This window comes from Pleurodeles waltl, chromosome 4_1 (assembly GCF_031143425.1).
Source record: "Pleurodeles waltl isolate 20211129_DDA chromosome 4_1, aPleWal1.hap1.20221129, whole genome shotgun sequence".
NCBI lineage: Eukaryota > Metazoa > Chordata > Amphibia > Caudata > Salamandridae > Pleurodeles > Pleurodeles waltl.
In genome coordinates, this window is record NC_090442.1 from 93,368,779 (window position 1) to 93,628,392 (window position 259,614).

The 259,614-nt window shown below is 46.4% G+C and overlaps 1 protein-coding gene across 1 annotated transcript; it reads left to right on the forward strand.

Moving 5' to 3' along the window:
• The first annotated feature begins 5,534 nt into the window (after positions 1-5,534).
• Positions 5,535-187,596, forward strand: LOC138287420 (membrane-spanning 4-domains subfamily A member 15-like). The gene is made up of 8 exons (XM_069227836.1): positions 5,535-5,623; positions 74,987-75,146; positions 75,999-76,118; positions 79,914-79,970; positions 88,311-88,367; positions 101,341-101,457; positions 165,807-165,932; positions 181,850-187,596. Exons 2-8 carry the CDS (start codon positions 75,000-75,002, stop codon positions 182,060-182,062), a joined length of 837 nt encoding a protein of 278 aa, XP_069083937.1. The 5' UTR covers positions 5,535-5,623; positions 74,987-74,999; the 3' UTR covers positions 182,063-187,596.
• Positions 187,597-259,614: the final 72,018 nt, after the last annotated feature.

The window sequence follows — 259,614 nt, forward strand, 5'->3', positions numbered from 1 at the left end:
CCTACCCCCCATCGAAAATTCCAACCCCCACCCCCTCCTGCCCCCCTTCCGAGAGGTGCCTGGATCCCCATATGGTGCCCCGTTCTGTGGAGTACCCAGCACTTGTGGCAGTCAGGTGTGGCCATTTGTGGCCCAGGACAATGTAAATTTTATGGACTGGCCCTTGGCCCTGTTAGCACTGTTTAGCTCAGTGAGCTAATAATTAAAGTTTCTGTGTGGCCTGTGTTTGGGCTGCACGCAGTTAAACCCTGGTGTTTGTTTTAATTTTTTATGGGTGTGGTGCTATTGTATGTACTATGGTCAAGTTGCAGTGGCCTTCGGTCGGGTATGTACCTCTTGGTGTGGGGTGTCTGACTTGTGCTGCTGGGAAGGGTTGGGGCATTGCAATGTGGGTGGGGTGGGTGGGTATGTAACTGTGCCCTTTCCTCCCTTGTGTCGTAGGTTGCGGTACTTACCATTGTCGTCTTCGTCGGCGGTCTCGGTCGTGTAGATATATGGCAAGGAGCAGGGCTGGCATGATCAGCAGCTCTCTGTCCATGGCTGCCGCTGCACGTTCTGTGGAACTCCGGTGAGTGTTTCCTTATATTTGGTTAATTTCCGCCTGGCTTTGTGTGGCAGTGGTTCCCGCCCCGGAACTGGCGGCAGAATGGTGGTTCATAATTTGATGGGCGGGTTGGGCCTTTCCGACTCTGCCGTCATCTGCGGGACTCCTTTCCTGGCGGTGGGTGGTTTGCGGGATGCGTGTGTTTCGTTTGGATCATTATTTGGCGGTCCGGACCGCTCCTCTGTTGGCGGTTTCTACCGCCATCGCCGGCGTAGCGGAACGGACCGCCATGTTCATAATGAGGGCCTAAGTCTGAAGGTAAACTTTGAACCGAGGCCCCCTGCTTTCTGTAGCCGAGCAGGGCTCCATCGTGGTTGGCCTCAAACTTTGACTTTGCCCTGGTTGAGTGCGATTAGATGATCAGATTGGGACTTTTAGTTTCTCTGCGCTAGAAAACATTAATTCTTTAAAAGTTAGTATCTACAGTTCCCTTTATCCGATTTTAATCATTTTGGTGTCATTTTAAAGATAAAACTATAATCTATGTTTAGACATTTCATTGTGTTTTACTTTGTTACTGTTTTGTGATTTTTAAATGCTTCACACAAGGGGTTACACCTGCCAAGAATCCCTTTGTGAACAAGTGTGGTGATTCCTAGATGTACTTACGGGGTGATTCCTAAATGCACTAACAGGGTGGAGCAAGGTTAACCTCACATTTATGTGAAAACGCACAACAACTACTTTGTAGGCATTTACAAAGTTCTCACACTTCCATTTCCAACATGGAAAGGCTCATATTTTTACTCCTATTCAAGGCTGGTATAAATCCATCCAGGGTGTGAAGAGGTAGGGATCAGCCCCAGAGGTGGCAGGGATGTAGAAAAAGGGGTTTCACCACTGAGAAAAGTATTTTCCTTCCAGAATATTTTTAATTTGCATTTGCATGCCGGATGTCATACCGACAGCAGGATGTCGCCCCTGAAATCCAGCTCACCCCTCCCACAGGAACTCAGGGGCATATTTACTAGCAGCTTGCAGTGCCATTGCATCATCTTTTGATGCTCTGGCATTGCAGTCAGTACTCTATATTTACAATGCGATGCATTTGGCCCAATATGTCAGTTTGTGTAGGCCTGCATAGAAAAATACCTGCACTAGAACTGGCAGCACCATGCTGATCTTAAAAAATGCAAGGTAGACGTTCCCTCGTAAATTCTAATGTAAAACTGACACAGTGGTATCTATGAGTTTCACAAAGAATGAGGCATCTTTTTAGATGCATTGCGCTAAGCCTGGAATGCTTCAAAATTCCTACACCTCAGTAACCCAGGCATAGGAAATGACACAGTGGCTGTGGTATAGGAAAATGACCAGGTGAAGTCACTTAAACCAATGGAATTAGTAATTAAATCACATCCCCTCAACTAGTAGTAGGGCTGCACATGTATCAATCATGTTGTCGGACCCCATGCTCAACCTGGGACAATGGCTCCTAATATATTATTATCCACTGTAGCAATTTAATGTGATGCTGTGTAAAGCATGTAAGGGACAGGACAGGATTGCCACATATCCATGTAGGAATGGGACCCCACGTCCAGCCAAGCGAACTACAAACCACAAAAGGTAAGTACACACATTAGGTAGGTAACACAAGAAATATCACTTTACATTACAACAAATACTTGTATCCACTCACTTTAAAGTTTCACTCAGTATGTCAACATAGTTAGGTATATTGGTGCACATAAGTGGACTATGGCCACAGTATTGTAACACATAGCGAGACGTCATTCTTGTCTGCTATTGATCTTTGGACCAATGGTATTGTGTCCAAGGAGAGAATTCCTCCATTCCACACTCCATGGCATTAGTCACCACACACTAGGCCTGTGTGATCAGTCAGAACCCACATTTTGCCTCTGTTGAGTTACAGATTGCTGAAATTGTGCTTCTCGGAAGGCCAAAAGCAGCCGTACATCACTTTGGGGGCATATGCGTTGCGCCATCCTTCCCACAGATGCTTTTGAATTTCTGATGCAACTTGGAACCTTACAAAATGTGTGCTTACCGTAAATACGGCATATCCATGGCGTTTTCAAATGCCGTACCACAGCACAACTTTTTCTGATGCATCCCTATCTTGCTGCAGCGATGTCAGAGTTCATAAATATGCCCCTAAGTCTGCATCCTTTTGGGGGCATCCTCTGGGCAACACTAGAGGATTGTTTTGCTGCTCGACTGGGTATGCAGAACTTCAGAAGGGTTTGTGAAACTGTGAAGCAAGTCACACAACCTGATTTGCCATGGAATCTGCATTTAATACCACACCATGAGGAGTTTCCATGTGGACTACAAACAAATTTAGTGAATTGCACACATTAGTAAAATTACAATAGGATGTAGGTGTTTAAATATCTGAGTGCAGGTTTACTACTTCCCTTGTGAATAAGCCCTTTACTTAGTAAACGTATCAGTTCTCCTTCCCAATGGTTAAACTTGTGATCTAGAAGAGACACTTATCAATTCTCCTCCCCAATGGTTGAAATTGTGATGTAGAAGAGACACTATTAATTATCTTGACAAGAATACTTATTAAGATCTTTTCCTTTATCGATTTTCTGTATGTGTGTGTATGTGTGTTGGAGCGTGTGTGTGCTTGTGGGTGTGTCAATATACAGATAAAAAGGTATATGTCTACATTTTGTAATTGTTAGCTGTTATGATGTATTGAGCCAGGGCGGGCTTTAGAGCCGGTGGAGCCCGGTGCAACAATGTTTGTTGATGTCTCCCCCCCCCCAATGACCACCTCTGCAACGGATTCTCTTACTACCACCATTTAACAGTGTCCCTCAAGTCTCCATATCCACTTCCTCTCAGATGCATCTAATTATTTTTATAGTGCCACTCATACCAGTGTAGGGTGTCAGAGCACTTTACATCACAAATACATTACACAGAGACAATCAACATACATGTGTAAATCAGTATATATGAAATCTTAGAGGACTAGAAGGTGTAGGAGTCATTTACAAACCCCTTTTTTATGCAGCGGTGGTGCTAGCAGTGCACTGCAATGCTCAAGATTTATAAACTGACACATTGGGCCCAGTGCATCAGTTTGTAAAGCCATGCATCAAATTATACCTGTGCCAGGTGTATCATTTGCAGGGCAGGCATTCCAAGGCAAAACATCATGCAGAACTGACGCATTGAAATTGATAACGTTTCACCGCGTCATTCTGGGACTTCACTGTGTCAAAATTTCACCGCCTGCTCAGAGTAGGTGTAGAATAGCACAGGGCTTTTTACAATGAGAGCCTCCTTGCATTGCTGGAGTACCAACATTTTTATGACCCTACTCCGGCAATGCTTGAGTTTAGTGCCAAAGATGCATCAGAATTTCTGATGCATCTGTGAAAATGTGTGCCATGGTGCTCTGTATTGTAAACTTGGGGAACTTGGGGAAGCGCAAAAAATCTGACACATCAATGCCAATGTGTCAGATTCTTGTAAATGAGGCCTTCAGAATTGGAAAAGTAACACCATGGTTGGGGGTTTTCTACAATAATAAGCATTGATTTCTACTCACATGAACCTGCCTTGGAGCATTAGGTTAATGAACGACTGGGGAAAAATCATAAGCTCTAATCCAGTGATACGCAAAGTATAGCCCGAGGGCCACTGTGGCCCTCCTGGCCTTTTATATGCAGCCCTGTAGGCAACAGCAGCACTGGAGTCGACTTAGCAGAAACATGAAAAAGATCTTAAATAAACAGAGATGCATTTATTTAAATTTTAATTTAAGTTAAAGAAAGGAGGAAACTAGGATCTTCTGCACAGCGTACATTTAGGAACACCTTTATTTTTAAAGAAATCTTACAGCAAAAGAGTAAAAAATAAAATAAATTCTGTAAGAGGCAAGTTCGGTATGTGCCCTGTTAGGTAGCCTGGGTTTATATCATACACAACATCATTATTGTTTATTAAATCAAGCACATGAGAAACTTTTGTTTAGAATATACCATGAAGTTGTGTATTTCGAGATCCTCATAGGTAAAAAGGATGGAAAGTGAAATAAAACAATTGCTTACGATTCTACAATTTAGTGGAGTTGATAAGCTGGGATTAAGCCCAAAGTTTTGGTTTCACATTGTGGAATTCAGACACTAAACGTATATGCTTTACTTCCCTTACACCCACCTTATTGCCAATCCCCCCCGCCTAGCCCCTGCCCGCCATCCTGCAGGCATCAGGGCGGCCCTCTGTCACATCACAGACCAAACTTTGTGGCCCCTGGGAAAATGTATGGAAGTACCTATGCTCTATGTCTATGCTCATGTATTTGATGGCAGTTAATTGCTCACTGCTCTATACTAGAATTGTAATTTATATACTGCAAGCAACAAAAGGATTTCTCTGAAAAAAGCAGTACCCAGGGACTAGTCACATTACATGCACTTTGTGATCTGCGTGGTAGACCTTCTTTGCTGCAGGCACATTAACCCTCTGCGCTAGCGCTACCTTATCATGAGTCAAAACTCCCACTAGAAAAACTCCATCACTCCCCAGGAAGAACATTAATCATAAAAGTTATCTTGAAATTTTTATTGTTGCCTGAAAACTGCTGGAGGCAAGAAACGCGGCAGCAGGTGCTTTTGAAACCATAATATACTTGCAAACAAGGTGCTCCATCCGAAGTCAGCACTCGGTGCGGGAGCACCGGTCGCACCCCCGTACAGCCGGCGGAGCGAGGGACCCAAAATTATTTTTAAATGAACTTCTCCATCCTTTGATTCAGCTGCAACTTCTGCGGTTGAGCTCAACATTGCTGTTACTTCATTTATCTTGACCGCGGCCTTCCATAGGTATGAAATCAGGTTCCTGCCAAATGGGATGTAGCGTAACGTTTACGGGAGGTTATACAATACATGTTCTCGGCTACACACATGTCGAAACATCGTGACGTCACCCACTCACTGCCAAGCGTTGCGGGAGGCCAGTGGAGGTGACAGGTGCGCAGCTGAAGGAGGTGAAACAGAGGGGGTCAAGGCAGAGCCGGTGGCCACAGCAGACGTGAGTGCAGCAGCTGAACTCCCTTAAACTATGCGCAATGACAAAGTCAATAGGTCTTTTTATTGTTAAAAACATGTCGAACTTGATACGGACGGGTTTTGTGCAGAATGGTGTGAGAATGTGTGTGTGTGTTGGAGAAGGACAGTGCACTCACTACCGTGAGGAGTAGAAGCGCACGAGCGTGACACGGCTCTGGGAAAGTCAGGCTGCGCTTTAAAGGGCCAGTCAGGCGGTTGTTGCTCTTTGCAGAGCCTGCCCAATGAAGTTTAAGTTCTTACACTTTTCCTTGAAGGTCCAGTCCAGTCAAGTTCCCTCCCCATGCGCTTTTCCCACTCGTACATGTCAATATTCTTAAAAAGTCTGCCCAGTGCGGTTTGTTTCCCTAACATTTTCTTGTCATTTACTGAACTTTTTTGAACAAAGGATTTTGCCTATTGAAGGGCTGTTAACGGGTTTTCGGAAACTGGCCCGCCAGTGAAATCGCAGATTTTGTGCTTGCATGGAAAGAACGTGTTTGGCTGAATGCCACTTGTGTGCTTTAAAGCGCTTGTGCGTTAGAGGCCAGTGTACTGCGTTAAAGCAGAGGCGGGATAGAAGGGCCAGTGGTGTGCTGCAGATGAAGGCTCCTGGTGGCAGTGAAGGGTGCGTGATGAGAGCGTGAGGATGGTGTGCGCAGGGGTGGGAATCCCATGTGAGCTCTGTAGTGTGAGCTCTGCAATTTGAGTGTAGTGTGAGAAGTACATTATGACTGCAGTGTGAGTAGTCTATCTGAGTATTTTAGTACAACTGCAGTGCGATCAGAGGCAAAGGACTAGTGTAGTGTGAGCGGTAGGCGTGGGCAGTGCAAAGCGAGGGTAGCATTAACAGTGCGCTGTCTACGGTGTGACTGTAGCTCGGGCACTGCATCAGTAGCACTGGAGTTTATGCGCTGATGGGCATATTTATGGGATAGTAATGCGGCCCAGCAAATCACATTGTTGCTGTGCATTACAGGGAAAGGGCAGGAAGACACCATATTTTTTGCAATACAGCCCATTCCTGTCCTTTGCTCTTGCGCTGGTGCATAATTGGCTGCCTAGCGCCAACGCAGCCACCCTTGTACCATGGTGCAAGGGTGCCTGTGTTGCATATAGGATTCTTTTTGTGCAGAAAGGACCACCTTCCTGCACAAAAACAATCCTGGGAGGCATACTCCTCTTTCTGTGGGTGCTGCAGGATGCACCACACATACAAAGATGAAGTAACGAAGGGAAATAAAGATATTTCTCCTTGTTACGCCTCCCCTGCAAATGCATATCTTTTTAGCGCATTCCAAGGTCTCCCACTTCTGGTAAATCTGGAAATGTGTCAAAAACTCATGGGAGTTGCTTTAGAACACCCGTGCAACACCCATGGAAAGCCTTACTAGGGCAGAGTAAGGCAATGCAGCAATTTGCACTGCAGTTTCTTACTCAAGATTTATTAATTCTCACAGGGCCATGAAAAGTGGCCTTGCTTGGCTTCATAAATCTCTTTTTGGGCTTGTGTTGCTCTTGCACCACATTGCATAGTGCAAAGGCAACGCAAAACCGCTCATAAATTTGCCCCTGAGGGTTCAATGTGAGCCCAATGTAAGCAAGACTGCATGCATGCAGTTAAAGGAGTCAGTGTGAGCTGTAGTCGTGAGTAGTGCGAAGTGAGGGTTGTATGACCACAGTCCGCAATGTTCATTGTGACTGCATCACTAGCAGTGGAGTTAATGCGCTGAGAGTTCAATGTGAGCCCGTTGTCAACAAGGCTGCGTGCCACATTCCGCCCTTCTCTTTCCACCCTTGTTGGATGGTACTGAGGTGCTACTTCAGATCTTGCACGTTCTGGTCAGGTCACGATAGGGGCGGCCCTTCTCCAGTAGCCAGGGTGCTGCTGACAAGGTAGACCTCCAGAAGGAGTCACAGGGGAAAAACCCAAAGAGAAAAAACCTCTTACGAAGGAACTCCAAGAAGCAGGAAAGTGAGAGCGTCGGGATACCAGGACTTCAAGAACTGGAACAACAGGAGGCTGCAGGTGAAACAAGCAGAAAAATACTCCACAGGAATGAAAGCAGGAGCGAGGACCACCATCAACAGGAAGTGTTGCAACACAAGGAAGAAAAGAACCAGGGCTCCTTATATACTAATGAACAGTAAGTGACAAACAGGAAAAAAGAAAAATGCCATCTTTAATTGGGAACGAGCCATAGAGAAAACTGGAAAGGACACCATCCTGAAATAGGAAAAAGAAAAGATACCAGGGCACGCTGGGAAGTGAATAGCATTCTGGGAAGAAGAAATATGGCCCCAAGGTCCAGAGGGAAGAGAAATAAAAAACTAAGAACAGGCCCCAAGGATTCGAAGGAAAGGTAATTATGTTATAAGGGGACCACAGGGGGGGCCTGTGATGCAACAGCAAGCTGCCTGTGTCGAAGTCCACGGTCCGATCCCGGGTCACCCGACCCTGCCGCAGACCAAAAGGGAAATGCTGTAGTCAAGCCTGCGGCCCGCGGTGAGTTCCGATGGCCCGGACCTCACCGCACGCTGAGAATGTAACGCTGTAGGCATAGAGATTGGCCGCAGCATAACACTGCATGCATCTAGTTAAAGGAGCCAGTGTGAGCTGTGCAGTGTGATTGTATACTGAGTGCACTCTCTGTGTCTATGTGTGGTATGAGCAGCGTAGTGTGGGTAACTGTTAGTCCTGGTATCCTTGGCGTGGTCTCACCTGTCTTTTTTTTTTTGCCTCTGCTTCCCGTGTTTTGACATTGTGCTGGACTCTGTTTTTGCTGTTTTTGGTACTTTGGGCACTTTGGGGGTCATTCCGACCCTGGCGGTCATGCGGAGGGCAGCGGAAGCACCGCCAACAGGCTGGCGGTGCTTCCTGGGCGATTCTGCCGCGGTCAGAAAAGGGGAACCGGTGGTTTCCCGCCGGTTTCCCGCTGGCCCAGGGAATCCGCCATGGGGATTCCGACCCCCTTCCCGCCATCCTGTTTCTGGCGGTAATTACCGCCAGGAACAGGATGGCGGGAACGGGTGTCGTGGGGCCCCGGGGGGCCCCTGCACTGCCCATGCCACTGGCATGGGCAGTGCAGGGGCCCCCTAACAGGGCCCCATAAAGATTTTCAGTGTCTGCTTTGCAGACACTGAAAATCGCGACGGGTGCCACTGCACCCGTCGCACCCCTTCAACTCCGCCGGCTCCATTCGGAGCCGGCTTCATTGTTGAAGGGGCTTTCCCGCTGGGCCGGCCGGCGGTCTTCTGGTGGTCGCCCGCCGGCCCAAAGGGAAAGCCGGAATGGCCGCTGCGGTCTTTCGGCGGGAACCGCTTGGCAGGCGGCGACTGCAGACCGCCGCGGTCAGAATGACCGCCTTTATCTGTGCTGACCAGTGCTAAAGTGCAAGTGCTCCTGTGTAAATTATATGTGTAATTGGCTTATCCCTGATTGGCATATTTGATTTACTGGTAAGTCCCTAGTAAAGTGCACTAGAGGTGCCCAGGGCCTGTAAATCAAATGCTACTATTGGGCCTGCAGCACTGGTTGTGCCACCACATGAGAATCCCTGTAAACATGACACAGACCTGCCACTGCAGTGTCTGTGTGTGCAGTCTTGCACTGCCAATTCGACTTTAGCAACACAAAAGGATGGTGGACGGAGTGCTGAACAAAGCAGACACTCACCCCCAGTCACAGATCTTGGTTTAATCCATCGTTCTTTTGCTTACCATGCCACCCCAGTTTGGACCCAGCCATATGCAAATCAGTCTTGACCCTGTTCCTCATGGGAACAGTCCAGCCCACACTGCCAAGTCAGGTCCTCCCTGGACCAGAAACAGGCATCCTGGAACCAGTTTCAGAGTATCACCCTTCATGAGCGAGGCTAGCTTGATCCCAGTGGCAAAGTGAGCACAGGACCCACGTCTGGGCATACCCTTCCCACTTAGGACAACTTTAGCAACACAAAAGGATGATGGATGGAGTGCTGAACACTGCAGACACTCATCCCCAGTCATAGATCTGGGTTTAATCCATCGTTCTTTTGCTCACCATGCCACCCAGTTTGGACCCAGCCATATGCAAATCAATCTTGACCCTGTTTCTCATGAGAACAGTCCAACCCAAACTGCCAAACCAGGTCCTTCCTGCACCCAAAACAAGCATTCTGGGACCGGTTTCAGAGTATCACCCTTCATCAGCCAGGCTAGTTCGAATCTAGTGGCGAAGTGAGCATGGGACCCACGTCTGGGCATACCCTTTCACCTTAGGGCAACTTTAGCAACACAAAAGGATGCTGGACGGAGTGCTGAACAATGCAGACACTCACTCCCAGATCTGGGTTTAATCCATCGTTCTTTTGCTCACTATGCCGCCCCAGTTTGGACCCAGCCATATCACCCTTCCTCTGCCCATCAGTCCATCATCTGTTGTTTTTGCATTTGTCTCCCCAAGTGGGAAGGGTATGCCAAGACGTGGGTCCTGTGCTTGCTATGCCACCAGATTCAAGCTAGCCTTGCTGATGAAGGGTGATACCCTGAAACCGGTCCCAGGATGCTTGTTTCTGGTCCAGGGAACACCTGGCCTAGCAGTTCAGGCTGGACTGTTCCCATGGGGAACAGGGTCAAGACTGATTTGCATATGGCTGGGTCCGAACTGGAATAGCGTGGCAAGCAAAAAGCACTTTTGCAGCCTGAGTGAAAAGGTGCATACACCCTTTCACTACAGGTCACTGAACCAGGTCACTGTAAGTCACCCCTATGGCAGGCCCTCCTAGCCCAGAGGGCTGGTTGCAGGTACCTGTGTGTGAGGGCACCCCTGCCTGAGCAGAGGTGCCCCAACAAACTCCACCTTCAATTCCCTGGACTTCGTAAGTGCGGGGAAGCCATTTCACCTGTGTGACCTGTGTCCAGCTGTATAATGGGAACTCTGAACCTGGGCTTGTTTGGAAGAAGTCACTCCCCTGCATCCGCAGGCACCAACTGTATCAACAACCTACTGTGTGGATCCCCTGTCCTCCAGCGCTGCGTAGATCCTGCATGACGGGTGGTGGTCTGGAGTGGTCCCCTTCGTCTTCTCTGCCAGCTATCCAACTTGGGAGATAGTAAGCCCTTGCCTCTCCACGCAGGACAGTATCCCCATGCACTGTGTTTCTTGCAGCTACACAGGCTTGTTGGCATCTCCTCCAAGCGATCTCCAGGCTCTGTGCAGCCCTAGCCCATAGCACTCTTCCCTGTGATGCTCAGCCCTCTGCGTGGTTCTCCAGCAATATGGGACTCCTTTCTATGGGTGCTGCATGGGCCTCAGCTTGACCCCTGTGCTTGATGCTTGTGGGTCACCTGTGGGGGCTGTCTCCTCTTCCTGCAACTCTTCTCAAGGCTGAGGGTCACCCAGGACTCCCCTCCATAGTTTGAGTCCCCCTGGGCCTTGCTGGTCCCTGGCAGCTCCTCATTCACTGCATTTCCTCATTCACTGCATTTGCCTTTACCAAGGCTTGTTGGTGGTTTTTCCACAAAACTAACAGACTAATCCTTCTTCCAGTGTGGGACATCAAATGCATCACTCCAGGAACTCTTCAGCTGCTCTGGTGCTGCACTGCTGGCTGTCTTTGTTCACCATCGACCAGGTGCTGCATCCACAGATCAGTGGGTAGTGGTTCTTGCCACTGCCGGACATTCCAACGTGAACTGGACTTGGTCTCCTTCTTTCACAGGTCTTTCTCTACCTGGATCCACCTCTGGTTTCTTGCAGTCTTGTCTGGGTCTTACAAAATCTGTTTCTGAAGTCCTGTGGGTGGGTTTGGGGAAAACCAGGTACTTACCTCTTTTCTCCTGGTCGCTGGGGGGCACTCTGGTACTTACATTGTGGGTTTCCTAGTTCTTCCAGCTCCCCTCTACCGATTCCAGTTCTTTGGGTGGGAGCCCCACGTTTGCATTCCACTTACTTTGTATATGGTTTGGTCCCCCCGGGGCTTCAGTACTTGCTATTGCTTTCACTGTTTTCTACTGCCTTTTATGCTATTCACTGAGTTCTAATGTGTACATAATAGTATGTTTACTTACTTCCAGTTGGGGTATTGCCTATATAGTATTTTGGGTATTTGTGTTACCATAATGAAGTACCTTTATTTTTGTAGCACTGTGTGGTTCTTTCATATACGTAAGCGCAGTGTGATTATACTGGTATTGCATAAGCTTTGCATGTCTCCTAGATAAGTCTTGGCTGCTCATCCACAGCTACCTCTAGAGAGTCCTGGCTTCCTAGACACTGTCTACACTACACTAATAGGGGATACCTGGACCTGGTATAAGGTGATAACATCATAGGTGCTCACCTCAGACCAGGCCATCTTCCTACACTAATGAGCAGCTGAAGTTTTCTATTCATTGTGTACCAGGAGTGGGGGATGTTCAAGGGTGCAGTAATTATCCAAGTTCTGAGGGATGAGAAATTCTTGTGATGTTGCAAATGCACAGTATGGGTAACAAATGATTGGTTCCTGGTCAGGTGGGAAGAGATATCATTGTTGTTGAATGTTCTGTTTGTTGTAATTGATATTCATGGTGTTAGAGGTTATTGCAGATTTCTTTGGACGTTGAGGGGTACAGACCTCTCTGAGGTTCCTTTTATCCTTACAAGTGTGAAGCTTTATGCCAAACACGTATTCCCTTTGCTTGAACACTTATAATGGTGTCTTTACTGTGCTGACACCTTCTTGCATTTCCAAAATTCCTTAAGCTTTCATTGAAACCATCCTTGTTTAGAATTCTGATTAGATGATTTTAGAATCATTTCACGTTTAGGAGATAGAACAGACATTTGTTTATGGAACACCTATTTCTAATTATTAGTTGCTTTATTGCAGTGGCTGTAATTGCTTTGTATCTGGCTGTAATTACTTTGCTTTGAGAGCAAAACACTTGCAATATTTGAGCCTGCCTACTGTAATCTTGTATCATTTTAATATCATTATGACATGCACATATATTGGATTGGTTGTCGATTGCTGTTAAAGTTACTTAAATTCACACATGATTCTGCATCCTTATTGTGTGGCCAACATGCTGCACAACAATTGTGCTGTTATATTATTGTTAATTCCCTCAGTGTCTCAATCAATTTAAAAAAGATCAATCAGATGAGAGATTGTAAGTCGTACTTTTGAGCTCTCTCACGCAAGGCCGACTTATGGGTTGTGTAACTGGTGCGACCGCAGTGGGCACCGACCTGGCGGGATGGCTGTGTTTAGCAATAACTTAAGGTTTAAATGCACCTACTGCAGAGTTCCTTGTGCATCCAACTTTCAGGCAGGAATAAAAGTGTCATGATTAAAGTTCCTGCTAAAGAGAGAGATCAGAGTTTGTCTACTAGCAGTTGTGACTCGCCATAAAGTAGTCCGGAGGGTTACAATTCCTGTTTCAAGGACAAGATCTGTATTTTATGAGGATAGCTGAGTGAATTAATAAACCCAGACTTTACCAGCAATTTAAAACAAATGAAATAGATGTGAGAGAGGGGCTTTGGAGACATATGGGCACTTTTAGATGGTGGTCATGAGGAAATCCAAGGACCATTACATTGGGGGAGCACCCAAAAAAATTATCACACCGGACGCCATCACCTGCTGTGGTGACTGTAAGGAAAGGCCTCCTTGGCATGGTTACCCCCTGACTTTTTGCCTTTGCTGATGCCAAGTTATGATTTGAAAGTGTGCTGAGGCCTGCTAGCCAGGCCCCAGCACCAGTGTTCTTTCCCTAACCTGTACTTTTGTTTCCACAGTTGGCACACCCTGGCATCCAGGTAAGTCCCTTGTAACTGGTACCCCTGGTACCAAGGGCCCTGATGCCAGGGAAGGTCTCTAAGGGCTGCAGCATGTCTTATGCCACCCTGGGGACCCCTCACTCAGCATAGACCCACTGCCTGCCAGCTTGTGTGTGCTAGTGGGGATAAAATGACTAAGTCGACATGGCACTCCCCTCAGGGTGCCATGCCAACCTCACACTGCCTATAGGTATAGATAAGTCACCCGTCTAGCAGGCCTTACAGCCCTAAGGCAGGGTGCACTGTACCATAGGTGAGGGCATAAGTGCATGAGCACTATACCCCTACAGTGTCTAAGCAAAACCTTAGACATTGTAAGTGCAGGGTAGCCATAAGAGTATATGGTCTGGGAGTCTGTCATGCACAAACTCCACAGCACCATAATGGCTACACTGAAAACTGTGAAGTTTGGTTTTAAACCTCTCAGCACAATAAATGCACACTGATGCCATTGTACATTTTATTGTAAAATACACCCCAGAGGGCACCTTAGAGGTGCCCCCTGAAACCTTAACCGACTACCAGTGTAGGCTGACTAGTTTTAGCAGCCTGCCACACACCAGACATGTTGCTGGCCACATGGGGATAGTGCCTTTGTCACTCTGTGGCTAGTAACAAAGCCTGTACTGGGTGGAGGTGATTCTCACCTCCCCCTGCAGGAACTGCAACACCTGGCGGTGAGCCTCAAAGGCTCACCCCCTTTGTTACAGCACCCCAGGGCACTCCAGCTAGTGGAGTTGCCCGCCCCCTCTGGCCACGGCCCCACTTTTGGCGGCAAGGCCGGAGGAGATAATGAGAAAAACAAGGAAGAGTCACTGACCAGTCAGGACAGCCCCTATGGTGTCCTGAGCTGAGGAGACTCTGACTTTTAGAAATTCTCCATCTTGCAGATGGCGGATTCCCCCAATAGGGATAGGAATGTGCCCCCCTCCCCTCAGGGAGGAGTCACAAAGAGGGTGTAGCCACCCTCAGGGCTAGTAGCCATTGGCTGCTAACCCCCAGACCTAAACACACCCCTAAATCGAGTATTTAGGGGTTCCCAGAACACAGCAAGATAGATTCCTGCAACCTAAGACGAAGAACGACTGCTGAGCTGAAAACCTGCAGAGAAGACGGAGACACCAACTGCTTTGGCCCCAGCTCTACCGGCCTGTCTCCCCACTTCTAAAGACACTGCTCCAGCGATGCGTTCCACAGGGTACAGCGACCTCTGAAGCCTCAGAGGACTACCCTGCATCTAGAAGGACCAAGAACTCCCGAGGACAGCGGCTCTGCTCCACAAAGACTGCAACTTTGCAACAAAGAAGCAACTTTGAAACAACACACGTTTCCCGTCGGAAGCGTGAGACTTTGCACTCTGCACCCGACGCCCCCGGCTCGACTTGTGGAGAACAAACACTACAGGGAGGACTCCCCGGCGACTGCGAGACCGTGAGTAGCCAGAGTTGACCCCCCTGAGCCCCCACAGCGACGCCTGCAGAGGGAATCCCGAGGCTTCCCCTGACCGCGACTGCCTGCTACAAAGACCCAACGCCTGGTAAAGACACTGTACCCGCAGCCCCCAGGACCTGAAGGAGCCGACCTCCAGTGCAGGAGCGACCCCCAGGTGGCCCTCTCCCTTGCCCAGGTGGTGGCTACCCAGAGGAGCCCCCCCCCGCCTGCATCGCTGAAGAGACCCCTTGGTCTCCCATTGAAACCTATTGCGAACCCGATGCCTATTTGCACACTGCACCCGGCCGCCCCCGTGCCGCTGAGGGTGTACTTTTTGTGCTGACTTGTGTCCCCCCGGTGCCCTACAAAACCCCCCCCTGGTCTGCCCTCCGAAGACGCGGGTACTTACCTGCTGGCAGACTGGAACCGGGGCACCCCCTTCTCCATTGAAGCCTATGGGTTTTGGGCACTACTTTGACCTCTGCACCTGACCTGCCCTGAGCTGCTGGTGTGGTAACTTTGGGGTTGCCCTGAACCCCCAATGGTGGGCTACCTTGGACCCAACTTTGAACCCTGTAGGTGGTTTACTTACCTGCAAATCTAACAAACACTTACCTCCCCCAGGAACTGTTGAAAATTGCAGTGTCCAGTTTTAAAATAGCTTATTGCCATTTGTGTGAAAACTGTATATGCCATTTTGCTAATTCAAAGTTCCTAAAGTTCCTAAGTGAAATACCTTTCATTTAAAGTATTGTTTGTAAATCTTGAACCTGTGGTTCTTAAAATAAACTAAGAAAAGATATTTTTCTATACAAAAACCTATTGGCCTGGAATTGTCTTTGAGTGTGTGTTCCTCATTTATTGCCTGTGTGTATACAACAAATGCTTAACACTACCCTCTGATAAGCCTACTTCTTACCTCTAAGGGGAACCCTTGGACTCTGTGCATGCTATTTCTTACTTTGAAATAGTACATACAGAGCCAACTTCCTACAGTGACACTGTCTGATTAGTGTAGTGTTTACTATACCATGGTTTCCACCTTTTCAGAGTACACCCTATTAATATTTTCTCTCCCATTATACCAGATAAATCCGTTTGGATACTGCTTCCAGGCTTTGTTCCCTTTTTTCCTCTTTGTAATTTGCTATTCAAATATTACACACAAAGGATGCCATGTTTCGGTTTCTTCCAGCACAATTTATTTTGTTCCTGTATGGTAAATGTGACAGTCTGATAACACAGATATATTTTTTAATGTATTTCACAACATACAGTTCTTAGCAATCCAGGTATGCTGCCCTCTTTGAAATGCAAGTGTGGAACAAAGATTTTGAAATAAAGGTGAGCAATGACTGCATATCCATTGATTTTTTCAGCAGATTGCCTTAGAGCACTGGTAGAGAATGACTTGGATAAAGCAAAACTCGTAGATTTCCAGAAGTCTCATTCAAATGAAAAACAGGTATAGTTGGGGCAAGACCAGTCACTTCTCCCTGGAACAGGCACTTACCCCCTGCCTGCTACACCACACCCAGTAGGGCAATTTAGTATAGCTTTGCTCATCATGCAAAAGGTGACACACAATCTCTGAGACTGTGGCTGTCTGAGGTAATTGTTGCAATGAACATCCAGTAAAGCCATGTAATGGATATATGAGGCCCTGGCCTTCATTTGTTGCTAACTTGCAGAGGCCTTTATCTCACCCCTGAATATACGTGCATTCTAGATCAGTTTCCTCAAAGTGACTTTATTTTTAGTGAATACCTCTATAACAAGCAATTACAATGCAATGGGTCTCTCATTTGCTTGAGTAACAGCTATTGGAGTTGTAAATTTATAACTGAATTTTCCTTGCCACTGAAATTGGTCAACACTCTCATAATTTGGTATTTTTCTGCCACATACTTCCACTGGCCCTGCATATAACTAAAGCACTTCCATGTACGTTCTTTCTCTATCTGCAGCCAAAATTGAAAATGTTGCCATTTAGCATCCTAATTTAAATCTGCCATGCTAATTCCAAAAGAATACCACTTTCACCACCCCACCATAAGAGTTGCTGGCTGGCTAACACAATTCCCAAAACAAGACAGCCACAGAAGAGTAACAAGAGAAATAAACTAGAAGGGTCACCCAAACATATCAAGAGTGTTCAAACAGTTATAGTGTAATAAGGATGTTACAATGGCCTGAATCATGTTCATAGTTGCAATAGGAAGAGATTAATAAAGCATACAATTATCATATAAACTCAATAAAAGCCCTTATCAGAAATAAACATTTGCCATTTCACTGTAATGCTTAGAACAGCCCCTAGAGGACACCACAATGAAAATAGCATTTGTAAGAAACATGGTCATGCTACCATATAGTTATCACCTAGAGTACCTAACCACATGAAAAGAAAATGACTGAAAATATTGTAACATAACCATTAATTTAACCCCTAGAGGATCTACTGCAATGACATTACAAACAAGACCCTTAAAACAAAACTACCCTCAACTATGAAACAAAATTCCAGCCACGAAAGAGATTAAAATGGCACTGATTGGAGGGTGAGGTTATTATTTTGGGATCCCCACTAACTTAGTGTGGGGACCAAGAGATGGTCTAGACAGAAACAGCTGGTTGTGGTGAACGTTTTGAAGGTTGTCCTATTGTCCTAGGACCACCACAGGCTTGGTTATGGGCATAAATGTTTTGAAAAAGAATGCTTGCAAAGCATTATGGGGTGACTTTTCAGAGTGCAGTAAATTTTGTACTTTCGGCTACCCCACTGTGCTGGAAAAACTGCTTCGGGAAGTTCTGAGTTTTTTAGTAAAGCATTTAACAATTATAAGTGTTTTTGGGAAAGCTATGAAGCGTGAAGGGGAGAGCCAAAAGAAATTACTCTGATTAGGTAACAGTGTGAACAATGTGACCAGCGCTCCAATTCTGCAGATGGAGTTTGCGCTGTTGGCACTGTGAGCACTGTGAGAGCCAGAGCAGCCATGGAGCATGAAGGGGAGAGACAAAAGAAAAAACTAGTTCGCCCATGCTGAAGTATATTGGCAATTGTGCAATTATCCATGTAACAGGGTCAGTCTGCAAGGTGGTAACAAAACCGCCCCAAGGCGGGACAAACGTAAAGCAATTACAAATGACATCAAGGTATTTTTGAAAGGCAAGCCCATTAATGAGTGAAAGTGAGGGGCGTGAGGTAGGAGTGGTTAAAAGCCCACAGTACATACAATAGGTCTAAGTGCCAAAAATGGTGGGGTGATGGGAGGAGTCCCATCACATTTTCAACAGCCTCGGTTGCTGACATTAGCTAAGCTCAGAGCCTGAACGCAGGCCATTAGCTTTGCTAATATATGCCTCTGAAAAAGCCACCGCCACAGCAACCCTTCTAAGTGCAGTGTGCATTTAAAAAAATCAGCCCAGAGCTTTATCAGCATGAAGGGTAGTGTAAACACAAACCCTAGGGTGATAAAGAGCATGTATAGGTCTGCATATGTTTGTGTGTATACATGTGTCAATATATGAAAGTATATCTTAGTGAATAATAGCGACAACCTTATGATGTATGTGAATGGTTGTGGGAGCTTGTTGGTCTGGGTGGCATTAGGTATAGTGGGGGTCTTACCCTGTCCATCTCTGCCCAACTTTGACATATTGAGGGTATTCTCAACTACATTCTGGCTATCTCTGTCCTGATGATAGCTCATTCTTGACATATTATGACCATGTTTGTCAACAATATGGCCACCATTGGCCAGGAATAGACAACCTCTGACATATTATGGTCCTCCTTGACAACATTCTGGCTACTCCTGTCGTGTTAGTGAGCTTTCCTTGGCATACTCAAAGCATTCTTGACAAACCTGTGCCTGTCCCTTGCCTAATATTGACCCATTCATGCTACACTGTGGCCTTGCCTGTCAAATATTTGGCTATGCCTGGCATAATTTTGGCTATTACTGGCATCTTGTGATAATTCCTGATATATTTTGTGGCTATACCTTGCACAAAGGTGTTTGCAGAAAAATCCTCATAATTGGATGATCTTTACATAATTATGGCTATTAGTTGTATTATGGTGATTCTGGAACAATGATGTCCCACCTTGGCTTATTGCAGGTATTTTGGATGTAATTTTATCTATCCTCATTGTTAACGGCAATGAAAGTTCTTGTCATAGGATGGACATTTTTGGTATGTGATAATGATAATAGACAAAATTGGTCCATATGTGACAGAAGTACGTGTTAATTTGCAAGAAAAAAAAAAGCTAATGTTTGATGACATATATTTACTAGAGCATATAGAGAAATAAAAAGCAATGTCTTATTGAAAATGAAACTCCTTAAGTGGGGTGATTGTTCTAATGCACCCACATAAAAACCACTGTAGTTTATGGTAAAATGCCTGCATGTGCATATTTAAAGCTGGTATTTGAGTGATAATTCACCTGAGTTTGCTTGATTATTGCTGATCATGGTTCTTTAGTACCACAGGGCTCTCACTTTTATATTAACATGACTTCTATCAGACGGTTGTAATCTGTCTGCCATATAATGTAAGTTCACTGACACTGAGTGTAGGAAGTTGGCTCTGTACATGCTATCTCAAAGTTAGAGATAGTGTGCACAGAGTCCAAGGGTTCACCTTAGAGGTTGATAGTGACAAAATTAGATAATACTAATGCTCTATTTTGTGGTAGTGTGGTCACACACAGGCAATAAATGAGAACACACACTCAAAGACTTAACTCCAGGCCAATAGGCTTTTATTTAGAAAAATATATTTTCTTAATTTATTTTAGAACAACAAGATACAAATTTTAGGTAAGTACATAAATTGTGAGGTACTTCACACAGGTAAGTATAGAACTTTGATTTAAAACAGTAGTGCACACAGTTTTGGTAAAAATGGCAATAAGCTATTTTAAAAATGGACACACGGCAAACATCAACAGTTCCTCGGGGAGGTAAGTGTTGGCTAGTTTTTCAGGTAAGTAAGGACTTACAAATTCAGTCTCCTGGGCATAGGCAGCCCACTGTTGGGCGTTCAAGGCAACCCCAAAGTCACTGCACCAGCAACACAGGGCCGGTCAGGTGCAGAGGTCAAAGGAGGGCCCAAAACACATAGGTGCCTATGGAGAACAGGGGTGCTCCGGTTCCAGTCTGCTAGCAGGTAAGTACCTGCGACCTCGGGGAGCAGACCAGGGAGGTTTTGTAGAGCACTGGGGGGGGACACACAAGCACACAAAACACACCTTCAGCGGCGGCCGGGTGCAGTGTGCAAAGTAGGTGTCGGGTTTGCTGTAGAAAACAAAGGGAGGGACCCGGGGGTCACTATAGCAATGCAGGCAGGGCACAGGGGGGCTTCTCGGGCCAGCCACTGACTGGGCTAGGATGAGGGTCGCATGCTGGGCACTCCTGCACTGGTAGGTGGTTCCTCTCAGTCCTGGGGGCTGCGGATGCAGTGCTTGGTCCAGGCGTCGGGTTCCTTTGTTACCAGGCTGTCGCGTCAGGGGGAGCCTCTGGATCCTCTCTGCAGGTGTCGCTGTGGGGGTGCAGGGAGATTGACTCAGGGTGTCCACATCATTGGAGTCACCAGGAGGTCCTCTCTGCAGTGTTGGTTGTCCTGAACTCGAGCCGGGGATGTCGGGTGCAGAGTGTGAAGACTCACCGTTCTGGCGGGAAGTTAGAGTCTCTTTAAAGTTGCTTCTTCGTTGTTGTTTCTGGATAGAGCTGCTGTCCTCAGGAGGTTCGTGGTCCTTCAGGTGCAGGTCAGCCCTCTGAGTCCTCAGAGGTCGCTGGTCCCGCTGGATGCGTCGCTGTGCAGGTTCTTTGAGTCTGGAGACAGGCCGGTAGGGCTGGGGCCAAGTCAGTTAGTGCCTCCGTCATCTGCGGGGCTTTCAGGTCAACAGTCCTTCTTCTTTCTTCAGGTTGCAGGAATCTGAATTCCTGGGTTCAGGGTCGCCCCTAAATACTGAATTTAGGGACGTGTTTAGATCTGGGGGGTCAGTAGCCAATGGCTACTGTCCTAGAGGGTTGCTACACCCTCTTAGGGCCTCCTCCCTGAGGGGAGGGGGCACATCCCTATTCCTATTGGGGGAATCCTCCAAAACCAAGATGGAGGATTTCCTAAGGCAGGGGTCACCTCAGCTCAGGACACCTTCGGGGCCGTCCTGACTGGTGGGTGACTCCTCCTTGTTTTTCTCCTTATCTCCTCCGGACTTGCCGCCAAAGGTGGGGGCTGTGTCCTGGGGCACTGTAACAACAGGCATGAGCCTTTGAGGCTCCCCGCCAGGTGTTACAGTTCCTGCAGGGGGAGGTGAGAAGCACCTCCACCCAGTACAGGCTTTGTTCCTGGCCACAGAGTGACTAAGGCACTCACCCCATGTGGCCAGAAACCTGTCTGGTTGTGGCAGGCTGGCAGAAACTGGTCAGCCTAACACTGGTGTTTGGACTGGTATACAGTGTGGATTTATTGGGCTGAGAAGTTTGATACCCAACTTCCCAGATTTCAGTGTAGCCATTATGGAACTGTGGAGCTCGTATTTGACAGACTCCCAGACCATATACTCTTTATGGCTACCCTGCACTTACAATGTCTAAGATTTGGCTTAGACACTGTAGGGGCATAGTGCTCATGCAACTATGCCCTCACCTGTGGTATAGTGCACCCTGCGTTAGGGCTGTAAGGCCTGCTAGAGGGGCGACTTACCTATGCCACAGGCAGTGGCATGAGGGCATGGCACCCTGAGGGGAGTGCCATGTCGACATAGCCATTGTCTCCCCACCCGCACACACAAGCTGTGAGGTAATGTGCATGTGCTGAGTGAGGGGTCCCCAGGGTGTCATAATACATGCTGCAGCCCTTAGTGACCTTTCATGGCCACAGGGCCCTTGGTACCAGGGGTACCAGTTACAAGGGACTTATCTGTGTGCCAGGGCTGTGCCAATTGTGGGAACAAAGGTACAACTTATGGAAAGAACACTGGTGCTGGGGCCTGGTTAGCAGGATGCCAGCACACTTTCAATCATAACTAGCATCAACAAAAGGCAAAACGGTAGCGGGTAACTATGCTAAGGGAGGCATTTCCGTACACTGAGCATGTAAGATGTACCCTACAATGCTCTTGATGGGCTGTAATTGTGAGGCTTGTAAAACGTTTGATTACTTTTATCTATCCAGCCATTCCAAAATAATTCTCAGTCAGTCACATTGAATGACTTGGAAAGAAAGGGTTAAAATGTGAAATGAAAAAACAATGCTATAGTTATTTGAAATATGTCTGTGCAGCGTTGTATAATCAGACATTTAGCTGCCTGTAATTCCTATCTGCAATCCATAGGGAACATGTTTGAAAATTCAGCCTCATGCCTGCCACGAAATGTATTGTTAAAATTCCTCTACAATGTTTTGGGATCAAGGGTATTATAAAGTATGTTTTGATTTTTTTTTTTAGCAAACCGCATTTTGTTAAATGTTTGTATCGTTAGCTACCATTCCAAGAGCTAAATAATGGTAAAGGAGTGATAATATCGCTCTCAGTAATTACCGTACACCACTGTAGTGGAGGCGGGTGCATTTTGAAAGTGCTGGGGCAGAAAGCTGTAAGGTGAATGTAAAGTGCAAGTCAGCTTGAATCAAACATGGGTCACGCAGACACATTACTCACCTTACACTCGCACACATCAACCTGCTCCCCCTGCAGTTACAGCTGTATATTGCTTTGCTTACCCTGCACTCACACACGCATGCTGGTGACGTAACACCCACGTAGGCAAACCTTTCACCCTGCGCTCATACAGCGTCCCTACTCACCTCACACTCATACATTGACAGCAGTCACCCTGCACTCCTACAGAGACAGCGCTGACTCTACAATCATACATGCATGCTGGTGATGTAACACCCACAACTCTTCACCGTGCGCTCATACAGCGTCCCCACTCACCCGGCACTCTTACAAGCAAAGCACTCACCCTGCACTCATAAAGTCACAACACTCACCCTGCATTCATACAAGCACAGCGCTCACCCTGATCTTATACAAGCACAGTGATCACCCTGTGATCATACAAGCACAGCGCACACCCTGCGCTCATACAAGCACAGCTCTCATCATGCACTCATACATGCACAGCGCTCACCCTGCACTCATACAGGCACATTGTTCACCCTTCACCCATACGGGCACAACGCTCACCCTGCACTCATACAAACATATCCCTCACCCTGCACTCTGACAGGCACAGTGCTCATCCTGTACCCATACAGGCACAGCACTCACCCTGCATTCATGCAAACACACCCCTCAGAATAGCAGGGCAGACACACTGTGCTTATACAAGCTCAACTATCACGCTTCACTCATACAGGGACAGTGCTTACCCTGCAGTCATACAGGCACAGCGCTCAACATGCACTCATACAGGCACAGCGCTCACCCTGCACTCATTGTAGCATAGCACTCACTGTGCACTCATACAAGCACAGTGCTCACCCTGCACTCATACAAGCACAGCATTCATACAGGAACAGCACTCACCCTTCACTCACACAAGCACAGCACTTATATAAGCAGCGCTCACCCTGCATTGTTGCAGAAGAGTTATTCTTCTTGGAAGCAGAGTGTCCGGTTCTGGAGGATCCAGTCGCACATCCGGAGGCAAGAAGTCAAAGTGGAGGTTGCAGAGGAATCCTGCTGGAATCTTTCAAGCAGAATCTGAGGACCCACCCAAGAGAGAGACCCTAAATAGCCCTGAAAGGGGGATTGGTCACCTAGCCAGGTAAGCACCTATCAGGAGGGGACTCTGACATCACCTGCCTGGCCTGGCCACTCAGATGCTCCCAGAGTTCCCTGCCAACCTTGGAAACAAGATGGCAGAACCCAGGGACCCTCTGGAGGAGCTCTGAGCACCACCCCTGGGGTGGTGATGCACAGGGGATGGTCACTCCCCTTTCCATTGTCCAGTTTCATGCCAGAGCAGGGACTGGGGGTCCCTGAACTGGTGTGGACTGGTTTATGCATGGAGGGTACCAAACGTGCCCTTCAAAGCATACCAGTGGCTTGGGGAGGCTGCCCCTCCTAAGCCAATCACAACTATTTCCAAACGGAGAGGGTGTTACCTCCCTCTCCCAAAGGAAATCCTTTGCTCTGCCTTCCTGGGCTTGATTAGATCAAGCAGCAGGAGGGCAAAAATCTTTCTGAGGGATGGCAGCAGCTTGGGCTGCCTGGAAAAACCTGTAAGACTGGTGGTAGCAATGCTGAGAGTCCTCTAAGGAGCCCCCAGAGTGCATGGAATCATACCTCCAATACTTGCAACAGTATTGGTGTATGATTCTGACATGTTTGATCCTAAAATGCCCAGGTTCGGAGTTACCCTTATGTAGCTGGCCATAGATAGTGGCCCATGTCCAGTACAAGCATAAAATGGCATCCCTGCATCCACGAAGTCCAGGAAAATGGATTTGGAGTTCATGGGGGCATCTCTGCTAGTGCAGGAGTGCCCTCACACACAGGTAGCTGCACCCTGCCCTCTGGGCTGAGAGGGCCTTCCATAGCAGTGACTTACAGTGACCTGGTGGTGAAAGGGTGTATGCACCCTTTCACGCAAGCTGCAATGGCAGGCCTGCAGAACACTTTGCATGGGCTCCCCATGGGTGGCATAATACATGTTGCAGCCCATAGGGATCCCCTGGTACCCCAATGCCCTTGGTACCTAGGTACCATATACTAGGGACTTACATGGGAGCACCAGTATGCCAAATGTGGGGTGAAAAAAAGCTTTCCAACAACCAAGTTTAAAGGAGAGAGCATAATCACTGGGGTCCTGGTTAGCAGGATTCCAGTGAACACAGTCAAACACACTGACAAACAGCCCAAAAAGTGAGGGTAACCATGCTAGAAAGAGGCTACTTTCCTACAGGCTATATGGTCCTGGACATGGAAAACATCAGGGGGCCTTCAAGTCCACATGCAGTTTCGAGTAGGTTGAAAGTAGCTGCATTTCTTGTTATTCCCTTTAGCTTACTGAACAATTAACGCAAGTGATAGGGCTAAGCAACATTTCCCAATGGACTCAAGACAACATTTTGTTCACAAGAGGAAACCACATGCTCAGTCGTTTCCACATGTATGACAAACCATTCTGTAATCCACTGCAACCAAGTTGCCACATGTCTTTACCCATTTCCTGGTTGCTAAACTCAGGTTAAAGCAAGACATTTGTACTCTTTTCTGCAAGATGATCTCATCAGCTATAACCACTTCCACACCACTATGTGGACCCAAACAGATTTAGAAAGTTTCAACTATTTCCCTTTTCGAAGTCTCTTTGATAAGCCACTCACACATTATAAGAACTGGTACAATAATCATAGATTGCTCAGAGAGGTTAGCTCCCGCTTTTATGTCTGGCTAGAGATTGCAGAGGTAGTGCCACATCTCATATATTCAAGAAACTAAAGTCCTAAAAAGCAGTTCAAAGACAGGGGCGTTAGCTGCCCCTCCTTGTTGATCTTATTTCTGGGCATTTGATAGATGGCTGTTGTGTTGCCCCATATATAACATGGTTTCAATGCTCATGACCAATAGGGACTGGGTAAAGCACAGTTGTAAGGGGTTTTCCATGTTTTAATCTTGTTACAAATACAAAAATGTATTTACTTTGTGAACACATTGACTAACACCATAGGCAGAGGTTTTATATTGATTAAAGATGCCACAGGCCTCTGATACAAGAGGCGTTAGAGAGGTTTTGTTATCATTGGGTACATTTATCATTTTATGTTTAGTACTGAGTTGTGTGAGAATTAAAGTACTTTTGATTTATTTTAAAACTAAAAGCGCTCAATGAACATTGATTCATTAAGTGATCTTGTGTGCTTTGCAGGGTTCTAAGCTCCTGTTTTGCATCACCTCCCAGAACAACCATTGGACAGCTCTGCCATGTTATCTTAAGGGTTAAAATGTTAAAGAGATGTACTTATTGCTCAGTTTTAGTCCAGTAGTTAGGTGGACCAAGGATATCAGAGATAAAATACTCAATTTGTTATTACTGGAGCCCAGTAGTCCCTATTGTCCTGGGATCACCTTAGCCAGTTCTCACATTCCCAGATCAACTGCAATGAAGGTGAACTGCTATCGTCTAATGCACCAGAAGAAACCAGTTTAGCTACAGTCCATCTCCCATAGTGTCATCTAGTGCTGTACCACCTCAGAACAGATGCAGTGTTGGTAACTGCTGAAAAGACAATAGCACAGAGCAGCAGTGTTGGTACAATGTGGCATGCCGAACTGTACATTCTCTACTCCTAAGATGGCCACAGTGTCTGCATAGGTAGTGGTCTGGTGGGCGAGACTGTTGCAGTAAAGAAACAGTCGAGCCACTGTGGTGTTCTCTCTGTCTCTCCCCCATTTGTTACCATACTATGGGCTGAATTTAAGAAAAGTGGTCTGCACCCAATGTAGCACCTTCTCTTGCACCCACCTACTCCCCCGTAACGCCACCATGTGTGTGCTGTATTTAAATTATGTATCACCATGGTGGTAGCTAGAACAACAGTGTCAATTTTTTTGATGCTGTTGTGCCGCTTTGCTACAATACTGTCAAAAATTTTGACGCTAGTGAAAGCAAAGTGCAAGGAGGCATGCATTGCACCACTTTGTAAATATGGCACGGGGAAAGGCCACCTTCGCGCCCTCTTAGCGTAAAGAAAATGAAGCTAAGGCGGGACTAAAGTGGTGCAAGGGTCTCTTAAATATGTCCATGTGTTGTTTTGACTGCCTAGTGTCACTGATCCTCTATTTCAGTCAACGATGTAAGATGTGGTCTAGGTACACTATGCTGGTTTGTTTAATGCACAAATATTATGCTTTTCAGTGCATGCGTGAGTATATGCTCTTTGGCATGTGCAATAAAGTGATCCTGGCTTTTTCTAAACCATCTGCTCCCATCAGGCTCACTGTACCGCTAATACAATGTGAGAATAAAGGGCACTTTGCTGCACTGACACACTGTATGCACTGTAGCCACAGAGGCTTCAGTTTTGGTGCATAGGAAATGTGTCAATCAGGGACTATAGGAGAGAGCATGAGTACAAGAATGAATGACAGCATAAATAACAGTGCATGGATGGATGGATGTTTGACTGCATGGAGGAAAGAATACAGACATAATATTCCAGACATACCAAGCAATATCTATTGAGCTTGCCAATGCTTTTTTTTCAATGTGAGGTCAAAAATTTGAGACCAATTTTGCTCATAACGTACTGAGACCCTTTGCAGCATTTCATTAATTGTTTGTGTAATGCCATTCATATCTTTTTTTTGCAAAGAGAGGCTAGCAATTGTTTGTAATTTGAGCATCTGGATCTTCCCTCCCTTTTCATCATCTCCACGTACATGGGATTTACTGATTCACTAAAAAGCTTGCATTGGACTGGCTGGAAAAAACAACGCGATGCTAAGTAAAACTATGAGAGAAATACGCTTTTTCTATTATTGAACATCAACAGCTCATTTTTTCTGATATCAAACCCTTCCTCTCAAAATAATTGACATCCACGTGTGGGTGTCCAATTTCATCAGCTCAGCTATCTCACCTGCTACGTATCAGCAACCACCTATTGCCACTATCGGCAATTCAAAATCTGCTGAGACCTACCCACACTTCACATTACACATGACTGAGACACCATATACTACTGAAAGCGCCGACTCCTAAGTTACCCTCTGCACGCAGTCTTCCTCCAGTCAGTCTTGGCAATGTGTCAGAGTTTTTATGATAACTTTTTGATAACTCTCCTTTGGTAGTAAGATGCTAACGACTGTAGCCCGCAGCACAGCTAGAGCATGAACGTCAATTCACCAAAATGCCAGGGGTAGCGGAAGTGACGTCACACACCCACTTTAACACACACGTGCTTTCACATCCACACATCCACACTTACACACACATTCGCTCATCTAAACGGAGACACCCTCAAGCACGTACATAACATATATGTAAAAGCTTTTTTTTTGTTTTGTTTACCTCAGCTTTGAGGGAGGGTCTAATCCTGGTAATTGTGCTACATTTTTTAAATGACACTAGGAGTGAATAATTAAACTTTTTTTACTGTTAGTGTAATAAAGAAAATGAGAGAAAACAAAGAGAAATGATCCCAACGAAGCTCGGTTACGAAGAGCTGCCGCTGTGTTTCTTAGCCAGGGAAACTTGACTAGTTTTCATCCGGTGCTCCAAACAGAGGAAAGGTTACCACTGCATGAGAAGGATGTAGGCTTACTCCGACCGATAAACAAGGAGGTCTGACAAATAAAAGTACTCACAGCGCCACACCAAAATATTGTAAATGAGAGTATATTCATTACAAATTGTAATTCCTCGCACACAAACAAAACTGGGCAATTTCAGAGATCCTCCAATGACAGTGGTAGAAATCTTGCTAAATCACAATTATCTTCATTCCATAAAGGATTGTGAATTTGTCCAATGGCGCAAGGCTTGATCCCAGGTACAGAGCACTCCAGCTGGAAATATGCAGGTGCAAAAAGTCAGGTTAGTCACACTTCTAACATTACCAAGATCATTTTACATCCTTTGTATGAATCCAGAGGCCTCTATGACACCCTTAATCGTGGAAATATGCTAAAACTGAGAGCTTCTATTCCAAGACTTTCACACCTTATGTCAGGTGATCTTGAATTCGTACACTTCAAGCAAGATCCTTTTAACCATTCACGAGAGTCTACCAGTAGTATATAGTCAAATATTGATATTGTGAATATGGTATTTGAATGCAGAACATACTTTGCAGAATGGGGAACTGAAGTTAGGAAATGTGCCAGTTCGAATTACCCGACCTCACAGTGTCAGCAAAGAAGGAAGAGCAGCCTAGGACTTGGCCACCAATATTATTGGGTATTCCGTCATACCACAAGTTAAAAGTGATAATAATCAAGTGTTGATATTAGATTTACCTGTATTTTGTTTCCCGCAATCTGATATGCTTCATGAAGTTCCATCTTCCTATAATTTGAAAGAGCTGGTCTGGTGGTCAACAAAACAGCTGGGAATAATGAGTTTTGCCAAAATCAAATAAATTTGTTTCGATGTACTGAACAAAAGATCTATGATGAAGAAAAGGAATCACGTCTGTAAATCCTTAATAGAAAACCTTCTTGCTAAATACAAATGAAAAAGTAATCCCATTGTAAGTACTCTTCAGAGATTGTTCTCGTTTAAGCTATACCAACAAAGGAAGGCTCTTAATAGTGCCACATGGGCAGTCTTTCAGCAGAAGCATTCATCAATACTTTGTCCTCGAAAACACAAATTGAAATCCTTGAGAAGGGCAAATAAGCAAGAGCTATGGAAGGCAAAAAGGCGTATCATGAGTTATGGGACACACTGCTTTGTGCAAGCAAATCAAATAACATCAAGGCCTTTTGGGGAATTATTAAGGACCTTGAAAATGGTGGTAACAGAGCTAATGGTGCAAATATTTCTTAATCTTTCTGGGCCGACATCATCTCCAACCTGTACCGTGCACGAGTCGAATCTCCCGCAGAACACGAATCACAGTGGAAAACACTGTCCCTGATAAAATCAAGTGATCAACGGGTAAGCGATGATGACAGAAATCAATATAGTCTCAGGAACTCGAGTTTCCAGACAGGTATAATACCATCATCTGGAACTGAGTCATTAAATATGGAAAATATATATCGACCTTTGTTAGTGGGATTAGGTCAATCGGAGCCCTGGGTCTCACGGATCACAGTGGAAAACATTTTCCCCGGTAATATCAAGTGATCAACGGGTAAGTGATGATGACCGAAATCTACATACAAACAGGTTCTCGAGTTTCCAGACAGATATAATTCTGTCATCTGGAGCTGAGTCATTCAGTAAGGAAATTATATCGATCCTTCTTAGTGGGATTAGATCAAACGGAGCCCCTGGTCCAAATGGACTCCCTAATGGGATCTTTGGTGAGAGGTCCTGCCTCCGCTATACAATGAGATTCTACTGATCAAGTCAGTTCCTAATTCATGGCAAGGAAGCATTTTGCAGCCAATTTATAAAAGCAGTCCCTACAGCAACCCAGAAAATCAGCTAATAGCCTTGATAGAAGTTGACACAAAAGTTTTTGTCTCTTACTTACTGGAAGAATTGGAGGAAAGGTCAGGACTGCATCACATAATCCCTATTCATCAAATGGGATTTTGAAAAGGCGAGTCCACAATTTCCAACCTATTCACTCTACCCCTAATGGCACAGAGAGAGATTTTCACAAGGCAAAAACTCTAAATCTGCTTTGTCGATCTGAAGGCAGTCTTAGACACTGTTCTACGAGAGCTGCTATAGGAAAAAGCTAGTTGCATTGGGAGTGCCACACAAACGTCTTGATTTAGTCATTCCCCTCTATACTAATATTTTGGTTCAGGTAAAGCTAGGGGATGGAACCAGTTTGACTCTGTGAATTATCACCCTCAATCACCACAAGCATGTATGTGTGCTTGCTCCTGGTTTATTCAAACTTTTGTGGCAGATTTGTAAAAGCATCTGGATGATGTTAATGCACACAATCCTAAATTTGCAGATTGCCATCTAAAATACGTACAATATGCCAATTACACCATATTAATCGGCCATGCGTCTATAGGCTTACAATAGTCAATCATGTTTTTTGATGAATATTTAACAACTAATTGCCTAGAACTGAGTATTAAGAAAAATAAAATAATGTCAATAGGACAGTCTACTTTCAGAACCTGAACCTGAACTTGGCAGGTAAGGGGAAGCCTATTAAGTCAGTCAGGAGTTACAAATATCTGATTCTTATTTGATGATAAAGGCCCTCATTGTGACATTGGCGGTAAATGGCGCTTACCGCCGCGGTGATGGCCACCAACATACCGCAGCGGTGGCGGATATCCGTTCTCCATATTATGACACACACACACCAATCCGACAGAATAGCGCCAAATACAGAAATCCGCCAGCCCAAAGGTAAGTGCTAAAGTGGCCTTACCAACACCCATACAGTTACGCCAACAAAACAACACCCACCACATTATGACCCACGAATCACAACGGCAGACATTCAATGGCGCTAAACTATTGGCGGTACATACCGCCGCGCTGAAAATAGCCACCCACATCCAAAACAACACTACATTGGCCAATACCAAAAACACACCCCTGACACGATACACATACCACACCCACACCATTATAAAACACACACCGACATTACCCATAATCCTTTATGAATACAAATCATTTCCACCAGACTGACACCAAGACCACTGCGACAAATAGACACACACCACTTACACCTATACATCCCTCACGGACCCCACATCATACACCCCACCACATTACTCAACACACACTCACAAAAACACAACACACAACACCCATGTCCCCACAAAGGCACCCCCATTTCACAGATGAGGAGTTAAGGGTCATGGCGGAGGAAATTGTTAGGGTAGAGGCACAGCTGTTTGGAGCACAGGTCCAGCAAATCTCCATTGCCAGGAAGAAGGAGCTATGGCGGAGAATCGTGGACAGGGTGAACGCCATGGGACAGCACCCAAGAACAAGGGATGACATCAGGAAGAGGTGGAATGACCTACGGGGAAGGTGTGTTGCGTGGCAGCAAGGCACCAGTTCGCCATACAGAGGACTGGCAGTGGACCCCCACGTCCTCCCCCACAGATCACGGCATGGGAGGAGCAAGTCTTGGCAATACTGCATCCTGAGGGACTCACAGGAGTAGCCAGAGGACTGAACACTGGTGAGTCAAATTGTAATACTTATCACACCCCATACCTGCATGTCAACTCACCCACTCACCCCCATCATTCCACTCCATCCCACACACTGGACCTACACATGTGACTAACCCCAATGCCAAACCCTGCATGCTATATCAATGCATCCCTGTTCTCCCTGCCCTGCATGGACACCCATCACCAAAGCATGCACAGCATAGGGGAACTAACAATCACACAGAACATCCCCATACACAGGCGAAAGGTGTCAGGGCAACACCAACGATAGAGGGGAAGCCAGAACTGTTCAATATGCCACAGACATGAAGCATTATACATCACTTACATCCCCACAGGTACCCCAGCCAATCTCAGTGTAGAGGATGTGCCATGACAATCCAGTCCCCCAACAGAAGATACCCCCAGTGATGACAGTAACTCTGGACTTCAAGATCTGGATGACCTACCTGGCTCATCAGGGACCACTGGACAGCCGGTCACTCAAGCCCACTCACAGTCCACCACAGAGCCTACCCCTTCAGTATCTAACACCACAGCACCCTCCCAGCATACCCACACCTCTGTCCCAAGGACACTTCAATCAGCAGTGCGCCCACCTTTACAGGGACCCCAGTCCACACCTTGCCCCCAAGACAATCAGCGACCTGGGGTCAGTGGCAGTGGGCCCACCGTTCAGGGGACAGAGGCACAGGCCAACAGGGACACTGGGAGGGCTTCTGTGCACTAGGGGGAGGACAGGACCAGGGAACCGACTCTCCGGGAGGCACTCTCCGAGATCCTGGGAGCCTACCAATATTCCCAGGACACGATGGGCAGGAGAACAGGGGGCTGCAGGAGGGACAGTATGAGGGGATCAGGGAGGACTTGCAGGCCATTAACACCACCCTGATCTCCATAGCAGGGGTGCTGGCAGACATGGCCAACATCATGAGGGAGGCAACAGCATAGCAGCGGGCCCCTACCACTAGCCAGTCCATCAACCAGCCCTCCACTTCTGCCGCAGCTAGAGGGCAGGAGGCCCTTTCACAGGACCCACCGGCCACCACACCCTCCCCCCTGCAGACAGTGAAACACCCTGCAAACGTTCCCTGTGACCAAGACAGAAGACAGAGACACTTGCTAAGACCACTTCCAGGAAATTAGACTCTCCTGATTGCCACCCTTGTGTCCCACTCAGTCACCTTGTCCACTTTGAACTGCCGTAGCTCCCCTTCATATGGCCCATTGCACACTGGACCTGTGCTACAAACAGACTGGAACAATATCCTGGACTTTCCTCCATCATCACCCTATTCCATTGCACTTTCCCCTATATTTCTTAGCAATACAATAAACACCCTTGAACGCAACTTGTCTACTACTATTTTATGTATAGAAAATGTGTATTTATGGAAACAGTCACATGAACTGTACACTGTGAGAGCATAGAAGTAATGACCTATATCTGGCTGTAGGCAACACATCAGTACACAGTTGTTATGTCACCAACATCTGTAAAATGACAAACCATAGGTGACAGTAAGTTGAGATGCAAAGGAAGCAAATGCCATCATGCTACAGCCACACAGAATACACCAATAGTAATAGGAACGCGCAGTTGCACTGTCTCACCTGTGTGTCATTGGAAATACTGAGAGATAACTGATGTTCTGTTGTCCTCATCCTCATCCTCAGCCTCTCCAACCACACTGTCATCAGGGTCTACTGCTGTCACAGGGGCTTCTCCAGACCTTCCTCCTGCAGAAAAGGGCTAGGTTGTGCAACATGCATCATGCGACTACTATCTGGCAGACTTTCTCAGGTGAGTAGCACAGGGCCTGTCAGATGGAGGCACTTGAACCTGCCCTTTAGGAGGCCGAAGGTCCTCTCAATGATCCGTCTGGTTCCCCCATGTGATTCATTGTAACGTTCCTCAGCCCCTGTCCTGGCATTCCTCACAGGGGTTAGCAGCCACAATAAGTTTGGGTAGCCAGAGTCACCTGCAAGTATTGAGGGAGCACATGTAGCCTCACACAATCCTATGGGGTCAACACCAGAAGCCATACACAAACATACAGTGGTTGGGGACCAAGGCTCACCTATCAGCCACACCCCGTGCCTTTGTAGTTGGGCCATCACATTTGGGATGATGCTATTCCTCAGAACAAAGGTATCATGCACCGACCCAGATACTTAGCATTGACGTGGGAGACGTGCTGGTCTACCAGGCACACCATCTGTACATTCATTGAGTGGAAACTCTTCTGATTCCTGAACACCTGTTCATTCTGGCGGGGGTGACAAACACAATATGTGTACCGTCAATCGCCCCAATAATATTGGGGATATGTCCCATTGCATAGAATCCGGCCTTCACATTGGCCAATTCTTTCACCTGGGAAAACACATGCACATGTGTTTTACCAGGGCAGACAAGACTCTTGCCAGCACGATTGAGGACATTGGCTGTAACATTCCTGCTGCCAAGCCCACTGTCACTTGGAAGGAACCAGTTGCCAAGAAATGGAGAACTGATAGCACTTGCACAAGAGGGGGGATTCCAGTTGTATGACAGATAGATGAGATCAGGTCTGGCTCCAATTGGGCTCACAGCTCTGTGATTGTGGCCATGTCCACTCTATAGGTGAGGATAATGCGCCTGTCCTCTAGTGTAGCTAAATCCACCAGGGGTCTGTACACAGAGTTATGTCTCCACCTCCTATTCATCTGCAGCGGTAGGTATCCAAGGGACACAACAGTGAGTAGGCTGTCACAATTGGTACAATGGAACCAGAACTGCAGACCACTTATTTAATGGGTCAGTGTCAATGGCGAGGTATGTGCCAATCCAATCTGTGACACAGTCAATGTTGATATGCCTGTTCCCCCCCCAAAAAAATAGCGACCTCCTGTCCTGTATGTAGGGACAGGTGGAAGTGAGGTAACTTCGCCGACCTTGGACGTAGTGGCGGAAGGCGGTCTTCCACTGTCGTGCAATTCCTCATTGGATAATATGGGGCTCTATGGAGTAAAGTGGCCAATGGGGATCAGCGCAGGCAGTGACAGTGTACACCGCCGCGGAGGTGACCGCCATATTCTGCATGATTCCTCACTTGTTTCCTGACCTTCAACAGAAGAACACCTACACTGCGTGTGCTGCTGTGACCTGTGTCTGGAATCTACCATGGCCCGTGTGACCGGGGAAAGGGCCCCTGCCTTCACTGCAGACGAGTTGGAGCGACTGGTGGATGGGGTCCTTCCCCAGTACGATCTGCTGTACCCGCCTCCAGACCAACAGGTGAGTACACTTTGGGCACGATGCATGTCTGAAGGATGCATGGAGATGTGTGTGCAAGAATCGTGTCAGAGGGGGTGGGAGAGGGGGAATGTCTGGTGGCGGTGTATATGGTGTGTGCCGGGTGATGGAAACGGGTATTGCTGGGCCATTTCTGTGACAGGCTGGACTGTTTGTTTAATGGTGTTCTCCTGTCTGTATTGCCTCTGCAGGTCAGCGGCCATCAAAAGAAGGGATTATGGCGTGCCATCGCCAAGGACGTGCGGACCCTGGGGGTCTATGGCAGGTGGAGCACCCACTGTCAGAAATGGTGGGAGGACCTGAGACGCTGGGCACGGAAGGCGGCAGAGGCTTAGCTGGGGATGGCCTCCCAATGGGAACCTGACCCACCGATGGCCCACATACTGGCGGTGGCCTACGCAGAGCTGGATGGGCACTCAAGGGAATCACAGCAGCCACAAGGGGGTGAGTACAGTGGGTATCATAATAGATTTTGGTAGGTGGAGTGGGATCCGGGTGGGGGATGTGAGTCAGTGGGTGCCCATAAGGCCAGGCCAGACATTGCAGCGTGGGTCATCTCTAGGGTAATGGGTGTATAGCAAACACAGGTAACCTAGCTTGTTAGCAGTCCCTTTCAGACAGGGCATCGTGGGTCCCAGGGGTGCTGTATATGGCAATGTGTGGCCCTCATCTTGCCTTAGCATCTGTCATATCACTGACAGTGGAATGCTCAGTGCTTAAGCCTTTTCCATGTGTATGAGGGTGCTGTGTATGCCAACGGTGGTTTTGGTGCAGTAATTGACCCAGTGTTTCCTTTGTCTCTCTCCCCCCCTTTTTGGTTCTGTCATCCTGTCCTTGTGTGCATTAGCATCATCTGGCGGAGGAGTAGGGGCACCAGCGATAGAGGGAGCTGGATTCTACAGGACCCAGGAGGTAGAGTCTACTGACACCGAGGGAACCAGTGGGATGGAGGGCAGGGGTGCACCACAGCAGATACAGGAGGTGACAACACAGACTCTGATACCTCCTCCGATGGAAGCTCCCTGGTGGAGTCAGACACCTCTGTGACCACCCCAGCTGCAGGTACAGCCACCACCCCATACGAGCACCACCCTCCCAGTAGCCACTCAGTAATTTGCCCGTGCCCGCTCACCCAGGAGGGTTGACATCTCCTTCGCCCCTGGCACCTCAGGTCCTGCCCCAGTGAGCCCTGCTGCCCTGAGTGAGGAGGCTATTGACCTCCTGAAATCCATCTCTGTAGGGCAATCAACCATTGTGAATGCCATCCAGGGGCTGGCATCCCAGATGCAGCAATGCAGTGCATTCCTGGAGGGAATTCACAGTGTATTGGCGGCCCAACAGAGATCGATTCAGGCTCTGGCCTCCTCTCTGTTGGTAGCCATTGTCCCTGTTTCTACCATCCCCCCTCCAACTACCCAGTCCCATTCTCCTCAACCCCAACCCATCCCAGGCACACATACTGACGAGCATGCACACAAAACAACACCCAAGAGTGGCACAGGCAAACACAAGCACCACACTTCATCCCACAAGCACCCACGCAAACACCAGGCACTTGCAGACACAACACCATCCACTGCCTCCACTGTCTCCCCCACCTCCTCCTCTTCCACCTCCCTCCCAGCCACATCCACACTCATACCTGCATGCACTACATCAACATCCACCACCAGCATAACCACACCAAGCAGCACACACACCTCACTAGTAGACACTTCCACAACATCAATGCACGCGTCCCCTATGTCCTTCCCACCCTGTCTGTCCCCCCTCTTAAACGACACAAACGCAAGCACGCAGACAAACACCTCCTACAACCACTCCCTCAGCCTCCACTCCCATCACTCCTCCCCCCCGCCCCACCATCCCTAAGAAGCTTTTCCTTGCCCTACTTGACCTCTTCCCTCCCACTCCCCCCATTCCTGCCTGTAGAAGTAGGGTCCCAAAGACCCTGCCCAGCACCTCAGCCAAACAGTCCACGGGGTCAGTGGTGGCACCACCAACTCGTGGTGGGAAGAATACCACATCTCCAGCCAAGAAGGGGATGGAGCCTGCACCTCCAGGCAAGAAGGGGAAGGAGCCTGCACCTCCAGGCAAGAAGGGGATGGAGCCTGCACCTCCAGGCAAGAAGGGGAAGGAGACTGCACCTCCAGGCAAGAAGGGGAAGGAGCCTGCACCTCCAGGCAGGAAAGGGAAGGAGCCTGCACCTTCACCCCAGAAGGGGAAGAAGCCATCAACCCCTACCAGGAAGGGTAAGGAATCCACACCCCTTGTCATGGAGGGGACGAAGCCCTCTTCTCTGGAGGAGGGTGTCAGGGTGACACCTCCACCACCACCAGCGGTCACGGAGCCCCCACCGCCATTTGAGGAAGTGCAGCCATCACCACCTCCAGAGCCTGCCCAGGAGGCACATCCATCTGCCACCACACTGCAGCCATCTCCAACCCCAGCGGTCACGGGGCCCCCACCGCCAGTTGGGGAAGTGCAGCCATCACCACCTCCAGCGGCTGCCCAGGAGGCACATCCATCTGCCACCACACTGCAGCCATCTCCACCACCAGCAGTCACGGGGCCCCACCGACAGTTGAGGAAGTACAGCCATCACCACCTCCAGAGGCTGCCCAGGAGGCACCTCCATCTGCCAACACACTGCAGCCATCACCACCAGCGGACCCCATGTAGGCCACCCTCCAGGGACTGCTGTACATGGAGCCCCCTCCAGAAGCAGTGGGTGAGTCACCTCCCTGAGAGACTGTGGCCCTGCACTCCCCAGGACAGAGAAAATGGCACGGAGCCCCCTCCAGAAGCAGTGGGAAAGTCACCCACCTGAGAGACTGTGGCCTTGCACTCCCCAGGACAGAGAGATGGGCATGGAGCCCCCTCCAGAAGCAGTGGGAAAGTCACCCACCTGAGAGACTGTGGCCTTGCAGTCCCAGTACAGAGAAATGGGCATGGAGCCCCCTCCAGAAGCAATAGGAAAGTCACCCACCTGGGAGACTGTGGCCTTGCACCCCCCAGGACAGTGAAATTGACATGGAGCTCCCTCCAGAAGCAATGGGCTTGTTCCCGTATCTGGCTGAGGTGCCTCCCCTCCCCCTGATGTGCCTGCCCACTTGCAATCAAATGCCCCTGCAGAGTTCTATCTGGATGGAGTGAGGATTCGAGTTGGGCCTTTGACTGTGTCCATGTGGGCCCTTTGAATATTGGACTGGGCAGTGTCCCTTCGTGTACATGTGTACATATCTGTTTCATTGACAAATTGATGATTTATTGGCTGTTGATATTAATACATTCGCTTTCGTAGATTCATGTTGTCCTTGCAGTATTGTGCCGTGTTTTGGCTGTAAATAGATTTTTGTTTGCAGCTGGATGTATGTATGGTGTGTGTGTCGGTTGGTGTTGAGCGTGTGTGTGTGTGTGTCACTCTTGTTTTCCTCCTTGCCTCCCTTGTGTGCTATGCGGCTGTACTCACTGTTGTTGTCTTCATCAGTGTTGGTGTTCCAGGTGGAGCATAACATAGAAGATCATCTGGAAAACTTGCAGTTCGGGTTCCATGGCGGCATTCTTCTTCCCTGTGTCTGCGATGGTGAGTCGGTTCTCTTCAGTGATATGTTTCCCCCATGCTTTTGTTAGCGTTGGTACCGCCCGAAAAGGTGGCAGTTTCCTGTGTCATGATATGGTCGGCGGTACCTTCTGTTCCACCTGGCTGTTGATGGCTACCTCCGTGGTGAGTGTTGTTAACGCCCTGGCGGATGGTGTGGTACATTGGCTGTCCATGGGAGTTATCACTGCCATGGTCATAATTTGGCGGTAATTACCACCAGCCTGTTGGCAGTATTACCGCCACTTTATCACTCACCGCCAGGTCATAATGAGGGCCAAAGTCTTGTTTAAAGGCCATTTTCTTCTTTTAAGAGATAAAACCTCTTCCTCCATTTTTGCATTTAAATCACTCAAGACAAATCAATGTCCCTATCTTATGATCATTTAGTAAAAATCATGGGGCTTAGTTGATTCAGGTGCTAGCCTATGGCTTAGTCATCTTTTCAGAAAAGGATGTTGACCTACTGGACCAGCTACAAATTAAGGCTTTTAAAATTTGTTTTAAAGATGCCGAAGAACGTTGACCATGCAGAAATTTGTTTGGAGTTTGGTCTTCAAGGTCAAATCCTAGTGAGACAGGCTTACTTTCTAAAAAGAATACATACCCTGTTCTTATCAGAGTCTGGTTCTCTAGCAAATTTATGTTGGAAAGAAATCTATAACTCTACTGGTGCTTGGAGATCTTACTTATCAGCGAGCTTTCATTCGTTCGACTACCAGTTATCTGGGCTTTTAGAAATGAGTAAAGTTTCCTTCAAAACCCTTTCAAATCGAGTGATGAACCAACTCTCCTTTATAGCAGATAAAGAAACTTTAGCAGCCAAGAAGCATGCATGGACAGTAATAAACTCCTATGAAAAACTTGAGGTCCAGACTTACCTGCGTTCATACTTTCCACCTCACATGAGGGATTAATTTCTCATGTTAAGACTTGCTAGATATTCAGCTAAGGACGTTACCACAAATTGGCTGCAACAGTGGCCAACAACCTGCTGTAGACTTTGTGGTTACACAAAAGAAATCTTATTTCACATAGCTTGTGTCTGTGTTCTCACCTGCTACATGCACAACGCCGTCAAGCTTTTATGCTTTGCTTATCAGGAAGGTCAATTACTTTGATCTGCCGACTTATCAAGTTTTTGATCAAAGCAGACTGTATGTTCATATCTGGATCTTAAATGGCCAGCTTTTATATACGTATCTGTTTCACCTGTTTAAATACAAATTTATGCCCCTGATAAAATAGGGATAGAAAGATAAGCACTTTAGCTCTATCTTGTACATATTGTATCCCATTTTACTATAAATATGTAGTGGTTCATAAGATGATTTTATCAGTTTTGTCCCTATGAAAGTAATGTTTATTCAGATATGTTTAGCATTAGGTCACAGGAAATAACTAAAATTCCAACTGAATTTGTTTATTGTCATAAAGGTTTTTTTAATTATCTTATAATGTGTAGAATGAATTGAATATTCCTAAGCACTTTAGCGCTACCTTGCACTGACAGTTAATTATGATTGGTAATGCTTTTAGATGCCAATTCTTGTTTTATTATTTTATAATGTCTAGAATGAAAAAACCTAAGCACTTTAGCACTACTTTTCACTAACTCTTGAAAATGATTGGTGACTTTTTAGGAGCTAATTCTTATAGACTTGATAAATTTGGCACTCGAGTCACCTGAGTGACCTGAGTCACCTCCTACTTACAATACTTTTATACTTGGAAAGACTCCAGGTGATTAAGAAAACCCTTCTGGAAGAAACAGGACTCCTGACTTCTGCTGGCAGAAGAGGACTGGAAGACTCCTCACTGTTGCTACAGAGTGACACTGCTTTTTAAGGATCAAGTGGTTGGCCTGCTTTTTGCCTGATTCACAGACACACAAGCACATAGGCTCCTGAATCTAAGTGAGCCCTGCTGACCACAGAGGATTGGATCCTGCAGGAGCCATAAATGTAGCGAGATCTAAAGGCTGTAAACCTACCTTAAGGCCCCAGAGACAGAAATAACTTTACCACCAGTTGGATAGAAGTTATACCTTTTACCACTTCTGAAAGATTTGGACAAAGTGCTGAAGATTGACCAAGGAGGCCACATTCGAGGTGGGCAAGAAAACTAGGTGTGTCCTGCTAAGACCTTTTTGCAGCAGTTTAAACGGGTTCTTTTAAACCTTGAAGGAAAGATATTCAGCCTTGACTGCAACTTCCCACCTTACCCTACAAGTGCCTGTGAAGAACCACAAAGTAACTGAGCCGGAATGCAAAATCTTGAATGCAAGGTGAGATGCCACATCTATCTGACTGTAGGAGCTGAAATCCAGCAATGTCTCTTTCTAAGCCTTTGGCACCAAATCCAAAAGCTTCAGGTGGAGCTCTACAATGGCATATTTGACTTTGAGAAACACTTTCTGGCCACAACCTTGGACCTTGACTCGTTGAAAGATTTTTACTTTTATATCAGAGATCAAGGGCCTGATATAGATCATGGTTGAGTCAGTCCTGCCGTCGGTTTTCTGCTAGGAAACCCATCCGTGGCCTTGGCAGTCCTCCTGCTCAATTTCGATGTGGGCGGTACCATAGACTATAGACCACCCGAGTCCTGCAGGCTCGGGCAGAAATGGAATCCATAATTGACGGTGCCCTTGGAAATAGTCACTGGTGGGATGACTCCAGCCACTGTTTCCGCCGAGCCAATCACAAAATGCCTTCCCGCCAAGGCAATTGTGGTGGGTAAACCTCCACAACTGAGTTGGCAGATTGCAAGGGAAATGGGGTGAAAATTTACCTTTTTTCCTGTTTCTACTTCTGTTTATGACTGGAACCTGAGTCGACAATTCCTGCCGTTGCAGCCTTGTTAACTTTGCAGTGTCATGTAACATTAGCTCGGTACTCGTGCATTTACATGCATGTCTTATAAACATTTTTTTAAAACTTGTGTGATGCATATGTGTTTGCACTAGATGTGTCAATAAGTTATTGGACACACTTTTGCAAACACCTGTTGTCATACACATATTTCTTTTTGGAGTGTAAGTATTCATGGCCTAAATGAATAATTGCACCAAATCCCAAATTACCTCACAATTGTCAGCAATGTCAATGTGTCTACTTTGCAATTGGGCATGTCAGTAAGATGTTGTATTTTCAGTAAAGGATGTCAGTCAGAATATGTCTCTCACATCTCTTACATTACTTACAATCCATTGACACAATGAATTGTACAGGATAACCACTGTGAGACACACTCAAGTATCCATTTCTGTACTACCTCTCTCAATGTACAATGTTTTGGAAATGTGTGACGTATCTAACAGTGAACAATGTTGTGTAGATACACTTTCTCTTGCCTTAAATGCCAATGCCCTTCACTTATTTCCCACCTATTGTTCACGGGTAACCTCCTCCACAGGAAGAGGAATCTATTGGGCACATTTCAGGCACCTGAAGGCTTTTACTTGGGAGGGGTGGGACTTGATTGGCCACTTGACCGAAGGTAGTAGCCATTTCATCGCAATATCAACGCAAATGTAAATTTAACAAACCAGTAGCTGATAAGGAACATAAGGTCAGGCAGGGTTAAAGAGCAAACAATACAAAAACCCCAGAACCAAATGAAGCTACAAAGGAAATCTATGGTTACTGCCATAGAGGTCAAGAAGGGCAAGCTGATGACGATCAAACCTCACCATTAATATTACCCCTTCAGGCAATCTTTAGGAATTCAGGTTGCACTGGCAAGGTTACCTTCCTAAAAGGTCCATCTGCTGCCATATACTCAAGAACTGAAGGCATTGAGGACCTTCCAACTCCTCTTACCCCTTTAAAGGTTCCATAATTCCCATATTTTCAAGCTTCCATAATTTATTCGGATCAAAGCCTGGATTTTGATATCGCTCAAGGGGCGCTTAGCAAACCTGCCTCAAAAGGATCAACAACAGCCCAACATAGTTATGGTTAAGGCCATGGTTCACACCCGAAAGCTTCAGGCAGCAGTAGGAGCATCGGCCCCACGGCTGCCCCAGGAACTTAGGGGGTCATTATGAACACAGCGGGAATCCCCGCGTGTTCTTGCTGGCGGTCTTATCACAGACCGCCAGCCCCCTTGAGACCCCGCCGGCGAATAATATACATTCTGCTAGGCCGAGACATTGCCGACGGCTCCACATGGAGGCGTCGTTAATTCCGATGTGCAATGGGTGCAGCAACACCCGTCGTGCAGATCACTGTCCGTAAATCAGGCAGTGATCTGCACGATGGGGCACTGCACGAAGGCCCCTGCACTGCCCATGCCAAGTGCATGGGCAGTGCAGGGCCCCCAGGGGGGCCCCGGAACACCCCTTCTGCCAGCCTTTTCCTGGTGGGTGAACCCACCAGGGAATGGCTGGCAGAACAAGGGTTCTTTATCTGCAGGGCAGCACTGCTTGTTGGCGGTAGCCTGCCGATGGTGGATGGCCACCTGTGGCGGTCCCCACTGCCTTCATTATGTGGAGGTCGAGACCGCCAATTCATAGTGAGGGCCTAAGTGATCAGTCTACTTTGGCTATGGCATCACTGCAGATTATAAACCATCAACATGCAATGCCAAGGGCACTCTAAGGCCTGTTTTATTGTGTTCCTCAAAACACAGCAATACTAATTGCAATGGTCCAGAAATCTCTAACTGTGATGGAGGATTCCTGGCTTCACTCATCATCCTTAATGAATGACAAGGATCTAGTGCAGGCCCTAGAGGTGAATACCTTCAATATGACTAACATTCATGAGATGCGTGCACCCTCACAAAAGCAGATTCTAACTGAACCGCCCAGGGGGCTGCAGGAAGATCAAGCTAACAGCGAATTAACATTAAAAACAGCTGTGCCTTCAATTGTAAAAATCTCTAGCCATTTAAGTGATGTGCAACCTAATGCTGTTGTCGCTGCCGATGGGAATAGGATTAACATCGCTAGTGTACATTTAAATAGTTATATCAGTGAACCACCCATGAGCATACAAACCAACGGATGTCACAATAAGGTTAATTCAGACAACATCTCACTGTTGTACTCTTCCCTTGTAGCACTTTGCAAGCTTCAACTCTTCACCTGCAGCATTGAATGTACAATCAGACAAGCTGGATCTCCAGATCGATCTTATGAATGTCATGGCGTCACAAATTGCGGGCATTAACACTAAACTGGAAAAGCTAACACACTGGTCGTCAATTGCCCAGGTTCTCATCCATCAGTTGCAATAAGTCACATGCAGATGTGGCCCAATCACTGATGAACTGAGTACTCTACCAGACATTCTGACCAGCATTTTGGAAGAGTTGAGAACTTGTGATAAGGAAACACCTCCAAAGGCCCACTCTACTGGCCAGATAACTGGCTGCAGATTGCATGTAAAGAATAACCAATCTACAACTAATGGGGAATTGGTCAATTCACACAGTATTCAAGCACTTGAGGCAGAGGCCACAAACACTGTTGAGCAGCCTGTATTACTACCAGCGCAAGCAACAGTTAAAATCCAAAGTAGCAAATTGGAAGCAACAAATCTGCATGTCAGTCCTGCAACCAGCACTGTAACCGAGCCGGTCTTACCATCCCCAGAACTATTTTCATCTCAGACTGCTGAGTCCTGTGAGGATATGGCCCAACCACTAACAAAAGACAGAGAAAACGTGCCAGGAAGGTGAGGAAGAACCCTAGCCACCATAAGATTAATGGTAATTGTTGTAATAGATTTTATCCCATCTTCTCGGCCAAGCAGAAGCAACAGTATTTCACTTCACCAAGGCAAGCTAAAAGACTGCGGACTTTGAGTCTTTAGATGCAACATCACCAAAAGAAATTGCCCAGGTTACTAATGATTTTGGTGCCGTACAGGCTGCTCTGCCTCCTTTGGACATCCAACTAAATGAGAAAGTTCAATTTACTACAGGCCAAAACCCCTAAGTTCAGCTGATTGAAAACAAGTAGTTGTGGTGTAGTCAGACCCGCTTTGTAAAGTGGATCAAGTCAACCTGGAAACCCCAGTGGCTCCTCTCCCACCTCGGTTAAAATCTGTGGATTTGAAGTTAAGTGAAAAACAAACATATAAGTCACTGCAAATCACTCAGTGTTCGCAAGCAGCATTTTTATTTACATCAATAAGACCTGCTGATTTTAAACGGATCGAAGGTCAAGAAAACAAGCTGTTGCCATCGGGTCTGCATGAAGCCCTACAAGTAACTTTTGCAAGTTTAGATAAGCCCCAGTGGCCTTGTGCTCAGACCAATCTGGCCAGGAGGAGGAGAGCTAACGGAGTTTTTGGAACTCCAATTGGAACTTGGAGTAAGTCCAAAAACTCTGCTAGCCCCGCCAGCAGAGCAGTGCTCACCCGGTGTGCGCTGCAGTCCAGTATGGGCTGCACAGCGCAAGCGCAGACCTCTTGTGCACTGGTCTGCCGCGTGTGCACTGCACACGGGGCAGGTCGGTGCACCAGAAGCCTGAATTGGTGGCTTTCTTTTACTGCCTAAGGCCCTGACCTGAATTCAGGACAGGGCTGTAGGTAGCGAAAGCTGCCAGGCCTCTTGTGCACCAGCCTTTAGTCATCAAGTCCAAAGAATAGCTGCAAATCATCTGTGTAGTTGTAAATTGTGCAGTTCATATTTCTTAATTCTCGGATGAGGGGATGGATATAGATGTTAAAAAGGTGCGGGATAGAGAGTAGCCTTGTGGCATCCTGCAGTCCAGACGTACTACTGGTGCCCCAAAAGGGGCAAGCCAGATTGACTTGGTCAGATTTTCCAAGAAGGGTTTGATCCAGTTTAGCACAGAGCAGCAGTGCTGCAAAGCTCAGCTTCAAAACGGTCATCATATATACTATTTTTGACTGTGTCCAAAGCCGCTGACAGATCCAGGAGAACTAAAACTGAAGTAGACCCTTCATCACACTTCTGACACATATTATATACCTCTGGCAACATAACTGCCTCAATGAAAAATGCAGATCGAAAACTAGCTTGAAAGAATTGTGACTCCTCTAAGTGAGAAGAAAGACTCTGTGCTACATCAGTTTATAACAGTTTTACCAAAAAAGGCAAAAGAGAGATAGAGAAAATAACTTTTCAACAATGAAGGATCCTCACCAGATTTCTTCTGGAGAAGGATTACAACTGCATCCTTCAAGGGTGTTGGCACATATCCCTGGGATGATGACAAATTGAGGAAGGACAATGCAGGGCCTGGATATATAGAAAAAAACAAACTGTTCTAAGAATCCTAGGCAGACAAGTCTTTTGGGGAGCCTGACTTGACCTTAGACAGTAGTTCTAAAAGATGTTTGTTACTAGTAGAAGGAAAGGCAGCTAACACAGGAGTTTCTATCCTCGGAGTTTACAAATGTCTTGTCCTTGCCAATGGGGATGCTGTCCTTTATGGTTTTAATATTTTCAACAAAAGAAGAATTTTACATACCGTGGAAATTCTGGAAAAGGGGAAAGAGAAGGGATAGTCTATCAGGATTGGATAATTCTGACACAGTTTTGAAAATTTCCTTTGATTTATTTGTGGGTTGAAGTATCTTGGTAGTAAAAAGGTTGACTTTGTCTGCAATAGCAAAAACCTTTAATCCTTAAGATGCTTTTTAAAAATTACTCTCTTTTCTGGGGCATAGGGCCTCATTACGTCTTTGGCGTTTTTTTCTCAAGACTGCGGCAGTGGTGGCCGACAAAAGACCATCATGTCAGTGGTATTCTGACTGCTGTATTAAGAGTCACACACTGAAGGCTGCCAAAAAACAGCCACAAATCCGAGACCATCATGACTTTGGAGGGTGGGAAACAGGCAGTTCCACCACACCGACAGCATACCACCCACCAGATTATGAGCCACAAATCACCACAGGGGTTCTTAGTTGGTGGAAAACCATTGGTGGTCCGAACCGCCACACTCAAAACTCACCTCAGACAGAACACAACACCACATTGAACAGTACGAATACCCCACACCTGACACACATACATACACCAGACACACCCACTCAGCTCAGTATATAACACCCTCCACACAACCCACAATCCTTTGCAGCAAAAACCACATGCAGAGATAGCGAGTACCCACAAACTTACTTCTCAGCACATATACACCATAGGCGCGTAAACACTTCACACACAGCACACACCATACAACTGCACAACAACAATATTCACACATCAGTACTGCACAGAAACACCACAATCAACCACCACACACAACCAAACACCCCCACCCCACCAAGCACCCTCACACAGACAACACCCACCCCCACCCACAACACAACCACCATGTCCTATCAAAAGCACCCACGCTTCACAGACAATGAGCTGAGGATCATGGTCGATGAAATTGTCAGGGCAGAGCCGCAACTGTTTGGAGCACGGGTACAGCAAACACCCATTGCCAGGAAAATGACGTTGTGGCAGAGAATAGTTGACAGGGTCAATTCAGTGGGCAATCATCCACACACAAGGGATGACATCAGGGAGAGGTGGAACGACCTACGGGGGAAGGTGCATTACATGACATCGAGGCACCAAATTGCCGTGGAGAAGACTGGTGGTGGGTCCCCACCTCCTCCCCCAGAGTTCACATTGTAGGAGGAGAAGGTCTTGAAAATACTGCATCCTGTGGGCCTGAGTGGAATACCAGGAGGACTGTACTCAGGTAAGTATCTAACACTCCCCTGGCACAAAACTGTCTGATACAGCATGCCTCTTAACTACTCATTAACTTCCCAATTCACCCAATATTCCACTACATCTTCCACCCAATCACCTAATGCCCCTTTCCTGCAGGCCACACCACCACCCAGCCCCAATGCCCACTCAGTCCCTGCCAAGTGCACGGATAGCACTGCCAATCACAATCACTACGACTCCCACAATGCACCTGCCCATCGCCATCAAAACCCTCAATGTGCACATCACATCACATCTCTTGCATGTATGGATATTGCACCAGCTACACCAACCGGGTGCTGCGACTGAGGACCACAACATGGCAATGACAGCACTGCTATGGCACAACACAATGCCAAACAACGCCAAACACAGACACAGCACTGCCACTAAACCAAAGGGATACTTACCCAGATAAACAAACCTAAAATGGACTGATAATGGGCAAGAAAGTAAGAAGGTACACACCATGCACAACATGCATAGATAGGACAAACAATCTTGCATACACATATACCCTCCTCCAACTTGGACACCATTCTACAATGCACAGCCTTACCCACTCACAACTAGCAAGCCTGAATTGCTACCTGCTAACAGGGCATACCTGTCATGTGAACCATCACACAGGAACAGAACCCACCCACCGAGCTAAAATTACCAAGCCTGACCGACAAGAACCCCAATGGAGCATGGCGCAGATGTCACAATTCACTATCCACAAACTTTGTTAGCAGTGCAGCACCTGCCATTGCCATTGATGGGAATGCTGGGAATGCTTTGTATGCAGCAGACAAAGAGACAACCATTTACACCTCCACCAGTTAACCCTCTCTCACTCCATCCACAGGTACCCCTTCTAGTACCACCATGGAGAGGATACCAGAGACTGACAGCCCTCCTCATGATGAAGGCCCCAGTGAGGACAAAACCCCTGGATGTCTGGACAGTGATGACCTACCTGGTACATCTGGAACATCTGGTCAGTCTACCACTCCCTGCCTCACCCTGTCCACATCAAACTCCACTACCTTCGTCCCCAAACCTGTGAAGGACTGTTCAAACTATTGTGTGCCCCACAGTACAGGGACCAGAGTCGACCCCTCATACCCAAGACAAGGAAGGTCCAGCTGACACTGGGAGTGGGCACAGGCACATAGGGACAGGGGGCATGGGAGGGAACCTGTGGGCCAGATGACGGGGTACCCAAGTCAGTCACCTGACAAGGAAGCCATGTTCCAAGTCCTAGGAGCATATCAACAATCCCAGGACAGGATGGGCCAGATCATCAACATGTTGGAGGAAAACCAAAGGTTGCAGAGGGAATATCACCAGGAGGACATGCAGCAGTGGCAGTCACTCAATGCCACCATGGTCTCCATTGCAGAGGTGCTCAAGGACATTAACACCACCCTGCATGCTTCCTCCACACACCAGCAGGCCCCTTCCACTGACCGCACCACATCTGAGCCCTCAACATCACCGACAGCTTGTGTAATGGAGGCCCTGCCAGAGGAACCACAGCCCTCAGGCACCCCTCCCTCTGTAGCTGAAGAATCCCCCCTACAAAAGTGGATGTCAATCCAGACATCTGGCTGGAGCAGAGGACAGTAAGAAACCCACTGCCAGGAAGTGATCCTCTACTGCATTTTCTCCCTTGTGTGCCACTGAGACACCCTGTTGAATGTTCACTGTCATTTCTCCATTTATCCATTGGTCCTTGGACAATCGACCTGTGCTATCTACAGCTATGCCACCAACCCTGATGATTTCATCCACCATGACCCCACTCATCACCTGTTGGGCAATTAATGCACAATAAACACTGTAGATCTCAACAAATGCATATGTGCCTTTATTAGTACAGTTACAATTGTTTGGTCAGCAAAATGTTATGTAGGTATGTCACCTAAACCAACAGCTAGTGTAATGGACAACAGAGGGAGACATTCTCTGCAGGAGACACAACACAACAGACATGTCCCAGGGCACATGTAAAGGAGTCAGTAGTCCAGCCGCACCCCAGAGCATATCCAACCTGCAAAAAGACCATGACAGAGAGTTCCATCAGGATAGTAGGCATGGTGGCACAAAAAGCGCTTATGCAGTTTATAGTTGTCATGCCCAGTGTGGGTTGGCAAATAAACAGGGCACAACAGATGTCACTTCTACATCACCAGTCCCAGGAAATACACCACAAATCACTGGAGCTGGCATCAGTCATGGGCAAAACTTAACTCTGTAAACAGATACCAAAGGCTAATGAACATGAATGCCTCAATCAATAGGTAGTAGAGACAAAGACTCACAGTACACATTGACTCGCTGGAATAAAATGAGAATGGGAGAAGGCCAGACACATAGCACAATACTGGCCTGTCCATATTGAAATGTAAAACTTGCAAGCTGGCTAGAATACACATGTTAGAGATGAAACATTTCAACTCTGCCCCTTACATGCAATCAGTTACCTCCCACAAGACACACATAGGGAGAGGAACACACTACACCACTACTGATGATCCAAATCATGGGGACAATTGACACCAAGCAATGTAGAAATACAGCACTTGCATACACACACACAACATACCTGTATGTGACTGGAAGTACTGATTGACAAGCTCTGTCGTAGAGTCAGCTGCACCTTCCTCATCTGCGTCCTCATCACTTTCAGTGTCTGCATCACCAGCCACTGGTCCAGCTGCCTCCTCATCATCAGCTAGTAATGGTATCTGACATCTCAGGGCTAGATTGTGGAGCATGCAGCAGGCAACTATGATCTGGCATACCTTTTGGATACTGTGGAGGAGGGCACCTCTGGGGATATCCAGGCACCTGAATCTGGCCTTCAGTAGGCCAAATGTCCTTTCAATTACACACCTTGTCCTGCCGCGGGCCTCATTAAAACAGAGTTCCCCTTCAGTAGCAGGGCACCTCACTGGTGTCAACAGCCAGGGAAAGTTCAGATAGCCAGAGTCACCTGTGTGCACAGAGGTGGGACGTGCTACACTACAGTTACAGACATAGGGAAAAAGGAGATTCCAGGTACCATGGAACAAACACACATCCACATTGTTGGAAAATGGGTTATTGGTAGGGCAGGTAGGTACCTACACCTAGCAACAAGCCACTAACCTCCACATAGGTACAGTTAGGTCTCAGTAAATTAATCCCAGCTCTACCCTTGGTAGCTTGGCATCGAGCGTCAAGGCTTAACTTAGGAGACAAAGTGTAAAGCATTCAAATATCACAAAACAGTAATTAAATAAAACACAGGAAACAGTTTAAAAATCCAAAACCAATTTATAAAAAGTAGCTTATATTTTTATCTTTAAAATGACACAAAAACGATTAAAATCGGTTCAGGGGAACCGGAGATATGAATTTTTAAAGTATTATTATTTTCTAGCGCTTAGAAACAAAAAGCGCCAATCGGGTCATCTGGTTGCACCAGGACCGGGGCAAAGTCAAACTTTCAGGCCGACCGCGATGGAGCCCTGCTCGGCTACAAGTCGCGGGAGGCCTCGGTTAAAAAGTTACCTTCTGACTTAGTCTCTTTTTTGATGTTTTTCTTCCCCGGGACGAACCTGCCAGTTGAATCCGACCTCCTGGAGCCCTTGTCCGGATACGCGAAGTCGGTTTCCTCGGTGGTGATTTTTACCTTCGGACTTAGTCGTTTTTTCGAGATGAAAATCCTTCGACCGGGGTAAACCTGGATCTTAATCCGACGTCCATGGAGCCCTTCTCGGATACGATGGCTGGGAGGTCCCGGTCAACTTTTTACGTTCGGACTTAGTCTCTTTTTTGGATGTTTTTCTTTACCGGGACGAACCACGAAGTCAGGCCGGGTCGCGGTTGAGGCAAGCCGGCTAGAATTTCCGCGTCGGGTCAGTCACTTTATGGAGCTTTTTTTCAAAAATTCTCCAATCTTTTCCAAACTTCTGGGGCTTCACCCAGATGTTCTTTTAAGGTTCTTTTGGGGTCCACAGCTCACCCCAAGGGTCCAGAAGTTCTGTGATGGTCCTTGGGGGGTGCGGACTTCAACTCCCAGAATGCACCTGGCGCAAACTCCTTTTTGGCCACTGGACAGTGGTCAGCTGGTCGCTTTCTTCAGGAGTTGGTTCAGGGGACTCTGGTTTAGCAATTTTTCACCTGTAGCAAACAGGGAGTCCCTCCTTGAACCAGTTGAAGCCAGGCAAAGTCCTTCTTGTGGTGAAGCCCAAGTGTGCAGCTGGTGCAGTCCTTCTGAGTGCAGGGTCCAGGTGCAGGCCAGGGGTCCAGCAGGGCAGTCCTTCTTCTTCTTTAGTTCCTTTCTTGTTGAATTCTGGAGGGGATCTGAGGCGTGGGTGCAGGTCTGCCAGTTTTATCCTTGCTCCTGGGTGAAAAGCAGGGGGGCCCTGGTTCTCCAATCAGGGACAGGGTCGTCCCCCTGTGATGACCACTTCCTGGGAAGTGTGGCAAAAATCCATCCCAGAAGGCAACAGTCTCTAAAAATCCAAAATGGATGAATCTGATTTTTGGAGGAGAGATCTGGCTGAGCCCACCCACTGGTGTGGCTAAAAATCATAAACACACCCCTCTCCTGCCCTCTCCTAATCTAATCAAGGGGGCACCTAGCTGTCTGGGGTTGCAGGATGTGGGGGTGTTGCTGGGTGCTCCAGATGTCCTCTCTGCCTTTGAAGACCAGTTTGGCAGCCCTCCCCCTTCCTGCCTCACCATCTGCTGAGGGGAGATTCTCTCCCCCAAGCACATTCCTTTGTGTGAAGCCAGGCCACTTCACACCTCATTAAAGTAGCCTGGCAGAAGCTGCTGCAGGCTGGCCAATCAGAGCACAGCAGCAAAAACAATGCAGAGCTGAAATTGGCAACTTTTTAGGTAAAGTCTAAACTTTTTACCTGCACTAGTTATATTAAATCCAACAACTGGAAGTTGTGGGATTTATTATAACAATCAATTTGATACCAAATTCTTGGTATGTAACATTTAAGGAGACTTTAAAATTTAAAATAAAGTCTGCCCATTCTAGCCTATGAAGGCCATTTACTTCAATGAGGGAAAAACGAATTTGGCTGTTTTTACCTCACCAGGGCTTATAAATCTATTTTTATAAAGTCCCTGCTTATAGTTACATGGCACCCAGCCCTAGGGGCACATAGGGCACACCTTAGGGGTGACTTATATGTAAAAATAAGGTAGTTTAAGACTTTGGAAGTACCTTTAATTCCAAAGTCGAATTTGCATATAACTTTAATTTAAAAGCAGCCAGCAAGGCAGGCTTGCTTTTAAAATGACACTGGGCACCTCAGCAATGCACCTAGGTGTGCACCACCTATGCTGTGGTCCCTAAACCTACATGCCCTACCATATACTAGGGACTTATAGGTAGGTTAACTTAGCCAATTATAATTAGCCTAATTTGCATATCCATTTTACACAGAGCACAGGCCCTGGGACTGGTTAGCAGTACCCAGGGCACCATCAGAGTCAGGAAAACACCAGCATAAAGTGGAAAATGGGGGCAAAAAGTTATGGGGCCTCTGCAATCAGCCCTAGTTTCTCACACACATGCATACATACCAATGAGCCAAGCTCTCTCTCTCTCTGCAGATGTGCCATCATGTGGGGGACAATGCTGTTCCCCGAATGTAGGAGTCATGCACAGATCCTGGCCACTTGGCTGTCCCTTGAGAGATATACTAGTCTGCCAGACACATCAACTGAACATTGATAGAGTGGTAGTTTTTCCTGTTTCTATACACCTGTTAATTGGCACTGGGAGGGACCAAAGCTATATGGGATCCATCTAAGGCCCCATCACAAGAGGGATGTGTCCCATATCATAGAAGTCTGCCTTCACATAGGCCAAACCTGATGTAGCTGTCCAGGTGTTTCAAGAAAGCACACAGTACATCCTGTAAGACAAGACTGACCATGGGCTGTGAAATCCCTGCTGCCAAGCCCACTGTATTTTAAAATGAGCCTGTGGCAAGAAAGTGTAGCACTGGCAGGACATGGACTGTGGAAGGGATGGCAGAGGGATTACGTATTGCATGCAATAGATCAGGCTCCAACTGGGTACATAGTTCCATGATGGTCTGACGATTCACACAATAGGTCTGGATGACATGCCTGTCTTCCAGGGTGGCAAGGTCGACTAGCGGACGGTACACTGGTGCATGTCTCAATCTCCTCCTGACAGGGCATCTAGGATAGAGAGGGCAGAATGTACAAAGTTATGAGCACTCCACACATGTTAGCCATTTGACGTCACTTGATCATGCATGTCGCATGTATCAGCCTAATCATCATGGCGCAACGTAGGCCTACTCTACATTCTGGTCAAGAAATGTGTAGGGTACACTTATTTAGCTGCAGCAAGCCATATGTGCATAAAATGGCAACCGCCTGTTCTGCAACACAGGACAGATGGAAGTGACCTAAGTCCGTCGGCGTATGTCATCATGGCGGTAGGCGGTCACAACCGTGTTCAACTTTTCATTGGTTAACATTGCTGCCTATGTGTGACTGGGGCCAATGGCGATCAGCGCCAGCGGTGACGGTCCTATACGTGGTGGCCGTGACCGCTATTTCCTGTAGTTTTTCTCACTTGACTCCTAACAATCTTGCAAGGAAGACCTCCACCACGTGAGCTGCTGTGTACTGTCTCTGGGAGCCATCATGCCATGTCCTGCAGGTGATAGGGCACCTGCATTCACCCAGGAAGAGCTGGGGAAGCTGGTGGAAGGGGTCCTACCCCTGTATGAACACCTATATGGTTTACCAGAGGAGCAGGTGAGCCCAATGCCATAGTCATGTGTGATAGGGGAGTGTGTGAGGGTGAATGGCGTAAGTGTACTGGTCAGGGAGTACATGCATGCAGGGGGCATGGAGTTAAGGGGTGTGAAGCGTGAGAATGGGTATGTGTGGGCATTTGCTGAGTCTGATGTTTATAGTGCCAGTCTACATGACTTTCTCCTTCTGTCTGCCTCACCCTCGCAGGTAAACACCCATCAGAAGAAGGGGATATGGCGTGCCATTGCCAAGCAAGTGCGGACCATGGGAGTCCATAGTTGATGGCGGTACATCCATTGTTGCAAGCAGTGGGAGGACCTGAGACTCTGGTCCCAGAAGACTGCGGAGGCCCAGCTGGGGATGTTCTCCCAATGAGGGATGGGTGCCTGTCGGACCTTGACCCCCTCCTAAAGGCCTGCATTTTGGCAGTGACCTACCCTGAGGTGGATGTGTGTTTGAGGGCAGCACAGCAGTTACAAGGGGATAAGTATAGACTGGATCCCGGAACTTGGCCCATCTGAAATGGGATTGGGTGCCTCCCTGGTGGCGAAGTTACATTGTTGTCCATGCTATATGTTTATCTACGTTAGGTAATGTGTAATAGGCATCCTGGCACGGTATCTTTAGTAGATGTGTTTACACTCTTTACTATAAGTGGATATACATCTCACATTTCCGTTCCTTTCCATGTCTGTAATTTTGAGATGCACTGATGATCTATGCACATGTCTGATTCCATCCTGGCCATACAATGGATGTGGCTGTTGGGATCACCCTAAGCTTTGTGTATGATCAGCTCCATACATCTGCATTAGTGGCTCTCAGGTTTTAGTCCACTGCCATCTATGTAGCCTACCTGTATATGCTACTGTGTGACTCTCCTTTTAACCCTAGGACTATGTACATCATGTACTGTATCTGGTATTGACAGATTGTGGGGCTGGCATTACAGTTCCACCACAGAAATGGTCCTCATGGGAAGGGGTATTGGCCAGATAGGTAGCCAAACTGGGATACTAAAACATGTTGAATTAATGAGGCCTGATTGCACAGAGCATGCATTCCTAGTAGATATACCTCAGGAGATGTGGCCTTTGAACTTATGGGATGGTGCCAGAGGTGGTACGTGCCCTGGGAGATTCTTTATCTGTCACCATGGTGTGTACATGGCATGTATTACAAAGCCCTAGCAAATCCTATGCTGCAATGCTGAATAACTGTCTACATCATGTCATCATGGATATTTTGGTACACATCTGATGGCCTGTGACTATTACAGCTTGACTTGGCCAATAGGTTATGGCAGGATAGGAGTGGTTTGAGTATTACACCACACTTGGCGTGTTGATGTGATTTAATATTTGGATTCTGTCTCCTCAGGCTGCCTTATGTGGTAGTGGTATGTGTAATTAGTGTACAGCCAGTAGTGTTTGTCGGAGATGTGTGTTATCTGGGCTCTGTGATAGGTCTTGCCATATGTGGAATGGCGTGTGTGAGGCTGGAGGTGTAATGGGGCGTTGTCACACTGATGTACCTGCATGTGTGGTGGCATTGGAAGTGACACATGATGTGATGTGTGTTCCTGCAGAACAACCACTGCAGCACTGCACTCAATGGATGTGTTTGGATGTGTTTTATGTGGCAAAAGGCCCATTGTAGATGCAGGTAGCAGTATGCTGAGTATTGATATATGTGTTGTGTGTCAGCTGCACTGGCTCACTGATAGGGTCGGACTGTTCACATGGCTATACCACAGATTCACATAGTACATATCAGATGTGAACTGTTTGGGTGTCTGACTTGTATTGGTTCAATCAGAGTTGTTCACCATTTTGGCATAACTGTACTGACAGGCAATTTGACAGGTAGGTGCAGTGTGGTTTGTGAGTGTAGTTGTCTACACTGTGATTGACATGTTACAGAGGACATGGACTAATCAGGTGTTGTCACTGTAGAGGCTTGAAGTGTTGTGTTCAGTTAGCTGCACACCCACCGGGTAAAATGGGTATGGAGAACTAAGATGTGGATTAAATCATACCATTAATGCTGTAGCCAGGGCATGCTGTGCCAGCTGAAAGGACCTTTGGCTGGCATCAGGGGGATGACTCTAATAGTGTTGTCCTACTTAGGTATTGCTCTAGGTGTGAGAGTTGGCCTACAGGTGTGGGTATTAGTGACATGTGATGACATGATGTAGGTGATGTGTATTGGCAAATGCCATTGTCTGGCTATGATATTTATTGTCACAGATTTACATGTTTTGCTGTGTCTGTGGGAGGTATATGTTGACCCTTTTACCCTCTATCTTTCTCTCTCCCCCTTCCCTCTCTCTCTTTGTGTGCATCCGCATTGTCTGGTGAAGGAGAAAGGGCACAGGCGAGTGGGGAAGCAGCAACCCACGGGATCCAGGAAGCTTCCACCAGCAAAAGCAAGAGACCCAGTGGGGCGAGGGCAGGGGAGTGACACAGGGGAGACCAGATCTACCACCTCTTCTTTGGAATCCTCCTCTGGTGGACACTCCTGGCGATGGTGGATCCACCTGGGACCACGCCAGCACCATCTTTGTCCGCCACCCCCTTACTACCACCACCCTCACAATTGCTCCCCACCCAGTTGCCCGTGCCTGCTCACCCTGGAGGGTGGGCATCTCCTTCGCCGCAGGCACCACTGCCCTTGCCCCAGTCATCCCAGCTGCCCTCAGTGAGGAGGCTATTGACCTCCTGAGGTTCATCTCTGTGGGTCAGTCCACCATTGTGAACGCCATCCAGGGACTGGCAGCTCAAGTCCAACAGAGCAATACTTTCCTAGAGGGCATTCACAGTGCCATGGCTGGCCTACAGAGATCCTTTCAGGCTCTTGCCTCCACTCTGATGGCAACCAGTCTCCCATCGCCCCTCCGGCCACCTCTTCTCAATCCCAAATCCCTCTTCCCACGACCATACAAAGCACACGTACACAAGTATGCACCCACCAAAACAGACAAGGATAGCTCAGATAAACACAAGCACCACAGGGCTCACCACCGCCATGCAGACAAGCAACATCCACCTGCAGACACACCAACATCCATTCCACTAACTCCCCCAATAACCCTCATTCACAGACACTACACCAGATACACCTGCAGCCACAATACCATCATTCATGGATCCAGCCACCAGTCCCACAGTCAGCACAATAGCAGACCTACAGACATCCACCCCAGTCACCACATTCGCACCCATCACAATCACCAACACCACAACATGCAGCATATGCACCATACCTGCAGACACCACCCCAACAGTCACCCATCCACTTCAGCATCTCCCAGCACCTCCTTCCCCCTCCTCCCAAGACACCTAAACACCTGCAGTCACCCACCCAACAGACACCCAGCACCCATAAGCATTTTACACACGCACTTGCACCCAAAACATCCACCAAGACACATCTCACAACCACTCCTTCTCCTGCCACTCCCAAACCCTTTTGCCATGACCACCCCGTGTGTCTAAGAAACATTTTCTCTCTGGGTTTTCTCTGTTCTCTCCCCTTCTCCCACTCTGTTAACCCCCCAAGCGCTCTGTGTCCCTCCCTCCAGGTCCTACCCTGCCTCCCGGTAGTGCCCATGCCCCTTCCCCTGCCAAGAAGTCTGCCCCTCCCATGGTCAAACAGCGATCCCCCTCCCAAGGCCAAGCCCAAGTCCAAAGACCCCCCTACCAAGCCCAAAGAGCCCCCTACCAAATCCACTCCAATCATTGAGGTGCCTGCCTGCCCCCTTGATGCCCCTACCCTGTGGAGGTCATATTGCAGTCAGGAATCAAGTAGGGGCATAGTGAAGTGCCATTTGTGCCTTTCGCAAAATGTACAATTGAATGGCCAATGGCCTTATGACTAAATAGTTATTTATTTATCTAATGTTTCACCTTCAGAATACATCTGTCCCAACCTGGTGTTGTATTCGATGGAAACATACTTGTCCTGCCTTTCTTTCTTCATAGCTGTTTAGAGTTTGTGGAATTTGGATTGTGTGTATGACATGTGTGTGTGTGTGTTGGTTGTGCTAGCTGTTGTGACTGGCTTGCATGTGTGTGTGGCCCTGCCATTGGTCCTTTGTCATTGCTGTGTATTGTGTGTTGGTTAAGTTTGTGTTTGGTACATGCATGTGTGTTGCTAAACTGTGTGTTGTTTGTGTTGCCATGTGTTATGGTGGTGTTATGTGCCCTTGCGTGGTTGTTGTGTGTGTATCCGTGTGTGTGGTGATGGGTATGTCGTATGCGTTGTGTGTTGTGTGGGCATGGTGTGACATATGGGACATAGTATGGCAGTGTGATAGTGTTGATTGGTTGTGTGATGCTATGTGTTGTTGTTAGTATGTGTTGTCATATGTTGACATGCAGTGAATTGCTTGCCAAAGCGTTTGTGTGGTTGCAGTTGTGATGTCGTTGTGTGCCTCGGTGGGGTTGTGTCTGATTGTGTTTGACAGTGCTGGTGATGTGTGTGTGCGGCCTGATGTGTGTATGGCACATGTGTGTTGGCCGTGGTGTGTGTAGTTTGGGTTTGCGTGTGTGTAGTATGCGTGTGTGCAAGTATGTGTGTGTGTGTGTTCATATGGGTGTGTGGCCGTCTCAAGCCGTCCCGGCTGTGTATGTTGTGTATGCATGTGTACTAATGCCTTCCCCTCCTGTGTGTGCCAGGTGGGTGTACTTACGGTTGTTGTTTTCTTTGCCATCACTGGTTCTGGAGTCGTTGTGCAAGCAGGAGCACTGAGAGGACTTCGAGCTCAGATTTCATGGCGGCTCCGAATGTGTATAGCTTCCTGAAGGTGAGTGTTTCCTTTTGAAGAGTTGGTTTCCGCCAGGGTTTTGGCTGAAACCTTGACGGTGTGCAGCCTCATAATGTGTCTGGCGCAAACATGGTTCCTGTCGGTCTGAGGGTGCCTACTGCCGTCCCCGGCTTTGGCGGTACTGGCGGTAGTTTGGCTGTGTTGTGTTGGGAACACCGCAGTGGTCATAATTTGGCAGTCTTTACCACCGGGCCGTCTGCAGTACGACCGCCGCCTCCAACATGGCAGTCCTGTGACCGCCAAACACGTAATGACTCCCATAGTCTTTTCACATTTCTGCTCAGCTGGCTGTAACTCCCGCTTGGCTGATTTCAATTCCTCCCAAAACTACCTGGCAAGTCATGGCATTTAACCCCTAAGGATATGCGTAAAGGGGCATAAGTATTGCTGGCCTTGACTAGCCAGAGGGTCATATCCTTTTCAATTGAGTGAGCATCTTGATTCAAGCATGGAGGCTGCAGGGGAGTTGCAGAAATTTCCCATATCTACACAGGACGAATTACATGAGGATTTTATCAGCCATGGTCTTCTCGGTTGGTCAGATGTAGATTAGTTGACACATTTGGTCTACCGTGAGGCCCTTATTGCGAGTAGGAATTAACAAATATTGTTCTAAAACAAAATTCTAAAGTAGGATAATTTAGATAATCTGTAAAGTTGCACGACTTCTGAGGTGGTCTCATCATTGGCCCAGTAATTAAAATCACTTAAAATCAGTATTTTAGCGTGATCTATTAAATAGGGGAGATTATTTCATAAAACTCTTGTGGGAAGGACAACATGTAATCAGGGGGCTAAGAATTGAGGAAACAAATTAGGGGCAGAAGTGGAAACTCCATTTTAATAATTAAAATGCCTGTGTCTGCAATACAGTGGCTAGGTAATTTGGAACAAACTGTTTTTTTTCTTTATTTGAGATGCTTCTCCACCTTTTCCAACCTGCCTTTTAGTGTGGAGCTTGTAGTATTCTTTGGGAGTGCCGCAAATATATCAGGAATGGCTCATCTGTGAGCCAGGTTTCTGACACAAACAAGATGTCAGGATTGTCTGAATCTAACGAGTAGAATATTTCTGTGTTATGTTTAACTGGAGATCAGGTGTTATGGTAAATATTAGATAATGTGCTGAGTTGAGGGGAATGTCCAAGGGTGTTTGTCACATAATTGTGTGCATCAGTAGAATAAAGTAGTGCTGTAGTTCCTGGGGGAATCACCCAAAATAAAATCAGTTTTTAAGAATCCCAAAGTTTTTAAATTAGTGAGAGACTGGGTTTCCCAGGGGCAACTCAATGGCTGAAAACTGCTGAGTTTCTCCGAAGAGTAAATGTATTTTGCTGCACAATGGATGGCCCCTGGTCCTAGCTGGGTGTGGAGGGGTGCAGATCGGCTTGCCTTTGGTTCCCCGCTGTGCGAGTCTCCTGTGCATCCGCACTGCGGCCTTGTATAAATAGGCTCTGACAACAGTCGGCAACTAGAGCGCGACCCAGGGAAATATGGTGGCACTAGCAGGACAAGCCCAAAAGGAATAAATGGCTGCTTGAGTTCTGATCAAAGATTAGTGAACTCGTAGCAGAAAACCCCCTGTGCAGTCTGCTAACCACTACAAAGTTCCTCAGATTCAGACAACAAAATGGATTATATTAAGCAACAAGTAACATTTCTTTTATGAAAACATAAGACACATAAAGCATACAATATGGGTTGTAAAAAATGGGAATTTGAAAAAATAAATAGCCGTTACTGATGCCAAATTACTAAAAGTGCAATAACATATTTTCACCTGCAACTGTAACCTCTATGAGTGCGCCGCCGCACTTCTGCAAAGTTTAAATAGGCCCGGGCAACAGCCACGACATTTGTGGGTGTTGTCAGCTCGTTTGGATCCTGGGCTGTAGATTTAGCATAAATGAATGTACACATTTATGCAGTATATAGATTCTGCTAGATGTGATGAACACTTTGCATTATTTGCCTTGCTATACCATGCCTTTATCCTTAACACTAAGGCATGATCCAGAGGAGGTGGGTGAACAAAGTACCTCCTAAACAAGGTTAGATTGTGGGGGCTATTTACAAGAGTATTACGCAGTGCAGTGCAGCAAGCCATCTTTCTGCGTGACAGGGAAAGTGCAGTGCGGCAAGTCATCCTTCTGCGTGACAGGGAAAGTGCAGGGATGTATCATATTTAAGGTAATAAACCTCATTCCTGCCTTTACCCCTGCACTAGTGCATTTTTGGCTGCCTTTCATCAATGCATGCAGGATTTTCTTTTGAGCAAACAACAATCCCCTGAGGCATATCCCTCATCTACATGTCCTGCAGAATGAAGCATTCATAGAAAGAGGTAGTAAAGAGGTGAAATAAAGATATTTCTCCTCGTTATGCCTCCTCTGAGAAAACGTATCTTTGTTGTGCATTCCCAGCTCTACCAGTTCTGGTAAATTTGGAAATGGGTCAAAATCCATGAGTCTTGAATGGGAACACCCATGCAACGCCCATGGAATGCCTTCCCAGGGCAGAGTAAGGGGGTGCAGCAATTTGTGCTGCGTTGCTTTACTCCATATTTATGGAGCTACTCAGGGCCAAGCAAAGTGGCCTTACGTCGCTTCATAAATCGCATTTAAGGTTTACATCGCTCTTGCACCGCGTTGCATGTTGCAAGTGCAACACAAACTGGCTCATAAATATGCCCCTCACTATCTAGTCATACGTGCAAAGACTACCCAATTCTGTATACTGTAAATGGTGGACAACCACAACTGGCTCTGTCACGTATCAGAGGTGTCTCTGCCTTAAATGGAAACAGAGGAAATGCCTGATCTAAAGGGGCTGGTCCATGACCATGTCTGCTGGAGTCAACAGTGGAAAGAATTTCAGATTTTTACATTAAGGTAAATATAGTGTCCCGGTGATTAGTGGCAAAAGCTGCAAGTTTTGAAGTGAATTGGTGTGTTGTCCCCCAGTAGTTTATTTCTTTGGTCCAAAATGTGATATTTTCAATGAGTTTGTGTAGCAAGCTGATTACACATTGTGGCCTACTTGCATCTACAAACACTTTGAAGCGGTAGGGGGCTAGATGTACAAAGCATTTTTCTGGTAGCAAACGATCCGATTCACAGAATCAGGCTGTTTGCGAATGGAGAAATGCTTTCTTAAAAGTACAAAACGGAAAATGTGATTCAGTAACTTATTACCAAATCACATTTGCAATTCGGTATTTGGAAGGAGAGTGTTTAGGCCGTCCCTTCCAAATACCGAATCGGTATGGTATGTATTACTGTTTTGCTACCGAATTCAGGTCTCATAAAAGTAATAATTTACCAACAATTTGCTTGGTGGTAACCCATTTGAAAAAGGGAAGGAGTCCGCAGTGAACCCTTTCTCCTTTGAGAATGTAAACAATAATATTTGTTAAGAGCAGGCTGTGGTCACTGCCGGCCTGGAATCTGAACCTTCGGCAGAATCGTGCCACCCTACTGGCCTCCCCAGGATGCCTGAGAACACCATAGGCCCGTTTGTGGGAGCGGGGATGGGCCGCGGGCTGTCACCAGGTTGAGGCTGGCCTCTTTCTCCTACTTGCGCCTGCTGAAGTCACTCTGGACCTTGGCCTTGAGTTAGTCATCCCCCCTGGCTGGGGTCACTTACTGTAGACGGAAGTGGCCCCATAACACCACACCCTCCGCTATGCTCTACACAAAATGTGGAGGCCTCCAGATCCTTTATGTGGCCTGGATACTGTGGTGACTCTTACAGCCAGTGCCATGTTTGCCTCGGTTACCGTCCTATTACCCTGTGCTTGATTGTGCTTCCCGGCCTAGCTCCTCATGTATAACATGCTTCTTTATCTCATGTGCTATGGTGATTGCCAGGAACACATACACTACTCTGCTGCTCTGCACATCAGAGAGGCATTATTTAAGTCACTCTCTTCAGTGATTGTCACATTTATCAACTAGCCCTGGGATTCATGGGGCACCCTTATATACCTACCTGAACCTCAAGAGGTCTCTACCTCCCTGTGACATTTGGAACACCATAGACCTACACGCCCCCCCATCATTGCTTCTGCTACAATCAGCAGCACCATGCCTTTGGCCACATTATGGGGTGTGGAGACCCTAAACAAAAACAGCTGTCCCTGTCCCCTCACCACTGGGGTCACAAGGCACTGCTTCGCCTTGAGCAACTTCTCCACACCATATTCTCCTTATCAAATGACACGGTTCCTGCCATTTCCTTATGGTTTTACTTTGGCACATGAAGGAACGTTGCGAACATCGCAAACTATTCTAATTTTTTTCATCTGCAGTCACTGATCTACTACAGCCCCACAACATAATTGGGCATGTCCCACTCTGAGCGTTGCAGCATCCCCGAGGTTAACACTGACTTGCTTACTTGTTTATGTTTTCCTTTGGTTCCTGGGATCCACCAGGGGACTTGCTTTCTGGTGTGGGTAGGGGGATTAAGGTAAGTTATGTTTGTTGTCTCAGGGGGAGCGACCCTTGACCCAAGGGTAGGTCACTCCCCCTGCCGCTGCAGCTCCTCCAGCCCAGGTTCCTGAGACCTCCTAGCAAGCCCAGCTACCTCGCAGTAAGTACCCCCCCACCACCCAGCCCCTCGCCCTGCCCCGCGCTACTCACCCTCTCTCCTGCTTCTTTTCTTCTTCTCTGTTCTTCGTCTGCGCTCTTCTTCTGTAGTCTTCTTCTGTACTCTTCTTTCCCTCCTGCTCCCCATCTTCTCTCTTCATCTGTGTGCTTCTCTCTCTCTCCTTTGCACCGCGACCTGCGTGTGCCTCTTCTTCTCTGACCCTCTTCTTGGCTCCTTCCTCTGCCGCTCGTCGCCCCCCTTCTTCTTCACCTTCATCTGTATTCTTCTGTCTTCCGCGCCCCTCTTCTTCACCTTCCTCTGTATTTTTCTGTCTTCTTCGGCTCCTCTTCTTCTTTACCTTCTTCTGTGGTCTCCTGTCTTCTGTTCTTCGGCTCCTCTTCTTCTGTACCTTCTTCTGTGGTCTTCTGTCTTCGGCTCCTCTTCTTCTGTACCTTCTTCTGTGGTCTTCTGTCTTCTGTTCTTCGGCTCCTCTTCTTCTGTACCTTCTTCTGTGGTCTTCTGTCTTCTGTTCTTCTGCTCCTCTTCTTCTGTGGTCTTCTGTCTTGTGTTCTTCGGCTCCTCCTCGGCTCCTCTTCCTCTGTTACCTGCTCCCTGGTTCTTCCCGCGCCTGTCCTCCTGCTCCTGTCTCGTCTCTCTCCCTCACTCGCCACCCCCTCTGTAACCACCCCTATCTTCCTATCCTTTCACTCTACCTCTCACCCTCACCCACCTCTACAACCCCCCCTCCCCTATCTTCCCAACCTTCCTCCTATCTCTCTCCCTAAACTCCTAAACTTCCTAAAACTCACCCCCCCACCACCCTTAACCCCCCTCCCCCATCTCTTCTCCCCTCTACCTGTCCCCCCCTCCCTCCGCTTTCCCGCCGCCACCTTCCACTCGCCCCCGCCCCCCAGCTCCCATTCGTCGCCCCACTCCCGTCCCCCGCCCCCAGCTGACCCCTCCCTCTTATGGCGGCCGCAGCGCGACAGTGGTAGCGACCCTTGACCCAAGGGTAGGTCGCTCCCCCTGCCGCTGCAGCTCCTCCAGCCCAGGTTCCTGAGACCTCCTAGCAAGCCCAGCTACCTCGCAGTAAGTACCCCCCCCACCACCCAGCCCCTTGCCCTGCCCCGTGCTACTCACCCTCCCTCCTGCTTCTTTTCTTCTTCTCTGTTCTTCCTCTGCGCTCTTCTTCTGTAGTCTTCTTCTGTACTCTTCTTTTCCTCCTGCTCCCCGTCTTCTCTCTTCATCTGTGTGCTTCTCTCTCTCTCCTTTGCACCGTGACCTGCGTGTGCCTCTTCTACTCTGTCCCTCTTCTTGGCTCCTTCCTCTGCCGCTCGTCGCCCCCCTTCTTCTTCACCTTCATCTGTATTCTTCTGTCTTCTGCGCTCCTCTTCTTCACCTTCCTCTGTATTTTTCTGTCTTCTTCGGCTCCTCTTCTTCTTTACCTTCTTCTGTGGTCTTCTGTCTTCTGTTCTTCGGCTCCTCTTCTTCTGTACCTTCTTCTGTGGTCTTCTGTCTTCTGTTCTTCGGCTCCTCTTCTTCTGTACCTTCTTCTGTGGTCTTCTGTCTTCTGTTCTTCGGCTCCTCTTCTTCTGCACCTTCTTCTGTGGTCTTCTGTCTTCTGTTCTTCGGCTCCTCTTCTTCTGTACCTTCTTCTGTGGTCTTCTGTCTTCTGTTCTTTGGCTCCTCTTCTTCTGTTCCTTCTTCTGTGGTCTTCTGTCTTCTGTTCTTCGGCTCCTCTTCTTCTGTGGTCTTCTGTCTTCTGTTCTTCGGCTCCTCTTCTTCTGTACCTTCTTCTGTGGTCTTCTGTCTTCTGTTCTTCGGCTCCTCTTCTTCTGTACCTTCTTCTGTGGTCTTCTGTCTTCTGTTCTTCGGCTCCTCTTCTTCTGTGGTCTTCTGTCTTCTGTTCTTCGGCTCCTCTTCTTCTGTACCTTCTTCTGTGGTCTTCTGTCTTCTGTTCTTTGGCTCCTCTTCTTCTGTGGTCTTCTGTCTTCTATTCTTCGGCTCCTCCTTGTATCCTCTTCCTCTGTTACCTGCTCCCTGGTTCTTCCCGCGCCTGTCCTCCTGCTCCTGTCTCGTCTCTCTCCCTCACTCGCCACCCCCTCTGTAACCACCCCTATCTTCCTATCCTTTCACTCTACCTCTCACCCTCACCCACCTCTACAACCCCCCCTCCCCTATCTTCCCAACCTTCCTCCTATCTCTCTCCCTAAACTCCTAAACTTCCTAAAACTCACCCCCCACCACCCTTAATCCCCCCTCCCCATCTCTTCTCCCCTCTACCTGTCCCCCCTCCTTCCGCTTTCCCGCCGCCACCTTCCGCTCACCCCCGCCCCCCAGCTCCCATTCATCGGCCCACTCCCGTCCCCCGGCCCCAGCTGACCCCTCCCCCCGTCCTCCCTCTTATGGCGGCCGCTGCGCAATGGCGCAGCGGGCGCACTAAAGGCAAGCCCGTCTGCGCCCGTCCGTGCCTGGCCGGCGCCCAGCGCCACGACCCCTGGTCCTCAGCACTTCCAAACCCCGCTGCTCCGCTACGACCCCACCACCCTCCACACCCTCAACCCAGAGCGCTACAGCACCTGCTTCCAAGCTAACCCGAAACGTACCTTTTGCATGTCACACCTGCAAACGTATCTTCCACCACGAAACTACCACGACCACCAGCCCACGCGCCATCAACCACCTCAAATGCATCCTGGTCAACAGTCGATCCGTCCACAAGCACGCCGTTGAACTCTGGGACCTCCTGGACTCCACAGCACCGGACGTCGCCTTCATCACGGAGACCTGGATGAACGCCTCTTCGGCCCCAGACATCGCCATAGCCATCCCCGAAGGCTACAAGATTTCCAGGAAAGACCGCACCAACCAAGTAGGAGGAGGAATCGCCATCATCTTCAAAGACTCCATCAGCGTCACCACCTCCACCGAAGACACCCCCCTCGCCGCAGAACACCTGCACTTCCAGATCCGCACCGACCCCAGGACCACCCTCAGAGGATCACTCATCTACCGCCCCCCCCGGACCGCGCGCCCTTTTCAGCGACTCCATCACCGACTTCATCTCCCCACACGCCCTCGCCTCGCCAGACTACATCCTCCTCGGCGACCTCAAATTCCATCTAGAACAGAACAACGACCCCAACACCACCGCCCTGCTCGACAACCTCGCCAACCTCGGCCTCAAGCAACTGGTGAACACCCCCACCCACATCGCCGGACACACGCTTGACCCCATCATCTCCGCCAGCAAACACGTTTCCTTCAGCCACGCCTCCGCTCTACACTGGACCGACCACAGCTGTGTCCACTTCACCTTCCGACGCGAGACCCGCCACATCCTCACTCAACCCATCCCTCGTCGACAGTGGAACAAAATCCCTGAAGAACAGCTCTTCTCCACGCTCATCGACAACCAACCTACCTTCACCACCGACCCCAACGACGCAGCCCTCAGCCTCACAAAATGGATCACCAACTGCGCAGACAACCTTGCTCCCCTCAGACGCCCTCCAAGACAGGCCAACACCAAAAAACCTCTCTGGTTCTCTGACACCCTTAAAGAATCAAAGAAAACCTGTCGCGCCCTCGAGAAAGCCTGGCGTAAGGACCACACCGCTGACAACATGACCGCCCTCAAGAACGCTACCCGCGAACACCACCACCTGATCCGCGCAGCCAAAAGGAATTTCTTCACTGATAGACTGGACAAAAACAGCCACAACAGCAGAGAACTCTTCAGCATCGTAAAAGAGTTCTCCAACCCCAACGCCAACGCCATCACGCCGTCACAAGACCTGTGCAACTCCCTCACCACCTTCTTCCATTGCAAGATCACCGACCTCCACGACAGCTTCGGACACCAGACCCAGCCGATCAACACTGAAACCACACCCACAGCCATCACCCTCAACGCCTGGACCCACATCAACACAGAAGAGACCAAAACCACCATGAACTCAATCCACTCCGGCGCCCCCTCGGACCCCTGCCCACACTTCATCTTCAATAAAGCCGACGACATCATCGCCCCGCACCTCCAGACCATCATCAACTCCTCTTTTTCTTCTGCTACCTTCCCCGAAAGCTGGAAACACGCCAAAGTCAACACCCTACTAAAGAAACCTACGGCTGACCCAAGCGACCTGAAGAACTTCCGCCCCATCTCGCTCCTCCCCTTCCCTGCCAAAGTAATAGAGAAGACCGTCAACAAACAGCTTACCAACTTCCTTGAAGACAACAACCTTCTCGACCCCTCACAATCCGGATTCCGAGCCAACCACAGCACTGAAACCGTCCTCATCTCAGTCACAGATGACATCAGAACCCTGATGGACAACGGTGAAACAGTCGCCCTCATCCTCCTCGACCTCTCGGCTGCCTTCGACACTGTCTGTCACCGCACCCTAATAACCCGCCTCCGCTCCACTGGAATCCAAGGCCAGGCCCTGGACTGGATCGCCTCCTTCCTCTCCAACCGCTCTCAAAGAGTCTACCTCCCACCTTTTCGCTCAGACCCCACCGAGATCATCTGCGGCGTCCCTCAAGGCTCCTCGCTCAGCCCGACACTCTTTAATGTCTACATGAGCCCCCTCGCCGACATCGTACACAAGCACAGCATCATCATCACCTCCTACGCCGACGACACTCAACTTATACTCTCCCTCACCAAGGACCCCGCCAGCGCAAAGACCAACTTGCAAGATGGTATGAAGGACGTCGCAGATTGGTTGAGGCTCAGCCGTCTGAAACTGAACTCAGACAAAACGGAAGTCCTCATCCTCAGCAACACCCCGACTGCATGGGACGACTCCTGGTGGCCCACGGCCCTTGGCACTGCACCGAACCCCTCAGACCACGCCCGCAATCTCGGCTTCATCTTGGACCCTCTTCTCACCATGACCAAACAAGTCAACGCTGTGTCCTCCTCCTGCTTCCTCACCCTCCGCATGCTCCGCAAGATCTTCTGCTGGATCCCCGCCGACACCAGAAAAAACGTGACCCACGCCCTCGTCACTAGCCGCCTGGATTACGGCAACACCCTTTATGCTGGGACCACCGCAAAACTCCAGAAACGTCTGCAACGTATTCAAAACGCCTCCGCCCGCCTCATCCTCGACATACCCCGCAACAGCCACATCTCCGCCCACCTGAGACACCTGCATTGGCTCCCAGTCAGCAAAAGGATCACCTTCCGACTTCTCACCCATGCACACAAAGCCCTCCACAACAAGGGACCGGACCGGAATACCTCAACCGACGCCTCAGCTTCTACGCCCCACCCGTCTCCTCCGTTCCACCAGCCTCGCTCTTGCCGCCGTCCCTCGTATCCGCCGCGCCACAGCGGGTGGGAAGTCTTTTTCCTACCTGGCGGCCAAGACTTGGAACACCCTCCCCACCAGCCTCAGGACCACCCAGGACCACTCCGTATTCTGGAGACTCCTCAAGACCTGGCTCTTCGAGTAGCAGTAACCCCCTTTCCCCTAGCGCCTTGAGACCCGCCCGGGTGAGTAGTGCGCTTTATAAATGTTAATGATTTGATTTGATTTGTCTTTGTTAAGGAAGCTACCAGGGGCCAGATGTAAGTATGTTTGGATTTGCGAGTCGCAAATTGCGAGTCGCAAACCCATATGCAGGATGGTGTCCCAGACACCATCTGCGAATCGCAAGGGGGTCGCAAAGACCCACCTCATTATTATTAATGTGGTGGGTCACAATTTGCGACCCCCTTGCGATTCGCAGCACTCACAGGGATGGTGGCCTGCAGGAAAACGAGTTGCAATACATTCGAAAAAATGAAACGTTTTTGTTTCATTTTTTCAGAGCAGGCAGTGGTCCATAGGACCACTGCCTGCTCTGAAAAAATTGTTTTTTGGGCCATTCACAAAGGGGAAGGGGTCCCATGGGGACCCCAACCCTTTTGCGAAAGGGTTAGCACCCATTTGATATGGGTGCTAACTGCGAATTGCTTTGCGACCGCATTTTGGTCACAAAGCAATTCTACATTGCGATGCGAATCGTAAATAGGAAGGGGAACACCCCTTCCTATTTACGAGTCGCATTCCCATTTTGCGAGTCAGTTACCAGGTTACCGACTCGCAAAATGGGAATGAGCATCGCAATGCGCGTTTTGCATGGCACAAACAGCGAAATTTGCTGTTTGCAGCATGCAAAACGCTTCCTACATCTGGCCCCATCTTCTTTGTTTCATGACATCTCCTGGCTTACACTCTTACCTACCTGTTGCACATTCATCTTTATCAATAAGATGTCACGTGATGATGGTGTTCACTTCTTTTCCTTATTGTGCATGACGTGGAACATCAGGGGCCTAAATAACCCTAGGAAGGGGAAAGAAGTCTTATCTTACCAATATAGCTATGGTATTAAATTGGCATTCCTGCAAGAGACTCATTTATCACCCCTCAATGACTGAACATATGCTATGTCAAGGGGCTCCAAACGCTATTTTGCACATTACAGTTTATACTCCTGTGGTGTGTGCCTACTACTTCATGAGAGCATCCCCTTTGAGTGTTGCGACCTCTTTTCCAACCCCGAGGGGAGCTATCTGCTGGTACATGGGGAATTAGCTGGCATAAACCTATTACTCACCAATGTACCTGCACCCAATGTTGATTCCTCTGAATTCTTCTATGACCTCTTTAATTATATGGACCGCTTTCAAGCTGATCATACACAATTATATTATATATACTTACATCTCACCTACACAATCCCACACACACTAACTAAGCTTGATCCCTCTCGATCACTCTGCTGCCATAAATGCCTACCTGGGCATGTCGACTTTGCTCATTTATCTGGGACTGCACACCAGCTCAAGCTTACTGGGAAAATATCCATACTGCTCTGTCACGAATGACAGAACAACACCCATATTTATACTTTTTTAGCACCGCATTTGTGTCATTTTTCGACGCAAAAGCGGCGCAAACTTGTAAAATACAATTGTATTTTGTAAGTTTGCGCTGTTTGTCCATCGAAACGCGGCGCAAATGCGGCGCTAAAAAAGTATAAATATGGGCCCAAACATTTACCCCTGGCCCAGTGCTGGCCCTCCTTGGGTATGTCAAGCCTCTAACTCTGGGCATTCAGCATTTTACTGCACTTGCACTACTACTGGCTAAACATCAACACTCCCTACCGTTGCAGGTGGCTGTGTGATATGTCCTACTGTGACACCTCTAGCGAAATCTACGCCTCTCTCCAAACCCTGTCTTCCGGTCCCAAGGACATATGGCAGCCGCCTATGCTGAATCACAACCCCTGAATTCCCCAGCTGAGGATATTGAAGGAAATGCTCTTTCATCTCCATGCTGCCACCATACCTTATTAGCCTTTCTCCTTCTGTGATATTTTGCCTCTCTTGTCTCACTTCTCTCTCTATCTGGCTCCTTGTTTCACTGAATCACAAACATTTGTTTAGGAAATGCCATAGATTGTCATCAATATCTTTAAAGTTTGTAGCCTCTATATTCTTGCTTGTTTTCTTAGTTTTCTGCTAAATACCCTACAAAATAAAGTTTCAATAGCAAAAGTCACAAACTTGGTGGTCTGGTGACTTCAGCAGGCCACCATCACTGTGATGGCTGTGATTCCTAATGGGTCACAAAGTGAGACCTACCTCAATTAATACTCATGAGGGAGGTTGATTTGCAATTCACAAGGAATTCCTAAATGAAACACAATGAGTTTCGTACATTAGAAATACTGATTTCCTAGTTGCGATTCAGAGAGAATTGCAATTAGAAAATCGGTATTTCTAATGTTTGTACATCTGGCCCAAAATGTCTTATGAATCTCGTGTGCCCTGTTTCAGAAAGTGTGTAAAGAACAGGGGGGGGGGGGCAGAATAATTAAACTGTCCTGCAATGCAAAGCAGCAAGACAACTTGCTGCACTGTGTGACATGGAGGAAGCAGTAATGCACCATATCTACTATATATGATGCATTCCTGCTTTCTCTCTGAACTGAGTGCTGCCTATAGTCAATGCAGGTACCCTTGTTCCAGGGTGCAAGGGTGCCTGCATTACAGGTAGGATGTTTTTTGTGTAGGAAAGGACAACTTCCTGCACAAAAACACTCCTTTGAGGCACGTTCTCTTTCTACCTGTGCTGCAAAGTGCAGCACATGTCAAAATAGGAAATAACAAGAAAGAATACATACATTTCTGCTGGTTATGCCTCTGTGAGGAAGGTGTACCATTTTGACACAATCCCAGGTCTACTAAGCAAATCTATGGGTGAATGCATGGAAACACTCATGTTCCACCTATGGAACATGTTAGACCTGACAGTCTTAGGGTGGTCTTCCCCCAACGTTTTGCCTACTTTTTCTACTTTTCTGACCTCGTTTTTGCTGGTTTTAGGATTTTCTGCACTTTACCACTGCCAACCAGTGCTCAAGTGCTTGTGCTATCTCCCCTAAACATGGTGACATTGGCTTGGCCCCAATTAGCATATTTAATTTACTTGTAAGTCCCTAGCAAGGTGCATCACATGTGCCAATGGACTGTAAATTAAGTGACACTTGTGGGCATGCAGCAATGCTTGTACCATCTACTTGAGCAGTCCTTCAACCATGTCTCAGGCCTGCCATTGCACAATTTATGTGTGCAGTTTCACACTGCCATGTCAACCTGGCAAAATCCTCCTTTTGACAGGCCCAAGCCTTGCCTTTTTATATGTATACATCACCAAATAAGGTATCCCTGGACAACCCAGAGGGCAGGGTGCAATGTATTTAAAAGGCAGGCAATAACTTTTAAGTTTTACAGGTCCTGGTACTGAAAAACTCCCAAAGACATTTTCCACTACAGCAAGGTTATGTGGAGATTTTAATGCCAAACATGGGGTATTGTACAAGGATCTGGGTTTCATAGGTTCAGCAGCAGAAGCTGGTCCACTGGAAATTAGAGGGAGAGAACTGAGGAAACATGTAGTTTCATATGATCTCGTAGATGCCATCAATCTTTTTCAGGATAAAAGGCTAAGCAAACCCACCTACGGGAGAGGAGGTCAGGCATCTGTTATTCATTATACTTTCATCCCTAGAAACATTTTACAGTGTTGTTGTAATAGTTTCATTTTTGAGACCTAATGGTGGGATCGCAATGTGCTGTCTTTGGAAGGGGTTCTCCCTCTTTGCCGGGAAATGCCTCCAGTATGTATTAAAACTAATTGGCACTCAAGAAATGGGGTCAGATTGGTTTGGTTTTTGAAAGACCTTTGTTCCACCCTCAGCGACCTTCTCAAAGCCACCTGTGTTTATGGGCTGTCTAACAGAGGACGGGGGAAGTCTTATACACTTAATACCTGCTTTTATGCTCCTGCATTAATTGCCATTTCTTGAGATCCGATTGCCCTGCCCTTGGTTGTCCACAATGGTTTGATGCAAATTGCTCAGCATCCAATCGCCGTCTGAAGAAGGTTTTGTCTGCGCAACCTGGAACTAGCTGCTACCAAAAATAATAGTAAAGTTTTCTGGGAATAGGTGTCATCAGAGGGATGCTGCTTTCAATCAACACCTAGGGCCATATGTACGAACACATTTTCCCATAGACACAGAATGGGCAAACCGCTTGCTACATCTTGCCCCTAGTGTGTAACATATCTGTTTCGGGGTGTTTTAAGCATTTTACCTCCATTTACCTGCTGTCTCAGGATAAGCAGTGTAATGATATGCTATTTGTGCTCCTGGCCAACTCTCCCCCTCTCCAGATCCCACTTCAGGAAGTGGAAGAAGCCAAAAGGCAGAGCTCAAGTGGTAAAGGGATCCCTTTGGATTTGCTTAAGTGCAATATTACTGTTTGAGGTCCCCAGCTCACTAATCTGTTTAATAATTCTCTGTGTAGCAGGGTTCTGAAATCCTGGGCTCTTTCTGTAATCGTGCCAATTTTCAAAAAGGGAGACCGAGGGTCCCCCAAATGTTACAGGCCGATATCATCAATAGTACAGTGATGATTCTGCAAAAGGTAATTTTTAAGCGCCTGCAGAGCTGGGCCAGTGACAATAACATGTTGTCCCCATGTCAGTACGGCTTTGGCCCTGGGATTGGCACAGTGAAGCACTGCCTGAACCTGCATTTGATTGTTGGTAAATATACTATCACCAAGGACTGTCTGCCGTACCTGGTTTCATGGATTTATCCTTTACATTTGAGTGCATGAACAGGGCCAAACTATGGTTGATTGTCATCAATCTAGAGGTGGCACTTCCCCTTGTGAACTTTTTGCATTCACTGCATGAGAATCCAGGGACCAGGGTCCAACATGGCCGAGTCAGAGAAACCTCTGATGTTTTCCATTTAGCCAATGGGGTGCACCAGCCGTGCATTCTCACACCCCTGCTCTTTCTCATTTATATTAACCAACTTAGCTCCCACTTGTCTTCCTCTGGCAGGGATGTTCCAAAAATTGACAGTCTGTGTGTCCCGGCATGGTTTTAAACCGGCAACACCGTTTGAATAGCTAGGACACATGGTGCCTTATGTACTTTGTTGGAGTCCTTTGTTTTATTTATGAGTAGCTTATACTTGTTAACCAACTGTGGGAAGTCACGCATAATGGCCTACGTACCAATCAAGACAAATCTGTATTCCCTAAAGTAGGAAGATCATTCCCTGAGTAGAATTAGAAATATCTAGGCATTACTTTTGATTCCTCTAATTCTTGGCATCTGAAACATGGCAGGGCATCCAATTCCTCATTCAATCTTGTCCAGAGGGAAGGTAGTGGCCTCATCTCCCCCCTATATTAAGTACTATAACCCGCTGTGTGTCCCTGCAGCCATATACGTAGCAGGCATATGGGGGTACCACAATGTTTCCCCATCCAGGTAGAAGAAAATAGGATCTGTAGGCGGTTACTGAATCTGCTGCCAACCTCCCCTCATTTTATGCCACACTCTGAGTTTAACTTGGCCTACGCTTCTGATAAAATTAAGGTGGCCCCGCTCCTGCTTTGGGAGAGCGTGTGCTCTAATCCTAAAGCATATTTTAACAGCAAGGTAAGTTTAAATTGTCTCAGTATGAATAAAGAACTTTCAGACCTCTGATAGCCCAATTGCACTCACAGGACTTATGAGTGGAACTACATAACTTCAGTGCAGCCACCAGAAGTCCTGTGTGCTTCCAAGATCTTCTCCAGCACAGCTTGCTTCTGGGCACAGCTGAAAGTTCAATAACTGGAGACTCTAGGGCCCCTGTACCGGGCTTAGAAGGGGTCAGCGCCCCTTATGATTTTGCAGCATATAGGAATTATTGGTGCCCGCTCATTTGTTCGGTCCCTAGTTCACCCCAAAAAAGGAAAGAGAATACAACATCGGGTAACTTTGTTGACAAATTGTTTTTAGTAGAGGAAAGTTCATGAATCCGTAAAGAAAATAAAAGAAACTCTTGTGATAGGAGAAATGCCACGATTTTTGTAAACTTAATGTAATAACTTTTCACAATATCTGAGCCTTTCGTTCACAGCTTCTCATTCGCTATGGCGGCACCAGCTGGGAATGGCATGTATGTGGTGACCCACTATATCCCCACTGCTAACATCTGTCCTGCTCAGCAGGTGGCGAGTCCTTGTCAGCAGCCCAACTTTCTAAAGAGGTTCATTGAAGGAGAACCAAAGACACTTGGAGTAAGTACTGTGGCTCTTCAAATATGATTACCTTCATCTACAATGGCCAGTTCTAAAATATTTCTTATCACATTCTGCTCTTGAGTGGTCACTCCAACGTTTTAAAGGAGCTCAAGCGTACTGAAACGTCTGCCTCTAAAAGGTACATTTTATAGCACAAACTTACCTATTCCAGTCCTTCTTCATAGACTATTATTACAAAGGACCTAATTACCACTGTTACAATACATTCTGGTACATACGTAACTCCTATTAATGCACATACTACAATTATGAGTGTTGCCATTTAAAGTGCATTTCTTGAAGAATATTGTAGGTCAAATCTGCTAATATTTATTGGGCAGAAATGTCAGGTAGATCCCAGGACAAGTGGATTTTGGTGCAGCGAGCACGGGAATCGTCATTATTTTAATTGATTTTAAGATGAATGTGACAAGAACGAAAGCAAAGGAAAGTTTGAAAATAAACACAATAGACACAAAAGAAAAGGAAAACCTTAAAGTTGTTCAACAGTGAAAATCAAGGAGCAGCACAAGTCAACAGATATAGGGAGCATAAAATGGACACCTTCTTAAAGTGTTGTCAGTAAGAACAGAATAAAGAGCGTTTGTGAAGAAGAGATATAATAAAAGCAAAGTACTTTGTGTGGTGAACCAATAAAGAATGTGTTGTCGCTAGCATTAATAGTCAAGATAGTTACCAATTGCAAATAGGTTTGAAGTTTAGATTCAGTAGTGCCTGGGCTAATAAGAGGTCATTGAGCTAGTAGATGCTGGTATAGATCAGTATATGTTGAACTGAATCCTTGTTTCCGGCTTGTAACTTATTCATTTCATACATTTTTTGCTGTAGGCTATTCAAATCATGGTTGGTATCCTGCATATTTGCCTGGGAGCCTTTGTCTGCGTCATTCCAGGAACTCTGGGTTCAACCATCATTTTAAGCGGAGTGCCATTTTGGGCATCTGCCTCTGTAAGTGTGTATTTTTTAAAGAAAGATGTTTAATTTTGGGCACCGTAAAATAACTTTTATACATTATTTTGCAGCATTGTCTGTGGGAAATACCCTGTGTCATGGGTGAGGGGCATGTCATGTGGATGTGTCCACCCTGAAGTCAGAATTGATAACGTTGGTAAATTTACTCAACTCTCCTAGGGATAAATATGGGCAACTTGGGGACCACACCAAATTCCAATGGTTAAGGATTGTGTTAGTTGTTTGATGTTGGAAAGTGGGTTACTGGTACACTTAGCAATAGGCCACAGTCCCCCACTAGGTCCAGTCAAGGTCTCAATAAATTAATCCTTGGTCAACCCTTGGTAGCTTGGCCCACAAGCAGTTAGGCTTAACTTAGGCGAGAGGTGTGTAAAGCATTTAATATCAACAAAACAGTAAATAAGTAAAACACAACACAAAATAAAAATACAACACCAATTAAAACAAGAAAATTCCATTTTTAAAATGACAGCAAAATGATGAAAAATCCAATGTAGAGAACTGTAGATATACATTTTTAAAGTTTAAGTGCTAAAAAATGCTTTCTAGTGCCTAAAAGCTTCTGGTCACACTTGACCAGGGCAACGTGAAAAGTTGAGGCTGACCACAATGGAGCCCTGCTCGGATACACTGAGTGGGAGGCCTCAGTCAAAGTTTTACCTTCCCATTCAGAAGTCTTTCTGGAGCTTTTCTCCCTCAATGTCGCACGGTCCTCTCTAGCAAGCTTATTTCGATACAACATCATCAGATTGCCTTTCTGCAAGCCCCAGCCAAATCCTGGAAGTCTGGAGTTTCGGAGCTTTCAGCAGGACAAACCTGAAAATCAGGCCGCGTCGCAGTTGAAGGCGGCCGCCTCGATTCATGATGTTGAGTCGGTACCCTTATGGAGCTTTTTTTTCAAGGCCACTCCAAACTTCTCCAAACTTCTGGATCTTCATCCAGAAGTCCTTCATGGGTCCTTGAAGTGTCCACAAACTTGATCGAAGGTTTCAGAAGCTCTGAGTTACTGCAGGGAAGTTGGGATTACAGTCCCCAGAATGCACCTGGTCAGAATCCTGAAATGGCCACTAGATGCTGGTCAGATGGGCTCTTCTTGCAGGACTTCATGCAGGGAACTGTGGTTAGCTCCTTTGTACCGGTAGCTTACAGGCAGTCCACTCCTGGAGCTGCAGAAACAAGGCAAAGTCCTTTTCCTGGTAAAGCCCAGAGTGTCAGCTGGTGCAGTCCTTCATGTGCAGACCTAGGGTTCAACAGGACAGTCCTTCTCCAGTATCTCTTCCAGCAGAGAGCTGAATTGTTAGGCAGCTCCTCCACATTTATCCTTGCTCCTGGGATGGGAAGCGGGCCACCCCTGACCAATGAGATGCACAGTGTCTCCCTCTGACGTGATCACTTCCTTTGAAGTGTGGCAAAAGCCAATCTCAGAAAGCAACATTCTTTAAAAATCCAACATGGAGAACATCTCTCCTTGAAGGTTACATCTGGCTGAGCCGAAACACTGGTGTGGCTAAATTTCCCACCTCTCCTAATCTAATTATTGGGGCTCTTATCTGGCCTGGGAAGCAGAGAATGGGAGGGGGCCAATTTTCTGTCCCACTTGCTATCCCTTCTTTGAAAACCAGTTGACCACTCTCCCCCATCCTGCTCTGCCATCTGCTACCACAGTTCTACGCCCACCAAATGCCCAGGCCACTTCAAGAAGTTATAAAACTCTTTCTCTGTACTAGTTATAATAAATCCAAACTTGACAAGTTGTTGGATTTATTCTAACTTCTAATTTGATACCAAACTTGACAGATTTAGCGCTTTTTTTTTTAGTGGAAATGAGACTTTATTATTTTTAAAGAAAGCCTCCCAATCTTAGCCTTTGGATCTAATGCACTACAATGGGGAAAAACAAATGTTGCTGTTTTTCCTTCACCAAGGCTTATAAACATCTTTCATAAAGTCCATGTTTATATTTACACTCCACCCAACCCTTGGGACATCTAGAGCAGACCTTAGAGGTGACTAATATGTACAAATAAGGTAGTTTAGGACTTTAGAAGTACCTTTAATTCCAAAGTCGAATTTGAGATTAACGTTAATTTACATGCAGCCAGCAAGGTAGGCCGGTCTTTAAAATGCCACTGACACCACAGCAGGGCACCTATGGGTGCACTAACTATACTGGCGTCCCTAAACCTACATTCCCTACCATATACAATGGACTTAATAGGTAGGTTGTCAGAACCAGTTATAATTAGGCCTGAATTGCATATACCATTTTAAAATTAGCACTGGGGCTGGTCAGCAGTGCCCAAGGCACAGTCAGAGTCAATAACCACCAGTATCAGGCAAAAGGTTTGATCAGGGCCAAAAGGATGACTTTCTCACATTTCATTGCTCTGATTCCTTAGGAACCAGAATTAAGTTCACTAAGGAGGCAAGCCCACCTCAGGGGCTTCACCATTTCTCCATGTTGGCTATGTTTTTGCACACACGAGGTGACAGGATCGCGAGTGAGGATGAAGATCATTCGTGAATGGAAAAATGATAGTAAATAATTCTGGGATGCATTTCATTTTGGATAGTGGCCCAAATCCCACTTGTAACGACAACGCATATGGAATGCCAGACACTTGGCCTCATTATCAGTTTGGCGGGCGGCAAATGCAGCACGCCAAACTCCAGCTTTCGGGCGACTGCCAGTGCGGTCTCCTTCCCACTGGCCCTATTGAGAGTTTCCCACTGTGCCAGCAGGCGGAAACAGAGATTCCACCCACTGGCCCAACAGGAAACAGGCCACAACATTGATACCGGCTCGTAATCGAGCTGGTGGCAATGTTGCAGTTTGTCGGGTGCACCAGAACCCGTCACGCCTTTCAATGTAGACAGTGAAAAGCGTGATGAGGTTCACCATGGGAGCCCCTGCACTGCCCAATCCAAGTAGATGGGCAGTGCAGGGACCCCCATGGGGCCCCCAGCTCCCAGTCTCTGCCAGCCTTTTCATGGCAGTGAACCTGCCATGCAAAACCTGGCAGAGACAGGACTCGTAATTCCCAGCGCGCTGCCCTGGTGGATTAGGACCGCTGGCACCGCCAGGCCATCGGATGGCCGAAAGGTGGAGTACCGCCAAACTGACCTCAGTGCTTTCACCACAGCCATAATGTTGCGGCCAGACCCTGGCAGTTTCGTGACCACCAGGGTCGTACTGACCCTCTCTGTGTTCGAAAACTATAAAAGATAAGGATTTCAACTGATTTTTGACTGGGAAAGCCATATGCTCGGCTCCAGTACTCTGGACTATTCATTCTCTATTATTCTCCAGATGGCAAACTAAAAGCCTATGTACCAGGAAAATAATCACTGGGTTGAATATCAGTTTTAAAAGTCATTTATTGCAGTCAATAAGAAAGTGTAATCTATTTTGAAAAAAACAAAACAGTTTCCTGCTAGAAAAATGTGGAATTTATGATATTGCTTTTTAACATGTCATGTCAAGTCTTGGAGCTGAAATAACAGATGTTCATGTTATTGCATAGAGGAAGGGTCTCGAAATAAATATTTTTCATATGTTACTGTAATACTGAAGACCAGATTAATCATTCTGAGGTGCTCCTATTTTGGGCTCTTATGTTGCAACTTCTCAACAGAGTACAAATAAATAAAAATGTGTTCTAAAAAAGAAAGCTAGCATTAGTTCCTATTTCCTATGTAAGCTTTGTTGCAACGTGATCAATAGCACATTATTGGCGATAATCAGTTCAAATTATTGTCTCTTCTTTCTAGTACATCATCTCTGGAGCATTGTCTGTTGCGGCAGAGAGAAATGGCACCCTAAGCCTGGTGAGTTAAAATAAATACTAGACCTTGCCCTCAGCAAAGATGAGGACTTTCCTGGTTCCACAGGGACATTTTGCACGAAACACGTTTTGCGCTTAAGAGTAAATAAAAAAAATTGTTCTGGTTTGGGTCACTTTTGTGATACAAACACCGTGTAAAATGTTTGTAAATCTTGCTAAAAATCTTCCCCTTTTTAGGGCCGAGCCTAAGAGTACATGCGCTTCAGCATGCGTCTCATTTGCGAGACGCTGTTGTGATCAATAAAGGGCTTGGAGTCTGCCTGTTTGTTGGTTTGCGTGGCACTCTTCTTTACAGCCTCATAATTGGTCAAGGCATGTCTAGCATCATTTCCATTCCTCGGTGTGGAGAAGGCTTGTGACTGGCAAAAACATGCATAGAAGGCACAAAATTGCAAATTTTTATTTTTTAAAGCTAACTTTATTTCATTTGGTTGAGTCGTCATTTCTGTTTTCACTCATTTTTTTCCATTTTTTTTTGCTCGTGGGTGCAGTTGTCAAAACATGACAATTAACTTGTTAGAAATATGCGAGGCCCATGTATTGCAAATGCTTGTTTAACACTTGCGGGCATAAATTATGGTGACAGTGTTAGATAGGCAATGAATGACAGAAAACAAGAAGAGAGGAGAGGAAGCTAGAAACATAACAACGGAGTTAAAACTGGAGGGGCAGACATAGTTATTTTACGCAGCACAGAGCAGCAAGCCTCCATGCTGTGCATTCATGTCCTTTCCTTGCACTGATGCACAATGTGCTGCTATGTGCTATTGCAGGAACCGTTGCACCATGGTGCTGGGGTGCTTTTATTGCAGGCAGGATTGTATTTGTGCAGGAAGGGACATCTTCCTGCACAAAAACAATCCTCAGATGCATGTGCCTCTGAAACAACGAGGAGAAATAAAGATATTTCCCCTCATAGCACCTCCCCTGGGAAGGTGTAGCATTTTGACGCATTCCCAAGGTTTACCAGTGTTAATAAATCTGGCAATGCACCAAAATCCACCCTTAACCGATGGAACACCTCCCTGGGGCAGAGTAACACGTCAGTGATTTGCGCTGCCTTGCGTTACTCCAGGTTTATCAAGCCACTCATGGCAATTCAAGGTGGCCTTGCATGGCTTGATAAAATTGACTTTGTTGTTGCGTCGCCCTTGTGCCCCCTTGTGTGGTGCAGGGATGGCTCAACATAATGATAAGTATGCCCCTGAATGTATTTGATTATTCCTCGTGGTCTGTATGTATTTCCTAAATACTGATTAACAGGTGTTTACCCCACTTTCTTTCCACAATCCGATGAAGATTCGACATCCCATACTTCCTGAATGTTTGCATTAGTTTGATAAAACACAACAATAGTTGACCTAGGAATTCATCATCATCATCATCACATATGAAAGCGCGTAAGTCTTCCCCATGGATCCTCTTAAATGGGACACATTCCTCATTGTTCAATTCGTTTTAGACGCCGTGGTGTCTTTTATTTCAGGGGTGTTAGAGCACCCCTTCCTCAGTTGCTTTATCAGTACCCAATCACATGACCTGATGTCTCAGTATATTGCATGATAACATGCATTACCATATTCTTTCAACTTCTGGTTGGCCATCCTGTCACACTGCAGACATTGAGGTGATCTGGTCTGAATTGTTCTTCCGTACTAAAGCATTGATGGGTATTTTCCCCGTATTCCAGTGTGGTGTTGCACAATAATTGCACAATGGTTAGCAGACTGGTTGATGCAGTTATTTGGGATGCCTTTGCACTTTGGCTAGTTCTCTGGATCTTGGCCATTAATCACGTCAGTGACATTTACTTGAGCCTGCAACAGAGTGAATTTTTGGTGACTTATCACCAGGAAATGGACAGCATTGTAGGAATTACAGCCAAGGTGGTCTGCTCTCTCTCCTAAGTGTTCTTAATATTCCCCATTGAGCAAACTGGGAACTGGGAGCACTGATGCATATGCGTTAGAGAAAACCTGACAGACAAGAGGGAAACATGAATCTTCATCAAAGTACAACATAAGTATTGAACTATCTAATGGATCATAAAAGTCTACAACCAGTTAAGACCATACATGGTGGCAGCTTTGCCGGAGAGATTTGTTTTCGATTAGTCTGACAAGACTGTACAATGTAATCAAACCCAATCATTTAAACCTGGAAACCACATCTTTCCTTTCAGTAATTGTTTTGTTTAAAAAAGACCCAGGTGGTGTTTATTTACAGTATTTACTGTTTCTCTTAGTAATGCTTCTGACATTACAGTCCTCTTTCCTTTCATTCTCACTGCGAATTCATCCTATACTTAGTTGAATTCCTATACTTGGTCGAATGCTAAAATTTCCTTACTCTAAACTCTTTAAAAAAAATCCCACTGTATGATCCGCTTGATTCCAATTATTCATTAAATGCTTTCAATCACTTTTTGTATAGTCCTATTCTCTGGGATTATGACCCCGCCTACAGCCATGGTTTTCGTGGCAACCTTACCGCCACGAAAACCATGGCGGTAGGTACTATCAGTGACAGGGAACCCCTTCCCCCTCCTTCCTCTCCAGAACCCCCCTTCATACACGCACCTTCATTCACACATGCATACACACACACCCATTCCCACATTCAACCAGGCATGCATACATCCATTCACATACACATCCACACACACATACATACAAGCACACACGCATTCACACATCACAACATTCACGCACTCACACATCCATACATACACACACATACAACACGCAACACACACCCGCATACATGCACACACAGACAGACACACAACACCCCCAACCCCTTCCCCTGTCGGAGCACCCGACTTACCTGTTGTCAGGGGGTCCTCCAGCAGGAGACGGACGGTGCGCTGCTGCCAGCAGCAGCGTCCTCCAGCAGAACACCACCAGGCCGTATCATATGTCATGATACGGTCGGCGGTGGTCGACTGGCGTGGCGCTGCTCCTGGTAGCAGTGCCAACTTGCCGCCGTCCGCCGCCATGGCCACAGCTGGATTTCCTCCATCCTTCTTGCGGTAATACGGATTTGGTCATAATACAGTGGATGGATGGTAGCCGTGGTGACAGTCTTTTACCGCCATTGTTGTAATGAGGGCCTATGTGTCCTTTCTTAGTCTGTTGTGGTAATGTTGTGCTAATCATTGCACATTGTGATGTGTTCCAAGCACAGGAGTTTGCCATTACAAGAAATGAGTTCACCTCAGATACAGCTTGAATGGTTTTGAATTTACTTGGGTCTAGTCTCATGCTATTTTATAAAAATATATGCTCAAAAAATGTTAATTTGTTCTTTTTTAACTCACATGTTTTTCAGTATTTAGAATTAAACTCCTCACATTAGCCATGAATAAATACACAACAACAAATATTTGATTGATCTCAGTTGGTACAATATGGGATAATATGAACACATTTCCCATACTTTAGCATCTTCTCCAAAGTGCTGGGAGAATAAAATGTTAACCTAAATTAACTTGATATTCATACCTTTGATTTGCACAATGGTTATTCATTTTAAACATCTATAAATGTATTACACTTCACACAATATACGTTTTAGAACCCTCACTCTAGTCAGGGTAATTCACACACAATCCAAATTATCCTGTGCCCACCCTCTGGATGCTTGACACTGAGCAGTCAGGCTTAACTAGAAGGCAATTTGTAAAGTATTTGTGCAATAAATCATACAATAACACAATATAGCACCACAAAAGTACACCACACAGTGTTTAGAAAAATGTAGAATATTTGTCTGGTTAAATGCCGGTCAAAACGATCAAGAATCAATAAGTATAGGTTGAAAATCACTGTAAAAATGATATAAGGTGTCTTTAGTCCCTAAAAAGCAACAAGTGTCTCTTGCAAGCACAAAGTACCTGGTTTGCGTTCAAATTCTCCGCAAGGGACAGCAGAGGAGCAGATGCGTGGAAAATGGGGAGGTGTGCATTGATTCCTCTGCCCGCACACAGACAATGCATTGTTTATTTTCCACGCAGGGAATGCTTTGCGTTGCTTTCTGGCATGCAGACTTGGATCCTCTTCGGGGTTTTCGGACACCACGGGGATGATGCTTGGAAATCCTGGGCACGCAGGATGAAGTCACAGGAGCTGGGTCGATCAGTGGGCGATGCGTGGAAATTTCTGTCGCACAGCAGGCGCTGCATCTATTCATCTTAGGAAGTCAGGCTGTGTTGTTTTGAGCCGCCTTTGCGTCGATCCAGTGGGCCGTGTGTCTCAGTTCCGGTGGCAACGCTGGAGCTGTGTCAATCTCCTCGTCGGCAAGTCGGGCTGCGATGTTCCGGTTCGGCGTGCAGTGATTTTCTCACCGCAATGCAGGCTGTGTGTCGTTTCTTGCAGGGCGTGGGTTGATTTTTGCCGCAAAAGAAGTTCTTTGCAGAGATTAAGGGGGTTATTACAACTTTGGAGGAGGTGTTAATCCGTCCCAAAAGTGACGGTAAAGTGACGGATATACCACCAGCCATATTACGAGTTCCATAGGATATAATGGACTCGTAATACGGCTGGTGGTATATCCGTCACTTTACCGTCACTTTTAGGATGGATTAACACCTCCTCCAAAGTTGTAATAACCCCCTATGTCTTTTTGGTCCTGAGACTTCAAGGAACAGGAGGCAAGCTCTATCCAAGCCCTTGGAGAGTACTTCTCAGTAAAGCCAGAGGACAGCAAGGCAGCAGGGCAACAGCAGGGCAGCAGTCCTTTACAGAAAAGTAGTCAGGTGAGTCCTTTGGGCAGCCAGACAGTTCGGCTTGGCAGGTTGAAGGGTCTGGTTCAGGGTTCCTTCTACAGTGGTATCTTGTCCAGAAGTGTCTGAGTTGGTAGGGTCAGAGACCCTGTTTAAATACCCAAATGTGCCTTTGAAGTGGGGGAGACTTCAAAGAGTGGCTTAAAAGTGCAAAAGGTCCCCTTTCAGTTCCATCCTGTCTGCCAGGGTCCCAGTAGGTTGTGTGGCAGTCCTTTGTGTGGGGGCAGGCTGCTGTCTTTTGACACGCAAGTGTCAGGCCCTCCACCCTCCTAGCCCAGGAAGACCCATTCAATATGCAGATGTGTGCAAGTGTGAGTGAGCATCCTGTGTTTAGAGTTGTCTGAGTGAAAGTAAAAGGGAGTTGTCAACTAAACCTAGCCAGACGTGGATTGTAAGGCACAGAAGGATTTAAGTGCAGAGAAATGCCCACTTTCTAAAAGTGGCATTTCTAAAATAGTAATATTAAATCCAACTTCACCAGTCAGCAGGATTTGTATTACCATTCTGGCCATACTAAATATGGCCTTGTTCCTCCTTTCAGATCAGAAGCTACCGCTCAAACAGTAAATGAGGGTAGCCCTAATGTTAGCCTATGAAAAGAGCAGGCCTCACAGCAGTGAAAAACAAATTTAGGAGTTTTACACTACCAGGACATGTAAACTATACAGGTACATGTCCTGCCTTTTGCCTACACAGCACCCTGCCCTACGGATTACCTAGGGCCTACTTTAGGGGTGACTTATATGTAGGAAAAGGGGAGTTTAAGGCTTGGCATGTACTTTTAAATGCCAAGTCGAATTGGCAGTGAAACAGCACACACAGGCCTCGCAATGGCAGGGCTGAGACATGGTTAAGGGGCTACTTAAGTGGGTGGCACAATCAGTGCTGCAGGCCCACTAGTAACATTTAATCTACAGGCCCTGGGCACATATAGTGCACTTTACCAGGGACTTATAAGTAAATTACATACGTCAATTGGGTATGATCCAATGTCAGCATGATTTAAGGGGAAGGGCATATAAACTTTAGCAATGGTTAGCAGTGGTAAAATGTGCAGACTCCTAAAACCAGCAAAACAGTGTCTAAAAATTGGAGGGAGGCAGGCAAAAAGTTAGAGGTGACCACCCTAAGGCTGTCAGGTCTAACAATCTCCTTTAATCTGAATCATATCATTCATATGCAAATACCAGAGAAAGTCAAGAATGCAGGTCCTCATTTCCAAAGCTGGCACCTCAGCTTCTAGACCTCATATCCTCTTCAATAAGTTGCATATCAGCTATATCTTTAGACTAGGATGAACATTGTCTTCTAATTTTGTTTCACCTGTCCTGCTGTCAGGCACTTACGGGTGAAACTACAGGGCAACCAGTGAGAGGAAATGCAGTAAACTGTATTGTAATTTCACCCTCAAATTTCACCGGACAATGTCACTAATCAAATCTCCTTCCAGCCAAGGAGGCATTACATCACATAATATTCAAACACTACTTTACATTTCAAATTTACCCAACCTCTCTCATTCTGGCTATTCAATTAAAGCTATTTTTTTTTACTGATACTGGTAAGCACTACGAGTTACCAAGCCCAAAAGACAGGAAAACTATTCAAAATAAAAGCAGGAACTAAAAAATAAAAATTTATGAAAAGGAAAAAAACAGTAACTAAGACAGACAATATAGGCAATACAGATTATGATAACGATGTAGGACATAAACTGGTCAGCATAAAGAAATCAGTTGCTAAATCTTTAATGTTGAGATGCACCATTCACAATAAAACTGATGCAGGCTAAACAAACATTGCAATACATATTTATTACCCGAAGTAAGGTAAAGTTGAAAAGACACCCTACAAAATTAGCTTTTTAGTTTGGAGAGGTGTTTGGTAGTAGTTATATACAGCAGCGGGTGCCAGAAATTTCAAAGGGTGGGATTGGTGGTGGAGCTGGGGGGAGGAGAAATTTAAAAAAAGAATAAAAAAAACTTACCTGTCCCTACGCTTCTGGCTGCCTCGCACTCCTCTTTTGGTGGTGTCCCAGAAGTCCCTGCTAGCCTGAGATCAGGATTGGTCTGAGCAGCTTGGTCTGCTGCTCAGACAGTGCACTGGAGTCTGTGCTGTTTCTCCAACCTGGCTGTGCAACACAGCTGGGTTGGAGAAACCTAAGTGCGCATGTCAGTTTGACCGGCCTGTGACAACCAGCCAAACTGACATGCGCACTTAGACTCCTTCCCCTCCCATGGCCCAGCCAGACCCTTCCTGCACATGCTGGCTAAGCCAGCTGCTCGAAAATAAAACATTAAAATATTGTTTTATTTTTCAGGTGCTGGCTCTTAGCCAGAAGGGCAATACTCCTTTGCCATTGTGAAGGAGCCGCCTCTGGTTTTATTCTCTTGAGGTTTTCACATCACTGTTGTCAGGCCCTTATGGGGAGGTCACTGGGTTCCTTGGGTCTCTATGACAGTTGACAGAGAACAGACGAGAAAACCCCTGTGGTGCTGTTGGTGATATATTAAACTTCAAATATACAGCATTATCCAGGCTCCACTGCTTACAATTTGGCAGCCAGTACCTGTTCCTGATAACTAGCAATATGGGCTTTCAACCCATCAAAAAAGACTTAGGACCTCATTTACAACAAACTGGCGCATCAATCACGATGCACTAGTTTGCTTGCGCCACCCTGTGCTCCCCCTAACGACACCATGATAGCGCTGTATTTACAATACAGTGCACCATGGTGTTCGTTAGAACAGCTGTGGCGCTATGCTGGACTAGCATAAAAAATGATGATGCTAGTCCGAGAAAGCCTAGGAAGCCCCATTGAAAATGGTCTAGCATCACTTTAAAACCTGCCTTAAGTAGGCATTTGAAAATGATGCTAGAATGACGCACTGAAATCTTGTAGATTTGACTGCACCATTCCTGCGGGCCTCCTGGCAGGGAAACACCTCCTTTGCATACATTAATGCCTGGCACACGTATAATGTGTCTCAAGAGTTTACAAACTGGCACAATCATCCCATTGCACCAGTTTGTAAATGCGGCGCTGTGTTGGGGGACTGTTTGCACCACTGTATCGGTTTTAAAGGTCATTTTTTGTATTCAATAAGATAGTGTAATCTATGTTGAAAAAAACAAAACAGTTTCTTGCTACAAAAATTTGGAATTTATGATATTGCTTTTTATCATGTCATGTCATGTCAAGTCTTGGAGCTGAAATAGCAGATGTTCATGTTATTGCATAGAGGAAGGGTCTCGAAATAAATATTGTTCAGATATTACTGTAATATAATATATTATTATTGATCACACTGAGCATACAACCATGTTGTACGTTTTCTGAAGACCGATTAATCATTCTGAGATGCTCTTACTTTGGGCGCCTATGTTGCAACTTCTTAACAAAGTACAAATAAATAAAAATTAGTTGTTAAAAAAAAGTTAGCATTAGTTCCTGTTTCCTATGTAAGCTTTGTTGCAACGTAATCAATGGCACATGATTAGCGATAATCAATTTAAATTATTGTCTCTTCTTTCTAGTATATCATCCCTGGAGCATTGTCTGTTGCAGCAGGAAGAAATAGCACCCTAAGCCTGGTGAGTTAAAATAAATACTAGACCTTGGCCTCAGCACGCAACCTCAGCATCATCCTGGACCCCTCCCTCTCCATGACACAGCAAATCAATACACTGACCTCCTCCTGCTTCCACACACTCCGCACTCTGAAAAAAACTTTCAAATGGATTCCCCCAGAGACCAGGAAGACAGTCACCCATGCACTCATCAGCAGCAGACTAGACTATGGTAACACCCTCTACGCGGGCACCACACTCAAACTCAAACGCAAACTCCAGAGAATCCAGAACACAGCCGCACGCCTCGTCCTTGGCCTCCCCCACCACGAACGAATCTCACCACACCTCAAATCCCTTCACTGGCTCCCCATAGACAAGAGAATCACTTTCAAGATCCTCATCCACGCACACAAATCCCTCCACAACACTGGCCCGACCTACCTCAAAGAAAGAGTGAACTTCCACACTCCAACCCGCAATCTCCGATCAGCCAACCTTGCACTAGCTACAGTCCTCGCATCCAACGAACCACCACAGGAGGCAGGGCCTTCTCTTACCTCACTCCCACAACCTGGAACTCCCTCCCCACCAACCTCCGCAAAACCAAAGACCTCCTGCTCTTCAGAAAAAAACCTCTAGACATGGCTGTTCGAACAGTAACCCCCACCCACACTCCCTCCCCACAAGCGCCTTGAGACCCTCACGGGTGAGTAGTGCGCTCTATACATTTTTTTGATTGATTGATTGAACACCCAGTTTTCGTTGGGAACTTTCATCTTCACCACAAATGACCCTGTCATGTCTACTTCAGAGGAGGCTGCTCAGCTATTTCAATCCTTTGGCCTCTCCCTATTAGTCACACTTTTTATGCACTTGAAGGGCAATACCCTCAGTCTGCCCCTGCCTGGAGGGAGGGTGCAGGTTTTTTAAGTGTATCTAGTTGGCCTGTTCTTATATCCTTTGAAGCTAAATGAATATTGGACGGACTTCGTGGATCCCGGGATTGCCCTTTTTAATTTCATTGCTGGGCTGGGGCAAACTTCATACAATTACCGTACTATGGCCGACCCTGAAAGCCCTCTAAAACGAGTGTTGTTTACAAAAACTCCAAAACTTTTTCACCTGGAAGTGTACCCGGTAGAGCATATATGGCGCCATCAATGCCGTCTAGAGGATAGGGAATTTCATAAAAAGGACCAGATGCTCTACAAAAAAAAACCTGTAAAGATAAATCAAAATTCATGTGCACCCATCGTCTGTCATATAATAACATTCCTATTTAAGATGGTTAAGGACTTTACCCAACCTCCCTGTTCGATTGTAAAAAGACCTGCTGGGCTGGCTGGCTGTGACAACTTGGCTATGATGTCTTGAAGGCTTCACAAGCTTCAATCCAACCTAACTGTTAGAGAGATCAGCTAGTGAGTGAAAACACTAAGTCCATGTAATTGCTCAGTATTTGTACTTACCAGTGCCAACCAGGTCTACTGGGTTACCGCACTCCCTAAATTTGGGCTCACCAGCGGACTTTTGCCCAGTTGCTATTTTAAAGGCACAATTCATTATTGTAATTTAATGAGACATAGACACTATAGGCCAGATATACTAAATTCTCATGCAACAGAGCGCAGCAGCCAATAATTCTGCCCTGCATTGCAAGAGAAAGAGCAGAAGAGTGCCGTATCTACAGAGATATGGCTCTCTCTTCCCCTATTCCAAGTCCCAGCGCAGACTTTTGCTGATGAGTGCCATGTGCGCCATAGTGCAACGGTGTGTGCTTGAATATAGCATAGGTTTTGGACTGAAAGTGTTCCCTTCCAGTACAAAATTCTATACCAAGACAACTTTTAAAACTTTTTCTACTTTTTATGTGTGCTGTACAGTACAGCACACACGCAAAGTCGTAAAAGAAAGAAAAAATGAACACACCCCCACCCCTCTCCCCTGTCGGAGCACCCAATTTACCTGTTGTCAGGGGGTCCTCCAGCAGGAGATGGGAAGGGGTTCCATATGTCATGATACGGTCGGTGGCGGTCTACTGGCATGGCGCTGCTACTGGCAGCAGTGCCAACTTGCCGCCATCCGCCGCCATGGCCACAGCCGGATTTCCTCCATCCTTCTGGCGGTAATCCGGATGTGGTCATAATACGGCTGATGGATGCTAGCCCTGGCGACGGTCTTTTACCGCCATTGTTGTAATGCAGGCCTATATTTCCTTTCTAAGTCTGTTGTGGTAATGATGTGCTAATCATTGCACATTGTGATGTGTTCACATGTTCAATGAGTGCACCTCGGATACAGCTTGAATGGTTTTGAATTCACTTGGGTCAAAACAATCAAGAATCAATAAGCATAGGTTGAAAAATCACTGTAAAAATGATATAAAGTGTCTTTAGTCTTTAAAATGCAACATGTGTCTCTTGCAAGCACAACGTACCTGGTTTGCGTTCAATTCTCCTCAAGGGACAGCATAGGAGGAGATTTGTGGAAAACGGGGAGGTGTGCGTTGATTTCTCCGGCCGCACATAGACGATGAGTCATTTATTTTCCACACAGGGAATGCTTCCCTGTCGGGCTGTGTCATTCTGTGTCGTTCTGGGCCAGCTTTGCGTCAATCCAGTGGGCGTGTGTCTAAGTTCTGGTCACAACGTTGGCGCTGCGTCAATCTCATCATCGGGAAGTCGGGCTGTGTTGTTCCGGTTCGGCACGCAGTGATTTTCTCACCGCAATGCAGGCTGTGCATCATTTCTTGCAGGCTGTGCGTTGATTTTTGCTGCACTAGAAGTTCTTTGCAGGGATGAAGTCTTTTTGCTCCTGAGACTTCAAAGAACAGGAGGCAAGCTCTATCCAAGCCCTTGGAGAGCACTTCTCAGTAGAGCCAGAGGACAGCAAGGCAGCAGGGCAACAGCAGGGCAGCAGTCCTTTACAGAAAAGCAGTCAGGTGAGTCCTTTGGGCAGCCAGGCAGTTCGGCTTGGCAGGTTACAGGTTCTGGTTCAGGGTTTCTTCTACAGTGGTATCTTGTCCAGAAGTGTCTGAGTTGGTAGGGTCAGAGACCCTGTTTAAATACCCAAATGTGCCTTTGAAGTGGGGGAGACTTCAAAGAGTGACTTAAAAGTGCACAAGGTCCCCTTTCAGTTCCATCCTGTCTGCCAGAGTCCCAGTAGAGGGTGTGGCAGTCCTTTGTTTGGGGGCAGGCTACTGTCCTTTGACACACAAGTGTCAGGCCCTCCACCCTCCCAGCCCAGGAAGACCCATTCAATATGCAGATGTGTGCAAGTGTGACTGAGCATCCTGTGTTTAGGGTTGTCTGAGTGAATGTACAAGGGAGTTGTCAACTAAACCTAGCCAGACGTGGATTGTAAGGCACAGAAGGATTTAAGTGCAGAGAAATGCCCACTTTTTAAAATGGCATTTCTAAAATAGTAATATTAAATCCAACTTCACGAGTCAGCAGGATTTTGTATTACCATTCTGGCTATACTAAATATGGCCTTGTTACTCCTTTCAGATCAGAAGCTATCACTCAAACAGTAAATGAGGGTAGCCCTAATGTTAGCCTATGAAAGGAGCAGGCCTCACAGCAGTGAAGAACTAATTTAGGGGTTATACACTACCAGGACATGTAAACTACACAGGTACATGTCCTGCCTTTTGCCTACACAGCACCCTGCCCTATGGATTACCTAGGGCCTACCTTATGGGTGACTTATATGTAGGAAAAGGGGAGTTTAAGGCCTGGGAAGTACTTCTAAATGCCAAGTCAAATTGGCAGTGAAACTGCGCACACAGGCCTTGCAATGGCAGGCCTGAGACACGGTTAAGGGGCTACTTAAGTGAGTGCCAATATCAGTGCTGCAGGCCCACTAGTAGCATTTAATCTACAGGCCCTGGGCACATATAGTGCACTTTACCAGGGACTTATAAGTAAATTACATGAGCATGTTTTAAGGGAGAGAGCATATCAACTTTAGCACTGGTTAGCAGTGGTAAAATGTGCAGAGTCCTAAAACCATCAAAACAGTGTCCAAAAATTGGAGGGAGGCAGGCAGAAGGTTAGGGGTGACCACCCTAAGGCTGTCAGGTCTAACAATCTCCTTTAACCTGAATCATATCATTCATATGCAAATTCCAGAGAGAGGCAAGAATGCAGGTCCTCATTTCCAAAGCTGGCACCTCAGCTGCTAGACCTCATATCCTCTTCAATAATTTGCATATCAGCTATATCTTCAGACTATGATAAACATTGTCTTCTAATTTTGTTTCACCTTTCCTACTGTCAGGCACTTACGGGTGAAACTACAGGGCAACCAGTGAGAGGACATGCAGTAAACTGTATTGTAATTTCACTCTCGAATCTCACCGGACAATGTCACTAATCAAATCTCCTTCCAGCCACGGAGGCATTACATCACATAGTATTAAAACACTACTTCACTTTTCAAATTTACCCGACCTCTCTCATTCTAGCTATTCTATTAAAACTATTTTTTTTTACTGATACTGCTAAGCACTACCAGTTACCAAGCCCAAAAGACAGGAAAACTATTCAAAATAAAAGCAGGAACTAAAAAATACAAATTAATGAAAAGGAAAAAAACAATGACTATGACGGACAATATAGGCAATACAGATTATGATAACGATGGACAAAAACTGGGCAGCATGAAGAAATCAGTTGCTAAATCTTTAGTGTTGAGATGCACCATTCACAATAAAACTGATGCAGGCTAAACAAACATTGTGATGCAGATTTATTACCCAAAGTAAGATAAAGTTGAAAAAACACACTACAGAATTGGCTTTTTAGTTTGGAGAGGTGTTTGGTAGTAATTATATACAGCAGTGGGTGCCAGAAATCTCAAAGGGTAGGGGATTGGTGGTGGAGCTAGGGGAAGGAGAAATTAAAAAAATAATAAAAATAACTTACCATTGTGAAGGAGCCGCCTCTGGTTTTATTATATATTATTCTCTTGAGGTTTCACATCACTGTTGTCATGCCCTTATGGTGAGGTCACTGGGTTCCCTGGGGCTCTATGACAGTTGACAGAGAACAGGCGTGAAAACCCCTGTGGTGCTGTTGATGATATATTAAACTTCAAATATACAGCATTATCCAGGCTCCACTGCTTACAGTTTGGCAGCCAGTACCTGTCCCTGGTAACTAGCAATATGGGATTTCAGCCCATCTAAAAAGACTTAGGGCCTCATTTACAACAAACTGACGCATCGATCACGATGCACTAGTTTGCTTGTGCCACCCTGTGCTCCCCCTAACGACACCATGGTAGCGCTGTATTTATAATACAGTGCACCATGGTGCTCGTTAGAACAGCTGTGCCAGAATTTCAGACACAGTTGTGGCGCTATGCTGGACTAGCATAAAAAATTATGATGCTAGTCCGAGAAAGCCTAGGAAGCCCCATTGGAAATGCTCTAGCATCACTATAACACCTGCCTTAAGTAGGCATTTGAAAATGATGCTAGAATGACGCAGTGAAATCTTGTAGATTTCACTGCACCATTCCTGCTGGCCTCCTGGCAGGGAAACACCTCCTTTGCATACATTATACCTGGCACAGGTATATTGTGTCTCATGAGTTTACAAACTGGCACAATCGTCCCATTGCACCAGTTTGTAAATGTGGCGCTGTGTTGGGGGACTGTTTGCGCTGCTGTAGCTTAAAAACAAATGATGCTACGGCGGTGCAAGGGGGCTTATAAATGAGGGCCTTATTGACTTACATGGCCATGGAACTCATTAATCACTGCCATTTCTTCAAACGTGATCTGCAAGGCTAACATTAAGCCAAAGTGTTAACCTGCCTGTCAGCATGCAACTTTACCATTAATTAATCCACAGAAGCAAAGATGTTCTTCTTCTGGTTGATTGTCTCCCAGTGCCATCTAGTGAAAATATCTGGTATCTTCATATCAGCTTCTGCAAAATCTAAAAAATTCAAGCATTAAAAGCATTTCTCTACGAAGAAAAGTACAGTGAATCACACACTTCTTTTTGGTAGATAAAAAGTGCCCATGCTCATTAAAACATAGTAATTCACACACTTTATCTAAAAACCTTGATAATAATGTATCACAGCATTAACACTATAATATATTGTGGATCCTGCCACTTTGGCCTGGCAAAGTATTCCTTTTGCCAGGTCCAAGCCTTCCTTAATACATATAAGTCACACATAAGGTAGGCCCTGGACAGCCCCAAGGGCAGGGTGCAGTGTATTTAACAAGTTGGACATGTACTCTTAAGCTTTACATGCCTTGGTAGTGAAAAACTCTTAAATTCTAATTTTCACTACTGCAATATCGCCCATTGGATAACATTGGTGTTGCCTTATTGTTTTTTATAAGTGTAATTTACAAGTGGGAAGAGACAATTGTTTCATGTTTGGTGTCTATGGAATTCTAATTTAAAATCCTAACTTGTAGTGAAGTTGGATTTTAAATTACACCTGTGAAAATGCCTCTTTATAAAGTTGACATTTTCTTGCCTTAGACACTTGGTGCCAGCAGCCTGTCTCTAGTTGCATGACTGGGTGTAGTTGACAGTTGGGCTTCATAGATTTCTCCTAGACAGCTGAACACAATGGTGTGACTGGATGGGCCATCACTAGCAGGATGGGAGAAAGGAGATGGGCCCAGCCTCACTTATACCTGATCAGGCTGTGCCCTATATCCACACAAGGCTGCATTTCCTCTGTATTTAGTCTGAAGCCAGGGCAGGTAATGCAAGGCACTTGTGCAATTCAAAGACATGCCTCTAGAAGCTTCTACTCACTTCAAAGGCAGAACTGTGTCTAAAAGAAGGACCTCCGCTGCCAGCTGTTCAATACACTTATGGGTCTGTGAATACTCTGCCAGGAAGAAGGGCTGCTGTGCTGCAACAAGGACTGCCACTCTGCAAAGAACTGCTACCCTGCTGTGCTGATGTAGTTGGAGGGAACACAGATGCAGAGGACCAATAAAGTGTGTTTTATTCTTGCAAATACATTACACCAGCGACCAGGAGCGCCCTACACCTCCGAGCCTCTCCAGCAACTAATTAACATTGCTGAGAGACTCACAGATGCTATTCTGCTTCCCGAGCATGGAACCATGGTCAAACAATAACATGACTGAGCATTAAGTTGCAAGGACTTTTGAAGCCACGTTTTAGGATTGAAAGCTTCATGAAGCCACAACATTACTTATTAACATTTCCTTGGTCATAGAACAACAAATGAATAACTTGAACAACTAAGTGATAACATGATTAAGAAAAATCATACAGTCCATGTCTAAAGCACAGCAAAGAGAAATTAACAACTTTTACACACATTTGTATAGCGTTGCAGACAATATGCGTGGTGCAGGCACACAGTCTGGTGAAGAAAACCATGTCAATCTAACAAATAGTCCTTAAGCCTGCTGGGTAACCTTCTCTGGTGGCCCACACCCCTGACTTCAGACCAATTTCTTTCTGAATTGAGAGAAGCTGAAATGGTATCCTCCAGGACTGAGTCACCTGCAGGAGTCATTGCTTGAGTGGTTGATGGCAACACTCCCTGCTGTAACCAATTAATCTACTCACACTGTTCTGTGCCAAATCTAGGGTGTCTCATCATGATGTTCACTTGTGAACCAGTAAGGCCCACCAGACTCCTTTTGTTTCACCAATCCTTAATCTCAAAAAGGGCTCACTCTTTGCTCACCTGTTTGACCAAAACAGATGATAAAAACCTTGATGAGCCTGATACTATTTGCAGTATCAACCCGCAGAGTACTTTTACAGCTCAGCCAATTAGGAAATAAATTAGTATGTACCTTCCTACCTCTAAGCAATGTAATGGAGCCACAGTTGTTGTAACACCATACATTTTTACAACCAAAATTCTGAACATCTTGCCCAGAGGAAGTGGCTGTTTGAAAACCCTCCTTCACTATTCCATTCCCCCTCTCAACTAGCCCATAAGAGCAAGGAGAGTAAAGGGCAATTTTGAGATGGTGAATGTCATGAAGTTTGAGAAACATGCACATACGATGTGACATTATCAGTAACAATGAATTTCGGTGACCCCTCAATCGTAAATACATGTTCTAAGACTCTAATGGTGTTGTCAGTTGTAGGAACACAAAAGGATGATGGACGGAGTGCTGAACAATGCAAACACTCACCCCAGTCACAGATCTGAGTTTAATCCATCGTTCTTTTGCTCACCATGCCACCCCAGGTTGGACCCAGCCATATGCAAATCAGTCTTGACCCTGTGCCTCATGAGAACAGTCCAGCCCGAACTGTCAAGCCAGGTCCTCATTTTATTTTGTTTTGTGATGTTGCTTTGTGCCCCCTAAGTGGCAGGGGTATGCCCAGACGTGGGTCCCTTGCTCACTGCGCCACTGGATTCAAGCTAGCCTGGTTGATGAAGGGTGTAACCATGAAACCAGTTCCAGGATGCTTGTTTCCTGTCCAGGGAGGACCTGGCCTGGCAGTTCGGGCTGGACTGTTTCCATGGGGAACAGGGTCAAGACTGATTTGCATATGGCTGGGTCTAAACTGGGGTGACGTGGCGAGCAAAATAACGATGGATTAAATCCAGATCTGTGACTGGGGATGAGTGTTTGAAAAGTTTCAGCACTCCGTCCATCATTTTATTTTGTTTTGTGATGTTGCATTGTCAGTTGTAGGACCCGCACAAAATAGAAAATGCATCCACTTGGACTGGTAATCTACCAATAGAATAAGATACCGGTTGTCACTGGGTAGTGCTTCATACTGACCATAAAGACTAAGCCCAACCTTGTCCCGTGGTTCCCGTGGAAATAGAACTGGATAAAGTGGGGTATCCGTCATTTTCCATCATTTGTCAGACAGAAGATACTCAGTACACCCATCAATGATGACTCTTACCTGAGACTCAAGGGAGAGCCATCAATAACATTGTTGAGGCTGGCATGTCTTATTATCACCCAATTGTCCTTGATGAGCTGTCTGAATGATATCTTTCCACAAGCTTTCTGGCAGAACGAACAAGTCATGAAGCATCACCACATAGTCCATCTCTGACAATTTGGTAGCTACTTGTGTGAAACCCTCCAACTCCCCAGAAAGACACCTGTTCTCTGGCCAGCCTCCTGTTATAAAGTCTTTGATCAGACTAAGGTTGGACTCTTTGGAGTAGGCTTCTTGCCAACTTCGTTTAATTATGGGCACACACTCTAAAACCGCATCAGGGGCTGCTACTACACACTCAGTATCCTCCACATCATCTCGCTTATCTTCTAAAGCTTCCCATGACAAGCAGTCAGCTCTGAAATCCTTCCACTGAAAGATGTTTGATGATAAAGTGGTACTCATGCAACATAGATAGCAAGTGTACAAGTCTAGCTTATGCTTTACTCACCCCCCCACCACTAAGAACATGCATTAGTGGTTTGTGGTCAGTATACACCTCAAACTCATGCCCCCAGATGTAGGATCTAATTTGCGTATTGCCAACAGGCACACAAGAGACTTGTGCTTTATAGTGCTGTAGCACGTCACAGCTCTCGACAATGTTCTGGACATAAAACAGATCATGTGCTCTTTGCCTGCAACCCATTGCCCCCTGCCTTCTTGAGTGGTACTTAAACCTGTGAATACTTTCAAGGCGGCATTTCAAGCAACCCCGCCAGCTACACGTTGCTCTTCGCTGATGACGGCCAAATAGCCAGAAACACGTGTCCGAAGATACGGCACTTGCCGCACCAACTTATGGTGAAAAACTTTCAAAACTATATTCAAATTTGTGCTAATGACTGCATTTACCATGATGCCTTGGGTTCACAAATGCTGGAATGGAAGACAGGGTGCTCCTCGTTTTGACTGTTGTAATTAAGGCTCCCGTGAGCCTCTGAGCTGACGAGCTCGGGTGAAGCACCTGTGCGCCTTCTTGAGTGGTACTTAAACCTGTGAATGCTTTCAAGGCGGCATTTCAAGCAACCCCGCCAGCTACACGTTGCTCTTCACTGATGACGGACAAATAGCCAAAAACACGTGTCCGAAGATACAGCACTTGCCGCACCAACTTATGGTGAAAAACTTTCAAAACTATATTCAAATTTGTGCTAATGACTGCATTTACCATAATGCCTTGGGGTCACAAATGCTGAAATGGAAGACAAGGCGCTCCCCGTTTTGACTGTTGTAATTAAGGCTCCCGTGAGCCTCTGAGCTGACGAGCTCGGGTGAAGCACCTGTGCGCCTTCTTGAGTGGTACTTAAACCTGTGAATACTTTCAAGGCGGCATTTCAAGCAACCCCGCCAGCTACACGTTGGTCGTCGCTGATGACGGCCAAATAGCCAGAAACACGTGTCCGAAGATACAGCACTTGCCGCACCAACTTATGGTGAAAAACTTTCAAAACTATATTCAAATTTGTGCTAATGACTGCATTTAACATGATGCCTTGTGGTCACAAATGCTAGAATGGAAGACAGGGTGCTCCCCGTTTTGACTTTTGTAATTAAGGCTCCCGTGAGCCTCTGAGCTGACGAGCTCGGGTGAAGCACCTGTGCGCCATCTTGAGTGGTACTTAAACCTGTGAATACTTTCAAGGCGGCATTTCAAGCAACTCCGCCAGCTACACGTTGCTCTTCGCTGATGACGGCCAAATAGCCAGAAACACGTGTCCGAAGATACGGCACTTGTCGCACCAACTTATGCTGAAAAACTTTCAAAACTATATTCAAATTTGTGCTAATGACTGCATTTACCATGATGCCTTGGGGTCACAAATGCTGGAATGGAAGACCGGGTGCTCCCCGTTTTGACTGTTCCAAAAGTACCATCTAGCTCTTCCGTTCAAGTGAACTTGGCCCCATTTCTCAGCAAAGCCCTCAGGGGTTCTACTGTCTGTGCTTACCCATGTACAAAACAAGCAAAACCCAAAAACGACCATAGGGCATTTTTATCCTTAGGTGGAGCAATGTTACATATTGCTTTGATCAAGGATTTAATCCCTCTAATAAGATGGTGTGTCCCAAATAATCAAGCTTCTGAATACCAATCTTGCACTTTTTTCACTGTTTAATTGTTTGAAGTGTTGAACAAATACTTTACACATTGCCTTTAAGTTATACCTGTCTGCTCTGTGCCAAGCTGCAAGAGAGTTGAGTACACATTATTTTCAGGATTGCTTGTGACTTACCATGAGTAAGACCCTGGTTGCTGCTTGACCAGGTCTCATGCCCCAGTCTACCAGTAACCCAATTTCTGACAGAATTGTTGGTTGATCCTGGAGCAGTGTTTGCTATAATTCCCCAATCTTAATTAGACAAAATATGACCACACACATCTCTACAGCCCAGTGACATACAGTGAAAGTGTTATGGCTGGGAGATTTACTAATCCCAGGACTTGTTAATTCCCTATTTTCATTTAAAGGTCAGCAGGCAGCAGCAGTAAAGATGAATATGTGTGTAACAATGATCTAGCCGTATTAGGTTGGGTTAAGCAGCATGATCTGCACATTGTGCTTGATCCCAGATCTAACAAGTATGTTTTAGGTATTCAGGGTAACAAGATAACAGTAAACAGTGCTAGACAATTTCACCAATGTTTTCAAAGAGATAATTGGCTTTCATAAGGGTTATAGTTATGAAATCAAATTGAAGGAGGCAGCAATACCAGTAATTGAGGAAGTTTCACATTGTGGTCAAGAAGGAAGCAAAGAAAATGTTGAGGGTATGCAGTGTGCGGGAATCTTAGAACCTGTTGATGCCTCAGAGTGGCTTTCTCCACAAGTAATCACAAAAAAGTGGATGGCCCTTTAAACTTTTGTATTGACTTGAGGAGCTTGAACCAGTGCATAGTGATGGGCAGTTTTCTTTTGCCGAGCACACCAAAAATTATCTTATTACTCAATCTTGTTAAATGTTTCACCAGATTAGAACTAAAATCCATTTATCATCAGATTAAATCACATCCCAAATCAAAAATGCTCACTGCTTTCATTACAATGGATGCCATGTTTCAATTTACAATACTTTCTTGTGGCTTGGCCTCAGATTGGAGCAAATTGTCACTCATGATTAGTAGTTTGTTTAATCAACATCCAATGTATGTTTTTTTCAGGACTATATTCTAACATTTTGTGCCTCAAAAAAGGAATGCCATGGTACTTTGGAGAAAATACTACAAGTACTAAGGGGAGCTGGTTTAACATTTCCCAAATAGGAATGTTAGTTCTTTTACCCTGAAAGCATGTATCTGGGGTCCACCATTACAGACCAAGGTGGCAAGCCAAAGGAAGCTCCACCTCCTCAGTAAAAAGGTAAATTATGCTGTTTCATAGGCCTAATTGAAGATTATGCACATTTTTTCAACAAGTTTCAGAGAAAACAGAACCCCTGAGAGAATTAAATAAAAAGGAGATTAGTTTGTAGGGGCAGAGAAACATGTAAAAGCAATTGAAAGCATAAAAAATGAAAGTGCAAGTTCACGGATTTCGATAGCATTTGATCCCAAAGATGCAACTTTATTACCAGTTGATGCCAGTGCTCATGGATTTGGGGAATTCTTATAAAAACTCAAAAGGGGCCAGGAATATCCAGTGCTGACCACAACCCTTTACTCAAAGTTTTACAAACCACAGGGGCCAACATAGGCTCTGCTAGAATAGCTAGAGTTGCTTCTTGCTTCCAAGAATTTCAATACAAATTTGAGTACATAGTTGGATGGAAAAATGTGCAAGCCGGCTACTTGTCTACATTGCTCCCAAGCGTTGTGTACGGTGGTGAACCCAGCTAGTAAGATGACAAAGAATATGTAATCATCAATATTGAAGACATGAGGAGGACACAGTCGGTTGCAATTTGACAGAGTTAGGCAAGAAATAACTGCGAATGGTGGAAAAGTGAAGCAGATTGGGTTGTCCCATTGTGCAGCTACGTGAAACTACAGAGTGAATTAAGCGTGCATGCAAAGTATATCCTTTCTAATCATCACCCTTTCTTTACAGATGAAGGCTAGTTTGGGAATGAATATTGTCAGCATCGTCTTTTCTGGCATTGAAATAATTATTGTTTCAATCGATCTAGGAGTTGATTCACCCATTCGCTGTCCATTTGGATTTTGTGTAAGTAAACCACATCAAAGTCAGATATTACTATAGTGACTAGGGATTTATTATGCTTGTTTGTTGTTACATAATCCTGTTCACTATTCCTTGTTTCCAAAGTCTACACAGTAAATTACTGATAAGTTGGTTCATTTAGAGATGGGTGGGTTTGGGTTATCAGCAAAATAATTGCATATGAACTGCCTGTCAAACTTGCAGTTCATCTACCCTTTTTATAGATGGGGGAAGTGGAGAGTTTGCACCAACAGACTCAGCTGAGCCTGCTTGTGCAAACCCTTGACCTTATGACCTGTCTGACACTGGACTGCTAAGGCACAGTGAAAGGCATCTGAAACATTTACAATTAATACGTTTTCTAAATTACACAACTGTAGGAGAGACTGAAATGCTAGCCATCAGACATATAAAAAAACAAGAATGACAGATGTTTATGAGTTTTACCCACTTTACAAGAGGACAGCTCTTTGAGGAACATTTAATGGTAACTATATATTTTATATTTATAAACGTGGAATTCTCCAACCAGGAGTTTCCATTGAAATTCCAGGAGGACCGGGTTCAGGCAAGAATTTCCTGATATCCACTTATTATGTAAATGATTTTCAATTTAATCATATGCAATTTTATCTTATGTCGATATCCTGAGTATCTGCCATGGATGGCCTCTCCTGTATCTAGTCATCAATGATCTACATCTTTTTCAGGTACAGGTGCTATGTTGTTCCCTATTTATTTGTAAGGCATGCAGTATAGAATATAATTGATTCTCGGCTACACAACATGTTTAAGCTGTGTCTGATGACATTGAACTGGCTTGCAGCTGCATAATACATGTAAAGATACAAACAGTACAAATTAATGTAAAGAAGCTTTCTCAACTGTATGCAGCAAAGAAAAGATGAGAAAATGTGCACAAATTCTATAAAGGCTTGGTGGCAAAGATGCACTACCATGTACATCAATGATGTTCAAAGTGGGAGACTGGTATTCCCCAAACTTCAAAAGGGTATTATTGGAAAGACCAGGAGTTCCATCAGAGACATGCACTTGGAGAAAAGCAACCATCAGGGGCACAGGACCAGTCAGCAATTTTTGATCCACCACTAACATCCTCAGACTCAAAACTATAAATTAGGATGATGGACATCAAACCATAAAGACCCCACTAGTGTTTTCCATCATGCTGCTCCCTTATCCAGTTTCTGAATTAAGGCCCAGATTTATTATGCCTTTGCGTTGTCCTTACATCACACAAGACAATGCAAAGACTAAAGTAAGATATATAAAACCACGCAAGGTGAGATGTGGGCTGCCATGTGTGACTTTCTTTAGAAATGCAATGCAATTCAGTGACTTGCACTGCGTTACATTACAATTCATAGTGGTAGATATTCTATGGGTGAAGCGTGGGCATAGGGTGTAAGCACCCTTGCACAGTCGTGCAAGGGTGTCTGCATTAGTGCTCGGATGCCTCAAATGTGCTGGCACAGGGAGATAGCTGAAGAGTGCAATGTCTTAGTAGACATAGTGCTGCTCAGGTCTCGCCCATTCACACAAAGAAGCACATTGATTTTGCTTGATGCCCTGGGTTACCCTTAAAAGTGTATGCTAGCATTTTTCCCCAAGTTACATTAGAAGCTGCAACAGAAGCCCTAGCTAGTTAGCAACACGATCTCTGGGAGTGTTCAACAAGCACAGGTTAGTCCTGACCTTTTTATATAGGAGCAATTTTTACACCTTTTGAGTAATTTTGAATTTTCTTTTCGATTTTTAAACAGCTATGGGATGGGGACAGGGAGACAAACAAGGTCTATGAGGAAGGCACTGGACATTGCAGAGCCTCATGGGCCCTTGGAGAAATGCTTGTCAAAAATCCAGTCAGTCCCCCCAAAGTAGTGACTAAGGCCCAGATTTATGAGATTTTGGCACAGGTCAGCGCAGCAAGTCACTTTGCTGCACTGGCCTGTGTTAAAAGGAAAAGGCAGGAATGTGCCATATCTATGGCATACGCAAAAAGATCAGATAATGGACGGAATGCTAAACAAATCAAACATCCGCTCCCAGTCACATATCTGGGCCCAAACCCATCATTTTTGTGCTCAACATGCCATTAGTCTGGACCCACCCATATGCAACTCAGCCTCGACCCAGCTCCTCATGAGTATACACTTCCCACTTAGGGCGACAAAAGAGAAGGGTATGCTCAGACATGGGTCCTGTGCTCACTATGCCACTGGATTCAAGCTAGCCTGAGTGATGATGAGTGATACCCTCAAATCAGTTCCAGGATGCTTGTTTCCAGTCCCAGGAGGACCTGGCCTGGCAGCTTGGTTGGACTGCTCCCATGGGGAGCAGGGTTAAGACTGGTTTGCTTATGGCTGGGCCCAAACTAGAATGGTGACCAAAAAAACGATGGATTTAGGTGCAGATCAGTGGCTGGGAGTGAATGTTTGATTTGTTCACCATTCTGTCCATCATCTGTTCTTTTTGCATTTGTCTCCTATGTGAGAAGGGTATGCCGAGACATGGTTCTCATGCTTGCTATGCCACTGGATACAAGCTAGCCTGGGTGACGGGTAATTCCCCGAAACCAGTCCTAGGATGCTTGTTTCCAATCCAGTGAGGACCCGGCCTGGAAGTTAGGGCTGGACTGGTCCAATGGGGAGCAGGGTCAAAACTGATTTGCATATAGCTGGGTCCAAACTGGAATGGCATGGTGAGCAAAAAACTCAACAGATTTAGGCCCAGATCTGTAACTGGGAGTGAATGTTTGATTGGTTCAGCATTCTGTCTATCATGTCTTCTTTTTGCCTTTGTCAACCTAAGAGGGAAGGCTGTGCCCAAACATGGGTCCCTTACTTGCTATGCCACTGGATTCAAGGTAGCCTGACTGATGAGGTGCGATATCACGAAACCGGTTTCAGTATGCTTGTTTCTAGTCCAAAGAGGACCTGGTCTGGCAGTTTGGGCTGGACTGCTCCCATGGTGAGCAGGGGCAAGACTGATTCAAGCTAGCCTAGCCTTTTAGGGGTTACACCCCTAAGATAGACAAAGGAAAAAACAAGGCAAGGAGAAATAGTGATATTCTCCTTTTTACACCTCGTAAGGCATACGGATTTGGCGCAAACCCAGGTTTACAAGATCTTGTAAATTTGGGGAATGCGTCAAATTCCATGGGTGTTGCATGGGAACACACTCCGCAATGCCCATGGAACACCCTCCCCGCTGCTTTGTCTTACTTCATATTTATGGATCCATTTAAAGCCACGCAAAGTGGTTTTGCGTGGCCTCATAAATATGATTGAGTGGTTTACTACACCTTTGCATCTCAAAAAGTGAAGCTGTGAAGGTGCAAGGGCCTCATAAATAAGGGCCTACCTTTATGATAAGCGGGAAGTCCTAATCAGAAGGTTGGTCAATACAAAGACCCTGACTCTAACATTTTGGCTGATAGGCTGAATATACAAGTGAACCATGATAGATAACGCCCTCCATTTGTCTTTTTGCAGCCCTCTCTGGGTCCCACTGAGGCCCTCAATAGTTTTATTTGTAGCCCACCACAGTTAGTGTTCAAACTCCATATGGCTTTTTTCCAAACCCCTAAGGTCTCATTGTAGCACACCATTAGTTTTGTTGCATCTTGTTGCAGCCTTCTTGGAGTCCTGCTGCTGCACTCTTTGAATCACAGTTCTTGATGTTTCTTGGCATGCAGCTAGCATTATGGACATGATCAATGCACCACTTCGGCACCAAAATGCAATAGCTAGTAGTCGTGGGAGGCAGTAAATTCCTAAATATCAGAATTCTGGAAACATTTTGTTTGCTAAAATGATAGATCGAAACAAAATGACATGTACTGAGGGTTTAGTTATTAATGAGTACTAAAAACCACAGAAAATACAACACACACACAAGCGCACACAGCCCAATGATCTGAACTTAGTATTACACAAAATTGACTGTTTTGCTATTGAAGTCAACCACTATGGGACCAGTTACTTCAATATAAGTAAGGATATTAAAAGGGCTCAAGACCCTCATATCTCAGGGCTACATTTTCACTCTAATTTTCCCTTTCCAGCTGTAGGACTCTTTATTCTTCAGGTCCTCCAAAAATGAATCTCATAAGATTCTCTAAAGAAGATCGGCTTAAGTTTAGGATGTGTGCGATTAGCGCATGATATAGCAATACAAAGAGCAACAAATACAACTCCCCATTAATAACAGAAGGTTCGCCAAGATTTTTTTTCAGATATGTAATAATATTTTTCACTCAACATGACAAAAATGATATCTAAGACCATCTCAGTAGTAGATAGCATTCAAAACACATACACGACTATAGGAAAGAGGTTTCACAAAATAAGATTTGAGCTCTGAATGTACGGCTCCTGCTGTCTTTAGCGTTGATGGCATTTGGTGTGACAATATTTTTGGGCACTTCCCCATCACCTCCTTCTCCATGGATATGCTCACTGACGGCCTCCAATATTGCTCCTCATCTCTACCTAGCCTTTCTTTCACATTTATTTTATTGCACTACTGTCGGACTTGGCCCTCTCTGCGGGGTCATCCCCAGACATTTTGCCTTCCTCGTTCATTTTTACTGACCTCATTTTTGCTGGCCTTGGGACTCCATGTACTTTACCACTTAACCAGTGCTAAGGTGCTTGTGCTCTGTCCCTTTTACATTCCAACATTGGCTTGTACCTGGCATATTTAATTTACTTTCTATAAACATGTTAGAGGCCTGCCATTGCAGCGTGTGTTTGGAACTGCCATTTCAACCTGGCAACGTAAACCTTTTTCTAGGCCCAAATCTTCCTTTTTAATACCCTACTGGTGGCCCCAGACAGCTCTGAGGGCAGGGTGCAATGTATTTAAAAAGTAGGGCATGCACTTTTAAGTTATATATGTCTATGTACTTTTTCACTACTGCAAGGCCTATCGTTCCATAGGATGACATAAGAGTTTCCTAATTACATTTTATAAGTGTAATTTCTTAATGGGAAGAGATGACCAGTTCATGTTTGTTGTCTCTGGAATCATGATTTAAAATCTGAACTTATGGTGAAGTCAGATTTTAAACTGCAATCACAAAAACTTTTAGAAAGTTGTTTTTTTCTTGCCTTAGCCATTTAGTGACTGTAGCCTGTCTCTGGTCACATAACTGGGTCTAGCTGACTGTAGAGCTTCGCATATTCCTCCTAGACAGCCATACACAAAAGGAAGCTTAGATGTGTCTGTTTAGGCCATTGTAGGAGGCTGGACTGGCTTGTAGTGAGTACCAAGGGGTACTTGCACCTTGCACCAGGCCCAGTTATCCCTTATTAGTGTATAGGGTGTCTAGCAGCATAGGCTGATAGATAATGGTAGCTTAGCAGAGCAGCTTAGGCTGGACTAGGAGACGAGTGAAGCTCCTACAGTACCACTTAGGCCCTCATTTTGAGCCTGGCGGGCGGCGGAGGCCGCCCGCCAGGCTTCCCCCCTCCGAAATACCGCTCCGCGGTCGTAAGACCGCGGAGGGTATTCCGAGTTTTCCCCTGGGCTGGCGGGCGGTCTTCACAAGACCGCCCGCCAGCCCAGGGGAAAACTCCCTTCCCACGATGACGCCGGCTCGTAATAGAGCCGGCGGAGTGGGAAGGTGCGACGGGTGCAGTTGCACCCGTCGCGTATTTCAGTGTCTGCTTTGCAGACACTGAAATACTTTTAGGGGCCCTCTTACGGGGGCCCCGCGACTCCCCCTCCCGCCATCCGGTTCCCGGCGGGAGAACCGCCAGGAACTGGATGGCGGGAGGGGGAGTCGGAATCCCCATGCCGGCGCAGCATGCTGCGCCGGCTTGGAGGATTCCTTTGGGGCAGCGGGAAACCGGCGGGAGACCGCCGGTTTCCCTTCTCTGACCGCGGCTGAGCCGCCGCGGTCAGAATGCCCCGCGGGGCACCGCCGGCCTGTCGGCGGTGCCACCGCGTCCCACGGCCCTGGCGGACTTGTTCCGCCAGGGTCGTAATGACCCCCTTAGTGTCATATGCACAATATCATAAGAAAACACAATACACAGTTATACTAAAAATAAAGGTACTTTATTTTTATGACAATATGCCAAAGTATCTCAGAGTGTACCCTCAGTGAGAGGATAGGAAGTATACACAAGATATATATACACAATACCAAAAATATGCAGTATAGTCTTAGAAAACAGTGCAAACAATGTATAGTTACCATAGGATGCAATGGGGACACATAGGGATAGGGGCAACACAAACCATATACTCCAAAAGTGGAATGCGAACCACGAATGGACCCCAAACCTATGTGACCTTGTAGAGGGTCGCTGGGACTATTAGAAAATAGTGAGGGTTAGAAAAATAGCCCACCCCAAGACCCTGAAAAGTGAGTGCAAAGTGCACTAAAGTTCCCCAAAGGACAAAGAAGTCGTGATAGGGGAATTCTGCAGGAAAGACACAAACCAGCAACGCAACAACAATGGATTTCCAGTCGAGGGTACCTGTGGAACAAGGGGACCAAGTCCAAAAGTCACAAGCAAGTCGGAGATGGGCAGATGCCCAGGAAATGCCAGCTGTGGGTGCAAAGAAGCTTCTACTGGACAGGAGAAGCTTAGGTTTCTGCAGGAACGACAAGGGCTAGAGACTTCCCTTTTGGAGAACGGATCCCTCACGCCGTGGAGAGTCGTGCAGAAGTGTTTTCCCGCCGAAAGACCGCCAACAAGCCTTGCTAGCTGCAAATCGTGCGGTTAGTGTTTTTGGATGCTGCTGTGGCGCAGGAGGGACCAGGATTCGCAAATTGCACAGGGAGAGACAGAAGGGACGTCGAGCAAGACAAGGAGCCCTCTCAGCAGCAGGTAGCACCCGGAAAAGTGCCAGAAACAGGCACTACGAGGATGCATGAAACGGTGCTCACCCGAAGTTGCACAAAGGAGTCCCACGTCGCCGGAGACCAACTTAGAAAGTCGTGCAATGCAGGTTAGAGTGCCGTGGACCCAGGCTTGGCTGTGCACAAAGGATTTCCGCCGGAAGTGCACAGGGGCCGGAGTAGCTGCAAAAGGCGCGGTTCCCAGCAATGCAGTCTGGCGTGGGGAGGCAAGGACTTACCTCCACCAAACTTGGACTGAAGAGTCACTGGACTGTGGGGGTCACTTGGACACAGTTTCTGGATTCGAGGGACCTCGCTCGTCTTGCTGAGAGGAGACCCAAGGGACCAGTGATGCAGTTCTTTGGTGCCTGCGGTAGCAGGGGGAAGATTCCGTCGACCCACAGGAGATTTCTTCGGAGCTTCTAGTGCAGAGAGGAGGCAGACTACCCCCACAGCATGCACCACCAGGAAAACAGTCGAGAAGGCGGCAGGATCAGCGTTACAGAGTTGCAGTAGTCGTCTTTGCTACTATGTTGCAGTTTTGCAGGCTTCCAGCGCGGTCAGCAGTCGATTCCTTGGCAGAAGGTGAAGAGAGAGATGCAGAGGAACTCAGATGAGCTCTTGCATTCGTTATCTAAAGTTTCCCCAGAGACAGAGACCCTAAATAGCCAGAAAAGAGGGTTTGGCTACCTAGGAGAGAGGATAGGCTAGCAACACCTGAAGGAGCCTATCAGAAGGAGTCTCTGACGTCACCTGGTGTCACTGGCCACTCAGAGCAGTCCAGTGTGCCAGCAGCACCTCTGTTTCCAAGATGGCAGAGGTCTGGAGCACACTGGAGGAGCTCTGGACACCTCCCAGGGGAGGTGCAGGTCAGGGGAGTGGTCACTCCCCTTTCCTTTGTCCAGTTTCGCGCCAGAGCAGGGCTAAGGGGTCCCTGAACCGGTGTAGACTGGCTTATGCAGAAATGGGCACCAAATGTGCCCATGAAAGCATTTCCAGAGGCTGGGGGAGGCTACTCTTCCCCTGCCTTCACACCATTTTCCAAAGGGAGAGGGTGTAACACCCTCTCTCAGAGGAAGTCCTTTGTTCTGCCATCCTGGGACAAGCCTGGCTTGACCCCAGGAGGGCAGAAACCTGTCTGAGGGGTTGGCAGCAGCAGCAGCTGCAGTGAAACCCCAGGAAAGGCACTTTGGCAGTACCAGGGTCTGTGCTACAGACCACTGGGATCATGGGATTGTGCCAACTATGCCAGGATGGCATAGAGGGGGCAATTCCATGATCATAGACATGTTACATGGCCATATTCGGAGTTACCATTGTGAAGCTACATATGGGTAGTGACCTATATGTAGTGCACGCGTGTAATGGTGTCCCCGCACTCACAAAGTCCGGGGAATTGGCCCTGAACAATGTGGGGGCACCTTGGCTAGTGCCAGAGTGCCCTCACACTAAGTAACTTTGCACCTAACCTTTACCAGGTAAAGGTTAGACATATAGGTGACTTATAAGTTACTTAAGTGCAGTGTAAAATGGCTGTGAAATAACGTGGACGTTATTTCACTCAGGCTGCAGTGGCAGGCCTGTGTAAGAATTGTCAGAGCTCCCTATGGGTGGCAAAAGAAATGCTGCAGCCCATAGGGATCTCCTGGAACCCCAAAACCCTGGGTACCTCAGTACCATATACTAGGGAATTATAAGGGTGTTCCAGTAAGCCAATGTAAATTGGTAAAATTGGTGTTGGAAAATGGGTTATTGGTAGGGCAGGTAGGTACCTACACCTAGCAACAAGCCACTAACCTCCACATAGGTACAGTTAGGTCTCAGTAAATTAATCCCAGCTCAACCCTTGGTAGCTTGGCAATGAGCGTTAAGGCTTAACTTAGGAGACAAAGTGTAAAGCATTCAAATATCACAAAACAGTAATTAAATAAAACACAGGAAACAGTTTAAAAATCCAAAACCAATTTATAAAAATAGTTTATATTTTTATCTTTAAAATGACACAAAAACGATTAAAATCGGTTCAGGGGAACCGGACATATGAATTTTTAAAGAATTATTACTTTTCTAGCGCTTAGAAACAAAAAGCGCCAATCGGGTCATCTTGTTGCACCTCGACCGGGGCAAAGTCAAACTTTCAGGCCGACCGCGATGGAGCCCTGCTCGGCTACAGGTCGCGGGAGGCCTCGGTTAAAAAGTTACCTTCTGACTTAGGGCCTGATTCTAACTTTGGAGGACGGTGTTAAACCGTCCCAAAAGTGGCGGATATACCACCTACCGTATTACGAGTCCATTATATCCTATGGAACTCGTAATACGGTAGGTGGTATATCCGCCACTTTTGGGACGGTTTAACACCGTCCTCCAAAGTTAGAATCAGGCCCTTAGTCTTTATTTTGAAGTTTTTCTTCACCGGGACGAACCTGCCAGTTGAATCCGACCTCCTGGAGCCCTTGTCCGGATACGCGATGTGGGTTTCCTCGGTGGAGACTTTTACCTTCGGACGTAGTCGTTTTTTCGAGATGAAAATCCTTCGACCGGGGTAAACCTGGATCTTGATCCGACGTCCATGGAGCCCTTCTCGGATACGATGGCTGGGAGGTCCCGGTCAACTTTTTACGTTCGGACTTAGTCTCTTTTTTGGATGTTTTTCTTTACCGGGACGAACCACGAAGTCAGGCCGGGTCGCGGTTGAGGCAAGCTGGCTAGAATTTCCGCGGCGGGTCTGTCCCTCTCTGGAGCTTTTTTCCAAAAATTCTCAAATCTTTTCCAAACTTCTGGGGCTTCACCCAGATGTTCTTTTAAGGTTCTTTTGGGGTCCACAGCTCACCCCAAGGGTCCAGAAGTTCTGTGATGGTCCTTGGGGGGTGCGGACTTCAACTCCCAGAATGCACTTGGTGCAAACTCCTTTTTGGCCACTGGACAGTGGTCAGCTGGTCGCTTTCTTCAGGAGTTGGTGCAGGGGACTCTGGTTAGCAATTTTTCACCTGTAGCAAACAGGGAGTCCCTCCTTGAACCAGTTGAAGCCAGGCAAAGTCCTTCTTGTGGTGAAGCCCAAGTGTGCAGCTGGTGCAGTCCTTCTGAGTGCAGGGTCCAGGTGCAGGCCAGGGGTCCAGCAGGGCAGTCCTTCTTCTTCTTTAGTTCCTTTCTTGTTGAATTCTGGAGGGGATCTGAGGCGTGGGTGCAGGTTTGCCAGTTTTATCCTTGCTCCTGGGTGAAAAGCAGGGGGGCCCTGGTTCTCCAATCAGGGACAGGGTCGTCCCCCTGTGATGACCACTTCCTGGGAAGTGTGGCAAAAATCCATCCCAGAAGGCAACAGTCTCTAAAAATCCAACATGGATGAATCTGATTTTTGGAGGTTACATCTGGCTGAGCCCACCCACTGGTGTGGCTAAAAATCATAAACACACCCCTCTCCTGCCCTCTCCTAATCTAATCAAGGGGGCACCTAATTGTCTGGGGTTGCAGGATGTGGGGGTGTTGCTGGGTGCTGCAAATGTCCTTCTCTGCCTTTGAAGACCAGTTTGGCAGCCCTCCCCCTTCCTGCCTCACCATCTGCTGAGGGGAGATTCTCTCCCCCAAGCACATTCCTTTGTGTGAAGTCTGGCCACTTCACACCTCATCAAGGCAGCCTGGCAGAAGCTGCTGCAGGCTGGCCAATCAGAGCACAGCAGCAAAAACAATGCAGAGCTGAAATTGGCAACTTTTTAGGTAAAGTCTAAACTTTTTACCTGGACAAGTTATATTAAATCCAACAACTGGAAGTTGTGGGATTTATTACAACAATCAATTTGATACCAAATTCTTGGTATTCAACATTTAAGGAGACTTTAAAATTAAAAATAAAGTCTGCCCATTCTAGCCTATGAAGGCCATTTACTTCAATGAGGGAAAAACGAATTTGGCTGTTTTTACCTCACCAGGGCTTATAAATCTATTTTTATAAAGTCCCTGCTTATAGTTACATGGCACCCAGCCCTAGGGGCACATAGGGCACACCTTAGGGGTGACTTATATGTAAAAATAAGGTAGTTTAAGACTTTGGAAGTACCTTTAATTCCAAAGTCGAATTTGCATATAACTTTAATTTAAAAGCAGCCAGCAAGGCAGGCTTGCTTTTAAAATGACACTGGGCACCTCAGCAATGCACCTAGGTGTGCACCACCTATGCTGTGGTCCCTAAACCTACATGCCCTACCATATACTAGGGACTTATAGGTAGGTTAACTTAGCCAATTATAATTAGCCTAATTTGCATATCCATTTTACACAGAGCACAGGCCCTGGGACTGGTTAGCAGTACCCAGGGCACCATCAGAGTCAGGAAAACACCAGCATAAAGTGGAAAATGGGGGCAAAAAGTTATGGGGCCTCTGCAATCAGCCCTAGTTTCTCACACAACCCCCCCCCCCCCCCAGCCCACACGCCCAGGAGACTCAGCCCAACCCTGGGAGAGTCTTCCTGGCTTGTTAGGTGAGGAAGACAGTGAAGAAAACTGGCTGTCCCTTTGCAGGGCCTACTCTGCCTTATATCCTCCTGTCAGGGTCACTCCCTCTGGGTAGTGAAGCCATCCCAACAGTAAAAGGACCCAACTCAAACTGAAACTTCCCTCTAGGGGGGTCTTCCTCCTCTCTCTCTGCCAACTTGGGTAGTGAGGTGCCCACCTCCCCTACTCCAAACTTTGCTAGGGCAACACCTAGCTTACCCAAAGAGGTCACCCAACACTTGAGCAACCCCACCATGACCAACAGGGTCAGGGGGCCTACTTTGCTATTGGCCTTGGGGTCTGCCTCCCAGGCCAAGTACAGTGCTGCCAGGAAGGCTAGCATCCAGCAGAGGCTACTGACAGCTGTCAGTACCCAGAACCACACCCTACGCTCTCCACTGACAGGTGGCTGAGCTGCTTTAGGGGCATCTTTGGGGTCCTGGCACCCCTCTTGCTGTCTAGAGTGGGGGGCTACCACCTCCTGTGGCAGACACCCTCTTTCCACTCTCCCTTCTGTCAGTGCAGGGGCAACACCCTGCATCTGGACAGCTGCCTGACTACTCAGGACTTCCTTGGGGTCAGGTGAGGCCTCACCAGTGCCAACTCTGGGCTCCCCCCCTACTGGGGCAGAAGGCCTTTGGCTCCCTGGAACTCTCTTTAAGAGTGGCCTACCCTTCCTTTTCTTCTTTCCTTTTCTTGGGGACCCCTGTCTCCTAACTGTAGGGACTGACTCCCCAGGACTTTGGGTTGGGGGGGCGCCCTGGGCGACCACCCCATCTGGGACCAGACTCACCTCTGGGAGGTCATTGCCCAGGATACAATCTAGGGGGAGGTCAGCACTGACTACCACCCTAATCCAGTCAAGGATACCCTCCCTCTCTAGGGGCATTATGGCTACAGGTTTGGAGGTGACCTCCCCTGTGGCTATCCTGACTTTCTTTGTCTTTCCTGGGACATACATGTCTGGGGTCACTAACCGGTCACTCACTATAGTGTGACTGGCACAGGTGTCCCTCAGGCCAGTGGTAGGGATCCCATTCACTTGAATGTGGTGGAAGTGCCTACTCCCACCCTCAGGGATCACCAGCTTACCATCTGGTGCTGTCTCCCAGCACAATGCTAGGAGGACTTCATCATCTGAGGAATCCTCCTCAATGGCTACACTGGACAGCCCAGTGCTAACCACCTTCCTTGGACAGGCTGCATCTCCTCTGAAGTGACCTGTCTGCTGACAGTCAAAGCAAGCCCTACTGTCCAAGAGTTTTTTTAACCCTGGGTCTCCCTGTCTCTGCTTGTCAGAGTGGGAGTGGGATTTACTCTCCTCCTTCTTAGGGTTCTGGGGTACAGAGGGAGTCTCTGTGGTGGGCTTACCACCTCCCTCCTTAGGTTTTTGGGGACCTGTCCCCCCCTTCTTGGAGTCTCCCCCCTGGGACTTGACAACCACCCTGGTTCTCAACCACTCATCAGCTGCCTCCCCTAGCTCTGTAGGGTTGGTCTGCTTAGAGTCCACTAGATGCTGGCGTAACCTTTCTTGGATACAATTGGTCAAGATGTGCTCTCTCATGATCAGATTGTATAACCCCTCATAAGTATCTACTTTGTTACCAATAATCCAGCCCTCTAGTGCCTTTAGTGAAATGTCCTCAAAGTCAACCCAAGACTGGGTACTGACCTTCTGGGTGTCCCTGAACTTCATTCTATATTGCTCTGGGGTCAGACCAAACTTCTTGGCTAAGCACCTCTTCATACTAGGGTATGAATCTGCCTCCTCCCCCCTTAAGGTCAGAAGCCTATCCCTCCCTGAGTTGGGGACCAACTCCCACAAAAGGGAACCCCAGTATTGAGGCCTAACCCTTCTCATTTGGAGTGCCCTCTCAAAGGCCCCTAGCCACTTATCTATGTCATCGCCCTCTTCATAAGCAGGAACTACCCCCTTGGGTAATCTGGGGCAAACTCCCCCACCCATGGACACCTCAGCTTCTTTATCGCTGCTTCCATCTCTTTTTTCTTTGTATGCCCACTTTTTCTGTTCTAGGGCCAGCTTCTCTGCTTCCAAAGCTATGTATGCTAGCTGGGCCTCCAGCTCTCTTTCTCTGATGGATGGGTTCTCTCCTCCTGAAAGGACCCCCTTCCCACCACTAGCTTTGGATCTGCCCCTAGTGACTGTGTTTACTGAGGACCGTTCTTCCTCATCCTCACTTAGGCTCAGATGCCTTCCCTCCCCTGAGTGGTTAGAGCTTGCATCCTCCGTTCTTTCTCCCTCCTCTGGAGCTTCTTCTGACTCTACCTCTTGGGCCTCAGCCCATGCTGTCAGGGATGTGATCAGGATTTGCTTCCTGAGATCAGTGGTTGCAGGCAACCCTCTTTCAATACACAACCCCCTAAGCTGGACTACTGTCAGTGTGGGTAGGCTAGCCAGATCAAGCTCCATGGTTCCCTAGTTTTGTGTCAACAAAAACTTTTTGCAAAAATTGGAAACAAGAATTTAGAAAAATTACAAAAATTCAATAATTGAAATTAATCCAAATTAAAAATTAAAAACAATTTTTGCACTAGGACAATTTAAAGGATTTTTAATTTGTTTTACCCAAAACTGTAACGTGATATTGAACACAAGTACAGGATCCCGTCGCTGCTTCCAATTATGTTGGAAAATGGGTTATTGGTAGGGCAGGTAGGTACCTACACCTAGCAACAAGCCACTAACCTCCACATAGGTACAGTTAGGTCTCAGTAAATTAATCCCAGCTCAACCCTTGGTAGCTTGGCAACGAGCGTTAAGGCTTAACTTAGGAGACAAAGTGTAAAGCATTCAAATGTCACAAAACAGTAATTAAATAAAACACAGGAAACAGTTTAAAAATCCAAAACCAATTTATAAAAATAGTTTATATTTTTATCTTTAAAATGACACAAAAACGATTAAAATCGGTTCAGGGGAACCCGACATATGAATTTTTAAAGAATTATTACTTTTCTAGCGCTTAGAAACAAAAAGCGCCAATCGGGTCATCTGGTTGCACCTCGACCGGGGCAAAGTCAAACTTTCAGGCCGACCGCGATGGAGCCCTGCTCGGCTACAGGTCGCGGGAGGCCTCGGTTAAAAAGTTACCTTCTGACTTAGTCTTTATTTTGAAGTTTTTCTTCACCGGGACGAACCTGCCAGTTGAATCCGACCTCCTGGAGCCCTTGTCCGGATACGCGATGTGGGTTTCCTCGGTGGAGACTTTTACCTTCGGACTTAGTCGTTTTTTCAAGATGAAAATCCTTCGACCGGGGTAAACCTGGATCTTGATCCGACGTCCATGGAGCCCTTCTCGGATACGATGGCTGGGAGGTCCCGGTCAACTTTTTACGTTCGGACTTAGGCCCTCATTCTGACCTTGGCGGTCTTTTCGCAAGACCGCTGAGTTACCGCCGCGGTGAAGACCGCCGACCGCGGCGGTGTGCCGCTGTGCGCATTCTGACCGCTGGGAGCGTTCCGCCGGAAAACCGCCAGCAGCCACACTGGCGGTCGGCGGGAAAGTGGAGACTGGTCAACCTCCACCGCCACGCCAGCAGAACACCGCCCAAAGAATTACGACCCACATTTCTGTGTGGCGGTCTTCTGTTGGCGGTCTTCTGTTGGCGGTCACGTCCCTATGGCTCCCGTCGCCTCCCGGAGGACCAACGCACAAGGTAAGTTGATCGTCCGTGAGGGGAGGGGGTGGGGGGGTGTTGTGTGATGTGGGCGTGCATGGGGGTGTGCGTGTGAGTGTGCAGAGGGGGTGTGTGAGTGCGTGTATGCGGGCGGGGGGTGCTGCTGTGTCTATGGGTAATGTGTGCTGTTCGGCAGGTGCGCATGTCGGCATGTATGTGTGCGGGTATGTGTCCCCGTTGTGTATGTGTGTGTAGGGGGTGTGTATATGTGCATGTTGGGGGTGTGTGCATGTCGGGGTACATGTATGTGCATGTCGGGGTGGGGGTGGGGAGGGGGTTCGTACCACCTCTGGGGGGTGGCAGGGGGGTGGAGGGTGTGGGGGGAGGACTCGGGTGGGTAGTGGGGGGTGGGGGAGACCCCTATCAGTGCCAGGGAAGGAATTCCCTGGCCCCGATAGTGCTTACCGCCATGGTTCGCACGGCGGTTCCCGCCCGCAAGAAACCGCGGCGGTAGGCAGGGTCATAATACCCTTGGCGGTCTTGGGACGACCGCCGGGCCGGAGTGCGCAAACTCCAGCCCCGCGGTCATGACCGCCGCGGCGGTCGGAGTGGAGAAGTAGCGGTCGGTCGCGGCGGGGACCGCCGCGGTCAGAATGCCATTTTTAATACCGCCGGTCTGTTCGCGGTCCGACCGCCGTCTCTCCGCCGACCGCCAGGGTCAGAATGAGGGCCTTAGTCTCTTTTTTGGATGTTTTTCTTTACCGGGACGAACCACGAAGTCAGGCCGGGTCGCGGTTGAGGCAAGCCGGCTAGAATTTCCGCGGCGGGTCTGTCCCTCTCTGGAGCTTTTTTCCAAAAATTCTCAAATCTTTTCCAAACTTCTGGGGCTTCACCCAGATGTTCTTTTAAGGTTCTTTTGGGGTCCACAGCTCACCCCAAGGGTCCAGAAGTTCTGTGATGGTCCTTGGGGGGTGCGGACTTCAACTCCCAGAATGCACTTGGTGCAAACTCCTTTTTGGCCACTGGACAGTGGTCAGCTGGTCGCTTTCTTCAGGAGTTGGTGCAGGGGACTCTGGTTAGCAATTTTTCACCTGTAGCAAACAGGGAGTCCCTCCTTGAACCAGTTGAAGCCAGGCAAAGTCCTTCTTGTGGTGAAGCCCAAGTGTGCAGCTGGTGCAGTCCTTCTGAGTGCAGGGTCCAGGTGCAGGCCAGGGGTCCAGCAGGGCAGTCCTTCTTCTTCTTTAGTTCCTTTCTTGTTGAATTCTGGAGGGGATCTGAGGCGTGGGTGCAGGTTTGCCAGTTTTATCCTTGCTCCTGGGTGAAAAGCAGGGGGGCCCTGGTTCTCCAATCAGGGACAGGGTCGTCCCCCTGTGATGACCACTTCCTGGGAAGTGTGGCAAAAATCCATCCCAGAAGGCAACAGTCTCTAAAAATCCAACATGGATGAATCTGATTTTTGGAGGTTACATCTGGCTGAGCCCACCCACTGGTGTGGCTAAAAATCATAAACACACCCCTCTCCTGCCCTCTCCTAATCTAATCAAGGGGGCACCTAATTGTCTGGGGTTGCAGGATGTGGGGGTGTTGCTGGGTGCTGCAAATGTCCTTCTCTGCCTTTGAAGACCAGTTTGGCAGCCCTCCCCCTTCCTGCCTCACCATCTGCTGAGGGGAGATTCTCTCCCCCAAGCACATTCCTTTGTGTGAAGTCTGGCCACTTCACACCTCATCAAGGCAGCCTGGCAGAAGCTGCTGCAGGCTGGCCAATCAGAGCACAGCAGCAAAAACAATGCAGAGCTGAAATTGGCAACTTTTTAGGTAAAGTCTAAACTTTTTACCTGGACAAGTTATATTAAATCCAACAACTGGAAGTTGTGGGATTTATTACAACAATCAATTTGATACCAAATTCTTGGTATGCAACATTTAAGGAGACTTTAAAATTAAAAATAAAGTCTGCCCATTCTAGCCTATGAAGGCCATTTACTTCAATGAGGGAAAAACAAATTTGGCTGTTTTTACCTCACCAGGGCTTATAAATCTATTTTTATAAAGTCCCTGCTTATAGTTACATGGCACCCAGCCCTAGGGGCACATAGGGCACACCTTAGGGGTGACTTATATGTAAAAATAAGGTAGTTTAAGACTTTGGAAGTACCTTTAATTCCAAAGTCGAATTTGCATATAACTTTAATTTAAAAGCAGCCAGCAAGGCAGGCTTGCTTTTAAAATGACACTGGGCACCTCAGCAATGCACCTAGGTGTGCACCACCTATGCTGTGGTCCCTAAACCTACATGCCCTACCATATACTAGGGACTTATAGGTAGGTTAACTTAGCCAATTATAATTAGCCTAATTTGCATATCCATTTTACACAGAGCACAGGCCCTGGGACTGGTTAGCAGTACCCAGGGCACCATCAGAGTCAGGAAAACACCAGCATAAAGTGGAAAATGGGGGCAAAAAGTTATGGGGCCTCTGCAATCAGCCCTAGTTTCTCACAATTGGTCACTAGCCTGTTAGTGACAATTTTAAAAGAAATGAGAGAGCATAACCACTGAGGTTCTGATTAGCAGAGCCTCAGTGAGACAGTTAGTCACTACACAGGTAACACATTCAGGCACACTTATGAGCACTGGGGCCCTGGATGACAGGGTCCCAGTGACACATACAACTAAAACAACATATATACAGTGAAAAATGGGGGTAACATGCCAGGCAAGATGGTACTTTCCTACACAACCCCCCCCCCCCAAACGAAGGACAATAAGACTAGCCATGACCTGATGAGTCTTCATTGTCTAAGTGGAAATATCTGGAGAGTCCATCTGCATTGGAGTGGCTACTCGCAGGTCTATGTTCCACTGTATAGTCCATTCCCTGTAGGGATATGGACCACCTCAACAATTTAGGATTTTCACCTTTCATTTGTTTTAGCCAAAGTAGAGGTTTGTGGTCTGTCTGAACAATGAAGTGAGTGCCAAACAGGTATGGCCTCAACTTCTTCAGTGCCCAGACCACAGCAAAGGCCTCCCTCTCAATGGCAGACCAACGCTTTTCTCTAGGGGTCAACCTCCTACTAATAAAAGCAACAGGTTGATCCTGGCCCTCAGAATTAAGTTGTGATAGGACTGCCCCTACTCCTAATTCAGATGCATCAGTTTGGACATAGAATTTTTTAGAGTAACAAGGGCTTTTCAGGACAGGTGCAGAGCACATGGCCTGCTTCAGCTCCTCAAAAGCTTTCTGACAGTTTGCTGTCCATAATAACTTTTTAGGCATTTTCTTGGATGTGAGGTCATTAAGAGGGGCTGCAATGGAGCCATAGTTCTTAATGAACCTCCTGTAATACCCAGTGAGGCCTAGGAAGGCTCTCAACTGAGTCTGAGTAGTAGGGGGAACCCAATCAATAATTGTTTGGATTTTCCCCTGAAGTGGTGCAATCTGTTCCCCACCAACAAGGTGTCCCAGATAAACCACCTTACCCTGCCCTATCTGGCACTTTGAAGCCTTGACAGTGAGGCCTGCTTTTTGCAGGGCCTCCAAAACTTTCCATAGGTGGACCAGGTGATCATCCCAGCTGGAGCTAAAGACAGCTATATCGTCCAAATATGCTGCACTGAAAGCTTCCAGCCCTTGCAGGACTGTGTTCACCAACCTCTGAAAAGTGGCAGGTGCATTTTTCAATCCAAAAGGATTTACTGTGAACTGGCAATATCCTCCAATGGTTGAAAATGCAGTTTTAGGTTTAGCATCTTCTGATAATTTGATCTGCCAATACCCTGCAGTCAAATCAAAAGTGCTTAGATACTTGGCAGATGCCAGTGTATCTATGAGCTCATCTGCCCTGGGTACAGGGTGAGCATCAGTTTTGGTTACCTGGTTGAGACCTCTGTAGTCTACACAAAACCGCATTTCCTTCTTTCCATCCTTGGAATGAGGTTTTGGTACAAGTACCACAGGAGAAGCCCATGGACTTTCAGAGTGCTCAACCACTCCTAGTTCTAACATTTTCTGCACCTCTTGCTTTATGCAGTCCCTGACATGGTCAGGCTGCCTATAGATCTTACTTTTGACAGCCAAGCTGTCTCCAGTATCTATAGTGTGCTCACACCAAGAAGTGGTACCTGGCACAGTAGAGAAGAGTTCAGAAAACTGACCCAGGAAATTTATGCAATGGTCTTTCTGCTCAGCAGTAAGACAATCAGCCAAAACTACACCTTCCACTAGAGCATCTTGTTCTGTGGAAGAGAAGAGATCAGGTAGAGGATCACTGTCTTCTTCCTGTCCCTCATCAGTTGCCATGAGCAGGGTGAGATCAGCCCTGTCATAGTAGGGTTTCAGGCGGTTGACATGGAGCACCCTAAGGGGACTCCTGGCAGTGCCTAAGTCAACTAAATAGGTGACTTCACCCTTTTTCTCAACAATTGTGTGGGGTCCACTCCATTTATCTTGGAGTGCTCTTGGGGCCACAGGCTCCAAGACCCACACTTTCTGCCCTGGTTTGTACTGAACCAAAACAGCCTTCTGGTCATGCCATTGCTTTTTGAGCTCTTGGATGGCCTGAAGGTTTTTACTGGCCTTTTTCATATACTCAGCCATCCTTGATCTGAGGCCAAGTACATAATCCACAATATCTTGTTTTAGAGCTTTTAAAGGTTGTTCCCAACCCTCCTTGACAAGTGTTAGTGGACCCCTAACAGGGTGTCCAAAAAGGAGTTCAAAGGGGCTGAAGCCCACTCCTTTCTGGGGTACCTCCCTGTAGGCAAAAAGGAGGCATGGTAACAGGATATCCCATCTCCTGCGGAGTTTTTCCGGGAGACCCATAATCATGCCTTTGAGAGTTTTGTTAAATCTCTCCACCAGTCCATTTGTTTGTGGATGATAGGGTGTAGTGAACTTGTAAGTCACACCACACTCTTTCCACATGGCCTTTAAGTATGCAGACATGAAATTGCTTCCCCTGTCTGATACTACTTCCTTTGGGAAGCCCACCCTAGAAAATATTCCCAGGAGGGCTTTTGCCACTGCAGGTGCTGTTGTGGTCCTTAAAGGAATTGCTTCAGGATATCTTGTGGCATGGTCCACTACCACCAAGATAAACCTATTGCCTGAAGCAGTAGGAGGGTCAAGGGGGCCAACTATGTCAACCCCTACCCTTTCAAAGGGAACCCCAACCACAGGCAGTGGAATAAGGGGTGCCTTTGGGGTGCCACCTGTCTTGCCACTGGCTTGACAGGTTTCACAGGACTTACAAAATTCCTTTGTGTCCTCAGACATCCTAGGCCAATGAAACAGGGGAACAAGCCTGTCCCAAGTTTTCATTTGTCCCAGATGTCCAGCTAGGGGAATGTCGTGGGCTAGAGGTAGGAGGAACTTCCTGTACTCCTGAGGAATCACTAACCTCCTGGCAGTTCCAGGTTTAGGATCCCTTGCTTCAGTGTACAAGAGGTTGTCCTCCCAGTAAACTCTGTGAGAGTCACTGACATCCCCATTAGCCTGTTTGACAGCTTGCTGTCTTAGACCCTCTAGTGTGGGACAGGTTTGCTGTGCCACACTCAGCTCCTCCCTGGCAGGCCCCCCTTCACCCAAAACCTCAGCAGTGTCTGCTTCCAGCTCCTCTGGTGTAGGTTCTGCACAGGGTGGAAATTCTTCTTCCTCAGAAGTAGAATCCACTGTAGAGGGAGGGATAGTAGGAAGTGGTTTGCTTCTACTAGCCCTAGCTTTAGGGAGCACTTGGTCCATTGTTCCAGGATCCAAGCTTCCCTGTCCTTTTTGCTTTTTGGCCTGAGCCCTGGTTAAAGCAAAAATATGCCCTGGGATGCCCAGCATTGCTGCATGGGCCTCCAACTCCACATCTGACCAAGCTGATGTCTCCAAATCATTTCCTAGTAGACAGTCTTCAGGTAAATCTGAGGCTACCACAACTTTCTTTGGACCAGTAACCCCCCCAGTTGAGATTTACAACAGCCATGGGGTGGCTAAGTGTGTTGTTGTGAGCATCGGTTACTTGGTACTGGTGACCAAGTAGGTGTTGTTCAGGGTGGACCAGTTTCTCTATGACCATAGTCACACTGGCACCAGTGTCTCTGTAGGCCTGAACCTCAACACCATTTATTAGGGGTAGCTGCTTGTACTTATCCATATTAAGGGGACAAGCAACTAAGGTGGCTAAATCAATAGCCCCCTCAGAGACTAACACAGCCTCTGTGGTCTCCCTAACAAGACCAACCCCAACTAAGTTACCAAAAGTGAGCCCAGCTACTCCCTTGGATTGGCTATTAGTAGGTTTGCTCCCACCACCACTGCTATTAGTAGGGACACTAGGTGTAGCAGTAGGGGTTGTAGTGGTAGGAGGCTTGGCGCTTTTCTTTGGACAACTGGGATCTGTTGTCCAATGGCCTTTTATTTTACATAAATAGCACCATGGTTTCTTTTCCTTGTTTTGATTAGAAGAGGATTTGGGCCCACCACCCCCACCAGAGTGTTTTTGTGGGCCTGATGAAGACTCATTTTTAGATTTGTCCCCACCCTTGTCAGAAGACTTACCATCCTTCTTCTTGTTGCCATCTTTGTCACCCCCTGTATGAACTTTTCTGTTCACCCTTGTTCTGACCCATTTGTCTGCCTTCTTTCCCAATTCTTGGGGAGAGGTCAGATCAGAGTCCACCAAGTACTGGTGCAACAAATCAGACACACAATTATTAAGAATATGCTCTCTCAGGATCAAGTTATACAGGCTGTCATAATCAGTAACTTTACTGCCATGTAACCACCCCTCCAAGGCCTTCACTGAATGGTCAATGAAATCAACCCAGTCTTGTGAAGACTCCTTTTTGGTCTCTCTGAACTTTATCCTGTATTGTTCAGTGGTTAAGCCATAACCACCCAGGAGTGCATTCTTAAGAACTGTAAAATTATTGGCATCACTTTCTTTCACAGTAAGGAGCCTATCCCTACCTTTTCCACTAAATGATAGCCATAAGATAGCAGCCCACTGCCTTTGAGGGACATCCTGTACAACACAGGCCCTCTCAAGTGCAGCAAACCACTTGTTAATGTCATCCCCCTCCTTATAAGGGGGAACTATCTTGTGCAGATTCCTGGAATCATGCTCTTTTGCAGGATGACTATGGGGAATACTGCTGCTGCCACCATGGCTTTCAAAACCCAACTTCTGTCTTTCCTTCTCTAGTTCTAAAGACTGTCTATCCAAATCCAGCTGTTGATTCTTAAGCTTCAGTCTGGTTTGTTCCACCCTCAACTTGTTGAGTTCCCTTTCTAACAATCTGTCATCAGGGTTGGTGGGAGGGACATTCCTAGACACAGAAGTATGATGAGAATGGACAGAAGGAGACCTGTCCCTTACAGAGGGCACCCTAACAGCTTGGCTAACAGTGTAATGTGAGAGCACACCATCTGTATGATGTGACCCATCCTCTGTACCAACTATGCTAGACTGTCTAGTAATGGGCAGGCTAAGAAGTTTCTTTCCTGAATCTTTTCCTGGGGGAGTCCCTGGATCAGATTGGGAACCATTAGCTACTTTTTCAACAGATGGGGCACTTTTAGCCTTATCTTGTTCTCTAAGCATGTTAAGTAACAATTCCAAGGAAGGATTCTTCCCTACTGTAGGAAATTGGCTCTGTATGCACTATTTCAAAGTAAGGAATAGTATGCACAGAGTCCAAGGGTTCCCCTTAGAGGTAAGATAGTAGCAAAAAGAGATAATACTAATGCTCTATTTTGTGGTAGTGTGGTCGAGCAGTAGGCTTATCCAAGGAGTAGTGTTAAGCATTTGTTGTACATACACACAGGCAATAAATGAGGAACACACACTCAGAGACAAATCCAGCCAATAGGTTTTGTTATAGAAAAATATCTTTTCTTAGTTTATTTTAAGAACTACAGGTTCACATTTTACATGTAATATCTCATTTGAAAGGTATTGCAGGTAAGTACTCTAGGAACTTTGAATCATTACTTTAGCATGTATACTTTTTACATAAAACACAATAAGCTGTTTTAAAAGTGGACACTGCAATTTTCACAGTTCCTGGGGGAGGTAAGTTTTTGTTAGTTTTGTCAGGTAAGTAAATCACTTACAAGTCTCAGGTTTGGGTCCAAGGTAGCCCACCGTTGGGGGTTCAGAGCAACCCCAAAGTTACCACACCAGCAGCTCAGGGCCGGTCAGGTGCAGAGGTCAAAGAGGTGCCCAAAACACATAGGCTTCAATGGAGAGAAGGGGGTGCCCCGGTTCCAGTCTGCCAGCAGGTAAGTACCCGCGTCTTCGGAGGGCAGACCAGGGGGGTTTTGTAGGGCACCGGGGGGGACACAAGTCAGCACAGAAAGTACACCCTCAGCAGCGCGGGGGCGGCCGGGTGCAGTGTGCAAACACGCGTCGGGTTCACAATGGTTGTCAATGAGAGATCAAGGGATCTCTTCAGCGTTGCAGGCAGGCAAGGGGGGGGCTCCTCGGGGTAGCCACCACCTGGGCAAGGGAGAGGGCCTCCTGGGGGTCACTCCTGCACCGAAGTTCCGTTCCTTTAGGTGCTGGGGGCTGCGGGTGCAGGGTCTTTTCCAGCCGTCGGGAAATGGAGTTCAGACAGTCGCGGTCAGGGGGAGCCTGGGGATTCCCTCTGCAGGCGTCGCTGTGGGGGTTCAGGGGGGACAACTTTGGTTACTCACAGTCGTAGAGTCGCCGGAGGGTCCTCCCTGAGTTGTTTGTTCTCCACCAGTCGAGTCGGGGTCGCCGGGTGCAGTGTTGCAAGTCTCACGCTTCTTGCGGGGAGTTGCAGGGGTCTTTAAATCTGCTCCTTGTAACAAAGTTGCAGTTCTTTTGGAGCAGTGCCGCTGTCCTCAGGAGTTTCTTGTCTTTTTCGAAGCAGGACAGTCCTCAGAGGTTTCAGAGGTCGCTGGTCCCTTGGAAAGCGTCGCTGGAGCAGGTTTCTTTGGAAGGCAGGAGACAGGCCGGTAAGTCTGGGGCCAAGGCAGTTGGTGTCTTCTGTTCTTCCTCTGCAGGGGTTTGTCAGCTCAGCAGTCCTTCTTCTTGTTAGTTGCAGGAATCTGTTTTTCTAGGTTCAGGGGAGCCCTTAAATACTAAATTTAAGGGCGTGTTTAGGTCTGGGGGGTTAGTAGCCAATGGCTACTAGCCCTGAGGGTGAGTACACCCTCTTTGTGCCTCCTCCCAAGGGGAGGGGGTCACATCCTTAATCCTATTGGGGGAATCCTCCATCTGCAAGATGGAGGATTTCTAAAAGTTAGAGTCACTTCAGCTCAGGACACCTTAGGGGCGGTCCTGACTGGCCAGTGACTCCTCCTTGTTGTTCTCTTTGTTTCCTCCAGCCTTGCCGCCAAAAGTGGGGGCCGTGGCCGGAGGGGGGCGGGCAACTCCACTAAGCTGGAGTGTCCTGCTGTGCTGTGACAAAGGGGTGAGCCTTTGAGGCTCACCGCCAGGTGTTACAGCTCCTGCCTGGGGGAGGAGTTAGCATCTCCACCCAGTGCAGGCTTTGTTACTGGCCTCAGAGTGACAAAGGCACTCGCCCCATGGGGCCAGCAACATGTCTCTAGTGTGGCAGGCTGCTGGAACCAGTCAGGCTACACAGATAGTCGGTTAGGTTTCAGGGGGCACCTCTAAGGTGCCCTCTGGGGTGTATTTTACAATAAAATGTACACTGGCATCAGTGTGCATTTATTGTGCTGAGAAGTTTGATACCAAACTTCCCAGTTTTCAGTGTAGCCATTATGGTGCTGTGGAGTTCGTGTTTGACAGACTCCCAGACCATATACTCTTATGGCTACCCTGCACTTACAATGTCTAAGGTTTGTCTTAGACACTGTAGGGGCACAGTGCTCATGCACTGGTGCCCTCACCTATGGTATAGTGCACCCTGCCTTAGGGCTGAAAGGCCTGCTAGAGGGGTGTCTTACCTATACTGCATAGGCAGTGAGAGGCTGGCATGGCACCCTGAGGGGAGTGCCATGTCGACTTACTCATTTTGTTCTCACTAGCACACACAAGCTGGTAAGCAGTGTGTCTGTGCTGAGTGAGGGGTCTCTAGGGTGGCATAAGGCATGCTGCAGCCCTTAGAGACCTTCCCTGGCATCAGGGCCCTTGGTACCAGAGGTACCAGTTACAAGGGACTTATCTGGATGCCAGGGTGTGCCAATTGTGGAATCAAAAGTACAGGTTAGGGAAAGAACACTGGTGCTGGGGCCTGGTTAGCAGGCCTCAGCACACTTTCAATTCAAAACATAGCATCAGCAAAGGCAAAAAGTCAGGGGGTAACCATGCCAAGGAGGCATTTCCTTACACAACCCCCCCCCCCCAAACGAAAGAGGATGAGACTAACCTTTCCCAAGAGAGTCTTCATTTTCTAAGTGGAAGAACCTGGAAAGGCCATCTGCATTGGCATGGGCAGTCCCAGGTCTGTGTTCCACTATAAAGTCCATTCCCTGTAGGGAGATAGACCACCTCAACAGTTTTGGATTTTCACCTTTCATTTGCATCAGCCATCTGAGAGGTCTGTGGTCAGTTTGAACTAGGAAGTGAGTACCAAAGAGGTATGGTCTCAACTTCTTCAGGGACCAAACCACAGCAAAGGCCTCCCTCTCAATGGCACTCCAACGCTGCTCCCTGGGGAGTAACCTCCTGCTAATGAAAGTAACAGGCTGGTCAAGGCCATCATCATTTGTTTGGGACAAAACTGCCCCTATCCCATGTTCAGAGGCATCTGTTTGCACAATGAATTGCTTGGAGTAATCTGGAGCTTTTAGAACTGGTGCTGTGCACATAGCTTGCTTCAGGGTGTCAAAGGCCTGTTGGCATTCTACAGTCCAGTTTACTTTCTTGGGCATTTTCTTGGAGGTGAGTTCTGTGAGGGCTGTCACAATGGATCCATATCCCTTCACAAACCTCCTATAGTACCCAGTCAAGCCAAGGAATGCCCTGACTTGAGTCTGGGTTTTTGGAGCTACCCAGTCCAGAATAGTCTGGATCTTGGGTTGGAGTGGCTGAACTTGGCCTCCACCTACAAGGTGTCCCAAGTAAACCACAGTTCCCTGCCCTATCTGGCATTTGGATGCCTTGATAGAGAGGCCTGCAGATTGCAGGGCATTCAAAACCTTCTTCAGGTGGACCAGGTGATCCTGCCAGGTGGAGCTGAAGACAGCAATATCATCAAGATAAGCTGCACTAAAGGTATCCAACCCAGCAAGGACTTGATTCACCAACCTTTGGAAGGTGGCAGGGGCATTCTTTAAACCAAAGGGCATAACAGTGAACTGATAATGCCCATCAGGTGTGGAGAATGCTGTCTTTTCTTTTGCTCCAGGGGCCATTTTGATTTGCCAGTACCCTGCTGTTAAGTCAAAGGTACTTAAGAATTTGGCAGCCCCTAATTTGTCTATTAGCTCATCAGCTCTAGGAATGGGATGAGCATCTGTCTTGGTGACAGAGTTGAGACCTCTGTAGTCCACACAAAACCTCATCTCTCTCTTTCCTTCTTTGGTGTGAGGTTTGGGGACTAAGACCACTGGGCTAGCCCAGGGGCTGTCAGAGTACTCAATCACTCCCAATTCCAGCATCTTGTGGACTTCCACCTTGATGCTTTCCTTAACTTGGTCAGACTGTCTAAATATTTTGTTTTTGACAGGCATGCTGTCTCCTGTGTCAACATCATGGGTACACAGGTGTATCTGACCAGGGGTTAGGGAAAAGAGTTCAGCAAACTGCTGCAGGACCTTCCTACAGTCAGACTGCTGTTGGCTAGAGAGGGTGCCTGAGTAGATCACTCCATCTACTGAGCCATCTTTAGGGTCTGATGAGAGGAGATCAGGGAGAAGCTCACTCTCAGCTTCCTGGTCCTCATCTGTTACCATCAACAGATTTACATCAGCCCTGTCATGGAAGAGCTTAAGGCGGTTCACATGGATCACCCTCTTGGAGCTCCTGCTTGTGCCCAGGTCCACCAGGTAGGTGACCTGACTCTTCCTTTCTAGTACTGGGTAAGGGCCACTCCATTTGTCCTGAAGTGCCCTGGGAGCCACAGGCTCCAGAACCCAGACTTTCTGCCCTGGTTGAAATTCAACCAGTGCAGCCTTTTGGTCATACCACAACTTCTGGAGTTGTTGGTTGGCCTCAAGGTTTTTACTTGCCTTTTCCATGTACTCTGCCATCCTTGAGCGAAGGCCAAGTACATAGTCCACTATGTCTTGTTTAGGCTCATGAAGAGGTCTCTCCCAGCCTTCTTTAACAAGAGCAAGTGGTCCCCTTACAGGGTGGCCAAACAGAAGTTCAAAGGGTGAGAATCCTACTCCCTTCTGAGGCACCTCTCTGTAAGCGAAAAGCAGACATGGCAGGAGGACATCCCATCTCCTTTTGAGTTTGTCTGGGAGCCCCATGATCATGCCTTTTAATGTCTTGTTGAATCTCTCAACAAGGCCATTAGTTTGTGGATGATATGGTGTAGTGAACTTATAAGTCACTCCCCACTCATTCCACATGTGTTTTAGGTATGCTGACATGAAGTTGGTACCTCTGTCAGACACCACCTCCTTAGGGAAACCCACTCTGGTAAAGATACCAATGAGGGCCTTGGCTACTGCAGGGGCAGTAGTCAACCTAAGGGGAATAGCTTCAGGATACCTAGTAGCATGATCCACTACTACTAGGATGTACATATTTCCTGAGGCTGTGGGAGGTTCTAGTGGACCAACTATGTCCACACCCACTCTTTCAAAGGGGACCCCCACCACTGGAAGTGGAATGAGGGGGGCCTTTGGATGCCCACCTGTCTTACCACTGGCTTGACAGGTGGGGCAGGAGAGGCACAACTCCTTAACCTTCTGGGACATATTGGGCCAGTAGAAGTGGTTGACTAACCTCTCCCACGTCTTGGTTTGTCCCAAATGCCCAGCAAGGGGAATATCATGGGCTAAGGTCAGAATAAACTCTCTGAAACCCTGAGGCACTACCACTCTCCTAGTGGCACCAGGTTTGGGATCTCTTGCCTCAGTGTACAGGAGTCCATCTTCCCAATAGACCCTATGTGTTCCATTTTTCTTGCCTTTGGACTCTTCAGCAGCTTGCTGCCTAAGGCCTTCAAGAGAGGGACAGGTTTCTTGTCCCTTACACAAATCTTCCCTTGAGGGTCCCCCTGGGCCCAAGAGCTCAACCTGATAAGGTTCCAGCTCCATAGGCTCAGTTCCCTCAGAGGGCAGAACTTCTTCCTGAGAAGAAAGGTTCTCTTTTTCTTGTTGTGTTGCAGCTGGTTTCCCAGCTGACTTTCCTTTTCTCTTGGTAGGCTGGGCCATTCTTCCAGACTCCAGCTCTACTTTTTCACCCTGAGCCTTGCACTGTGCCCTTGTCTTGACACACACCAGTTCAGGGATACCCAGCATGGCTGCATGGGTTTTCAGTTCTACCTCAGCCCATGCTGAGGACTCCAGGTCATTTCCAAGCAAACAGTCTACTGGGATATTTGAGGAGACCACCACCTGTTTCAGGCCATTGACCCCTCCCCACTCTAAAGTTACCATTGCCATGGGATGTACTTTAGTTTGATTGTCAGCATTGGTGACTGGATAGGTTTGTCCAGTCAGGTATTGGCCAGGGGAAACCAGTTTCTCTGTCACCATAGTGACACTGGCACCTGTATCCCTCAGGCCCTCTACACTTGTCCCATTAATTAAGAGCTGCTGCCTGTATTTTTGCATGTTAGGGGGCCAGGCAGCCAGTGTGGCTAAATCCACCCCACCCTCAGAGACTAATGTAGCTTCAGTGTGACACCTGATTTGCTCTGGGCACACTGTTGATCCCACTTGGAGACTGGCCATTCCAGTTTTAGCTGGATGGGAGTTAGAAGTGGTATCTTTCTTGGGACAGGCCTTGTCTCCAGTTTGGTGTCCAGACTGACTACAGCTACGACACCAGGCCTTTTTGGGATCAAAGTTTTTACCCTTGTACCCAGAATTGTTTTGTGAAGAGGCTCTGGGCCCACCCTCCTGTGCAGGGTTTTGGGGGCCTGTAGAAGACTCTTTACTATTTTTGTTTTTGGCTGTCTCACCACCTTTCCCCTGGGGAGGTTTTGTGACCCCTTTCTTTTGGTCACCCCCTGTGGAAGTTTTGGACACCCTAGTCTTGACCCAATGGTCCGCCTTCTTTCCCAATTCTTGGGGAGAAATTGGTCCTAGGTCCACCAGATGCTGATGCAGTTTATCATTGAAACAATTACTTAACAGGTGTTCTTTCACAAATAAATTGTACAGCCCATCATAATTACTTACACCACTGCCTTGAATCCAACCATCTAGTGTTTTTACTGAGTAGTCTACAAAGTCAACCCAGGTCTGGCTCGAGGATTTTTGAGCCCCCCTGAATCTAATCCTATACTCCTCAGTGGAGAATCCAAAGCCCTCAATCAGGGTACCCTTCATGAGGTCATAAGATTCTGCATCTTTTCCAGAGAGTGTGAGGAGTCTATCCCTACACTTTCCTGTGAACATTTCCCAAAGGAGAGCACCCCAGTGAGATTTGTTCACTTTTCTGGTTACACAAGCCCTCTCAAAAGCTGTGAACCATTTGGTGATGTCATCACCATCTTCATATTTTGTTACAATCCCTTTGGGGATTTTCAACATGTCAGGAGAATCTCTGACCCTATTTATGTTGCTGCCACCATTGATGGGTCCTAGGCCCATCTCTTGTCTTTCCCTTTCTATGGCCAGGATCTGTCTTTCCAAAGCCAATCTTTTGGCCATCCTGGCTAACTGGATGTCCTCTTCACTGGAGTTATCCTCAGTGATTTCAGAGAAGTTGGTCCCTCCTGTGAGGGAACCAGCATCTCTGACTAGTATTTGTGGAGTCAGGGCTTGAGAGGCTCTGTCTTCCCTAGATAGGACTGGTAGGGGGGAATCTTCCTCCAATTCACTATCTTCATCCTCTGTGTTGCCATCCTCAGAGGGGTTGGCCTTTTCAAACTCTGCCAACAGCTCCTGGAGCTGTAGTTTGGAAGGTCTGGGGCCCATTACTATTTTCTTTATTTTACAGAGTGACCTTAGCTCCCTGATCTTAAGATGGAGGTAAGGTGTGGTGTCGAGTTCCACCACATTCATCTCTGCACTAGACATTATGCTTCTAAAAGTTGGAATACTTTTTAGGAATCTAAAAACTAGTTCTAGAATCTAATTAAAACTTTTACCAAACTTTTAAACTCTAAAAGAAATGCTAATAGGGACTAACACAAGGCCCTAGCAGGACTTTAAAGAATTTAGAAAAATTTCAAATTGCAAAAAATTCAATTTCTAATGACAATTTTTGGAATTTGTCGTGTGATCAGGTATTGGCTGAGTAGTCCAGCAAATGCAAAGTCTTGTACCCCACCGCTGATCCACCAATGTAGGAAGTTGGCTCTGTATGCACTATTTCAAAGTAAGGAATAGTATGCACAGAGTCCAAGGGTTCCCCTTAGAGGTAAGATAGTGGCAAAAAGAGATAATACTAATGCTCTATTTTGTGGTAGTGTGGTCGAGCAGTAGGCTTATCCAAGGAGTAGTGTTAAGCATTTGTTGTACATACACACAGGCAATAAATGAGGAACACACACTCAGAGACAAATCCAGCCAATAGGTTTTGTTATAGAAAAATATCTTTTCTTAGTTTATTTTAAGAACCACAGGTTCAAATTTTACATGTAATATCTCATTTGAAAGGTATTGCAGGTAAGTACTCTAGGAACTTTGAATCATTACTTTAGCATGTATACTTTTTACATAAAACACAATAAGCTGTTTTAAAAGTGGACACAGTGCAATTTTCACAGTTCCTGGGGGAGGTAAGTTTTTGTTAGTTTTGTCAGGTAAGTAAATCACTTACAAGTCTCAGGTTTGGGACCAAGGTAGCCCACCGTTGGGGGTTCAGAGCAACCCCAAAGTTACCACACCAGCAGCTCAGGGCCGGTCAGGTGCAGAGGTCAAAGAGGTGCCCAAAACACATAGGCTTCAAAGGAGAGAAGGGGGTGCCCCGGTTCCAGTCTGCCAGCAGGTAAGTACCCGCGTCTTCGGAGGGAAGACCAGGGGGGTTTTGTAGGGCACCGGGGGGGACACAAGTCAGCACAGAAAGTACACCCTCAGCAGCGCGGGGGCGGCCGGGTGCAGTGTGCAAACACGCGTCGGGTTCACAATGGTTGTCAATGAGAGATCAAGGGATCTCTTCAGCGTTGCAGGCAGGCAAGGGGGGGGCTCCTCGGGGTAGCCACCACCTGGGCAAGGGAGAGGGCCTCCTGGGGGTCACTCCTGCACCGAAGTTCCGTTCCTTTAGGTGCTGGGGGCTGCGGGTGCAGGGTCTTTTCCAGCCGTCGGGAAATGGAGTTCAGACAGTCGCGGTCAGGGGGAGCCTGGGGATTCCCTCTGCAGGCGTCGCTGTGGGGGTTCAGGGGGGACAACTTTGGTTACTCACAGTTGTAGAGTCGCTGGAGGGTCCTCCCTGAGTTGTTTGTTCTCCACCAGTCGAGTCGGGGTCGCCGGGTGCAGTGTTGCAAGTCTCACGCTTCTTGCGGGGAGTTGCAGAGGTCTTTAAATCTGCTCCTTGTAACAAAGTTGCAGTTCTTTTGGAGCAGTGCCGCTGTCCTCGGGAGTTTCTTGTCTTTTTCGAAGCAGGACAGTCCTCAGAGGTTTCAGAGGTCGCTGGTCCCTTGGAAAGCGTCGCTGGAGCAGGTTTCTTTGGAAGGCAGGAGACAGGCCGGTAAGTCTTGGGCCAAGGCAGTTGGTGTCTTCTGTTCTTCCTCTGCAGGGGTTTGTCAGCTCAGCAGTCCTTCTTCTTGTTAGTTGCAGGAATCTGTTTTTCTAGGTTCAGGGGAGCCCTTAAATACTAAATTTAAGGGCGTGTTTAGGTCTGGGGGGTTAGTAGCCAATGGCTACTAGCCCTGAGGGTGAGTACACCCTCTTTGTGCCTCCTCCCAAGGGGAGGGGGTCACATCCTTAATCCTATTGGGGGAATCCTCCATCTGCAAGATGGAGGATTTCTAAAAGTTAGAGTCACTTCAGCTCAGGACACCTTAGGGGCTGTCCTGACTGGCCAGTGACTCCTCCTTGTTGTTCTCTTTGTTTCCTCCAGCCTTGCCGCCAAAAGTGGGGGCCGTGGCCGGAGGGGGGCGGGCAACTCCACTAAGCTGGAGTGTCCTGCGGTGCTGTGACAAAGGGGTGAGCCTTTGAGGCTCACCGCCAGGTGTTACAGCTCCTGCCTGGGGGAGGTGTTAGCATCTCCACCCAGTGCAGGCTTTGTTACTGGCCTCAGAGTGACAAAGGCACTCTCCCCATGGGGCCAGCAACATGTCTCTAGTGTGGCAGGCTGCTGGAACCAGTCAGCCTACACAGATAGTCGGTTAGGTTTCAGGGGGCACCTCTAAGGTGCCCTCTGGGGTGTATTTTACAATAAAATGTACACTGGCATCAGTGTGCATTTATTGTGCTGAGAAGTTTGATACCAAACTTCCCAGTTTTCAGTGTAGCCATTATGGTGCTGTGGAGTTCGTGTTTGACAGACTCCCAGACCATATACTCTTATGGCTACCCTGCACTTACAATGTCTAAGGTTTGTCTTAGACACTGTAGGGGCACAGTGCTCATGCACTGGTGCCCTCACCTATGGTATAGTGCACCCTGCCTTAGGGCTGTAAGGCCTGCTAGAGGGGTGTCTTACCTATACTGCATAGGCAGTGAGAGGCTGGCATGGCACCCTGAGGGGAGTGCCATGTCGACTTACTCATTTTGTTCTCACTAGCACACACAAGCTGGTAAGCAGTGTGTCTGTGCTGAGTGAGGGGTCTCTAGGGTGGCATAAGGCATGCTGCAGCCCTTAGAGACCTTCCCTGGCATCAGGGCCCTTGGTACCAGAGGTACCAGTTACAAGGGACTTATCTGGATGCCAGGGTGTGCCAATTGTGGAATCAAAAGTACAGGTTAGGGAAAGAACACTGGTGCTGGGGCCTGGTTAGCAGGCCTCAGCACACTTTCAATTCAAAACATAGCATCAGCAAAGGCAAAAAGTCAGGGGGTAACCATGCCAAGGAGGCATTTCCTTACACAACCCCCCCCCCCAAACGAAAGAGGATGAGACTAACCTTTCCCAAGAGAGTCTTCATTTTCTAAGTGGAAGAACCTGGAAAGGCCATCTGCATTGGCATGGGCAGTCCCAGGTCTGTGTTCCACTATAAAGTCCATTCCCTGTAGGGAGATGGACCACCTCAACAGTTTTGGATTTTCACCTTTCATTTGCATCAGCCATCTGAGAGGTCTGTGGTCAGTTTGAACTAGGAAGTGAGTACCAAAGAGGTATGGTCTCAACTTCTTCAGGGACCAAACCACAGCAAAGGCCTCCCTCTCAATGGCACTCCAACGCTGCTCACTGGGGAGTAACCTCCTGCTAATGAAAGTAACAGGCTGGTCAAGGCCATCATCATTTGTTTGGGACAAAACTGCCCCTATCCCAGGTTCAGAGGCATCTGTTTGCACAATGAATTGCTTGGAGTAATCTGGAGCTTTTAGAACTGGTGCTGTGCACATAGCTTGCTTCAGGGTGTCAAAGGCCTGTTGGCATTCTACAGTCCAGTTTACTTTCTTGGGCATTTTCTTGGAGGTGAGTTCTGTGAGGGCTGTCACAATGGATCCATATCCCTTCACAAACCTCCTCTAGTACCCAGTCAAGCCAAAGAATGCCCTGACTTGAGTCTGGGTTTTTGGAGCTACCCAGTCCAGAATAGTCTGGATCTTGGGTTGGAGTGGCTGAACTTGGCCTCCACCTACAAGGTGTCCCAAGTAAACCACAGTTCCCTGCCCTATCTGGCATTTGGATGCCTTGATAGAGAGGCCTGCAGATTGCAGGGCATTCAAAACCTTCTTCAGGTGGACCAGGTGATCCTGCCAGGTGGAGCTGAAGACAGCAATATCATCAAGATAAGCTGCACTAAAGGATTCCAACCCAGCAAGGACTTGATTCACCAACCTTTGGAAGGTGGCAGGGGCATTCTTTAAACCAAAGGGCATAACAGTGAACTGATAATGGCCATCAGGTGTGGAGAATGCTGTCTTTTCTTTTGCTCCAGGGGCCATTTTGATTTGCCAGTACCCTGCTGTTAAGTCAAAGGTACTTAAGAATTTGGCAGCCCCTAATTTGTCTATTAGCTCATCAGCTCTAGGAATGGGATGAGCATCTGTCTTGGTGACAGAGTTGAGACCTCTGTAGTCCACACAAAACCTCATCTCTCTCTTTCCTTCTTTGGTGTGAGGTTTGGGGACTAAGACCACTGGGCTAGCCCAGGGGCTGTCAGAGTACTCAATCACTCCCAATTCCAGCATCTTGTGGACTTCCACCTTGATGCTTTCCTTAACTTGGTCAGACTGTCTAAATATTTTGTTTTTGACAGGCATGCTGTCTCCTGTGTCCACATCATGGGTACACAGGTGTATCTGACCAGGGGTTAGGGAAAAGAGTTCAGCAAACTGCTGCAGGACCTTCCTACAGTCAGACTGCTGTTGGCTAGAGAGGGTGTCTGAGTAGATCACTCCATCTACTGAGCCATCTTTAGGGTCTGATGAGAGGAGATCAGGGAGAGGCTTACTCTCAGCTTCCTGGTCCTCATCTGTTACCATCAACAGATTTACATCAGCCCTGTCATGGAAGAGCTTAAGGCGGTTCACATGGATCACCCTCTTGGGGCTCCTGCTTGTGCCCAGGTCCACCAGGTAGGTGACCTGACTCTTCCTTTCTAGTACTGGGTAAGGGCCACTCCATTTGTCCTGAAGTGCCCTGGGAGCCACAGGCTCCAGAACCCAGACTTTCTGCCCTGGTTGAAATTCAACCAGTGCAGCCTTTTGGTCATACCACAACTTCTGGAGTTGTTGGTTGGCCTCAAGGTTTTTACTTGCCTTTTCCATGTACTCTGCCATCCTTGAGCGAAGGCCAAGTACATAGTCCACTATGTCTTGTTTAGGCTCATGAAGAGGTCTCTCCCAGCCTTCTTTAACAAGAGCAAGTGGTCCCCTTACAGGGTGGCCAAACAGAAGTTCAAAGGGTGAGAATCCTACTCCCTTCTGAGGCACCTCTCTGTAAGCGAAAAGAAGACATGGCAGGAGGACATCCCATCTCCTTTTGAGTTTGTCTGGGAGCCCCATGATCATGCCTTTTAATGTCTTGTTGAATCTCTCAACAAGGCCATTAGTTTGTGGATGATATGGTGTAGTGAACTTATAAGTCACTCCACACTCATTCCACATGTGTTTTAGGTATGCTGACATGAAGTTGGTACCTCTGTCAGACACCACCTCCTTAGGGAAACCCACTCTGGTAAAGATACCAATGAGGGCCTTGGCTACTGCAGGGGCAGTAGTCGACCTAAGGGGAATAGCTTCAGGATACCTAGTAACATGATCCACTACTACTAGGATGTACATATTTCCTGAGGCTGTGGGAGGTTCTAGTGGACCAACTATGTCCACACCCACTCTTTCAAAGGGGACCCCCACCACTGGAAGTGGAATGAGGGGGGCCTTTGGATGCCCACCTGTCTTACCACTGGCTTGACAGGTGGGGCAGGAGAGGCAAAACTCCTTAACCTTCTGGGACATATTGGGCCAGTAGAAGTGGTTGACTAACCTCTCCCACGTCTTGGTTTGTCCCAAATGCCCAGCAAGGGGAATATCATGGGCTAAGGTCAGAATAAACTCTCTGAAACCCTGAGGCACTACCACTCTCCTAGTGGCACCAGGTTTGGGATCTCTTGCCTCAGTGTACAGGAGTCCATCTTCCCAATAGACCCTATGTGTTCCATTTTTCTTGCCTTTGGACTCTTCAGCAGCTTGCTGCCTAAGGCCTTCAAGAGAGGGACAGGTTTCTTGTCCCTTACACAAATCTTCCCTTGAGGGTCCCCCTGGGCCCAAGAGCTCAACCTGATAAGGTTCCAGCTCCATAGGCTCAGTTCCCTCAGAGGGCAGAACTTCTTCCTGAGAAGAAAGGTTCTCTTTTTCTTGTTGTGTTGCAGCTGGTTTCCCAGCTGACTTTCCTTTTCTCTTGGTAGGCTGGGCCATTCTTCCAGACTCCAGCTCTACTTTTTCACCCTGAGCCTTGCACTGTGCCCTTGTCTTGACACACACCAGTTCAGGGATACCCAGCATGGCTGCATGGGTTTTCAGTTCTACCTCAGCCCATGCTGAGGACTCCAGGTCATTTCCAAGCAAACAGTCTACTGGGATATTTGAGGAGACCACCACCTGTTTCAGGCCATTGACCCCTCCCCACTCTAAAGTTACCATTGCCATGGGATGTACTTTAGTTTGATTGTCAGCATTGGTGACTGGATAGGTTTGTCCAGTCAGGTATTGGCCAGGGGAAACCAGTTTCTCTGTCACCATAGTGACACTGGCACCTGTATCCCTCAGGCCCTCTACACTTGTCCCATTAATTAAGAGCTGCTGCCTGTATTTTTGCATGTTAGGGGGCCAGGCAGCCAGTGTGGCTAAATCCACCCCACCCTCAGAGACTAATGTAGCTTCAGTGTGACACCTGATTTGCTCTGGGCACACTGTTGATCCCACTTGGAGACTGGCCATTCCAGTTTTAGCTGGATGGGAGTTAGAAGTGGTATCTTTCTTGGGACAGGCCTTGTCTCCAGTTTGGTGTCCAGACTGACTACAGCTACGACACCAGGCCTTTTTGGGATCAAAGTTTTTACCCTTGTACCCAGAATTGTTTTGTGAAGAGGCTCTGGGCCCACCCTCCTGTGCAGGTTTTTGGGGGCCTGTAGAAGACTCTTTACTATTTTTGTTTTTGGCTGTCTCACCACCTTTCCCCTGGGGAGGTTTTGTGACCCCTTTCTTTTGGTCACCCCCTGTGGAAGTTTTGGACACCCTAGTCTTGACCCAATGGTCCGCCTTCTTTCCCAATTCTTGGGGAGAAATTGGTCCTAGGTCCACCAGATGCTGATGCAGTTTATCATTGAAACAATTACTTAACAGGTGTTCTTTCACAAATAAATTGTACAGCCCATCATAATTACTTACACCACTGCCTTGAATCCAACCATCTAGTGTTTTTACTGAGTAGTCTACAAAGTCAACCCAGGTCTGGCTCGAGGATTTTTGAGCCCCCCTGAATCTAATCCTATACTCCTCAGTGGAGAATCCAAAGCCCTCAATCAGGGTACCCTTCATGAGGTCATAAGATTCTGCATCTTTTCCAGAGAGTGTGAGGAGTCTATCCCTACACTTTCCTGTGAACATTTCCCAAAGGAGAGCACCCCAGTGAGATTTGTTCACTTTTCTGGTTACACAAGCCCTCTCAAAAGCTGTGAACCATTTGGTGATGTCATCACCATCTTCATATTTTGTTACAATCCCTTTGGGGATTTTCAACATGTCAGGAGAATCTCTGACCCTATTTATGTTGCTGCCACCATTGATGGGTCCTAGGCCCATCTCTTGTCTTTCCCTTTCTATGGCCAGGATCTGTCTTTCCAAAGCCAATCTTTTGGCCATCCTGGCTAACTGGATGTCCTCTTCACTGGAGTTATCCTCAGTGATTTCAGAGAAGTTGGTCCCTCCTGTGAGGGAACCAGCATCTCTGACTAGTATTTGTGGAGTCAGGGCTTGAGAGGCTCTGTCTTCCCTAGATAGGACTGGTAGGGGGGAATCTTCCTCCAATTCACTATCTTCATCCTCTGTGTTGCCATCCTCAGAGGGGTTGGCCTTTTCAAACTCTGCCAACAGCTCCTGGAGCTGTAGTTTGGAAGGTCTGGGGCCCATTACTATTTTCTTTATTTTACAGAGTGACCTTAGCTCCCTGATCTTAAGATGGAGGTAAGGTGTGGTGTCGAGTTCCACCACATTCATCTCTGCACTAGACATTATGCTTCTAAAAGTTGGAATACTTTTTAGGAATCTAAAAACTAGTTCTAGAATCTAATTAAAACTTTTACCAAACTTTTAAACTCTAAAAGAAATGCTAATAGGGACTAACACAAGGCCCTAGCAGGACTTTAAAGAATTTAGAAAAATTTCAAATTGCAAAAAATTCAATTTCTAATGACAATTTTTGGAATTTGTCGTGTGATCAGGTATTGGCTGAGTAGTCCAGCAAATGCAAAGTCTTGTACCCCACCGCTGATCCACCAATGTAGGAAGTTGGCTCTGTATGCACTATTTCAAAGTAAGGAATAGTATGCACAGAGTCCAAGGGTTCCCCTTAGAGGTAAGATAGTGGCAAAAAGAGATAATACTAATGCTCTATTTTGTGGTAGTGTGGTCGAGCAGTAGGCTTATCCAAGGAGTAGTGTTAAGCATTTGTTGTACATACACACAGGCAATAAATGAGGAACACACACTCAGAGACAAATCCAGCCAATAGGTTTTGTTATAGAAAAATATCTTTTCTTAGTTTATTTTAAGAACCACAGGTTCAAATTTTACATGTAATATCTCATTTGAAAGGTATTGCAGGTAAGTACTCTAGGAACTTTGAATCATTACTTTAGCATGTATACTTTTTACATAAAACACAATAAGCTGTTTTAAAAGTGGACACAGTGCAATTTTCACAGTTCCTGGGGGAGGTAAGTTTTTGTTAGTTTTGTCAGGTAAGTAAATCACTTACAAGTCTCAGGTTTGGGACCAAGGTAGCCCACCGTTGGGGGTTCAGAGCAACCCCAAAGTTACCACACCAGCAGCTCAGGGCCGGTCAGGTGCAGAGGTCAAAGAGGTGCCCAAAACACATAGGCTTCAAAGGAGAGAAGGGGGTGCCCCGGTTCCAGTCTGCCAGCAGGTAAGTACCCGCGTCTTCGGAGGGAAGACCAGGGGGGTTTTGTAGGGCACCGGGGGGGACACAAGTCAGCACAGAAAGTACACCCTCAGCAGCGCGGGGGCGGCCGGGTGCAGTGTGCAAACACGCGTCGGGTTCACAATGGTTGTCAATGAGAGATCAAGGGATCTCTTCAGCGTTGCAGGCAGGCAAGGGGGGGGCTCCTCGGGGTAGCCACCACCTGGGCAAGGGAGAGGGCCTCCTGGGGGTCACTCCTGCACCGAAGTTCCGTTCCTTTAGGTGCTGGGGGCTGCGGGTGCAGGGTCTTTTCCAGCCGTCGGGAAATGGAGTTCAGACAGTCGCGGTCAGGGGGAGCCTGGGGATTCCCTCTGCAGGCGTCGCTGTGGGGGTTCAGGGGGGACAACTTTGGTTACTCACAGTTGTAGAGTCGCTGGAGGGTCCTCCCTGAGTTGTTTGTTCTCCACCAGTCGAATCGGGGTCGCCGGGTGCAGTGTTGCAAGTCTCACGCTTCTTGCGGGGAGTTGCAGAGGTCTTTAAATCTGCTCCTTGTAACAAAGTTGCAGTTCTTTTGGAGCAGTGCCGCTGTCCTCGGGAGTTTCTTGTCTTTTTCGAAGCAGGACAGTCCTCAGAGGTTTCAGAGGTCGCTGGTCCCTTGGAAAGCGTCGCTGGAGCAGGTTTCTTTGGAAGGCAGGAGACAGGCCGGTAAGTCTTGGGCCAAGGCAGTTGGTGTCTTCTGTTCTTCCTCTGCAGGGGTTTGTCAGCTCAGCAGTCCTTCTTCTTGTTAGTTGCAGGAATCTGTTTTTCTAGGTTCAGGGGAGCCCTTAAATACTAAATTTAAGGGCGTGTTTAGGTCTGGGGGGTTAGTAGCCAATGGCTACTAGCCCTGAGGGTGAGTACACCCTCTTTGTGCCTCCTCCCAAGGGGAGGGGGTCACATCCTTAATCCTATTGGGGGAATCCTCCATCTGCAAGATGGAGGATTTCTAAAAGTTAGAGTCACTTCAGCTCAGGACACCTTAGGGGCTGTCCTGACTGGCCAGTGACTCCTCCTTGTTGTTCTCTTTGTTTCCTCCAGCCTTGCCGCCAAAAGTGGGGGCCGTGGCCGGAGGGGGGCGGGCAACTCCACTAAGCTGGAGTGTCCTGCGGTGCTGTGACAAAGGGGTGAGCCTTTGAGGCTCACCGCCAGGTGTTACAGCTCCTGCCTGGGGGAGGTGTTAGCATCTCCACCCAGTGCAGGCTTTGTTACTGGCCTCAGAGTGACAAAGGCACTCTCCCCATGGGGCCAGCAACATGTCTCTAGTGTGGCAGGCTGCTGGAACCAGTCAGCCTACACAGATAGTCGGTTAGGTTTCAGGGGGCACCTCTAAGGTGCCCTCTGGGGTGTATTTTACAATAAAATGTACACTGGCATCAGTGTGCATTTATTGTGCTGAGAAGTTTGATACCAAACTTCCCAGTTTTCAGTGTAGCCATTATGGTGCTGTGGAGTTCGTGTTTGACAGACTCCCAGACCATATACTCTTATGGCTACCCTGCACTTACAATGTCTAAGGTTTGTCTTAGACACTGTAGGGGCACAGTGCTCATGCACTGGTGCCCTCACCTATGGTATAGTGCACCCTGCCTTAGGGCTGTAAGGCCTGCTAGAGGGGTGTCTTACCTATACTGCATAGGCAGTGAGAGGCTGGCATGGCACCCTGAGGGGAGTGCCATGTCGACTTACTCATTTTGTTCTCACTAGCACACACAAGCTGGTAAGCAGTGTGTCTGTGCTGAGTGAGGGGTCTCTAGGGTGGCATAAGGCATGCTGCAGCCCTTAGAGACCTTCCCTGGCATCAGGGCCCTTGGTACCAGAGGTACCAGTTACAAGGGACTTATCTGGATGCCAGGGTGTGCCAATTGTGGAATCAAAAGTACAGGTTAGGGAAAGAACACTGGTGCTGGGGCCTGGTTAGCAGGCCTCAGCACACTTTCAATTCAAAACATAGCATCAGCAAAGGCAAAAAGTCAGGGGGTAACCATGCCAAGGAGGCATTTCCTTACACAACCCCCCCCCCCCAAACGAAAGAGGATGAGACTAACCTTTCCCAAGAGAGTCTTCATTTTCTAAGTGGAAGAACCTGGAAAGGCCATCTGCATTGGCATGGGCAGTCCCAGGTCTGTGTTCCACTATAAAGTCCATTCCCTGTAGGGAGATGGACCACCTCAACAGTTTTGGATTTTCACCTTTCATTTGCATCAGCCATCTGAGAGGTCTGTGGTCAGTTTGAACTAGGAAGTGAGTACCAAAGAGGTATGGTCTCAACTTCTTCAGGGACCAAACCACAGCAAAGGCCTCCCTCTCAATGGCACTCCAACGCTGCTCACTGGGGAGTAACCTCCTGCTAATGAAAGTAACAGGCTGGTCAAGGCCATCATCATTTGTTTGGGACAAAACTGCCCCTATCCCAGGTTCAGAGGCATCTGTTTGCACAATGAATTGCTTGGAGTAATCTGGAGCTTTTAGAACTGGTGCTGTGCACATAGCTTGCTTCAGGGTGTCAAAGGCCTGTTGGCATTCTACAGTCCAGTTTACTTTCTTGGGCATTTTCTTGGAGGTGAGTTCTGTGAGGGCTGTCACAATGGATCCATATCCCTTCACAAACCTCCTCTAGTACCCAGTCAAGCCAAAGAATGCCCTGACTTGAGTCTGGGTTTTTGGAGCTACCCAGTCCAGAATAGTCTGGATCTTGGGTTGGAGTGGCTGAACTTGGCCTCCACCTACAAGGTGTCCCAAGTAAACCACAGTTCCCTGCCCTATCTGGCATTTGGATGCCTTGATAGAGAGGCCTGCAGATTGCAGGGCATTCAAAACCTTCTTCAGGTGGACCAGGTGATCCTGCCAGGTGGAGCTGAAGACAGCAATATCATCAAGATAAGCTGCACTAAAGGATTCCAACCCAGCAAGGACTTGATTCACCAACCTTTGGAAGGTGGCAGGGGCATTCTTTAAACCAAAGGGCATAACAGTGAACTGATAATGGCCATCAGGTGTGGAGAATGCTGTCTTTTCTTTTGCTCCAGGGGCCATTTTGATTTGCCAGTACCCTGCTGTTAAGTCAAAGGTACTTAAGAATTTGGCAGCCCCTAATTTGTCTATTAGCTCATCAGCTCTAGGAATGGGATGAGCATCTGTCTTGGTGACAGAGTTGAGACCTCTGTAGTCCACACAAAACCTCATCTCTCTCTTTCCTTCTTTGGTGTGAGGTTTGGGGACTAAGACCACTGGGCTAGCCCAGGGGCTGTCAGAGTACTCAATCACTCCCAATTCCAGCATCTTGTGGACTTCCACCTTGATGCTTTCCTTAACTTGGTCAGACTGTCTAAATATTTTGTTTTTGACAGGCATGCTGTCTCCTGTGTCCACATCATGGGTACACAGGTGTATCTGACCAGGGGTTAGGGAAAAGAGTTCAGCAAACTGCTGCAGGACCTTCCTACAGTCAGACTGCTGTTGGCTAGAGAGGGTGTCTGAGTAGATCACTCCATCTACTGAGCCATCTTTAGGGTCTGATGAGAGGAGATCAGGGAGAGGCTTACTCTCAGCTTCCTGGTCCTCATCTGTTACCATCAACAGATTTACATCAGCCCTGTCATGGAAGAGCTTAAGGCGGTTCACATGGATCACCCTCTTGGGGCTCCTGCTTGTGCCCAGGTCCACCAGGTAGGTGACCTGACTCTTCCTTTCTAGTACTAGGTAAGGGCCACTCCATTTGTCCTGAAGTGCCCTGGGAGCCACAGGCTCCAGAACCCAGACTTTCTGCCCTGGTTGAAATTCAACCAGTGCAGCCTTTTGGTCATACCACAACTTCTGGAGTTGTTGGTTGGCCTCAAGGTTTTTACTTGCCTTTTCCATGTACTCTGCCATCCTTGAGCGAAGGCCAAGTACATAGTCCACTATGTCTTGTTTAGGCTCATGAAGAGGTCTCTCCCAGCCTTCTTTAACAAGAGCAAGTGGTCCCCTTACAGGGTGGCCAAACAGAAGTTCAAAGGGTGAGAATCCTACTCCCTTCTGAGGCACCTCTCTGTAAGCGAAAAGAAGACATGGCAGGAGGACATCCCATCTCCTTTTGAGTTTGTCTGGGAGCCCCATGATCATGCCTTTTAATGTCTTGTTGAATCTCTCAACAAGGCCATTAGTTTGTGGATGATATGGTGTAGTGAACTTATAAGTCACTCCACACTCATTCCACATGTGTTTTAGGTATGCTGACATGAAGTTGGTACCTCTGTCAGACACCACCTCCTTAGGGAAACCCACTCTGGTAAAGATACCAATGAGGGCCTTGGCTACTGCAGGGGCAGTAGTCGACCTAAGGGGAATAGCTTCAGGATACCTAGTAACATGATCCACTACTACTAGGATGTACATATTTCCTGAGGCTGTGGGAGGTTCTAGTGGACCAACTATGTCCACACCCACTCTTTCAAAGGGGACCCCCACCACTGGAAGTGGAATGAGGGGGGCCTTTGGATGCCCACCTGTCTTACCACTGGCTTGACAGGTGGGGCAGGAGAGGCAAAACTCCTTAACCTTCTGGGACATATTGGGCCAGTAGAAGTGGTTGACTAACCTCTCCCACGTCTTGGTTTGTCCCAAATGCCCAGCAAGGGGAATATCATGGGCTAAGGTCAGAATAAACTCTCTGAAACCCTGAGGCACTACCACTCTCCTAGTGGCACCAGGTTTGGGATCTCTTGCCTCAGTGTACAGGAGTCCATCTTCCCAATAGACCCTATGTGTTCCATTTTTCTTGCCTTTGGACTCTTCAGCAGCTTGCTGCCTAAGGCCTTCAAGAGAGGGACAGGTTTCTTGTCCCTTACACAAATCTTCCCTTGAGGGTCCCCCTGGGCCCAAGAGCTCAACCTGATAAGGTTCCAGCTCCATAGGCTCAGTTCCCTCAGAGGGCAGAACTTCTTCCTGAGAAGAAAGGTTCTCTTTTTCTTGTTGTGTTGCAGCTGGTTTCCCAGCTGACTTTCCTTTTCTCTTGGTAGGCTGGGCCATTCTTCCAGACTCCAGCTCTACTTTTTCACCCTGAGCCTTGCACTGTGCCCTTGTCTTGACACACACCAGTTCAGGGATACCCAGCATGGCTGCATGGGTTTTCAGTTCTACCTCAGCCCATGCTGAGGACTCCAGGTCATTTCCAAGCAAACAGTCTACTGGGATATTTGAGGAGACCACCACCTGTTTCAGGCCATTGACCCCTCCCCACTCTAAAGTTACCATTGCCATGGGATGTACTTTAGTTTGATTGTCAGCATTGGTGACTGGATAGGTTTGTCCAGTCAGGTATTGGCCAGGGGAAACCAGTTTCTCTGTCACCATAGTGACACTGGCACCTGTATCCCTCAGGCCCTCTACACTTGTCCCATTAATTAAGAGCTGCTGCCTGTATTTTTGCATGTTAGGGGGCCAGGCAGCCAGTGTGGCTAAATCCACCCCACCCTCAGAGACTAATGTAGCTTCAGTGTGACACCTGATTTGCTCTGGGCACACTGTTGATCCCACTTGGAGACTGGCCATTCCAGTTTTAGCTGGATGGGAGTTAGAAGTGGTATCTTTCTTGGGACAGGCCTTGTCTCCAGTTTGGTGTCCAGACTGACTACAGCTACGACACCAGGCCTTTTTGGGATCAAAGTTTTTACCCTTGTACCCAGAATTGTTTTGTGAAGAGGCTCTGGGCCCACCCTCCTGTGCAGGTTTTTGGGGGCCTGTAGAAGACTCTTTACTATTTTTGTTTTTGGCTGTCTCACCACCTTTCCCCTGGGGAGGTTTTGTGACCCCTTTCTTTTGGTCACCCCCTGTGGAAGTTTTGGACACCCTAGTCTTGACCCAATGGTCCACCTTCTTTCCCAATTCTTGGGGAGAAATTGGTCCTAGGTCCACCAGATGCTGATGCAGTTTATCATTGAAACAATTACTTAACAGGTGTTCTTTCACAAATAAATTGTACAGCCCATCATAATTACTTACACCACTGCCTTGAATCCAACCATCTAGTGTTTTTACTGAGTAGTCTACAAAGTCAACCCAGGTCTGGCTCGAGGATTTTTGAGCCCCCCTGAATCTAATCCTATACTCCTCAGTGGAGAATCCAAAGCCCTCAATCAGGGTACCCTTCATGAGGTCATAAGATTCTGCATCTTTTCCAGAGAGTGTGAGGAGTCTATCCCTACACTTTCCTGTGAACATTTCCCAAAGGAGAGCACCCCAGTGAGATTTGTTCACTTTTCTGGTTACACAAGCCCTCTCAAAAGCTGTGAACCATTTGGTGATGTCATCACCATCTTCATATTTTGTTACAATCCCTTTGGGGATTTTCAACATGTCAGGAGAATCTCTGACCCTATTTAAGTTGCTGCCACCATTGATGGGTCCTAGGCCCATCTCTTGTCTTTCCCTTTCTATGGCCAGGATCTGTCTTTCCAAAGCCAATCTTTTGGCCATCCTGGCTAACTGGATGTCCTCTTCACTGGAGTTATCCTCAGTGATTTCAGAGAAGTTGGTCCCTCCTGTGAGGGAACCAGCATCTCTGACTAGTATTTGTGGAGTCAGGGCTTGAGAGGCCCTGTCTTCCCTAGATAGGACTGGTAGGGGGAATCTTCCTCCAATTCACTATCTTCATCCTCTGTGTTGCCATCCTCAGAGGGGTTGGCCTTTTCAAACTCTGCCAACAGCTCCTGGAGCTGTAGTTTGGAAGGTCTGGGGCCCATTACTATTTTATTTATTTTACAGAGTGACCTTAGCTCCCTCATCTTAAGATGGAGGTAAGGTGTGGTGTCGAGTTCCACCACATTCATCTCTGCACTAGACATTATGCTTCTAAAAGTTGGAATACTTTTTAGGAATCTAAAAACTAGTTCTAGAATCTAATTAAAACTTTTACCAAACTTTTAAACTCTAAAAGAAATGCTAATAGGGACTAACACAAGGCCCTAGCAGGACTTTAAAGAATTTAGAAAAATTTCAAATTGCAAAAAATTCAATTTCTAATGACAATTTTTGGAATTTGTCGTGTGATCAGGTATTGGCTGAGTAGTCCAGCAAATGCAAAGTCTTGTACCCCACCGCTGATCCACCAATGTAGGAAGTTGGCTCTGTATGCACTATTTCAAAGTAAGGAATAGTATGCACAGAGTCCAAGGGTTCCCCTTAGAGGTAAGATAGTGGCAAAAAGAGATAATACTAATGCTCTATTTTGTGGTAGTGTGGTCGAGCAGTAGGCTTATCCAAGGAGTAGTGTTAAGCATTTGTTGTACATACACACAGGCAATAAATGAGGAACACACACTCAGAGACAAATCCAGCCAATAGGTTTTGTTATAGAAAAATATCTTTTCTTAGTTTATTTTAAGAACCACAGGTTCAAATTTTACATGTAATAACTCATTTGAAAGGTATTGCAGGTAAGTACTCTAGGAACTTTGAATCATTACTTTAGCATGTATACTTTTTACATAAAACACAATAAGCTGTTTTAAAAGTGGACACAGTGCAATTTTCACAGTTCCTGGGGGAGGTAAGTTTTTGTTAGTTTTGTCAGGTAAGTAAATCACTTACAAGTCTCAGGTTTGGGTCCAAGGTAGCCCACCATTGGGGGTTCAGAGCAACCCCAAAGTTACCACACCAGCAGGTCAGGGCCGGTCAGGTGCAGAGGTCAAAGAGGTGCCCAAAACACATAGGCTTCAATGCAGAGAAGGGGGTGCCCTGGTTCCAGTCTGCCAGCAGGTAAGTACCCGCGTCTTCGGAGGGCAGACCAGGGGGGTTTTGTAGGGCACCGGGGGGGACACAAGTCAGCACAGAAAGTACACCCTCAGCAGCGCGGGGGCGGCCGGGTGCAGTGTGCAAACATGCGTCGGGTTCACAATGGTTGTCAATGAGAGATCAAGGGATCTCTTCAGCGTTGCAGGCAGGCAAGGGGGGTGCTCCTCGGGGTAGCCACCACCTGGGCAAGGGAGAGGGCCTCCTGGGGGTCACTCCTGCACCGAAGTTCCGTTCCTTTAGGTGCTGGGGGCTGCGGGTGCAGGGTCTTTTCCAGCCGTCGGGAAATGGAGTTCAGACAGTCGCGGTCAGGGGGAGCCTGGGGATTCCCTCTGCAGGCGTCGCTGTGGGGGCTCAGGGGGGACAACTTTGGTTACTCACAGTCGTAGAGTCGCCGGAGGGTCCTCCCTGAGTTGTTTGTTCTCCACCAGTCGAGTCGGGGTCGCCGGGTGCAGTGTTGCAAGTCTCACGCTTCTTGCGGGGAGTTGCAGGGGTCTTTAAATCTGCTCCTTGTAACAAAGTTGCAGTTCTTTTGGAGCAGTGCCGCTGTCCTCAGGAGTTTCTTGTCTTTTTCGAAGCAGGACAGTCCTCAGAGGTTTCAGAGGTCGCTGGTCCCTTGGAAAGCGTCGCTGGAGCAGGTTTCTTTGGAAGGCAGGAGACAGGCCGGTAAGTCTGGGGCCAAGGCAGTTGGTGTCTACTGTTCTTCCTCTGCAGGGGTTTGTCAGCTCAGCAGTCCTTCTTCTTGTTAGTTGCAGGAATCTGTTTTTCTAGGTTCAGGGGAGCCCTTAAATACTAAATTTAAGGGCGTGTTTAGGTCTGGGGGGTTAGTAGCCAATGGCTACTAGCCCTGAGGGTGAGTACACCCTCTTTGTGCCTCCTCCCAAGGGGAGGGGGTCACATCCTTAATCCTATTGGGGGAATCCTCCATCTGCAAGATGGAGGATTTCTAAAAGTTAGAGTCACTTCAGCTCAGGACACCTTAGGGGCTGTCCTGACTGGCCAGTGACTCCTCCTTGTTGTTCTCTTTGTTTCCTCCAGCCTTGCCCCCAAAAGTGGGGGCCGTGGCCGGAGGGGGCGGGCAACTCCACTAAGCTGGAGTGTCCTGCGGTGCTGTGACAAAGGGGTGAGCCTTTGAGGCTCACCGCCAGGTGTTACAGCTCCTGCCTGGGGGAGGTGTTAGCATCTCCACCCAGTGCAGGCTATGTTACTGGCCTCAGAGTGACAAAGGCACTCTCCCCATGGGGCCAGCAACATGTCTCTAGTGTGGCAGGCTGCTGGAACCAGTCAGCCTACACAGATAGTCGGTTAGGTTTCAGGGGGCACCTCTAAGGTGCCCCCTGGGGTGTATTTTACAATAAAATGTACACTGGCATCAGTGTGCATTTATTGTGCTGAGAAGTTTGATACCAAACTTCCCAGTTTTCAGTGTAGCCATTATGGTGCTGTGGAGTTCGTGTTTGACAGACTCCCAGACCATATACTCTTATGGCTACCCTGCACTTACAATGTCTAAGGTTTGTCTTAGACACTGTAGGGGCACAGTGCTCATGCACTGGTGCCCTCACCTATGGTATAGTGCACCCTGCCTTAGGGCTGTAAGGCCTGCTAGAGGGGTGTCTTACCTTTACTGCATAGGCAGTGAGAGGCTGGCATGGCACCCTGAGGGGAGTGCCATGTCGACTTACTCATTTTGTTCTCACTAGCACACACAAGCTGGTAAGCAGTGTGTCTGTGCTGAGTGAGGGGTCTCTAGGGTGGCATAAGGCATGCTGCAGCCCTTAGAGACCTTCCCTGGCATCAGGGCCCTTGGTACCAGAGGTACCAGTTACAAGGGACTTATCTGGATGCCAGGGTGTGCCAATTGTGGAATCAAAAGTACAGGTTAGGGAAAGAACACTGGTGCTGGGGCCTGGTTAGCAGGCCTCAGCACACTTTCAATTCAAAACATAGCATCAGCAAAGGCAAAAAGTCAGGGGGTAACCATGCCAAGGAGGCATTTCCTTACACCTACACTCAAACCTCTCTCCATGCAGAGACTCCTTGCTCCTTTCCAGCTAAGGTGATCATATGCAATTTTGGACAGATCAACATTTTGGCCTGTGCCAGACATTTTTAGAGAGAGTTAAAGTGATAGAAAAATGAAAAAAGTTTGTCAGAGCTTTTTAGAAAGACAGAGAAAAAAACTTTTTTAACCTTTTAGAACTTTTTTGAAAGTTTAGAAGTACTTTTCAGCACTTTAGAAAAGAGTGAAAAGAGGAAATGCAAAACTTTTTAGTTATGTGTACACACACTGAACTTGTTTTGTATATTTTTCTCTTATGAAAAGTACAATGACAAGAGTGGTAAGTAGTCTCAAAGCACTTATCCCACCGCTGCACAACCAATGTAGGAGGCTGGACTGGCTTGTAGTGAGTACCAAGGGGTACTTGCACCTTGCACCAGGCCCAGTTATCCCTTATTAGTGTATAGGGTGTCTAGCAGCATAGGCTGATAGATAATGGTAGCTTCGCAGAGCAGCTTAGGCTGAACTAGGAGACGAGTGAAGCTCCTACAGTACCACTTAGTGTCATATGCACAATATCATACGAAAACACAATACACAGTTATACTAAAAATAAAGGTACTTTATTTTTATGACAATATGCCAAAGTATATCAGAGTGTACCCTCAGTGAGAGGATAGGAAATATACACAAGATATATGTACACAATACCAAAAATATGCAGTATAGTCTTAGAAAACAGTGCAAACAATGTATAGTTACCATAGGATGCAATGGGGACACATAGGGATAGGGGCAACACAAACCATATACTCCAAAAGTGGAATGCGAACCACGAATGGACCCCAAACCTATGTGACCTTGTAGAGGGTCGCTGGGACTATTAGAAAATAGTGAGGGTTAGAAAAATAGCCCACCCTAAGACCCTGAAAAGTGAGTGCAAAGTGCACTAAAGTTCCCCAAAGGACAAAGAAGTTGTGATAGGGGAATTCTTCAGGAAAGACACAAACCAGCAATGCAACAATGATGGATTTCCAGTCGAGGGTACCTGTGGAACAAGGGGACCAAGTCCAAAAGTCACAAGCAAGTCGGAGATGGGCAGATGCCCAGGAAATGCCAGCTGTGGGTGCAAAGAAGCTTCTCCTGGACAGGAGAAGCTTAGGTTTCTGCAGGAACGACAAGGGCTAGAGACTTCCCTTTTGGAGGACGGATCCCTCACGCCGTGGAGAGTCATGCAGAAGTATTTGCCCGCCAAAAGACCGCCAACAAGCCTTGCTAGCTGCAAATCGTGCAGTTAGTGTTTTTGGATGCTGCTGTGGCCCAGGAGGGACCAGGATGTCACAAATTGCGGCAGGAGACAGAGGGGACGTCGAGCAAGACAAGGAGCCCTCTCAGCAGCAGGTAGCACCCAGAGAAGTGCCAGAAACAGGCACTACAAGGATGCGTGAAACGGTGCTCACCCGAAGTTGCACAAAGGAGTCCCACGTCGCCGGAGACCAACTTAGAAAGTTGTGCAATGCAGGTTAGAGTGCCGTGGACCTAGGCTTGGCTGTGCACAAAGGATTTCCCCCGGAAGTGCACAGGAGCCGGAGTAGCTGCAAAAGGCGCGGTTCCCGGCAATGCAGTCTGGCGTGGGGAGGCAAGGACTTACCTCCACCAAACTTGGACTGAAGAGTCACTGGACTGTGGGGGTCACTTGGACACAGTTGCTGGATTCGAGGGACCTCGCTCGTCGTGCTGAGAGGAGACCCAAGGGACCGGTGATGCAGTTCTTTGGTGCCTGCGGTAGCAGGGGGAAGATTCCGTGACCCACGGGAGATTTCTTCGGAGCTTCTAGTGCAGAGAGGAGGCAGACTACCCCCACAGCATGCACCGCCAGGAAAACAGTCGAGAAGGCGGCAGGATCAGTGTTACAGAGTTGCAGTAGTCATCTTTGCTACTATGTTGCAGTTTTGCAGGCTTCCAGCGCGGTCAGCAGTCGATTCCTTGGCAGAAGGTGAAGAGAGAGATGCAGAGGAACTTGGATGAGCTCTTGCATTCGTTATCTAAAGTTTCCCCAGAGACAGAGACCCTAAATAGCCAGAAAAGAGGGTTTGGCTACCTAGGAGAGAGGATAGGCTAGCAACACCTGAAGGAGCCTATCAGAAGGAGTCTCTGACGTCACCTGGTGGCACTGGCCACTCAGAGCAGTCCAGTGTGCCAGCAGCACCTCTGTTTCCAAGATGGCAGAGGTCTGGAGCACACTGGAGGAGCTCTGGACACCTCCCAGGGGAGGTGCAGGTCAGGGGAGTGGTCACTCCCCTTTCCTTTGTCCAGTTTCGCGCCAGAGCAGGGCTAAGGGGTCCCTGAACCGGTGTAGACTGGCTTATGCAGAAATGGGCACCAAATGTGCCCATGAAAGCATTTCCAGAGGCTGGGGGAGGCTACTCCTCCCCTGCCTTCACACCATTTTCCAAAGGGAGAGGGTGTAACACCCTCTCTCAGAGGAAGTCCTTTGTTCTGCCATCCTGGGACAAGCCTGGCTTGACCCCAGGAGGGCAGAAACCTGTCTGAGGGGTTGGCAGCAGCAGCAGCTGCAGTGAAACCCCAGGAAAGGCAATTTGGCAGTACCAGGGTCTGTGTTACAGACCACTGGGATCATGGGATTGTGCCAACTATGCCAGGATGGCATAGAGGGGGCAATTCCATGATCATAGACATGTTACATGGCCATATTCAGAGTTACCATTGTGAAGCTACATATGGGTAGTGACCTATATGTAGTGCACACGTGTAATGGTGTCCCCGCACTCACAAAGTCCGAGGAATTGGCCCTGAACAATGTGGGGGCACCTTGGCTAGTGCCAGAGTGCCCTCACACTAAGTAACTTTGCACCTAACCTTTACCAGGTAAAGGTTAGACATATAGGTGACTTATAAGTTACTTAAGTGCAGTGTAAAATGGCTGTGAAATAACGTGGACGTTATTTCACTCAGGCTGCAGTGGCAGGCCTGTGTAAGAATTGTCAGAGCTCCCTATAGGTGGCAAAAGAAATGCTGCAGCCCATAGGGATCTCCTGGAACCCCAATACCCTGGGTACCTCAGTACCATATACTAGGGAATTATAAGGGTGTTCCAGTAAGCCAATGTAAATTGGTAAAATTGGTCACTAGCCTGTTAGTGACAATTTTAAAAGAAATGAGAGAGCATAACCACTGAGGTTCTGATTAGCAGAGCCTCAGTGAGACAGTTAGTCACTATACAGGTAACACATTCAGGCACACTTATGAGCACTGGGGCCCTGGATGACAGGGTCCCAGTGACACATACAACTAAAACAACATATATACAGTGAAAAATGGGGGTAACATGCCAGGCAAGATGGTACTTTCCTACAGCCATCACTAGCAGGATGGGAGGAAGGAGATGGGAACAGCCCCACTTACACCTGAATAGGCTCTTTCCTGCCACCACACACAGGGCTGTATACTCCCTGAAGTTAGACTGGAGCCAGGGCAGGGGAGGCAGGATGCCTGGAGACTTCAAAGGGAAACCTCTAGACGCTTCACATCCACTTCAAAGGCTCTACAGGTATAAATACTGGACCTCAGGTACCATCTCTTCTGTACACTTCTGGACCTGTGGATACTCTGTCAGAAAAAAGGACTGCTGTGCTGCAACAGGGACTGCCACTCAGCTGGACTGCTGCTCAGAAGGAACTGCTGTACTGACCTGCTTTACTCTTTTCTGAGGAAAAAGAATTGTGCCTGCAACTTCATCTTAAACTCAGGAGCCCAGAATGACTCCAAGGCTTAGTATGCTGGCCTCCTGATCTGAGCCTTAGGGACATAAAAGGCTCCCTAACCATTTACCTGGCCCCACCTACTGCAGGTTCCTGACACCCAACTTGTGCCCCTCAGGCCCTGGACCCTGGGTGTGGGTCACGGGCTCTTTAATTCAAGCTTTTGGGCTCTTCACAACCGTGAACGGGCCCGATCACACTGTGACCACACTGTCTCAGCGTGAGCTGCTGCCTGCCTGACTCTTTGCACAGCAATCATCGATCGCAGGGGAGGACCGCCAACACGAAGCTCTGCGACTCCCGGCCTGCTCTTCACACCACACCAACTATCACCGCAACACTTTCCTTGCTCCCTGCAGCTCTCTCCAATGCGAACAAAAATCTTGCCACAAAACGTGAGAAGGTAAAACTTTAGCTGGACCTATCTGGGACTGTATCCAACTCACGCTTTATCGTGGTCAGTCTGCACTTTTGACCTACACCTACTCTAATATGACCAGATTTCACTGGTTGGCTTATGCTTTTAGTTTATGCTTTTAGGCACTATTTGACACTTTGGCCCTTATTCTGATAATGGCGGGCGGCAGTCGCCGCCCGCCAATATCTGGCCACCGAATGACCGCCCGCGGTCAAAAGACCGCACCGGCCATTCCAACTTTCCCGCTGGGCCGGCGGGCGCCCTCCAAAAGAGCGCCCGCCAGCCCAGCGGGAAAGCCCCTGCAACAATGAAGCCGGCTCCGAATGGAGCCGGCGGAGTTGCAGGGGTGCGAAGGGTGCAGTGGCACCCGTCGCGATTTTCACTGTCTGCTAAGCAGACAGTGAAAATCTTTGTGGGGCCCTGTTAGTGGGCCCCTGCACTGCCCATGCCAGTGGCATGGGCAGTGCAGGGGCCCCCAGGAGCCCCACGACACCCGTTCCCGCCATCCTGTTCCTGGCGGTAAAAACCACCAGGAACAGGCTGGAGGGAAGGGGGTCCGAATCCCCATGGCGGCGCTGCAAGCAGCGCCGCCATGGAGGATTCCCTGGGCCAGGGGAAATCCGGCAAGAAACCGCCGGATCCCCTTTTCTGACCGCGGCTTTACAGCTGCGGTCAGAATGGCCACCTTTATTCTTTAAAAAATCATAATTCTGGGTCTGCGGATTGGATTTTTGTCATTTTGGTCTTGCTTTATTCATTACATTTTGCTTGCTTTGTCGAACCTGGTGTGGGTTCTTTTTGTGTGGTGTTTTAACTGTTTTACTGTTTGAAGTCTTGCACAAATACTTTATAGGTTGCCACTAAGTTAAGTTTGACTGCTCTGTGCGAAGCTACCAAGGGGGATGGGCAGAGACTAATCTGGGGTTTGCTTGCTTGTGCCTTACCTGACAAGGATGAGATTGCTGCTTAGCAAGGGCTCACGTCCCAGTCAACTAACAACCCAAAGTCTAACAACTACTCATCCCAATCTAAGGTGTCAGAGTGCTCTACATCAATCATACATATTTTATAGAGACAAAGAATCATACAAGAGTGTAAATCAATGTATAGGAAGTGTTACATAAGACAACAAGGCTACACGATCTGGGCATCAGATTTCATTCAGACTGGTAGGCATTATGGGGGTCATTATGACCTTGGCGGGCAGCTACCGCCGCCCGCCAAACGGTAACCGCCGTGCGGCCGCCAATGCGACCGCACTCCCACGGCCCCCCTTACGACATCCCCGCTGGGCGCAAACCAAGTTTGCGCCCATCGGGCCAGCGGTGATGAGGCAGCAACATAGGAGCCGGCGGTGTTGCGGCTGTGCGACGGGTGCGGTTGCACCCGTCGCGCTTTTCACTGTCTGCGTAGCAGACAGTGAAAAGCTAGCCAGGGCCCCCTGGGGCCCCAGGACACCCCTTACCGCCAGCCTCTTCCTGGCAGTGCAATCCGCCAGAAACAGGCTGGCGGTAGGGGTGTCATAATCCCCAGGGCACCTGGCGGATTATCACCGCCGGGGCTAAAACGGCGGGAAACCGCCGGCCCCGGCGGTGCGACCGCGGCGCTACCGCCGCGGTCGTAATAAGGGCCTCCGTACAACCAGCCTGTTGGTGGTACGGACGCTACATTACCCCTGGCGGTCGTAATGACCCCCTATATGTTATGAGTCCTTGGTCTGGAAGTACAAACGGGTGTATTTACTGAGGAACATAGAATATAATACATTTGTAATAAGGTGGACGTAATATGCAACCTGTTTGTAATGAGTAACCCGTCCACCAATCTCGAAATCAGCACAATGCAGTTACCACAGTTGCTGCACTTTTGCTGCGTTGTGTGAAAGGAATAGAGGACAACAGCACCATATCTACTATGATATGGCACTGTTTCTCCCTCCCCTAGTGCTGGTGCACCTTAGGCTGCTCTGTTCCAGAGTGCGTACCCTTATATGAAATTGCTTGGTTGTGTGTGATGCCAAGCATTGCTTTTTGTACTGGGACGATATGCTTCTAGTGCAAAGGATTATGCTTTGATAAACTATAATACTTTTTCTAATTTGCATGTGTGCTGTACAGTCTAAAGACGTGGTGATAAGACAAGCTATGCAATGCAAAAATCAAGGAAGATGCACTTCACCAGTTCAGTGTGTGGTTTGTGATGTGAGTGGTTCCACATAAATAATAGAGCTACCTGGCGCTGGTGAAAGTCACAGCATCTGGTTCTGTTATGTGGTAAATCACCTGCTGTGTTTCCAGTCACCAAACTGGCAAGACAACATAGATTTAGCTGTTGGAGAGAAGACCATAAAGTTAAAGATGCAAAAGTTTTCTTTAGCTTTGTGTCTCCTGTGCCTTGGAATGCATGAAGTGGAAATCTGTGTGCAGTGTGAGGCAGGCATTGAGAGTAGTAGGGAAGTCCTATATCCCCTGCAACTTACCACCAAATATGGAAACAAACTGCACCTACAACGTACATTTGAACAACATATTGTTATACCAAGGCACAAAACAATAGTCATAAAAGTCCATTCCTTGTTCTGTTGTAGCAATCACAGTTCCAACTCTACGTAAGTGTATGGCAGAGATTTTTATTCATCCAAACAATTCAGAGAAGTAACAGCCCTCATGAGTCCAGAGATACAACAGCCAACACGCGTTTCGTCAACAAGACTTTTTCAAGGCTGTAAGATGGACATACAAGAAAAAATATATATATATCCACAATCATAAGACAATAAACAGGGAATCTAATTCTCCTGAATCTCCAAATCTGAAAACCTGTGCCAGGCATGCTACTAATATTGTATCTTGTGTACACCCAAAAACGACAAAACAGTGGATACATGCAGCCACACGTGCAATACATCAAAAATGTAAAGTGTCCCAACTGGCTGATCCCAATACTAGTCCCACACCAAGTAACCACCACCAAGTAATGTGCAATATCTGTTCCAACATGCGATATATGAAAGCCTCGAATAGAAAACCCCTAAACATATGAGAAAGGGTAAAGTGAAAAAAAAATGGAAAGAGTAGCAACATACCCCAAGCATAGGTATAGTCTAATATCCCCAAAGTTTTTTTGTGAGGTACAAAAGTTCCAGGACGAACAAAGATCTTGAAATGTGATTGTCAAGTCCACATAAATTATGTGATATAGCCAGTAGACACGGCCAAGATAAGCCGGAATAGACAAAGAAAAGAACCCACAATAATGGCAAAGACAAGTAACATTCTAAACGTTGAAAATCGTCTCTTGTACTGAGAAAACACTAGTTGTGCTCATAGTGCAGTACAAAAAATTAATGTGAACTGCAGAACAGGTGTCCGAATACAACAATCACCAAAAAGAAGAAAAAAAGGGTGCATATAGCTAAGAGCCTGCATATCGAGGAGACAAAAAAACATGCTTAAAAAATTTCAATATTTCGAATATTGGAAAAAAACTGAAAACTGACAGAAAATAACAAATTGGAAACATCTTGTATATAACAGACTGTATCGTAAATTCCAAAAGGATAAAACCCACATGGATACTAAATATAATAAGGGGCGGAGAAATACACCCTCATATAGTGGTGTCATGGGTGTAATTTGAACCAACCATTCCACCTTGTATAATTTGTTGTGCTTTAGATTTGTGTTTTAGACTTTCTAGTGCAGTGCTGGACTCTAGTGGCGTCTATTAGTACACCATGGAAAAGACATCTGATCTGAATCCAGAGACAAAAGAAAGCACCACAAGAAAGAAACAGTGATAGACAAGTAACATAACATGTAATAACCAAAGGGGCAGGATAGGACAGAAGGAAATATAGTCTATGCATATGAGTATATAAAGCATGTCAGAATAGTGAAGAAGTTATAATAGGGGGTACTTTAAGCCTCATTGAACCTTTCACAAAATGTAATTGGCAAAGTCAGTAGTCTGGGTAGTGGGCGACGTATGGTGAACTGGAGTGTGGTGGGGATGGTGAACTGTGTCTGCTCCAGTGGTGAGGACGGATCATGGATGGGACAGAGCGGCAACGAGATTGCATCTGTACTTGCGCCCCACAGATAGTTGCAATGTAAGATTAAGTGCTCTTGGGTCACTGAAAAGCCACAGAAAGAGATGTAAAATCCAGACATGAAAGAGGGCCGGTGGGGTAGAGATGAGACTGGGGTAGGGGTGGGTGGGGGTGAAGAAGAAAGGACAGGTGGGTGGGTGGCTGGGAAAAGAACTAACAGGGGACAGGGATATAGCTCACAGCATAATAACAAAAAACAAGCAGAAAGGCACAAACAGGGCAAGAAACAAGCAGAAAGGCACAAACAGGGTAAGAAATTGGCAGAAAGGCAGAAATAGAAAGCAAGAAATGAGCAGAAAGGCAGAAACAGGACAAGAAATTAGCAGAAAGGCAGAAACGGAGGTCAATAAACGAGCATAAAATGAGTAGAAAGGCACAAACGGAGGGGAACAAAGAAGCAGCAAACAGACAAAGCGGCACAAACAGAGTACAAGAAATGAACAGAAAAGCACAAATAGGGCATGAAACGAGCAGAAAGGCACAAGTGGGGTGGTAAGAAACAAGCAGAAAGGCAGAAACAGAGTGCAAGAAACAAGCAGAAAAGAAGCAGAAAGACAGAAACCGAGGGCTAGAAAGGGGCAGAAATGCAGAAACAGAGGGGAAGAAACGAGCAGAAAGGCAGAAACAGAGGGGAAGAAACGAGCAGAAAGGCAGAAACAGAGGGGAAGAAACAAGCAGAAAATGAGCACAAAGGCACACACAGGGCAAGAAATGATCAGAAATGCCCAACCAGAAGCAAGAAAAGGACAGAAAGGCACAAACGGGGACAAGAAACAGGCAGAAAGGCACAAACCGAGCGAAAAAAACAGGCCTAAAAGTAACAAAAAGGAAGAGACAGAGGGCAAGAAACGAGCAGAAATGCCGAAACAGAGGGGAAGAAACTATCAGAAAACAAGCAGAGTGGCACAAACGTGGCAAGACATGATCAGAAAGGAACAAACAGAGGGCAAGAAACAGGCAGAAAGGTACAGAGGACAAGAAACGGGCAGAAAGGCACAGAGGGTAAGAAATGAAGAGAAAGGCACAGATAGAAGTCAAGAAACAAGCAGAAAAGCACAAACAGGTAAAGAACGAACAGTAAGGAAGAATATAGGGGCAAGAAATCAGCAGAAAACAGGCAGAATGGCACAAACAGGGCAAGAAATGAGCAGAAAGCACAAACAGAGGGCAAGAAATGAACATAAAGGCAGAAAAAAAGGGTAGGAAATGAGCAGGAAACCAGCAGAAAGGCAGAAACAGGGTAAGAAATGAGCAGAAAGGCAAAAAAGGGGGCATGAAGCAAGCAGAAAGGCATAAACGGGGCAAAAAACAAGTTTGAACAAGCATAAAGATAGAAACAGAGGGTGATAAAAAAGCTGAAAGGGAGAAACAGAGATAAAGAAAAGAGCAGAAAATGAGCAGAAAGGCAAAGAAAGAAGTCAAGAAATTAGCAGAAATGCACAAAACAGGGCAAGAAACAAGCAGAAAGGCAGAAAAAGAGGGCAATTAAAAACGAACATAAAACCACCAGAAAGGCAGACACAGAGGGAAAAATTTTGCATAAAGGAGAAACAAAGAGCAATACAAAAGTATCAAAGCCGAAACAGAGGTTAAGAAATGAGCATAAAACGAGCAGAAAGGTATAAACAGAAGTCAAGAAAGAAGCAGAAAGGCAAAAACAGAGGGCAATGAAAAATGAGCAGAAAGGCACAAACAGAAGGCAAGAAACAAGCAGAAAACAGGTTGTGAGGCACGGAAAAGAAAGCATCCATATGAAAAACTGAGTGACAGGAACAATAATGCTCCTAATGTGCGGTGGGACCGATCACCCACTGAAAACAAAATAAAAAAGTAGTCCCAAACAATGGCTAAAAAATGGGTGCTGCGTACATTAACAGTAGTTGGCTGGTGCTCTGGGGAGGGCTGAACACCAGAAAAGGCATGACATATGCATGCTTTTCACGAATGGGGATGTTGCAAAATGGAGCGACAATGGTGCCTGCAAATGGGAAAGCTGTGGGCCGACTAAAGCTTACCATGTAGATACAGCATATCTCTGAATCAAGACTACGCATGATCGCCGTTTAGAGCCGAAACCTAAAAACAGTAGCCAATGGCTGAATGGGATGGACCTCAAGCCCACTATTTCTATGTATGCACACATATGTGGGTTGGTGACATGAGGTCTGCCATGTACAGGTACAGCTCTCTGTAGGTGAGACCTAATCATGACTATTCAGTACTAAGAGCACCGTTCGGGATCAGCCTTCAAATGCAAAGCAACATATTTCTTGAAAATGCAGATTAGAGACACCTGCTCAATGGGCAGGTACCCCTTACTTAATCTCCAACTCAAAAGGAGTATCGTACAGTGAGCATCAAAAATATAATAGCGAGAAAGGGCGTAATTATCTATTTACGCTCGGAATGCAATCTGCTCAATAATCATGTCTGAGTTAGGAAATCTGCGAAAAATGTTATCATATCTTTTTTAAACCTTCAAAATAGCAACCCAGTACAAAGGCTTTTCAGTAGGTAACAAATCAAATTAATTGTTAAAGGTATTTGTCTGATATATATTTATAATGAAATTCATAACATGAGGCATTTGACGCGTCTTTCTTTCCTATGAATTGCCCCCACTGCTCTAGGCCATTGGTTGCAGGGGTTTCACTCAAAATTCAGAAATTAAAGCAATCTGGGATGGAGTAATTCATTTTTTAGTAATTCTGTCTAGGCAGAATGATTGCTTTAAGCAAGTTCAATTCACAGTTTGCAAACGAGCACATTCAGAGCACAAATGATACAGTGTGAATGATGAAATGAAGAAAGTCATCCCTGGAGGTTGTGGAGGTGATATGTAAATTAAGGGTTTTATTTTATTCAGCTATTTCTGGAATATGACTGGGAGTGGGGGTTGATGTTTTAATTACTGAGGTCCGTTTCCTTCTCTACACTTGAGTTCTGGGGAAACAACCGAAACGGGTTACAAAAAAATAAAATAATAATCTTGTTCTTAACCAGCGAAAGCGCAATGGAAATCCTCTACTATTCTTTGATTTAAAAAAAGAAAAAACATCTTGTAAATAAGGTGAAGCATCACAATCGATCAATCGATTCTTTGTTTGCAATGCTTAGGGGTATTTGTTCTTTAGAATTACCCCGTAGGGAGAATTTGAGTTGCCCCTATACAAGGACTGAATAGCACTGGGTGGAATTTCAATTACACCATACTCATTTCGGTCATTTTCGCATTACTCTGTGACGCGTAATTTAGAATAATCTGTGGGGTAAAAATCCTACTGCAGGAGCACATTAAGCAAGCGCGAGGGTCTCCTTCTGCTGCTGTTTATGTTCTGTTGAATTTAGCACAATAGTTTTAGAGCAAAATGCAAACCTAGGTCCATTTTGGATGCAAGGGGACATATTTGCACTAAGTAAATAGGGGTACATGCAGTATTACTTTTTTGCATAATTCTGCATAATCTCACTGCATTTTTGGGTAGTTCATGTGATTACGCTACACAGAAGTACGCAAATTACTCCCGCCCCTAGCACTGTATCACCAACAATTTCATTTTCACTGGAAAACAGGCTTCAGTCACACAGAAAATATCTGACTGCAACCTATAGAATGGGCCCACGCAGTAAAAAAGCTCCTTGAAGGTGTTGGTGGTGGAGAATGCAAGGGGGGGTGTTTGCTAAATATACTCTGGGCCATAAATGTGGGGCATTTATTTTGACTAAAGCGGGCTAGTCAAATATAAAACCTGAACATTGTTATGAGAGATTTAATGGCTAATATTTACATAACTGAGAACCTTTGATGTCTCAGTCCCTCAGTGACCTTCTCAGGTCAGACCAGGCTACTCAGGAGAGATAGACAGATGGGATGACCTAGACATGTCATCAGTCAGAGGTGCAGTGGGCCTTCCCCTTCAAGAACCAGTCTAAGAAGACTAATATGTTCAAATAAAAAGTCATATAAAGCTGGGAAAAACAATCTGGGATAGCCAGACACCAAGAGTAAGCTCCAATAGGAAGTAAGGAAAACTCTTAGAACGCTGTTGCTTATTCTTCATGCGATTGCCTTGATGACCTCTGACATTAGGGTAGCACTAGCTGCACTTAAGCATATGTCATTCTATAACTGTCATATCCAGTAGAATATGAAATAATATACTGCTTCAGTGTCACCTTGATACCAATGAAAACATCACTGATAATCAATATATGTCACTGAAGTGACACCTTTGGATGAAATTCTGAATTGCAGCAAACTTGGCGCAATTTTACTCATCTTACATCCAACGCAGGGCAGCAAGCAAAGATGTTGTGCTGCATTGCTTGAAAAGAAGAAGGCAGAAATGTGCTATAGCTACTAAGATATGGTGCATTTCTGTTGCTTCCTAGAGGAGGTGCACTGTGTGCAGCCTAGCGCCAAAACAGGCACCCTTGCGCCATGGCTACTCCTCACTTGGGAAGCAGTAGCATTTTGATGCTGTTAGAAATGGGGTTTTTGGTTGGCAGTCAGGTTACCCTCTGTCCAAGCAAGAACCCTCACTCTAGTCAGGCTAAGTCACACACAATCCAAAATTAGCCTGTGCCCACCCTCAGGTAGCTTGGCACCAGCAGTCAGGCTTAACTTAGAAGGCAATGTGTAAAGTATTTGTGAAATAAATCATACAATACCACCATATAGCACCACAACATTACACCACACAGTGTTTATAAAAATATATAAAATTTATCAGGATAATTGTAGGTCAAAACGAATAAAGTTGCAATGTGAATTTGTAGAGATATCACTGAAAAGTGATATAAAGGGGGTCATTCTGACCTTGGTGGTCCATGACCGCCATGGCGGAGTGCGGCGGTAGCACCGCCAACAGGCTGGTGGTGCTTCCTGGGCGATTCTGACCGCGGCGGTAAAGCCGCGGTCGGAAAAGGGAAGCCGGCGGTTTCCCGCGGTTTCCCGCTGGCCCAGGGAACCCGCCATGGCGGCGCTGCTTGCATGGGGATTCCGACCGCCTTTCCGCCAGCCTGTTTCTGGCGGTGTCCACCGCCAGAACCAGGATGGCGGGAACGGGTGCCGTGGGGCCGCTGGGGGCCCTGCACTGCCCATGCCACTGGCATGGGCAGTGCAGGGGCCCCCTAACAGGGCCCCACAAAGATTTTCACTGTCTGCTTAGCAGACAGTGAAAATCGCGACGGGTGCCACTGCACCCGTCGCACCCCTTCAACTCCGCCTGCTCCATTCCGAGCCGGCTACATTGCTGAAGGGGCTGTTCCGCTGGGCCGGGCGGCGGTCTTCTGGCGGTCGGCCGTCGGCCGCGCGGGAAAGCCGGAATGGCCGCCGCGGTCTTTTGACCGCGGTGCGGTCTTTCGGCGGGAACCGCTTGGCGGGCGGCGACCGCAAACCGCCGCGGTCAGAATGACCGCCAAAGTCTCTTCAAGCACAAAGTACCTGGTTTGGAGTGGAAAATCTCCTCAGAGGGCCACAGAAGAAGAGATACGTGAAAAAATGGTTTGTGCGTCGATTTCTCCGCAGCACACACGGACTTGCGTCGTTATTTTTCACGCAGGGAACTCGTGCGTCATTTTCCGGAGCGCGGACAGTCTCTTTCTGTGGATCACGGGGATTACCAGATGTCCTGGGTCTGTGCATGGATTTTCCTGCTTGTTTTCCGGTTGCGTGTCGTTCTGCTGGGGCTGCGTGTCTAAGTTTCACTCTCACGGCAGGCGTCGCGTCGATCAGCGTCGGTGTGCGGCATTTTTCTCACCGCGGAACAAGCTGTGCGTCGAAAATTTTGGCGCACGGAGCGTCCAAGTGAAAAAGAGAAGTCTTTTTGGTCCTGAGACTTCAGGGAAAAGGAGGCAAGCTCTATTCAAGCCCTTGGAGATCACTTTCAAAGCCAGACAAGAGTTCAGCAAGGCAGCAGGCCGCAGTCCTTTGTAGAAAGCAGACAGGTGAGTCCTTTGAGCAGCCAGGCAGTTCTTCTTGGCAGGATGTAGTTTCTGGTTCAGGTTTCTTCTCCAGCAAGTGTCTGATGAGGTAGGGCAGAGGTCCTGTTTTATACCCAAATGTGCCTTTGAAGTGGGGGAGACTTCAAAGAGTGGCTAAGAAGTGCACCAGGTCCCCTTTCAGTTCAATCCTGTCTGCCAGGGTCCCAGTAGGGGGTGTGGCAGTCCTTTGTGTGAGAGCAGGCCCTCCACCCTCCCAGCCCAGGAAGACCCATTCAAAATGCAGATGTATGCAAGTGAGGCTGAGTACCCTGTGTTTGGGATGTGTCTGAGTGAATGCACAAGGAGCTGTCAACTAAGCCCAGCCAGACGTGGGTTGTAAGGCACAGAAAGATTTAAGTGCAAAGAAATGCTCACTTTCTAAAAGTGGCATTTCTAGAATAGTAATATTAAATCCAACTTCACCAGTCAGCAGGATTTGATATTACCATTCTGGCCATACTAAATATGACCTTCCTACTCCTTTCAGATCAGCAGCTACCACTCCAATACTGTATGAAGGCAGCCCCAATGTTAGCCTATTAAGGGAGCAGGCCTCACAGTAGTGCAAAAACGAATTTATAGGTTTTACACTACCAGGACATGTAAACTACACAGGTACATGTCCCGCCTTTCACCCACACAGCACCCTGCTCTAGGGGTTACCTAGGGCACACATTAGAGGTGACATATGTGGAGAAAGGGGAGGTTTAGGCTTGGCAAGTACTTTTAAATGTCAAGTCGAGGTGACAGTGAAACTGCACCCACAGGCCTTGCAACGGTAGGCCTGAGACAAGGTAAAGGGGCTACTTAAGTGGGTGGCACAACCAGTGCTGCTGGCCCACTAGTAGCATTTAATCTACAGGCCCTAGGCACATATAGTGTACATTACTAGGGACTTATAAGTAAATTAAATAGTCCAATCAGGTATGATCCAAGGTTACCATGTTTAAAGGGGAGAGCATATGCACTTTAGCACTGGTTAGCAGTGATAAAGTGTGCAGAGTCTAAAAGCCAGCAAAAACAGTGTCCAAAAAGTGGAGGGAGGCAGGCAAAAAGTTAGGGGTGACCACTCTAAGGCTGTCAGGTCTAACAGATGCATTCCCAGGTTTACAAATCTTTGGAAATCTGGGAATGCACCAAACTCCATGCTTCACCCCTAGAATGCCTGCTAAGTTGTATTGTAACTCAAGCAGCTGTCCTGCGTTACATTTCTTAACAAAGCAAACCCTGGCCATGCAAATCAAGCCTTGTGTGGCTTTGTAAATATTGCTGAAACCTGTGCATTTACTCAAGGACAATGCAAAGTCTACATAAATATTGGCTCAGATGAAGTTCAAGTAAAAATTAAAAAACGGTCCACTTATATGGGGGCATAAGAGCCAAAGATGATGTGAATTCCTTTGTGGCTTGTCTGTCATAATTCCTAATTTTTATTCAATTTTAGAGTGTCCGACAAGGCGTTGTTTCCGTGCTGCTCATTCTGTCGGTACTGGAGTTCTGCCTGGCCTTTTCCACCTCTGTATTTGGATGCAAGTCGGTCTGTTGCTCTGGTGACACAATGGAAAGTCAGGTAACACCTAACCTCTGATGATCATCTTTCTAAATATCCACTAATGTTTTGGTAGTTTCCCATATAAAAAATGCGCAAAAGAAAAGCAGCTCCTTTCAAGAAGAGTCTATAGTTTCTAAAGTAACTTCTTTTAAGGGTTAAAAAGATCTGTATAACTCACTATTGCTATATGTGGCGTCTTTTCGTGGTTGAGTGACAGCAGGATATATACGGTGCGGAGAGTCCATTACAGATCCAGGTCTTCAGTTTTGGTTGAAAGGTTAACCTCTCCATGGTTTTTTGGCAGTACTATTGAGTTTAGGTTTCTGGTCCAAGGCTCCTCGACTACTCATTCTAAGATAGCAATATTTTGCAGTCCTGAGAAGTTGGTCTGATTATGAAATCGCAGAAAGAAGCAATTTAGGGCAGTAAGTGTGGAGCAAGAAAAGATGGTCCTATGGATCCAACACAAGATCTTTAAAAACTGTCTGGTACACTGCGAGTAGGTGACGTTTGGAATAGATAGGTGTTATGCACTGGTGTCTACGATCTTGATGTCTTTTGGATCTGTGGATGGCAAGGCACACAGCCACATTTTATGTAACTTTGTGATCAGTATCTCTTATCATCCAGCAATTTTCCGCTAGGTGGGGAAAAGATACAGGAAGAGCAGAGAAAAGCATGAGAGTAGGCGAGAATCATGTGAGATAAGCGGTAGGAGAACTCATCTATAGAGGAACCAAGGAATTTGTAGATCATTTGAATGGTTATATGTTAGAAGAGCGACAACAAAAATATTGTTTGACATGAATATTTCCCCCTAAATATCATTTATGAATATATCAGTGCATTGAAGCTAAAAATGATTAAATCGACACCCAGCGTAGAAGTACTTTTCCAGGCAATGCTACATGCCCTCATCGAACTGCTCTAGAATAACCGGGTATGTGGAGCTACAACAGGTTGCAGTTTGGAGGCGAGGGTGCCTGTGGATTTGGTGAGCTTGCTGGACTCCTGCGGTGTATCGAGGAGTATTGCATGATCCCACATGCAGGGTTGGGGTTGGGCAGTGCTTTTGACTCAAGTTGTTGTCTAGCAGACCCTTGTTTTAATTGGGTTTTTCGGGTGTGGAATCACACCAGATAAATTTATGTCCAGTGTTACTCAAGCTTGGAACCTTGTATCCAATGTCGCCAGATCTCTCATGATCAGTGGTATCCCTAACCTTGTAATTGGGGGCTACATTATCGTGAAATTCAAGTTATTCTTTGAATTCTTCAGTCAAAAGCAGTTAGAGCTGCTATCACACATTCTCAAATGCAAGTTGTTTTTATTGGTCGGTATGCTTCACTAAAGTTGACATCAGCGTACTTAGGGCCATATTTATACTCTGTTTGCGCCGGATTTGCGACGCAAATTCGACGCAAAACGAACTCCATATTTATACTTTGGCGTTAGACGCGTCTAGCGCCAAAGTTCATGGAGTTTGCGTCATTTTTTAGCGTGGACACCTACCTTGCGTTAATGATATGCAAGGTAGGCGTTCCCGTCTAAAAAATGACTCCCAGGCCTGTGCGCCTTATTTACACTCCCGTGCAAAAATGACGCACGGGAGTGGGCGGGTAAAAAAAAATGACATCTACCCGCGTTAGCGTCATTTTTTAACACCTGCTCAGGGCAGGCGTTAAGGGACCTGTGGGCTCGGAAGGAGCCCACAGGTGCCCTCCCCTGCCCCCAGGGACACCCCCTGCCACCCTTGCCCACCCCAGGAGGACGCCCAAGGATGGAGGGACCCACCCCTGGGACATTAAGGTAAGTGCTGGTAAGTATATATATATATTTTTTTTGTGGCATGGGGGGCCTGATTTGGGCCCCCCTACATGCCACTATGCCCAATGACCATGCCCAGGGGACAAAAGTCCCCTGGGCATGGCCATTGGGCAAGGGGGCATGACTCCTGTCTTTGCTAAGACAGGAGTCATGTTAATGGCGTCTGGGCGTCAAAATGAAATGGCGCAAATCGGGTTGAGGCGATAATTTTGCCTCAGACTGACTTGCCCCATTTTTTGACGCCCAAGCTCCATTTTCCCCTACGCCGGCGCTGCCTGGTGTGTGTCATTTTTTTTGACGCACACCACTCCGCAGCGCCGGCTAACGCCGTCTAACGTCATTGAATAAATACGGCGCCCGCATGTTGTTTCAGAATGGCGTTAGCCGGCGTTACATTTTTTGACGCACAACTGCGTTGGCGCAGTTGTGCGTCGAAAAGTATAAATATGGCCCTTAGCGTTCTATTGCGTGACAGCCATGACCCAGATTTACTAAGATCCTGCACTGAAATAAAGTGATGCAAAGTGTTTCAGAGTATTTACTTTCCAGCGTAAAGGGTGTTTTATGCTGGATATGTGCCCTTTTTTCAGCATCAAAAATACTTTGCATTCTGTTACCTGGGCGGATCAGAACAAACACCCATAGTTTTTGATGCAAAGTCTGATCTTTTATGTAATTTACTATTTCATGCTATATTTTAATGCACAAATACCTAAAGATTGCCACCTATCACTGAAGTGGTGCATCAGGGAAATTCTAAAATTGTGATTCATTGGATGTTCAAGGTCATAGCAAACAAGATGTGTTCTTGTTGACCTGCAGGTCTGACAGTTCAGCAAATCTAAATATTTGATTGCACCCTTATATCTTTGAGTGCATCTGTAACATAAATAAGTGCATAATCGGCATGTATATATACTGAATGTGTATAATTGTGATGCCTTATCACGCTCCTGCTAGCCTTCTTGTGCATTAGCACATTCAATGACTCCATCGCTAAGAAAAAAGGCCAAAGAAAAAGAGACATCTCCGAGTTTCTCTCTAAAATGGCCAGGAGTCAGAACCTGTTTGCTTCTCAATTGGGCTGTTGTTTCAATGTATAGTAGCATATTTCATCTGACTGTCTTGGTACTGTAGCAATTCTCCCTTGTCTGCATGGTCACCCCCGAATTTTATATTTATTCCAGACCCCAATTTTGCTAGCATTGGAACTCAGTGTTCTTTACCCCTGCTAAAAGGGAGTACTCTTCCTTTAAATAGACGTAATATATGATGTAGAAAATGCGCTTGTGCCTTTGAGTTAGATTTCACCTGTGTATTGCAGTACCTATTGAGTCATACACAGGATTAGCTTACCTGAGTAGGTTGACTACAGCAACTTTAAATCCAACTAACAAACATGTCCAAATAACCCTTTTTGACAGCAGTGGAACCCTGCTTTTAAATGGTAATAAGTCACCACTAAGTACACCTTGCTATCCACAAGGTAGGGTGGTTGGAAAAGTAACTTTTAAAAGGTCACCTTTTCCATGCTTGATGCTCCTGGAGCCTAATTAGGCTGCCAGATGCTGCCCAGTCAGTACTTGTCCTTAATGAGGTGTAAATACTTCTCCCAGAACAGACAATGACTTAGACCTGTGATAGAATGGGATGCATACGCGGAATGTGAGCCTTATCAGCTCACGAAGGACATTTGGAGTGGGCACAGGACCTTTGTTAACTTGAAAGCAACAGAGGTGAAGCCCAGCCAATCATAATTTAGTGTAAAGGGAGGCGTGAGAAAGGAAAAGTCTTTGTTCCCTTAGACCCACACTGGCCATGCTGGCTCCAGATCCGAGTGGGAGGGCCTCTACCCCTAGAATCAATTTGCAGTGGACACTTTTTCACGTTTTCCTGGCTACACCTCAGGGCTGAGATAAAGGGCCCCACACAAGAGAGGAAGTGTTCCTGCCTGTGCCCTTTTTTATTTGGCCAGGTTTGCTGACTGGACATAACATTTCAGTGTAACTAGTCAGGATATAAGTCTTAAAACTGTGAGGCGTGCCCCCCTGGTTGCCGTCAGTGTGTTCAGGGAAGGTGCAGATAGATCTTCAATTACTTGTAAATGAAGATAGCCTGTTTTAGAAATGGGGTCTCTAGTTGGCAGAGGTATATACCCACGTCCACGTAGGGACTGCAATCCTAGTCAGGGTAAATCACACACAATCCAGATTATCCTCTGCCCACCCTCTGGTAGCTTGGAACTGAGCAGTCAGGCTTAAATTAGAAGGCAATGTGTGAAGTATTTGTAAAATAAATCATACAGTAACACAGTGAAAACACCACAAAAATACACCACGCAGATTTAGAAAAATAGATAATATTTATCTGAATAAAATAAGGTCAAAATGACAAAGGTTCATAAGCATAAATTGAAATATCACTTTTGAGAGGTTTAAAAGAGTCTTATTCCTTGGAAATAAACAGTTGTCTCTTTGCTACACGCAGTACCTGGCATGGGTCAAAAATAACAACGTGCAGAGACTACAGAGGAGGAGATGTGTGGAAAAATAAGGTGTGCGTCGGACCTTCCAGCGCAACACAGACAATGCTTCGTTTCTTTCCACGCTGCAAGGGGCTTGCATAATTTTTTGACACTCAGACTTGGTTCCTCACTGCGATGCAGGAATATTTTGACACTCAGGGATGATGGGGGGAAAATCCTTGATGCGCTGGAAGAAGGCACTGGTGGTGCATTGATCCTGTAGGCGATGCATCAAATTTTCTGTCGTAAGGCAGGCGCTGCGTCAAATTTCCACTCGGGAAGTTGGGCTGTGTCGTTCCAGTCTGCTGTGATGTGATTTCTCAGTTACAATGCAGGCTTCGCATCAATTTCGGCAGGCGTTGCATCAATTTTCGGCGCACAAGGAGTTTCCTGAAGAGATTAATTCTTTTTGGCCTGAAACTTCAGAAAACAGGAGGCAAGCTCAATCCAAGCCTTTGGAGAGCACTTTTGGGGAAGGCAGAGTCCTTCTCAGCAAAGTCAGAGGCCAATAGGGCAGCAGGGCAAAAGCAGGGCAGCAGACCTTCTTAGCAAAGCAGTCCATTGTGTGAGAGCAGGCCACTAGCCTTTGAAATGTAAGTGTCAGGCCCTCCACCCTTCCAGCCCAGGAGGACCCATTCAATATGCAGATGAGTGCAGGTGTGACTGAGCGTCCTGTGTTTGTGGTTGTGTGGGTGAAATGCACAAGGGAGCTGTCAACAGCCCAGCCCGACATTGATTGGAGACAGGCTGTAAGGCACCGAGGATTTTTAAATGCAGAGAAAAGTGGCATTTCTAAAATAGTAATATAAAATCCAACCTCACCAATAAGCAGGATTTTCTATTACCATTCTGGCCATACTAAATATGGCCTGGTTATCTCTTTCAGATAAGAATCTACAACTCAAAAAGTATACGAGTGCAGTCCTAATGCTAGCCTATGAAAGGAGCAGGCCTCACTGAAGTGGAAATGAATTTAGGAGTTTTTCACTACCATGACATGTAAAACATATAGGCACATATCCTGCCTTTTACCTAAAGAGTACCCTCCCCTATGGGTTACCTAGGTCCTACCTTAGGAGTGGCTTGGCTGTAGAAAAAGGGGAGTTTAGGGCTTGGCGAGTACTTTTGAATGCCAAGTCGAAGTGGCAGTGAAACTGCACACACACCTTGCAATGGCAGGCCTGAGACACGGTTAAGGGACTACATATGTGGGTGGCATGATCAGTGCTGCAGGTCCACTAGTAGCATTTAATTTGCAGGCCTTGGGCACATGTAGTTCACCCTATTAGGGACTTATAGGTAAATTAAATATGCCGATTGGGTATGAACCAAATGTCACCACGTTTAAGAAAGAGAGCATATGCACTTTAGCACTGGTTAGCAGTGGTAAAGTGTGCATAGTCCTAAAACCAACAAAAACAGTGTCAGAAAAGTGGAGGGAGGCAGGCAAAAAGTTTGGGTGGATGACCACCCTAAGGCTGTCAGGTCTAACTGCCTGGAAGAGCCAAAGGTATGTTTGTAGGCGGCTTCATTTGTATGCAGCAGTTAAAGTCCATTAAAGTGTGAGGACTGTACTACTGAGTGGCATGGGCCAGGGGCAGTGAGTGTGAAGACGGGGTCAAAGACATAGCTATAAAGAAAGATTGAAAAATTGGCATTTTAATGGGTTTTTTCCACCTTCGGGGTAAGTGCTTATAAAAACAAACACACACACCTCAAATGAAAAATAAATGAAAGTTAAACGAATCGAAGGGAAACTCTTTTAACATATGAAACTTCAGTTGGCTAATGTGATCACTGAAGATATCTTCATGTGTGACCATAGTGAGATAATTAAACTCTGATTGGTGCAGTGAGGAATAGTGACTTATTTTTAGTGCTATGAGGTCCCAGTCTGTGACAGAAAGCATTATGAATGTCATTATTTTAAAATTGTATTACACTGTATAAAACAGGCTGCTGCACAGTACTGTTAAAGATAAAACAAGTGGTTTAAAAATATTCATTTTAATACTAAGCAGTTTTTATGGGTCCATTTTTAGCTTCTTGTCTGGGCACAGTATTTGGCATGCTTAGGCTTGTGGGCTGTGCCCTTTCACCCATATAATATGCTCTGTTTTCATGTATTCATTTTAGCGAAGCTCGTTTTAGTGGTGATGTTTTAATTTTCATAATCAGTTGTTATTTTGCAAGAGCGTCACTATCAGTGTTATGCATTACATATTTTCATCGTGTTCTGCTCCCGGGTGACAAGAATAGAATGCAAAGAACACAGGATAACATTTTTTTATTGCCGTCACAAGACTGCGCAAACAGTCTAACACTTAGGTACATACCCACGTCAAGATTATTTTGCAAGAACAAAACATGTTCCTTATAGAAACACTTTGTAGGACAAAGGGATGCTTGAGAGGGGGTTCCAGCCAGGATTTTCCATGTATACTGCATGTCAGTTTGCAGCCGACATCAGCCTTTGTGTCTCTACGAGCCTGATCTGGAGACCGGAGGCCCAACATTGTAATAAGGTAACAGGGGTGAGTTGTGCTTTTCATGGCCACTGCATGGACATATTAGGCTTACATTGCCATGCTCTCGCTAGAGAATAGGCTTTAGGTGGGAATTATATATTCGTGTTTATTACAACATGTCCGGGTTGTTCATATTTACATCTCTGATCTTCACCATACTGATTTTGTTATTCCTCACTATCCTAATCATTGCAGCTCATACATTTTATCGTAGATTGAAGTATTTTCAATAAATGTATGGAAAACTGTCCTGCATCTCCTTTCTTGCCCACGTGTGTGTAAGAGAATTGTATTTAGAGAGAAAAGGGTAAGGCTTGTTCACCACAACTTCTCTGAGGGTCTTCGGAGTTCAATGCACTAGACTGACACAAATCACCTTTACTGTTTGGGTTTGGGTGAGGTGCTGCTAGGGGGATGGGTCGACAGCTGGCAATTGGTGTGGGAGTGACTCAGTCACCTACAAGCAGAGGTGCTGCCACCCCAAATCCAGCAGTCTTGTTGAGATACGAGAGTCCCTACAACACAGTCAGACTATATCTAGTGTAACTGTTTTTATATATGTCCACTAACAGGGTGTGCTCCTTTTAATGCACATATATTACCTATCAAAAAGAGTAAATGAGTGACTCAATTATTTAAAGCCTACTATGGCTCAAAAACAGCCTGTATATTTAGTGATTAACTATTGCACACATTTAAATTTCTTTCAGGTAGCGGGTACCTTGGTAAGAAGGCATGTTTCTTCTTTAGTGCACTGCTACCTGTTTCACAGCACAGGAGCCACCCACAGTGCAGTCATACTATGAAAAAGAACATAGGGTGCATTTGCCTTGCTAGCATTAGGGCCTAGTCACCATTGTTGCACAGGTAACAGGGCCCAAGCAATAAGGAGGGTGAGGGCTAAATGTGTTTTTTGTTGGTATTGTTAGAAATGGGGTCTCTGGTTGGCAGTCGGTTTGCGCTCTGTCCAAGCAGGGACCTTCACTCTAGTCAGACAACGGAAATACACACTTAAGCTAACCCCTGCTCACCACTTTGGAAGCTTGGCACAAGCAGTTAGGCTTATCTCAAAGGCAATGTGTAAAGTATTTGTACCAACATACAGTTACACAGTGAAAACACCACAAAATGACTAACACAACGTTAGAAAAATAGCCAATATGTATCTGAGTAAAACAAGACCAAAACGACATTCACAAGCAAAGTTATGAATTTTAAAAGATTAAACTTCAATATAGCGCTTAGAAACACAAATGCTTCGATTTCGTGACATTACGGCTTTATGACGGAGTCGTTCTCAACAATCCGACACCAATGGCGCCGGTCACGGAGTTGCATGGACCCTCATGTACAGTACCTTGTGAAAATGAGGAAACAAACTGTTGCACGGAGTCGGGGTTTGAGGAGTCGGTGGGTCTGATGCGGCGTTGGTTCTGGGGCTGCGGAGCGAAGGAGTGCCTCGGTGCGAGGCATTGGGTCCTTGCTGTGGAGCTGTGGAGGTGAGGGGGAGCCAGAAGGACAGTCGCCCAGACCCTTGTCAGCAGCTGCCTCGACTACAGTAATGCACTCTATGCCGGAACCACTGCCAAGACCCAGAAAAGACTACAACGCATCCAGAACGCCTCCACCCGTCTCACCAAGAATGCCCCATGACACGGCCACACCTCCGCCATTCTGAGAGACCTACACTGGCTGTCTATCGACAAGAGAATCACCTTCAAGCTCCTGACCCACACCTATAAGGCCCTACACAACGCCGGACCAGCCTACCTCAACAACAGACTCTCCTTCTACACCCCAGCCAGACAATTCCGCTCTGGAAACTAGGCCTTCACCAATGTCCCCCGCATCCAGAAAACCACAGCTGGAGGAAGATCCTTCTCCCACATCGCCCCCAAGACCTGGAACACCCTCCCCATCCACCTCAGGCAGTCCCCCAACCTGTCACAGTTCAGGAAGGACCTCAAGACCTGGATCTTCGACTGATCCTCAGCACCCTCCCGCCTCCCAGCGCCTTGAGACCCTCATGGGTGAAAAGTCACACTTTACAAATCCCTGATTGATTGATTGATTTTCGGCGGCATCAGTGCAAAGTGTTGGATCCTTGCACTTCCAGCGGAGTTGGATTTCATGGACGTTAGTGACACAGCACTTCAGGACTCAAGGAGTTTTGGACTTCAGCGAGTTAGCATCGGGCCTGCAGGGCCGTCGCACTTCAACGATGACCACTACTTCAGTTGCAGACAGCGTAGCAGAATCCAGCAGCGGCGTCAGTCCGGATTCGTCCAAAGTCGGCACACTTGGTTCTTCTTGTTTTTTTACCAGCTTCTCCTTTCAAGGGCCCAGGAACTGGATTAGGCACCACTTGGCATAGTAGAAGTCTCAGCAGAGAGTCCAGGTGCTGGCAAAGGAAGTATCTGATGGCCCAAAGACTTCAGAACAGGGGGCAAGCTCAGTCCAAGCCCTTCGAAAAACTTCACAAGCAGGATACACAGCAAAGTCCAGTCTTTGCCCTCTCTAAAGCAGAAGCAGGAACTGCAGGCCAACCCAGCAAAGCACACACAGCAAAGGGGCAGTACTTCTCCTCCAGCTCTTCAGCTCTTCTCCTTGGCAGAGGTTCCTCTTGGTTACAGATGTTTTCTCAAATCTGGGGTTTTGGGTCCACTATTTATACTCCTTTCTGCCTTTGAAGTAGGCAAACTTCAAAGGAAAGCCTCTGTTGTTGACAAGATCATGCCTTGCCCAGGCCTGACCCCAGACACACACAAGGGGGTTGGAGACTGCGTTGTGTGAGGACAGGTACAGCCCTTCCTGGTGTGTCAACTCCTCCCTCCCCACTCTATCCCAGGAGACTCATCAGGTTATGTAGACTACACCCCAGCTCCTTTTGTCACTGTCTAGAGGGAATTCACATCAGCCCAACTGTCAGTCTGACCCAGACGTGGAATACACAAGCAGGCAGAAGCACAGAATGGTTAAGCAAGAAAATGGCCACTTTCTAAAAGGGGCATTTTCAAACTGACAATCTAAAAACCAACTTTACCAAAAGATGTATTTTTAAATTGTGAGTTCAGAGACCCATGACTCCATATTTCTTTCTGCTCCCAATGGGAAACTGCACTTAAACGATATTTAAAGGCAGTCCCCATGTTAACCTATGAGAGAGATAGGCCTTGCAACAGTGAAACCTGAATTTGGCAGTATTTCAATGGCAGCACATGTAAAACACATCTGTACATGTCCTACCTTTAACATACACTGCACCCTGCCCATGGGGATACCTAGGGCCTCCTTTAGGGGTGCCTTAGATGTATAGAAATGTAAGGTTTGGGCCTGCAAAGTGGGTACACTTGCCAGGTTGAACTGGCAGCCTAACACTGCACACACAGACACTGCAGTGGCAGGTTTGAGCCATGTTTACAGGGCTACTCATATTGGTGGCACAACCATTGCTGCAGGCCCACTAGTAGCATTTGGTTTACTGCCCCTGGACACCTCTAGGGCACTTTCCTAGGGACTTACCAATAAATCAAACATGCCATTCATAGAAAAGCCAATTACATATGCAGTTTACACAGAGAACACTTGCACTTCAGCACTGGTCAGCAGTGGTAAAGTGCCCAGAGTACCAAAAACCAGCAAAAACAAAGTCCAGCACAACTGAAGAGGCAAAGGCAAAAAGACAGGGGAGACAAACACCAAGGATACCAGGTCTAACAGTTATGTTTTAGACAGAGTGGCAGAAAGTCTGCTTTTCGCATTTGGCTTAGAAGTAATGGTCCTGCTGGGTGGCCAGAGTAGACATCCTGCTTTGCAGAGCTGTAGGTATCATTGGTACTGCAGAGAGGCCCAGGGCCTGCTTCATGTGCCAGTGTTTGTATGACTCATGGAGCAATAGCCCAAGGGAGGGGATAAATGAAGAAAAGAAGACACCTTGATTTGGGCATCAAAGTGGTGAAAGGGATGACGAGAGGTGGGAGGGAGAGGGTTGGTGTGAGATGGGAGCCCATGATGTTAACAAAGGACAGAGGCAACAGCAAGGCAGTCCCTGTCATTAGTGAAAAATGTGCAGGGCTGGAATGTGAACCCAAAGCAGCCCTGGGAAGTTTTGCCAGACCAGCCCTGATAGGGTGCATTGTGCGTGATCCTGACTACTACAATGTGGCTTTGGAGGGAGATCCCTCCCCAAGAAAGTTTGGGGGAAATGGCAAAAAAGGTGCATTTTACAATACATATTTCATTATATATTCAATTGTATTCGTTTTTAAATCATAGTAAATGATGTCCTTACAGTGAACAAGGAAACATCGATCTTTATTGGGGCTCTTCAATGATTCCCTCAACATCAACCTCTAACAGCGCCTCTCACCTCTCAGCCCCTCTCTCACATGTATTTCATTTGTTTTATAGTGCCTCTCTTACAAGCATAGGGTATTGGAGCACTTTACATCACCCACACATAAGGAGACCATGAATCATAAGTGTGTAAATCCGTGTATTGAAAATGTTGATAAAGAGGACTACAATATGTAGGATTCACATGTCATCCATACTGGTAGGCATTTTTAAGAGTGCTTGGTCTGGGGAAGCATAAACTCAGGATTCAGAAAGCAAACACAGTGGTTAGGGTTGACTTTACTAATAATTTATTTCTACCCAAAGAAATTGTCTTAGCAAAATTAGGATACTTAAAGACTGGGAAAAAGCATAACTTTCTGATCTGTACCTTGCAGTTTGCATGCAGCTCTTTGATGGCAGTTCATAGCTTCATTATATGATTGTAACTTATGAACTGCAGAAGGATCTCTATGACAAAAGCAGTATCCTATTGATTTACGCACATAACATTGCTCAGTAATTTGCATAGTGCATGTTCTTTGTAGGAGGCATACCGCTACCTTAGATGAGTCAAATCTACCATTGAACAAAAAACAGATCTCTCTCCAGCAGGTACATTAATCACCAAAGTTATCTTGGCACTTTTATTGTTGCATTAAAACTGTTGGATATACAAGGAACTCTGCAGTGCTTTTAAAACTGCTGCACTACTACAAAATCTGCCCTCCGTATTAAAAGCAGTCCCGACACTTCCAGCCTCCTGGAGAAATACCTGATGCCTGGTATGGCCAGTCCGTCCTTGAACAGATGCAGTGACATTTTTGCCCAGGGGCCCACTGCATCAGAATTATGAATGTTTTACAATAAAAAACGTAGGCATAGGGGCTCATTTTCTTTCAGAATATTTGGGCAAGTGGCACACTTGGCTCAAGAAAGAGAACAGCATGCAGTAGCTCATTTTCCTTCAGAAAGAGACCAGACTTGTTTTGAGATTGAAGGGATGGTCAGACATGACGGGAAGTAAAAGAAGAGGAGATAGCCTGCTTCTCAGGGCTACGGCCATTATTAATGCAGCAGGTGGAGTGTGTTGGGGCTCACAGCAACCCACAGTAGTGTTGTTTTGTCAATTGTGTTCTTGTTTGATGTTGTTGTCCCACATTTAGTCTGGATTAAGAGCTACAGAAAAGCACCCCTAAAATGATCTTGTGATCCTGCCTCCTGCGACCATCCCTTACAGTCTGCAAATTCAGGCCTTATTTTTATGAAGGGGAGTACAACTTTTAAACAATTTAATTAGGGGGTCTGAGGCCAAAAAAGCTTGATGACCTCTGGGTTAGGGTCTAAGATCACATGTGTCCAGGTGTTTGTTGTAACACACTAGTGTGTTATTTATCTATTCATTGGAAGTACATCGCTGTTCCATAATTATATAATGCGAGAGTGGGTCATCTGTGCCTGTATCAACATGGGAAGAGATGGCAAGCCCTATCACGCTCACCAGCTTGTCTAACTCTGAAATTGAAACAGTGAAATAGCCTCAGTTATGATACTCTCTCCACATACTATTGCTCGTCTTTATACCAGGTCTATTACAACATCCTTATTTTAAAAAAAAATTGTTTCTTATGCGGCAGCAGTCTTCTCTGCTTAAGTCAATTCCTACTTTATAAATGTCCTTATGCTCTAAATGGACTCAACTACATTCCACACAGCAAAACATTTTATGTGTCCTATTCAAGTGTTGCTTTCCCAGTGGATCCTGCATTTTCAAGAAAACTATTTCAATCCTCTCCTTAATTATACCCTAAAATTACCCACCGCTTACACACTCTGTCTGTAGTCACTAGATAGTTTAGAATGCATGTCCTGCACTTAACTCACCTGAGATGCATTAATAATGTGGCCCCAAAGGTGTGTCATACACAAGAATAAATGCACCCCAGAGTAGAGTGGGCATGAGAATGAATAACTCCTGTCCAGTCGGGGCAGTACCCCTCCAGACAGCAATAAGATTTTCATCACATGCTGGTTAACTGAATCTGTTTGGCCTCACTCTAAGCATTTCTGGAAGAGTGATTGGATTTGGGGCATAGACAGTTACCCTCGGGTTGATATATAGAAAAGTGGGATTTCTCTATATAGTTATCAATCTTGCAGTGATGAGTAAGTGGTGAATATGAATTGGTTTGTTCACGCTTTCACAGTTAGAAAGATGCACTTTCTGGACCAGAACCAGATCTACTTTATGTCTGCAAGCATATGAATATATCTTAAAGCATGTGGTTCCGTTGTCCAGTCCGTATGAGGAAAGTATATTACGTTAGTCGAGTCCGTTAACAATTAAGGATCCGTATTAACATTTATTATGGTCTGCAACACTCTGAATCGTGTTTTCTGTACATCAATGTAATTGTGACTGGATTCTCATTTGGTGTTTGGAAGGGGGTGTTTTTGGCATCAAGTTGGTACAATTGGTACCCTGTGGATCTATGTTTGGTGGGTAGAATTACAGTCACAATCTATTCAAAAGTTTCAGACCCTAAAGTTGGGATAGTAACTTATTCACGAAAGGGACAGGGTCCTCTTTAAACCACTTTCCCCTTTATGGATTGTGGAAAAAACCTTCTGGGAGAGTAGGCAGTGGCCCAAGCCTCAGTTAAACTTTTGAAAAAAGAAGTCATGTTTCCTTTAAGGAATTCAGGATGCTTTAAAAAACTTCTTGATGTATATGCAGCCACAGGCATGGCTGAACTATTGACCTTGTAGGGCACCATCCCTGGAATAGTATCCAATTGAAGGGAGTTGCAATTAGTTAACTATCTATTGCATAATAATTAGGCAGGTAGGATTGTGACTCACTTTGATTTGGAATTTTACGAACCAACCTATTACTACATGGGTTGGTTCACAAAATTCTGGTTGCAAAAGTACTGGTTACGAATTGACCATTTTTGTGACCAGTGTAATCATACAGCTGGGGCATAGTGCCTTGTGTGTGTTGCCTTACAACTGCTCTCCCTCACAGCACATCCTCCAACATGTGCAGTGCCAATATTGAGCCCGCATGTGTCTGTATATCTGAATCTTATAATTAAAAGTGAATGTAACCTACCACTGGAGCCTCTCCTAGAAAGCCCTACCAATAATTAAATAGTGTGTGTTATGACGGCCAATGGTGGCTTATGTTTTCTGGTTGTGGCATCACAACTCGAAATGTGCAAAAACCACAACATGGTACAACAAAAATATCAACAAACTAATGGAGTGTAATGCAATACTCTGACACAGCAGTCTGGTTGTTTTGATGTGTGTATTTTGTTGAAATGTAAGCATGGTGTTTAGTTTTTTGTGTAGCACTGGTGGGTTCTGTTGATTTATCTGTTGACATAGCATATCGTTGTGTTCATGTGTTGTGTTCTTGTGTAGTTCTTTGTGTTGGTAACTTGTGTTTGTTTTGTATCATTGTTTTTACTTGTTGTGTTGCTGTGTTGAAGATTTATATTGATGTATTTTGTATTGGTATTTTGTGCTGTGTTGTACTCTTATTATTGTTTGTCGTGTTGCTAAAATATTAGGTTGAGTTTTTAGGTCGAATGCGCAAGCGCTCTGGCCTGTTGCATTCTATCTGTGGGCATTTAACCACACCCACTACAAGCCTGTCACTCACTCTTTCATAGGCTTGCCTTTTGAAAATCATTTGTCATTGTTGGTAAATGCTTTACGTTTGTCCCTCCTTGGGGCAGTTTTGTTACCGCCTTGGCCATCAGCCCTGTTACATGGGTAATTGCATATTTGCTGATACGTTTGACTGAGAGCAAACCTCTTTTTCATTTTGTGTCTCTCCTTACTGCTCATGGCGGCTGTGGTGCTTTGAATCGACTTGCTTATTTCAACTGTTTTACTTTTCATTTTCAACTTATGTGGCAAGAAAAGTCCAGTTAGGAATTTACAATGCTAATAGCTTTAACTCGAGCAAACGCGAGACCCATTGCATTACAAACGCTTGATTGTGTTGTTGCTTTGATGTGTTGTGCTATGTTTAGTGCTGTTTAGCAATCCTGTTTATGTTTTTGGTATACTGAATTTTACTAAAATCAAAAAGTCTTTCTAATGCTAGACATAAATGTTGGGGGAAAGGCTGTTACCAAGGTCACTTTCCTGCCTCTAGCAGCCTAGCAAAAGTGTTCGCTGCACAGGTCTTCAAGTAATGGGGGAGTGCACACTCAAGTTAAGGGTGTTTGGGTCAGCCTCACCTCTGTGCCTGGTTGCACCAACTACCTGCATGCATTCTTTTCTTATCTTACTGTTATTGAGTATGTGAGAAACAGGACAGATAATCTACAAATTGTAATCTACAAATGTAAATGTAAACCCTTGCAAAGAAATACAAATATCAAACATTTCCAAAGGATTCCACAAGTGGTCCTGCAAATATGTAAAGTAGCATACCTCTGAATTATTACTTGAGCATGTTTGTGAATTATGGATTACAACCATGTAAAGGAAATTCCACATTCCTAATTGTACACAGTGCACACATGGGCATGGATTTAAGAGCGCAAATTCATTTTTTATGAATTAATTACAGTACATGGAAGCTTTGCATAGCAGTTGGGTGTTGGGACTGTGACAGTTACAAGTTGATCTGTTGTGTGATGCTGCTTATGATGACGCTGAGAATACAAATATACGTTGATACCAATATCTTGTTTTGGCAGCCAGTACTTGCGGTGCAGCAGAACTATTCAACAGCTTCTGGGAACACTGTGGGACAGCCTGCAGGAATGCCAGTGCCATACACAGTATCATCCACACCAGCTGTCCCACCATACCATGGAGAGGCACAAGCACAAGGATTACCAGCAGCTCCTGAAACGACTACACCACCAAACGATTACATGAAACAACCTGGACATGCCATTCAAAGCTGAACATGGGCATAAACAGAAAGATAGCAATAATGTATTGCTGTCAGAAGCAAGAAGGAGAAAATTTCTAATATATTTTACATGGAGATGCTCTAGCTGGAGTTACTTTCCAAACATTGTAAACAATATACTGTCAAAGTTAAAAATTATGATTTACCATATAAAGTTTCAATTAGTTACCCGAGAAAACATGAAGCCAGAGTGTGTAAGGATCGATATATTTCTGTATGAAAACCAACCTACCTATAATCTTCCCAGATTTCCTCCCTGAGAACATCCATCATAACAACTTCCCCATATGGTCATTCTTCTTCCAAAACACCTAAGAAGGGACTTTCCCTATCAATCAAATTATACAGTATGAAGGCGGTATATCCAGAACATTTCTTTGTATTCTCACGGGAGGTCTCACCCACTCAGACCAACCACATTTATCAGTAAAATACTCATAGAAAAGTCTATAGCTACCCCCAAAAAGGAGGCCCAAAATAGCCATCAATGCAAAACCTCTTCTCGTAAAGCAGTCCCTGACCAGAGGTAATAATTATTTGAGGGCTTCACCAATCATGTTTGATTGCTAAAGGATAATGTTTTTCATTAGTGGTAAACACCAAATAGTACCTAGACCATCATCTTTCTCAAAGATACAAATCATGTATTGGCTCCACCATCTCACTGAATACTCCCTACTATGTGGTGAATGACAACTATGGACATTTAAATGAAGCTGCGTCACAGGCCTCAACTCATCAATCACTGAAGTCTTAATACTCCGAGTAGTCTATGATGTGCTCAGACAAGAGATTGTCTTAAATGGCTCAGAGATGATTTCAGGAATCAATAATTCTAAAGGAGTGAGCACACCACGTAGAACTTGCTGTGATCTCTTTTCGAGGCACCTGATCATGAAGATGCTTAAGATATAAGGGGTGCTTTGCAGGTTGAACGTGGAGATCTCTAAAATATTCTTCCTTTTATTGCATTTTGGTCTTCTATTGTTATACATCTGCATGTTTTCTTTTGCTGCTGTTGAAAAGGTGGCCTATCTTTCCTCCATGAAGCCTTGATTGGGTTGTCGACCAAGAATACTGTGTATGTTCCTGTGATACCCAGCAAGACGCGTCCTTATAAATATAGATACAGCTATCTATAGAAAGATAGATAGATATAGATATAGATATATAGGCATGTTGACCACTTGACGAGCTACACATAGTTTCTACTTGGTACAGGTGCTAAGGAAAAGTTTTCACTTGTTTCCAGGTGCAACTTGGAATAGGTTACGTTCATGTGGAGTGCTTGTATACCCCCTGTATCTCCCCATAGCTATTCCCTGGAATTATCTATTTCAATATACATCAGATTTTCAACTTTCAATCGACGGGTCTTGTTAGAGATCGCTATATGTTCTGGGAAAACTCAAATAACACATTTTACTTTATGTCTGATATCATTCATGTGTACACCTTCCAGTACGATAGTCAGTACGTGGAATTATAGGCAAGGCCCCACATAATTAACAAAGGTGGATCCTTTCTGTTAGTCATTGATTACCTGAGCTAGTGCAATGTCCACATTTCAGTTGGTAAATAATTGAGAAGCCAACCCAAAGGCAATTCTCAACCTGCTGATAAGGCTTTATAATGTGTTGTTTATTGGCATTCTTTGTGTGAAGGGATGTGACATTTGGAAACTAACCTCGTACCCGCTTCTGTGCAGTCCCGTCCATTTTGTCTCTGAACATGCATGTGGGTTTGCAAAAGGGGGAGCTGTGATATCGTACAGGGGGACAATTCTGGTAAAAAGTGCTGCTGATATGTTGTTGAAAGATAACAGTTGTACTAAAAAGCACTGATGCTGCAGTATTAATATTGTAGAAACCAAATGAAGAAGGGCTAATACTGTCCTGTCAGGAAGTCTCACAGTCTGTTACGAGATGAAACTACTATCACTTAAACTGTAGTTGCTCGACTGAGAAGTGCTCGCTTCTGCGTATTGTGCAGCATTGATGGGTGACGCTGTGCTTTTAAGTGTTTAGAAGGCTGCTAAAAAAGAGCTGGTGCTATCCCATTACATTATTAGCAGCCCTGTTGAGGAGTGCCAGTGCTATCCCATTAAAGACACACCAGTCCTGCTGCCCCCTTCAAAACAACGCTGGTAAGAATTTCCATATTCTGTCCCAGTAAACGCACCTCACCTCTGCAGGGAACAAGACCGGTTCAGAGAGGACCTGGCTTGGCAGTTTGTTGCTGCTGAAGTAGGATCAAGATTGATCTGCCACTTTTGGGGTCTAATCTGAGGTGGTATGGTGGGCAAAAGAACAATAGGTTGGAATGCCACTGTGCACAACTGCCAGTGGTTAGACCGATTTGCAAGCAGTCCTCCCAACAATTTTTGTGTGTCTGATGTAATGCCCTAGGTGCCCAAGTGTATGTCCAGATGTGGGTTCTGTGATCACTGTGCTACTGGGAACATGCTGACAAGCCCCCATTAGGGTGAAACTGGTCATTGGTTGCTTGTGTTGTAGATAAGAGAGGACCTTGCTTGGTGGGGTATATTCGGAAGAAGCATAGTAGGCAAAAGAAAGATAGGTTGGAATGGTACGCAAGTGATTGCCATTGGTTAAAACCATTGCTAACATTCTTCCCATCATCTTTTCAGTGTTTTACCTATGTGGGAAGAGTATTTCCCTCGTAAAACCGCACACGTTAATAGAAACATCTCCCAGAAGTTCATCAGCCTCAATTCCCTTCCCAAAACCTCTGCATATTTAACACTTATCCATTTGCCACACTTATTACATTGTTGTGTTCATATCTACAATTTTGATAGGTTAGCTATCCTACATTTGACCTTGTTTATTCATTTAAAAAAATTGTAGCATGTTTAACTTTTGTTGCTTTTCTCTCACAAATGTATTCCCTGTCTGCCACCAGTCTCAAGGCCATAATCAGCTCCGGTTGACTTCAGTAACAGCCTGTCCCCTCCTGAGGAAGATAAATGGAGCTACTCTAATGACTTTGTCAGACATACTGGGGTATACCCATATCATTGTTTGAATAGCTTTATTTCCAAAAACACCTTTCACCTGAGCCAATAGCAAGCTACTCTTTGATCGTTCTAGTGATTCTCTGCGCCTACGAAATTTCAATTTGCCCTATGGCAGAGCAGGCCATCCTGTGATGTTTGACATTTTATGCAGAAAGTATTTCATGCATTCTAAGACAAACAGCTTGCCATTACTTGTGATACGTATCTTTGGAATACTTGCATCAATACCAGAAATCAGGAAATCCATTACCACATTTGTTTTGAAATTATGTTTAACCTGGTAACCACCCATGCATTGTGGTAGTCTACAAGAACCACAACAAATTCCTCTCTATTGTGAAACTACATTCAGGGTCTTTGATACTAAGATCCAGCTTGTTTCAGAGTTTGTCAGGCACAACAAGAGGCAACAAAAGTTGTTTGCACACCACCTTGACTTTACCAGCACTATCTAAGCTCAACGCATCACTTATCTGCCATCATGGTTGAATAATCACTGGAATGTCCTCTTATAAGGCCAACTATTTATCACCAGCCTTTCACAGGCTCTCAGTTAACATCTGCATCATTGTTACTCCTCCCTACCTTTCCACTCATTGTCACTAATTCCATCAAGATTCATAACCTGAATCACATCATTGGTAGCCTATTCAACACAGTTTTGGTAACTATAGGAATTCACAATATTGAGTCCACAGCAAGATTCCTTAGTCCAGGCAGGTATTGAAATCTTAAATTGTAACCTTTTAGTCCAAGTAATCGCCTGGCCACATGTAGTGTAGCATGTTCAGCATATTTTGTGGTGAAAGCAAACACTGAAATTTGTGATCCTTGTGTACCATGAACAGTAGACCCCAAAATAGATTTCGAATTGATGTATTGCCAAAAGTTATGTTAATCCTCCATATTACAAAACAGAATAATTCCCTTCTGTTCCCTCCAATGCTCTGGAAGAAAACACAGTTATTGTTTTCCTGGCCCCAACCGCATTTTAAAGCACTGCTCCCAAATCTTTGCTGCTTGCATCAATTATCAATATGGAATTCTTAGACATATAAAGTATTTTTAAGGTGTAGTAAAATAATGTGTAAAGGTCCTGTACATTTTTTGTTTGATTATAGCGAATGTTTACTGCCAGGTATACAAACATACTAAATGAAGCCCTTTTATCAGAAAGGATCTCATGAATTCTATAAAGCTGGCAAAGCCTTTAAATAATTTAAAGTAATGACTAAGTCATGAAAGGGCTTGTTGTGACCTGCAGGACATGGAGCTTTTATGACAACTTCAACCAAGTCAATTTTGGGTCTTACCAAATCATTAGATAAATGTGGCCTAGTAAGTTACTGGTCCCACACCAATCTGAAATGCATTTCTCATCCACTTCAGACCTACCTCCCTCAGCCTCACATTTAGGTGTTGTCTCTTTGATTATGATCCATGGACCAGTGAAAATGTAATGCTTTATAACCCTTATTACTCATATGTCAATCTGTGTGTTAATGTGTGGATAGAACATGTATAAGGAAGCCACACTTTGTGTAATCAAAGTATAATCATTAGCTTATGTATTCATGTTAACCAAATGTACATTCTTATTATTAGCCTTTCTGCAAGAAGGACTCTGTTGTTCAAAAGCATTTTACTTTTATACATAATGTTGACATTGAACTGTGCTTTCTCCTTTTCCCTCTCATCACAGGAGTAAGATAAGAAGTTTAGCTAATAGAGAAGATTATAATTTTCTTTAGAGAATGTTAGAGTATATCATTTGAATTAACAGTTTTGTCATTCCTTCCTCCGTGGGGATGAGAACGTGCCTCCTGTACCACTGCTGATACATCCACAGTCAATCATCTGTGTGCACTTTTGTTCGATGATAGGTATAAAGGGAGTTTAACTGTTACAAAAAAATGGTGAAACCGATTGGTCCCAGCTCAGCAGAGTTGGTGGAAAGAAGTTCTGGGAAGAAACACTAGAATAGTTTTAGGAGATACTGTCCTGACTGTGCTGTGGGATGACTTTTCCTATCTCTGCTGAGATTCCATTTTCTTAGTTCTTCAATGCTTCTTGAATGCCTATGCTTCTTTTGGACTGAACCTTTTTTTGGTTCACTTCAAACTGGCACTTTCTGTTAGGATAGCCCTTTGACATCTGTTAAAAAAAAATGTTTTATTAAGTTTTCAAACATATGAGCATGATGAACAGTTATACATGGACAGTCAAGGATCTAAGACGCATGCATTGCAGTAGAGTTGCGTGTAAAACTTCTGTGCATAAACCTTACCCTCACCATCCTTAAATGCTTTATATATAGTAGGGAAGCATTTTGTACTCTTTAAATGATTTATGTTAGCGTCTTCTTACTTGTATCCTGTTGGATTGAATAACGTTTTGAAACATATGCTTAAACTGGCAAAAGATTACCTGAATGACTAAATTGGTAAGCTTTACTAATCTGCTAATAAACTTTCATGGTTTGGAAACCATCCTCTTTCTTTTTTGTGGAACCAAATGGGTCTCTGAAGTTCACGGTTCAGTTCAGAGTGTAAATGGTGTTTTGTAACTTCTGAAAGCATTTGTGGTGTCCCAGGAGTGAGAAGCAGGGCTGTGCTTCACTAATTGTGTACTGGAAAGCTTTATGGGTCTGTGCTTATGTTGTGTGTCTCCCAGTGGGGTGCCGACTTTGAGTCAGAGGAGGCTGTGAAGCTAGAGGAGAGAATTATTTTGCCTGTTTATATGAGTGGAAAAGCTTGTTGTGAAGAAGCTGAAGTTGGTCATTAGACTCTGTAGTCTTAGATCCCAGGATGGATATTAAGGGGCTTATTTGCAAGCCCCCGTGCTTTACCAGTGTCTCTTTTGTGACGCTCCTGTGGTGCACACTGCAGCACCATATCTACATGGCCACGTGAAGGCACCCGACGTGGCTTTTCATGGCCGTGTCGATTTGGAATGAGACAATGCAGCGCAAGTTGCTTTGTTGCCTCACACTGCAATGTCGCCTTTTCCTCTTTTTCTGTGCGCTGCAAGTTGCAGCACACATAAAAGGAGAAAAACACCTCCATTGATTGTTTTTGTTCAGGAAGATGTCCGTTCCTGCACAAAAACATTCATCCCTACAAGGCCTTGCACTGTGCGTTGGTGAATGACAGGAATGCACTGAATATCAAAGATACGGCACATTCCGCATATCAGTGCAGCAGGAATCTCAGTGGTGCTACCTTGTGCCAACACCTCGGAAATGAGGCCCTTTGTACATTGCAGTTTAACTTGTCTGTTAAGGCGTGTGATGTTGGTCTGTGAGGCACAGGAAACACTGCAATAGGGTGAGTTCATGCTGGTCGAGATCTCACTTTAACATCTGGAAACCATTATTCCCAGTTTATCTCCCTGAGTGAAAACTCCGAATTCCTTTAGTCGAGTAGACCAGAGTTATTTGTTTTTCATTTTCACCTTTGTAAATTTTTGCTTGTGCGCAGCTAATTGTGAAAGAGGGAGAGCTGCTGCAAGGCACTGCTGCGTCCTAGGGTGTTGTACTGATATTGGTCTGTTGGTGTGTACGTCCTGCTGGTATGTCACATATGCGAACAAACAAAGGAAATATCGGACCTCCGCTAAAAGGACAGCTCTTAGTTGGCTGGCTGCAGAATGCGCTGCCGAACAACAGGCATGGAGGGGAAAGATGACTGAGGGAGTTTCTGTAACGAGTAACAAAACGGGAAAGAAGAAAGCACAGAGGGCGACTCAGGTGCACAGTCCAAGGCAAGCATCAATATGGGTTCCAGTGACGAGCTTTCGCGGGAATTGCTGGCTTCTCACCGCCTCCATATAATGTAGCTCAGCCGCCTGGAGGGAATCAGCCAGTGCTTAATTTGTGCTTGTTGTTTCCGGTGCAGAGCACCGGCACTAATTTTTGCGGGCCGGCGCTTATTTGTTCTGCCTCAAGCATTTACTGCGAGAAAAAGACACAAATGGGAAAGACGGAGGAAGTAAAAAATGAAAAAGCGTCACAATGGGAGAAAGCAGAAAGCTACAAGAGAGAGCTGAAGGGACAGTGAGTGTCTTTAAATGGATTGAAGAGGCCCGAGATGGCTTCAGAATTACTCTGCCTCACTATTCAGTGTTTGCACATTTAATTGCAGCAGCTGCGTTTTTAAGAGGAGGGCTTTGAGCACCGGCACCTTTTTATCCACAAATTAAGCAATAGAATCAGCCAGCTGCTGACACCACTGTGACAGCACTTACTAGACACTCCCAAACTCATACAGGAGGATTCCCTTCTTTTGTCCCGTTCACAACAGCATGAACCCCAGTTACGCACCACAGCCCCAGGTTCACGAATGACTGTACGCACCACAGCCCCAGGTTCACGAATGACTGTAAGGGTCCCAAGTACACAAGGAGGTGCTCCTGCACCATGTCCATTCGTAACGTTGTCAGTGACTGGTACACCCGGAGTTACTGGACTTCTAGAACTGGGAGCATGAGCCCGGTCAGAGGGCACAGCAAGTTTAAGGGAAGCCCAGAGGAGATTGATGATAGTCACATAGTGCAAGCTCCTCTAAGGCCCTGCGATGTCATTAGGCTAAATGTGGAATGGAATGAGTTCACCAAAGGGAATCTGGATGAGAGACATGTAGCTGGATCCCATGAGGAGGAACTTCTGTTCCTGTGTAAAGATGTTAGCCGACATGCTGCTGGAGCCTATGCAATATGAGGAGAGCTGCTGAATTTAATGGGCACATGGAAGACGATACGTTTAATAGCATGAGAACTCTTGGGCTGAAAGCACATGCAAGGGAGTTAGTGATCAGTTTACAGAAATGGAGTAATCTGGTGAAAATTGAGGATATGTGGGCTCAAAAAGAAAAGATAAAAAACAGACAATATTCTAGTGGGGTGGGAGAGAAAAAGGTAAACCAGAGTTACTCTGGAATTGGGGCTTAATGGTTGAAAATAAATCAGACCACATAAGAAGCTAGAGTCAGTGCATGCCTACTGCGAACATCTATTTCAGGAGTTGTCGAAAATGTTGAGAGAGAAAATTTGAGCAGTTTTGTGTCCAAGCTTGTTCTTGAATTGCATCTGGAAATTATTTTACATATTAACCAAAATGTTATCTGTTGGCAGAGTGAACCTTCGGTTGAAATACTTCGCCATACGAAATATTGCAATGATAAATTGGAAAGGAAGCACTAAAGGTATAAAGAGAAGTTCATGTTGGCGCAGACAAAGTTAGCACAGAAACAATTCCAGAAAGGCCTGTACATGCAAAATTCAGGTTACGGTTGAGGAATGCAGGGAGGTTCAAGGTGGAGGAAAGATGAAGCTTTATGGGTACAGTGTTCCACAAGCTAGAGGTTGTCATGTGCCGATTGATCCAAATAATGGAATAGATGTGGCAACTCTCAATATGTCTAATCCGTGTCACTACTGTAGTACAATGGGCCATTGGAAACATTGGTTTAATCGAAACAGGATATAGGTTTTATTCCAGTATAAAAAATGCAGATACAGAGACCTCAGAACCCTAGTATGTCCCAAAACCCAATGATGCAGATGCCCCAAGCCCCAATGACGACGGAAACCATGGGGGACCCGAGGTTCAATGCGAAACCCCCTCCTAGAGCTAACCCATAATTCCTTTGAAAATCATGACAGCTTTCAAAAATTCCCAGTCTTTGATACTTCTGGATGCTGTGAGCCTGACCAGTCACAATGATGGTGCCTGAGAGAGGAGGAAGATTGTGTGCTTGACATAGTCTTGATGGTAGACCAGAGTGGCCCATTTGTGGAGAGTGAGGTGAATGGCCACCAGAAGTCACTTTTGATCAACACTGGTGCTACCCATTCTATTGTCAGGACAGTGTAAATGGAAGTTCTAAACATTCCACTCTCAGGAATAAAGTCCAATTTGTAGACTTTGGTGTGATTGTAAACCCTGTGTCAGCAAAGATAGGTCCCTTTGATGGGGATCATCAGTTGACAGTGTTCGATCCAAGTCCGGTCAGTCTATTGGGCAGGGTTCTAATCTGTAACTTCAATTGTGGGATCTACTGTACACCAAACGGTGCAAGCTCCAGACACATGTTGAAGATGTAGACTTTAAGCTGACCAAGTAGGGAACTACTGTTGGAATGCTTCCTATGATGACAACTGTTCATTTACTTCCTGATCCGAAAGATTCTGTAAAAAAACTCTCATCAGAGACAGTGGCTGAAATGGCCCCAGTGATTGAAGGAAAATTTGAAGGAGATCTTGTCCATGCAGTTTCCCGATTCTGGGCTTGCAGAAACCTAACAGTAATATAGACTAGTACAGGACCTAAACAAAATCTATAATATTTTGTCCCATGTTGTCCCATGGTACAGAATCCTGCCATAATATTGATTCAGATACCATGTAAAGCCAAGTGGTATGTAGTGACTGATTTGTATCAAGCATTCTTTTACATCCCACTGCACAAAGAGGGTTGAGTTCCATAAGGGTATAATCTGTGCACCTAGGGAAGTGCGTAATGATGTGCTTGTTGGCACACAGCTGGTTTAACAATAGACTTCTAGTTGCAGATTCCTTACCTTATAATATCCAGAGGCGTCAGTCTGGATCCAGGGATTTTTCTCGAGCAGTACCAGTGCATGCCATCAGGTGGCATTGGTCAGCTCCGCCTCCAGGGTCAGGTGTCCCAGATATTACGTTGCAGGACCTATATAGCCGGGACCTACATAGGCTGAGATCTTGGACCTCGAGCTGCCTTCAGTGGCTGTCAGAACTAACCTCCTGATGGAGGTGCTTCAACTTGGGGCTTCCACTTCTGAACCCATTTTACTACTCAGTGAAGCCCTCCCTTATGTCCTGCTGGGAACCTGGTCCAAACCCAGCACGGGGTTTCTGTGAACAGGAAAATAGCCTGTCACCATAGGCCTAGGCCAAAAGATCCAGTGTTTCTGAAACAACATCGAACTCCTGAGAGCTTGGTTATCCAAGCCTCCACGTCCCATGGTGCATTCCATTCCGCACCCCCGGATAGAGAATCCAACAGGCTGGATCACATTGAGAAGAAGATATTTTCTTCCTCAAGCCCGGCATTGCGGTCTGTGAATATCGCATGCCTTTTGGGACACTACACCCATACTTTATGGGACACGGTTGAGCAAATGCTGCCACAGGTCCAGGAGGAGACCCCAGCCATTCTCTCCCAAGCTGTTGCTGATGGGAGAGACATAGCCAAATTCACATTCATATGTGGGCCGGATACGAATGACTCTCTAGGCAGATCGGTTGCTTCTATGGTGTCCTTGAGCCGTCACACGTTTGGCTTTACTGGGGATGTCCAATCCACCCTTATGGACATGCCCTTTGATGGCACCCATCTCTTCGCAGACAAAGCAGACTCGGTGCTCAAGTGCTTCAAGGAGTCCAGAGCTACGGCCTGCCATTAGGCCTCGCAGCTGCCCCTTGCACCCCTCAGTCTGCTTTTTGCCCCTTTCATGGCTATGAAAGGGGCACCCAGCTATGTATTTTTCCCTCCAGCCACCATGCCGCTCATGCTGCCCAGACTCTCTGTAGCCGAGGACGTGTGATCCAACGTCTGCATGGATCAGGGAGTCAGTGGTCTAGCCAATCCACTGCACCCCCACCTCTGCAGCCTCCAAGCCTACCTAGTCTGACGTTTCCCCATCAGGGACCATTCGGAAGCAGGATTTGCCATCACCTGCTCTGCTGGCATACCATCACGAAAGACAGGTGGGTTTTGCAAATAATCCGAAGTGGCTACAGACTGGGCAGGAAGAGTCTGGTATCCGGAGCTATTGAGCATGGCCATCGATCCTCTGATCAGACTGCCCCTTCGGGAGGATCTTCTGTCGCTTCAGCAGGGGAAGGTTCTCCACCCGAATCAGTCCAGTCTCTGCCTTCTTGCATGGAAATTGAGCAGCAGCATTTGACAGCTTTTGACCTTCCACCTGAAGTCTGTGGGCGTCTCTCCACCAAAACGGTATGTGCCTGTCGATGGAACAAATTTCTGGCATGGTGTACAGACAAGTCTGTTGCCCCCCTCTCTGTCTCTCTGTCTGAGGTTCTCTTGTTTATACTTTCTTTGGTCCAGCAGGGCTCTGCTTTGGGTACCTTCAAAGGTTATTTGTCTGCTGTCTCTGATTTCTGAGATTACCTGTCCAACCTTCCTTGTTTAAGTCTCCTACACTTGGTAGGTTCCTTAAGGGTCTGACCCATATGTTTCCTCCATCTCCATTCATAATGCCCCAATGGCATTTGAATCTGGTGCTTACCTTCTTAATGTGCACTCCTTTTGAGCCACTCTACAATTGTCCTCGAAGGCTTCTCAGGTTAAAAACAGCCTTCCTTGTGGCCATTACTTCAGCCCACAGGGTGAGTGAGCTACAGTCATTGCCATCTGAGCCACTAAAGTAGAGAAAATCTACAAAACGAGCTACAACAATAAACCTGTAGGAAGAATAATCCTCAGGTACAAATCGCTATGGATACGGATAATTATAACATGGTATGTCGAGAACTAGCAAAGACACTTAAAGGAACAGGGCAGCTGAGCCTAGAATAGGGATAACAATTGAAGATATTTTATCACCAAAATATACTTTTATTAAATAATTTTACAAAATGCTAAAATACAAGAAAGACTTACGGCTAAATACACGAAGACAAAATGTTAGGTACCTGACTCAGACATACCACACTCATACTGAGCTAAAGACAAATGAAATGAAAAATACACAGGTAAAAACTACAAACAATATATACTAAGATTGACATGATGACAAACAAAAACTGAGAGGCACAAATGGCAAATCAATGCAACGACAAAAATATGTATATATTAATCTAAGAGAATACAAACACAATGCACAAAAACAATTTATTTTCTGATACAAACAAAATCTGTAATTAGCAAAAGACGATAATGAAATTGCTTGGTCAGAGAGGTACTGTAGGGACAGGCCACAGGGCCTACGCGCGTTTCGGTGTTCCTCAGTTGTAAATGTCACCTTCTTCAGGTACATTCCCAATATTACAGTCCAAAAATAAACTAATCTCAGCAGCCAAACGTCCTGGTCATTTTTATGATAGGTTCTGGATATTCATGAATGATGTAGTCATGATATCTGTAGTATCAGTCTATGCAGTATGACTGACATAAAGCTGTTCCATTCTCATAATGTAGCGTGAAGAAAAGTTTGGTTGTCAATAAGGGTAGACATGCTGAAATGCCGTTAGATGTAACAGGCTTAAAAGTCGTGTTTTACGGTCATTAAAGGATCCTCAAGCTTGGTTTGGATCCCATAGCCATTCCACGATGTATGTATTAAATAGGAAAGCTGCGAGCAGGACGGCTTAACAATAGATAATTACTGTCATCTGAGCCACCCTACCTTTCCGTCTATCATGACAAAGTGGTGATTTGCACCAGGGGTTCCTTTTTGCCAAAAGTAGTCACCCCTTCCAAGTAGGCCATTCCATCACCTTGCAGAATTTTTTCATAGCCCCTCATTTTTCTAATGAAGAGGAGATACTCCACCCCCTGGAACCAAAAAGAGCATTGGTGTTCTACGTTGATCATACTATAAAGTTCCAGGTGGATGACGTGGGTGCGAAGAAAGGTTGGGCAGTGCAGAAGAGAACCATCTCTAGATGGGTTGTTCTCTGCATTGAAATGTGGTAAACATTGGTTAAAAAGCAGTCTCCTGAGGGCTTGCATGCTCATTTTACCAGAGTGAAAGGAGCAGCCACTGTGTTAGCACACAAAGTTCCAGTCCTGGACATTTGTCAGGCAGCTAAGTGGACATCTTTGCACACGTTTACCAAACACCGCTGCCTGGATAGTCAGGTCCAAAAGGGCATGTACTTCGCCCATCCGGTCCTGCAGGACATCCTAGTATGATTTTAATTTGCAAACCCACCTCCGGGAATGGTACTGCTTGGGTATCTATTCTAAGGTAAGGAATCTGCAGCTAGAAGCCTCTATTAGCTAAACAAGTTACTTATCTTCGGTAACGCCTTATTTGGTAGAGACATATTTTAGTTTCAGATTCCTTATCGAGTCACCCATCCTCCCTGCTCTGTGAACTGATTTCTAGGGACAGGGACTTCCCTTTCAGGGCCCTAGTTTTGATGTACCAGTGGTCAGCGTACTTCATGGCTCAGCACTTCTGGAGCGAAAAGTTGTGAAAAGTAACTTGCATCAGCATGCACCTAGATAGGTCCTGTGACGTCACATACAGCACACACGACACAGACGATGGACTCGGAGTCAACTAACACCATCTGAGGTGCAAAGGGACACTGCTCGAGAAAAACCTCTGAATCCATACTGATGCCAGGGTAAATTTTGAGGTAAGGAATCTGCAAATAGAATATGTCTCTACCATATAAGGCATTGTTCTTTAGGGTGATGGCTGAAAACTCTTGGCATCAGTGTATAACTTGTAAACAGTTAAATGTAGGGAGGAGGACTGCAGTAAAACTGAGTAATATAGGGAAATCAAGAGGTCTTTTCAATTGCATGCAGTTAGATTTCCTCTAGATGTTGTTTGGAAAGGATTGCAATGTGTTTTAAATTTAGGTGGAAATCAGCCCCTGAATAGCACACCCTACAACTCCAGCAACACATAGAATCTGCACACCTCGAATGTCTGTTTTGTAGCAAAATGTTATTAAGTATAGGATGAGCTCAGTGCCATCCATACTGAGGTAGAAATGGACATATGGCCTCATTATGAGTTTGGCGGTCTGACAGCCACACTGCCATGGTGGTGGCCACCAAAAGACCACCATGTTGGCGGATATACAGATCGTCATATTACGAGTAACCCTGCAAAGCCTGCCAAAGCCAGCCAAACAACCGACACCGCCAGGACTCTGGAGGGTGGGAAAGAGGCGGTACAAACACCAGCACCGCCAGCCCGTCAAAAATCCATCAAATCTATTACGACTCTCAAATCGCAATAGCTGTTCTTCCGTGGTGGAAAACCAATGGTGGTGCGAAACAGAGGGGTCAGCAGTCACCACAGTAATACACAACACCACATTGGTTGGTTTAAATTCCGCACATCTGATACACATCCACACACCCGACACACCTACAAACTGCACTATAAAACACACCTTTGTTGGCAAGCTCAATCCAAGCCCTTAAAGATGCCTTTGAAGTGGGGGAGACTTCAAAGAGTGGTTTTGAAGTGCACAAGCTCCCCTTTCAGCACAACCCTGTCTGCCAGGGTCCCAGTGGGGGGGGGGGGTTATCAATCCATTGTGTGAGGGCAGGCCACAGGCCTTTGAAATGTAAGTGCCAGGCTCTCCTCCCTTCCAGTCCAAGAAGACCCATTCAGTATGCAGATAAATGCAGATGTGACTGAGTGTCCTGTGTTTGTGGCTGTCTGGGTGATATGCAGACTGTCAACCAGCACAGACCAGATGTTGATTGGAGACTGGCTGTAAGGCAGAGATAGCTTTAAGTGCAGAGAAATGCTCACTTTCTAAAACTGGTATTTCTAAAATAGTAATATAAAGTCCAAAATACATCTTCTTCAGAATCCTCCTCCAGTGGCCACTTCCTAGTAGTGGCAAACCCATCTGAGACCAGTCTAGTACCATCTTTGTCCGCCATCCCCATTGTATCACCGCCCTCCCTGAAGCTCCGCACTCAGTTGGCCATGCCCGCTCATCCAAGAGGGTGCGCATCTCTTTTGCCCCAGGCACCTCTGCCCCAGCCCCTGTGAGCCCTGCTGTCCTCGGTGAGGAGGCTATTGACCTCCTGATGTCGATCTCTGTGGGTCAGTGGACCATCTTCAATGCCATGCAAGGACTGGCAACTCAAATCCAACAGAGCAGTGCATGCCTGGAGGGCATGTCCAGGTGCACCGGCTGGCCTACAGAGATCTTTTCAGGCTCTGGCCTCCACTATGACGGCAGCTAGTCACCCTTTGTCTATTGTCCCCCCTCCACCTTCCTCTTCCCAGTCCGAATTCCCCTTACCCAATCCAGCCAAAGGACACAAACAGACTTGCATTCATCCACCTCGACAGACAAGGGAAACACACACAAACATAAGCACCACAAGAAACGCCACTGGCGTGCACACAAACAACATCCACCTGCAGACACAGCAACAGTCACAACCTGCCCTGACACCTCCACCACTGCCAGCATCACCGACACAATACCTGCATACACCACACCAACATTCACTGATCCAGCTACCACACCTATCCTGACCATGGAGAGCACCCCAGCAGACCCTCAGACATCCACCCTAGTCACCACACCTGCAGACACCACAACCACTGACACACCTACATGCAGCACATCTACCATACCTGCAATCACCACCCCAACAGACAGCAACCCACCCTCCTTGGAGTCCCCCAGCACCTCCACCCCCCTCAGCCCAAGACACATAAACCCTCTCACTCAACCACGGAACAGACACCCACCACCCACAAGCACACCTCCCACAAACATGCACCCAAGACATCCACACATAAACATCAAACAACCATTCCCTCACCATCCACACCCAACCCCTTCTGATGACCGTCCCTGTGTGTCTAAGAAAATATTTATTTGTAACCTTGACCTTTTCCCTACTCTATCCCCCTGTGGCACTCTTAAAAAGCCATGCCTTCCACCTCCAAGGCCTCCCCGACGCCCCTGCCAGGACCCACGTTCCTACCCCTTCCAATAAGAAGTCCACCCCTCCCAAAAAGGTCCAACCCCCCATACCAAAGCCTAAAGCCCCATCCCTAGCCCAAGCCCAAACTCCCCCACCCCCCTAAGAATTCCTGATGTGCCTGCCCACCCCCTTGATGCCCCTACTTGTGGAGGTTGCATGGCAGTCAGGAGTCAAGTAGGGGCACCATTCTGTGCCTTTGGTGCACAACCATTTTGCACATGTGGACTGGCCTATGGCCTTGGACTTTCATTTGGTTTGCACTGGCTAACAGTTAAAACCAACCAGTATTTGGTGTTTATGGTTACATCTTTGTCCTGCATTTCCTTTCCTAAGTTCGAGTTGTTCCTGGCTGACATCGGTTGTGTGCCAGTATTTTGTGCGTGTGCTGCTTGTGCTTCCTGTATTGTCTGAGCAGCATGTGAGGTTGTGTGCAGTTATTTTGTCCGCCAGGGATAGGGTGTGTGTTGTGTGATGGGCATGTGTATGTAGCAGAAATGTTGTCATCGTATTGTGGTGTGTTTGGGGTGATATGTGTTTGTTGTTGTACTGTGTCACTTTTTGTGTTTTGACTGTTTGAGTCTACATGTATTGTGTATGGCATAATAGGTTCGATGTGCTGTGTGTGTGTGTGTATGTGTGTGTGTGTGATGTGTGTGTCAATTGCTAGTTTGTATGATGGTGTAATTGTGTGTGTTCTATCACAGATGGTTGTTCATTGTGTTGTATGTGTGTCGAGTCCATGGCCAGTGTTGGCTGTGAGTGTTTGACAAGTGTTAATATTGGTGGGGTTGTAGTGTTGTGGTTACAAGTTTGTATGTTGTATGGGAATCTGTGAGAATGGGTATGTGCTGTTATACCGTGAGTAACTGTGTGTTATTGATGTGTCGTGTGTTTGTGCTGGCTCCAGTGTGCGTGCTGTGTATGTGTTTTTGATGCAGTATGTGAGTGTCACTGTACTGTTACCTGTGAGTGCAGCCCTCACACTCTCCTCAATGACTGTACAAAATTTAACAAATTACAAATGTAGCAGGTGACTGTGTGCACTTTCGGTTGTTGTTGTCCTCGTCGGTGATGATTTTGTTATCTTTCTGTGAGTAGGAGCAGCGGGATGACGTCTAGTTCTGGTTCTATGGTGGCTTTGGACGTGTATCGCTTCCTGGAGGTGAGTGTCTCCTTTTATACTGTTGGTTTCCGCCTGGTCTTCTATGGTGGTTCCGCTGCGGCCGTTATATTGGCAGTGTGCAACCTCATAATGGGTCTGACTGAAACATGGTCTCTGCTGGACTGTAGGTGGCTCCATTCGACTGTGGTGGTCTGTCCTGCCTGGCGGTGCCGGCGGTGCTTTGGAGGTCTTCTGTGTGCACCACTGCTGGATTTCTTCTTCGCCAGCCTGTTGGTGGTCGGACCGCCAACGTGGCGGTCACAGGAAGCCCAAACTCTTCATGAGGCCCATAGTCTTTTGCCATTTCTATAGCAAAGTCTTTAAGAATAGGATAAGCACAGTGCCATCCATGCCGAGCTTTAAAATGACAGAAGCTTTTTACCACTCCGTACACAGTATTACAGTTTTGGGTTGGCAAAATACCAGCCAGGCCAACCTGGAATGAAAACAAGCAGCCACTGACATGTGCTTCCTTCACTATCATTATAGCTCTTCAGAGAGGTTTATCTTTGCCCAGACACAAGGGAGTACCCAGTTGAAGTGAAACTAATACCCTTTCAGGTTTAGAGTCCCTCATAAATAAAAAAGAGGTAGAAAACTCTTGGTAGTTCCAAGTTAAGGTGGAGAGCAGCTCCTTTATAGAGCATCCTACAACACCAGTGTACACCTAACTTCAATTGAGGCCAGTGGAGGTATAGAATATAAATGAAGGAATACTGAATCACCAGACTAATGTAGCCAAAATATGGAGGACCAAATTATCGGTAAGTATCTAAAACTGAACTCCATGTCTGTACCTTGATTTCATAGACACATGCACAACAAAACCATAGAGTGCACTTTTTGGGAAATTTTGTATATATATATATATATATATATATATATATATATATATATATATATATATATATATATATATATATATATATATATATAAATATATATATAATAATACCTACTGGTGATCACCAGTAATAGTTATAGTTAGGACTTTGTTTCCATAGGAAACACGTTTTTTGACCTATATCTTTGGCACAGTTTGACGAATCTTCATGAAATTTATTTAGCAAAAAAGTGTTGTTAGAAATTGGGTCTCTAGCTGGCAGGGGTATACTCCCTTGTCCAAGTAGGGACTACAATCCTAGACAGGGTAAGTCACAACACAATCCAAATGATCCTGTGCCCACCATCTGGTAGCTTGAAACTGAGCAGTCAGGCTAAACTTAGAAGGCAATGTTTAAAATATTTGTGCAAAAACTCATACAATAACACAGTGAAAACACCACAAAAGTACAGCACACCAGATTAGAAAAGTAGATAATCTTTATCTGAATAAAATGCGTTCAAAATGTCAAAGATCCAATGTATACAAGCCAAGATATGAATTTTTAAAGACTAAATCCCAATAAAGCGCTTAGAAATGCAATATCTCCAACTGGGGCTACCACAGCGTTGTTGACAGAGTTGTTTCCAACAGTCCAATGCCACAGACACCGGTCACAGAGTTGCATTTACCTCCAGGCACAGTACCATTGAAAACGAAGGAACAAAGACATTGCAGAGATTCGGGTAGGTGAGTCGTCACTGGAACCGTTGTTGTGTCGGTTCCTTATGGCGTCCAGAGAGGTGAAGTGTTGGTTGCATACTACGAAGCAGGGGAGGTGAGGCGTCAGCTCTGTCTGGTTGAAGGGGAGCTGATGCTTCGTCAGTGGCGAGGCCTCGGTTCCTTGTGACCCAGTGGGGTCGATGAATCAAGTTTGTCAAGAAGTGATGAGTCGACTTCACAGTGCTGCAATCACACCGCAGGACATCAGTAGCGTTGCAGTGGCATCACACTTATGTTGCAGACCGTAGTTGTTGCGTTCAGCAAGGACCATGGAGCCAGAGCAGGCAGTGGTGCGGTATTGGGCAGTGACGTTGGTGCTGGAGTCGATGAAGTCGGTGAACTTGCCAGGAGCTAGTAGATGAAGTCTTTGTTGACCGTGAGACTTCAGACCAACAGGAAGCCATCTCAATCCTAGCCCTTGGAGAGCACTTTTGGAGGAATACCCTGACCCCCTAGACTTGATGCTGGGTTGCTCCTGGAGCCCTGCAAAGGCAAGAAAGCTTTTTGTAAAAACAATTGAGTGTGAATTGGTAGCTAATTTTATGCAAAAATAAAAAAAAACAAGTACAAGCTACCATGCTTGTTTTCAACTAAAGCCTCCAGGGGCTTTGGCACTGATTCTGTCAAGATCCACAACCTGATCCACATAACTGGTTGCCTCTTCGACACAGTCTTTGGGAACCATAGGGATACACAATATCGGGTCCACTGCAAGATTCCTTAGACCAGGCAGAAACTGAAACCTGAAATTGAAACCTCCCCACATATAGTGTAGCGTGTTAAATATATTTTGTAGTGAAAGCAAACACATATATTACCTTTTATCAATTCAAAAGGTTTCATGCCAGTGGTCTGATGTGGAGTGAGATGATAAGCTTCCAATCTACACATTACTTCCTCTTTCCAATACAGTCCATTTACCTAAGCCAGTTGATTGCTTTCCTTTATGGTTTTGTTAAACCTTTCTACTACTCCATTTGTTTCAGGATGATAAAGAGCACAAAGTTTGTGTTTTATTCCATTGCATGTCAAAAACTCATTTGTTTCTCTTGAGCAAAATTGAGTTCCATTGTCAGTCAACAACGTATTGGGAAGACCTTCACACATGAAAACTTCCAACAAAAATGTGATCACTGTGTTGGAACTAATGTCTAAAACCATTTTAATTTCTGGCCATCTTGAGTAGAGATCCACTAAAACTAAGATATATGGACATCCTTTTTCTCCAGTCAATGGTCCCATTATATCCATGGCCACATCCATCCAAGGCCCTTCAGGTAATTGATGACAGGTGGAGTTTATAACTTTAACACCTTAAACTGGCTGCACATGGTACACAATCCCTGACTACTCTTTCTACAGCTCCATCAATCCCCGACCACCAAAAGTCCAGATGTGACCTCTGTTTAGTCTCAGTGATACCAAAGTGACCATCGTGAGCCAGCTCAATCAACCTCATCCTCAAACTGCTAGGCGGCATTAATGTGGTACCCCTAAATAGACACCCATATAACTCAGTCAATTCCTTTCTAACCATCCAATAGGGTCGCACCTGTTCATCAATTTTCCCATGTGATCCCATCCCTTAACTAGATTTCTCTAACTTTTATCAGAATGGGATCAACTTGCAATTCCTGTTTCCAACAACTCTCTTCAATGGCACCCTTGGTTATCATACAGACATCTTCTTTGGGTTCATCTACATCCTCACAACAGTTCATCTCATGGTCATGCTCTACATCTGTTTCTTTCATTAAACGTGAAAGACAATCAGCAGCACAATTCCTAACCCCTGGAACATACTCAACATCAAGACTTAACTCTTGGAGATTTACCACCCACCTTTTGATCATACTTGAGATTGTCATCAAGCCTTTCTTGTTAAAACCTCCTTAAGTGGTTTATGGTCTGTTTTTACCTTAAATGTGATTTCCCAGATGAAGGGGGTCATTCTGACCAGGTTCGGCGGGAGCACCGCCGACAGGCCGGCAGTGCCCCGCAGGGCATTCTGACCGCGGTGGTTCGGCCGCGGTCAGATGCGGAAAACCGGCGGTCTCCCGCCGGTTTTCCGCTGCCCATGTGAATCCTCCATGGTGGCGGAGCGCGCTCCGCCGCCATGGGGATTCTGACACCCCATACCGCCATCCTGTTCCTGGCGGGTCTCCCGCCAGGAACAGGATGGCGGTATGGGGTGCCGCGGGGCCCCTGGGGGCCCCTGCAGTGCCCATGCCAATGGCATGGGCACTGCAGGGGCCCCCGTAAGAGGGCCCCACTTTGTATTTCAGTGTCTGCTTTGCAGACACTGAAATACGCGACGGGTGCCACTGCACCCGTCGCACCTTCCCACTCCGCCGGCCCAATTCTGAGCCGGCGTCCTCGTGGGAAGGATGATTTGCCCTGGGCTGGCGGGCGGCCTTTTGGCGGTCGCCCGCCAGCCCAGGGCAAATCCCAAAATACCCTCAGCAGTCTTTCGACCGCGGAGCGGTATTTTGGTGGGGGAAGTCTGGCGGGCGGCGTCCGCCGCCCGCCAGACTTAGAATGACCCCCGAAGTCTCTAAATTTATAAAGAGCCCAGTATTCTGCTAATGCTTCCCTCTCAATCACAGAGTAATTTACCTCTACTTGCCTAAGAGCTCTGGAAGCAAAAGCTATGGTTTGTTCCCCTGTGCTATCTTTTTTAAGAAGAACTGTCCCTAGACCTTTTGAGCTCGCGTCAGTTGCCACTACTGTTTCCTTTCCTGGTACAAAAGATGTAAGACTGGGTGTGTTCACTAGTGCCTTCTTAATATCTTCGAATTCATCTTCACACCCCTTGTCCCAGGTGTTAATACATTTTTTTTTGTAATTTCCTCCCCTGAAAAGTGCGACTTGCAAAGTTGATTATAAATTTGCTATAGAACTCTACCATTCCTAAGAATGAGTTTAACTCATCTTTGTTCACAGGAGAAGGTAAATTCATTCACATGTGTGTTTACCAATTCAGGTTTGGGTCGTATGCCCTCAGATGAAATTGTGTGTCCTAGATAATTTATTTCTGTACATTTGATCTTGTTTTCCTTTTTTGACAATCATCCCATATTCTTTGAATTTCACAAGGACACGTCGAAGTCTTGTGGCATGTATTGTCTGGTCTTCACCAAAAATCAACACGTCATCTTGATAAAAGAATAGACCTGGTACACCCGTTAGGATGGAGTTCATAGCCCTTTGGAAAACTGATCCCGCTGACACAAGGCCAAATGGCATCCTCTTGAACTTGTAAGCACCCGTAAGAGTTATAAAGGCTGTAAGGTCTTCTGAATCAGCGTGTAAACAAATTTGGTTATATGCTGAGGTTAAGTCCAATGTTGAAAAATACTTTGCTCCAGCTATCTTGGAAAACATTTCTGTGAGTTTGGGCAATGGGAACTTGTCTACTACAACTTCTTTATTGAGTGCTCCAAGGTCTATGCATAAGCAGATTTTTCCATCTGCTTTTCTAGCTGCCACAATGGGAGCCAACCATTCCGTCGCCTCAATTAGGGTGATCACATCCAACTTGTACAATTTTTATAACTCAGCTCTGACTGCTTCATGAACACTAATGGGAAGACTTCTCGCTCAAGCTGAAACTGGGATGGCATTATCTTTTAGTTTTATTTTGAGTAAAAAAGTTGTAAGACAGCCTAACTTATCAGAGAAAACCTCAGGAAATTATTTTTCAATTTTGCTCATCCCCTAAATAAGATATGTTTTTCACTAATATTTGTGGGCTGGACTTGGGGTTGGGAACCACACCTAAATCCCTCTGTACAGGCCAGCCCAGGTGTTGGACTTTACATCCTTGTCATGGTCTCCCTTAACTTTTTGCCTCTCTTCCCCAGGTTGTTGATGTGGGCTGGACTCTGATTTTACTGTTTTTGTTTCTCTGGGCACTTTACCACTGCTAATCAGTGCTAAAGTGCAAGTGCTCCATTAAAAGATGTGTATGTAATTGGCTTATCTATGATTGGCCTATTTGATTTACTAGTAAGTCCCTAGTAAAGTGCACTAGAGGTGCCAGGGCCTGTAAATCAAATGCTACTAGTGGGCCTGCAGCACTGGTTGTGCCACCCACATAAGTAGCTCTGTAATCACGTCGCAGTCCTGCCATTGCAGTGTCTGTGTGTGCAGTTTTAACTGTAAATTCGAATTGGCAAGTGTATCCACTTGCCAGGCCTAAACCTTCCCTTTTCCTACATGTCAGACACCCCTAAGGTAGGCCTGAGGTAGGCCCAAGGGCAGGATGCAGTGTATGGTTAAGGCAGGGCATATAGTAATGTGTTTTATATGTCCTGACAGTGAAATATTCCTAAATTCGATTTTCACTGTTGCAAGGCCTGTCCCACTCATAGGTTAACATGGGGGCTACCTTTAAATCTGATTAAAGAGTAGATTCCCTTTGGGAGAGGATGGACATGTGGAGTTTGGGGTCTCTGAGCTCACAATATAAATATACATCTTTTAGTAAAGTTGATTTTAAGATTGTGTGTTTGAAAATGCCACTTTTAGAAAGTGAACATTTTCTTGCTTATACCATTTCTGTGCCTCTGCCTGTTTGTGTATTCCCTGTCTGGGTCAGTTTGACAGTTGGGCTGGTTGCACCTCACACTAGACAGTGACTCAAATGGAGCTGGGGTGTAGCCCGCATATCCTGATGAGCCATCTGTTTTAGGAGGGAGGGGAGGAGTGGTCACTCACACCTGAAAGGGCAGTGCCTGCCCTCACACAATGCAGTCTCCAACCCACTGGTGAGTGTCTGGGACCTGGAATGGGCAAGGCAGGATTTCACATTCAAGAGAGACTTTGCTTTAAATAGGCCTACTTCAAAGGAGAAATTGGGTATAAGAAGGGCACCCCAAACCACAGGCTGTAGGAACACTTCTGAAAACAAGAGGAACGTCAGCCTGGAGAAGAGCTGGAGAGCTGAGGAAGAAGAGCTGCCCTGCCTGTGACTGTGCATTGTGGAGCTATCCTGCAGTTGCTGCTTCTGCCAGAGTAAGAGGACAAAGACTGGACTTTGTGTGCCTTCCATCTTGAAATGAAGTCTCCAAGGGCTTGATTTAGAGCTTTCCTCCTGTTGTTTGAAGTCTCAGGGACAGCAAAGACTTCTCTCTGCCAGCACCTGGAGTCTCTGGAGAGACTCCTACTCTGCCCTGTGGTGCCCATCCAGTTCCTGGGACCCTGAAAGGAGAAGCTGGAAGCCTGAAGAAAAGGAAATCCACGTACAGAGCGCCGTGCGGGGAAAAGATCATTGCAACTCCGATCTGCGGTTGAAGAAGCAACGCTCCAGATGCTCCGCAGCTGAAAATCGATGCTCGGCAGAAAAGCGACCGAAGAATCGACGCATGGAGCAGGAGAAACAACGTGCAGCACCGCTGACAGAGACTGGGAGATCGCAACCCGCGCTGAGTGGTTATCGGATCATTGGGCGGCTGGATTTCTGACGCAACTACTGGTGGGCGTGTAAAAACAACGCAAGACCTTCCCGGACCCGAGAGTGCTGACCGGACCGACACGCCGCTCTCCTTCAGAGAGAAGAAACTACGCACCCGACCCGACGAAAGTAGAAATGACGCAAGGTCCCGCTCGTGAGTGGAGCCGATGCATCGCAAACCCTTTTTGACTCACACTCGCCCGTGCAGGGTTATTTTTGACGCACCCAAGGTACTTTTTCACGCGAACAGTGTTAGTGTGTGTTTAAAACTACTTAACCTGTTCTGTGCCTTGGACGAGGTGACCTCGTCCAAGGCTACAGTTCCCCTGTGCCTTGGATGAGGTCACCTCGTCCAAGGCACAGTGGAACTTGGGGGAGCGCTAGCGCGCCCCCCGTGCACCCCTCTCCCCCCCAAGGCGGGGATGGAAGGGGAAGACCTTTCCCTTCCACCACCGCCCCCCCCGCAATCCGATGACGTCAGCGTGCGTATAGCGCGCCAACGTCATCTAGTGTTGCCGGGCGCGCTGGAAGCCATTTGCTTCCAGCGCGCGAGGAGGAAAGGACCCAAAAGGTGAGACCTTTCTGTTTTTGGGGGGTGGGGGATGAAAACAGACATGGGGGAGGGAAAGGGTTTTTCCTTTCCCCCTGTGCCTGTTTTCACAAGATTCCTGCTCCACGATCGCGGGCAGGGCACGCCATCGTGGAGCAGGAATCTCCACTAGACCCCAGGGATTTTTTCTATTAGGTTTCTTTTGGGGGCAACCCCTTGGGCAAGGGTCGCCCCCCTGGGGGGGCGAAAACCACTAGACACCACTAGACACCAGGGATTTTATTTTGGCTGTGTATTTTGGGGGCGACCCCTTGGGCAAGGGTCGCCCCTCCCCTGTGGCAATTTATTTTAGTATTTCGCCCCCCCCTGGGGGCAGATCCATTGATTTTTCGGCAGATCTTCCCCCGGGGGGGGGGGCGAAAACCACTAGACACCAGGGATTTTATTTTGGGTGTGTTTTTTGGGGGTGACCCCTTGGGCAAGGGTCGCCCCCCCCAGGGGTCAATTTTTTTAGTGTTTTCCCCCCCCCCATGGGGCCAGATCGCCTTTTTTTCAGCCGATCTGCCCACGGGGGGGGGGCGAAATTCACTAGACACCAGGGATTTATTTTGATTGTAAAGTTTCTTTTGGCGGCGACCCCTTGGGCAAGGGTCGCCCCACTGGGGGGCTATTTTTTTTGTATTTCGCCCCCCCCCGGGGGCAGATTGCCAATTTTTGGGCTGATCTGCCCCCAAGGGGGGGCGAAATCCACTAGACAGCAGGGATTTTATTTTTATTGTTTATTTTAGGGGCAACCCCTTGGGCAAGGGTCGCTCCCCTGGGGGGCTATTTTTTTTTTCTGTTTCGGCCCCCCATTTTTTGGACGATCTGGCCCCCGGGGGGTGGAAGCACACTAGGCGCCAGGGATTGTGTGGTATGTGTGTGTGTGGTGTGTGTTTGGGGGCACCCCTTGGGCAACGGTCGCCCCCCCTAAAGTGGGGAAAGTTCGTATTGGCCATCTCTGCCCCTATTTTTGTAGGCCCATCTGCCCCCAAGGAGGGCAGAAACCACCAATACGGCAGGGATTTTTTTTTGTTTTGTGTTGTGCTGGGGTCGCCCCCTAAAGGGGGCACAGAGGTGTTGCCCATTTCTGCCCCCCTTGGGGGCAGATTGGCCAATTTGTTTACGCCCATCTACCCCCGAGGGGGGCAGGATACACTTAGGTACCAGGGACAACTTCTAAGTTCTTGGTGGTAGGGTGTTTGTCAACTGGCAAAGTATTTGTATTTGTGATTATAACATTTTATTTCTTCTTTTTCTTCTAGTTCAACGCTTTTGCTTCCTTTGCTGTGGATCTTTGCGGTTTTGGCAGTAGTTGACCTGCGGTTTGCATAGTTGCATGTTTTAGGTAAGTGAAAGCAATGTACTCCAAAGGAGTACTGTTGACTTGCATGAATGACATGTTTGTAGGTGGTGTAATAAATGCAGTATTGTGTTTGACATTGTCCTTAGATTTGAGCACAGTGATGTTTGTGTTGTCATATGTCTAATTTGCTTTTTTTTTTGTGGGATATCATTGGTGATTGCTGTGTCTGTGCAGATTAGTTGCTTGGTGAGTAGCTTTTTCAGGCAAGTGAGTGGTATAGTTTTTTGTAGTACATAACTCTTTGTGATAAAGCTACACTTTGTTTATTACTTATTTTAGTGCTAGTTGTTGTTGGCAATCCATTTGTTGTTAGGATCATGGCTAGCCGCAAAGTGACCACTCAGCAGGTTGTTCGCATGCTGTTTGAGTCGTCTTCAGACCATGATTACGACACTGACTCTGCATCTGAGGCAGAGGAGGAAGCAGGAGATTCTGGAAGTGAGTTTTCTGTCCGAGAGTATTCTTCTGATGAGGAAGCTACTCTCAGTGCAGATGAAGGGCCTGTGTTAGAGGAGGACATTGATGTGCCAAGAGTGCAGCAGCCTGGGGCTGAAGGGTTTGCCATTAGAAGACCTGACACCTGGATTGCCCCAAACATGGAGCAGCCACAGTTACCTGCATTTACTGGTCTCCCAGGGTGTAGAGTTAATACGGAAAACTTTTTGCCTGTCCATTTCTTTCACTTGTTTATGGACGATGTATTTTTGGAAGAGAATGTGGAGCAGACAAATGTGTATGCAGAGCAATATTTGTGGGACAACGCTGCCAGACTTAAGCCTCTGTCTAGAGCTACTCAGTGGGTTCCCACATATCTGGAAGAGATGAAAAGGTTTTTAGGTTTGTCTTTTTTGATGGGGTTGATCAGGAAGCCGTCACTGGGTTCTTATTGGTCTACTAGTCCCTTGATGGCAACTGCTATATTTCATGTAACTATGACACGTAATCGGTATTTCCTTCTTCTTCGTATGCTGCATTTTGTAGACAATGCTTTAGCCTTGCCACGAGATCACCCTGATTGTGACCGTCTTTTTAAGATTAGGCCTGTCCTTGATCATTTTGTGCATCGGTTTTCAGAGGTCTATGTTCCAGGCAAAGAGATAAGTGTGGATGAGTCTTTGGTCCTTTTCAAGGGGCGTTTAGTTTTTAAGCAGTACATTCCTAGTAAGAGGGCACGGTATGGGATTAAATTGTATCTGCTGTCTGAAAGCAGTACAGGATATGTGTATAATTTCTGGGTCTACAATGGTAGGGATTCCAGTATTGACCCTCCTGGTTGTCCGGCCACTTTTGGAGTTAGCGAAAAAATTGTGTGGGAACTTGCTAGACGGCTGTTTAACAAAGGTCACCATTTGTACATAGATAATTTCTACACTGGAGTGCAGTTGTTCAAGGAGTTGTTTAGGGTGGACACTGTTGCTTGTGGCACAATCCGTTCTAACCGGAAAGGCTATCCAAGGGAGCTGGTCTGTAAAAAACTTGAGAGGGGACAGTGCAGTGCCTTGCGGAATAATGAGCTGCTAGCTCTGAAATTTTCAGACAGGAGGGATGTGTACATGCTATCGACAATCCATGATGAGAGTACTTCCCCTGTGGCTGTTTGGGGTCAGGTTGCGGAAGTGCGCAAACCTGCGTGCATTTTGGACTACAATAGGCACATGGGTGGTGTTGATAGAGTAGATCAGAGGTTGGAACCTTACACTGCTCTTCGTAAGTCTTATGTGTGGTATAAAAAGTTGGCCCTACATTTATTTCATTTGGCAACTTTTAATGCCTTTATTGTATACAAGGATTGTTCACCTGAGTCAAGGATGACATTTGTTAAATTTCAGGAGTCGGTGATAGAAAGCCTTATTGTGGTGGAACCGGCAAGAGTTCCTAGAGTAGAAGTGGTGGAGGAGGTGGCTAGATTGAAAGATCGGCACTTTCCAGATCACATTCCTCCCACTCCCAAAAAAGACTTGCCCACAAAGAAATGTAGAGTATGTGCCCGGAGATTAATCCGGAGGGAGAGCCGGATGTACTGCCCCGAATGCCCTTCAAAGCCTGGGCTGTGTGTGCCCGGCTGTTATAGAAGTTACCATACCAAAACAAAATTCTGGGAAATACAGTGAGCGTAAGCTGTCTGTTTTATATTTTCATATGTTTCACGGTTGGCATCTCTGTCATGTATTTAGTTAGAGCTTTTGTGTTTATAGTCTTGTGCTTATTTTATAATTAGTGGTTTCTTTGTTGTTTATAAACAAAAAAGTGATGGCGGTGTGCGTGGGGTGGCGCTTGGCTGGCGGTGTGCTTGGGGTGGTGCTTGGCTGGCGGTGTGCTTGGGGTGGCGCTTGGCTGGCGGTGTCCTTGGGGTGGCGCTTGGCTGGCGGTGTGCGTGGGGTGGCGCTTGGCTGGCGGTGTGCGTGGGGTGGTGCTTGGCTGGCAGTGTGCGTGGGGTGGCGCTTGGCTGGCGGTGTGCTTGGGGTGGCGCTTGGCTGGCGGTGTGCGTGGGGTGGCGCTTGGCTGGCGGTGTGCGTGGGGTGGCGCTTGGCTGGCGGGCTGCTTGGGGTGGCACTTGGCTGGCGGTGTCCTTGGGGTGGCGCTTGGCTGGCAGTGTGCGTGGGGTGGCACTTGGCTGGCGGTGCCAGCCAAACGGCAGTCCATACTCCCATCAGCTGGTGTGATTCTTGTATCAGGCATGTGGGCGTATGTAAGTGATGGGCCCTTGAGTGGCGCGGTCTGTCGATGTGAGTGTTGTAATGTGCTGGGCCCGTGGCTGGCGGTGTGAATGGTCTTGTGCATGTCATGTATGAAAGGTGTGTGAATGGACTGTAAAGCGGTTGGTGCCTTGTCGCGGCTTTACAGCTCACGAGCTGTGAGTCATTGGTTCAGTTATTTGCCTTTCAGTTATTAGCAGTGCATTTCATTTTTGTGAAATCTCTTGTTAATAAAATTTGATCCACTGAACCATCACTCACCCTCGTGCCAAATCCAACCAGTATGTGTGGTAAAAATGACAAAACCTGCTCCGCTGTAATCAGGCGTCGCAGCACACCTGTGACACGCTAGGTGCCTCGGGTGGGACCCCGATGATGAAGCATGCCACCAACTTGGTTGGTGGGTGAGGGGTCTTCTTCACATAACCTAAGTGTGTTTCTTTTCACAATTTTAGTGTTTGGCACATCACGGACGTATGTGCACACATCAAAATTATATATTACAAAAATACCTGTGTTTGGGGGGGAGGGCCCACCTATGTTTTTGGTCCTGGGTGCAGCCTTCATCTAGGGAAACCTACAAAACCCAGACATTTTTTAAAACTAGACACCCCAAGGAGTCCAAGGAGGTGTGGCTTGCGTGGCTCCCCCAACATTTTCTTACCCAGACTCCTCTGTAAACCTCAAAATTTGAATAAAAAAGCATATTTTCCTGACTTTTCTTAGGAGGATCACCGTTCCAGCACAAAATTCCTACTCCCCAGTTTTCCCCTCAGTCTCCCAAGTAAAATGACACCTCACTTATGTGGGTCCCCAAAGCAGAGTCCGTCTAAAGATGTATAAAAGAATATGCCCTTATAAACTCGCTGTGCTATCCCTTCTATCTCTTCAAGTTTTGGGCCTTATTCTGTTGCAGGCACCTGGCCCACCCACACAAGTGAGGTATCATTTTTATCGGGAGACTTGGGGGAGCGCTGGGTGGAAGGAAATTTGTGGCTCCTCTCAGATTCCAGAACTTTCTGTCACCGAAATGAGAGGGAAGGGTGTTTTTTTAGCCAAATTTTGAGGTTTGCAAAGGATTCTGGGTAACAGAATCTGGTCCGAGCCCCACAAGTCACCCCATCTTGGATTCCCCTAGGTCTCTAGTTTTCAGAAATGCACAGGTGTGGTAGGTTTCCCTAGGTGCCGGCTGAGCTAGAGGCCAAAATCTACAGGTAGGCACTTCGCAAAAAACACCTCTGTTTTCTTTCAAAGAATTGGATGTGTCCACGTTGCGCTTTGGGGTGTTTCCTGTCGTGGGCGCTAGGCCTACCCACACAAGTGAGGTATCATTTTTATCGGGAGACTTGGAGGAACGCTGGGTGCAAGGAAATTTGTGGCTCCTCTCAGATTCCAGAACTTTCTGCCACAGAAATGTGAGGAAAATTTTTTTTTTAGCCAAATTTTGAGGTTTGCAAAGGATTCTGGGTAACAGAACCTGGTCCGAGCCCCACAAGTCACCCCATCATGGATTCCCCAAGGTCTCTAGTTTTCAGAAATGCACAGGTTTGGTAGGTTTTCCTAGGTGCCGGCTGAGCTAGAGGCCAAAATCTACAGGTAGGCACTTCACAAAAATCACCTCTGTTTTCTTTAAAAAAAAATGGGATGTGTCCACGTTGCGCTTTGGGGCGTTTCCTGTCGCGGGCGCTAGGCCTACCCACACAAGTGAGGTATCATTTTTATCGGGAGACTTGGGGGAACATAGATTACCAAAACAAGTGTTATTGCCCCTTGTCTTTCTCTATATTTTTTCCTTCCAAATATAGGAGAGTGTGTAAAAAAGACATCTATTTGAGAAATGCCCTGTAATTCACATGCTAGTATGGTCACCCCGGAATTCAGAGATGTGCAAATAACCAACCCTCCTCAACACCTTATCTTGTGCCCTTTTTGGAAATACAAAGGTTTTCTTGATAGCAATTTTTTACTCTTTATATTTCAGCAAATAAATTGCTGTATACCCGGTATAGAATGAAAATGCACTGCAGGGTGCAGCTCATTTATTGGCTCTGGGTTCCTCGGGTTCTTGATGAACCTACAAGCACTATATATCCCCGCAACCAGAGGAGTTCAGCAGACGTAACAGTATATTGCATAATCTGACATTGCAGGGAAAAGTTACAGAGTAAAACGTAGAGAAAAATTGATGTTTTTTTCACCTCAATTTCAATATTTTTCTTTTTCAGTTGTTATTTTCTGTAGGAAACCCTTGTGGGATCTACACAAATGACCCCTTGCTGAATTCAGAATTGTGTCTACTTTTCAGAAATGTTTAGGTTTCTGGGATCCAGCATTGGTTTCATGCCCATTTCTGTCACTGACTGGAAGGAGGCTGTAAGCACAAAAAATTGCAAAAATGGGGTATGTCCCAGTAAAATGCCAAAATTGTGTTGAAAACTTGGGTTTTCTGATTCATGTCTGCCTGTTCCTGAAAGCTGGGAAGCTGCTGAGTTTAGCACCGCAAACCCTTTGTTGATGCCATTTTCAGGGGAAAAACCACAAGCCCTCTTCTGCAGCCACTTTTTCCAATTTTTTTGAAAAAAACGAAATTTTCACTGTATTTTGGCAAATTTTTTGGCCTCCTTCAGGGAAACCCACAAAGTCTGGGTACCTCTAGAATCCCTAGGATGTTGGAAAAAAAGGACGCAAATTTGGCTTGGTTAGCTTATTTGGACAAAAAGTTGTGAGGGCCTAAGGGCGAACTGCCCCAAATAGGCAAAAAAAGGCCTGGCACAGGAGGGGGAAAAGGCCTGGCAGCGAAGGGGTTAAATACTCTTTTTGCATTTTTATTAATAACTTGACTTGTGTATTGTGGATTTTTGTCATTTTGGTCTTGTGTTGTTTAGATAAATATTTCCTATTGTTCTAAACCTGTGTTGTGTCATTCTGTAGAGTTTTCATTAAGTTACCGTGTGTGTTGGTACCAATACTTTACACCTGGCACTCTGAAGTTAAGCCTATTGCTCTGCCAAGCTACCAAGGGGGTAAGCAGAAGAAGTTAGCTGAGGGTGATTCTCTTTTACCCTGGCTAGAGTGAGGGTCCTTGCTTGAACAGGGGGTAACCTGACTGTCAACCAAAGACCCCATTTCTAACACTAGGATATTATCTCCTTGAACAGACACGTATATTTTGCATGCATTATATTTGTTTTTGTCTCCACTGTTGCTAGGAAGTAACCCTTCATCTTTATGGGTTGCCCACCATACCCTCCTGGCGAAATGTCAATTTTTAGAAATTTGACTTTTCCTTTGTACATTACATTGAACAATCTCTCAGATATGATTGTCAACCTGGACCAAGAGTCAAAGATGACTTCTACATCTTTGTCATCTATTCTTATCCAGTCTTAAGGATTACACAGCTTAGTATCTGACATTTGTAACACAATTTCTTCACAAATCTCACTTACATCTGTCTTATACATTTTCTTTATAAACTTCCCACTCTTGCAACACACCATGTAATGTCCCTTTTTCCCACAGTTGTTGCAATGAGTTTTGATGGCAGGACAATCTTTATTGTTTGCCAAATGTCTAGTGTGCCCACGCCTAAAACAACTCCCTTTGAATTCGTTGTCAGTTCCTTTTCTTTGTGTGAGTACATTACTTTTCATACTACTTGTTGTACATCCTCTTTATTTAAGTTATCATTTTTTATTTCTTGCACACACTTTAACATACACTTCACCTAAGGGAGGGTCATCTTTAAGCCACAATTCTTCTCAAATATTTTCCATATGGCAATTTAGTAAAAATTTATCTCTAATCCGGTCATCACAGCTCGCTCCAAAGTTGCAAGTGGCTGCTTATTTTCTAAGTACTGACACATATTCTTCTACACTTTCACCCTCCTTCTGTGACCATTTGCCAAAGTGGAAACTTTCTAAAATGGTGCTTATTCTGGGGAGAAAATGATTATCCATTTTTTTAAAGTTAATTTCATATTCATTTAATCCTCTAGCTTCATTAACCCCTAAATCTGGAAGTGTTCTAATAGTTCCTGTCCCTCTGCCCCTAAACAATGTAGTAATAAGGCTGTTTTCCTTTCTAAACTTAAATTCGATCCACATACCACAGCATAATTATGGAATACCTTTTTCCACTTATTCCATTTTAAAGGCGGGTCATTGGGGCACAATAAAAAGAAGGGTGGTAGTGTTACATTTTGCGTGTTTGTAAACTTGAACCCTGTGACTGGTTATGTTTTAAAACGAGATAACACCCTCAGGGTAAATATCACACACAGTCAAACATTACAACCAGAGATAATGAATATTGTTGTATATATGTATATATATATATATATATACATATATATATATAAAACAAACAGTATACCAGTAGTTCTCAGAAATGCCCACCAGAAAGCGGTAGAGATTGCAGAAATGGTGAGCACCAAGGATCTAAACTGTACGTGATCGGAAACTCTCATTTACTGAGAACAAACAATAGGACAGCCCCTTCCTCAAACTAACTGTCACTTCTCCAAGTTGAAAGCCAGAAGAGAGTCCTCACACACCACAGAATGACCGTTTTCAGGTAAAACTTATTTTCAGTAGAAATCCAGATTCCTCTACACGGAGATTTAATTAATTCTGACTCTGCAAGTAGACGTGCCCCTCACAACACCATCTCGTACGCAGATGATATCTGGCCTGTGAGAAATGTCGTTCAATTAATCAAGTATCTTTAATAAAAGACATAGATGCTCTGATACCCATAAATAACCAATTTGGTGATTGTGGGTATTGTTGAACAACACACCTACATGTCAGTATTAGTGTGCATGTGACTGGTATTTGAAATGAGACTCATTTTTTAAGATAATCCTGTTGTAAAGCTGGAGTGTGCACCTCTCTTAAGAAAATGAAAACTCCAATTTTAAAAGTCTCACATCCTGTTTTCAAAAGCTGTACGTGAGTATGCCTTACGCAATCACCTTTTGGGCTATGCTGGTCAATAACAATGTATTCTCCACTTTACTTTCTTGTTGTCTAATATCCAGATTCTTTTAAAAGCCTTAAAGTAATATTTAGACCAGATGCCCAGTGACTCCTTCGCAATATCCTTATCAACGTTTGGTTTTAAAACATAGCTATTGTCACTCACCAAATTGAAGTTTGGCCTTGAGGACCCATGCAGATTGATTACTAACCAACAGTCATCTGTGCTGAAATTCTGGAGGTGAACCGTCTCCTTACTGTTTTGTCGCTTTCTTGCTGTGTTGAGGTGTATCCTGAGGTAAAAAGGTATTCGGTCATCGCCAGTGTAAAATGTAGAAGAAATGACCAAAAGAAATGAAGCACAGCTCTTCCAGAATTAACTCTTAGTTTATTCTTTACACCTCAGCCACAGCGGCAGTCCCAACTGACATTTCATTTCTCAGTCATGTCAGAAAGGCTGCATTGGAATTCTCGTGACACAAAAATTCCATAGACACTGGCCAATCCCCCGAGGCTGTGGGCAGGATGTCACAACATACTAGGGGGAATATGATTTATTTAACAGTGTTTCTTAGAATAGTTTTAGAAGACCCTGTCCTGGCTTTGCTAAAGAAGCCCTTTGCCTAACTCCGACTAGATTTGATATTCTTGGATTTTGAATTAACTGCTTAAACACCTATGCTTCTTTTGCGCTGCACCTTTATCTGGTTCACTTCAGACTGACATCTTCTGCTTAGGAATTCCATTTTCCTACCTTAACTGCTTTACTTAGGGACGTTTCTTTATGGAAATTTATTTGCTTTACATTTTCTACACTTTAACCAATTTATGTTTTCATCGCCCTATTCTTATTCTTTTGGATTGAATAACTTTACAAAATTTGCTTAAACTGACAAATGATTAACTGAATGACTAAATCTGTAACTTTGAATAATCTGCTAATAAATCTTCAAGGTTGAAAACTATCCTCTCTGTTGTTCTTTTAGAACCAAATGGGTCACTTTAATTTAACTTTGACGTGCTGATGTTACCTCCTAGAATACACATTCAGCTGATAACTAAAGGGCCATCTGACAAGTGACATAGGCCCTCATTACAATCCTGGCGGTCGGTGTTAAAGCAACGGTAAGACCGCCAATAGGCCGGCGGTAAAAGAAGTGGAATCACGACCATGGCGGAAACCGCCAACATAGACAGCCACTTTAACACTCCGACCACCACGGTGGTACAAACAAACAGCATGGTGGTCACCGCCAACAGCCAGGCGGAAGACAATGTACCGCACAAACTATTATGAGAGGCCAATCCGCCACCTTTTCCGGGGTGGAACCAACGCGAACAAAAACACGGCGGAAACAGGACATAGAAGGGGAAACACTCAACTCTACACAACCCACGAGGAACCAGGACACCATGGAGCCAGAACTCAAATCCTCCCTGTGATAGTATTCCTGCTCCTCTACCAGGAGCACGATAGATGGCGACGATGACCACGGTGAGTACTGTACCTACAACACAGGAGAGGGGGGAGGAAAAAGAGAGTGACACACACACGTAACACCCTCACCCCCACCCCCACCCCCACCCTCACCCACAACAACACACACACCAATACATGCTGCAACATTAGATTTACAGCCCCCAATCCCCCCCTGGAAGAACGCAATGACAAAAGGAAATGATTGTAATGATTGTAATCATGAAAAATCCATTAGTCAAAACTTTAAATACAGTATAAACAATTATGTACACCAACTAACAAGTCCGGATAGTGCACCATTCATAGTCCGAGGACCACTGGGCCCAAAATGCATGGGCAAGGCCCACACTTGATGCCAGACTTCAAACGGAGAGAACACTGCTGGGGCATCAGATCGAAATGAAACAGGCACCTCAGGGGGAATGGAACGGGGGCACCTCAGCCGGATGAGTGCATGATGCCAGCTCCACGAGGGGGGTCCATGCCCATTGATGTATCCTGGGGAGTGCAAAGCCACAGTCTCTCAAGTCTCTCCAGTGGGTGGTTTGCTCACTGCTTTATCCTGGGGAGTGCAAAGCCGCAGTCTCTCAAGTCTTTTCAGTGGGTGGTTTGCTCACTGCGTTATCCTGGGGAGTGCAAAGCCGCAGTCTCTCAAGTCTTTTCAGTGGGTGGGTTTCCCACTGCTTTATCCTGGGGAGTGCAAAGCCGCAGTCTCTCAAGTCTTTTCAGTGGATGGTTTGCCCACTGCTTTATCCTGGGGAGTGCAAAGCCACCGTCTCTCAAGTCTTTTCAGTGGGTGGTTTGGCCACTGCTTTATCCAGGGGAGTGCAAAGCTACAGTCTCTCAAGTCTTTTCAGTGGGTGGTTTGCCCACTGCTTTATCCTGGGGAGTGCAAAGCCACAGTCTCTCAAGTCTCTCCAGTGGGTGGTTTGCCCACTGCTTTATCCTGGGGAGTACAAAGCCACAGTCTCTCAAGTCTCTCCAGTGGGTGGTTTGCCCACTGCTTTATCCTGGGGAGTGCAAAGCCACAGTCTCTCAAGCCTCTCCAGTGGATGGTTTGCCCACTGCTGTATCCTGGGGAGTGCAAAGCAACAGTCTCTCAAGTGGATGTCAGTCTCCACTGGTTCTGGAGGGGGCATTGTGCCCAGAGTGCTTCATCCTGCCAAGGACTGAGGTAGTGGATGCAGTTCTCCACTGGTTCTGGAGGGGGCTTTGTGCCCAGAGTGCTTCATCCTGCCAAGGAATGAGGTAGTGGATGTGACACTCCACTGACGGTGGTGCAACATGAAAGCTGGCCAGGCTCCTGGAACTGACCACCAGCCTCGTACGACTGACCACTGGGGATGGCAGCCATGTCTGCGGTGGTGCCACTGGCCCAGGATGTTTTGGGGCCACTGGCGGTGCTGGCGGCGGTGGTGGCGGCGGTGTCAGTAGCGGCGGTGCTGGCGGCGGTCTCTGTCGAAATGGTGCTGGCGGCGGTCTCTGTGGCATCGGTGCTGGCGGCAGGCTCTGTGGCATCGGTGCTGGTGGCGGTCTCTGTGGCATCGGTGCTGGCAGCGGTCTCTGTGGAAACGGTGATGGTGGCGGGCTCTGTGGAAACGGTGCTGGTGGAGGGCTCACTTACTACGGTGCTCGTGGTGGGCTTAGTGTCTGTGGTGCTGGTGGTGAGCTCAGTGTCTGTGGTGCTGGTGGCGGGCTCAGTGTCTGCGGTGCTGGTGGTGGACTTAGTGTCTGCAGTGCTGGCGGCGGTGTCTGTGGCGGCAGTGTCTGTGGCGGTGGTGCAGGTGGCGGTGCTGGTGGCGGTCTTGTCCGCCGTGCAGGTTGGCGTCCACGTGGACCTACCTTTGATTTTCTGGCCCTTCCCCACCTTTGATGGTGGCTCAGCTGTCTTGCCACTTTCCACTTTTGTCTTGCCTGAGCCCTTGGTGGCAGGTGTTTTCGCCTTCTCCCTCCAGGATGTGGGCAACTTTTTCAGTTCTGGAGGTGGCGGAATGTCCTTGCCCTCGCTCCTTGGGACACTGGCAGCCCTGTTGCTTGGCGCACTCCAAAATACAACTATTGCTGGCACCACTGTGCCCGGTGATGTGGTGGGTGAGGTGCTGGGTTGGGACCTGGAAAGGCGGGCCCTAGGGGACGGACGGGGGGAGGTGTAGGGAAGAGGTCAACATTTGATAGGAAAAGCTTTTTTGACACACTGGGACGGGTAGATGGAGGGGGTTTGGGAGTGGAGGAAGAGGTAGTGGTTGTAGGAGGTGTTCGTTTGCTGACATTGGGTGAAGGTGCATGGGCTGGAGGCTGTTGTGAGGTGGATGGCTTTTGGGTGGGTGTTTGACTGTGTTTGTGTACTTTGGGAGGAGGGCTCACAGACACACTGGTAGAGGAAACAGGGGATGTGTGAATGGTAGTGGGGGTGGTGAGTGCACGTGAGCGGTGTGTGGTGATGGGCGTGCTGGTGATAGAGGTGGTGGATGAAGATGTAGTGCATGCAGGTGTGAGTGGAGACGAGACAGGGAGGGAGGAGGGAGACGTGGAGGAGGGGGACACAGTGGAGGCAGTGGATGTTGGTATGTCTGCATGTGTATGATGCTTGTGTGAGTGCCTGTGGGATGTGTGGTGCTTATATTTGCCTGAGACACCCTTGTGTGTTGAGGTGTGTGCATGCTGGTCTGATGGGGTGCTTGGGATAGGCTGAGGTACAGGGGATTGGGTTTGGGTGGAGGAGGTTGGAGGGGGGAGGCTGGACACAGGAACAATGGCTACCATCAGTGCAGAGGCCAGAGCCTGAAATGCTTGCTGTTGTGCTGCCTGGCCAGAATGAATGCCCTCCAGGTATGCATTTGTTTGTTGCAACTGCCTCTCTATACCCTGGATGGCATTCAGAATGGTAGACTGCCCAACAGTGAAGGATCTCAGGATGTCAATAGCCTCCTCACTGAGGGCAGCAGGGCTGACTGGGGCAGGGCCTGAGGTGCCTGGGGCGAAGGAGATGGCCACCCTCCTGGGCGAGCAGCCACAAGACACACGCTGCGGGGCTGCTGGGATGGCAGTGCTGGTAGGGGGGTGGCGGCTGTACCTGTAGATGCGGGGGCACATAGGGGCCCGCCACCGCAAAGGAGCTCCCATCAGAGGAGGAGTCGGTGTCGCTGGTCTCTGCTCCTGTCCCCGCCGTGGAGCTCCCCTCGCCCTCTGTCACTCTGGTGACTTCAGACTCCATTGTCTCGCCCTCCATGGCCATGTGGGATGCAGCTCCCTCCTGCTTCGGTGGCACTGCTCCTCAGCCTGATGATGCTAATGCACACAAGAACAAGGAGACCACAAAAAGGGGGGGGAGAAAGAAGAAAGACATGTTCAATGTATGCAATACCGCTACCGTTGGCGGACACTACAGATACAGCATCCCTGTGCACTACGCCATGCACTAACAGTTCCCTAATTAATCACAGGGACATGGGGTACAAGACCTATGCCCGATTGCTGCACACATGGAAGTCACAGGAGCCTGACTAGGTGTAGATGGCTCTTACCACTGGTGGGGTTGGGATGCCACATAGCCTGCCTCACAAAGGGTCCTTGCCTACAAAGCTCGCCCTGGCCTTGGGTAACCCACTGCCCACCTACCCCACCCAGACACCTCGTAATACATGCAGAGTCAGATGAATGTGACTATACTCACCCCCTTGTGGCTGCTGTGATGCCCTCAAGCGCCCATCCAACTCCGGAAACGCCAGCGCCAGGATCCGGAACATCAGGGGGGTCATGGTGCGACGGGCACCCCTCCCACGTTGGGAGGCCATCCCCAGCTGGGCCTCCACCGTCTTCTTGCTCCAGCGGCGAATGTCCTCCCATTTTTTCTGGCAGTGGGTGCTCCATCTGTGCTGGACCCACAGGGTCCAGACGTCCTTGGCGATGGCACTCCAAATATCCTTCTTCTGGTGGGTGCTGACCTAGAGGAATAGTACAGGGAAAAAGGATGATCTTTATCTGTCTGGACTGTCACAGTCATTGGCCCACGTTCCCACCCTTGCTCTGGCGCACATACACTCACCGTCCGCTCATGCAGGCCTCATTCCCCTGTATCTTCCATCCACACCACTCCAAACAGGCATTGCCCATACAGCATGCTCACAGTGTATTCACCTGTTTGTCTGGAGGACCGTAGAGTAGCGTGTACTGGGGGAGGACCCCATCCACTAACTTCTCCAACTCCTCCGAAATGAAGGCAGGGGCCCTTTCCCCAGACACATGAGCCGTGGTCGCTTCCAGACTGAGGTCACAGCAGCACTTGCAAGGTAGGTCCTCTCCTGTTGAAGGTCTGGTATCAAGTGAGTGAACTGAGAGAAAATGGTGGTGGCGTCCATGGCGGTGCAAACCGTCACCGCCGGCGTACATCGTCATTGGCTCATGGACCCATAGGATTCGACCCCCTACTGCGACAGTGTACAACGCCAGCCCAGTTACCTCATTTCCCCTTTACCCACATTACAGGTCAGGCAGCCGCCATTTCAGGTGGCCACATGGCATTAATTTTAAATGCGTCACACCTACATAGGCCTTGTATGCACACAGTGACAGGCACATTGCGGATTGACAAATGTGTGCAATAAATTATTTTTTTTATACCTCAGTGTTGGCTGACTCTGTGCTCACTGTTCTCGTCCATAGGGCACATACGCTGGGGCAGGTGAGGAGATGGCGGCATCCTCCGGTGTACAGACCTCTGGTGGACCTGCGACAATGGAAGACAGACACATCATTATCACTTACAGACTTGATTGTGCCACAATCCAGGAACCTTGTGCCCAGTTGGAGCCAGACCTAATTTCAGCTATCCGGCATCCCACAGGAATCCCCCCTCTAGTGCACGTCCTGTCAGTGCTCCATTTCCTGGCAAGTGGGTCTTTTCAAACAACAGTGGCCATTGCATCAGGGATGTCCCAGCCTATGTTCTCAAACGTGTTGTCTGCCCTGCTGAAACACATGCGCAGCTACATCGTTTTCCCTCAGGTGGAGGATTTGCCCACAGTGAAAGGTCACTTCTATGCCCTGAGACATATCCCCAACAGCATAGGTGCCATTGATGGGACACATGTGGCATTGGTACCCCCCGCAGGAGTGAACAGGTGTACAGAAACAGGAAGAGCTACCATTCGATGAATGTGCAGATGGTGTGTTTGGCCGACCAGTACATCTCCCATGTGAATGCCAGGTTTCCTGGCTCCGTGCATTACACTTACATTTTGAGGAATAGCAGCATCCCTTATGTGATGGGCAACTCCAGAGGCACCGTGTGTGGCTAATAGGTGAGGACAAGGACCCTATACCGTGTGAATGATTGTCTGGGTCTGGGGTTGTCCCTAAGGGTTAGTGTGTGTCTAACAGTTGTCCCTCGACATTTGCAGGTGACTCTGGTTACCCCAAACTGTCATGGCTACTGACCCCAGTGAGAAATCCCAGGACAAGGGCAGAGGAACGCTACAATGAGGCACATGGACAAACTAGGAGAGTGATCGAAAGGACCTTCGGCCTCCTGAAGACCAGGTTCTTGTGCCTCCATATGACAGGTGGTTCTCTCTACTACTCACCAAAGAAGGTGTGCCAGATCATCGTGGCCTGCTGTATGCTGCACAACCTGGCTTTGCGATGACAGGTGCCTTTTCTGCAGGAGGATGGTCCACAAGGAGGTCTTGTGGCAGCTGTGGAGCCTGTAGACAGTGAAGAAGAGGAGGCAGAAGAAGAGGATATCGACAACAGAAACAACGTAATCCAGCAATACTTCCAGTAAGACACAGGTAAGAAGACATCACTGCCTCCTACATCTCATACAATTGTTAGACCTATCATATGTCTGTCACTTTCACCCAGTGTATGGACCCTGACTTGTCACTTTGCCTTTCCATTTCACAAATGTGGGTCCCACTGTGTGACCTCTGCTATATTACCTCATGGACAACAGCTGTGTTACATTGGTATGTGAACAAGTAAATTGACATTGCTATATTCCATAGTTATTGCAAATACACATTTGTGAAAACACAGACTGACTCCAGATTGTTTTGTGATTCAAAGGTGTTTATTTAAGTGCAAAATAGTGGAGGGGTTGTAAAATGGTCAGGGGTGATGGTGGAGGAATGTCCATGGCATAGTCCAGTCTATTTGTCTCACAGGTGCATTGTCCAAAGGGGCATAGGAAGTGGAGCTAGGGCAGTTTAAGGAAGGCCAGGGTGACGAAGTGGGACAGAAGGATGACATTCAGGGTGGTCTCATTTCTTGGCGGGGGTCTTGGCATTGTTCTCTGTCTTGTTCCTGGATCTCATGGACCGTTTGCGGGATGGTTCTCCATCTGCAGGGGGTGGGGTGCTGGTGTCATGGTCCTGTGGCTGTGCCAACTGTCCACTAGCGCTGGCGGAGGTGGTGGGCTGTTCATCATCGAGGCTAGTGTCAGGGGCCTCTTGTTGTGCCACAGTGTCCCTCCTGGTGTGACAAGGTCCTTCAGCACCCCTACAATGGTGACCAGGGTGGTGTTGATGGACTTGAGTTCCTCCCTGATCCCCAAATACTGTTCCTCCTGCAGCCGCTGGGTCTCCTGAAACTTGGCCAGTACCGTTGCCATCGTCTCCTGGGAATGATGGTACGCTCCCATGATGTTGGAGAGGGCCTCGTGGAGAGTGGGTTCCTTGGGCCTGTCCTCCCCCTGTCGCAAAGCAGTCCTCCCAGTTACCCTGTTTTCCTGTTCCTCTGTCCCCTGAACCGTGTGCCCACTGCCACTGCCCCCAGGTCCCTGATGTTCTTGGGTTTGTGGGTTTGCCTGGGTTCCCTGTAGTGGTGGACACACTGCTGCTTGACGTGTCCTGGGGACAGAGGGATGGGCCCGCTGGGTGGGTGTTGTGCTGGTGTTTCCTGAGGTGGGAGGCTCTGTGGTGTCATGTGCCAGTGTCAGGGGAACCGACTGTCCCAAGGTCCCAGATGGGCCGGGCTGGTCATCTAGATCCAGTTGGACAGAGCTGCTGTCATCACTGTGGGCCTCTTCTGTGGGGGGGGGGGGGGGGGTGGGTGGACATGTCTGGAACCTCCTGTCTGATGACGTTGGGTAGGGGTCCTGCAGGGGTGTAAAGGCATGATTATTGCATCTGTGTGTGCCATCATGTGCAATGTGTGGGTGACCCTGTCCCCCAGTGCTTACAATCCTGTCTAGGACCTTGTGTGATATTTGGTTTGGGGATCTGTGTGGGTATCTGTAGTGGACATGCTTTGGTGTTGCATGCAGGGCTTGGTGTTGGGATGGGTGGTTTGTGATAGTGGGAAATATGTGAGGTGTTGGAGTGATGGGGGTGAGGGTGGGGGTATGTGATAGCATGCAGGTAGGGTGGGGGATGTAATAGTAAAGGTTTGACTTACCAGAGTCCATTACTTCTGCTACTCCTGCGAAGCCCTCAGGATGCAGTATAGCCAAGACCTGCTCCCCCCATGTTGTTAGTTGTGGGGGAGGAGGTGGGGGTCTGCCGGCAGTCCCCTGAACTTTAATTGGGTGTCTTGGGGCCACGGAACGCACCTTCCCCCGTATGCCGTTCCACCGCTTCCTGATGTCATCCCGTGTTCTTGGATGCTGTTCCAATGCATTGACCCTGTCTACGATTCTGCGCCATAGCTCCATCTTCCTAGCAATTGAGGTGAGCTGCACCTGTGATCCAAATAGCTGTGGCTCTACCCGGACGATTTCCTCCACTGTGACCCTGAGCTCCTCCTCAGAGAACCTGTGGTGTCTTTGCGATGCCATGGTGTGGGTGATGTGTGAGGTGGTGTGTGTTGCGATGTGTGAGGGGATGTGTTTGTGTGTGTTGTGTGAGGTGCGTAGATGTTCTGTGAGTGATGGTGTTGTGTGCCTGTGGATGCTAGTTTGTTGATGGTGGTGTCTCTCTCTGTGCTTCATTCTCAATTTTTGTCATAGGGGTTTGTGGGTGATGTGGGAGTGTGTTTTATATTGTATTGGGTTGTGGGAGTGGTGTGTGTATGTGTATCAGGTGTGTGTATTTCGAATTGTCCAATGTGGTTGTTTTTTGTATATGTATTTGTATTTTGAGCGCAGTGGTGTGTGCCGCCAATGGAATACTGCGGTTGAAAAACCGCCGCGTATATTTGTGGGTCGTGATAGTGTGGGCAAATTCCAGTTGGCGTGACGGTGTCGGTTTTGTTATGACCTTTGGTGTGGCGGACTTGTGTGGGTGTCTAGATTTTGGCGGATTCCTAGCTGTGGGTCGTAATAGCTGTAGCGGAATTCCGCCGCCGCAGCGATGTGTTGGCGGTCTTCTGCACGGCGGTAAGCAGCATTTACCGCCAATGTTGTAATGAGGGCCATAGTCTGTTTGACAACTACACCAGAGTCTAAAATTATACTCAAGAAAGGAAGATACTGTCTTGGAAGCATAGAAAGTCTCAGAGGTCTTTTCAAACTTCTGCATAATGCACTGAAAGACATCTGCCTGTAATACCACCTCACGCAGAATTCTATAGAGCTCTAAATGTTCCCAAAAGGTAGATAAAGGAGGCTTGGAGTTTTAATTCCAGATGTAATCCTTTGAGATGAAGCTGATGATGAACCAATCACACTGAAACTGTGTATATTACCAATAATGCGCAACATTTCCTTCTTGTTGGCAGTGGGAGGCAATCCATGCAGATGCAACCGGTCATATTACTAACGTCCATACATATACAAAACCCTTCCCCACAATTTTTCATTTTTAATGCAAATGGGGCCAAACTTGCTATGCTCTCAAATCTATGTTCTCGAACTATGCTCAACTTTTTGTAGACTCCAAGAGTTCAAAATCCTTGAAATATCTTAGTGTCATCTACAGTATAATATCTTGATTGAGAGAACATTCTTAATGTTTTCTTCCTAATGTTTTCCAGTCCCTCCATCCAAGATAATTTCAGCTCTACTTTGTGAAATTCACTTGGCCAAATGTGTCCCTTCCCCAGAAAGAGAAATGCACCAAAAAATCCCAGTTTACTAGATTGAGGTTCTTATACTCCCCCTAAGGGTGTATGTCCATGTTTTCAAGAATGGAATCCCCTTCTTTTCTATTTTTTACTATTTATAATGGCATAACAGCAATAGAAATCAGCAAGAGAAATTATTGCTTGATCATCTTGAGTGATGTCATAAATTGGGAGGGTTATATTTTCAATAACGTTCCTAATCTGAAAAACCCATTTTATTTGTTGAGCCTTCTCAAAATTCAACCATGTTCACCTTCCTTATCTCCTTGCAAACTTGAGGAAATGTTATCACTTTGCCTACATGTAGGGGCGGTTCATCCCCAATATTGAAGAGGCGTCGCCCCCCTGGATAAGAACCAGCAGATGCCAGTATGTGAAGGGAGGGGCAGGGCCTGGGCCATGGGAGCGAGAGGGAGGAGGAGACGTGAAGTGCACATGTCTGTTTGCCGGCCGTCTTAGGCTGGCCAAACAGACATGCACACTTAGGTCTCCCAAACCCAGCTGTGTTGCACAGTACACTGTCTGAGTGGCATACCAAGCTGCTCAGACCAATCTTGACACTGCTCTCATGCTAGGTGTAGCATAAGAGCAGGGTCAGGATTGCATGGGTAGCCTGTGCTAATGTCCCTGGGACTGCTGGGACACCAACACCATCCGGAGAGAAGAAGAGAATCAAGGTATCCAGCAGCAGACAGGTATGTTTTTTTTCCAAATGATATATGCATTTACCAACAATTGTGCGTTTTCCACTCAATAAAGTTAATTGAACATGAAGCACTCCACCGCTCAAGTTAAATTGAAATTACAGAACTTGCTGCTAAACATTATCTTTTTGTGAAGATGTTTCCTTATGCTATCTATCCTTTTCCCTGATTATTGCATTAGAACAGGAGGGGAAAGAGGTGAAGAAATCCACAATAAGTTTGTCAACAAGTGTGGCACTGAAAGTAATTACAGGTGTTCCTCAAATCAGAGTGAATCCTACCAGGGTGACTTCACAACCTTGCTGTAGCAGCACAGGCTTGTAATCGAAAAGAGGTGCAGCCAGTGTAATTGTCAACAGTGACATAATAAAAGAGTTGATGGCATAGAGATTTCAAAGGGCTTTAGTCAATTGAAAGGCAATAGCACAACTGAAATACCATTTACTCTTTAGCAATCCCCCACTCCATCTGACAGAGGCTGTAGCGTCACAGTAGGGAACAGTTAAGAAAAAAAGAACTGAACAAGGACAAAATCAAAATTATAAAAATGTCAACATTGCAGCTGAGAAGTGCAGGTGATTTTCTTAATGAAGAAACAATCATATCTAATTATATATCCTAGCAATGTCAATTTAGCATAGTAATCAGCTCACTTATAGCTTGGAAGAGGGCCGTCTGACCAAAAGGTTAATGAAGTCTATGGGGTTGACATGATCTGCTGGGACCACTGCACTGGTTAGGGATCCCCAACTGCCTGGCAGGGATCACTAAAGTCGTCATTATAACCATTGGTGCAGCAGTTGTAGTACAGGCTGTGAACTTTATTGAGTGAGTGCCATGTTTTTTGGCACTTCCCTACTCCTCTCGGGAATGCACTTACCTTTTTCTCCTTGGGCCATGTTCTGCTTCTCCTTTTCCTGTCTTGTCCCCAGAATGCTCAGAGAATAGTATTATATACACCATTCCAATAAATCAGTTTCTTTCTTCCCCTATTGCTCTTTCCCTATCTAATACGGAAACCTCTCCGTTTCTGTTTTGTCACTTCCTTTCTAAGGGTATATAAGGAGCTGGGTTCTTCCTTTTCTTTGAATTGCAACACTCTTCGCTTCCTGTTACGTTGTCCTTGCTCTGTTGGTGCATCTTGCTTCTGCCTGGTATATCATGGTTTCCGGTTGACCTGGCCTGCTTTTTGAATTCCCTTTTGCATCTCCTGTTATATTCTGTTCCTGCCCTGGTCTTCTTTCTTGTCTTCCGCTGGCTTCTACTCTACCTTCCAGTGGTGGTCATCTCTCCTCAGAAGTTCCTGTCTGTGTAGAGATTTTACCCTCCATGGTTTTGTCCTTTTGAGACTCCTTCTAGAGGGCACCGTCTGCTCCAACGTTCCTTCATCAGCAGCAGAGTGGCTACCGGAAAGGGTCGCCCTTACCTTGGACAGACCAGAACCTACAAGAACAGACATTGAGAATCTCTACCACATTTTGCAGCTGGAGGTAAAGAACTGATGTGCAAGGATATTTCTCCCCAAACTTTGTGGCCTTTGATCAATTTCCATCACTGGAACAGTCATGCTTCAAATTGCAATCATGGCAGGTAAATCTAGTGTTTGCTGGCCACCACCCTAAATAGTGTAGGTAGCTGTCAGTATGACCTGTGGTCAAGTGATGGATGGGCTACCAGATCCAAAGTTTCCTGCAACAAAGATGGCTGAGGTTTCGAAGATGAAAACCCAGCCCCCCCCCACCTCTTAATGGAGCAAGAAACTCTCTATGTTGGTGGGGCAGAACCACCACTGATTTGTGGTGGTAATCCCACTTGACCAAAGGCCAAGGGCCTTGTTTAGAACTTGGCGGAGGGGTTACTCCTTCACAACAGTGAAGGATATCTCATCCTCTGAAATCTAAATCCCACAGGACATCATGGGATTTAGATTTTGCCGGACTGGATATCCTTCACCGTTGTGACAGAGTAACCTCTCTGCTGAGTTCTACATAAGGCCCTAAGTAACCCCGCAAGGGCAGACACCACTACTGCTCTCTATCTTCTTTCATTTTAATCTTTATTCCGTTTATAACACATCACACAAGATTCAACAAAAAAAACATTAAACCATACAACAAGTTACATGACAGAGTTCAATATATATATATATATATATATATATATATATATTAGCATATATATTAGCAGTGGATTCCTAACCTATAATTCACTCAAAATTATGTTTTTCTATACATACAGCCCTATCAAAAAATCTTACGATAGCTAAACAAATACACAAATTTATAGATTATCCAGAGATTGCAAATATAAAGATATTGGTTTGAAGTGATTAACATTTAGTAAAAAAAGGTTTCAAGAACTGAAACCAAGTAGTTCTATAAAATTTACAAGTGTTCTGAAGTGAGTGCCCATCACAGGGGCAAACACTTCTATCCTGAAACCATTCACTCATATTGGTAAAAGCCTACAAATAGTGGGTAATATTGAGCCTAAATTGAATCAGAACAAACCAATACAGTATTGCTAGTTAAGTACCTTTCCTAGGTAAGTCTGAATTCTCTCTGGTGTAGTCAATAACAAGTAGGACATGACTGTAGGTTTCCTAACTTTTCTGCCTACTTTCTCTCAGTTGTTTATTTGTTTTAGCTAACATTTTATTTTCAATTTCAGTCCTGTTAATTAAAAATTTGCAACAGACATGAGATCATGAAAGCAAAAGAAAGCAATACATTGTCACATTATAAGTGCCTTGTTACATCTAGTCTCTCTAGTCACATCTTAATCATGTCTTCATCACAGAACAAGTCAATTTCTATATAACAGATATTAGAGGAGAAATTGTGGGAGACTGCAAGTATTCTTCTTGAAAACTAATTTCGCACTTACACCTGACCCATGCACCTTAAACGGTTGTAGGAATACCTTTACTACTATATAGAGTCATCATTTCCCCATCTGGCTACTAACTCTTTTTGTTGGTAAAGCAAAACACAACCTCTGTGATTTTATCTAATTTCTATTCCTTTAACATTTTTAGATGGCCCCAATTGCCAAGTTTATCAAACGCGATACCCAAATTAAAAAAAGTGTTACTTCTTGGTATATACATTCCTTTGACAGAAACATTTGTAGCTTTGGCCACCCCTTATGACAAATCATGATATATTATTTGTGAAAATACTTACAAAGAAAATGTAGTAAATGGTATAAATCTCACATCCAAACAATGTCCTCAGTGGTGATTAGTACTTAGAGATGTACAATAGATGGGCGTGGCCAAGTGCCCTACTACCAAAAGGGCACTGTATAGTGTATAAATACACAACATGAAATGAACAAGAGATGACCACAGCACTCAGATGGTGTATAGCTCGGATGAATGTAGGTAAATGTTCAAGAGTAGCATTCCAGTAAGAAAATCAATCAAAGTCATTCTTTGTTCCAGTAGGTCTTTTATTCGGATTGTAAATAGCGAATTCCAATAGTACAGTCAAAACCGAATGCTACTCTTGAACATTTGCCTACATTCATCTGAGCTATACACCATCTGAGTGCTGTGGTCATCTCTTGTTCATGATATATTATTTCTTAAGGTTAATGTTCAGGACTAGATTACCCATATATTGTGAAAAAGTCCAACTTTAGAAGCCCTTTAGCCGTTCTTACCTTAAGAACAGCACTGTCTGCATATAAAACTGGGGGCAAGGGGCTCGCATCCATTGAAGGCAGAATTAACCTTCCTTTTAGTAATGCCATCTCCAGGCCATTTATACAGAGAATAAATATAAAAGGAGCCAGTACACAGTCTTGTCTAACTTTCCTCCCTACTTCAAAGGATTTGGTAAATTTCCATGTTGGGCTGAAGTGGACCCTAGAAGCAGCATTCTAATGAATGTAAGTGAGGAGGCAAATGATCGCTTCACCTGACCCTAGGGCTCTCATTATCTGCCACAGTTTAGCATGATTGACACAACTGAATGCACTGCTAAGGTCCATTCTTGGCTCTGGTGTATTTGCTGTTTGAACGTTCAAGGCTCAGGCACTGCCGAGCAGTGCCTATACCCTTCCTAAAACCCTACTGTAGATTTGGTAAAATTAAGTTATCTTTTGCCTATTCTTCCAATTTTCCCAAAATAATTTTGCCAAAATATTTCAGTGAGGACTCAAGTAAAAATATGGACTGGTAACACTGGGGGTCCAATGTGTTACTCTTTTGAAAAATAGGCATGATACCTGACAAAATCCATGAGTCTGGTAGTTCCCAATCCCATGCTGCTCTAAAGACATTAGTTAATAAAGAAGTCCAAAGATCAGGATTTGCCTTGTAGATATCAGTAGGAACCCCATCTGAGTCCACATCTTTAAGTGAAGAAAAACTTGTGAGGGCTGCATGTACCTCTATCAATTAATCACTAATTGATTGTTGAATCACGACTAAAATAACTTCCTATCTCATAATAATAGAAGGTTCAGATTTCAAGTAAAAAAAAGTGAATAATCCAAACTTTTTCTGACACACAGGCTACCACTGATAGGGGGTCCAGGTCTCTTAGAAAAGGGGCATTATTGGTACTCCAAAATAAATTGCATTCTTTAGAACCACTCGCTCCAGAAAACTCTCCAATCCTTCTGGTCTGAGTTTCCTCTTTCTGTCTTGCACCGGTTTTCTACACCTTGATTTACAAAATCTAATCAAGTCTTTAACTCTGGGTTGAGCATTTAAGCATTCTTTAGTTTTGTGTGAACCTTCCTACAAATAGAGGTGAACCAGCCTTTAGACAAGCACCCCTTCCCTGGTTTGTCTGATGCAGGTATTCTGTTTTCAGTATTGCAGATGCATTGAAAGGAAATCCTTTCATGATAATCTATTCCTTCTTCCTGAAAACAGATATCTGATAAACTAATAACTAAATCAGTTATGAATTCAGATTTATGCAAGCCCATTTAATGCAAGTGCCATTAATTTTGCCCCTTTCCAGGTTCCTTATGCCCAAGCTATATCCCATGAAAAAATCTGCAGCAATACATTTGTGATCACTTAGACATGAGGAGGTTACTTCATAATCTGATTTAAAAGAAATTAGATTCAATCTGACATTAAGATAAAGTTGATTGTGCTTGTAAGCACCCTGCCATTAAAAGTAGGGAATGAGGGTGAGTTTTGATTGAGTTGGCTTGAGTGAGGTTCACATTAAAGAGCATTCAAAGTTTCCCCATATACTGTGTGCTCAAAATGAAGTTGACTCTCACTCATATTATTCAAAAAGCCACTAACCCACTTTAACAGGAGTTGCACATACCATCATCGTAATGACAGTGTCCATTCCCAGGGTGCTGACAGGGGGGCACCTGCACTGCCCACGTCATGACAAAAGACTTCCAGTCTCTTGCGAGAACAAATTAGATTTTTTTACCCACTCGCAGCAGTTAGAGCTGTGCCATTGACTTCCGGTGCGTCTTTTGTGACGTAGGTGAGCGCAAGTGAGTGAGATCGACTGCTGCTGCAGCCTGGCGAAGCTGAAGCAGCTAAAATCTACAACTTTGAGTTAAAAATCTTCTCTAATTGATTGTTAGCGTTGATATTGTTGTGCGAGGAGTACTTTTTTATGTTATTTATTTTTTCCAACAGGAATTGCCCCAGAGACTCCAACTTCCTTGTTCCTATCCAGCAGGCTCCTCCCACTGCTTTGTCCCTCTCCTGGACACTTTTCAGTTGGATTTCGAGCTGGAAGGATAACTTTATTTGTGTCCTTAATAGATCATTGGAGTTGAGTACTTTGTTGTATTTGAGATTTCACAAGTAAGTTAAAAACACCTGTATAAGGGTGTTGTGCAGTTTGTTTGTTTGATAGAGGGCATGCACCAGGATTTATCTGTACTTTTATTCAATTTTTGTTAATTTATTGAGGTGGGTGGCCTGCATTTGGGGCCTAGTTATAGTTTTACTTGTAATTTTTTTCTACAAAAGAAAAATCTTTTATAGTTCACCACATTTTCTCCATATTTTGTTTTGTAAATTTGCAATATTCATCAAATTCACTATGTTAATATTAAGTGGCCTAGCCTGCTAATGGAATAGGCCTTCCACCTGTAGGTCCAGTACTAGTCATGGGTGCAACTGTTTGTGGTGTTTGTGGAACTGAAACACCATGGATGGCATTAGATTAAAGATAACAAAATGTTTTTTGGTGTTATTTCAAATTTTTTATGCAAATAGTGTATGGTGTGGTTATAATACCTGATGCCTTTGTATGATGTGTGTTGTTGTAAAATGTTTAGCCCCTTTAATTTTAGTTTTTGGAATTACTGACTTAATACTCTTTTTTTCTCTTGTACCAATGCCATCTTTGTCTGGCCAGCGTGTGAGAGTGATTGTCATAGGCCACCATTTGTTCCCTATGCAATGTGGCCAGGGGCCCTTTTTGTAATAGTCAGTTATAGTCCTATACCTATATGCATTTTTTGTATTCTGTTCATCCTGCTTGTTATCTGGCCATGTGGCTGGTGGTCATTTTGTGTAGGCAGCCAGTAGTCCTGCATGTGTTGTTCTTTGTTGTGGTGGCCAAGCCTCCTTGCTGGTTGTTGTTTGACCATGTGACTGGAGGCAATTGTGTGTGTTATTCAGGCCTAGTAGGTCAATGCTTATTACTAAATGTACTGTATGAGCAGTTTTTTATATTTTATTATGCACTTTTTTTGGAATATTTTTCACCTCCACCACTCCTTGCCTCCCAAATCCCTGTGTTTTTTCATGGCAGTCCCCATCCCCTAGTACATCAGCGACTGAAATCTATTTTTTTGTTAAACTTTTTTTTCTAATTTGTTTCACCAACTATATTTCATTTAATTTTATAATAACAGTATAAAAATAATAATATTTAAAAAAAAAATATTGGTTTTAGAATTTGTAAAAAATAAATTACAAATGTATTATTATGTTTTTTTGCCCATTTTCCCCATTAGCCCCAGGTCTGTCTTAGGCGTACAGTTGTACTACATTACATTATTCAAGGATTATTATTCCATTTGTCACCAGCACCTCCCTGAGTGCCACATGCCAACCTGATGCAGACAGATAAAGCTAACAGTTAAATTCTGTATGTTGTAGTTGTTGCTCTTTCTTATCCTTCATGACTGTACATGATAATGAAAGTACTTGGAGTGGTCCTACAAATGGATACACTGTATTTCATAATTATTTATACGTTTCATTAGGTAACCATTAGATTATATTGTTTCTACTACTAATACAACTGCAACAATGCCATGTTTCACTGATCCTTCTTGCATTTTTGATTTTAGGTGCATAGAGAGAAAGACACATCACCCACAGTACTGCCAGACAGAAGGCCTGTGATCGATGTGAATCGTGACTACACTCATGACCACACGGACATCTCTTCACCTTGAGAAGATAAATGCTACTGCCAACTGACAGCTTCAAGATGGCGCCACAGAAAGATGATACCAATAAAGCGGCCAGTGATAAAAAGGAGCTTCCCACAACTGGTATTTCGCCCGAGACCTTTTTTAGGCAAAAACCTATGCCTGCCACACCAGCCTCTAGGGAGCAAGCTGCGAGTAGCACTCCTGCATCAGGGGCCCCATTCCAAAATAGGCCTTAGCTCATGTCTGGCACAGAGACAACCTCTCTAATCACAGGAATGCCGACGAGCAGTGACATTGAATTGGACTTATCTTTTTCTCAAAGTAGTACCCAATCATTGCCGGTAAATCAGGAAAGTGTACAACAACAGCCGCAGCTAGCAATAGCAGCTCCTCCTGAAGCAGGAACACATCAGGATGTTGAGCTTCATGCAGAGGAAGCCAAAGAGGCCTAAGGTCCACTGTCTTCCAGATCATCTTCTTCAAGCACTCCTTCTGATGATCAAGACTCCACTTGGATGCAACCTCAGCCTGAGACATGCCAGATGAGGCAAGGAGTGAAAATGAAGGTTCCTGAAAGCCTGAGAGTTATGGATGAAGAAGAGGAGGATGACGAATCATTCATCATGAATGCTAGCCCAGCCCCAGTGGAGTCAAACATTACCCCATCTTCTCAACCTGCTCCGAGGGATGTGGCACAGATACCACCACCTCCACCAGCTTCCATATTTACAAGGCCCCAGGTGTGACCTACATCCAAAGCCACCTCAGTAGAAGAAAGCACTGCAGAGAGGCAAATATCATCCACCTACCACCACTTCTTCAGACAGTGGCAGTGACCACAATGTTAGAAAGTTGACCTCCCCAATTTGGGACTTTTTTACAGTTAGTGAAAAGGAGCCAAACTTTGCAATATGTTCCATCTGCAGAGCAAGTGTTAGTCGGGGTAAGCTTGGGCCTAACAACCCATTTGAGAAAACACCATGCATTCCGATGGGAGGCGCACCTTAGCAACCAAAAGCCTGCAAGTAGTGTTAGTGAAAATGTTGAAAGCAGGGAATGTGATCCGATCATGGTGGAAGGTGAAGGTGAAGAAGAGGGTGACATTTTTGTTACACAAATCAGCCCTGTCCCGCAGCAGTGCAGTAGAATCGTCACCCACATCAGCAACATCACAATGGCAATGGAAGACTCAGAGTCATGTCGAAACATTAAGGCAAGAACATACAGTGGCTGCCCCCCTGAGATGCACATTGAGCCTACTACCACCTTCTAAGTCACCTGCATCAGTGGCACCAGCAAAGGAAAAAATCCAGGCTACTATTACTGTCATATTTAGGCAGGAGGGGTAGTACAAAAGCAACCACCCAATGGCACGTTTATACAACAGGAAGCAGGCTTAAATGTTAGAGGACCTCATCCCTTAATCTTTTATGGAAGGAGTGGGTTTTCTATAATTTGTGGTGGTTATATGCCCAAAATGAAAGGTTACCAGCAAGACCTTGTTTTGCAAGAGTTGCTGTTCTAGCGCAACATCACGATGTGTTGGAATTTGTTGGACAAGCTTTGCAGCAGAGTGCTATCCACACAATCTACTAATGACAGACATAAGGACCAGTTGCCAAGCTACTTATTAAATGTGCATCAGTGCACACTGGATTGTTTTTTGTAGGGGTTAGAGAAATTATACCTGCAGGTGTTGACACAGCTGAAATTTGTAATGGTGCTCGGAAGCATGCAACAGTAGCAATGTTCGCCACGGATAAATCCCATACAGCTGCAAACATCTTGGATGACTTTAACAACAAGGCCTTTGAATGGCTGCACCCAGAGGGCATAACATTGGTTTTGTTGCCACAGACAATGGCAGTAGTATAGTTAAGGCCATGTCAGATGGTGACTATTTCAGGGTCCTGTGCTTGGCGCACTGCATAAAAATCATTTTACAGGACTTCCTCAAAAAATAATCCCGATTCAGCAACTTACTGTCCACATGGCAGAAGGATCTGCACTCATTTTAGCCATTGTTTTGAAGCGTGCCAGCTGTTGAGGATTATCCAGCGTGATAATAAAATGCTAGTTAAAGCCCTCATACAGGCGGTGGCAACACGTTGGAATTCTACTTATTACATGTTACAACGTCTGTTTGAGCAGAACAGACTGATCAATGACTATGTAATGCAAAGAGGAATGCAACTGTGAAAGGCATGATCATTGAGATGGACCAATGGGGCTTGATCAAATGACTGACAGAGATGCTGCTTTCTTTTGACATTTTCACACGGGAAGTCAGCAAGGAGGACTGTACCATGAGCCAAGCTATCCCATTGGTCCATATGCTGCAGAAACAGCTAAAGGAGGTGTCTGAAACATACGCAGGTGTGGATGGAAAAACAGATGCTCAGGAATTGGTGAAGAGCTTAATCCTTTGCTTATCTGTTAATACAAGGATGGAAAGAGACATTGTGTCATCCAAACATTACATCTGTGCCACAGTTCTTGACACATGGTACGAACAATTACTGCCCACTTTCATTCCTTTTTCAGACGAGGATGTTTCTGCCTACAAGACATGGATTGCTGAGCAAGCAAGAGACCTAGAAAAAGAACAACTGCAAATTAGAGGCCCCCTCATGGAAAGAATTTCTGGGGTGCAGCCCACAACTTCCATAGCATAGAGCCTGCAGAAAGTGCTGTTGGCTCACAGTAGCCACAATCAACACCAGCAACAACAACAACAGGAGCAGCAGCACTAAAATCTGCATTTAATTGGTTTCTAAAGACAGGGCTTAAGTCCACTGCAGAGGCGAAGGCAAAAGACCTCAAGCAAGGTGAAGCATCAATGACTATTGAAAGGATAGTCCAGGCCTACATGGATGACCCAATGGAGGTCTATCTGGATCAAAACCCACTGGTGTGTTGGGTTGGGAATAGGCGCCAAGGGCTAGTGCTCAGAAGGCTGGCAATAGAGTATCTGGCTTGCCCTTGCTGACCGTGTGTTCAGAGCAGCTGGTGCAGTTGTCACAGTGAGAAAGACCAGTCTCTCATCCCAAAACGTCGAAAGATTGACCATGATCAAAATGAATCAGCACTTTATACCACCAAATTACAGCATACCTGAAGTACAACAAGAGATGGATGAGGGTGATGATTGGTCAGAGTCAGGTCATGGTAGTGTGGTAGCTAACCAACTTCTTCTGGGAAAACCACCTGAGTTTGAGGATGGAACTCTAGTTCCCTGACTAGACCTGGGGCACCACAGAACGTTCTACTATTGATGAACTGCTTTAAGAAAGAAAATAGCTAGCTGGGTGAACCTTATTGTTTTATATTGTTTGCTTCTGTCCAAATGACTGATGAACTCCAACTGTTTTAGGCACATGTATGGCCAAATTGGACTTGGACCAGTGTGCGTTGAAGAAGCCCCCAAGCCACCCAAACTCACTTCAAGGAGATTTTAGAGACAATGCCTGGCTCCATTATGTGCCTAGCCTTCCTTTTTGTCCCCTAGCAGGACTGCCCCAGATAGTTAATTTACAACTTACTGGCAAATGTGTGTTTTGTTTCCTCAATTAAAGAGGATCAGCAATGTACTATTATAGTTTATTGGAACAGGTAAGTATTGCTATATGCCTCAATGACTGATATGAGCTATACGTGTTTCAATGTTGAGATGGTTCTTGCGACTCATGTCTAGTGGTGGCAGATAGTGAGAGTGGGTGCTTATATTGTTTAACTATATTATTACACTGGATTGTGTTGGTGCCGTGAATGATTTACAATGTTGGAGGCATAATAATAATGGGTGATAATCTTTTTCCTGAAGGTAATTTTTTTCCCTTCCCCTTTGACATGTAATGAAATTTGTTTGCTGGCGTTTTCACGCTGCTTTGTTTTATGCCCCAGACACACTCCAGGGAAGTTTGCCTACTTCAAAGGCAGAAATGTGTATAAGTACTGGACCCCTGAGACCACAACTTCAGAACACTTCTGGACTGAGTACATTTTGCCAGGAAGAAGAGATAGATGCTGTAGGAGGATCTGCCACTCTGCCTGTTGCTTTGTTGTTCTGGCCTAGCACAACAACGTGATGCATCACCTCCCCTGCCAGTAAGAAACCGAAGCAGCAACTCTCCTGCGAGGAGAGAATCGACGTATCATTTCCCCCGCACAGTAAGGAACCAACACATAGCTTTGCCTTCCGGCGCCTCACCTCCTCTGAGGCCCACATCATCTTTGCTTTTGGTCCATCCTAGGTACTATGTGTTAAACAGAGACAACTATTGATTCCTCTGGATTAAGACTCTTTGCAACTTTTTAAATGTGATATCTTTGCTTGTGCATGTTGGAATTTTGTCATTTTTGTCTTGTTTTACTCAGACAAGTAATGACTATTTTTCTAAACAGGTGTGGAGTCCTGCTGTAGTGTTTTCACTGTTTTACTTTACACATTGCCTCTGAGATAATGCTGACTGCTTGAGCCAAGTTACCAAGGGGGTGAGCAGGTTTTTTGTTTAGCTGTGTGGCTCTCTTATCCTATCCTGACTAGAGTCATGGTCCCTACTTGGACAAGGTGCAAACCACTACCAACTAGATACACATGTCTAGAAATAGGTACCTGACACCTCTGGAAAAATGTTCATTACCAATAAAGAATTGTTACAAAAGAAAAGGAAGGGCTGTGGTGGGCTATCCAGGTATTGTGCCATGTATCTGCCCCTCATCAGCCCCAACAGTCTATTTGGTTTCCTGGGGACAGGTGGAGGGTTTACCCCGTAACTGCTTCCCTTTTGGAAGAAGGCCTACAAAAGGTCAAGAAAACAGATGAAGTGGTGGGTGCCGCTCTTTGAGGCTTTTGGCTGTGCCTTCACTGAAGAATGGGCCCACCAGTCGTTCTGTCACTCTGAGGCTGTATTTGGACGTATTTATCACAGTCGGCTTCACCCAAGTTGGCAAAAAGGCACACTAAGGAGAAATTGTCAAAAAAAAGAGTGGGCCACCAATGCATCATGCCATGCCCCAACGCCCGAAATGGCCCCAGAAGTCCTTCTACTCCCCAGCGCTTATTGTGGATGCTTTGCCTTGCCACACAAGTGGGGTACTGTCTTTTCAGGAAAGTGTAGCACGCCGGGAGGAAGGAATTTTGTGGATTTCCGCAAAACCCAGAACTTTACCTCCCAAAAATGTGAGGAGAGTGCATGTTTTAGCACACTATACCACCATGGACTCTCCTCCATGACTAGTTTTCAAAAAATTCTGAATTCTTTAGTTACTCCATGGTGCCAAAAAGGCAAATTATTTTGCCTCACATGTTTGATGTCTCCATGTCACATTTAGGAGCCTCTCACAGTGGTGGAAGCTAGACCAAGCCACTCAAGTGGGGTACAATTTTAATAGAAAAGTGTGGCTTCTAAATGTAAGCCAGTGAGCAAAAAAGAACGCATTATGCAAAATACCCTCTGAATCACATTGCAGTACTGGTAACCCCAAATTCACAGTTGTAGAAATAACCACTATTTCTAAAGTCAGTGTCTAGGAGACATTCAAAGAAATACATAGGTTTCCTTCAATACCCATTTTCCATTCATTAGATTTTGCCATATGAATTTCTGCATGGTTGGCAGCATTAACTGTTAGGACATGTAAAACACATCAGTACATGTCCTAACTTTAACATTCAAGGCACCCGGCCCATGGAGCTACCTAGGGGTTCCTTACATATATAAAAAGGAAAGGTTTGGGCTTGGCAAGTGGGTACACTTGCCAAGTCGAATTGGCAGTTTAAAACTACACACACAGACACTACAGTGGCAGGTCTGAGCCATGTTTACAGGGCTACTCATGTGGGTGGCACAATCAGTGCTGCAGGCCCACTGGTAGCATTTGATTTACAGGCCCTGGGCACCTCTAGTGCACTTTACTAGGGACTTAACAGTAAATCAAATATGCCAATCATGGAAAAGCCAGTTACACACATGGTTTCACATAGGGAGCACTTGCACTTTAACAATGGTAAAGTGCCCAGAGGTACAAAAACAGCTAAAACAGAGTTCAGCACACGGCAACAACCTGGGAAGTAGATGCAAAAAGTTAGGGGAGACCACACCAAGGATGTCAGGTCTAACACATGAGAATTGAGATAGCATTTCTTCCAACTACGTGTATCTACTGGGTCTGCATTATGATCAGGTTCACTGGCCCAGCGCAGACCAGAGCGCGTGTTTTTTTTTAATCTAAGTTCATACATATTACTCTGAATTTATCCAAGGGAATGAATTACTTACCTATAGTTCTCATTACTCTAAATACTCAAGTTCTCGTACCAATACTTATGTCCCACCCTCCCCAGATCACAACCTGACCTTGGTTTTTCAGACTGGGGATGTACAGGACATTTTCTGGGCTCCATAACTTTTTATCACCAGGAGGTGCAGGTTGATTGGAGATTAGGAGTTGGGGGTTGTGTAGAAACTTTTTTGATTGGTTCTTCCCAGTGCTTAATTTGTGCTTGTTGTTTTCGGTGCTGAGCAGCGGCACTTATTTTTGAGTTCCGCTGCTTTTTCTTTTGCCTCAAGCATTTGTAGCGAACAAAAGACACAGATGGGTAAGGCGGAGGAAGGGAAAAACGAAAAAGCATACAAGAGTGAGCTGAAGGGGCAGGGAGTGGCTTTAAATGGATTAAAGAGGCCCGAGATGGCTTCAAGATTACGCTGCCTCAATATTCCGTACTCGCACATTTAATTGCAGCAGCCGCTTATTTAAGAGGAGGGCTTTGGGCACCGGCACGTTTTTATTTACAAATTAAGCACTGGTTCTGCCTAAGGTATATGGGCCTGATGTCAGTAAGTACTGGGACGAGAAATTAAGTTGAGTAGGTAATGAACTTTAGAAACCAGTCTGAAACGGTGGGCATAGATTGCCTCGCTCTGTTTTGTTCTGTGTGGCGTTCCTGCATTAAACCGGAGAAATTCGAAGTTATATGTATAAACAGACGCACCAAACCGATGCGCCGGCCTTGGTGTGTTCTTTTAACGTATGGAAATAGACCCCACCTTCCCCATGTGCGTCACGTTTTACAAAGTCACACAGAGAGATCAATAGTCTTTGTTGCAGCTGAAAAGCAGCCTGAGAGCAAGTGATAAACTATTACAGCCAGCCAGGCTTTGTCTGGCTATAGTCTCATCACAAGATGGAATCCGATCTTTTGGGCGAAAGGATGTCACTTGAATCTATTCACAGAAACTGAATGCGAAGGTGGGGCTGCGAGAGGAGTAAACATCCTTTCTGCGAAACAATAACACAAACCTTCCCGCAGGAACAGGCTGGGCTGCCCTTTTCTTCGCTGAAACAGGTCAGGTTTAGCACACACGTTCCCACAGTTGGAGGTATGTTTTTGTGCATTTTTCAATGTAAATAAACCAAAATAAATGACTCAATGCATGAAAAACATGCCCAAAATTAGGCGAAAAGTTAATTTCCAGTTTCATTAACAAAAAGGCAAAATTTAAACACGTTTACTACACGTGATAAAAACATCCTCAAGCGTCTTGACTTTAAAACCACAAAGATGGCAAAGATGCTGATATCTGAAACGTGATGAAAATAATATCTCCAGTCTGCCAACATCAGTCTAAACTCAACAATTTAAGTTTGCTGCCTAGATTTCCAATATGTTTATTCTTTATACTTATTTATTGATTTGTAAATCCTTTTAAGCATGGCGGACCTGGTCAGTATGCATTAAAACGCATAGCAGTTATGTTTGCTGACCCTTGGTTAGTGCGTATGGAGGGCCGCCCTTAGGGGGTGCGACCGCACTGAGCGCTGACCTAAAGGGGGCAACTGACCTAGAGTGGGGGAGGGGGAAGGTGTGTTTTGCGAAAATGTAACATTTAAAAGCACTTGCTGCAGAGTTCCTTGTGCCTCCAGCTTTCAGGCAGCAATAAAAATGTAATGATAACTCTTGTAATTAATATTCTTGCTGGAGATAGAGTCAAGAGAGATCGGAATTTTGTCTAGTGGCAGCTTTGACCATAAAGTAGCGCAGAGGGTCAATGTTCCTGCTGCAAAGAACAGATCTGCATTTTACGTGGATACCTCACTGGATTAGTGAAGCCAGCTTTTGTCAGGGCTTTAAAACAAATTAAATGTATGTGAGGGAGGGGCTATGGAGAGACGAGGGGCACTTTTGCCGGGTGGCAGTGGAGAAATCTGAGTTTGAGGTTATGGGGAGAGTGCGAAAAAATATTGTTACACTGCGCTCCACCAGCCCTAAAGCTGGACCTGTGTGTATCTGATCCTAGGCCCATATTTATAGTTTTTTAGCGTCGCATTTCCGTCATTTTTTGATGCAAAAGCGGCGCAAACTTACACAGTACAATTGTATTGTGTAAGTTTGCGCAGCTTTTGTGTCAAAAAGCACCGCAAATGCAGCGCTAAAAATGTATAAATATGAGCCTTAGTGCCAAGAAGATACACTACAGGTAGTTATGCAATTTATATAACAAGTGGGCCAACATAATCTAAACTGTTGCATTTGTGCCCAATACTTTTTCTTTCAGTGAGTTGTACATATATTTTAGTTGAGGGCATAAATGAAATTTGCTATTTTTTTTTATTTTTTCTATGTGCTGGCAAGATGAGTCAGTAATTTAAAGGCTCGCCACTGACATCTGTTCTGATTTGAAGGCCAGGAGCTGAAATTCCATCAAAGGGTATCAGTATTACAAGGTGATTAAAATGAGCAGGTCCCGGGCCAGCTCTCAGCTCTCCACTGCTGCAGCATCGCTCTCTCCTGCTTTTTGCCTCATTTTTCCTGCTTTCTCCTCCTCTCCCCCCATTTTTCTGAGTGTTTTCTTGTGCTTTTTGCCTCAGGTTTTACTGCTTTCTCCTTATTTTCCAGAGTGCTTTCTCCTGCTTTTTTGCCTTGTTTTATACTACTTTCGCCCTCCCTCCCCGTTTTTCTGAGTGCTTCCTCCTGCTTTTTGCCTTGCTTTTTACTGCTTTCTCCTTCCTTTCCCCCTGTTTTTCTGAGTTCTTTCTCCTTCTTTGTGCCTTGTTTTCACTGCTTTCTCCTCCTCTTGCCCTGTTTTTCAAAGTGCTTTCTCCTGCTTTTTGCCTCATGTTTTTTCACTGTTCATCCTTTTTATCCGCATTGTCAATCCTGGCTGCTGCCCGTTTTACTGCATCCCACATAGCCCCGCCCACCACCTCCCAGCACCCCTCCCAGGACCTACTTAATTGAGGCCGCAGTGTAACACCATTGAGCAGCTTCCAGGCCAGCTCTTCCCTGCTGCTGCATTGCTGTCCTGCTTTCTGCCTCTTTTTTTACTGCTTTCTCCTCCTCTTCCCCCGTTTTTCGGAGTCCCTGCTCTTCCTTTTTGCCTTGTTTTTTTGGGTGTTTTTGCCTTCATTTCCCCAGTTTTTCTTTGTTCTTCTCCTGCTTTTTGCCTCATTTTTTTTACTTCTTTCTCCTTCCCTTGTTTTTCTAACTGCTTTCTCCTCCTTTTTCTGTTGTTTTTACTTTCACCTTCCTTTCCTCATTTTCCTGAGTGCTTTCTCCTCCTTTTAGCTTCATTTTACTGCTTTCTCCTTCTCTCCCCCATTTTCTTCCACTTTTTGCCTTGTTTTTTACTACTTCTTCCTTCTTTTCCCCCATTATTCTGAGGGAATTTTCCTGCTTTTTGGCTTGTTTTTTTCACTGTTCATCCATTTGATCCCCATTGCTGTTCCGGTATGCTGCCCATTTTCTCACCTCCTGCCTAGCCCCGCTGTTAGAAATGGGGTCTTTGGTTGGCAGTCAGGTTGCCCTCTGTCCAAGCAAGGACCCTCACTCTAGTCCGGGTAAGTCACACACAATCCAAATTATCCTGTGCCCACCCTCTGGTAGTTTGGCACTGAGCAATCAGGCTTAACTTAGAAGGCAATGTGTAAAGTATTTGTGCAATAAATCATGCAATAACACAGTAGAACACCACAAAAATACACCACACAGTGTTTAGAAAAATATATAATATTTATCTGAATAAATGCAGGTCAAAACGATTAAAGATGAAATAAGCAAATGTAGGGATATCAATGAAAGTGATATGAAGTGTCTTTAGAGTTAAAAGATTACTGTAAAAGCAATAAAAAGTGTCTTAAGTTCTCCTAGAAACAACAAGTGTCTCTTGCAGGGCAAAGTACCTGGTTTGCGTTGAAAAATCCCCGCAAGTGACCACAAAGGAGGAGATGCGTGGAAAACGGTGAGTGTGCGTCGGTTTCGCCCCTTCGCACATGGACTTGCGTCATTATTTGTCACGCTGGGAAGATGTTGTGTCGATTTCTGGCGCGCTGACTTGGATCCTCTTCGGGTTGCAGGGTTTTCAGATGCCCCGGGAACGATGCGGGGAATCCTGGGCTTGCGGAGCGAAGTCACAGCGGCTGCGTCGATTTCGGTAGGTGATGCGTGGAATTTTCTTCAGCAATGCAGGCGCTGCATTGATTCCTTTCAGGAAGTCGGGTATCGTCATTCTGAGTCGGCTTGCGTTGATCCAGTAGGGCTGTGGGTTGAAGTTCCAGTTGCGTTGCTGGCGCGGCAACGATCTTCTTTGGCGAAGGCGGGCTGTTTTTGTTCCGGACTCAGCGTGCAGTGAAATTTTCACCGTGAGCAGGCTGTGCGTCATTCTTGGCAGGCGGTGCGTCGAATTTTCACCGCACGGGGATTTCCACTGCAGGAGAGTAATCTTTTTTGTCCTGAGACTTCAGGGAACAGGAGGCAAGCTCTATCCAAGCCCATGGAGAGCACCTCCGCAGCAAGGCAAGAAAGCAGCAAGACAGCAGGGCAACAGCAACGCAGCAGTCCTCTTCAGAAAGCAGTCAGGTGAGTCCTTTAGGCAGCTAGCAATTCTTTTTGTCAGGGTGCAGGTTCTGGTTTAGATTTCTTCTCCAGGAAGTGTCTCTGGTGGTAGGGCAAAGGCCCTGTTTTCTACCCAAATGTGCCTTTGAAGTGGGGGAGACTTCAAAGAGTGGCTTAGAAGTGCACCAGGTCCCCTTTCAGTTCAAACCTGTCAGCCAGGGTCCCAGTAGGGGGTGTGGCAGTCCTTTGTGTGAGAGCAGGCCCTCCACCCTCCCAGCCCAGGAAGACCCATTCAAAATGCAGATGTATGCAAGTGAGGCTGAGTATCCTGTGTTTGGGGTGTGTCTGAGTGAATGCACAAGGAGCTGTCAACTAAACCCAGCCAGATGTGGATTGAAAAGCACAGAAAGATGTAAGTGCAGAGACATGCTCACTTTCTAAAAGTGGCATTTCTAAAATAGTAATATTAAATCTAACTTCAACAGTCAGCAGGATTTTTATTACCATTTTGGCCATACTAAATATGACCTTCCTACTCCTTTCAGATCAGCAGCTACCACTCAAACAATGTATGAGAGCAGCCCCAATGTTAGCCTATGAAAGGATCAGGCCTCACAGTAGTGTAAAAACGAATTTAGGGGTTTTACACTACCAGGACATATAAACTACACAGGTACATGTCCTGCATTTTACCTACATAGCATCCTGCTCTAGGGGTTACCTAGGGCACACCTTAGGGGTGACTTATATGAAGAAAAAGGGGAGTTTTTAGGCTTGGCAAGTAAAACTGCACACACAGGCCTCGCAATGGCAGGCCTGAGACAAGGTTAAGGGGCTACTGAAGTGGGTGGCACAATCAGTGCTGCAGGCCCACTTGTAGCTTTTAATCTGCAGACCCTGGACATATATAGTGCACTCTACTAGGGACTTATAAGTAAATTAAATAGCATAATTGGGTGTGATCCAATTTTACCATGTTTAAAGGGAGAGAGCATATGCACTTTAGCACTGGTTAGCAGTGGTAAAGTGCGCAGAGTCTAAAAACAAGCAAAAACAGTTTCTCAAAAGTGGAGGGAGGCAGGCAAAAAGTTAGGGGTGACCACGCTAAGGCTGTCAGGTCTAACAGAATGTATTAGGGATTATCTGCTCTGCTGACACCAGCTGCCTCTTGACAGTAGTCATACTGGCTCCTGTGTCACACAGAGCCTCCACCCTTTGCCCATCAATTGTGACCCACTGCCTATACTTGGGCTTTTGGCACAATTTCCTTATCTCCCAGGGATACTAGGGACACCTCTATCTGCCCCTGAAAGCTAACCAGGACTGTCTCCCCCCGAGTGCTACACTAGGCAATCCAGGTGTCTGCCCTCCAGTGGTTGGTGGTGCCGTCTTAGGACACTGGGAGTCGCCCTTAGAGTGTCCATGCTGGTAGCACTCTAAGCATTTGGTGATGAACTTCCCTAACTTCTTTTCAAAGTACCCTGGCTTCTTCCGAAATTTAGATGAGGAATGGTTACCACCCCCCCCTTGGGAACTGTTTTGGGGCCTTTTGAAAGTTCCTTATCTTCAAGATTTTCACCCCTCTCTTTCTTCTGTTGGGAACCCTGACCACCTTTGTGGGTGCACCCCCCATCCCCAGATACCTTTTTGGACACTCTGGTGCTAACCCAGAGGTCTGCCTCCTCAGCAAGCTTCCTAGGATCAGTCAGCTTACTGTCAACTGGGTGCTGGTGCAACTCTGTAAAGCAAGCACTAAACATATTCTCTCTCAGGATCAAATCAAATAACCCCACATAGTCTTCTGCTTTACTGCCCCGCACCCATCCATTCAGTGCCTTCTTGGAGAAATCAAAAAAGTCTACCCAAGTTTGTGTGGAAAGTTTGGTGCTGTCCCTAAACCTCTGACGGTATTTCTCAGGAGTCAGCCCAAACTTGGCAAGTAAGGCGGTTTTCATGGGTACATATACATTTTGATCTTTTGGATCCAGTGTAAGAAGTGCGTCCCTTCCCACTACTTGTACATACCACCACAAGGCCGCCCCCCCATTGCTCTTCAGAGACCCCATGAGCCCTTAGTGCAACTTCATAAGCGGCCAACCACTTGTCAATGTCATCTCCCACCACTTAACTAGGCACAACACTTTTGGGTATACACACCTTTCTTTCCTCAACAGGTCCTGCATGTATGCTGCCACCATCACTGCTGGACTCAGACTGTCTCGCCTTGATCTGCAGCTCCTTGTGACTCAGTTCATGAGCCAACAAAAGTTTCTTCTCAGGCAAGGCTCTCTCAGCTGCAGCTGTCTTGGCTGCTCTCTCAGGTTCAGCCTGTTTGGCTTCTCTCTCTGCCCTCCTCTCCTCCTGTTGAGCTTCAATTTTTAACCTTGCCATTTGTAATTGGAATTCTCTTTCCTCTCTCCTTTCCTCTGCGGTCAGTCCCTGATCAGAGACACTGCTCCCTGGTTTGCCAGGGGGCACAATTACAGTGGTAATATCCTCCACCATTGGAAGAAAATCCTCTGAGGGACCATCCTCTGGACCCTCCTCCTCAACATTCTCATCAGAATGGGCTTCTGCCCAGACCCTAAGCGCCATTTGGAATTCCTCCTTACTGGTGGCCTTATGGGTAGGTACTCCCATATCCCTGCAGAACCCCTTCAGCTGTTTGACAGTATATGTCTCCAGCATGGCTAGGTCAAAATCTTCATCTCCAGCTTGAGACCCAGCCAGAGACATGTTGAATGAGGAGTTTAGTTAAAAAATATCAGGTAGAAAAACGAAATTGCAGAAAAAGATAAAAAATCAAGTTGACCTTCAACTGTGGGTAGGTAGTGAACACTTAGCTATTGTATGTCACTGCGCAAATACAAGTACTATCCTCAGCGCCGATCACCAATGTTAGAAATTGAGTCTTTGGTTGGCAGTCAGGTTACCCCCTGTCCAAGCAAGAATCCTCACTCTAGTCAGGGTAAGTCACACACAATCCACATTATCCTGTGCCCACACTCTGGTAGCTTGGCACTGAGCAGTCAGCTTAACTTAGAAGGCAATGTGTAAAGTATTTGTGCAATAAATCATGTTTTTCACTACCAGAACATGTAAAACTTAAAAATGTGTGTCCAACTTTTTAAGTACACTGCACCGTGCCCTCTGGGCTGTCTAGGGCTTACAAGAGGTGTGACATAAACGTATTAAAAATAAAGGTTTGGGCAAAAGGTCTATCTTACCAGGTTCAAATAACAGTGTTAGAAATAGGGTGGTTAGTTGGAAGAGGTATGCACCCTGTCCAAGTAAGGACCACAATCCTAGTCAGGGTAGGTCACAACATAACCTAAAGTATCCTGTGCTCATCCTCAGTAGCTTGGCACAGAGCAGACAGGCTTAACTTAGAAGGTAATGTTTAAAGTATTTGTGCAATAACTCATAACATCACAAAAATTACTTAACACCAGTTTAGGAAAATAGATAATATTTTTCTGAATAAAATAAGATCAAAACGCCAAAAATAAAAAAAACACAGGCCAAGATATCACTTTTCAAAGATTTAAATAAGCCTCAATCCTTAAGAATGAGTGGTTGTATCCTTTAACACACAGCACTTTGGATGTGTCAAAAATAAAGATGCAGAGGGGCAGCAGAGGAGGAGGTGAGTCAAAAAGTAAAGCAATGCATAGATTTTCCAGCACGGCAAAGGTGATATGTTGTTTCTTTCCAGGCTGCAAGGAGATGTGTCAGTTTCCGTGAGCGCATCCAAGCTGGATTTTCTTCTGTTTAGTGAAGTCTTTGATAGCCCTGAGACCTCAAAACAGGAGGCAAGCTCATTTAAAACCCTTGAAAAGCGCTTGTGGAAGAAGGCAGAGTCCTTCCAGCAATCAGGGGTTAGCAGGCAGCAGGGCAACAAGCAGGTCAGCAGGCCAGCGGTAATTCCAGCAAAGCAGTCTAGATGAGTCCTTTAGGCAGCCAGGAAGTCCCTCTCACAGTGTCCAGTTGTAGGTCCAAAGGTTTCTGATTTGATGGGGTCACAGAAGGATGCAGCTGAGTGGCCTGTGTTTATGGCTGTCTGGGTGGAATGCACAAGGGGAGCTGTCAACCAGCATAGACCAGATGTGGACTGGAGACAGCCTATAAGGCACGGATAGCAGTAAGTGCAGAGAAATGGCTACTTTCTAAAAGTGGCATTCCTGAAATATTAATGTACTATCCAACTTCACCAGTAAGTACGATTCCTCACTAACATTCTAACCATACCAAATATGACAAGTATATTCCTCTCAGATCAGAATTGACTGCTTAAAAGCATATAAGGGAATCTCTTATGCTGGCCTGTAAGAGAAGTAGGCTTCAAAGTAGTGAAAACTGACTTTGGGAGTTTTTCACTATCAGGACATGTAAATACATGTCCTGCCTTCTACTTGCAAAGCACCCTCTCCTGTGGGTTATCTAGGGCCCACCTTAGGGGTGACTTATATGGAGGAAAAGGGGAGTTTAAGGCTTGGCAAGTAGTTTTAAATGCCGAGTCGAAGTGGCAGTGAAACTGCACAAACACCTAGCAAAGGCAGACATGTGACGTGGTTAAGGGGCTACTTATGTGGTTGGTACAATTAGTGCTGCAGGCCCACTAGTAGCATTTAATTTATATGCACTGGTCACCTCTAGTGCACTTAATGAGGGACTTACTAGTACATCAAATATACCAATCATGGATAAACCAATCACAAATACAATTTAAACAGAGAGCATATGCACTTTAGCACTGGTTAGTAGTGGTAAAGTGCCCAAAGTCCTAAAGCAACCGAAAACTGGTAAGAAAAATAGGTGGAAGGAGGCAAAAAATATGGGGATGACCCTGTAAAAAGAGACAGGTCCAACACAACTCCCCACCAGCCTAGAGCCAAGGGAGACCAATCAATATGTTGATGGACTTCTCTGATTGGGGAGATAAAACATGGCCCTGGCTCGCAACAGCATGGGCATGTGCCAGTTCTATGCCTTCCTGAACCCGGTTGGAATCCTCTGTCCATAATCTCAGGGCTCACTAGCTAACCTATGGGGGACCCCTTTCCTCACCTGGGGATACCATCTGTGCGGCATCTTACCTTACTTTGCTCACAGATGTATCCCAGTGGGAAGACAGAGCCATCATGGCCAACACAGTGGTGTGGCACACTCCACCCCAGGCATTAACTCCTGTCCCCCCAGGAGTAACTCTGTTCAGCAGGATAGCAGGCCACAGTGGCCACTGACAGCTGTCAGGAATGAGAGCCAGGCCCCAAGCCTTTAAGGGCGCTCTAACCACTGTAATTTTGGGAGTGGAGGGCAGTAGCCAAGGTGCCTGGCACGCTTTGTCCACTCTCCCTTCCACCAGGTCAGGGATGCCAGCCTGACACTGGTTCTCCCCTCTGGGAATCTGTACCATCCCCCCAGTAGCGGCACCCCCAAAGGCCAGAATTGTCAGGGCGCTTGTGGGAGCAGTCCTGCACAGTTGTCCCTCCAGTGCAGGGATGTTAACGTGCAACTGGTCTTCCAACCTAGGGTCTGTACCCTCAGGTTGGACCGGGGTCATGGGCAATGCTTCCGTCCCATTACCTCTTCTTCTGAGGTTACGCACCCCTCCACCAGGATTCGCCCTCCCCAGAATCCAGAATTGTCAGGGTGCTTGAGGAAGCCGTCCTTTACAATTCTCCCACAAATTAAGGAATGGCACCCTGACACTGGTCCCCCAGCCCAGGGTGTGTACCCCAAGGCTGGATCAGGGTCAGAGGGGAATCCACCCCCCCACCATGGAAAATACTCCTAGAAGTCACTCCAGGAGGAATGATTGGGCAAACTGACCCCAATCAGGTCAGAGTTAACCCCTGAACCTGACCATCCAGCCTAGGATTTGTACTCTTAAACAGGACTACCGCCTGGAAACCCAGGACTTCCTGGGGAGGATTACCCCCCACAAGGGAAACAAGTTCTTCAGGTGTTGCACAGGAGTCTGTCTGGAGCTGGTCTCCAGACCCCTGCCTATCTGGCAGGGCATGGAGCCTCCCCAGACAAGAAGTGGTTTCACCAAGGTAATTACCGGGGAGCTCCTGACCTCAGAGCTGATCCCGGACCCTCCATGTTCTCCACTGGGGATGGCCTCCCACTCACACCTCTCTGTCTGGTCTCTTGCACCCCCTCCATCTGGTCTCCTGTACCTTCTACCCCTGGTGTCTGTAGTGGGACTGCCAGACACCAGGACTGCCAGGACGCTGGTGACAGCCCCCTCCCAAATCCTTCTGACACAATGGGGTCCCTTTCAGCAGATGGACTCCTGGTACAGACAGGGTCCTCGCTGGTGTACCTTCATGGAACCCCCCAGGCTCTGGGACTGGGTCTTGAGCAACCTGGACCTCTGCCCACCCCCAATCTCTGTCTCCTGAGACAGGACATGGGACACCCCACCCATCCCACTACACGGGGACCTACCTGGGTCACTGCAAACCACCCCCACCTACCTTGGTTGGGGAAAACCTGAGTCAGTCCACTTAGGAGCACCCCAGAGTCAGTCCACTTAGGAGCACCTCTTCAAACTCTCTGGTACCCAGAGGTCTGCCTCCAGTACAGGTTCCCTGGGGTCAGAGAACTCACACTCCACCTCGTGTTGGCATAGCTCTGGAAAACAAGGACTGAACATATGTTTTCCAGCAATCACATTACACAGCCCCTCATATGAGTTAACCAAACTACCCTCCACCTCACCACCCAGTGCCTTTAAAATGTACCTATAGGAGGCTGGCCTGGTTTTGTAGTGGGTACCTTGGGTACTTACACCTTATACCAGGTCCAGTAATCTCTTATTAGTGAAGTAGTAGTGTTCTAGCAGCTTAGGCTGATAGAGGTAGCTATAGCAGAGCAGAGTACTTTGGCAGTACTGGGGGTCCATAGTGGAGCCCCCAGGATGCATGGAATTGGCTCCCCCATACCAGATTTGGAATGGGGGGACAATTCCATGATCTTAGACACCTTACATGGCCATATTCGGAGTTACCATTGTGAAGCTACATATAGGTACTGACCTATATGTAGTGCACGCATGTAATGGTGTCCCCGCACTCACAAAGTCCGGGGAAATGGCCTTGAATTATGTGGGGCACCTTTGCTAGTGCAAGGGCGCCCTCACACTTAGTAACTTTGCACCTAACCTTCAGCAAGTGAAGGTTAGACATATAGGTGACTTTTAACTTACTTAAGAGCAGTGAAAATGGCTGTAAAATATTGTGTGCATTATTTCACGCAGGCTGCAGTGGCAGTCCTGTGAAAGGGTTTGTCTGAGCTCCTTATGGGTGGCAAAAGAAATGCTGCAGCCCATAAGGATCTCCTGGAACCCCAATGCCCTGGGTACCTAGGTACCATATACTAGGGACTTATAAGGGGGGGTCCAGTGTGCCAATTGAAAATGGTAAATGGAGGCACTAGCCTACAGTGACAAACTTAAAAGCAGAGAGAGCATAAGCACTAAGGTTCTGGTTAGCAGAGCCTCAGTGACACAGTCAAGCACTATACAGACACACAAATTAGGCCATAAACTATGAGCACCGGAGTCCTGACCAGCACAATTGCAGTGACACAGGCAAAAACATACTGACATACAGGTAAAATTGGGGGTAACATGCCAAGAAAGATGGTACTTTCCTACAGTACCCCACATCACCCTCCTGAGACTGGTGAGACAGTATCTAACTGTCCCTGATAATCAACCCACACTCTTCTGGGGTGTTTCCATCCTTCACCACCAGGACCTCTACCCGGGGGGAACCCCTCCCCCTGTCACTCTCATTTTGAGCCAGTATAGTGTCCCTCCTACCACTAGGAATATGACTCTCCATGCCAGTTCCTCTATCTACCTCAGGTACCACTGGAGCTACCTCTTAAACATGAACCTCTTGGTGTGTGTCATCCCCCTCCTTCAAGTTAGGCACCATGTCTCTGGGCATGTGCATTTCTTCATCAGTACCAGATGTAACATGTTTGCTGCCACCATCTGAACTGGACTCAGCCTTCATGGCTTCCAGCTTCAGCTCTCCAAAGCTAAGCTCATGAGCTATAAACATTTCTTTTTTCTTGGCTAAGGCTCTCTCAGCCTTCATCTAGCTCTCTTAGCCTCTGCTCATGAGCTAGAAGGCATCCCTCTCTCTCTCTCTGGTTCCCTCTCAGGGCCACTTGCCTCACTTTCAGGGTAGTCCTCCTTTTCAGAATCATCTGGTAGTAATGCTTGCCAGCGTTTTAGCTCATTACAAAACAGGACTGCATCAAGATCCTCCCTTGTGGACCTTCGCTTCACAGCCAGTCCCCTTTCCTTGCAGAAAACGTTTAGGTCCCTCTTTGTATAGATGTACAGGTGCCAGAATTTGATATCCATTCTGCCAAGGCTCACAGGTGTAACATCTAACCAGAGTCCCAAATATCAACAACACATCCAGGAGGACACCAGAGAACTAAAAAAGGAAAAAAAGTGAGGCATAATGTATGTAAAGGGGGCGTTCCCTCGTTGGGCGGGGAGCAAATGGCACCAAGAGATTTCCTTGCACCATTTTTCTCGGCATTTTTAATGCCTGCTCAGAACAGGTGTTAAAGGAGGCTTCCCTTTGTTACAATGGGCCTCTGGGTGCTTTGGAGGATTAGCATCAGAATGTTTTACGCTAATCCTGCAAAGCGCCGGACTAATGACAAAGGTTCAGATAGTAGTCCCCTACTTACCACCATGGTGAACTATATTTTAAATACGGTGCACACATGGTGGTGTTAAGGGGTGCGCTAAGGGGCGCAAGAAAAGTGTCGCTCCACTGTGTGCAGCGCCATTTTTCTTAAATATGCCCCAGCATTTGGTTGCGCAATGGCCAGCACTGAAACAGTAGTCTACACTAATCACTGTATGTCAAGTGCAAATACAAGTCCTATCCTCAACGCTGATCACCAATGTTAGAAACAGATCCTGGTTAGCATTCAGTTGGCACTCTGCCTAAGCAGGGACCTTCAATCTAGTCAGGGTAGGGAGATACACACCTAGGATAATCCTGCTCATCCCCTTGGTACGTTGGCACAAACAGTGAGGCTTACCTCAGATGCAATGTGTACAGTATTTGCACCCACACACACACACAGTAATACAGTGAAAACACTAAAAAAGGGACACAACATTATTTCTAAAAAATATCCAATATTCGTCTAAATCAAACAAGACCAAAATGACACAAAAATTCAACATACACAAGCAAAGTTATGAATTTTTAAAGTTAAAAACAGTCTTAATCAATAGAAATCAATGGATGCGTTATTTTTATACAAATTACCTAGTTTGGGTAAAAAATAAAGCCGATGGGCGAGCGTGCTTTGGAAAAATCAGTGATTCGTTGATTCCTGGCTCGCAAGTGAGGACATGCGTCATATCTTCTCCGGTCGGGTAGGTGATGTGTCATTTTTCTCTCATGCAGAAGAGCAATGCATCGATTTCCGGATAGGCAATCTCGGGTCCGCGCTGGTTCACTGTATGTTTGACGTCCAGCGATGATGCAGGTCAAATCCTGGCACACAGTGGTGAAGAGCCATGCTGCATGAGTGTTGCATCGATTTTGGCAGCCACATGCATGTGTTGCATCGATTTCCCTGGCTGTGATGCAGGTGGTGCATCAATTTTTGATGTCCAGCGATGATGCATGCCAAATCCTGGTGCACAGTGGTGAACAGCCATGCTGGGTGGGTGTTGCATCGATTTTGGCACCCACACACGTGTTGCATCGATTTCCCTGGCTGCAATGCAGGTGGTGCATCCATTTTTCAGCTGCATAGCAGGTGCTGCGTCAATTTTTCTCCGTCTCGGCTCCTGTGCGTGGATTACAGAATTGGATCCACTACCTTCTCCTTTCAAGGACCCAGGGACTAGATTGAACACCACTTGGCAGAGTGGAGGTCTCAGCAAGAGAGTCCAGGAGCTGGCAGAGTAAGTCTTTGATGCCCTGAAACTTCAGAACAGGGGGGCAAGCTCAGTCCAAGCACTTGGAGACACTTCACAAGCAGGAAAACACAGCAAAGTCCAGTCTTTGTCCTCTCTCAGGTTGAAGCAGAAACTACAGGCCAACCAAGCAAAGCACACTCACAAGAAAAGGGGCCGTACTCCTTCTCCAGCTCTTCAGCTCTTCTCCTTGCCAGAGGTTCCTCTTGATCCAGAAGTAATCTAAAAGTCTGGGGTTTTGGGTCCACTAATTATGCCCATTTCTGCCTTTGAAGTAGGCAAACTTCAAAGAAAAGTCTATGTTGTTCACCAGATCCTGCCTTGCCCAGGACTGGCCCCAGACACACACCAGGGGGTTGGAGACTGCATTGTGTGAGGACAGGCACAGCCCTTTCATGTGTAAGTGTCAGCTCCCCCCTTCTCGCTCTAGCCCAGGAGACTCATCAGGATATGCAGGACACTCCTCCGCTCTCTTTGTGTCACTGTCTAGAGGAAATTCACAAAGATCGCAACTGTCAGTCTGACCCAGACATGGATTACACAGGCAGGCAGAGACACAGAATGGTTAAGAAGAAAATGCCTACTTTCTTATAGTAAAAAGACCAGTTGATGGACAGAATGCAGAACAAATCAAACATTCACTCCCAGTCACAGATATGGGATTAATCCATCTGCTTTTTGCTCACCATGCCATTCCAGTTTGGACCCAGCCATATGCAAATCAGTCTTGACTCTGTTCCCCATAGGAACAATCCAGCCCGAGCTAACATCATTTTCTGACGTTAGAACCCCATGGACATGACTCCTGTTTCAATTAAGACAGGAGTCATGCCACCCAGCCCATTGGCTATGCCCAGGGGACTTATGTCCCCTGGGCATGGCCGTCGGGCCCAGTGCCTTGTAGGGGGGCCCAGGTTAGGCCTCTCTATGGCACTTCATAAAATAAAAAGAGATACTCACCCATACCTACCTCTACTTACCTGGGATGGGGCCCCCCACCCTTAGGTGTCTTCCTGGTGTGGGTGGGTGTGGGTAAGGGTGTCCCTGGGGCCAGGGAAGGGCACCTGTGGGCTCTTTCCATGGGCTCTGACCATGGAAAAAGGGCCACAGGTCCCCTAATGCCTGCCCTGACCCAGGTTTTAAATAATGGCACTAAGCAAGCTTAGCGCCATTATTTAAGGTCCCCCTCCCCCGTGCTAGGTTTTAGCACGGAGGATAAATATGACGCTAAGGCCATATCTTCGTTGAAACGCCTACCTTGCATCTTATTGACACAAGTAGGTTTCCACATCCAGAAAATGACGTAAACTCCAAAGTATAAATATGAAAGTAGGTTTGCGCTAAATTATGGTAAAAAAATTAAGCTAATTCAGCGCAAATCAAGTATAAATATGCCCTCTTAATGTGACTAGGCCTGGCAGCTTTTACATTGTTGATATATGGAGATATGTTTACTTAAGATTGTTTCACAGTATGCTGTCTACTGTGTAGTAGTTAACTTATGGTTTACATGTTTGGTTTAGAGATTAGGAGGCATATTGATACTCCATTTGCGCCAATTTAGCTTCATTTTTTTTTAATGCAAATTCAGCGTACAACTAACTCCATATTTGTATTTTGACGTTAGACATGTCTAACATCAAAATATTGGAGTTTGCACCATTTTTTAGATGCGTGAACCTACCTTGCGTCAATGAGATGCAAGGTAGGCATTCCCATCTAAAAAAAGGCGTTAACTCCATAGCCCCATATTTATCCCCCTGTGCTAAAATGAGGCACGTGTGGGAGGAGGGGCTAAATAATGCTGCAGAGCCTGCTTTGCACCATTATTTAACGCCTGGGTCAGAACAGGCGTTAGGGGACCTGTGGACCCATTTCCATGGTTAAACACCACAGAATGGGTCCACAGGTGCCCTCCTAAAAGCCCAAGGAACACCCCAACCCACACCAGAGGGACACCAGAGGGGGACCCCATCCCAGGGAAGTAGGGTAGGTATAGGTAAGCATTATTATTTTTTTAAATTAAAGTGCCATCAGGGGCCCAACTTGGGACCCCCTGCATGGCACAGGGTGCAATGGCCATGCACAGGGAACCCTTGTCCCCAGTGCTGGTCATTGGGATGGTGGGCATGACTCCAGTCTTTTCTCAGACAGGAGTTATGTGGTATGGATCGTTTGGCATCAGATGCATTTTCTTTTACCTCTAATCAGCCTAATGTCATTTTTTGGTGCAATACCCCCTTCTCCCATACTGCCTCGCCCAGCCGGGTAATGTCATTTTTTAAAAACTTTTACCCACACATTGCACCGGGTTGCAACATTCCATAAATATGGAGTCCAGCTGGCGCTCAGGAATGGCGCAAGCCAGTGCTAAATTTTTTAATGCAAAACTGCATTAGTGCAGTTTTGCATCTAAACGTATAAATATGCCCCTAGGATTGCATCTCTGATGACTGAGAATGATAGCAATGTTGAATTCCATGAAGAGTATGCCTCTAATAGAAAGACCACATCTGAACCAGTCCATTGAATTCTAGGGAAAGCTGTGACACCGGCTTTGCTTTTGTTCTAACAATATTTCTGGAATTGATTTTGAATGAAATTGTCTTTACCATTCCCTACAGATTTAATTGCAGAAATATTTGAAATATGTTTCAAACCTATATCAAAAAATTAATTTTTTTTAAGACTCTTTTTATTGCAGGTAAAACAAAAACAAAGATACACTGTGGCAAAAGCATCATACACAACAGCACCAGTACACAGTCAAAGGAATTGCACAGACTCGCCAATGCTTGAAAGTTCCTCCTCCGGCTACCCCCCCCCCCCAATGCAATTCACAGAGTGATTCAAATGGACTGGTCTCCCATAAGCAAAACATCAAGACCAGCTCCCGCTGGAGGATGCACAGAATCTACCTCTATAGTCATTCTATCTCCTCCAAATCTTTATCCATTTGTTAGGACAACCCCTTCCTTCATACACCACCCCTTAGGCCAGCAAGGACCAGTCAATATTTTTCTACCAATCCTGCAATTTGGGCATCAGTTCAGACTTCCACACCTGACAATGTCATGGATTGCAATTATCAACCACAAAGTCATCCATAACTGATCCATCCTGGTAAGGTCTGTTGCATCCCAGATGTTTAAGAGGCACAACTTTGCAGAGACGTCCATCCTACTATCACAGACACTATTCAGGCAACCAACTACCTCCTCCCAATGAGGCTGGATGGCAGTGCAACTCAAATTAATGTGGAAAACGTTTTCTCCTTACCACAATTCCACCGACAGAGAGCAGTGGCGGTTTTACCCATCTTTGCTAAGGGTAGTGCATGCATAATAACTTCTATTGGATTGAATGGCCAATCCTGGGGAGATGCCAGAGCCTCAACCCACTCCTTATCTTCCAGGCCCTCAAGGTCTCCATCCCATTGCATTGTTTCCTCAGGCGAATGAGAGTGTCAGGGCAATTATTGATCAGTTTACGATAAGTGAGTAATATTGCATTTCTGGGCATGTGCTCATGTAATATTCTATCCTTGAATGGTGACGATTCAGGGAGATCGTCTCCCTTGGGTAATGCTTTTTGTAGTGCATGGTATATTTGCAATTGTCTGTAAAGCTCAGTGGATGCCAATTGTTATTCAAGTTGACAGTCACTGAATGGGGGTACTCCCCCCTTGTGTCCATAGATCCCCCACACTGGAGAGGCCAATAAGGTCCCACCTGTCATATCCACACTGTGTCCCCAATGTTCCTAGTTGTGCAATGTCCCAAAGAGTTGTGGCCAGTGTAATACTCCCTTGCCAGCTGAGGTTCTTGAGTGCTGTGTGCCAAAGTGAGAAGGTAGTTGCTTTTGGGGCAGGGAAGGCTGTAGGACAAGTACCTCAATATAGGGCCTTAAGGTAGCCACCCAATCACATGAGGAATCTATCCATGTGGTAGGGGGGTCCCCTTCTGGAAGATCACCCCATTGGTTAATGATTGCGAGCTGCGCTAGCCAATAATACCTCTGTATGTTGGGAAGTGCAATACCTCCGTCATACCAGTCTTTCATCAGTTTTTTGAGTGATATCCATGCTGAACAACTGTCCCAGAGTAATGTTTGGAGTTCAAATTCTATCCCCCGAAAGTAGGATTACAAAACCTGGTAGGGCATTTTATTTATTGCATAAAGAAACCAAGGTAGTGCGATCATTTTAAATAGAGCCGCCTTCCCCAGCAATGACAGAGGTAAGGTCCTCCATTTGAGGACATCTTTCCGTAGGCGCCCGATCGGAGACTCCAGGTTACAGGCATGAAAGAATTTAGGGACAACAGTTATTTAGATCCCCAAGCAGTGAAAGCTATCCTCCCCAATGCTAGCCACACAACCATGGGGCAGGTGTGGCACATTTCCACGAAAGAGGTAAATTAGGGATTTGTACCAATTGATGGTATAGCCCGAGTGCTGATGGTACAAGGTGAGGATGTGCATGATTCTGTCAAGAGTGTGAACAAGATAGGAGATATAAAGTAAAATATTATCAGTATAAAGGGAAATCCTATCCT

Excerpts from the sequence above, each read along its gene's own strand:
- LOC138287420 (XM_069227836.1), top strand. The coding sequence starts at position 75,000 with ATGGCGGCACCAGCTGGGAATGGCATGTATGTGGTGACCCACTATATC. Across the intron at positions 88,368-101,340 it reads GAAATAGCACCCTAAGCCTG|ATGAAGGCTAGTTTGGGAAT; the intron begins GTGAGTTAAAAT and ends CTTTCTTTACAG. Across the intron at positions 165,933-181,849 it reads GTGACACAATGGAAAGTCAG|CCAGTACTTGCGGTGCAGCA; the intron begins GTAACACCTAAC and ends TTGTTTTGGCAG.